The following is a 288358-nucleotide window of genomic DNA, read 5'->3' on the forward strand; positions in this document are numbered from 1 at the left end:
CCACGGGGGTAAAATTGAAAAAAGTTGAAAAAGTTTTTTTTTGGGACTTAGTCATTTTTCTGGCGTTTATCAGACTTTCAGATAGGGGAAATGTTAGTGAGCGTTCCGATTTCAGTGCCAGAGCGATTCGCCCAATGAGTCCTTGATATTTAGTCGTTTTCAGCCAATTTTCTGGATTTTTGAAAATTTCACTTTTTTGTGAAAATATCCACTAGATGAGGGAATAATATGTGTGAGGGTACCCCAGGAGAGTTCCAAATGTGTGTGGGTAGAATATATATCCTACGGGGGTAAAATTTAAAAAAGTTGAAAAAATTTCTTTTTTGGGACTTAGTCATTTTTCTGTCGTTTATCAGACTTTCAGATAGGGGAAATGTCAGTGAATGTTCCGATTTCAGTTCCAGAGCGATTCGCCCAATGAGTCCTTGATATTTAGTAGTTTTCAGCCAATATTTTGGATTTTTGAAAATTTCACTTTTTTGTGAAAATATACACTAAATGATGGAATAATATGTGTGAGGGTACCCCAGGAGAGTTCCAAATGTGTGTGGGTAGAATATATATCCCACGGGGGTAAAATTGAAAAAAGTTGAAAAAATTTTTTTTGGACTTATCCATTTTTCCGGCGTTTATCAGACTTTCAGATAGGGGAAATGTTAGTGAGCGTTCCGATTTCAGTTCCAGAGCGATTCGCCCAATGAGTCCTTGTTATTTAGTCGTTTTCAGCCAATTTTCTGGATTTTTGAAAATTTCACTTTTTTGTGAAAATATCCACTAAATGAGTGAATAACATGTGTGAGAGTACCCCAGGAGAGTTCCAAATGTGTGTGGGTAGAATATATATCCCACGGGGGTAAAATTGAAAAAATTTGAAAACATTTTTTTTTTGGACTTAGTAATATTTCCGGCGTTTATCAGACTTTCAGATAGGGCAAATGTCAGTGAGCGTTCCGATTTCAGTTCCAGAGCGACTCATCCAATGAGACCTTGATATTTAGTAGTTTTCAGCCAAATTTCTGGATTTTTTGAAAATGTCACTTTTTTGTGAAAATATCCACTAAATGAGGGAATAATATGTGAGAGGGTACCCCAGGAGAGTTCCAAATGTGTGTGGGTAGAATATATATCCCACGGGGGTAAAATTGAAAAAAGTTGAAAAAATTTTTTTTTGGACATAGTCATTTTTCTGCCGTTTATCAGACTTTCAGATAGGGGAAATATCAGTGAACGTTCCTATTTCAGTTCCAGAGCGATTCATCCAATGAGTCATTGATATTTAGTCGTTTTCAGCCAATTTTCTGGATTTTTGAAAATTTCACTTTTTTGTGAAAATATCCACTAAATGAGGGAATAATATGTGTGAGGGTACCCCAGGAGAGTTCCAAATGTGTGTGGGTAGAATATATATCCTACGGGGGGTAAAGTTGTAAAAAGTTGAAAAAATTTCTTTTTTGGGACTTAGTCATTTTTCTGGCGTTTATCAGACTTTCATATAGGGGAAATGTCAGTGAGCGTTCTGATATCAGTGCCAGAGCAATTCGCCCAATGAGTCCTTGATATTTAGTCGTTCTCAGCCAATATTTTGGATTTTTGAAAATTTCACTTTTTTTTGAAAATATCCACTAAATGAGGGAATAATATGTGTGAGGGTACCCCAGGAGAGTTCCAAATGTGTGTGGGTAGAATATATATCCCACGGGGGTAAAATTGAAAAAAGTTTAAAAAATTTTTTTTTGGACAGTCATTTTTCTGTCGTTTATCAGACTTTCAGATAGCGGAAATGTCAGTGAACGTTCCGATTTCAGTTCCAGAGCGATTCGCCCAATGAGTCCTTGATATTTAGTAGTTTTCAGCCAATATTTTGGATTTTTGAAAATTTCACTTTTTTGTGAAAATATACACTAAATGATGGAATAATATGTGTGAGGGTACCCCAGGAGAGTTCCAAATGTGTGTGGGTAGAATATATATCCCACGGGGGTAAAAGTGAAAAAAGTTGAAAAAAAATTTTTTTTGGACTTATCCATTTTTCCGGCGTTTATCAGACTTTCAGATAGGGGAAATGTTAGTGAGCGTTCCGATTTCAGTTCCAGAGCGATTCGCCCAATGAGTCCTTGTTATTTAGTCGTTTTCAGCCAATTTTCTGGATTTTTGATAATTTCACTTTTTTGTGAAAATATCCGCTAAATGAGGGAATAATATGTGTGAGGGTACCCCAGGAGAGTTCCAAATGTGTGTGGGTAGAGTATATATCCCACGGGGGTAAAATTGAAAAAAGTTAAAAAAAAAATTTTTTGGACATAGTCATTTTTCTGCCGTTTATCAGACTTTCAGATAGGGGAAATATCAGTGAACGTTCCTATTTCAGTTCCAGAGCGATTCATCCAATGAGTCCTTGATATTTAGTCGTTTTCAGCCAATTTTTTGGATTTTTGAAAATTTCACTTTTTTGTGAAAATATCCACTAAATGAGGGAATAATATGTGTGAGGGTACCCCAGGAGAGTTCCAAATGTGTGTGGGTAGAATATATATCCTACGGGGGTAAAATTGAAAAAAAGTTGAAAAAATTTCTTTTTTGGGACTTAGTCATGTTTCTGGCGTTTATCAGACTTTCAGATAGAGGAAATGTCAGTGAGCGTTCCGATTTCAGTGCCAGAGCGATTCGCCCAATGAGTCCTTGTTATATAATCGTTTTCAGCCAATTTTCTGGATTTTTGAAAATTTCACTTTTTTGTGAAAATATCCACTAGATAAGGGAATAATATGTGTGAGGGTACCCCAGGAGAGTTCCAAATGTGTGTGAGTAGAATATATATGCTACTAGGGTAAAATTGAAAAAAGTTGAAAAAAATTTTTTTGGGGACTTAGTCATTTTTCTGGCCTTTATCAGACTTTCATATAGGGGAAATGTCAGTGAGCGTTCTGATATCAGTGCCAGAGCAATTCGCCCAATGAGTCCTTGATATTTAGTCGTTCTCAGCCAATATTTTGGATTTTTGAAAATTTCACTTTTTTGTGAAAATATCCACTAAATGAGGGAATAACATGTGTGAGGGTACCCCAGGAGAGTTCCAAATGTGTGTGGGTAAAATATATATCCCACGGGGGTAAAATTGAAAAAAGTTGAAAACATTTTTTTTTTGGACTTAGTCATTTTTCCGGCGTTTATCAGACTTTCAGATAGGGGAAATGTCAGTGAACGTTCCGATTTCAGTTCCAGAGCGATTCACCCAATGAGTCCTTGTTATTTAGTCTTTTTCAGCAAATTTTCTGGATTTTTGAAAATTTCACTTTTTTGTGAAAATATACACTAAATGATGGAATAATATGAGTGAGGGTACCCCAGGAGAGTTCCAAATGTGTGTGGGTAGAATATTTATCCCACGGGGGTAAAAGTGAAAAAAGTTGAAAAAAAATTTTTTTTGGACTTCTCCATTTTTCCGGCGTTTATCAGACTTTCAGATAGGGGAAATGTTAGTGAGCGTTCCGATTTCAGTTCCAGAGCGATTCGCCCAATGAGTCCTTGTTATTTATTCGTTTTCAGACAATTTTCTGGATTTTTGAAAATTTCACTTTTTTGTGAAAATATCCACTAAATGAGGGAATAACATGTGTGAGGGTACCCCAGGAGAGTTCCAAATGTGTGTGGGTAGAATATATATCCTACGGGGGTAAAATTGAAAAAAGTTGAAAAAAATTTCTTTTTTGGGACTTAGTCATTTTTCTGGCGTTTATCAGACTTTCAGATAGGGGAAATGTCAGTGAGCGTTCCGATTTCAGTGCCGGAGCGATTTGCCCAATGAGTCCTTGTTATTTAGTCGTTTTCAGCCAATTTTCTGGATTTTTGAAAATTTCACTTTTTTGTGAAAATATCCACTAGATAAGGGAATAATATGTGTGAGGGTACCCCAGGAGAGTTCCAAATGTGTGTGAGTAGAATATATATGCTACGGGGTAAAATTTAAAAAAGTTGAAAAATTTTTTTTTGGGACTTAGTCATTTTTCTGGCATTTATCAGACTTTCATATAGGGGAAATGTCAGTGAGCGTTCTGATATCAGTGCCAGAGCAATTCGCCCAATGAGTCCTTGATATTTAGTCGTTCTCAGCCAATATTTTGGATTTTTGAAAATTTCACTTTTTTGTGAAAATATCCACTAAATGAGGGAATAATATGTGTGAGGGTACCCCAGGAGAGTTCCAAATGTGTGTGGGTAGAATATATATCCCACGGGGGTAAAATTGAAAAAAGTTGCAAAAAAATTTTTTTGGACATAGTCATTTTTCTGGCATTTATCAGACTTTCAGATAGGGGAAATGTCAGTGAACGTTCCGATTTCAGTTCCAGAGCGATTCACCCAATGAGTCCTTGTTATTTAGTCTTTTTCAGCAAATTTTCTGGATTTTTGAAAATTTCACTTTTTTGTGAAAATATACACTAAATGATGGAATAATATGAGTGAGGGTACCCCAGGAGAGTTCCAAATGTGTGTGGGTAGAATATCTATCCCACGGGGGTAAAAGTGAAAAAAGTTGAAAAAAAATTTTTTTTGGACTTCTCCATTTTTCCGGCGTTTATCAGACTTTCAGATAGGGGAAATGTTAGTGAGCGTTCCGATTTCATTTCCAGAGCGATTCGCCCAATGAGTCCTTGTTATTTAGTCGTTTTCAGACAATTTTCTGGATTTTTGAAAATTTCACTTTTTTGTGAAAATATCCACTAAATGAGGGAATAATATGTGTGAGGGTACCCCAGGAGAGTTCCAAATGTGTGTGGGTATAATATATATCCCACAAGGGTAAAATTGAAAGAAGTTGAAAGAAAATTTTTTTTGGACTTAGTCATTTTTCTGGCGTTTATCCGACTTTCAGATAGGGGAAATGTCAGTGAGCGTTCCGATTTCAGTGCCAGAGCGATTCGCACAATGAGTCCTTGATATTTAGTCGTTTTTAGCCAATATTTTGGATTTTTGAAAATTTCACTTTTTTGTGAAAATATCTACTAAATGAGGGAATAATTTGTGTGAGGGTACCCCAGGAGAGATCCAAATGTGTGTGGGTAGAATATATATCCCATGGGGGTAAAATTGAAAAAAGTTGAAAACATTTTTTTTTTGGACTTAGTCATTTTTCCGACGTTTATCAGACTTTCAGATAGGGGAAATGTCAGTGAGCGTTCCGATTTCAGTTCCAGAGCGATTCGCCCAATGAGTCCTTGATATTTAGTAGTTTTCAGCCAATTTTCTGGATTTTTGAAAATTTCACTTTTTTGTGAAAATATCCACTAAATGAGGGAATAATATGTGTGAGGGTACCCCAGGAGAGTTCCAAATGTGTGTGGGTAGAATATATATCCCACGGGGGTAAAATTCAAAAAAGTTAAGAACATTTTTTTTTTGGACTTAGTCATTTTTCCGGCGTTTATCAGACTTTCAGATAGGGGAAATGTCAGTGAGCGTTCCGATTTCAGTTCCAGAGCAATTCGCCCAATGAGTCCTTGTTATTTAGTCATTTTCAGCCAATTTTCTGGATTTTTGAAAATTTCACTTTTTTGTGAAAATATCCACTAAATGTGGGAATAATATGTGTGAGGGTACCCCAGGAGAGTTCCAAATGTGTGTGGGAAGAATATATATCCCACGGGGGTAAAATTGAAAAAAGCTGAAAAAAATTTTTTTGGACTTAGTCATTTTTCTGGCGTTTATCAGACTTTCAGATAGGGGAAATATCAGTGAGCGTTCCGATTTCAGTTCCAGAGCGATTCGCCCAATGTGTCCTTGTTATTTCTTCTTTTTCAGCTAATTTTCTGGATTTTTGAAAATTTCACTTTTTTTGTGAAAGTATCCACTAAATGAGGGAATAATATGTGTGAGGGTACCCCAGGAGAGTTCCAAATGTGTGTGGGTAGAATATATATCCCACGGGGGTAAAATTGGAAAAAAGTTGAAAAAATTTTTTTTGGGACTTAGTCATTTTTCCGACGTTTATCAGACTTTCAGATAGGGGAAATGTCAGTGAGCGTTCCGATTTCAGTTCCAGAGCGATTCGCCCAATGAGTCCTTGATATTTAGTCGTTTTCAGCCAATTTTCTGGATTTTTGAAAATTTCACTTTTTTGTGAAAATATCCACTAAATGAGGGAATAATATGTGTGAGGGTACCCCAGGAGAGTTCCAAATGTGTGTGGGTATAATATATATCCCACAAGGGTAAAATTGAAAGAAGTTGAAAGAAAATTTTTTTTGGACTTAGTCATTTTTCTGGCGTTTATCCGACTTTCAGATAGGGGAAATGTCAGTGAACGTTCCGATTTCAGTTCCAGAGCGATTCACCCAATGAGTCCTTGTTATTTAGTCTTTTTCAGCAAATTTTCTGGATTTTTGAAAATTTCACTTTTTTTGAAAATATACACTAAATGATGGAATAATATGAGTGAGGGTACCCCAGGAGAGTTCCAAATGTGTGTGGGTAGAATATCTATCCCACGGGGGTAAAAGTGAAAAAAGTTGAAAAAAAATTTTTTTTGGACTTCTCCATTTTTCCGGCGTTTATCAGACTTTCAGATAGGGGAAATGTTAGTGAGCGTTCCGATTTCATTTCCAGAGCGATTCGCCCAATGAGTCCTTGTTATTTAGTCGTTTTCAGACAATTTTCTGGATTTTTGAAAATTTCACTTTTTGGTGAAAATATCCACTAAATGAGGGAATAATATGTGTGAGGGTACCCCAGGAGAGTTACAAATGTGTGTGGGTAGAATATATATCCTACTGGGGTAAAATTGAAAAAAGTTGAAAAAATTTTTTTTTGGGACTTAGTCATTTTTCTGGCGTTTATCAGAGTTTCAGATAGGGGAAATGTCAGTGAGCGTTCCGATTTCAGTGCCAGAGCGATTCGCACAATGAGTCCTTGATATTTAGTCGTTTTTAGCCAATATTTTGGATTTTTGAAAATTTCACTTTTTTGTGAAAATATCCACTAAATGAGGGAATAATTTGTGTGAGGGTACCCCAGGAGAGATCCAAATGTGTGTGGGTAGAATATATATCCCATGGGGGTAAAATTGAAAAAAGTTGAAAACATTTTTTTTTTGGACTTAGTCATTTTTCCGACGTTTATCAGACTTTCAGATAGGGGAAATGTCAGTGAGCGTTCCGATTTCAGTTCCAGAGCGATTTGCCCAATGAGTCCTTGATATTTAGTAGTTTTCAGCCAATTTTCTGGATTTTTGAAAATTTCACTTTTTTGTGAAAATATCCACTAAATGAGGGAATAATATGTGTGAGGGTACCCCAGGAGAGTTCCAAATGTGTGTGGGTAGAATATATATCCCACGGGGGTAAAATTCAAAAAAGTTGAAAAAATTTTTTTTGGGACTTAGTCATTTTTCCGGCGTTTATCAGACTTTCAGATAGGGGAAATGTCAGTGAGCGTTCCGATTTCAGTTCCAGAGCAATTCGCCCAATGAGTCCTTGTTATTTAGTCATTTTCAGCCAATTTTCTGGATTTTTGAAAATTTCACTTTTTTGTGAAAATATCCACTAAATGAGGCAATAATATGTGTGAGGGTACCCCAGGAGAGTTCCAAATGTGTGTGGGTATAATATATATCCCACAAGGGTAAAATTGAAAGAAGTTGAAAGAAAATTTTTTTTGGACTTAGTCATTTTTCTGGCGTTTATCCGACTTTCAGATAGGGGAAATGTCAGTGAGCGTTCCGATTTCAGTTCCAGAGCGATTCACCCAATGAGTCCTTGTTATTTAGTCTTTTTCAGCTAATTTTCTGGATTTTTGAAAATTTCACTTTTTTGTGAAAATATCCACTAAATGAGGGAATAATATGTGTGAGGGTACCCCAGGAGAGTTCCAAATGTGTGTGGGTAGAATATATATCCAGTGGGGGTAAAATTCAAAAAAGATGAAAAAATTTTTATTTTGGACTTAGTCATTTTTCTGGCGATTATCAGACTTTCAGATAGGGGAAATGTCAGTGAGCGTTCCGATTTCAGTTCCAGAGCGATTCGCCCAATTAGTCCTTGTTATTTAGTCTTTTTCAGCTAATTTTCTGCATTTTTGAAAATTTCACTTTTTTGTGAAAATATCCACTAAATGAGGGAATAATATGTGTGAAGGTACCACAGGAGAGTTCCAAATGTGTGTGGGAAGAATATATATCCCACGGGGGTAAAATTGAAAAAAGTTGTAAAAAATTTTTTTTTGGACTTAGTCATTTTTCCGGCGTTTATCAGACTTTCAGATAGGGGAAATATCAGTGAGCGTTCCGATTTCAGTTCCAGAGCGATTCGCCCAATGAGTCCTTGTTATTTCTTCTTTTTTCAGCTAATTTTCTGGATTTTTGAAAATTTCACTTTTTTTGTGAAAATATCCACTAAATGAGGGAATAATATGTGTGAGGGTACCCCAGGAGAGTTCCAAATGTGTGTGGGAAGAATATATATCCCACGGGGGTAAAATTGAAAAAAGTTGTAAAAAATTTTTTTTGGACTTCGTCATTTTTCCGGCGTTTATCAGACTTTCAGATAGGGGATTTGTCAGTGAGCGTTCTGATTTCAGTTCCAGAGCGATTCTCCCAATGAGTCCTTGTTATTTAGTCGTTTTAAGCCAATTTTCTGGATTTTTGAAAATTTCACTTTTTTGTGAAAATATCCACTAAATGTGGGAATAATATGTGTGAGGGTACCCCAGGAGAGTTCTAAATGTGTGTGGGAAGAATATATTTCCCACGGGGGTAAAATTGAAAAAAGTTATAAAAAATTTTTTTTTGGACTTAGTCATTTTTCCGGCGTTTATCAGACTTTCAGATAGGGGAAATGTCAGTGAGCGTTCCGATTTCAGTTCCAGAGCGATTTGCCCAATGAGTCCTTGTTATTTCTTCTTTTTCAGCTAATTTTCTGGATTTTTGAAAATTTCACTTTTTTTGTGAAAATATCCACTAAATGAGGGAATAATATGTGTGAGGGTACCCCAGGAGAGTTCCAAATGTATGTGGGTAGAATATATATCCAGTGGGGGTAAAATTGAAAAAAGTTGTAAAAAATTTTTTTTTGGACTTAGTCATTTTTCCGGCGTTTATCAGACTTTCAGATAGGGGAAATGTCAGTGAGCGTTCCGATTTCAGTTCCAGAGCGATTCACCCAATGAGTCCTTGTTATTTAGTCTTTTTCAGCTAATTTTCTGAATTTTTGAAAATTTCACTTTTTTGTGAAAATATCCACTAAATGAGGGAATAATATGTGTGAGGGTACCCCAGGAGAGTTCCAACTGTGTGTGGGTAGAATATATATCCAGTGGGGGTAAAATTCAAAAAAGATGAAAAAAATTTTTTTTTGGACTTAGTCATTTTTCTGGCGTTTATCAGACTTTCAGATAGGGGAAATGTCAGTGAGCATTCCGATTTCCGTTCCAGAGCGATTCGCCCAATGAGTCCTTGTTATTTAGTCTTTTTCAGCTAATTTTCTGAATTTTTGAAAATTTCACTTTTTTGTGAAAATATCCACTAAATGAGGGAATAATATGTGTGAGGGTACCCCAGTAGAGTTCCAAATGTGTGTGGGAAGAATATATATCCCACGGGGGTAAAATTGAAAAAAGTTGTAAAAAATTTTTTTTTGGACTTAGTCATTTTTCCGGCGTTTATCAGACTTTTAGATAGGGGAAATGTCAGTGAGCCTTCCGATTTCAGTTCCAGAGCGATTCAACCAGTGAGTCCTTGATATTTAGTCGTTTTCAGCCAATTTTCTGGATTTTTGAAAATTTCACTTTATTGGGAAAATATCCACTAAATGAGGGAATAATATGTGTGAGGGTACCCCAGGAGAGTTCCAAATGTGTGTGGGTAGAATATATATCCCACGGGGGTAAAATTGAAAAAAGTTTAAAAAATTTTTTTTTGGGACTTAGTCATTTTTCCGACGTTTATCAGACTTTCAGATAGGGGAAATGTCAGTGAGCATTCCGATTTCAGTTCCAGAGCGATTCGCCCAATGAGTCCTTGATATTTAGTCGTTTTCAGCCAATTTTCTGGATTTTTGAAAATTTCACTTTTTTGTGAAAATATCCACTAAATGAGGGAATAATATGTGTGAGGGTACCCCAGGAGAGTTCCAAATGTGTGTGGGTATAATATATATCCCACGGGGGTAAAATTGAAAGAAGTTGAAAGAAAATTTTTTTTGAACTTACTCATTTTTCTGGCGTTTATCAGACTTTCAGATAGGGGAAATGTCAGTGAGCGTTTCGATTTCAGTTCCAGAGCGAATCGCCCAATGAGTCCTTGTTATTTATTCTTTTTCAGCTAATTTTCTGGATTTTTGAAAATTTCACTTTTTTGTGAAAATATCCACTAAATGAGGGAATAATATGTGTGAGGGTACCCCAGGAGAGTTCCAAATGTGTGTTTCAAGAATATATATCCCACGGGGGTAAAATTGAAAAAAGTTGAAAACATTTTTTTTTGGACTTAGTCATTTTTCTAGCGTTTATCAGACTTTCAGATAGGTGAAATGTCAGTGAGTGTTCCGATTTCAGTTCCAGAGCGATTCGCCCAATGAGTCCTTGTTATTTAGTCTTTTTCAGCTAATTTTCTGGATTTTTGAAAATTTCACTTTTTTGTGAAAATATCCACTAAATGAGGGAATAATATGTGTGAGGGTACCCCAGGAGAGTTCCAAATGTGTGTGGGAAGAATATATATCCCACGGGGGTAAAATTGAAAAAAGTTCAAAACATTTTTTTTTGGACTTAGTCATTTTTCTAGCGTTTATCAGACTTTCAGATAGGTGAAATGTCAGTGAGTGTTCCGATTTCAGTTCCAGAGCGATTCGCCCAATGAGTCCTTGTTATTTAGTCTTTTTCAGCTAATTTTCTGGATTTTTGAAAATTTCACTTTTTTGTGAAAATATCCACTAAATGAGGGAATAATATGTGTGAGGGTACCACAGGAGAGTTCCAAATGTGTGTGGGTATAATATATATCCCACGGGGGTAAAATTGAAAGAAGTTTAAAAAAATTTTTTTTTGGACTTAGTCATTTTTCTGGCATTTATCAGACTTTCAGATAGGGGAAATGTCAGTGAGTGTTTCGATTTCAGTTCCAGAGCGATTCGTCCAATGAGTCCTTGTCATTTCTTCTTTTTCAGCTAATTTTCTGGATTTTTGAAAATTTCACTTTTTTGTGAAAATATCCACTAAATGAGGGAATAATATGTGTGAGGGTACCCCAGGAGAGTTCCAAATGTGTGTGGGTAGAATATATATCCAGTGGGGGTAAAATTCAAAAAAGTTGAAAAAAATTTTTTTTTGTCTTAGTCATTTTTCTGGCGTTTATCAGACTTTCAGATAGGGGAAATGTCAGTGAGCGTTCCGATTTCAGTTCCAGAGCGATTTGCCCAATTAGTCCTTGTTATTTAGTCTTTTTCAGCTAATTTTCTGGATTTTTGAAAATTTCACTTTTTTGTGAAAATATCCACTAAATGAGGGAATAATATGTGTGAGGGTACCCCAGGAGAGTTCCAAATGTGTGTGGGAAGAATATATATCCCACGGGGGTAACATTGAAAGAAGTTGAAAAAAAATTTTTTGGGACTTAGTCATTTTTCTGGCATTTATCAGACTTTCAGATAGGGGAAATGACAGTGAGCGTTCCGATTTCAGTTCCAGAGCGATTCACCCAATGAGTCCTTGTTATTTAGTCTTTTTCAGCTAATTTTCTAGATTTTTGAAAATTTCACTTTTTTGTGAAAATATCCACTAAATGAGGGAATAATATGTGTGAGGGTACCCCAGGAGAGTTCCAAATGTGTGTGGGTAGAATATATATCCTACGGGGGTAAAATTGAAAAAAGTTGAAAAAATTTCTTTTTTGGGACTTAGTCATTTTTCTGGCGTTTATCAGACTTTCAGATAGGGGAAATGTCAGTGAGCGTTCCGATTTCAGTGCCAGAGCGATTCGCCCAATGAGTCCTTGTTATATAGTCGTTTTCAGCCAATTTTCTGGATTTTTGAAAATTTCACTTTTTTGTGAAAATATCCACTAAATGAGGGAATAACATGTGTGAGGGTACCCCAGGAGAGTTCCAAATGTGTGTGGGTAGAATATATATCCCACGGGGGTAAAATTGAAAAAAGTTGAAAAAATTTTTTTTTGGACATAGTCATTTTTCTGCCGTTTATCAGACTTTCAGATAGGGAAAATATCAGTGAACGTTCCTATTTCAGCTCAAGAGCGATTCATCCAATGAGTCATTGATATTTAGTCGTTTTCAGCCAATTTTCTGGATTTTTTAAAATTTCACTTTTTTGTGAAAATATCCACTAAATGAGGGAATAATATGTGTGAGGGTACCCCAGGAGAGTTCCAAATGTGTGTGAGTAGAATATATATGCTACTGCGGTAAAATTGAAAAAAGTTGAAAAAAATTTTTTTGGGGACTTAGTCATTTTTCTGGCGTTTATCAGACTTTCATATAGGGGAAATGTCAGTGAGCGTTCTGATATCAGTGCCAGAGCAATTCGCCCAATGAGTCCTTGATATTTAGTCGTTCTCAGCCAATATTTTGGATTTTTGAAAATTTCACTTTTTTGTGAAAATATCCACTAAATGAGGGAATAATATGTGTGAGGGTACCCCAGGAGAGTTCCAAATGTGTGTGGGTAGAATATATATCCAGCAGTGGTAAAATTCAAAAAAGTTGATAAAAAATTTTTTTGGGACTTAGTCATTTTTCTGGCGTTTATCAGACTTTCAGATAGGGGAAATGTCAGTGAGCGTTCCGATTTCAGTTCCAGAGCGATTCGCCCAATGAGTCCTTGTTATTTATTCTTTTTCAGCTAATTTTCTGGATTTTTGAAAATTTCACTTTTTTGTCAAAATATCCACTAAATGAGGGAATAATATGTGTGAGGGTACCACAGGAGGGTTCCAAATGTGTGTGGGTAGAATATATATCCCAAGGGGGTAAAAGTGAAAAAAGTTGAAAAAAAAATTTTTTTTGGACTTATCCATTTTTCCGGCGTTTATCAGACTTTCAGATAGGGGAAATGTTAGTGAGCGTTCCGATTTCAGTTCCAGAGCGATTCGCCCAATGAGTCCTTGTTATTTAGTCATTTTCAGCCAATTTTCTGGATTTTTGAAAATTTCACTTTTTTGTGAAAATATCCACTAAATGAGGGAATAATATGTGTGAGGGTACCCCAGGAGAGTTCCAAATGTGTGTGGGTAGAATATATAAGCTACTGGGGTAAAATTGAAAAAAGTTGAAAACATTTTTTTTGGGACTTAGTCATTTTTCTGGCGTTTATCAGACTTTCAGATAGGGGAAATGTCAGTGAGCATTCTGATTACAGTGCCAGAGCAATTCGCCCAATGAGTCCTTGATATTTAGTCGTTCTCAGCCAATATTTTGGATTTTTGATAATTTCACTTTTTTGTGAAAATATCCACTAAATGAGGGAATAATATGTGTGAGGGTACCCCAGCAGAGTTCCAAATGTGTATGGGTAGAGTATATATCCCACGGGGGTAAAATTGAAAAAAGTAAAAAAAAAATTTTTTTGGACATAGTCATTTTTCTGCCGTTTATCAGACTTTCAGATAGGGGAAATATCAGTGAACGTTCCTATTTCAGTTCCAGAGCGATTCATCCAGTGAGTCCTTGATATTTAGTCGTTTTCAGCCAATTTTTTGGATTTTTGAAAATTTCACTTTTTTGTGAAAATATCCACTAAATGAGGGAATAATATGTGTGAGGGTACCCCAGGAGAGTTCCAAATGTGTGTGGGTAGAATATATATCCTACGGGGGTAAAATTGAAAAAAGTTGAAAAAATTTCTTTTTTGGGACTTAGTCATTTTTCTGGCGTTTATCAGACTTTCAGATAGGGGAAATGTCAGTGAGCGTTCTGATATGAGTGCCAGAGCAATTCGCCCAATGAGTCCTTGATATTTAGTCGTTCTCAGCCAATATTTTGGATTTTTGAAAATTTCACTTTTTTGTGAAAATATCCACTAAATGAGGGAATAACATGTGTGAGGGTACCCCAGGAGAGTTCCAAATGTGTGTGGGTAAAATATATATCCCACGGGGGTAAAATTGAAAAAAGTTGAAAACATTTTTTTTTTGGACTTAGTCATTTTTCCGCCGTTTATCAGACTTTCAGATAGGGCAAATGTCAGTGAGCATTCCGATGTCAGTTCCAGAGCGATTCATCCAATGAGTCCTTGATATTTAGTAGTTTTCAGCCAATTTTCGGGATTTTTTGAAAATTTCACTTTTTTGTGAAAATATCCACTAAATGATGGAATAATATGTGTGAGGGTACCCCAGGAGAGTTCCGAATGTGTGTGGGTAGAATATTTATCCCACAGGGGTAAAAGTGAAAAAAGTTGAAAAAAAATTTTTTTTGGACTTCTCCATTTTTCCGGCGTTTATCAGACTTTCAGATAGGGGAAATGTTAGTGAGCGTTCCGATTTCAGTTCCAGAGCGATTCGCCCAATGAGTCCTTGTTATTTAGTCGTTTTCAGACAATTTTCTGGATTTTTGAAAATTTCACTTTTTTGTGAAAATATCCACTAAATGAGGGAATAACATGTGTGAGGGTACCCCAGGAGAGTTCCAAATGTGTGTGGGTAGAATATATATCCTACGGGGGTAAAATTGAAAAAAGTTGAAAAAATTTCTTTTTTGGGACTTAGTCATTTTTCTGGCGTTTATCAGACTTTCAGATAGGGGAAATGTCAGTGAGCGTTCCGATTTCAGTGCCAGAGCGATTTGCCCAATGAGTCCTTGTTATTTAGTCGATTTCAGCCAATTTTCTGGATTTTTGAAAATTTCACTTTTTTGTGAAAATATCCACTAGATAAGGGAATAATATGTGTGAGGGTACCCCAGGAGAGTTCCAAATGTGTGTGAGTAGAATATATATGCTACTGGGGTAAAATTGAAAAAAGTTGAAAAAAATTTTTTTGGACATAGTCATTTTTCTGGCGTTTATCAGACTTTCAGATAGGGGAAATGTCAGTGAGCGTTCCGATTTCAGTTCCAGAGCGTTTCGCCAAATGAGTCCTTGATATTTAGTAGTTTTCAGCCAATTATCTGGATTTTTGAAAATTTCACTTTTTTGTGAAAATATCCACTAAATGAGGGAATAATATGAGTGAGGGTACCCCAGGAGAGTTCGAAATGTGTTTGGGTAGAATATATATCCCACGGGGGTAAAATTGAAAAAAGTTGAAAAGATTTTTTTTTTGGACTTAGTCATTTTTCCGGCGTTTATCAGACTTTCAGATAGGGCATATGTCAGTGAGCGTTCCGATTTCAGTTCCAGAACGATTCGCCCAATGAGTCCTTTAATATTTTGTCGTTTTCAGTCAATTTTCTGGATTTTTGAAAATTTCACTTTTTTGTGAAAATATCCACTAAATGACGGAATAATATGTGTGAGGGTACCCCAGGAGAGTTCCAAATGTGTGTGGGTAGAATATATATCCTACTGGGGTAAAATTGAAAAAAGTTGAAAAAAATTTTTTTTGGGACATAGTCATTTTTCTGGCGTTTATCAGACTTTCAGATAGGGGAAATGTCAGTGAGCGTTCCGATTTCAGTTCCAGAGCGTTTCGCCCAATGAGTCCTTGATATTTAGTAGTTTTCAGCCAATTTTCTGGATTTTTGAAAATTTCACTTTTTTGTGAAAATATCCACTAAATGAGGGAATAATATGTGTGAGGGTACCCCAGGAGAGTTCGAAATGTGTTTGGGTAGAATATATATCCCACGGGGGTAAAATTGAAAAAAGTTGAAAAGATTTTTTTTTTGGACTTAGTCATTTTTCCGGCGTTTATCAGACTTTCAGATAGGGCATATGTCAGTGAGCGTTCCGATTTCAGTTCCAGAACGATTCGCCCAATGAGTCCTTTAATATTTTGTCGTTTTCAGTCAATTTTCTGGATTTTTGAAAATTTCACTTTTTTGTGAAAATATCCACTAAATGAGGGAATAATATGTGTGAGGGTACCCCAGGAGAGTTCCAAATGTGTGTGGGTAGAATATATATCCCATGGGGGTAAAATTGAAAAAAGTTGAAAACATTTTTTTTTTGGACAGTCATTTTTCCGGCGTTTATCAGACTTTCAGATAGGGGAAATGTCAGTGAGCGTTCCGATTTCAGTTCCAGAGCGATTCGCCCAATGAGTCTTTGTTATTTAGTCGTTTTCAGCCGACTTTCTGGATTTTTGAAAATTTCACTTTTTTGTGAAAATATCCACTAAATGAGGGAATAGTATGTGTGAGGGTACCCCAGGAGAGTTCCAAATGTGTGTGGGTAGAATATATATCCTACTGGGGTAAAATTGAAAAAAGTTGAAAAAATTTTTTTATGGGACTTAGTCATTTTTCTGGCGTTTATCAGACTTTCAGATAGGGGAAATGTCAGTGAGCGTTCCGATTTCAGTGCCAGAGCGATTCGCCCAATGAGTCCTTGATATTTAGTCATTTTCAGCCAATATTTTGGATTTTTGAAAATTTCACTTTTTTGTGAAAATATCCACAAAATGAGGGAATAATATGTGTGAGGGTACCCCAGGAGAGTTCCAAATGTGTGTGGGTAGAATATATATCCCACGGGGGTAAAATTGAAAAAAGCTTAAAAAAAATTTTTTGGACATAGGCAATTTTTTGGCGTTTATCAGACTTTCAGATAGGGGAAATGTCAGTGAGCGTTCCGATTTCAGTTCCAGAGCGATTAGCCCAATGAGTCCTTGATATTTAGTAGTTTTGAGCCAATTTTCTGGATTTTTGAAAATTTCACTTTTTTGTGAAAATATCCACTTAATGAGGGAATAATATGTGTGCGGGTACCCCAGGAGAGTTCCAAATGTCTGTGGGTAGAATATATATCCCACGGGGGTAAAGTTGAAAAAAGTTGAAAAGATTTTTTTTTTGGACTTAGTCATTTTTCCGGCGTTTATCAGACTTTCAGATAGGGCATATGTCAGTGAGCATTCCGATTTCAGTTCCAGAACGATTCGCCCAATGAGTTCTTTAATATTTTGGCCTTTTTCAGTCAATTTTCTGGATTTTTGAAAATTTCACTTTTTTGTGAAAATATCCACTAAATGAGGGAATAATATGTGTGAGGGTACCCCAGGAGAGTTCCAAATGTGTGTGGGTAGAATATAGATCCCATGGGGGTAAAATTGAAAAAAGTTGAAAACATTTTTTTTTTGGACAGTCATTTTTCTGGCGTTTATCAGACTTTCAGATAGGGGAAATGTCAGTGAGCGTTCCGATTTCAGTTCCAGAGCGATTAGCCCAATGAGTCCTTGATATTTAGTAGTTTTGAGCCAATTTTCTGGATTTTTGAAAATTTCACTTTTTTGTGAAAATATCCACTTAATGAGGGAATAATATGTGTGAGGGTACCCCAGGAGAGTTCCAAATGTGTGTGGGTAGAATATATATCCCACGGGGGTAAAGTTGAAAAAAGTTGAAAAGATTTTTTTTTTGGACTTAGTCATTTTTCCGGCGTTTATCAGACTTTCAGATAGGGCATATGTCAGTGAGCGTTCCGATATCAGTTCCAGAACGATTCGCCCAATGAGTTCTTTAATATTTAGTCATTTTCAGTCAACTTTCTGGATTTTTAAAAATTTCACTTTTTTGCGAAAATATCCACTAAATGAGGGAATAATATGTGTGAGGGTACCCCAGGATTGTTCCAAATGTGTGTGGGTAGAATATATATCCTACTGGGGTAAAATTGAAAAAAGCTGAAAAAAATTTTTTTTGGGACTTAGTCATTTTTCTTACGTTTATCAGACTTTCAGATAGGGGAAATGTCAGTGAGCGTTCCGATTTCAGTGCCAGAGCCATTCGCCCAATGAGTCCTTGATATTTAGTCGTTCTCAGCCAATATTTTGGATTTTTTAAAATTTCACTTTTTTGTGAAAATATCCACTAAATGAGGGAATAATATGTGTGAGGGTACCCCAGGAGAGTTCCAAATGTGTGTGGGTAGAATATATATCCTACTGGGGTAAAATTGAAAAAAGTTTAAAAATTTTTTTTTTTGGACTTAGTCATTTTTCCGGCGTTTATCAGAATTTCAGATAGGGCATATCTCAGTGAGCGTTCCGATTTCAGTTCCAGAACGATTCGCCCAATGAGTCCTTTAATATTTTGTCGTTTTCAGTCAATTTTCTGGATTTTTGAAAATTTCACTTTTTTGTGAAAATATCCACTAAATGAGGGAATAATATGTGTGAGGGTACCCCAGGAGAGTTCCAAATGTGTGTGGGTAGAATATATATCCTACTGGGGTAAAATTGAAAAAAAGTTGAAAAAATTTTTTTTGGGGACTTAGTCATTTTTCTGGCATTTATCAGACTTTCAGATAGGGGAAATGTCAGTGAGCGTTCCGATTTCAGTGCCAGAGCGATTCGCCCAATGAGTCCTTGATATTTAGTCGTTCTCAGCCAATATTTTGGATTTTTGAAAATGTCACTTTTTTGTGAAAATATCCACTAAATGAGGGAATAATTTGTGTGAGGGTACCCCAGGAGAGTTCCAAATGTGTGTGGGTAGAATATATATCCCAGGGGGGTAAAATTGAAAAAAGTTGAAAAAATTTTTTTTTGGGACTTAGTCATTTTTCTGGCGTTTATCAGACTTTCAGATAGGGGAAATGTCAGTGAGCGTTCCGATTTCAGTTCCAGAACGATTCTCCCAATCAGTCCTTTAATATTTAGTCGTTTTCAGTCAATTTTCTGGATTTTTGAAAATTTCACTTTTTTGTGAATATATCCACTAAATGAGGGAATAATATGGGTGAGGGTACGCCAGGAGAGTTCCAAATGTGTGTTGGTAGAATATATATCCTACTAGGGTAAAATTGAAAAAAGTTGAAAAAAATTTTTTTTGGGGAATTAGTCATTTTTCCGGCGTTTATCAGACTTTCAGATAGGGCATATGTCAGTGAGCGTTCCGATTTCAGTTCCAGAGCGATTCGCCCAATGAGTCCTTGATATTTAGTAGTTTTCAGCCAGTTTTCTGGATTTTTGAAAATTTTACTTTTTTGTGAAAATATCCACTAAATGAGGGAATAATATGTGTGAGGGTACCCAGGAGAGTTCCAAATGTGTGTGGGTAGAATATATATCCCATGGGGGTAAAATTGAAAAAAGTTGAAAACATTTTTTTTTTGGACTTAGTCATTTTTCCGGCTTTTATCAGACTTTCAGATAGGTCAAACGTCAGTGAGCGTTCCGATTTCAGTGCCAGAGCGATTCGCCCAATGAGTCCTTGATATTTAGTCGTTCTCAGCCAATATTTGGGATTTTTGAAAATTTCACTTTTTTGTGAAAATATCCACTAAATGAGGGAATAATATGTGTGAGGGTACCCCAGGAGAGTTCCAAATGTGTGTGGGTAGAATAAATATCCAGCGGGGATAAAATTCAAAAAAGTTGAAAACATTTTTTTTTTGGACTTAGTCATTTTTCCGGCGTTTTTCAGACTTTCAGATAGGGGAAATGTCAGTGAGCATTCCGATTTCAGTTCCAGAGTGATTCGCCCAATGAGTCCTTGTTATTTAGTCGTTTTCAGCCAACTTTCTGTATTTTTAAAAATTTCACTTTTTTGTGAAAATATCCACTAAATGAGGGAATAATATGTGTGAGGGTACCCCAGGAGAGTTCCAAATGTGTGTGGGTAGAATATATATCCCACGGGGGTAAAATTAAAAAAAGTTTAAAAAATTTTTTTGGGGGACTTAGTCATTTTTTCGGGGTTTATCAGACTTTCAGATAGGGGAAATGTCAGTGAGCATTCTGATTTCAGTTCCAGAGCGATTCGCCCAATGAGTCCTTGTCATTTAGTCGTTTTCAGCCAACTTTCTGGATTTTTGAAAATTTCACTTTTTTGTGAAAATATCCACTAAATGAGGGAATAATATGTGTGAGGGTACCCCAGGAGAGTTCCAAATGTGTGTGGGTAGAATATATATCCCACGGGGGTAAAATTGAAAAAAGTTGAAAAAAATTTTTTTGGACCTAGTCATTTTTCTGGCGTTTATCAGACTTTCAGATAGGGGAAATGTCAGTGAGCGCTCCGATTTCAGTTCCAGAACGATTCGCCCAATGAGTCCTTGATATTTAGTCGTTCTCAGCCAATATTTGGGATTTTTGAAAATTTCACTTTTTTGTGAAAATATCCACTAAATGAGGGAATAATATGTGTGAGGGTACCCCAGGAGAGTTCCAAATGTGTGTGGGTAGAATATATATCCCACGGGGGTAAAATTGAAAAAAGTTGAAAAAAATTTTTTTTGGACATAGTCATTTTTTCTGGCTTTCAGATAGGGGAAATGTCAGTGAGCATTCCAATTTCAGTTCCAGAGCGATTCGCCCAATGAGTCCTCTAATATTTAGTCGTTTTCAGTCAACTTTCTGGATTTTTGAAAATTTCACTTTTTTGTGAAAATATCCACTAAATGAGGGAATAATATGTGTGAGGGTACCCCAGGAGAGTTCCAAATGTGTGTGGGTAGAATATATATCCTACTGGGGTAAAATTGAAAAAAGTTGAAAAAATTTTTTTTTGGGACTTAGTCATTTTTCCGGCGTGTATCAGACTTTCAGATAGGGGAAATGTCAGTGAGCGTTCCGATTTCAGTGCCAGAACGATTCGCCCAATGAGTCCTTGATATTTAGTCGTTCTCAGCCAATATTTTGGATTTTTGAAAATTTCACTTTTTTGTGAAAATATCCACTAAATGAGGGAATAATATGTGTGAGGGTACCCCAGGAGAGTTCCAAATGTGTGTGGGTAGAATATATATCCCACGGGGGTAAAATTGAAAAAAGTTGAAAACATTTTTTTTTTGGACTTAGTCATTTTTACGGCGTTTATCAGACTTTCAGATAGGGCATATGTCAGTGAGCATTCCGATTTCAGTTCCAGAACGATTCGCCCGATGAGTCCTTTAATATTTTGTCGTTTACAGTCAATTTTCTGGATTTTTGAAAATTTCACTTTTTTGTGAAAATATCCATTTAATGAGGGAATAATATGTGTGAGGGTACCCCAGGAGAGTTCCAAATGTGTGTGGGTAGAATATATATCCTACTGGGGTAAAATTGAAAAAAGTTGAAAAAATTTTTTTGGGGGACTTAGTCATTTTTCCGGCGTTTATCAATCTTTCAGATAGGGGAAATGTCAGTGAGCATTCCAATTTCAGTTCCAGAACGATTCGCCCAATCAGTCCTTTAATATTTAGTCGTTTTCAGTCAATTTTCTGGATTTTTGAAAATTTCACTTTTTTGTGAATATATCCACTAAATGAGGGAATAATATGTGTGAGGGTACGCCAGGAGAGTTCCAAATGTGTGTGGGTAGAATATATATCCTACTGGGGTAAAATTGAAGAAAGTTGAAAAAATTTTTTTTGGGGACTTAGTCATTTTTCTGGCGTTTATCAGACTTTCAGATAGGGGAAATGTCAGTGAGCGTTCCGATTTCAGTGCCAGAGCGATTCGCCCAATGAGTCCTTGATATTTAGTCGTTCTCAGCCAATATTTTGGATTTTTGAAAATTTCACTTTTTTGTGAAAATATCCACTAAATGAGGGAATAATATGTGTGAGGGTACCCCAGGAGAGTTCCAAATGTGTGTGGGTAGAATATACATCCTACTGGGGTAAAATTGAAAAAAGTTGAAAAAAATTTTTTTGGGGACTTAGTCATTTTTCCGGCGTTTATCAAACTTTCAGATAGGGGAAATGTCAGTGAGCGTTCCGATTTCAGTTCCAGAACGATTCTCCCAATCAGTCCTTTAATATTTAGTCGTTTTCAGTCAATTTTCTGGATTTTTGAAAATTTCACTTTTTTGTGAATATATCCACTAAATGAGGGAATAATATGGGTGAGGGTACGCCAGGAGAGTTCCAAATGTGTGTTGGTAGAATATATATCCTACTAGGGTAAAATTGAAAAAAGTTGAAAAAAATTTTTTTGGGGACTTAGTCATTTTTCTGGCGTTTATCAAACTTTCAGATAGGGGAAATGTCAGTGAGCATTCCGATTTCAGTGCCAGAGCGATTCGCCCAATGAGTCCTTGATATTTAGTCGTTCTCAGCCAATATTTTGGATTTTTGAAAATGTCACTTTTTTGTGAAAATATCCACTAAATGAGGGAATAATTTGTGTGAGGGTACCCCAGGAGAGTTCCAAATGTGTGTGGGTAGAATATATATCCCACGGGGGTAAAATTAAAAAAAGTTTAAAAAATTTTTTTTGGGGAATTAGTCATTTTTCCGGCGTTTATCAGACTTTCAGATAGGGCATATGTCAGTGAGCGTTCCGATTTCAGTTCCAGAGCGATTTGCCCAATGAGTCCTTGATATTTAGTAGTTTTCAGCCAGTTTTCTGGATTTTTGAAAATTTCACTTTTTTGTGAAAATATCCACTAAATGAGGGAATAATATGTGTGAGGGTACCCCAGGAGAGTTTCAAATGTGTGTGGGTAGAATATATATCCCACAGGGGTAAAATTGAAAAAAGTTGAAAAAAAATTTTTTTTGGACTTAGTCATTTTTCCGGCGTTTATCAGACTTTCAGATAGGGCAAATGTCAGTGAGCGTTCCGATTTCAGTTCCAGAACGATTCACCCAATCAGTCCTTTAATATTTAGTCGTTTTCAGCCAATTTTCTGGATTTTTGAAAATTTTACTTTTTTGTGAAAATATCCACTAAATGAGGGAATAATATGTGTGAGGGTACCCAGGAGAGTTCCAAATGTGTGTGGGTAGAATATATATCCCATGGGGGTAAAATTGAAAAAAGTTGAAAACATTTTTTTTTTGGACTTAGTCATTTTTCCGGCTTTTATCAGACTTTCAGATAGGTCAAACGTCAGTGAGCGTTCCGATTTCAGTGCCAGAGCGATTCGCCCAATGAGTCCTTGATATTTAGTCGTTCTCAGCCAATATTTGGGATTTTTGAAAATTTCACTTTTTTGTGAAAATATCCACTAAATGAGGGAATAATATGTGTGAGGGTACCCCAGGAGAGTTCCAAATGTGTGTGGGTAGAATAAATATCCAGCGGGGATAAAATTCAAAAAAGTTGAAAACATTTTTTTTTTGGACTTAGTCATTTTTCCGGCGTTTTTCAGGCTTTCAGATAGGGGAAATGTCAGTGAGCATTCCGATTTCAGTTCCAGAGTGATTCGCCCAATGAGTCCTTGTTATTTAGTCGTTTTCAGCCAACTTTCTGTATTTTTAAAAATTTCACTTTTTTGTGAAAATATCCACTAAATGAGGGAATAATATGTGTGAGGGTACCCCAGGAGAGTTCCAAATGTGTGTGGGTAGAATATATATCCCATGGGGGTAAAATTAAAAAAAGTTTAAAAAATTTCTTTTGGGGACTTAGTCATTTTTTCGGGGTTTATCAGACTTTCAGATAGGGGAAATGTCAGTGAGCATTCTGATTTCAGTTCCAGAGCGATTCGCCCAATGAGTCCTTGTCATTTAGTCGTTTTCAGCCAACTTTCTGGATTTTTGAAAATTTCACTTTTTTGTGAAAATATCCACTAAATGAGGGAATAATATGTGTGAGGGTACCCCAGGAGAGTTCCAAATGTGTGTGGGTAGAATATATATCCCACGGGGGTAAAATTGAAAAAAGTTGAAAAAAATTTTTTTGGACCTAGTCATTTTTCTGGCGTTTATCAGACTTTCAGATAGGGGAAATGTCAGTGAGCGTTCTGATTTCAGTTCCAGAGCGATTCGCCCAATGAGTCCTTGTCATTTAGTCATTTTCAGCCAACTTTCTGGATTTTTGAAAATTTCACTTTTTTGTGAAAATATCCACTAAATGAGGGAATAATATGTGTGAGGGTACCCCAGGAGAGTTCCAAATGTGTGTGGGTAGAATATATATCCCACGGGGGTAAAATTGAAAAAAGTTGAAAAAAATTTTTTTTTGGACGTAGTCATTTTTCCGGCGTTTATCAGACTTTCAGATAGGGCAAATGTCAGTGAGCGTTCCGATTTCAGTTCCAGAACGATTCACCCAATCAGTCCTTTAATATTTAGTCGTTTTCAGTAAATTTTCTGGATTTTTGAAAATTTCACTTTTTTGTGAAAATGTCCACTAAATGAGGGAATAATTTGTGTGAGGGTACCCCAGGAGAGTTCCAAATGTGTGTGGGTAGAATATATATCCAGCGGGGATAAAATTCAAAAAAGTTGAAAACATTTTTTTTTTGGACTTAGTCATTTTTCCGACGTTTATCAGACTTTCAGATAGGGGAAATGTCAGTGAGCATTCCGATTTCAGTTCCAGAGCGCTTCGCCCAATGAGTCTTTGATATTTAGTCGTTTTCAGCCAAATTTCTGGATTTTTGAAAATTTCACTTTTTTGTGAAAATATCCACTAAATGAGGGAATAATATGTGTGAGGGTACCCCAGGAGAGTTCCAAATGTGTGTTGGTAGAATATATATCCCACGGGGGTAAAATTAAAAAAAGTTTAAAAAAATTTTTTTGGGGACTTAGTCATTTTTCCGGCGTTTATCAGACTTTCAGATAGGGGAAATGTCAGTGAGCGTTCCGATTTCAGTTCCACAGCCATTCACCCAATGAGTCCTTGTTATTTAGTCGTTTTCAGCCAATTTTCTGGATTTTTGAAAATTTTACTTTTTTGTGAAAATATCCACTAAATGAGGGAATAATATGTGTGAGGGTACCCAGGAGAGTTCCAAATGTGTGTGGGTAGAATATATATCCCATGGGGGTAAAATTGAAAAAAGTTGAAAACATTTTTTTTTTGGACTTAGTCATTTTTCCGGCTTTTATCAGACTTTCAGATAGGTCAAACGTCAGTGAGCGTTCCGATTTCAGTGCCAGAGCGATTTGCCCAATGAGTCCTTGATATTTAGTCGTTCTCAGCCAATATTTGTGATTTTTGAAAATTTCACTTTTTTGTGAAAATATCCACTAAATGAGGGAATAATATGTGTGAGGGTACCCCAGGAGAGTTCCAAATGTGTGTGGGTAGAATATATATCCAGCGGGGATAAAATTCAAAAAAGTTGAAAACATTTTTTTTTTGGACTTAGTCATTTTTCCGGCGTTTATCAGACTTTCAGATAGGGCATATGTCAGTGAGCGTTCCGATTTCAGTTCCAGAACGATTCGCCCAATGAGTCCTTTAATATTTTGTTGTTTTCAGTCAATTTTCTGGATTTTTGAAAATTTCACTTTTTTGTGAAAATGTCCACTAAATGAGGGAATAATATGTGTGAGGGTACCCCAGGAGAGTGACAAATGTGTCTGGGTAGAATATATATCCCACGGGGGTAAAATTGAAAAAAGTTGAAAAGATTTTTTTTTTGGACTTAGTCATTTTTCCGGCGTTTATCAGACTTTCAGATAGGGCATATGTCAGTGAGCGTTCCGATTTCAGTTCCAGAACGATTCGCCCAATGAGTCCTTTAATATTTTGTTGTTTTCAGTCAATTTTCTGGATTTTTGAAAATTTCACTTTTTTGTGAAAATGTCCACTAAATGAGGGAATAATTTGTGTGAGGGTACCCCAGGAGAGTTCCAAATGTGTGTGGGTAGAATATATATCCCACGGGGGTAAAATTGAAAAAAGTTGAAAAAAATTTTTTTGGACCTAGTCATTTTTCTGGCGTTTATCAGACTTTCAGATAGGGGAAATGTCAGTGAGCGCTCCGATTTCAGTTCCAGAACGATTCGCCCAATGAGTCCTTGATATTTAGTCGTTCTCAGCCAATATTTGGGATTTTTGAAAATTTCACTTTTTTGTGAAAATATCCACTAAATGAGGGAATAATATGTGTGAGGGTACCCCAGGAGAGTTCCAAATGTGTGTGGGTAGAATATATATCCCACGGGGGTAAAATTGAAAAAAGTTGAAAAAAAATTTTTTTTGGACGTAGTCATTTTTCCGGCGTTTATCAGACTTTCAGATAGGGCAAATGTCAGTGAGCGTTCCGATTTCAGTTCCAGAACGATTCACCCAATCAGTCCTTTAATATTTAGTCGTTTTCAGTCAATTTTCTGGATTTTTGAAAATTTCACTTTTTTGTGAAAATATCCACTAAATGAGGGAATAATATGTGTGAGGGTACCCCAGGAGAGTTCCAAATGTGTGTGGGTAGAATATATATCCCACGGGGGTAAAATTAAAAAAAGTTTAAAAAAATTTTTTTTGGGACTTAGTCATTTTTCCGGCGTTTATCAGACTTTCAGATAGGGGAAATGTCAGTGAGCGTTCCGATTTCAGTTCCACAGCCATTCACCCAATGAGTCCTTGTTATTAAGTCGTTTTCAGCCAATTTTCTGGATTTTTGAAAATTTTACTTTTTTGTGAAAATATCCACTAAATGAGGGAATAATATGTGTGAGGGTACCCAGGAGAGTTCCAAATGTGTGTGGGTAGAATATATATCCCATGGGGGTAAAATTGAAAAAAGTTGAAAACATTTTTTTCTTGGACTTAGTCATTTTTCCGGCTTTTATCAGACTTTCAGATAGGTCAAACGTCAGTGAGCGTTCCGATTTCAGTGCCAGAGCGATTCGCCCAATGAGTCCTTGATATTTAGTCGTTCTCAGCCAATATTTGTGATTTTTGAAAATTTCACTTTTTTGTGAAAATATCCACTAAATGAGGGAATAATATGTGTGAGGGTACCCCAGGAGAGTTCCAAATGTGTGTGGGTAGAATATATATCCAGCGGGGATAAAATTCAAAAAAGTTGAAAACATTTTTTTTTTGGACTTAGTCATTTTTCCGGCGTTTTTCAGACTTTCAGATAGGGGAAATGTCAGTGAGCATTCCGATTTCAGTTCCAGAGTGATTCGCCCAATGAGTCCTTGTTATTTAGTCGTTTTCAGCCAACTTTCTGTATTTTTGAAAATTTCACTTTTTTGTGAAAATATCCACTAAATGAGGGAATAATATGTGTGAGGGTACCCCAGGAGAGTTCCAAATGTGTGTGGGTAGAATATATATCCCACGGGGGTAAAATTGAAAAAATTTGAAAAAAATTTTTTTGGACCTAGTCATTTTTCTGGCGTTTATCAGACTTTCAGATAGTGGAAATGTCAGTGAGCGCTCCGATTTCAGTTCCAGAATGATTCGCCCAATGAGTCCTTTAATATTTTGTTGTTTTCAGTCAATTTTCTGGATTTTTGAAAATTTCACTTTTTTGTGAAAATGTCCACGAAATGAGGGAATAATATGTGTGAGGGTACCCCAGGAGAGTCAGAAATGTGTCTGGGTAGAATATATATCCCACGGTGGTAAAATTGAAAAAAGTTGAAAAGATTTTTTTTTTGGACTTAGTCATTTTTCCGGCGTTTATCAGACTTTCAGATAGGGCATATGTCAGTGAGCGTTCCGATTTCAGTTCCAGAACGATTCGCCCAATGAGTCCTTTAATATTTTGTTGTTTTCAGTCAATTTTCTGGATTTTTGAAAATTTCACTTTTTTGTGAAAATGTCCACTAAATGAGGGAATAATTTGTGTGAGGGTACCCCAGGAGAGTTCCAAATGTGTGTGGGTAGAATATATATCCAGCGGGGATAAAATTCAAAAAAGTTGAAAACATTTTTTTTTTGGACTTAGTCATTTTTCCGACGTTTATCAGACTTTCAGATAGGGGAAATGTCAGTGAGCATTCTGATTTCAGTTCCAGAGCGCTTCGCCCAATGAGTCTTTGATATTTCGTCATTTTCAGCCAACTTTCTGGATTTTTGAAAATTTCACTTTTTTGTGAAAATATCCACTAAATGAGGGAATAATATGTGTGAGGGTACCCCAGGAGAGTTCCAAATGTGTGTGGGAAGAGTATATATCCCACGGGGGTAAAATTGAAAAAAGTTGAAAAGATTTTTTTTTTGGACTTAGTCATTTTTCCGGCGTTTATCAGACTTTCAGATAGGGCATATGTCAGTGAGCGTTCCGATTTCAGTTCCAGAACGATTCGCCCAATGAGTCCTTTAATATTTTGTTGTTTTCAGTCAATTTTCTGGATTTTTGAAAATTTCACTTTTTTGTGAAAATGTTCACTAAATGAGGGAATAATTTGTGTGAGGGTACCCCAGGAGAGTTCCAAATGTGTGTGGGTAGAATATATATCCCACGGGGGTAAAATTGAAAAAAGTTGAAAAAAATTTTTTTGGACCTAGTCATTTTTCTGGCGTTTATCAGACTTTCAGATAGGGGAAATGTCACTGAGCGCTCCGATTTCAGTTCCAGAACGATTCGCCCAATGAGTCCTTGATATTTAGTCGTTCTCAGCCAATATTTGGGATTTTTGAAAATTTCACTTTTTTGTGAAAATATCCACTAAATGAGGGAATAATATGTGTGAGGGTACCCCAGGAGAGTTCCAAATGTGTGTGGGTAGAATATATATCTAGCGGGGATAAAATTCAAAAAAGTTGAAAACATTTTTTTTTTGGACTTAGTCATTTTTTCGGCGTTTATCAGACTTTCAGATAGGGGAAATGTCAGTGAGCGTTCTGATTTCAGTTCGAGAGCGATTCGCCCAATGAGTCCTTGTCATTTAGTCGTTTTCAGCCAACTTTCTGGATTTTTGTAAATTTCACTTTTTTGTGAAAATATCCACTAAATGAGGGAATAATATGTGTGAGGGTACCCCAGGAGAGTTCCAAATGTGTGTGGGAAGAATATATATCCCACGGGGGTAAAATTGAAAAAAGTTTAAAAAAATTTTTTTGGACCTAGTCATTTTTCTGGCGTTTATCAGACTTTCAGATAGGGGAAATGTCCGTGAGCGCTCCGATTTCAGTTCCAGAACGATTCGCCCAATGAGTCCTTTAATATTTAGTCGTTTTCAGTCAATTTTCTGGATTTTTGAAAATTTCACTTTTTTGTGAAAATATCCACTAAATGAGGGAATAATATGTGTGAGGGTGCCCCAGGAGAGTTCCAAATGTGTGTGGGTAGAATATATATCCCACGGGGGTAAAATTAAAAAAAGTTTAAAAAATTTTTTTTTGGGACTTAGTCATTTTTCCGGCGTTTATCAGACTTTCAGATAGGGGAAATGTCAGTGAGCGTTCCGATTTCAGTTCCACAGCGATTCACCCAATGAGTCCTTGTTATTAAGTCGTTTTCAGCCAATTTTCTGGATTTTTGAAAATTTTACTTTTTTGTGAAAATATCCACTAAATGAGGGAATAATATGTGTGAGGGTACCCAGGAGAGTTCCAAATGTGTGTGGGTAGAATATATATCCCATGGGGGTAAAATTGAAAAAAGGTGAAAACATTTTTTTTTGGACTTAGTCATTTTTCCGGCTTTTATCAGACTTTCAGATAGGGCAAACGTCAGTGAGCGTACCGATTTCAGTGCCAGAGCGATTCGGCCAATGAGTCCTTGATATTTAGTCGTTCTCAGCCAATATTTGGGATTTTTGAAAATTTCACTTTTTTGTGAAAATATCCACTAAATGAGGGAATAATATGTGTGAGGGTACCCCAGAAGAGTTCCAAATGTGTGTGGGTAGAATATATATCCAGCGGGGATAAAATTCAAAAAAGTTTAAAACATTTTTTTTTTGGACTTAGTCATTTTTCCGGCGTTTTTCAGACTTTCAGATAGGGGAAATGTCAGTGAGCATTCCGATTTCAGTTCCAGAGTGAGTCGCCCAATGAGTCCTTGTTATTTAGTCGTTTTCAGCCAACTTTCTGTATTTTTTAAAATTTCACTTTTTTGTGAAAATATCCACTAAATGAGGGAAAAATATGTGTGAGGGTACCCCAGGAGAGTTTCAAATGTGTGTGGGTAGAATATATATCCCACGGGGGTAAAATTGAAAAAAGTTTAAAAAAAATTTTTTGGACATAGTCATTTTTCTGGCGTTTATCAGACTTTCAGATAGGGGAAATGTCAGTGAGCGTTCCGATTTCAGTTCCAGAGCGATTCGCCCAAAGAGTCCTTGATATTTAGTAGTTTTCAGCCAGTTTTCTGGATTTTTGAAAATTTCACTTTTTTGTGAAAATATCCACTAATTGAGGGAATAATATGTGTGAGGGTACCCCAGGAGAGTTCCAAATGTGTGTGGGTAGAATATATATCCCACGGGGGTAAAATTGAAAGAAGTTGAAAAAAATTTTTTTTTGGACTTAGTAATTTTTCTGGCATTTATCAGACTTTCAGATTGGTGAAATGTCAGTGAGCGTTCCGATTTCAGTTCCACAGCGATTCACCCAATGAGTCCTTGTTATTAAGTCATTTTCAGCCAATTTTCTGGATTTTTGAAAATTTTACTTTTTTGTGAAAATATCCACTAAATGAGGGAATAATATGTGTGAGGGTACCCAGGAGAGTTCCAAATGTGTGTGGGTAGAATATATATCCCATGGGGGTAAAATTGAAAAAAGTTGAAACCATTTTTTTTTTGGATTTAGTCAATTTTCCGACATTTATCAGACTTTCAGATAGGGGAAATGTCAGTGAGCATTCCGATTTCAGTTCCAGAGCGATTCGCCCAAAGAGTCCTTGATATTTAGTAGTTTTCAGCCAGTTTTCTGGATTTTTGAAAATTTCACTTTTTTGTGAAAATATCCACTAATTGAGGGAATAATATGTGTGAGGGTACCCCAGGAGAGTTCCAAATGTGTGTGGGTAGAATATATATCCCACGGGGGTAAAATTGAAAGAAGTTGAAAAAAATTTTTTTTTGGACTTAGTAATTTTTCTGGCATTTATCAGACTTTCAGATTGGTGAAATGTCAGTGAGCGTTCCGATTTCAGTTCCACAGCGATTCACCCAATGAGTCCTTGTTATTAAGTCATTTTCAGCCAATTTTCTGGATTTTTGAAAATTTTACTTTTTTGTGAAAATATCCACTAAATGAGGGAATAATATGTGTGAGGGTACCCAGGAGAGTTCCAAATGTGTGTGGGTAGAATATATATCCCATGGGGGTAAAATTGAAAAAAGTTGAAACCATTTTTTTTTTGGATTTAGTCAATTTTCCGACATTTATCAGACTTTCAGATAGGGGAAATGTCAGTGAGCATTCCGATTTCAGTTCCAGAGCGATTCGGACAATAAATCCTTGATATTTAGTCGTTTTCAGCCAATTTTCTGGATTTTTGAAAATTTCACTTTTTTGTGAAAATATCCACTAAATGAGGGAATAATATGTGTGAGGGTACCCCAGGAGAGTGACAAATGTGTGTGGGTATAATAAATATCCCACGGGGGTAAAATTGAAAGAAGTTGAAAAAATTTTTTTTTTGGACTTAGTCATTTTTCTGGCATTTATCAGACTTTCAGATAGGTGAAATGTCAGTGAGCGTTCCGATTTCAGTTCCACAGCGATTCACCCAATGAGTCCTTGTTATTAAGTCGTTTTCAGCCAATTTTCTGGATTTTTGAAAATTTCACTTTTTTGTGAAAATACCCACTAAATGAGGGAATAATATGTGTGAGAGTACCACAGGAGAGTTCCAAATGTGTGTGGGTAGAATATATATCCCACGGGGGTAAAATTGAAAAAAGTTAAAAACATTTTTTTTTTGGACTTAGTCATTTTTCCTGCGTTTATCAGACTTTCAGATAGGGGAAATATCAGTGAGCGTTCCGATTTCAGTGCCAGAGCGATTCGCCCAATGAGTCCTTGATATTTAGTCATTCTCAGCCAATATTTTGGATTTTTGAAAATTTCACTTTTTTTGTGAAAATATCCACTAAATGAGGGAATAATATGTGTGAGGGTACCCCAGGAGAGTTCCAAATGTGTGTGGGTAGAATATATATCCCACGGGGGTAAAATTCAAAAAAGTTGAAAACACTTTTTTTTGGACTTAGTCATTTTTCCTGCGTTTATCAGACTTTCAGATAGGGGAAATGTCAGTGAGCGTTCCGATTTCAGTTCCAGAGTGATTCACCCAATGAGTCTTTGTTATTTAGTCTTTTTCAGCAAATTTTTGGGATTTTTGAAAATTTCACTTTTTTGTGAATATATCCACTAAATGAGGGAATAATATGTGTGAGGGTATCCCAGGGGAGTGACAAATGTGTGTGGGTATAATATATATCCCACGGGGGTAAAATTGAAAGAAGTTGAAAAAAATTTTTTTTGGACTTAGCCACTTTTCTGGCATTTATCAGACTTTCAGATAGGTGAAATGTTAGTGAGCGTTTCGATTTCAGTTCCACAGCGATTCACCCAATGAGTCCTTGTTATTTAGTCTTTTTCAGCTAATTTTCTGGATTTTTGAAAATTTCACTTTTTTGTGAAAATATCCACTAAATGAGGGAATAATATGTGTGAGGGTACCCCAGGAGAGTGACAAATGTGTGTGGGTATAATATATATCCCACGAGGGTAAAATTGAAAGAAGTTGAAAAAAATTTTTTTTTGGACTTAGTCATCTTTCTGGCATTTATCAGACTTTCAGATAGGTGAAATTTCAGTGAGCGTTCCGATTTCAGTTCCACAGCGATTCACCCAATGAGTCCTTGTTTTTAAGTCGTTTTCAGCCAATTTTCTGGATTTTTGAAAATTTCACTTTTTTGTGAAAATATCCAGTAAATGAGGGAATAATATGTGTGAGGGTACCCAGGAGAGTTCCAAATGTGTGAGGGTAGAATATATATCCCATGGGGGTAAAATTGAAAAAAGTTGAAAACATTTTTTTTTTGGACTTAGTCATTTTTCCGGCTTTTATCAGACTTTCAGATAGGTGAAATGTCAGTGAGCGTTCCGATTTCAGTGCCAGAGCGATTCGCCCAATGAGCCTTGATATTTAGTCGTTCTCAGCCAATATTCTGGATTTTTGAAAATTTCACTTTTTTGGGAAAATATCCACTAAATGAGGGAATAATATGTGTGAGGGTACCCCAGGAGAGTTCCAAATGTGTGTGGGTAGAATATATATCCCACGGGGGTAAAATTAAAAAAAGTTGAAAAAAAATTTTTTGGGGACTTAGTCATTTTTCCTCCATTTATCAGACTTTCAGATAGGGGAAATGTCAGTGAGCGTTCCAATTTCAGTTCCAGAGCGATTCGCCCAATGAGTCCTTGTTATTTAGTCATTTTCAGCCAACTTTCTGGATTTTTGAAAATTTCACTTTTTTGTGAAAATATCCACTAAATGAGGGAAAAATATGTGTGAGTATACCCCAGGAGAGTTCCAAATGTGTGTGGGTAGAATATATATCCCACGTGGGTAAAATTGAAAAAAGTTGAAAAAAATTTTTTTTTGGACTTAGTCATTTTTCCGGCGTTTATCATTAGAGATGAGCGTTGTTCTACTCGAAATGTTCGCCAATCTCAAATTCGAGCTGTTTTGGGAGGTGTTCGAGCCGGTCGGCGAACACGAACAATTTGAGAAAAATTCGGCTGTTCGAGGTTATGTTCGATAACTGTTCGTGCACCAAAATCATAACTGGATTTTTTCTCAGTAATGATGAAAATTAATGTTAATACGCAGTTTGAGTGTACAGCGGGGCGGGGGGAGGGCAGGGGATGGATCTCTGCAGGAACAATGAAGATCTCCATTTTTTTTTCTCTTTCCCGCATTTGCAGTGGGGAGGTGCAATCTGTCAGCCTATCAGCAGCGCACACACGGAGCGAAGTGCTTTTTTTCACACAAGCAAGGGCATGTGTGATTGGCAGTGTATGTCACATGTCCTTGCCCTATAAGACCAAGCCATTTTCCCCGTCGCCACCATTTTCTCACTGCTGCAGCTGCGTGTTAGACGGCACCGCTGTTGCTGTGTGCGCTATACCTTGTTAATTTCAAGCCAATTTTCGCACAAATATACAGATAGCTTGGGAGTAGGGAATAGTTGTGATTGCAGTCCTTTTAAGGACTAGGTTACAGCATTTCCTACGACTTTTATCAAGCAGGTCTGTGCTCTTAAATAGATAGATTGTGGGAGTAAAGACTAATTGTAATTGGAGTCCTTTTCAGGACTAAGTTACATCAGTTCCTATCAGTTTTTGCCAGGCAGGTCTGTGCCAGTGCTGTGCAAGTTTTTTTCACAGCATTTGGCTGAATCTAGCAAAGCTAATCCTTTTTGGCCTATTGCAGAGTGTGTTAGTCAGTGGAGTGTTGCAAGATTTACCACCTGTGTATAGAATACCAATTTTTTTACTGCACCTAGTGAAGTAAAATCTTTTGGGCATAGCATCATTCTATTAGTCCATCTATACTGACCTCCATCAGGTTGCAAACTGAATATAATTTTTTTCTGCATCTAGCTCTGAAAAAATATTTGGGCTTTTAGCAGTGTGTGGGACTTGGTCTATTAGTCCATCTATACTGACCTCCATCAGGTTGCAAATTAAAAATAATTTTTTTCTTCATTTAGCTCTGAAAAAATATTTGGGCTTCTAGCAGTGTGTGGGACTTGTTCTATTAGTCCTTCTATACTGACCTCCAGCAGGTTGCAAATTGAATATAATTTTTTTCTGCATCTAGCTCTGAAAAAATATTTGGGCTTCTAGCGGTGTGTGGGACTTGGTCTATTAGTCCATCTATACTGACCTCCATCAGGTTGCAAATTAAAAATAATTTTTTTCTTCATTTAGCTCTGAAAAAATATTTGGGCTTCTAGCAGTGTGTGGGACTTGTTCTATTAGTCCTTCTATACTGACCTCCAGCAGGTTGCAAATTGAATATAATTTTTTTCTGCATCTAGCTCTGAAAAAATATTTGGGCTTCTAGCGGTGTGTGGGACTTGGTCTATTAGTCCATCTATACTGACCTCCATCAGGTTGCAAATTAAAAATAATTTTTTTCTGCATCTAGCTCTGAAAAAATATTTGGGCTTCTAGCAGTGTGTGGGACTTGGTCTATTAGTCCATCTATACTGACCTCCATCAGGTTGCAAATTGAATAAAAAAAATTTCTGCATCTAGCTCTGAAAAAATATTTGGGCTTCTAGCGGTGTGTGGGACTTGTTCTATTAGTCCATCTATACTGACCTCCATCAGGTTGCAAATTAAAAATAATTTTTTTCTGCATCTAGCTCTGAAAAAATATTTGGGCTTCTAGCAGTGTGTGGGACTTGGTCTATTAGTCCATCTATACTGACCTCCATCAGGTTGCAAATTAAAAATAATTTTTTTCTTCATTTAGCTCTGAAAAAATATTTGGGCTTCTAGCAGTGTGTGGGACTTGTTCTATTAGTCCTTCTACACTGACCTCCAGCAGGTTGCAAATTGAATATAATTTTTTTCTGCATCTAGCTCTGAAAAAATATTTGGGCTTCTAGCGGTGTGTGGGACTTGGTCTATTAGTCCATCTATACTGACCTCCATCAGGTTGCAAATTAAAAATAATTTTTTTCTGCATCTAGCTCTGAAAAAATATTTGGGCTTCTAGCAGTGTGTGGGACTTGGTCTATTAGTCCATCTATACTGACCTCCATCAGGTTGCAAATTAAAAATAATTTTTTTCTTCATTTAGCTCTGAAAAAATATTTGGGCTTCTAGCAGTGTGTGGGACTTGTTCTATTAGTCCTTCTATACTGACCTCCAGCAGGTTGCAAATTGAATATAATTTTTTTCTGCATCTAGCTCTGAAAAAATATTTGGGCTTCTAGCGGTGTGTGGGACTTGGTCTATTAGTCCATCTATACTGACCTCCATCAGGTTGCAAATTAAAAATAATTTTTTTCTGCATCTAGCTCTGAAAAAATATTTGGGCTTCTAGCAGTGTGTGGGACTTGGTCTATTAGTCCATCTATACTGACCTCCATCAGGTTGCAAATTAAAAATAATTTTTTTCTTCATTTAGCTCTGAAAAAATATTTGGGCTTCTAGCAGTGTGTGGGACTTGTTCTATTAGTCCTTCTATACTGACCTCCAGCAGGTTGCAAATTGAATATAATTTTTTTCTGAATCTAGCTCTGAAAAAATATTTGGGCTTCTAGCGGTGTGTGGGACTTGGTCTATTAGTCCATCTATACTTACCTCCATCAGGTTGCAAATTAAAAATAATTTTTTTCTGCATCTAGCTCTGAAAAAATATTTGGGCTTCTAGCAGTGTGTGGGACTTGGTCTCTTAGTCCATCTATACTGACCTCTATCAGGTTGCAAATTGAATAAAAAAATTTTCTGCATCTAGCTCTGAAAAAATATTTGGGCTTCTAGCGGTGTGTGGGACTTGGTCTATTAGTCCATCTATACTGACCTCCATCAGGTTGCAAATTAAAAATAATTTTTTTCTGCATCTAGCTCTGAAAAAATATTTGGGCTTCTAGCAGTGTGTGGGACTTGGTCTATTAGTCCATCTATACTGACCTCCATCAGGTTGCAAATTAAAAATAATTTTTTTCTTCATTTAGCTCTGAAAAAATATTTGGGCTTCTAGCAGTGTGTGGGACTTGTTCTATTAGTCCTTCTACACTGACCTCCAGCAGGTTGCAAATTGAATATAATTTTTTTCTGCATCTAGCTCTGAAAAAATATTTGGGCTTCTAGCGGTGTGTGGGACTTGGTCTATTAGTCCATCTATACTGACCTCCATCAGGTTGCAAATTAAAAATAATTTTTTTCTGCATCTAGCTCTGAAAAAATATTTGGGCTTCTAGCAGTGTGTGGGACTTGGTCTATTAGTCCATCTATACTGACCTCCATCAGGTTGCAAATTAAAAATAATTTTTTTCTTCATTTAGCTCTGAAAAAATATTTGGGCTTCTAGCAGTGTGTGGGACTTGTTCTATTAGTCCTTCTATACTGACCTCCAGCAGGTTGCAAATTGAATATAATTTTTTTCTGCATCTAGCTCTGAAAAAATATTTGGGCTTCTAGCGGTGTGTGGGACTTGGTCTATTAGTCCATCTATACTGACCTCCATCAGGTTGCAAATTAAAAATAATTTTTTTCTGCATCTAGCTCTGAAAAAATATTTGGGCTTCTAGCAGTGTGTGGGACTTGGTCTATTAGTCCATCTATACTGACCTCCATCAGGTTGCAAATTAAAAATAATTTTTTTCTTCATTTAGCTCTGAAAAAATATTTGGGCTTCTAGCAGTGTGTGGGACTTGTTCTATTAGTCCTTCTATACTGACCTCCAGCAGGTTGCAAATTGAATATAATTTTTTTCTGAATCTAGCTCTGAAAAAATATTTGGGCTTCTAGCGGTGTGTGGGACTTGGTCTATTAGTCCATCTATACTTACCTCCATCAGGTTGCAAATTAAAAATAATTTTTTTCTGCATCTAGCTCTGAAAAAATATTTGGGCTTCTAGCAGTGTGTGGGACTTGGTCTCTTAGTCCATCTATACTGACCTCTATCAGGTTGCAAATTGAATAAAAAATTTTTCTGCATCTAGCTCTGAAAAAATATTTGGGCTTCTAGCGGTGTGTGGGACTTGGTCTATTAGTCCATCTATACTGACCTCCATCAGGTTGCAAATTAAAAATAATTTTTTTCTGCATCTAACCCAGCCAATAGTTTTGGCCTAATACCACAGTTTGGCCACTCAGCTCTGCTCGGTTACCATCCATTGTTTTTTTGTGCAAACAACTCCAGAGTTGTGAATTAGTTAACCACCAAAATGAGTGGAAAGAGGCCTGCTGCTGGTGGAAAGGGGAATAGGAGTGTTGGGAAGGGGAAAAAAGGTTGTGTCCGTGGGGTAGGTGCAGAAGAAAGACCATCTTCCAGCCAAACTAAAATGTCTACTTCTTTTAGCGGACAATGTGATAAGATCCCTTTCTTACGGCCACGCCAATCGCTACAAATTCCAGATGAGGCACAAAAACAGCAGGTGCTTCAACGGATATCAAGTGCTCCTTTAAGTGGGCTCTCCTCCACATCAACTTCAACATCACAAATACTCCAGTCCTCAAAGGTGTCACCCAAATCGCACTTGCTTCCTCACAGCTCCCAAATCTCCAGCTGCCCGTCTGAGTATGAGGTAGAACAGATGGTTGAGTCTGCAGAGCTGTTTACTCATACTATAGCCTGGGAATCAGAGGTCGACTCCAGCGCTTCTGTGAATCCAGATGAGGAAATGATCTGCACTGATGCCCAGAATCTTTATGAGTCGGATCCAGGACCAGACGCAGAAGGTTCTGACCATAATGTAGACCCTCATTCCCAAAATGTAACTCCTGTTGGTGGAGACAATGAGGAAGACGATGATAAGACTCAAATACCTGATTGGAGCGACAACTTTAGTTTTTTGTCAGGGCAGGAACAGGTTGGCTCTGAGGACGACGGGTGTGATAACGCACAGGGTGATGATGATGAGGTCGGAGATCCCACTTACTGTCAACCCACAGTCAGCCAAGAGATGAGGTCAGCAGAGGAGGTGGAGGAAGATGCTAGGGACGACGAGGTCAGGTTGCGCCTTCCTGGACAGAGACGTAGTACTGGAAGCACGTCAACAACTGCATCCTCAAACACAACTCTGCCTCTCACCACAAGTCGTGGTGGCTCTTCAGGTCGCATGGGTGCTAAGCCTTGCATAGCCTGGGCATTTTTTCAGATCGATAAAGATGACCCAACTCGTGTTATCTGTAACATTTGTCAGCAAAAGCTAAGTAGAGGCCAAAAAATACATAGTTTGAGTACTTCATGCATGAACCGGCACATGGACATGAAGCATAAGTTGCAGTGGGAAGCTCAGTGTGCTACAATGCGGCCTAGCCGGCCGGGCCAACCACCGTCTGCCATATCTTGTGCATCCGCGGCCTCTTCATCCTCTGTGACTGGGGGGACAGCAGTCACACCTGTTTTGGGGCGCAGACCTGCCACCTCTTTACCCGCAACAGCCAGCGTGATTGGCAGGTCATCATTTTCTTTGGAGGTGGTAACACCAGCTGGTCTTGAGCGCTGTCCGACATCGATAGCACCACCTTTGGATCAAGGCAACCTAACATGTCCGCCTGCATCTTCCTCACAGACCGGCAGTTTGCCGGGGACATCCTTATCAACCCCGTCTAAGCACAATAGCCAGCCCTCGGTCCCTCAGATGTGGACAAGTAAAAGACCATTTCCTCCTAGCCATGAGAAAGCTAAGAGGTTGAATTTCACCATCTGCAAGCTCTTGGCTACAGAAATGCTGCCTTTCCGCCTGGTGGACACAGAGGATTTTCGAGACCTTATGTCCGTCGCAGTGCCCCAGTACCAGATGCCCAGTCGGCACTACTTCTCAAAGAAAGGTGTGCCTGCGCTCCACCAGCATGTCGCACACAACATCACCGCTTCTTTGAGAAACTCTGTGTGTGACAGGGTGCATTTCACCACAGACACTTGGACGAGTAGGCATGGACAGGGGCGTTACATGTCGCTGACTGGGCACTGGGTAACTATGGTGACAGCAGGACAAGGGGCTGCTGTCCAAGTCTTGCCGTCCCCACGAGTTGTGCGTCAATCCTCTTTATGTCAAAGTTCCTCCACTGCTTCTGCCTCCTCAACCTCCTCTCGGTCTTCCACCTGCACCCAAAGAATGTCTGATCATGCCACAAGCTTTCTAACTGCGCAGAAGGGATCCTGCACACCTCCTTACTATGCTGGCAGTAGGGCTCAACATCATCAGGCGGTTTTTACATTGAAATGTCTGGGAAATGTGAGTCACACAGCTGAGGAGTTGTGGTCAGCTCTGGAGAACCAATTTCATGAATGGTTGTCTCCACTGGACCTGAAACCAGGGAAGGCCGTGTGCGACAATGCTGCAAACCTGGGTGCGGCCCTTCGCCGGGGCAATGTCACACACGTGCCTTGTATGGCTCACGTGTTGAACCTGGTTGTCCAGCAATTTTTAGCCCACTATCCCAGACTAGATGGCCTTCTGCAGAGGGCACGGTCGCTGTGTGCTCACTTCCGCCGTTCGCATCCCGCAGCTCAGCGACTTACATCTCTACAGAAGTCGTTGGGCCTGCCACTTCAACGGCTAAAATGCGATGTGCCTACCCGGTGGAATTCAACTCTGCACATGTTGCAGCGACTGTGGCAGCACCGACAAGCCCTGGTGCAATACGTTCTGACGTATAGCCTGGGCCAACGAGATTCAGAGGTGGGGCAAATCACGCTGGAGGAGTGGTCTCAGATCAGGGACCTATGCACCCTTCTGCACAGTTTTGAAATGGCGACGAAGATGTTTAGTGCTGACGATGCCATTATCAGCATGACTATTCCGGTGATTTACATGCTGGAGCACATGTTAAACAGAATTCGGAGTCAGGTGGTGGCACAAGAGGAGGTGGAGGAAGTAGAGGAGGAGGAGTTGTATGCGGAAGGGCTAACATCTGCAAGGTCCAGACGGTCGGCAGCACCAAGGCGGCAGGCATGTGAGGGTGGGGGAGATGATTTTACCAGGGCGCATGGTAGCAGCCAAACTAGTGAGGAAGGTGCAGGAGCCCAGGAAGAAGTGGAGGACGAACTGATGGAAGACTCATCAGATGAGGGAGACCTTGATCACATTTCTGTTGTGCGAGGTTGGGGGGAGAGGACAGAGGAAGGAAGCATGATTGTTACCTCGCCACCAACACAACAGGGACTTGGTGCTCCTGGATGCGCAACACACATGAGTGCCTTCTTGCTGCACTACCTGCAACATGACCCTCGAATTGTGAGAATTAGAAATAATCCTGACTACTGGGTTGCCACACTGTTAGATCCCCGGTACAAAAGTAAATTTGCAGAAATTATTCCTGCCATAGAAAGGGATGCACGCATGCAGGAGTATCAGCAGAGACTGTTGCAGAATCTTACATGTGCTTTTCCACAAAATACCAGTGGTGCACGTAGTGAATCTCACAGTTCCAACTTGCCAACCGTGGGACCGTCAAGTGTTCAGCACTCAAACCGTAACAGAACCACAGTATCTGCTGGTAACATCAATTTTGCGGAATCATTTCACCACTTTTTTAGCCCATCCTTTGCAAGGCCACAGGAGACAAGAAGTCTGACACATAGTCAACGCCTAGAGACGATGGTACAGGAGTATCTCCAAGTAAACATTGAAGCCACGACTGTGTCACTGGACCCTTGCTCTTTTTGGGCTTCCAATCTGGATAAATGGCCGGAGCTAGCCACTTACGCCTTGGAGATCTTGTCATGCCCCGCAGCCAGCGTTCTGTCTGAACGTGTGTTCAGCGCTGCTGGTGGTGTCCTGACAGATAAGCGCACGCGGCTCTCCACTGATAATGTAGACAGACTCACGTTCATAAAGATGAACAAATCATGGATCCGAAACGACTTTTCTAGCCCTGTGTCATCCTGGGGAGAGTAAAAGCTTGATGATTGGTTAAAATCACCCTACCAACCGTTTTAAGCTTTCAAATTACTAATCATGTTTATCTGTATCTTGACTGGAAAATAATTTGGGCTTTGTAGCAGTGTGCAGCACTGATCCTATTAGGCCATCTATAATAAGCTTCACCAGATTTAAAATTAAAATTAATTTTTAGCTGCATCTAGGCCGGAAAATAATTTTGGGGCTCCGAGATGCGCAAGACACATAAGTGCCTTCTTGCTGCACTACCTGCAGCATGACCCTCATATTGTCAGAATTCGAAGTAATCATGACTACTGGGTTGCCACACTCTTAGATCCCCCAAACTTTTCGATCAACCTTTTCATTTTAATAAAGACCAAAAAAATGGTCATTTTTGAAATTATAAGCATTAGCAGGTTGTTAGAAACTGAAATCAAACAGTTTTCAACTCAAAACTTTATTCTAGGTGATGTTACATTTTCACATAGGACCCCTTGTTCGAAAGGAGCTTCTGAACTCTCTCGTCCATTGAATTTGTCAGGTTTTGGATGGTTTCTGCTTCAATTGTTTTGCATGAGGACAGAATACCCTCCCAGAGCTGGTGCTTAGATGTGAACTGCCTCCCGCCATCATAGACACTCCTTTTAATGATGCTCCAAAGGTTCTGAATGGGGTAGAGGTCAGGGGAGCATGGTGGTCACACCATAAGTTTGTCCCCTTTTATGCCCATATCAGCCAGAGATGCAGATGTTTTATGTGCAGCATGAGATGGTGCATTATCATGCAGAAAAATGATATTGCTGTGAAATACACGGTTCTTCTTCTTGAACCATGGCAGGAAGTGCTGTTTGAGAAAATCCACATACATTATGGAGTTCATCTTTAGCGCCTTCAGGGATCCTAAAGGGGCCGACAATCTCTCTCCCCATGATTCCAGCCCAAAACATTACTCCACCTCCTCCTTGTTGGCGCTGTAGCCGTGTTTGCGTGGGGTGTCCATCAACCAGCCATCCTCCACTCCATTCATCTGGACCATCGAGCGCTGCACGGCACTCATCCGTGAACAAAACAGTTTTGAAATCAGTCTTCATGTAATGTTTGGCCCACTGGAGCCGTTTCTGCTTGTGTGAAGTGGATAGAGGAGGTCGACAGGATGGCGTATGCACAGCTGCAAACCTCTGAAGGACCCTGCATCTTGTTGTTCGGGGGACGTTGGAGGCACAAGCAGCTTCAAAAACTTGTCTGCTGCTATGACTAGGCTTTTTTGCCGCTGCTCTTTCAACCTGACGTAATTGCCTGTAGGAAAGAGTCCTCAATTTGCCCTTATCAGCACGCACACGTGTGTACTGTGAATCAGCTACATACTTCTTGATTGCCAAGACACTTCATCCTGATCATCGCACAATGTTGATTGTAGTCATGCCTTGACCTAAACACTCCACAATTTGTTGCTTCTCAGCAGCCGACACATCCTTTTTCTTTCCCATTTTGGCAGAAAATGTAGGCTGCTTAATAATGTGAGAGAGCCTTCTTAAGTAGTCTTGCCTTTCATTGGACACACCTGCGAAACTAATTAGCACAGGTGTCTGCAATTGCTTACAGTGATATACAGAGCCCTGACACACATCACCATCAATGAGTTTAACTGACAAACAAACAAATTCTTCCCTTATCACTCCTAAACACTTTTTGCATAATAATTTGGAATGCGGTGTACATGTGCTTTTCCACAAAACACCAGTGGTTCACGTAGTGAATCTTACAGTTCTAACTTGCCAACCGTGGTCTGTATGGAATTGTTCAATAAAGGGCCCAAAATTAAGATAACATAGATGGGAGAGGTCTCTATGAATAGGAATTCCTAAGTATTTGATACCCTGTGAGGGCCAGGCAAAGGGAAAGTTGGACTGGATGGAATCCTATATGGATTTAGGGAGGGAGACATCGAGGGCCTCAGACTTCGCTGCATTGATTTTAAAATTTTACCATGTAACAAAGTGATCTATTTCATCCATAACAGCAGGGATGGATATATGTGATTGAGTGATATATACTAGGACATCATCAGCAAATAGAGAGCACTTGTACTCGGTGCCTCCCACCTCAATCCACCTAATATTGGGGTTATGGCGAATTGATGAGAGCAGGTGCTCCGTCACTAGGATGTATAAGAGAGGGGACAGAGGACATCCCTGCCTTGTCCCATTGGTGATTGTGAAAGGTGATGAAAATGTTCTGACGCACCCCCTGGGCCTTGGGACACCCGGAGCCGGACCCTTTTTGGTGGATGCTGGTGGTTGTAGTCTTCGTGGCGGCGATCCGGTTCAGTGGCTCAGGGCGGTCAAACCAGTGGCGGAACTATTTATGTGGTTTTGATGTTTAAATGTCCGACTACGTCACCCGTGGATTGCGGTCAGAGTGAACCGCCGCTACAGGGCAGACCGCTAAGGCTGGTGTTGTGGGTGCAGCAGAGCGTAGCATAACTCCCCACGGGAGGAGTATAGCCTCAGGGCAGTGTATGCGGAGGATGGGGGTGATGGTGCAGGGCAGCAGCAGTAACGACACGGAGTCAGTGATGCAGTTCAGGGCCTTTATTCCCAGTTCTTATTATCCAGACCACGTCTGCAGGTAACGGCTGCCCACGTCGTACTGTGCTCACCAGGTGAGGGGCTCAGACAACTCCCAGATAACTTTGGAGCGCTTCACAGGACGCCCTTTGTGTGTCCTTTGTCTGGCCTTTCTTACCAACACTTCTGTCCGGCTGCCTCGGGCCTCCTCTTGGTAAACTTGGCGCCAGTTTCCCTGACCCTATGTGGTGCCTTCCTAGCGGGTGGAGCAAGGGGCTGCGCCACATAAAATGTCAGAGCCTCCGGTTTCTAGCTGAGGGTCGTTTCCTGCCTCCACTAGTTCGGGGACCGGTCTCCCCCTTTGGCCTGACCCCTCCACGCAGGTGGATTCGGGCGTGCGGTGGCGACTCGCCCGTCCGCACCCCTGGGATCCCTTCATTCCTCGTTCCTGGAGCCTTCTCCGCTCCTCTTCCTTCCTTCTCCCTCTTGCAGGCCTGGGCCTCTGTTACTAGGCCCGCCTCCGGAGCAGAGCTCATGCAGAGCCCCTGCTCCCTGCCACTTCTGCTCAGACTTCTCTGCACTGAACTAAGATGGTGCCCACCTTTTATACTCCCTTCTCAATGCACCCAGGAACTGCTTCCTCCCTGCTCCTGCACTGCAGGGTTCCCCTTCCTCAGTGTTCCCTCCCCCCACTCCAGCCAGGGACAGGGACTGTCGTGCCCATCTCAGGGGCATATTGGTCGCCCTGCCCCACGGCAATGTGGTGTAATGCATGCAGGTGTCGGGTCCTGATCCACACTCCATCCTTATCTAAGAGTGAGATATCACACCTCTGGGTGAGGTGCAATACGTCTGTAGCAACCGAGCCCTCGGTGCTACAGTTCCATTTATCTTCAGCCTAGGTGACGTATTGTGATACAGGGCCGTGATTTTGGCTATAAAAGGGTCCCCTAGACCCCTACCCCAAGCTTTTTAAGAGAATCATATATGGCGTGCCAGGAGACTCTATGGAATGCTTTCTCAGCATCCAACGAGAGTATCTACTTACAAATTTTTAACTGCATCTAGCCCAGGAAATACTTTGTGCCTAGTAGCAGTGTCTGCTAGTCAGCGGATTATCCCGGCTGTTAAGCAAGCTACACCACCTGTAGTTTGGACACTTAATTTTTTCAAAGGAAATGCTTCGGGACCACGGGATACTCAGTGAAGAGCATCAGGAGGCACCCCAAGGCATAGGGGCTGGGACTGGCACTAGGATGCCTTGCGGTGGACAGCCGAGCTCGATCCTTATAAAAGCTTTTTAACTGCAGCAGCTTTAGTGGACGCTACTGGAGCTGGAATTACGCGGCTGCTGGCATGAGACTTGCCCTCCAATAGATCCTTGTAAATGGATTTAAAGTGTATTCATTCAAATTAGAGGGACAATTTAAATTAAAAAGCTTAGAGCTGCCTCCACCACAGGGGGGCTCTCTTGACCCACCAGCGGACAGGCACCAGTATTGGGAGAGGGGGGCTGGCCGTCAGGGTTCACCGCGGCTCTGGCACAAACCCGGCGACACGGAGGTGGCACGGGCAGGAGCGGACTGGCCGTGTCGGCTTCTCACTTTTTGGATTTTAGAAGGGCATGACATGCCTATATCTGTGTATCCCCCTCCTTTTACTCCTCCACCTCTTTTCTTTTCGCATGACTATATGTACTTGTCACTTTTCCATGTGTTAGTTGTGTCTTCTGAGCAGTTTGTCAGCTTTTGGACACCTTTGAAGGTGTTTTCTATGTGTTTCTATGTGTTTTTGTTTGCCTGCCATTGGTTTTAACGGTGTTCGAAGGTGTTCGACGAACAGTTCGACGAACAGTTCGGCGAACACACGGGTGTTCGACGAACCGAACCGAACTCGAACACTACGGGGGTGGCTCAACACTATTTATCATACTTTCAGATAGGGCAAATGTCAGTGAGCGTTCCGATTTCTGTTCCAGAACGATTCGCCCAATGAGTCCTTTAATATTTAGTCGTTTTCAGTCAATTTTCTGTATTTTTGAAAATTTCACTTTTTGGTGAAAATATCCACTAAATGAGGGAATAATATGTGTGAGGGTACCCCAGGAGAGTTCCAAATGTGTGTGGGTAGAATATATATCCCACGGGGGTAAAATTGAAAAAAGTTCAAAACATTTTTTTTTTGGACTTAGTCATTTTTCCTGCGTTTATCAGACTTTCAGATAGGGGAAATGTCAGTGAGCGTTCCGATTTCAGTGCCAGAGCGATTCGCCCAATGAGTCCTTGATATTTAGTCGTTCTCAGCCAATATTTTGGATTTTTGAAAATTTCACTTTTTTTGTGAAAATATCCACTAAATGAGGGAATACTATGTGTGAGGGTACCCCAGGAGAGTTCCAAATGTGTGTGGGTAGAATATATATCCCACGGGGGTAAAATTGAAAAAAGTTGAAAACATTTTTTTTTTGGACTTAGTCATTTTTCCTGCGTTTATCAGACTTTCAGATAGGGGAAATGTCAGTGAGCGCTCCGATTTCAGTTCCAGAGCGATTCACCCAATGAGTCCTTGTTATTTAGTGTTATTCAGCTAATTTTTTGGATTTTTGAAAATTTCACTTTTTTGTGAAAATATCCACTAAATGAGGGAATAATATGTGTGAGGGTATCACAGGAGAGTGACAAATGTGTGTGGGTATAATATATATCCCACGGGGGTAAAATTGAAAGAATTTGAAAAAAATTTTTTTTGGACTTAGTCATTTTTCGGGCATTTATCAGACTTTCAGATAGGTGAAATGTCAGTGAGCGTTCCGATTTCAGTTCCACAGCGATTCACCCAATGAGTCTTTGTTATTAAGTCGTTTTCAACCAATTTTCTGGATTTTTGAAAATTTCACTTTTTTGTGAAAATATCCAATAAATGAGGGAATAATATGTGTGAGGGTACCCCAGGAGAGTTCCAAATGTGTGTGGGTAGAATATATGTCCCATGGGGGTAAAATTGAAAAAAGTTGAAAACATTTTTTTTTTGGACTTAGTCATTTTTCCGGCTTTTATCAGACTTTCAGATAGGGCAAATGTCAGTGAGCATTCCGATTTCAGTTCCAGAGCGATTCGCCCAATAAGTCCTTGATATTTAGTCGTTTTCAGCCAATTTTCTGGATTTTTGAAAATTTCACTTTTTTGTGAAAATATCCACTAAATGAGGGAATAATATGTGTGAGGGTACCCCAGGAGAGTTCCAAATGTGTGTGGGTAGAATATATATCCCACGGAGGTTAAATTAAAAAAAGTTGAAAAAAAATTTTTTGGGACTTAGTCATTTTTCTGGCGTTTATCAGACTTTCAGATAGGGGAAATGTCAGTGAGCGTTCCAATTTCAGTGCCACAGCGATGCGCCCAATGAGTCCTTGATATTTAGTCGTTCTCAGACAATATTTTGGATTTTTGAAAATTTCACTTTTTTGTGAAAATATCCACTAAATGAGGGAATAATATGTATGAGGGTACCCCAGGAGAGTTCCAAATGTGTGTGGGTAGAATATATATCCCACGGGGGTAAAATTGAAAACGTTTAAAACATTTTTTTTTTGGACTTAGTCATTTTTCCTGCGTTTATCAGACTTTCAGATTGGTGAAATGTCAGTGAGCGTTCCGATTTCAGTTCCATAGCGATTCGCCCAATGAGTCCTTGATATTTAGTCGTTCTCAGCCAATATTTTGGATTTTTGAAAATTTCACTTTTTTGTGAAAATATCCACTAAATGAGGGAATAATATGTGTGAGGGTACCCCAGGAGAGTGCCAAATGTGTGTGGGTAGAATATATATCCCACGGAGGTAAAATTAAAAAAAGTTGAAAAAAAATTTTTTGGGGACTTAGTCATTTTTCTGGCGTTTATCAGACTTTCAGATAAGGGAAATGTCAGTGAGCGTTCCGATTTCAGTGCCAGAGCGATTCGCCCAATGAGTCCTTTAATATTTAGTCGTTTTCAGCCAACTTTCTGGATTTTTGAAAATTTCAATTTTGTGAAAATATCCACTAAATGAGGGAATAATATGTGTGAGGGTACCCCAGGAGAGTTCCAAATGTGTGTGGGAAGAATATATATCCCACGGGGGTAAAATGGAAAAAAGTTGAAAACATTTTTTTTTTGGACTTAGTCATTTTTCCTGCGTTTATCAGACTTTCAGATAGGGGAAGTGTCAGTGAGCGTTCCGATTTCAGTTCCATAGCGATTCACCCAATGAGTCTTTGTTATTTAGTCTTTTTCAGCTAATTTTCTGGATTTTTGAAAATTTCACTTTTTTGTGAAAATATCCACTAAATGAGGGAATAATATGTGTGAGGGTACCCCAGGAGAGTGACAAATATGTGTGGGTATAATATAAATCCCACAGGGGTAAAATTGAAAGAAGTTGAAAAAAAATTTTTTTTGGACTTAGTCATTTTTCTGGCATTCATCAGACTTTCAGATAGGGGAAATGTCAGTGAGTGTTCCGATTTCAGTTCCACAGCGATTCACCCAATGAGTCCTTGTTATTAAGTCGTTTTCAGCCAATTTTCTGGATTTTTGAAAATTTCACTTTTTTGTGAAAATATCCACTAAATGAGGGAATAATATGTGTGAGGGTACCCCAGGAGAGTTCCAAATGTGTGTGGGTAGAATATATATCCCATGGGGGTAAAATTGAAAAAAGTTGAAAACATTTTTTTTTTGGACTTAGTCATTTTTCCGGCGTTTATCAGACTTTCAGACATGGCAAAGGTCAGTGAGCATTCCGATTTCAGTTCCAGAGCGATTCGCCCAATGAGTCCTTTAATATTTAGTCGTTTTCAGTCAACTTTCTGGATTTTTGAAAATTTCACTTTTTTGTTAAAATATCCACTAAATGAGGGAATAATATGTGTGAGGGTACCCCAGGAGAGTTCCAAATGTGTGTGGGTAGAATATATATCCTACTGGGGTAAAATTGAAAAAAGTTTAAAAAATTTTTTTGGGGACTTAGTCATTTTTCTTACGTTTATCAGACTTTCATATAGGTGAAATGTCAGTGAGCGTTCGGATTTCAGTGCCAGAGCGATTCGGCCAATGAGTCCTTGATATTTAGTCGTTCTCAGCCAATATTTTGTATTTTTGAAAATTTCACTTTTTCGTGAAAATATCCACTAAATGAGGGAATAATATGTGTGAGGGTACCCCAGGAGAGTTCCAAATGTGTGTGGGTAGAATATATATCCAGCGGGGGTAAAATTCAAAAAAGTTGAAAACATTTTTTTTTTGGACTTAGTCATTTTTCCGACGTTTATCAGACTTTCAGATAGGGGAAATGTCAGTGAGCGTTCCGATTTCAATTCCAGAGCGATTCACCCAATAAGTCTTTGATATTTATTCGTTTTCAGCCAATTTTCTGGATTTTTGAAAATTTCACTTTTTTGTGAAAATATCCACTAAATGAGGGAATAATATGTGTGAGGGTACCCCATGAGAGTTCCAAATGTGTGTGGGTAGAATATATATCCCACGGGGGTAAAATTGAAAAAAGTTGAAATTTTTTTTTGGGGGATATAGTCATTTTTCCGGCGTTTATCAGACTTTCAGATAGGGCAAATGTCAGTGAGCGTTCCGATTTCAGTTCCCGAGCGATTCATCCAATGAGTCCTTGATATTTAGTCGTTTTCAGCCAATTTTCTGGATTTTTGAAAATTTCACTATTTTGTGAAAATATCCGCTAAATGAGGGAATAATATGTGTGAGGGTACCCCAGGAGAGTTCCAAATGTGTGTGGGTAGAATATATATCCCACGTGGGTAAAATTGAAAAAAGTTGAAAACATTTTTTTTTGGACTTAGTCATTTTTCCGACGTTTATCAGACTTTCAGATAGGGGAAATGTCAGTTAGCATTCCGATTTCAGTTCCAGAGCGATTCGCCCAATAAGTCTTTGATATTTAGTCGTATTCAGCCAATTTTCTGGATTTTTGAAAATTTCACTTTTTTGTGAAAACATCCACTAAATGAGGGAATAATATGTGTGAGGGTACCCCAGGAGAGTTCCAAATGTGTGTTGGTAGAATATATATCCCACGGGGGTAAAATTTAAAAAAGTTGAAAACATTTTTTTTTGGGACTTGGTCATTTTACCAGCGTTTATCAGACTTTCAGATAGGGGAAATGTCAGTGAGCGTTCCGATTTCAGTGCCAGAGCGATTCGCCCAATGAGTCCTTGATATTTAGTCGTTCTCAGCCAATATTTTGGATTTTTGAAAATTTCACTTTTTTGTGAAAATATCCACTAAATGAGGGAATAATATGTGTGAGGGTACCCCAGGAGAGTTCCAAATGTGTGTGGGTAGAATATATATCCCACGGGGGTAAAATTGAAAAAAGCTGAAAAAAATATTTTTTGGGACTAAGTTATTTTTCCGGCGTTTATCAGACTTTCAGATAGGGGAAATGTCAGTGAGCGTTCCGATTTCAGCTCCAGAGCGAATCACCCAATGAGTCCTTGTTATTTAGTCTTTTTCAGCTAATTTTCTGGATTTTTGAAAATTTCACTTTTTTGTGAAAATATCCACTAAATGAGGGAATAATATGTGTGAGGGTACCCCAGGAGAGTGACAAATGTGTTTGGGTAGAATATATATCCAGCGGGGGTAAAATTCAAAAAAGTTGAAAACTTTTTTTTTGGACTTAGTCATTTTTCCGGCGTTTATCAGACTTTCAGATAGGAGAAATGTCAGTGAGCGTTCCGATTTCAGTTCCAGAGCGATTCACCCAATGAGTCCTTGTTATTAAGTCGTTTTCTACCAATTCTCTGGATTTTTGAAAATTTCACTATTTTGTGAAAATATCCGCTAAATGAGGGAATAATATGTGTGAGGGTACCCCAGGAGAGTTCCAAATGTGTGTGGGTAGAATATATATCCCACGTGGGTAAAATTGAAAAAAGTTGAAAACATTTTTTTTTGGACTTAGTCATTTTTCCGACGTTTATCAGACTTTCAGATAGGGGAAATGTCAGTTAGCATTCCGATTTCAGTTCCAGAGCGATTCGCCCAATAAGTCTTTGATCTTTAGTCGTATTCAGCCAATTTTCTGGATTTTTGAAAATTTCACTTTTTTGTGAAAACATCCACTAAATGAGGGAATAATATGTGTGAGGGTACCCCAGGAGAGTTCCAAATGTGTGTGGGTAGAATATATATCCCACGGGGGTAAAATTTAAAAAAGCTGAAAAAAATATTTTTTGGGACTAAGTCATTTTTCCGGCGTTTATCAGACTTTCAGATAGGGGAAATGTCAGTTAGCATTCCGATTTCAGTTCCAGAGCGATGCGCCCAATAAGTTTTTGATATTTAGTCGTTTTCAGCCAGTTTGCTGGATTTTTGAAAATTTCACTTTTTTGTGAAAACATCCACTAAATGAGGGACTAATATGTGTGAGGGTACCCCAGGAGAGTTCCAAATGTGTGTTGGTAGAATATATATCCCACGGGGGTAAAATTTAAAAAAGTTGAAAAAAATTTTTTTTTGGACTTGGTCATTTTACCAGCGTTTATCAGACTTTCAGATAGGGGAAATGTCAGTGAGCGTTCCGATTTCAGTTCCAGAGCGATTCACCCAATGAGTCCTTGTTATTTAGTCTTTTTCAGCTAATTTTCTGGATTTTTGAAAATTTCACTTTTTTGTGAAAATATCCACTAAATGAGGGACTAATATGTGTGAGGGTACCCCAGGAGAGTTCCAAATGTGTGTGGGAAGAATATATATCCCACGGGGGTAAAATTGAAAAAAGTTATAAAAAATTTTTTTTTGGACTTAGTCATTTTTCCGGCGTTTATCAGACTTTTAGATAGGGCAAATGTCAGTGAGCGTTCCGATTTCAGTTCCAGAGCGATTCATCCAATGAGTCCTTGATATTTAGTCGTTTTCAGCCAATTTTCTGGATTTTTGAAAATTTCACTTTTTTGTGAAAATATCCACTAAATGAGGGAATAATATGTGTGAGGGTACCCCAGGAGAGTTCCAAATGTGTGTGGGTAGAATATATATCCTACTGGGGTAAAATTGAAAAAAGTTGAAAAAAATTTTTTTTGGGACTTAGTCATTTTTCTTACGTTTATCAGACTTTCAGATAGGGGAAATGTCAGTGAGCGTTCCGATTTCAGTTCCAGAGCGATTCGCCCAATGAGTCCTTGATATTTAGTCGTTTTCAGCCAATTTTCTGGATTTTTGAAAATTTCACTTTTTTGTGAAAATATCCACTAAATGAGGGAATAATATGTGTGAGGGTAACCCAGGAGAGTTCCAAATGTGTTTGGGTAGAATATATATCCAGCGGGGGAAAATTCAAAAAAGTTGAAAACTTTTTTTTTGGACTTAGTCGTTTTTCCGGCGTTTCTCAGACTTTCAGATAGGAGAAATGTCAGTGAGCGTTCCGATTTCAGTTCCAGAGCGATTCAACCAATGAGTCCTTGTTATTAAGTCGTTTTCTGCCAATTTTCTGGATTTTTGAAAATTTCACTATTTTGTGAAAATATCCGCTAAATGAGGGAATAATATGTGTGAGGGTACCCCAGGAGAGTTCCAAATGTGTGTGGGTAGAATATATATCCCACGTGGGTAAAATTGAAAAAAGTTGAAAACATTTTTTTTTGGAATTAGTCATTTTTCCGACGTTTATCAGAATTTCAGATAGGGGAAATGTCAGTTAGCATTCCGATTTCAGTTCCAGAGCGATGCGCCCAATAAGTCTTTGATATTTAGTCGTTTTCAGCCAGTTTGCTGGATTTTTGAAAATTTCACTTTTTTGTGAAAACATCCACTAAATGAGGGAATAATATTTGTGAGGGTACCCCAGGAGAGTGCCAAATGTGTGTTGGTAGAATATATATCCCACGGGGGTAAAATTGAAAAAAATTGAAAAAAATTTTTTTTTGGACTTGGTCATTTTACCAGCGTTTATCAGACTTTCAGATAGGGGAAATGTCAGTGAGCGTTCCGATTTCAGTGCCAGAGCGATTCGCCCAATGAGTCCTTGATATTTAGTCGTTCTCAGCCAATATTTTGGATTTTTGAAAATTTCACTTTTTTGTGAAAATATCCACTAAATGAGGGAATAATATGTGTGAGGGTACCCCAGGAGAGTTCCAAATGTGTGTGGGTACAATATATAGCCCACGGGGGTAAAATTGAAAAAAGCTGAAAAAAATACTTTTTGGGACTAAGTCATTTTTCCGGCGTTTATCAGACTTTCAGATAGGGGAAATGTCAGTGAGCGTTCCGATTTCAGTTCCAGAGCGATTCGCCCAATGAGTCTTTGTTATTTAGTCGTTTTCAGCCAACTTTCTGGATTTTTGAAAATTTCACTTTTTTGTGAAAATATCCACTAAATGAGGGAATAATATGTGTGAGGGTACCCCAAGAGAGTTCCAAATGTGTGTGGGTAGAATATATATCCCACGGGGGTAAAATTGAAAAAGTTGAAAACATTTTTTTTTTTGCACTTAGTCATTTTTCCTGCGTTTATCAGACTTTCAGATAGGGGAAATGTCAGTGAGCGTTCCGATTTCAGTTCCAGAGCAATTCACCCAATGAGTCCTTGTTATTTAGTCTTTTTCAGCTAATTTTCTGGATTTTTGAAAATTTCACTTTTTTGTGAAAATATCCACTAAATGAGGGAATAATATGTGTGAGGGTACCCCAGGAGATTTCCAAATGTGTGTGGGTAGAATATATATCCTACTGGGGTAAAAATGAAAAAAGTTGAAAACATTTTTTTTTTCGACTTAGTCATTTTTCTTACATTTATCAGACTTTCAGATAGGGGAAATGTCAGTGAGCGTTCCGATTTCAGTTCCAGAGGGATTCGCCCAATGAGTCCTTTAATATTTAGTCGTTTTCAGTCAACTTTCTGGATTTTTGAAAATTTCACTTTTTTGTGAAAATATCCACTAAATGAGGGAATAATATGTGTGAGGGTACCCCAGGAGAGTTCCAAATGTGTGTGGGTAGAATATATATCCCACGGGGGTAAAATTGAAAAAAGTTGAAAAAAATTTTTTTGGGGACTTAGTCATTTTTCCGGCGTTTATCAGACTTTTAGATAGGGGAAATGTCAGTGAGCGTTCCGATTTCAATTCCAGAACGATTTGCCCAATGAGTCCTTTAATATTTAGTCGTTTTCAATAAACTTTATGGATTTTTGAAAATTTCACTTTTTTGTGAAAATATCCACTAAATGAGGGAATAATATGTGTGAGGGTACCCCAGGAGAGTTCAAAATGTGTGTGGGTAGAATATATATCCCACGGGGGTAAAATTGAAAAAAGTTGAAAACATTTTTTTTTTGGACTTAGTCATTTTTCAGGCGTTTATCAGACTTTCAGATAGGGCAAATGTCAGTGAGCGTTCCGATTTCAGTTCCAGAGCGATTCGCCCAATGAGTCCTTTAATATTAAGACGTTTTCAGTCAACTTTCTGGATTTTTGAAAATTTCACTTTTTTGTGAAAATATCCACTAAATGAGGGAATAATATGTGTGAGGGTACCCCAGGAGAGTTCCAAATGTGTGTGGGTAGACTATATATCCTACTGGGGTAAAATTGAAAAAAGTTGAAAAAAATTTTTTTTTGGACATAGTCATTTTTCCTGCATTTATCAGACTTTCAGATAGGGGAAATGTCAGTGAGCATTCCGATTTCAGTGCCAGAGCGATTCGCCCAATGAGTCCTTGATATGTAGTCGTTCTCAGCCAATATTTTGGATTTTTGAAAATTTCACTTTTTTGTGAAAATATCCACTAAATGAGGGAATAATATGTGTGAGGGTACCCCAGGAGAGTTCCAAATGTGTGTGGGTAGAATATATATCCCTCGGGGGTAAAATTGAAAAAAGTTATAAAAAATTTTTTTTTGGACTTAGTCATTTTTCCTGCATTTATCAGACTTTCAGATAGGGGAAATGTCAGTGAGCATTCCGATTTCAGTGCCAGAGCGATTCGCCCAATGAGTCCTTGATATGTAGTCGTTCTCAGCCAATATTTTGGATTTTTGAAAATTTCACTTTTTTGTGAAAATATCCACTAAATGAGGGAATAATATGTGTGAGGGTACCCCAGGAGAGTTCCAAATGTGTGTGGGTAGAATATATATCCCACGGGGGTAAAATTGAAAAAAGTTATAAAAAATTTTTTTTTGGACTTAGTCATTTTTCCGGCGTTTATCAGACTTTCAGATAGGGGAAATGTCAGTGAGCGTTCCAATTTCAGTTCCAGAGCGATTCGCCCAATGAGTCTTTGTTATTTAGTCGTTTTCAGCTAATTTTCTGGATTTTTGAAAATTTCACTTTTTTGTGAAAATATCCACTAAATGAGGGAATAATATGTGTGAGGGTACCCCAGGAGAGTTCCAAATGTGTGTGGGTAGAATATATATCCCACGGGGGTAAAATTGAAAAAAGTTGAAAAAAATTTTTTTGGGGACTTAGTCATTTTTCCGGCGTTTATCAGACTTTCAGATAGGGGAAATGTCAGTGAGCGTTCCGATTTCAATTCCAGAACGATTTGCCCAATGAGTCCTTTAATATTTATTCGTTTTCAATAAACTTTATGGATTTTTGAAAATTTCACTTTTTTGTGAAAATATCCACTAAATGAGGGAATAATATGTGTGAGGGTACCCCAGGAGAGTTCCAAATGTGTGTGGGTAGAATATATATCCCACGGGGGTAAAATTGAAAAAAGTTGAAAACATTTTTTTTTTGGACTTAGTCATTTTTCAGGCGTTTATCAGACTTTCAGATAGGGCAAATGTCAGTGAGCGTTCCGATTTCAGTTCCAGAGCGATTCGCCCAATGAGTCCTTTAATATTAAGACGTTTTCAGTCAACTTTCTGGATTTTTGAAAATTTCACTTTTTTGTGAAAATATCCACTAAATGAGGGAATAATATGTGTGAGGGTACCCCAGGAGAGTTCCAAATGTGTGTGGGTAGACTATATATCCTACTGGGGTAAAATTGAAAAAAGTTGAAAAAATTTTTTTTTGGATATAGTCATTTTTCCAGCGTTTATCAGACTTTCAGATAGGGGAAATGTCAGTGAGCATTCCGATTTCAGTGCCAGAGCGATTCGCCCAATGAGTCCTTGATATTTAGTCGTTCTCAGCCAATATTTTGGATTTTTGAAAATTTCACTTTTTTGTGAAAATATCCACTAAATGAGGGAATAATATGTGTGAGCGTACCCCAGGAGAGTTCCAAATGTGTGTGGGTAGAATATATATCCCACGGGGGTAAAATTGAAAAAAGTTGAAAACATTTTTTTTTGGACTTAGTCATTTTTCCGGCGTTTATCAGACTTTCAGATAGGGGAAATGTCAGTGAGCGTTCCAATTTCAGTGCCAGAGCGATTCGCCCAATGAGTCCTTGATATTTAGTCGTTCTCAGCCAATATTTTGGATTTTTGAAAATTTCACTTTTTTGTGAAAATATCCACTAAATGAGGGAATAATATGTGTGAGGGTACTCCAGGAGAGTTCCAAATGTGTGTGGGAAGAATATATATCCCACGGGGATAAAATTGAAAAAAGTTATAAAAATTTTTTTTTTGGACTTATTCATTTTTCCGGCGTTTATCAGACTTTCAGATAGGGGAAATGTCAGTGAGCGTTCCGATTTCAGTTCCAGAGCGATTCGCCCAATGAGTCTTTGTTATTTAGTCGTTTTCAGCTAATTTTCTGGATTTTTGAAAATTTCACTTTTTTGTGAAAATATCCACTAAATGAGGGAATAATATGTGTGAGGGTACCCCAGGAGAGTTCCAAATGTGTGTGGGTAGAAAATATATCCTACTGGGGTAAAACTGAAAAAAGTTGAAAAAAATTTTTTTTGGGCATAGTCATTTTTCTTACGTTTATCAGACTTTCAGATAGGGGAAATGTCAGTGAGCGTTCCGATTTCAGTGCCAGAGCGATTCGCCCAATGAGTCCTTGATATTTAGTCGTTCTCAGCCAATATTTTGGATTTTTGAAAATTTCACTTTTTTGTGAAAATATCCACTAAATGAGGGACTAATATGTGTGAGGGTACCCCAGGAGAGTTCCAAATGTGTGTTGGTAGAATATATATCCCACGTGGGTAAAATTGAAAAAAGTTGAAAAAATTTTTTTTTGGGACTTAGTCATTTTTCCGGCGTTTATCAGACTTTCAGATAGGGGAAATGTCAGTGAGCATTCCAATTTCAGTTCCAGAGCGATTCGCCCAATGAGTCCTTGATATTTAGTCGTTTTCAGCCAATTTTCTGGATTTTTGAAAATTTCACTTTTTTGTGAAACTATCCACTAAATGAGGGAATAATATGTGTGAGGGTACCCCAGGAGAGTTACAAATGTGTGTGGGTATAATATATATCCCACGGGGGTAAAATTGAAAGAAGTTGAAAAAAATTTTTTTTTTGGACTTGGTCATTTTTCTGGCATTTATCAGACTTTCAGATAGGGGAAATGTCAGTGAGCGTTCCGATTTCAGTTCCAGAGTGATTCGCCAAATGAATCCTTTTTATTTAGTCTTTTTCAGCTAATTTTCTGGATTTTTGAAAATTTCACTTTTTTGGGAAAATATCCCCCAAATGAGGGAATAATATGTGTGAGGGTACCCCAGGAGAGTTACAAATGTGTTTGGGTATAATATATATCCCATCCAGGTAAAATTGAAAGAAGTTGAAAAAAATTTTTTTTTGAACTTAGTCATTTTTCTGGCGTTTATCAGACTTTCAGATAGGGGAAATGTCAGTGAGCATTCCGATTTCAGTTCCAGAGCGATTCGCCCAATGAGTCCTTGATATTTAGTCGTTTGCAGCCAATTTTCTGGATTTTTGAAAATTTCACTTTTTTGTAAAAATATCCACTAAATGAGGGAATAATATGAGTGAGGGTACCCCAGGAGAGTTACAAATGTGTGTGGGTATAATATATATCCCATGGGGGTAAAATTGAAAGAAGTTGAAAAAAATTTTTTTTTGGACTTAATCATTTTTCTGGCATTTATCAGACTTTCAGATAGGGGAAATGTCAGTGAGCATTCCGATTTCAGTTCCAGAGTGATTCGCCCAATGAGTCCTTGATGTTTAGTCATTTTCAGCCAATTTTCTGGATTTTTGAAAATTTCACTTTTTTGTGAAAATATCCACTAAATGAGGGAATAATATGTGTGAGGGTACCCCAGGAGAGTTCCAAATGTGAGTGGGTAGAATAGATATCCCACGGGGGTAAAATTGAAAAAAGTTGAAAAAATTTTTTTTTTGGACTTAGTCATTTTTCCGACGTTTATCAGACTTTCAGATAGGGGAAATGTCAGTGAGCATTCCGATTTCAGTTCCAGAGCGATTCACCCAATGAGACCTTGATATTTAGTCGTTTGCAGCCAATTTTCTGGATTTTTGAAAATTTCACTTTTTTGTGAAAATATCCACTAAATGAGGGAATAATATGTGTGAGGGTACCCCAGGAGAGTTCCAAATGTGTGTGGGAAGAATATATATCCCATGGGGGTAAAATTGAAAAAAGTTGTAAAAAATTTTTTTTTGGACTTAGTCATTTTTCCATTGTTTATCAGACTTTCAGATAGGGGAAATGTCAGTGAACATTCCGATTTCAGTTCCAGAGCGATTCACCCAATGAGTCCTTGATATTTAGTCGTTTGCAGCCAATTTTCTGGATTTTTGAAAATTTCACTTTTTTGTGAAAATATCCACTAAATGAGGGAATAATATGTGTGAGGGTACCCCAGGAGAGTTCCAAATGTGTGTGGGTAGAATATATATCCCACGGGGGTAAAATTGAAAAAAGTTGAAAAAAATTTTTTTTGGGACTTGGTCATTTTTCCGGCGTTTATCAGACTTTCAGATAGTGGAAATGTCAGTGAGCATTCCGATTTCAGTTCCAGAGCGATTCACCCAATGAGACCTTGATATTTAGTCGATTTCAGCCAATTTTCTGGATTTTTGAAAATTTCACTTTTTTCATGAAAATATCCACTAAATGAGGGAATAATTTGTGTGAGGGTACCCCAGGAGAGTTACAAATGTGTGTGGGTATAATATATATCCCACGGGGGTAAAATTGAAAGTAGTTGAAAAAAATTTTTTTTTTTGGAATTAGTCATTTTTCTGGCATTTATCAGACTTTCAGATAGGGGAAATGTCAGTGAGCGTTCCGATTTCAGTTCCAGAGCGATTCGCCCAATGAATCCTTTTTATTTAGTCTTTTTCAGCTAATTTTCTGGATTTTTGAAAATTTCACTTTTTTGGGAAAATATCCCCTGAATGAGGGAATAATATGTGTGAGGGTACCCCAGGAGAGTTACAAGTGTGTGTGTATAATATATATCCCACGGGGGTAAAATTGAAAAAAGTTGAAAAATTTTTTTTTTTGGACTTAGACATTTTTCCGATGTTTATCAGACTTTCAGATAGGGGAAATGTCAGTGAGCGTTCCGATTTCAGTTCCAGAGCGATTCGCCCAATGAGTCCTTGATATTTAGTCGTTTGCAGCCAATTTTCTGGATTTTTGAAAATTTCACTTTTTTGTGAAAATATCCACTAAATGAGGGAATAATATGTGTGAGGGTACCCCAGGAGAGTTCCAAATGTGTGTGGGTAGAATATATATCCCACGGGGGTAAAATTATAAAAAGTTGAAAAATTTTTTTTTTTTTACTTAGTTATTTTTCCGACGTTTATCAGACTTTCAGATAGTGGAAATGTCAGTGAGCGTTCCGATTTCAGTTCCAGAGCGATTCACCCAATGAGTCCTTGTTATTTAGTCGTTTTCAGCCAATTTTCTGGATTTTTGAAAATTTCACTTTTTTGTGAAACTATCCACTAAATGAGGGATTAATATGTGTGAGGGTACCCCAGGAGAGTTACAAATGTGTGTGGGTATAATATATATCCCACGGGGGTAAAATTGAAAGAAGTTGAAAAAAATTTTTTTTTTGGACTTGGTCATTTTTCTGGCATTTATCAGACTTTCAGATAGGGGAAATGTCAGTGAGCGTTCCGATTTCAGTTCCAGAGCGATTCGCCCAATGAATCCTTTTTATTTAGTCTTTTTCAGCTAATTTTCTGGATTTTTGAAAATTTCACTTTTTTGGGAAAATATCCCCCAAATGAGGGAATAATATGTGTGAGGGTACCCCAGGAGAGTTACAAATGTGTTTGGGTATAATATATATCCCATCCAGGTAAAATTGAAAGAAGTTGAAAAAATTTTTTTTTTGAACTTAGTCATTTTTCCGGCGTTTATCAGACTTTCAGATAGGGGAAATGTCAGTGAGCATTCCGATTTCAGTTCCAGAGCGATTCGCCCAATGAGTCCTTGATATTTAGTCGTTTGCAGCCAATTTTCTGGATTTTTGAAAATTTCACTTTTTTGTGAAAATATCCACTAAATGAGGGAATAATATGAGTGAGGGTACCCCAGGAGAGTTCCTAATGTGTGTGGGAAGAATATATATCCCACGGGGGTAAAATTGAAAGAAGTTGAAAAAAATTTTTTTTTGGACTTAATCATTTTTCTGGCATTTATCAGACTTTCAGATAGGGGAAATGTCAGTGAGCGTTCCGATTTCAGTTCCAGAGCGATTCGCCCAATGAGTCCTTGTTATTGAGTCGTTTTCAGCCAATTTTCTGGATTTTTGAAAATGTCACTTTTTTGTGAAAATATCCACTAAATGAGGGAATAATATGTGTGAGGGTACCCCAGGAGGGTTCCAAATGTGTGTGGGAAGAATATATATCCCACGGGGGTAAAATTGAAAAAAGTTGAAAAAAATTTTTTTTGGACTTAGTCATTTTTCCGACGTTTATCAGACTTTCAGATAGGGGAAATGTCAGTGAGCATTCCGATTTCAGTTCCAGAGCGATTCACCCATTGAGACCTTGATATTTAGTCGTTTGCAGCCAATTTTCTGGATTTTTGAAAATTTCACTTTTTTGAGAAAATATCCTCTAAATGAGGGAATAATATGTGTGAGGGTACCCCAGGAGAGTTCCAAATGTGTGTGGGTAGAATATATATCCCACGGGGTAAAATTGAAAGAAGTTGAAAAAAATTTTTTTTTGGACTTAGTCATTTTTCCGGCGTTTATCAGACTTTCAGATAGGGGAAATGTCAGTGAGCATTCCGATTTCAGTTCCAGAGCGATTCACCCAATGAGTCCTTGATATTTAGTCGTTTTCAGCCAATTTTCTGGATTTTTGAAAATTTCACTTTTTTGTGAAAATATCCACTAAATGAGGGAATAATATGTGTGAGGGTACCCCAGGAGAGTTCCAAATGTGTGTGGGAATAATATATATCCCATGGGGGTAAAATTGAAAAAAGTTGTAAAAAATTTTTTTTTGGACTTAGTCATTTTTCCAACGTTTATCAGACTTTCAGATAGGGGAAATGTCAGTGAGCATTCCGATTTCAGTTCCAGAGCGATTCACCCAATGAGTCCTTGATATTTAGTCGTTGTTAGCCAATTTTCTGGATATTTGAAAATTTCACTTTTTTGTGAAAATATCCACTAAATGAGGGAATAATATGTGTGAGGGTACCCCAGGAGAGTTACAAATGTGTGTGGGTATAATATATATCCCACGGGGGTAAAATTGAAAGAAGTTGAAAAAAATTTTTTTTTGGACTTAGTCATTTTTCTGGCATTTATCAGACTTTCAGATAGGGGAAATGTCAGTGAGCATTCCGATTTCAGTTCCAGAGCGATTCGCCCAATGAGTCCTTGATATTTAGTCGTTTTCAGCCAATTTTCTGGATTTTTGAAAATTTCACTTTTTTGGGAAAATATCCTCTAAATGAGGGAATAATATGTGTGAGGGTACCCCAGGAGAGTTACAAGTGTGTGGGTATAATATATATCCCACGGGGGTAAAATTGAAAGAAGTTTAAAAAAATTTTTTTTTGGACTTAGTCATTTTTCCGGCGTTTATCAGACTTTCAGATAGGGGAAATGTCAGTGAGCGTTCCAATTTCAGTTCCAGAGCGATTCGCCCAATGAGTCTTTGTTATTTAGTCGTTTTCAGCTAATTTTCTGGATTTTTGAAAATTTCACTTTTTTGTGAAAATATCCACTAAATGAGGGAATAATATGTGTGAGGGTACCCCAGGAGAGTTCCAAATGTGTGTGGGTAGAATATATATCCCACGGGGGTAAAATTGAAAAAAGTTGAAAAAAATTTTTTTGGGGACTTAGTCATTTTTCCGGCGTTTATCAGACTTTCAGATAGGGGAAATGTCAGTGAGCGTTCCGATTTCAATTCCAGAACGATTTGCCCAATGAGTCCTTTAATATTTATTCGTTTTCAATAAACTTTATGGATTTTTGAAAATTTCACTTTTTTGTGAAAATATCCACTAAATGAGGGAATAATATGTGTGAGGGTACCCCAGGAGAGTTCCAAATGTGTGTGGGTAGAATATATATCCCACGGGGGTAAAATTGAAAAAAGTTGAAAACATTTTTTTTTTGGACTTAGTCATTTTTCAGGCGTTTATCAGACTTTCAGATAGGGCAAATGTCAGTGAGCGTTCCGATTTCAGTTCCAGAGCGATTCGCCCAATGAGTCCTTTAATATTAAGACGTTTTCAGTCAACTTTCTGGATTTTTGAAAATTTCACTTTTTTGTGAAAATATCCACTAAATGAGGGAATAATATGTGTGAGGGTACCCCAGGAGAGTTCCAAATGTGTGTGGGTAGACTATATATCCTACTGGGGTAAAATTGAAAAAAGTTGAAAAAATTTTTTTTTGGATATAGTCATTTTTCCAGCGTTTATCAGACTTTCAGATAGGGGAAATGTCAGTGAGCATTCCGATTTCAGTGCCAGAGCGATTCGCCCAATGAGTCCTTGATATTTAGTCGTTCTCAGCCAATATTTTGGGTTTTTGAAAATTTCACTTTTTTGTGAAAATATCCACTAAATGAGGGAATAATATGTGTGAGCGTACCCCAGGAGAGTTCCAAATGTGTGTGGGTAGAATATATATCCCACGGGGGTAAAATTGAAAAAAGTTGAAAACATTTTTTTTTGGACTTAGTCATTTTTCCGGCGTTTATCAGACTTTCAGATAGGGGAAATGTCAGTGAGCGTTCCAATTTCAGTGCCAGAGCGATTCGCCCAATGAGTCCTTGATATTTAGTCGTTCTCAGCCAATATTTTGGATTTTTGAAAATTTCACTTTTTTGTGAAAATATCCACTAAATGAGGGAATAATATGTGTGAGGGTACTCCAGGAGAGTTCCAAATGTGTGTGGGAAGAATATATATCCCACGGGGATAAAATTGAAAAAAGTTATAAAATTTTTTTTTTTGGACTTATTCATTTTTCCGGCGTTTATCAGACTTTCAGATAGGGGAAATGTCAGTGAGCGTTCCGATTTCAGTTCCAGAGCGATTCGCCCAATGAGTCTTTGTTATTTAGTCGTTTTCAGCTAATTTTCTGGATTTTTGAAAATTTCACTTTTTTGTGAAAATATCCACTAAATGAGGGAATAATATGTGTGAGGGTACCCCAGGAGAGTTCCAAATGTGTGTGGGTAGAAAATATATCCTACTGGGGTAAAACTGAAAAAAGTTGAAAAAAATTTTTTTTGGGCATAGTCATTTTTCTTACGTTTATCAGACTTTCAGATAGGGGAAATGTCAGTGAGCGTTCCGATTTCAGTGCCAGAGCGATTCGCCCAATGAGTCCTTGATATTTAGTCGTTCTCAGCCAATATTTTGGATTTTTGAAAATTTCACTTTTTTGTGAAAATATCCACTAAATGAGGGACTAATATGTGTGAGGGTACCCCAGGAGAGTTCCAAATGTGTGTTGGTAGAATATATATCCCACGTGGGTAAAATTGAAAAAAGTTGAAAAAATTTTTTTTTTGGACTTGGTCATTTTTCTGGCATTTATCAGACTTTCAGATAGGGGAAATGTCAGTGAGCGTTCCGATTTCAGTTCCAGAGTGATTCGCCAAATGAATCCTTTTTATTTAGTCTTTTTCAGCTAATTTTCTGGATTTTTGAAAATTTCACTTTTTTGGGAAAATATCCCCCAAATGAGGGAATAATATGTGTGAGGGTACCCCAGGAGAGTTACAAATGTGTTTGGGTATAATATATATCCCATCCAGGTAAAATTGAAAGAAGTTGAAAAAAATTTTTTTTTGAACTTAGTCATTTTTCCGGCGTTTATCAGACTTTCAGATAGGGGAAATGTCAGTGAGCATTCCGATTTCAGTTCCAGAGCGATTCGCCCAATGAGTCCTTGATATTTAGTCGTTTGCAGCCAATTTTCTGGATTTTTGAAAATTTCACTTTTTTGTAAAAATATCCACTAAATGAGGGAATAATATGAGTGAGGGTACCCCAGGAGAGTTACAAATGTGTGTGGGTATAATATATATCCCATGGGGGTAAAATTGAAAGAAGTTGAAAAAAATTTTTTTTTGGACTTAATCATTTTTCTGGCATTTATCAGACTTTCAGATAGGGGAAATGTCAGTGAGCATTCCGATTTCAGTTCCAGAGTGATTCGCCCAATGAGTCCTTGATGTTTAGTCATTTTCAGCCAATTTTCTGGATTTTTGAAAATTTCACTTTTTTGTGAAAATATCCACTAAATGAGGGAATAATATGTGTGAGGGTACCCCAGGAGAGTTCCAAATGTGAGTGGGTAGAATAGATATCCCACGGGGGTAAAATTGAAAAAAGTTGAAAAAATTTTTTTTTTGGACTTAGTCATTTTTCCGACGTTTATCAGACTTTCAGATAGGGGAAATGTCAGTGAGCATTCCGATTTCAGTTCCAGAGCGATTCACCCAATGAGACCTTGATATTTAGTCGTTTGCAGCCAATTTTCTGGATTTTTGAAAATTTCACTTTTTTGTGAAAATATCCACTAAATGAGGGAATAATATGTGTGAGGGTACCCCAGGAGAGTTCCAAATGTGTGTGGGAAGAATATATATCCCATGGGGGTAAAATTGAAAAAAGTTGTAAAAAATTTTTTTTTGGACTTAGTCATTTTTCCATTGTTTATCAGACTTTCAGATAGGGGAAATGTCAGTGAACATTCCGATTTCAGTTCCAGAGCGATTCACCCAATGAGTCCTTGATATTTAGTCGTTTGCAGCCAATTTTCTGGATTTTTGAAAATTTCACTTTTTTGTGAAAATATCCACTAAATGAGGGAATAATATGTGTGAGGGTACCCCAGGAGAGTTCCAAATGTGTGTGGGTAGAATATATATCCCACGGGGGTAAAATTGAAAAAAGTTGAAAAAAATTTTTTTTGGGACTTGGTCATTTTTCCGGCGTTTATCAGACTTTCAGATAGTGGAAATGTCAGTGAGCATTCCGATTTCAGTTCCAGAGCGATTCACCCAATGAGACCTTGATATTTAGTCGATTTCAGCCAATTTTCTGGATTTTTGAAAATTTCACTTTTTTCATGAAAATATCCACTAAATGAGGGAATAATTTGTGTGAGGGTACCCCAGGAGAGTTACAAATGTGTGTGGGTATAATATATATCCCACGGGGGTAAAATTGAAAGTAGTTGAAAAAAATTTTTTTTTTTGGAATTAGTCATTTTTCTGGCATTTATCAGACTTTCAGATAGGGGAAATGTCAGTGAGCGTTCCGATTTCAGTTCCAGAGCGATTCGCCCAATGAATCCTTTTTATTTAGTCTTTTTCAGCTAATTTTCTGGATTTTTGAAAATTTCACTTTTTTGGGAAAATATCCCCTGAATGAGGGAATAATATGTGTGAGGGTACCCCAGGAGAGTTACAAGTGTGTGTGTATAATATATATCCCACGGGGGTAAAATTGAAAAAAGTTGAAAAATTTTTTTTTTTTGGACTTAGACATTTTTCCGATGTTTATCAGACTTTCAGATAGGGGAAATGTCAGTGAGCGTTCCGATTTCAGTTCCAGAGCGATTCGCCCAATGAGTCCTTGATATTTAGTCGTTTGCAGCCAATTTTCTGGATTTTTGAAAATTTCACTTTTTTGTGAAAATATCCACTAAATGAGGGAATAATATGTGTGAGGGTACCCCAGGAGAGTTCCAAATGTGTGTGGGTAGAATATATATCCCACGGGGGTAAAATTATAAAAAGTTGAAAAATTTTTTTTTTTTTACTTAGTTATTTTTCCGACGTTTATCAGACTTTCAGATAGTGGAAATGTCAGTGAGCGTTCCGATTTCAGTTCCAGAGCGATTCACCCAATGAGTCCTTGTTATTTAGTCGTTTTCAGCCAATTTTCTGGATTTTTGAAAATTTCACTTTTTTGTGAAACTATCCACTAAATGAGGGATTAATATGTGTGAGGGTACCCCAGGAGAGTTACAAATGTGTGTGGGTATAATATATATCCCACGGGGGTAAAATTGAAAGAAGTTGAAAAAAAATTTTTTTTTGGACTTGGTCATTTTTCTGGCATTTATCAGACTTTCAGATAGGGGAAATGTCAGTGAGCGTTCCGATTTCAGTTCCAGAGCGATTCGCCCAATGAATCCTTTTTATTTAGTCTTTTTCAGCTAATTTTCTGGATTTTTGAAAATTTCACTTTTTTGGGAAAATATCCCCCAAATGAGGGAATAATATGTGTGAGGGTACCCCAGGAGAGTTACAAATGTGTTTGGGTATAATATATATCCCATCCAGGTAAAATTGAAAGAAGTTGAAAAAAATTTTTTTTTGAACTTAGTCATTTTTCCGGCGTTTATCAGACTTTCAGATAGGGGAAATGTCAGTGAGCATTCCGATTTCAGTTCCAGAGCGATTCGCCCAATGAGTCCTTGATATTTAGTCGTTTGCAGCCAATTTTCTGGATTTTTGAAAATTTCACTTTTTTGTGAAAATATCCACTAAATGAGGGAATAATATGAGTGAGGGTACCCCAGGAGAGTTCCTAATGTGTGTGGGAAGAATATATATCCCACGGGGGTAAAATTGAAAGAAGTTGAAAAAAATTTTTTTTTGGACTTAATCATTTTTCTGGCATTTATCAGACTTTCAGATAGGGGAAATGTCAGTGAGCGTTCCGATTTCAGTTCCAGAGCGATTCGCCCAATGAGTCCTTGTTATTGAGTCGTTTTCAGCCAATTTTCTGGATTTTTGAAAATGTCACTTTTTTGTGAAAATATCCACTAAATGAGGGAATAATATGTGTGAGGGTACCCCAGGAGGGTTCCAAATGTGTGTGGGAAGAATATATATCCCACGGGGGTAAAATTGAAAAAAGTTGAAAAAAATTTTTTTTGGACTTAGTCATTTTTCTGGCATTTATCAGACTTTCAGATAGGGGAAATGTCAGTGAGCATTCCGATTTCAGTTCCAGAGCGATTCGCCCAATGAGTCCTTGTTATTTAGTCGTTTTCAGCCAATTTTCTGGATTTTTGAAAATTTCACTTTTTTGGGAAAATATCCTCTAAATGAGGGAATAATATGTGTGAGGGTACCCCAGGAGAGTTACAAGTGTGTGGGTATAATATATATCCCACGGGGGTAAAATTGAAAGAAGTTTAAAAAAATTTTTTTTTGGACTTAGTCATTTTTCCGGCGTTTATCAGACTTTCAGATAGGGGAAATGTCAGTGAGCATTCCGATTTCAGTTCCAGAGCGATTCACCCAATGAGTCCTTGATATTTAGTCGTTTTCAGCCAATTTTCTGGATTTTTGAAAATTTCACTTTTTTTGTGAAAATATCCACTAAATGAGGGAATAATATGTGTGAGGGTACCCCAGGAGAGTTCCAAATGTGTGTGGGAAGAATATATATCCCATGGGGGTAAAATTGAAAAAAGTTGTAAAAAATTTTTTTTTGGACTTAGTCATTTTTCCAACGTTTATCAGACTTTCAGATAGGGGAAATGTCAGTGAGCATTCCGATTTCAGTTCCAGAGCGATTCACCCAATGAGTCCTTGATATTTAGTCGTTTTTAGCCAATTTTCTGGATATTTGAAAATTTCACTTTTTTGTGAAAATATCCACTAAATGAGGGAATAATATGTGTGAGGGTACCCCAGGAGAGTTCCAAATGTGAGTGGGTAGAATATATATCCCACGGGGGTAAAATTGAAAAAAGTTGAAAAATTTTTTTTTTTGGACTTAGTCATTTTTCCGATGTTTATCAGACTTTCAGATAGGGGAAATGTCAGTGAGCGTTCCGATTTCAGTTCCAGAGCGATTCGCCCAATGAGTCCTTGTTATTGAGTCGTTTTCAGCCAATTTTCTGGATTTTTGAAAATGTCACTTTTTTGTGAAAATATCCACTAAATGAGGGAATAATATGTGTGAGGGTACCCCAGGAGAGTTCCAAATGTGTGTGGGTATAATATATATCCCACGGGGGTAAAATTGAAAGAAGTTGAAAAAAATTTTTTTTTGGACTTAGTCATTTTTCTGGCATTTATCAGACTTTCAGATAGGGGAAATGTCAGTGAGCATTCCGATTTCAGTTCCAGAGCGATTCGCCCAATGAGTCCTTGATATTTAGTCGTTTTCATCCAATTTTCTGGATTTTTGAAAATTTCACTTTTTTGTGAAACTATCCACTAAATGAGGGAATAATATGTGTGAGGGTACCCCAGGAGAGTTACAAATGTGTGTGGGAAGAATATATATCCCATGGGGGTAAAATTGAAAAAAGTTGTAAAAAATTTTTTTTTGGACTTAGTCATTTTTCTGGCATTTATCAGACTTTCAGATAGGGGAAATGTCAGTGAGCATTCCGATTTCAGTTCCAGAGCGATTCGCCCAATGAATCCTTTTTATTTAGTCTTTTTCAGCTAATTTTCTGGATTTTTGAAAATTTCACTTTTTTGGGAAAATATCCCCTAAATGAGGGAATAATATGTGTGAGGGTACCCCAGGAGAGTTACAAGTGTGTGGGTATAATATATATCCCACGGGGGTAAAATTGAAAGAAGTTGAAAAAAATTTTTTTTTGGACTTAGTCATTTTTCCGGCGTTTATCAGACTTTCAGATAGGGGAAATGTCAGTGAGGATTCCGATTTCAGTTCCAGAGCGATTCACCCAATGAGTCCTTGATATTTAGTCGTTTTCAGCCAATTTTCTGGATTTTTGAAAATTTCACTTTTTTTGTGAAAATATCCACTAAATGAGGGAATAATATGTGTGAGGGTACCCCAGGAGAGTTCCAAATGTGTGTGGGAAGAATATATATCCCATGGGGGTAAAATTGAAAAAAGTTGTAAAAAATTTTTTTTTGGACTTAGTCATTTTTCCAACGTTCATCAGACTTTCAGATTGGGGAAATGTCAGTGAGCATTCCGATTTTAGTTCCAGAGCGATTCGCCCAATGAGTCCTTGATATTTAGTCATTTGCAGCCAATTTTCTGGATTTTTGAAAATTTCACTTTTTTGTGAAAATATCCACTAAATGAGGGAATAATATGTGTGAGGGTACCCCAGGATAGTTCCAAATGTGTGTGGGTAGAATATATATCCCACGGGGGTAAAATTATAAAAAGTTGAAAAGTTTTTTTTTTTTTAATTGGTCATTTTTCCGACGTTTATCAGACTTTCAGATAGGGGAAATGTCAGTGAGCGTTCCGATTTCAGTTCCAGAGCGATTCGCCCAATGAGTCCTTGTTATTGAGTCGATTTCAGCCAATTTTCTGGATTTTTGAAAATTTTACTTTTTTCGTGAAAATATCCACTAAATGAGGGAATATTATGTGCGAGGGTACCCCAGGAGAGTTCCAAATGTGTGTGGGAAGAATATATATCCCACGGGGGTAAAATTGAAAAAAGTTGAAAAAATTTTTTTTTGGACTTAGTCATTTTTCCGACGTTTATCAGACTTTCAGATAGGGGAAATGTCAGTGAGCGTTCCGATTTCAGTTCCAGAGCGATTCGCCCAATGAGTCCTTGTTATTGAGTCGATTTCAGCCAATTTTCTGGATTTTTGAAAATTTAACTTTTTTCGTGAAAATATCCACTAAATGAGGGAATAGTATGTGTGAGGGTACCCCTGGAGAGTTACAAATGTGTGTGGGTATAATATATATCCCACGAGGGTAAAATTGAAAGAAGTTGAAAAAAATTTTTTTTTGGACTTAGTCATTTTTCTGGCATTTATCAGACTTTCAGATAGGGGAAATATCAGTGAGCATTCCAATTTCAGTTCCAGAGCGATTCGCCCAATGAGTCCTTGTTATTTAGTCATTTTCAGCCAATTTTCTGGATTTTTGAAAATTTCACTTTTTTGTGAAACTATCCACTAAATGAGGGAATAATATGTGTGAGGGTACCCCAGGAGAGTTACAAATGTGTTTGGGTATAATATATATCCCATCCAGGTAAAATTGAAAGAAGTTGAAAAAAATTTTTTTTTGAACTTAGTCATTTTTCCGGCGTTTATCAGACTTTCAGATAGGGGAAATGTCAGTGAGCATTCCGATTTCAGTTCCAGAGCGGTTCGCCCAGTGAGTCCTTGATATTTAGTCGTTTGCAGCCAATTTTCTGGATTTTTGAAAATTTCACTTTTTTGTGAAAATATCCACTAAATGAGGGAATAATATGAGTGAGGGTACCCCAGGAGAGTTCCTAATGTGTGTGGGAAGAATCTATATCCCACGTGGGTAAAATTGAAAGAAGTTGAAAAAAATTTTTTTTTGGACTTAATCATTTTTCTGGCATTTATCAGACTTTCAGATAGGGGAAATGTCAGTGAGCATTCCGATTTCAGTTCCAGAGTGATTCGCCCAATGAGTCCTTGATATTTAGTCGTTTTCAGCCAATTTTCTGGATTTTTGAAAATTTCACTTTTTTGTGAAAATATCCACTAAATGAGGGAATAATATGTGTGAGGGTACCCCAGGAGAGTTACAAATGTGTGTGGGTATAATATATATCCCACGGGGGTAAAATTGAAAGAAGTTGAAAAAAAAATTTTTTTTGGACTTAGTCATTTTTCTGGCGTTTATTAGACTTTCAGATAGGGGAAATGTCAGTGAGCATTCCGATTTCAGTTCCAGAGCGATTCACCCAATGAGTCCTTGATATTTAGTCGTTTTCAGCCAATTTTCTGGATTTTTGAAAATTTCACTTTTTTTGAGAAAATATCCACTAAATGAGGGAATAGTATGTGTGAGGGTACCCCAGGAGAGTTCCAAATGTGTGTGGGAAGAATATATATCCCATGGGGGTAAAATTGAAAAAAGTTGTAAAAAATTTTTTTTTTGACTTAGTCATTTTTCCAACGTTTATCAGACTTTCAGATAGGGGAAATGTCAGTGAGCGTTCCAATTTCAGTTCCAGAGCGATTCGCCCAATGAGTCCTTGATATTTAGTCGTTTTTAGCCAATTTTCTGAATTTTTGAAAATTTCACTTTTTTGTGAAAATATCCACTAAATGAGGGAATAATATGTGTGAGGGTACCCCAGGAGAGTTCCAAATGTGTGTGGGAAGAATATATATCCCACGGGGGTAAAATTGAAAAAAGTTGAAAATTTTTTTTTTTGGACTTAACCATTTTTCCGACGTTTATCAGACTTTCAGATTGGGCAAATGTCAGTGAGCGTTCCAATTTCAGTTCCAGAGCGATTCGCCCAATGAGTCCTTTATATTTAGTCGTTTTCAGCCAATTTTCTGGATTTTTGAAAATTTCACTTTTTTGTGAAATTATCCACTAAATGAGGGAATAATATGTGTGAGGGTACCCCAGGAGAGTTCCAAATGCGTGTGGGTAGAATATATATCCCACGGGGGTAAAATTGAAAAAAGGTGAAAAAAATTTTTTTGGGGACTTAGTCATTTTTCCGGCGTTTATCAGACTTTCAGATAGGGGAAATGTCAGTGAGCGTTCCGATTTCAGTTCCAGAGTGATTCGCCGAATGAATCCTTTTTATTTAGTCTTTTTCAGCTAATTTTCTGGATTTTTGAAAATTTCAATTTTTTGGGAAAATATCCCCTAAATGAGGGAATAATATGTGTGAGGGTACCCCAGGAGTGTTACAAATGTGTTTGGGTATAATATATATCCCATCCGGGTAAAATTGAAAGAAGTTGAAAAAAAATTTTTTTTGGACTTAGTCATTTTTCCGGCGTTTATCAGACTTTCAGATAGGGGAAATGTCAGTGAGCATTTAGATTTCAGTTCCAGAGCGATTCGCCCAATGAGTCTTTGATATTTAGTCGTTTGCAGCCAATTTTCTGGATTTTTGAAAATTTCACTTTTTTGTGAAAATATCCACTAAATGAGGGAATAATGTGAGTGAGGGTACCCCAGGAGAGTTCCTAATGTGTGTGGGAAGAATATATATCCCACGGGGGTAAAATTGAAAGAAGTTGAAAAAAATTTTTTTTTGGACTTAATCATTTTTCTGGCATTTATCAGACTTTCAGATAGGGGAAATGTCAGTGAGCATTCCGATTTCAGTTCCAGAGCAATTCGCCCAATGAGTCCTTGATATTTAGTCGTTTTCAGCCAATTTTCTGGATTTTTGAAAATTTCACTTTTTTGTGAAAATATCCACTAAATGAGGGAATAATATGTGTGAGGGTACCCCAGGAGAGTTACAAATGTGTGTGGGTATAATATATATCCCACGGGGGTAAAATTGAAAGAAGTTGAAAAAAATTTTTTTTTGGACTGTCATTTTTCTGGCATTTATCAGACTTTCAGATAGGGGAAATATCAGTGAGCATTCCAATTTCAGTTCCAGAGCGAATCGCCCAATGAGTCCTTGATATTTAGTCGTTTTCAGCCAATTTTCTGGATTTTTGAAAATTTCACTTTTTTGTGAAACTATCCACTAAATGAGGGAATAATATGTGTGAGGGTACCCCAGGAGAGTTACAAATGTGTGTGGGTATAATAAATATCCCACGGGGGTAAAATTGAAAGAAGTTGAAGAAAATTTTTTTTTTGGACTTGGTGATTTTTCTGGCATTTATCAGACTTTCAGATAGGGGAAATGTCAGTGAGCGTTCCGATTTCAGTTCCAGAGCGATTCGAACAATGAATCCTTTTTATTTAGTCTTTTTCAGCTAATTTTCTGGATTTTTGAAAATTTCACTTTTTTGGGAAAATATCCACTAAATGAGGGAATAATATGAGTGAGGGTACCCCAGGAGAGTTCCTAATGTGTGTGGGTATAATATATATCCCACGGGGGTAAAATTGAAAGAAGTTGAAAAAAATTTTTTTTTGGACTGTCATTTTTCTGGCATTTATCAGACTTTCAGATAGGGGAAATATCAGTGAGCATTCCAATTTCAGTTCCAGAGCGAATCGCCCAATGAGTCCTTGATATTTAGTCGTTTTCAGCCAATTTTCTGGACTTTTGAAAATTTCACTTTTTTGTGAAACTATCCACTAAATGAGGGAATAATATGTGTGAGTGTACCCCAGGAGAGTTACAAATGTGTGTGGGTATAATAAATATCCCACGGGGGTAAAATTGAAGAAAATTTTTTTTTTGGACTTGGTCATTTTTCTGGCATTTATCAGACTTTCAGATAGGGGAAATGTCAGTGAGCGTTCCGATTTCAGTTCCAGAGCGATTCGAACAATGAATCCTTTTTATTTAGTCTTTTTCAGCTAATTTTCTGGATTTTTGAAAATTTCTCTTTTTTGGGAAAATATCCCCTAAATGAGGGAATAATATGTGTGAGGGTACCCCAGGAGAGTTCCTAATGTGTGTGGGAAGAATATATATCCCACGGGGGTAAAATTGAAAGAAGTTGAAAAAAATTTTTTTTTGGACTTAATCATTTTTCTGGCATTTATCAGACCTTCAGATAGGGGAAATGTCAGTGAGCATTCCGATTTCAGTTCCAGAGCGATTCGCCCAATGAGTCCTTGATATTTAGTCGTTTTCAGCCAATTTTCTGGATTTTTGAAAATTTCACTTTTTTTGTGAAAATATCCACTAAATGAGGGAATAATATGTGTGAGGGTACCCCAGGAGAGTTACAAATGTGTGTGGGTATAATATATATCCCACGGGGGTAAAATTGAAAGAAGTGGAAAAAAATTTTTTTTTTGGACTTGGTCATTTTTCTGGCATTTATCAGACTTTCAGATAGGGGAAATGTCAGTGAGCGTTCCGATTTCAGTTCCAGAGCGATTCTCCCAATGAATCCTTTTTATTTAGTCTTTTTCAGCTAATTTTCTGGATTTTTGAAAATTTCAATTTTTGGGAAAATATCCCCTAAATGAGGGAATAATATGTGTGAGGGTACCCCAGGAGAGTTACAAATGTGTTTGGGTATAATATATATCCCATCCGGGTAAAATTGAAAGAAGTTGAAAAAAAATTTTTTTTGGACTTGGTCATTTTTCTGGCATTTATCAGACTTTCAGATAGGGGAAATGTCAGTGAGCATTCCAATTTCAGTTCCAGAGCGATTCGCCCAATGAGTCCTTGATATTTAGTCGTTTGCAGCCAATTTTCTGGATTTTTGAAAATTTCACTTTTTTGTGAAAATATCCACTAAATGAGGGAATAATATGAGTGAGGGTACCCCAGGAGAGTTCCTAATGTGTGTGGGAAGAATATATATCCCACGGGGGTAAAATTGAAAGAAGTTGAAAAAAATTTTTTTTTGGACTTAATCATTTTTCTGGCGTTTATTAGACTTTCAGAGAGGGGAAATGTCAGTGAGCGTTCCAATTTCAGTTCCAGAGCGATTCGCCCAATGAGTCCTTGATATTTAGTCGTTTTCAGACAATTTTCTGGATTTTTGAAAATTTCACTTTTTTGTGAAAATATCCACTAAATGAGGGAATAATATGTGTGAGGGTACCCCAGGAGAGTTCCAAATGTGTGTGGGTAGAATATATATCCCACGGGGGTAAAATTGAAAAAAGGTGAAAAAATTTTTTTTTGGACTTAGTCATTTTTCTGGCATTTATCAGACTTTCAGATAGGGGAAATGTCAGTGAGCATTCCGATTTCAGTTCCAGAGCGTTTAGCCCAATGAGTCCTTGATATTTAGTCGTTTGCAGCCAATTTTCTGGATTTTTGAAAATTTCACTGTTTTGTGAAAATATCCACTAAATGAGGGAATAATATGTGTGAGGGTACCCCAGGGGAGTTCCAAATGTGTGTGGGTAGAATATATATCCCATGGGGGTAAAATTAAAAAAAGGTGAAAAAATTTTTTTTTTTACTTAGTCATTTTTCCGGCGTTTATCAGACTTTCAGATTGGGCAAATGTCAGTGAGCATTCCGATTTCAGTTCCAGAGCGATTCGCCCAATGAGTCCTTGATATTTAGTCTTTTTCAGCTAATTTTCTGGATTCTTGAAAATTTCACTTTTTTGGGAAAATATCCCCTAAATGAGGGAATAATATGTGTGAGGGTACCCCAGGAGAGTTCCTAATGTGTGTGGGAAGAATATATATCCCACGGGGGTAAAATTGAAAGAAGTTGAAAAAAATTTTTTTTTGGACTTAATCATTTTTCTGGCATTTATCAGACCTTCAGATAGGGGAAATGTCAGTGAGCATTCCGATTTCAGTTCCAGAGCGATTCGCCCAATGAGTCCTTGATATTTAGTCGTTTTCAGCCAATTTTCTGGATTTTTGAAAATTTCACTTTTTTTGTGAAAATATCCACTAAATGAGGGAATAATATGTGTGAGGGTACCCCAGGAGAGTTACAAATGTGTGTGGGTATAATATATATCCCACGGGGGTAAAATTGAAAGAAATTGAAAAAAAATTTTTTTTTGGACTTAGTCATTTTTCTGGCATTTATCAGACTTTCAGATAGGGGAAATGTCAGTGAGCATTCCAATTTCAGTTCCAGAGCGATTCGCCCAATGAGTCCTTGATATTTAGTCGTTTTCAGCCAATTTTCTGGATTTTTGAAAATTTCACTTTTTTGTGAAACTATCCACTAAATGAGGGAATAATATGTGTGAGGGTACCCCAGGAGAGTTACAAATGTGTGTGGGTATAATATATATCCCACGGGGGTAAAATTGAAAGAAGTGGAAAAAAATTTTTTTTTTGGACTTGGTCATTTTTCTGGCATTTATCAGACTTTCAGATAGGGGAAATGTCAGTGAGCGTTCCGATTTCAGTTCCAGAGCGATTCGCCCAATGAATCCTTTTTATTTAGTCTTTTTCAGCTAATTTTCTGGATTTTTGAAAATTTCAATTTTTGGGAAAATATCCCCTAAATGAGGGAATAATATGTGTGAGGGTACCCCAGGAGAGTTACAAATGTGTTTGGGTATAATATATATCCCATCCGGGTAAAATTGAAAGAAGTTGAAAAAAAATTTTTTTTGGACTTAGTCATTTTTCTGGCATTTATCAGACTTTCACATAGGGGAAATGTCAGTGAGCATTCCAATTTCAGTTCCAGAGCGATTCGCCCAATGAGTCCTTGATATTTAGTCGTTTGCAGCCAATTTTCTGGATTTTTGAAAATTTCACTTTTTTGTGAAAATATCCACTAAATGAGGGAATAATATGAGTGAGGGTACCCCAGGAGAGTTCCTAATGTGTGTGGGAAGAATATATATCCCACGGGGGTAAAATTGAAAGAAGTTGAAAAAAATTTTTTTTTGGACTTAATCATTTTTCTGGCGTTTATTAGACTTTCAGAGAGGGGAAATGTCAGTGAGCATTCCAATTTCAGTTCCAGAGCGATTCGCCCAATGAGTCCTTGATATTTAGTCGTTTTCAGACAATTTTCTGGATTTTTGAAAATTTCACTTTTTTGTGAAAATATCCACTAAATGAGGGAATAATATGTGTGAGGGTACCCCAGGAGAGTTCCAAATGTGTGTGGGTAGAATATATATCCCACGGGGGTAAAATTGAAAAAAGGTGAAAAAATTTTTTTTTGGACTTAGTCATTTTTCTGGCATTTATCAGACTTTCAGATAGGGGAAATGTCAGTGAGCATTCCGATTTCAGTTCCAGAGCGTTTCGCCCAATGAGTCCTTGATATTTAGTCGTTTGCAGCCAATTTTCTGGATTTTTGAAAATTTCACTGTTTTGTGAAAATATCCACTAAATGAGGGAATAATATGTGTGAGGGTACCCCAGGGGAGTTCCAAATGTGTGTGGGTAGAATATATATCCCATGGGGGTAAAATTAAAAAAAGGTGAAAAAATTTTTTTTTTTTACTTAGTCATTTTTCCGGCGTTTATCAGACTTTCAGATTGGGCAAATGTCAGTGAGCGTTCCGATTTCAGTTCCAGAGCGATTCGCCCAATGAGACCTAGATATTTAGTCGATTTCAGCCAATTTTCTGGATTTTTGAAAATTTCACTTTTTTCTGAAAATATCCCCTAAATGAGGGAATAATATGTGTGAGGGTACCCCAGGAGAGTTCCTAATGTGTGTGGGAAGAATATATATCCACGGGGGTAAAATTGAAAGAAGTTGAAAAAAATTTTTTTTTGGACTTAATCATTTTTCTGGCATTTATCAGACTTTCAGATAGGGGAGATGTCAGTGAGCATTCCGATTTCAGTTCCAGAGCGATTCACCCAATGAGTCCTTGATATTTAGTCGTTTTCAGCCAATTTTCTGGATTTCTGAAAATTTCACTTTTTTGTGAAAATATCCACTAAATGAGGGAATAATATGTGTGAGGGTACCCCAGGAGAGTTACAAATGTGTGTGGGTATAATATATATCCCACGGGGGTAAAATTGAAAGAAATTGAAAAAAAATTTTTTTTGGACTTAGTCATTTTTCTGCCATTTATCAGACTTTCAGATAGGGGAAATGTCAGTGAGCATTCCAATTTCAGTTCCAGAGCGATTCGCCCAATGAGTCCTTGATTTTTAGTCGTTTTCAGCCAATTCTCTGGATTTTTGAAAATTTCACTTTTTTGTGAAACTATCCACTAAATGAGGGAATAATATGTGTGAGGGTACCCCAGGAGAGTTACAAATGTGTGTGGGTATAATATATATCCCACGGGGGTAAAATTGAAAGAAGTTGAAAAAAAATTTTTTTTTGGACTTGGTCATTTTTCTGGCATTTATCAGACTTTCAGATAGGGGAAATGTCAGTGAGCGTTCCGATTTCAGTTCCAGAGCGATTCGCCGAATGAATCCTTTTTATTTAGTCTTTTTCAGCTAATTTTCTGGATTTTTGAAAATTTCAATTTTTTGGGAAAATATCCCCTAAATGAGGGAATAATATGTGTGAGGGTACCCCAGGAGAGTTACAAATGTGTTTGGGTATAATATATATCCCATCCGGGTAAAATTGAAAGAAGTTGAAAAAAAATTTTTTTTGGACTTAGTCATTTTTCCTGCGTTTATCAGACTTTCAGATAGGGGAAATGTCAGTGAGCATTCCGATTTCAGTTCCAGAGCGATTCGCCCAATGAGTCCTTGATATTTAGTCGTTTGCAGCCAATTTTCTGGATTTTTGAAAATTTCACTTTTTTGTGAAAATATCCACTAAATGAGGGAATAATATGAGTGAGGGTACCATAGGAGAGTTCCTAATGTGTGTGGGAAGAATATATATCCCACGGGGGTAAAATTGAAAGAAGTTGAAAAAAATTTTTTTTTGGACTTAATCATTTTTCTGGCATTTATCAGACTTTCAGATAGGGGAAATGTCAGTGAGCATTCCGATTTCAGTTCCAGAGCGATTCGCCCAATGAGTCCTTGATATTTAGTCGTTTTCAGCCAATTTTCTGGATTTTTGAAAATTTCACTTTTTTTGTGAAAATATCCACTAAATGAGGGAATAATATGTGTGAGGGTACCCCAGGAGAGTTACAAATGTGTGTGGGTATAATATATATCCCACGGGGGTAAAATTGAAAGAAGTTGAAAAAAATTTTTTTTTTGGACTTGGTCATTTTTCTGGCATTTATCAGACTTTCAGATAGGGGAAATGTCAGTGAGCGTTCCGATTTCAGTTCCAGAGCGATTCGCCGAATGAATCCTTTTTATTTAGTCTTTTTCAGCTAATTTTCTGGATTTTTGAAAATTTCAATTTTTTGGGAAAATATCCCCTAAATGAGGGAATAATTTGTGTGAGGGTACCCCAGGAGAGTTACAAATGTGTTTGGGTATAATATATATCCCATCCGGGTAAAATTGAAAGAAGTTGAAAAAAAATTTTTTTTGGACTTAGTCATTTTTCCTGCGTTTATCAGACTTTCAGATAGGGGAAATGTCAGTGAGCATTCCGATTTCAGTTCCAGAGCGATTCGCCCAATGAGTCCTTGATATTTAGTCGTTTGCAGCCAATTTTCTGGATTTTTGAAAATTTCACTTTTTTGTGAAAATATCCACTAAATGAGGGAATAATATGAGTGAGGGTACCCCAGGAGAGTTCCTAATGTGTGTGGGAAGAATATATATCCCACGGGGGTAAAATTGAAAGAAGTGGAAAAAAATTTTTTTTTGGACTTAATCATTTTTCTGGCATTTATCAGACTTTCAGATAGGGGAAATGTCAGTTAGCATTCCGATTTCAGTTCCAGAGCGATTCGCCCAATGAGTCCTTGATATTTAGTCGTTTTCAGCCAATTTTCTGGATTTTTGAAAATTTCACTTTTTTGTGAAAATATCCACTAAATGAGGGAATAATATGTGTGAGGGTACCCCAGGAGAGTTACAAATGTGTGTGGGTATAATATATATCCCACGGGGGTAAAATTGAAAGAAGATGAAAAAAAATTTTTTTTTTGGACTTAGTCATTTTTCTGGCGTTTATTAGACTTTCAGAGAGGGGAAATGTCAGTGAGCGTTCCAATTTCAGTTCCAGAGCGATTCGCCCAATGAGTCCTTGATATTTAGTCGATTTCAGCCAATTTTCTGGATTTTTGAAAATTTCACTTTTTTCATGAAAATATCCACTAAATGAGGGAATAATATGTGTGAGGGTACCCCAGGAGAGTTACAAATGTGCGTGGGTATAATATATATCCCACAGGGGTAAAATTGAAAGAAGTTTAAAAAAATTTTTTTTTGAACTTAGTCATTTTTCCGGCGTTTATCAGACTTTCAGATAGGGGAAATGTCAGTGAGCATTCCGATTTCAGTTCCAGAGCGATTCGCCCAATGAGTCCTTGATATTTAGTCGTTTTCAGCCAATTTTCTGGATTTTTGAAAATTTCACTTTTTTGTGAAAATATCCACTAAATGAGGGAATAATATGTGTGAGGGTACCCCAGGAGAGTTCCAAATGTGTGTGGGAAGAATATATATCCCACGGGGGTAAAATTTAAAAAGTTGAAAATTTTTTTTTTTGGACTTAGTCATTTTTCCGGCGTTTATCAGACTTTCAGATTGGGCAAATGTCAGTGAGCGTTCCGATTTCAGTTCCAGAGCGATTCGCCCAATGAGACCTTGATATTTAGTCGATTTCAGCCAATTTTCTGGACTTTTGAAAATTTCACTTTTTTCATGAATATATCCACTAAATGAGGGAATAATATGTGTGAGGGTACCCCAGGAGAGTTACAAATGTGTGTGGGTATAATATATATCCCACGGGGGAAAAATTGAAAGAAGTTTAAAAAAAATTTTTTTTGAACTTAGTCATTTTTCTGGCATTTATCAGACTTTCAGATAGGGGAAATGTCAGTGAGCATTCCGATTTCAGTTCCAGAGCGTTTCGCCCAATGAGTCCTTGATATTTAGTCGTTTGCAGCCAATTTTCTGGATTTTTGAAAATTTCACTTTTTTGTGAAAATATCCACTAAATGAGGGAATAATATGTGTGAGGGTACCCCAGGAGAGTTCCAAATGTGTGTGGGTAGAATATATATCCCACGGGGGTAAAATTAAAAAAAGTTGAAAAAATTTTTTTTTTTTACTTAGTCATTTTTCCGACGTTTATCAGACTTTCAGATAGGGGAAATGTCAGTGAGCGTTCCGATTTCAGTTCCAGAGCGATTCGCCCAATGAGTCCTTGTTATTGAGTCGATTTCAGCCAATTTTCTGGATTTTTGAAAATGTTACTTTTTTCGTGAAAATATCCACTAAATGAGGGAATAATATGTGTGAGGGTACCCCAGGAGAGCTACAAATGTGTGTGGGTATAATATATATCCCACGGGGGTAAAATTGAAAGAAATTGAAAAAAATTTTTTTTTGGACTTAGTCATTTTTCTGGCATTTATCAGACATTCAGATAGGGGAAATGTCAGTGAGCATTCCAATTTCAGTTCCAGGGCGATTCGCCCAATGAGTCCTTAATATTTAGTCATTTTCAGCCAATTTTCTGGATTTTTGAAAATTTCACTTTTTTGTGAAACTATCCACTAAATGAGGGAATAATATGTGTGAGGGTACCCCAGGGGAGTTCCAAATGTGTGTGGGTAGAACATACATCCCACGGGGGTAAAATTGAAAAAAGTTGAAAAAATTTTTTTTTGGGACTTTGTCATTTTTCCGGCGTTTATCAGACTTTCAGATAGTGGAAATGTCAGTGAGCATTCCGATTTCAGTTCCAGAGCGATTCGCCCAATGAGACCTTGATATTTAGTCGATTTCAGCCAATTTTCTGGATTTTTGAAAATTTCACTTTTTTCATGAAAATATCCACTAAATGAGGGAATAATATGTGTGAGGGTACCCCAGGAGAGTTACAAATGTGTGTGGGTATAATATATATCCCACGGGGGTAAAATTGAAAAAAGTAAAAAAAAAATTTTTTTTGAACCTAGTCATTTTTCTGGCATTTATCAGACTTTCAGATAGGGGAAATGTCAGTGAGCATTCCGATTTCAGTTCCAGAGGGTTTCGCCCAATGAGTCCTTGATATTTAGTCGTTTTCTGCAAATTTTCTGGCTTTTTGAAAATTTCACTTTTTTGTGAAAATATCCACTAAATGAGGGAATAATATGTGTGAGGGTACCCCAGGAGAGTTACAAATGTGTGTGGGTATAATATATATCCCATGGGGGTAAAATTGAAAGAAGTTGAAAAAAATTTTTTTTTGGACTTAGTCATTTTTCTGCCATCTATCAGACTTTCAGATAGGGGAAATGTCAGTGAGCATTCCAATTTCAGTTCCAGAGCGATTCGCCCAATGAGTCCTTGATATTTAGTCGTTTTCAGCCAATTTTCTGGATTTTTGAAAATTTCACTTTTTTGTGAAAATATCCACTAAATGAGGGAATAATATGTGTGAGGGTACCCCAGGAGAGTTCCAAATGTGTGTGGGTAGAATATATATCCCACGGGGGTAAAATTAAAAAAAGTTGAAAAAATTTTTTTTTTTTACTTAGTCATTTTTCCGACGTTTATCAGACTTTCAGATAGGGGAAATGTCAGTGAGCGTTCCGATTTCAGTTCCAGAGCGATTCGCCCAATGAGTCCTTGTTATTGAGTCGATTTCAGCCAATTTTCTGGATTTTTGAAAATGTTACTTTTTTCGTGAAAATATCCACTAAATGAGGGAATAATATGTGTGAGGGTACCCCAGGAGAGTTACAAATGTGTGTGGGTATAATATATATCCCACGGGGGTAAAATTGAAAGAAATTGAAAAAAATTTTTTTTTGGACTTAGTCATTTTTCTGGCATTTATCAGACATTCAGATAGGGGAAATGTCAGTGAGCATTCCAATTTCAGTTCCAGGGCGATTCGCCCAATGAGTCCTTGATATTTAGTCGTTTTCAGCCAATTTTCTGGATTTTTGAAAATTTCACTTTTTTGTGAAACTATCCACTAAATGAGGGAATAATATGTGTGAGGGTACCCCAGGGGAGTTCCAAATGTGTGTTGGTAGAACATACATCCCACGGGGGTAAAATTGAAAAAAGTTGAAAAAAATTTTTTTTGGGACTTTGTCATTTTTCCGGCGTTTATCAGACTTTCAGATAGTGGAAATGTCAGTGAGCATTCCGATTTCAGTTCCAGAGCGATTCGCCCAATGAGACCTTGATATTTAGTCGATTTCAGCCAATTTTCTGGATTTTTGAAAATTTCACTTTTTTCATGAAAATATCCACTAAATGAGGGAATAATATGTGTGAGGGTACCCCAGGAGAGTTACAAATGTGTGTGGGTATAATATATATCCCACGGGGGTAAAATTGAAAAAAGTAAAAAAAAAATTTTTTTTGAACCTAGTCATTTTTCTGGCATTTATCAGACTTTCAGATAGGGGAAATGTCAGTGAGCATTCCGATTTCAGTTCCAGAGGGTTTCGCCCAATGAGTCCTTGATATTTAGTCGTTTTCTGCCAATTTTCTGGCTTTTTGAAAATTTCACTTTTTTGTGAAAATATCCACTAAATGAGGGAATAATATGTGTGAGGGTACCCCAGGAGAGTTACAAATGTGTGTGGGTATAATATATATCCCATGGGGGTAAAATTGAAAGAAGTTGAAAAAAATTTTTTTTTGGACTTAGTCATTTTTCTGCCATCTATCAGACTTTCAGATAGGGGAAATGTCAGTGAGCATTCCAATTTCAGTTCCAGAGCGATTCGCCCAATGAGTCCTTGATATTTAGTCGTTTTCAGCCAATTTTCTGGATTTTTGAAAATTTCACTTTTTTGTGAAAATATCCACTAAATGAGGGAATAATATGTGTGAGGGTACCCCAGGAGAGTTCCAAATGTGAGTGGGTAGAATATATATCCCACGGGGGTAAAATTGAAAAAAGTTGAAAATTTTTTTTTTTTGGACTTAATCATTTTTCTGGCATTTATCAGACTTTCAGATAGGGGAAATGTCAGTGAGCATTCCGATTTCAGTTCCAGAGCGATTCGCCCAATGAGTCCTTGATATTTAGTCGTTTTCAGCCAATTTTCTGGATTTTTGAAAATTTCACTTTTTTGTGAAAATATCCACTAAATGAGGGAATAATATGTGTGAGGGTACCCCAGGAGAGTTACAAATGTGTGTGGGTATAATATATATCCCATGGGGGTAAAATTGAAAGAAGTTGAAAAAAATTTTTTTTTTGGACTTGGTCATTTTTCTGGCATTTATCAGACTTTCAGATAGGGGAAATGTCAGTGAGCGTTCCAATTTCAGTTCCAGAGCGATTCGCCCAATGTGTCCTTGATATTTAGTCGTTTTCAGCCAATTTTCTGGATTTTTGAAAATTTCACTTTTTTGTGAAAATATCCACTAAATGAGGGAATAATATGTGTGAGGGTACCCCAGGAGAGTTACAAATGTGTGTGGGTAGAATATATATCCCACGGGGTAAAATTGAAAGAAGTTGAAAAAAATTTTTTTTTTGGACTTGGTCATTTTTCTGGCATTTATCAGACTTTCAGATAGGGGAAATGTCAGTGAGCGTTCCGATTTCAGTTCCAGAACGATTCGCCCAATGAATCCTTTTTATTTAGTCTTTTTCAGCTAATTTCTGGATTTTTGAAAATTTCACTTTTTTGGGAAAATATCCCCTAAATGAGGGAATAATATGTGTGAGGGTACCCCAGGAGAGTTACAAATGTGTTTGGGTATATTATATATCCCATCCGGGTAAAATTGAAAGAAGTTAAAAAAAAATTTTTTTTGGACTTGGTCATTTTTCTGGCATTTATCAGACTTTCAGATAGGGGAAATGTCAGTGACCGTTACGCTTTCAGTTCCAGAACGATTCGCCCAATGAGTCCTTGATATTTAGTCGTTTTCAGCCAATTTTCTGGATTTTTGAAAATTTCACTTTTTTGTGAAACTATCCACTGCATGAGGGAATAATATGTGTGAGGGTACCCCAGGGGAGTTCCAAATGTGTGTGGGTAGAACATACATCCCACGGGGGTAAAATTGAAAAAAGTTGAAAAAAATTTTTTTTGGGACTTTGTCATTTTTCCGGCGTTTATCAGACTTTCAGATAGTGGAAATGTCAGTGAGCATTCCGATTTCAGTTCCAGAGCGATTCGCCCAATGAGACCTTGATATTTAGTCGATTTCAGCCAATTTTCTGGATTTTTGAAAATTTCACTTTTTTCATGAAAATATCCACTAAATGAGGGAATAATATGTGTGAGGGTACCCCAGGAGAGTTACAAATGTGTGTGGGTATAATATATATCCCACGGGGGTAAAATTGAAAAAAGTTAAAAAAAAATTTTTTTTGAACCTAGTCATTTTTCTGGCATTTATCAGACTTTCAGATAGGGGAAATGTCAGTGAGTACTCCGATTTCAGTTACAGAGGGTTTCGCCCAATGAGTCCTTGATATTTAGTCGTTTTCTGCCAATTTTCTGGATTTTTGAAAATTTCACTTTTTTGTGAAAATATCCACTAAATGAGGGAATAATATGTGTGAGGGTACCCCAGAAGAGTTACAAATGTGTGTGGGTATAATATATATCCCATGGGGGTAAAATTGAAAGAAGTTGAAAAAAATTTTTTTTTGGACTTAGTCATTTTTCTGCCATCTATCAGACTTTCAGATAGGGGAAATGTCAGTGAGCATTCCAATTTCAGTTCCAGAGCGATTCGCCCAATGAGTCCTTGATATTTAGTCGTTTTCAGCCAATTTTCTGGATTTTTGAAAATTTCACTTTTTTGTGAAAATATCCACTAAATGAGGGAATAATATGTGTGAGGGTACCCCAGGAGAGTTCCAAATGTGAGTGGGTAGAATATATATCCCACGGGGGAAAAATTGAAAAAAGTTGAAAAATTTTTTTTTTTGGACTTAATCATTTTTCTGGCATTTATCAGACTTTCAGATAGGGGAAATGTCAGTGAGCATTCCGATTTCAGTTCCAGAGCGATTCGCCCAATGAGTCCTTGATATTTAGTCGTTTTCAGCCAATTTTCTGGATTTTTGAAAATTTCACTTTTTTGTGAAAATATCCACTAAATGAGGGAATAATATGTGTGAGGGTACCCCAGGAGAGTTACAAATGTGTGTGGGTATAATATATATCCCACGGGGGTAAAATTGAAAGAAATTGAAAAAAAATTTTTTTTGGACTTAGTCATTTTTCTGGCATTTATCAGACTTTCAGATAGGGGAAATGTCAGTGAGCATTCCAATTTCAGTTCCAGAGCGATTCGCCCAATGAGTCCTTGATATTTAGTCGTTTTCAGCCAATTTTCTGGATTTTTGAAAATTTCACTTTTTTGTGAAACTATTCACTAAATGAGGGAATAATATGTGTGAGGGTACCCCAGGAGAGTTACAAATGTGTGTGGGTATAATATATATCCCACGGGGGTAAAATTGAAAGAAGTTGAAAAAAATTTTTTTTTTGGACTTGTCATTTTTCTGGCATTTATCAGACTTTCAGATAGGGGAAATGTCAGTGAGCGTTCCGATTTCAGTTCCAGAGCGATTCGCCGAATGAATCCTTTTTATTTAGTCTTTTTCAGCTAATTTTCTGGATTTTTGAAAATTTCAATTTTTTGGGAAAACATCCCCTAAATGAGGGAATAATATGAGTGAGGGTACCCCAGGAGAGTTCCTAATGTGTGTGGGAAGAATATATATCCCACGGTGGTAAAATTGAAAGAAGTTGAAAAAAATTTTTTTTTTGGACTTAATCATTTTTCTGGCATTTATCAGACTTTCAGATAGGGGAAATGTCAGTGAGCATTCCGATTTCAGTTCCAGAGCGATTCGCCCAATGAGTCCTTGATATTTAGTCGTTTTCAGCCAATTTTCTGGATTTTTGAAAATTTCACTTTTTTGTGAAAATATCCACTAAATGAGGGAATAATATGTGTGAGGGTACCCCAGGAGAGTTACAAATGTGTGTGGGTATAATATATATCCCACGGGGGTAAAATTGAAAGAAGATGAAAAAAAATTTTTTTTTGGACTTAGTCATTTTTCTGGCATTTATCAGACTTTCAGATAGGGGAAATATCAGTGAGCATTCCGATTTCAGTTCCAGAGGGTTTCGCCCAATGAGTCCTTGATATTTAGTCGTTTTCTGCCAATTTTCTGGATTTTTGAAAATTTCACTTTTTTGTGAAAATATCCACTAAATGAGGGAATAATATGTGTGAGGGTACCCCAGGAGAGTTACAAATGTGTGTGGGTATAATATATATCCCATGGGGTTAAAATTGAAAGAAGTTGAAAAAAATTTTTTTTTGGACTTAGTCATTTTTCTGCCATCTATCAGACTTTCAGATAGGGGAAATGTCAGTGAGAATTCCAATTTCAGTTCCAGAGCGATTCGCCCAATGAGTCCTTGATATTTAGTCGTTTTCAGCCAATTTTCTGGATTTTTGAAAATTTCACTTTTGTGTGAAAATATCCACTAAATGAGGGAATAATATGTGTGAGGGTACCCCAGGAGAGTTCCAAATGTGAGTGGGTAGAATATATAAACCACGGGGGTAAAATTGAAAAAAGTTGAAAAATTTTTTTTTTTGGACTTAATCATTTTTCTGGCATTTATCAGACTTTCAGATAGGGGAAATGTCAGTGAGCATTCCGATTTCAGTTCCAGAGCGATTCGCCCAATGAGTCCTAGATATTTAGTCGTTTTCAGCCAATTTTCTGGATTTTTGAAAATTTCACTTTTTTGGGAAAATATCCACTAAATGAGGGAATAATATGTGTGAGGGTACCCCAGGAGAGTTACAAATGTGTGTGGGTATAATATATATCCCATGGGGGTAAAATTGAAAGAAGTTGAAAAAAATTTTTTTTTTGGACTTGGTCATTTTTCTGGCATTTATCAGACTTTCAGATAGGGGAAATGTCAGTGAGCGTTCCGATTTCAGTTCCAGAGCGATTCGCCCAATGAATCCTTTTTATTTAGTCTTTTTCAGCTAATTTTCTGGATTTTTGAAAATTTCACTTTTTTGGGAAAATATCCCCTAAATGAGGGAATAATATGTGTGAGGGTACCCCAGGAGAGTTACAAATGTGTTTGGGTATAATATATATCCCATGCGGGTAAAATTGAAAGAAGTTAAAAAAAAATTTTTTTTGGACTTGGTCATTTTTCTGGCATTTATCAGACTTTCAGATAGGGGAAATGTCAGTGAGCATTCCAATTTCAGTTCCAGAGCGATTCGCCCAATGAGTCCTTGATATTTAGTCGTTTTCAGCCAATTTTCTGGATTTTTGAAAATTTCACTTTTTTGTGAAACTATTCACTAAATGAGGGAATAATATGTGTGAGGGTACCCCAGGAGAGTTACAAATGTGTGTGGGTATAATATATATCCCACGGGGGTAAAATTGAAAGAAGTTGAAAAAAATTTTTTTTTTGGACTTGTCATTTTTCTGGCATTTATCAGACTTTCAGATAGGGGAAATGTCAGTGAGCGTTCCGATTTCAGTTCCAGAGCGATTCGCCGAATGAATCCTTTTTATTTAGTCTTTTTCAGCTAATTTTCTGGATTTTTGAAAATTTCAATTTTTTGGGAAAACATCCCCTAAATGAGGGAATAATATGAGTGAGGGTACCCCAGGAGAGTTCCTAATGTGTGTGGGAAGAATATATATCCCACAGTGGTAAAATTGAAAGAAGTTGAAAAAAATTTTTTTTTTGGACTTAATCATTTTTCTGGCATTTATCAGACTTTCAGATAGGGGAAATGTCAGTGAGCATTCCGATTTCAGTTCCAGAGCGATTCGCCCAATGAGTCCTTGATATTTAGTCGTTTTCAGCCAATTTTCTGGATTTTTGAAAATTTCACTTTTTTGTGAAAATATCCACTAAATGAGGGAATAATATGTGTGAGGGTACCCCAGGAGAGTTACAAATGTGTGTGGGTATAATATATATCCCACGGGGGTAAAATTGAAAGAAGATGAAAAAAAATTTTTTTTTGGACTTAGTCATTTTTCTGGCATTTATCAGACTTTCAGATAGGGGAAATATCAGTGAGCATTCCGATTTCAGTTCCAGAGGGTTTCGCCCAATGAGTCCTTGATATTTAGTCGTTTTCTGCCAATTTTCTGGATTTTTGAAAATTTCACTTTTTTGTGAAAATATCCACTAAATGAGGGAATAATATGTGTGAGGGTACCCCAGGAGAGTTACAAATGTGTGTGGGTATAATATATATCCCATGGGGTTAAAATTGAAAGAAGTTGAAAAAAATTTTTTTTTGGACTTAGTCATTTTTCTGCCATCTATCAGACTTTCAGATAGGGGAAATGTCAGTGAGAATTCCAATTTCAGTTCCAGAGCGATTCGCCCAATGAGTCCTTGATATTTAGTCGTTTTCAGCCAATTTTCTGGATTTTTGAAAATTTCACTTTTGTGTGAAAATATCCACTAAATGAGGGAATAATATGTGTGAGGGTACCCCAGGAGAGTTCCAAATGTGAGTGGGTAGAATATATAAACCACGGGGGTAAAATTGAAAAAAGTTGAAAAATTTTTTTTTTTGGACTTAATCATTTTTCTGGCATTTATCAGACTTTCAGATAGGGGAAATGTCAGTGAGCATTCCGATTTCAGTTCCAGAGCGATTCGCCCAATGAGTCCTAGATATTTAGTCGTTTTCAGCCAATTTTCTGGATTTTTGAAAATTTCACTTTTTTGGGAAAATATCCACTAAATGAGGGAATAATATGTGTGAGGGTACCCCAGGAGAGTTACAAATGTGTGTGGGTATAATATATATCCCATGGGGGTAAAATTGAAAGAAGTTGAAAAAAATTTTTTTTTTGGACTTGGTCATTTTTCTGGCATTTATCAGACTTTCAGATAGGGGAAATGTCAGTGAGCGTTCCGATTTCAGTTCCAGAGCGATTCGCCCAATGAATCCTTTTTATTTAGTCTTTTTCAGCTAATTTTCTGGATTTTTGAAAATTTCACTTTTTTGGGAAAATATCCCCTAAATGAGGGAATAATATGTGTGAGGGTACCCCAGGAGAGTTACAAATGTGTTTGGGTATAATATATATCCCATGCGGGTAAAATTGAAAGAAGTTAAAAAAAAATTTTTTTTGGACTTGGTCATTTTTCTGGCATTTATCAGACTTTCAGATAGGGGAAATGTCAGTGAGCATTCCAATTTCAGTTCCAGAGCGATTCGCCCAATGAGTCCTTGATATTTAGTCGTTTTCAGCCAATTTTCTGGATTTTTGAAAATTTCACTTTTTTGTGAAACTATCCACTAAATGAGGGAATAATATGTGTGAGGGTACCCCAGGAGAGTTCCAAATGTGTGTTGGAAGAATATATATCCCACGGGGGTAAAATTGAAAGAAGTTTAAAAAAAATTTTTTTTGAACTTAGTCATTTTTCTGGCATTTATCAGAATTTCAGATAGGGGAAATATCAGTGAGCATTCCAATTTCAGTTCCAGAGCGATTCGCCCAATGAATCCTTTTTATTTAGTCTTTTTCAGCTAATTTTCTGGATTTTTGAAAATTTCACTCTTTTGGGAAAATATCCCCTAAATGAGGGAATAATATGTGTGAGGGTACCCCAGGAGAGTTACAAATGTGTTTGGGTATAATATATATTCCATCCGGGTAAAATTGAAAGAAGTTGAAAAAAAATTTTTTTTGGACTTAGTCATTTTTCCGGCGTTTATCAGACTTTCAGGTAGGGGAAATGTCAGTGAGCATTCCGATTTCAGTTCCAGAGCGATTCGCCCAATGAGTCCTTGATATTTAGTCATTTTCAGCCAATTTTCTGGATTTTTGAAAATTTCACTTTTTTGTGAAAATATCCACTAAATGAGGGAATAATATGTGTGAGGATACCCCAGGAGAGTTCCAAATGTGTGTGGGAAGAATATATATACCACGGGGGTAAAATTTAAAAAGTTGAAAATTTTTTTTTTTGGACTTAGTCATTTTTCCGGCGTTTATCAGACTTTCACATTGGGCAAATGTCAGTGAGCGTTCCGATTTCAGTTCCAGAGCGATTCGCCCAATGAGACCTTGATATTTAGTCGATTTCAGCCAATTTTCTGGACTTTTGAAAATTTCACTTTTTTCATGAATATATCCACTAAATGAGGGAATAATATGTGTGAGGGTACCCCAGGAGAGTTACAAATGTGTGTGGGTATAATATATATCCGACGGGGGTAAAATTGAAAGAAGTTTAAAAAAAATTTTTTTTGAACTTAGTCATTTTTCTGGCATTTATCAAACTTTCAGATAGGGGAAATGTCAGTGAGCATTCCGATTTCAGTTCCAGAGGGTTTCGCCCAATGAGTCCTTGATATTTAGTCGTTTTCTGCCAATTTTCTGGATTTTTGAAAATTTCACTTTTTTGTGAAAATATCCACTAAATGAGGGAATAATATGTGTGAGGGTACCCCAGGAGAGTTACAAATGTGTGTGGGTATAATATATATCCCATGGGGTTAAAATTGAAAGAAGTTGAAAAAAATTTTTTTTTGGACTTAGTCATTTTTCTGCCATCTATCAGACTTTCAGATAGGGGAAATGTCAGTGAGAATTCCAATTTCAGTTCCAGAGCGATTCGCCCAATGAGTCCTTGATATTTAGTCGTTTTCAGCCAATTTTCTGGATTTTTGAAAATTTCACTTTTGTGGGAAAATATCCACTAAATGAGGGAATAATATGTGTGAGGGTACCCCAGGAGAGTTCCAAATGTGAGTGGGTAGAATATATAAACCACGGGGGTAAAATTGAAAAAAGTTGAAAAATTTTTTTTTTTGGACTTAATCATTTTTCTGGCATTTATCAGACTTTCAGATAGGGGAAATGTCAGTGAGCATTCCGATTTCAGTTCCAGAGCGATTCGCCCAATGAGTCCTAGATATTTAGACGTTTTCAGCCAATTTTCTGGATTTTTGAAAATTTCACTTTTTTGTGAAAATATCCACTAAATGAGGGAATAATATGTGTGAGGGTACCCCAGGAGAGTTACAAATGTGTGTGGGTATAATATATATCCCATGGGGGTAAAATTGAAAGAAGTTGAAAAAAATTTTTTTTTTGGACTTGGTCATTTTTCTGGCATTTATCAGACTTTCAGATAGGGGAAATGTCAGTGAGCGTTCCGATTTCAGTTCCAGAGCGATTCGCCCAATGAATCCTTTTTATTTAGTCTTTTTCAGCTAATTTTCTGGATTTTTGAAAATTTCACTTTTTTGGGAAAATATCCCCTAAATGAGGGAATAATATGTGTGAGGGTACCCCAGGAGAATTACAAATGTGTTTGGGTATAATATATATCCCATCCGGGTAAAATTGAAAGAAGTTAAAAAAAAATTTTTTTTGGACTTGGTCATTTTTCTGGCATTTATCAGACTTTCAGATAGGGGAAATGTCAGTGAGCATTCCAATTTCAGTTCCAGAGCGATTCGCCCAATGAGTCCTTGATATTTAGTCGTTTTCAGCCAATTTTCTGGATTTTTGAAAATTTCACTTTTTTGTGAAACTATCCACTAAATGAGGGAATAATATGTGTGAGGGTACCCCAGGAGAGTTCCAAATGTGTGTTGGAAGAATATATATCCCACGGGGGTAAAATTGAAAGAAGTTTAAAAAAAATTTTTTTTGAACTTAGTCATTTTTCTGGCATTTATCAGAATTTCAGATAGGGGAAATATCAGTGAGCATTCCAATTTCAGTTCCAGAGCGATTCGCCCAATGAATCCTTTTTATTTAGTCTTTTTCAGCTAATTTTCTGGATTTTTGAAAATTTCACTCTTTTGGGAAAATATCCCCTAAATGAGGGAATAATATGTGTGAGGGTACCCCAGGAGAGTTACAAATGTGTTTGGGTATAATATATATTCCATCCGGGTAAAATTGAAAGAAGTTGAAAAAAAATTTTTTTTGGACTTAGTCATTTTTCCGGCGTTTATCAGATTTTCAGGTAGGGGAAATGTCAGTGAGCATTCCGATTTCAGTTCCAGAGCGATTCGCCCAATGAGTCCTTGATATTTAGTCATTTTCAGCCAATTTTCTGGATTTTTGAAAATTTCACTTTTTTGTGAAAATATCCACTAAATGAGGGAATAATATGTGTGAGGATACCCCAGGAGAGTTCCAAATGTGTGTGGGAAGAATATATATACCACGGGGGTAAAATTTAAAAAGTTGAAAATTTTTTTTTTTGGACTTAGTCATTTTTCCGGCGTTTATCAGACTTTCACATTGGGCAAATGTCAGTGAGCGTTCCGATTTCAGTTCCAGAGCGATTCGCCCAATGAGACCTTGATATTTAGTCGATTTCAGCCAATTTTCTGGACTTTTGAAAATTTCACTTTTTTCATGAATATATCCACTAAATGAGGGAATAATATGTGTGAGGGTACCCCAGGAGAGTTACAAATGTGTGTGGGTATAATATATATCCGACGGGGGTAAAATTGAAAGAAGTTTAAAAAAAATTTTTTTTGAACTTAGTCATTTTTCTGGCATTTATCAAACTTTCAGATAGGGGAAATGTCAGTGAGCATTCCGATTTCAGTTCCAGAGCGATTCGCCCAATGAGTCCTTGATATTTAGTCGTTTTCAGGAAATTTTCTGGATTTTTGAAAATTTCACTTTTTTGTGAAAATATCCACTAAATGAGGGAATAATATGTGTGAGGGTACCCCAGGAGAGTTCCAAATGTGTGTGGGAAGAATATATATCCCACGGGGGTAAAATTTAAAAAAGTTGAAAATTTTTTTTTTTGGACTTAGTCATTTTTCCGGCGTTTATCAGACTTTCAGATTGGGCAAATGTCAGTGAGCGTTCCGATTTCAGTTCCAGAGCGATTCGCCCAATGAGACCTAGATATTTAGTCGATTTCAGCCAATTTTCTGGATTTTTGAAAATTTCACTTTTTGGGGAAAATATCCCCTAAATGAGGGAATAATATGTGTGAGGGTACCCCAGGAGAGTTACAAATGTGTGTGGGTATAATATATATCCCACGGGGGTAAAATTGAAAGAAATTGAAAAAAAATTTTTTTTGGACTTAGTCATTTTTCTGGCATTTATCAGACTTTCAGATAGGGGAAATGTCAGTGAGCATTCCAATTTCAGTTCCAGAGCGATTCGCCCAATGAGTCCTTGATATTTAGTCGTTTTCAGCCAATTTTCTGGATTTTTGAAAATTTCACTTTTTTGTGAAACTATCCACTAAATGAGGGAATAATATGTGTGAGGGTACCCCAGGAGAGTTACAAATGTGTGTGGGTATAATATATATCCCACGGGGGTAAAATTGAAAGAAGTTGAAAAAAATTTTTTTTTTGGACTTGGTCATTTTTCTGGCATTTATCAGACTTTCAGATAGGGGAAATGTCAGTGAGCGTTCCGATTTCAGTTCCAGAGCGATTCGCCGAATGAATCCTTTTTATTTAGTCTTTTTCAGCTAATTTTCTGGATTTTTGAAAATTTCAATTTTTTGGGAAAATATCCCCTAAATGAGGGAATAATATGAGTGAGGGTACCCCAGGAGAGTTCCTAATGTGTGTGGGAAGAATATATATCCCACGGGGGTAAAATTGAAAGAAGTTGAAAAAAATTTTTTTTTGGACTTAATCATTTTTCTGGCATTTATCAGATTTTCAGATAGGGGAAATGTCAGTGAGCATTCCGATTTCAGTTCCAGAGCGATTCACCCAATGAGTCCTTGATATTTAGTCTTTTTCAGCTAATTTTCTGGATTTTTGAAAATTTCACTTTTTTGGGAAAATATCCCCTAAATGAGGGAATAATATGTGTGAGGGTACCCCAGGAGAGTTACAAATGTGTTTGGGTATAATATATATCCCATCCGGGTAAAATTGAAAGAAGTTAAAAAAAAATTTTTTTTGGACTTGGTCATTTTTCTGCCATTTATCAGACTTTCAGATAGGGGAAATGTCAGTGAGCATTCCAATTTCAGTTCCAGAGCGATTCGCGCAATGAGTCCTTGATATTTAGTCGTTTTCAGCCAATTTTCTGGATTTTTGAAAATTTCACTTTTTTGTGAAAATATCCACTAAATGAGGGAATAATATGTGTGAGGGTACCCCAGGAGAGTTCCAAATGTGTGTGGGAAGAATATATATCCCACGGGGGTAAAATTTAAAAAAGTTGAAAATTTTTTTTTTTGGACTTAGTCATTTTTCTGGCATTTATCAGACTTTCAGATAGGGGAAATATCAGTGAGCATTCCAATTTCAGTTCCAGAGCGATTAGCCCAATGAGTCCTTGATATTTAGTCGTTTTCAGCCAATTTTCTGGATTTTTGAAAATTTCACTTTTTTGTGAAACTATCCACTAAATGAGGGAATAATATGTGTGAGGGTACCCCAGGAGAGTTACAAATTTGTGTGGGTATAATAAATATCCCACGGGGTAAAATTGAAAGAAGTTGAAAAAAATTTTTTTTTTGGACTTGGTCATTTTTCTGGCATTTATCAGACTTTCAGATAGTGGAAATGTCAGTGAGCATTCCGATTTCAGTTCCAGAGCGATTCGCCCAATGAGACCTTGATATTTAGTCGATTTCAGCCAATTTTCTGGATTTTTGAAAATTTCACTTTTTTCATGAAAATATCCACTAAATGAGGGAATAATATGTGTGAGGGTACCCCAGGAGAGTTACAAATGTGTGTGGGTATAATATATATCCCACGGGGGTAAAATTGAAAAAAGTTTAAAAAAAATTTTTTTTGAACCTAGTCATTTTTCTAGCATTTATCAGACTTTCAGATAAGGGAAATGTCAGTGAGCATTCCGATTTCAGTTCCAGAGGTTTTCGCCCAATGAGTCCTTGATATTTAGTCGTTTTCTGCCAATTTTCTGGATTTTTGAAAATTTCACTTTTTTGTGAAAATATCCACTAAATGAGGGAATAATATGTGTGAGGGTACCCCAGGAGAGTTCCAAATGTGAGTGGGTAGAATATATATCCCACGGGGGTAAAATTGAAAAAAGTTGAAAAATTTTTTTTTTTGGACTTAATCATTTTTCTGGCATTTATCAGACTTTCAGATAGGGGAAATGTCAGTGAGCATTCCGATTTCAGTTCCAGAGCGATTCGCCCAATGAGTCCTTGATATTTAGTCGTTTTCATCCAATTTTCTGGATTTTTGAAAATTTCACTTTTTTGTGAAAATATCCACTAAATGAGGGAATAATATGTGTGAGGGTACCCCAGGAGAGTTACAAATGTGTGTGGGTATAATATATATCCCATCCGGGTAAAATTGAAAGAAGTTAAAAAAAAATTTTTTTTGGACTTGGTCATTTTTCTGGCATCTATCAGACTTTCAGATAGGGGAAATGTCAGTGAGCATTCCAATTTCAGTTCCAGAGCGATTCGCGCAATGAGTCCTTGATATTTAGTCGTTTTCAGCCAATTTTCTGGATTTTTGAAAATTTCACTTTTTTGTGAAACTATCCACTAAATGAGGGAATAATATGTGTGAGGGTACCCCAGGAGAGTTCCAAATGTGAGTGGGTAGAATATATAAACCACGGGGGTAAAATTGAAAAAAGTTGAAAAATTTTTTTTTTTGGACTTAATCATTTTTCTGGCATTTATCAGACTTTCAGATAGGGGAAATGTCAGTGAGCATTCCGATTTCAGTTCCAGAGCGATTCGCCCAATGAGTCCTAGATATTTAGACGTTTTCAGCCAATTTTCTGGATTTTTGAAAATTTCACTTTTTTGTGAAAATATCCACTAAATGAGGGAATAATATGTGTGAGGGTACCCCAGGAGAGTTACAAATGTGTGTGGGTATAATATATATCCCATGGGGGTAAAATTGAAAGAAGTTGAAAAAAATTTTTTTTTTGGACTTGGTCATTTTTCTGGCATTTATCAGACTTTCAGATAGGGGAAATGTCAGTGAGCGTTCCGATTTCAGTTCCAGAGCGATTCGCCCAATGAATCCTTTTTATTTAGTCTTTTTCAGCTAATTTTCTGGATTTTTGAAAATTTCACTTTTTTGGGAAAATATCCCCTAAATGAGGGAATAATATGTGTGAGGGTACCCCAGGAGAATTACAAATGTGTTTGGGTATAATATATATCCCATCCGGGTAAAATTGAAAGAAGTTAAAAAAAAATTTTTTTTGGACTTGGTCATTTTTCTGGCATTTATCAGACTTTCAGATAGGGGAAATGTCAGTGAGCATTCCAATTTCAGTTCCAGAGCGATTCGCCCAATGAGTCCTTGATATTTAGTCGTTTTCAGCCAATTTTCTGGATTTTTGAAAATTTCACTTTTTTGTGAAACTATCCACTAAATGAGGGAATAATATGTGTGAGGGTACCCCAGGAGAGTTCCAAATGTGTGTTGGAAGAATATATATCCCACGGGGGTAAAATTGAAAGAAGTTTAAAAAAAATTTTTTTTGAACTTAGTCATTTTTCTGGCATTTATCAGAATTTCAGATAGGGGAAATATCAGTGAGCATTCCAATTTCAGTTCCAGAGCGATTCGCCCAATGAATCCTTTTTATTTAGTCTTTTTCAGCTAATTTTCTGGATTTTTGAAAATTTCACTCTTTTGGGAAAATATCCCCTAAATGAGGGAATAATATGTGTGAGGGTACCCCAGGAGAGTTACAAATGTGTTTGGGTATAATATATATTCCATCCGGGTAAAATTGAAAGAAGTTGAAAAAAAATTTTTTTTGGACTTAGTCATTTTTCCGGCGTTTATCAGATTTTCAGGTAGGGGAAATGTCAGTGAGCATTCCGATTTCAGTTCCAGAGCGATTCGCCCAATGAGTCCTTGATATTTAGTCATTTTCAGCCAATTTTCTGGATTTTTGAAAATTTCACTTTTTTGTGAAAATATCCACTAAATGAGGGAATAATATGTGTGAGGATACCCCAGGAGAGTTCCAAATGTGTGTGGGAAGAATATATATACCACGGGGGTAAAATTTAAAAAGTTGAAAATTTTTTTTTTTGGACTTAGTCATTTTTCCGGCGTTTATCAGACTTTCACATTGGGCAAATGTCAGTGAGCGTTCCGATTTCAGTTCCAGAGCGATTCGCCCAATGAGACCTTGATATTTAGTCGATTTCAGCCAATTTTCTGGACTTTTGAAAATTTCACTTTTTTCATGAATATATCCACTAAATGAGGGAATAATATGTGTGAGGGTACCCCAGGAGAGTTACAAATGTGTGTGGGTATAATATATATCCGACGGGGGTAAAATTGAAAGAAGTTTAAAAAAAATTTTTTTTGAACTTAGTCATTTTTCTGGCATTTATCAAACTTTCAGATAGGGGAAATGTCAGTGAGCATTCCGATTTCAGTTCCAGAGCGATTCGCCCAATGAGTCCTTGATATTTAGTCGTTTTCAGCCAATTTTCTGGATTTTTGAAAATTTCACTTTTTTGTGAAAATATCCACTAAATGAGGGAATAATATGTGTGAGGGTACCCCAGGAGAGTTCCAAATGTGTGTGGGAAGAATATATATCCCACGGGGGTAAAATTTAAAAAAGTTGAAAATTTTTTTTTTTGGACTTAGTCATTTTTCCGGCGTTTATCAGACTTTCAGATTGGGCAAATGTCAGTGAGCGTTCCGATTTCAGTTCCAGAGCGATTCGCCCAATGAGACCTAGATATTTAGTCGATTTCAGCCAATTTTCTGGATTTTTGAAAATTTCACTTTTTGGGGAAAATATCCCCTAAATGAGGGAATAATATGTGTGAGGGTACCCCAGGAGAGTTACAAATGTGTGTGGGTATAATATATATCCCACGGGGGTAAAATTGAAAGAAATTGAAAAAAAATTTTTTTTGGACTTAGTCATTTTTCTGGCATTTATCAGACTTTCAGATAGGGGAAATGTCAGTGAGCATTCCAATTTCAGTTCCAGAGCGATTCGCCCAATGAGTCCTTGATATTTAGTCGTTTTCAGCCAATTTTCTGGATTTTTGAAAATTTCACTTTTTTGTGAAACTATCCACTAAATGAGGGAATAATATGTGTGAGGGTACCCCAGGAGAGTTACAAATGTGTGTGGGTATAATATATATCCCACGGGGGTAAAATTGAAAGAAGTTGAAAAAAATTTTTTTTTTGGACTTGGTCATTTTTCTGGCATTTATCAGACTTTCAGATAGGGGAAATGTCAGTGAGCGTTCCGATTTCAGTTCCAGAGCGATTCGCCGAATGAATCCTTTTTATTTAGTCTTTTTCAGCTAATTTTCTGGATTTTTGAAAATTTCAATTTTTTGGGAAAATATCCCCTAAATGAGGGAATAATATGAGTGAGGGTACCCCAGGAGAGTTCCTAATGTGTGTGGGAAGAATATATATCCCACGGGGGTAAAATTGAAAGAAGTTGAAAAAAATTTTTTTTTGGACTTAATCATTTTTCTGGCATTTATCAGATTTTCAGATAGGGGAAATGTCAGTGAGCATTCCGATTTCAGTTCCAGAGCGATTCACCCAATGAGTCCTTGATATTTAGTCGTTTTCAGCCAATTTTCTGGATTTTTGAAAATTTCACTTTTTTGTGAAACTATCCACTAAATGAGGGAATAATATGTGTGAGGGTACCCCAGGAGAGTTCCAAATGTGTGTTGGAAGAATATATATCCCACGGGGGTAAAATTGAAAGAAGTTTAAAAAAAATTTTTTTTGAACTTAGTCATTTTTCTGGCATTTATCAGAATTTCAGATAGGGGAAATATCAGTGAGCATTCCAATTTCAGTTCCAGAGCGATTCGCCCAATGAATCCTTTTTATTTAGTCTTTTTCAGCTAATTTTCTGGATTTTTGAAAATTTCACTCTTTTGGGAAAATATCCCCTAAATGAGGGAATAATATGTGTGAGGGTACCCCAGGAGAGTTACAAATGTGTTTGGGTATAATATATATTCCATCCGGGTAAAATTGAAAGAAGTTGAAAAAAAATTTTTTTTGGACTTAGTCATTTTTCCGGCGTTTATCAGATTTTCAGGTAGGGGAAATGTCAGTGAGCATTCCGATTTCAGTTCCAGAGCGATTCGCCCAATGAGTCCTTGATATTTAGTCATTTTCAGCCAATTTTCTGGATTTTTGAAAATTTCACTTTTTTGTGAAAATATCCACTAAATGAGGGAATAATATGTGTGAGGATACCCCAGGAGAGTTCCAAATGTGTGTGGGAAGAATATATATACCACGGGGGTAAAATTTAAAAAGTTGAAAATTTTTTTTTTTGGACTTAGTCATTTTTCCGGCGTTTATCAGACTTTCACATTGGGCAAATGTCAGTGAGCGTTCCGATTTCAGTTCCAGAGCGATTCGCCCAATGAGACCTTGATATTTAGTCGATTTCAGCCAATTTTCTGGACTTTTGAAAATTTCACTTTTTTCATGAATATATCCACTAAATGAGGGAATAATATGTGTGAGGGTACCCCAGGAGAGTTACAAATGTGTGTGGGTATAATATATATCCGACGGGGGTAAAATTGAAAGAAGTTTAAAAAAAATTTTTTTTGAACTTAGTCATTTTTCTGGCATTTATCAAACTTTCAGATAGGGGAAATGTCAGTGAGCATTCCGATTTCAGTTCCAGAGCGATTCGCCCAATGAGTCCTTGATATTTAGTCGTTTTCAGCCAATTTTCTGGATTTTTGAAAATTTCACTTTTTTGTGAAAATATCCACTAAATGAGGGAATAATATGTGTGAGGGTACCCCAGGAGAGTTCCAAATGTGTGTGGGAAGAATATATATCCCACGGGGGTAAAATTTAAAAAAGTTGAAAATTTTTTTTTTTGGACTTAGTCATTTTTCCGGCGTTTATCAGACTTTCAGATTGGGCAAATGTCAGTGAGCGTTCCGATTTCAGTTCCAGAGCGATTCGCCCAATGAGACCTAGATATTTAGTCGATTTCAGCCAATTTTCTGGATTTTTGAAAATTTCACTTTTTGGGGAAAATATCCCCTAAATGAGGGAATAATATGTGTGAGGGTACCCCAGGAGAGTTACAAATGTGTGTGGGTATAATATATATCCCACGGGGGTAAAATTGAAAGAAATTGAAAAAAAATTTTTTTTGGACTTAGTCATTTTTCTGGCATTTATCAGACTTTCAGATAGGGGAAATGTCAGTGAGCATTCCAATTTCAGTTCCAGAGCGATTCGCCCAATGAGTCCTTGATATTTAGTCGTTTTCAGCCAATTTTCTGGATTTTTGAAAATTTCACTTTTTTGTGAAACTATCCACTAAATGAGGGAATAATATGTGTGAGGGTACCCCAGGAGAGTTACAAATGTGTGTGGGTATAATATATATCCCACGGGGGTAAAATTGAAAGAAGTTGAAAAAAATTTTTTTTTTGGACTTGGTCATTTTTCTGGCATTTATCAGACTTTCAGATAGGGGAAATGTCAGTGAGCGTTCCGATTTCAGTTCCAGAGCGATTCGCCGAATGAATCCTTTTTATTTAGTCTTTTTCAGCTAATTTTCTGGATTTTTGAAAATTTCAATTTTTTGGGAAAATATCCCCTAAATGAGGGAATAATATGAGTGAGGGTACCCCAGGAGAGTTCCTAATGTGTGTGGGAAGAATATATATCCCACGGGGGTAAAATTGAAAGAAGTTGAAAAAAATTTTTTTTTGGACTTAATCATTTTTCTGGCATTTATCAGATTTTCAGATAGGGGAAATGTCAGTGAGCATTCCGATTTCAGTTCCAGAGCGATTCACCCAATGAGTCCTTGATATTTAGTCGTTTTCAGCCAATTTTCTGGATTTTTGAAAATTTCACTTTTTTGTGAAAATATCCACTAAATGAGGGAATAATATGTGTGAGGGTACCCCAGGAGAGTTACAAATGTGTGTGGGTATAATATATATCCCACGGGGGTAAAATTGAAAGAAGATGAAAAAAATTTTTTTTTTGGACTTAGTCATTTTTCTGGCGTTTATTAGACTTTCAGAGAGGGGAAATGTCAGTGAGCGTTCCAATTTCAGTTCCAGAGCGATTCGCCCAATGAGTCCTTGATGTTTAGTCGTTTTCAGCCAATTTTCTGGATTTTTGAAAATTTCACTTTTTTGTGAAAATATCCACTAAATGAGGGAATAATATGTGTGAGGGTACCCCAGGAGAGTTCCAAATGTGTGTGGGAAGAATATATATCCCACGGGGGTAAAATTTAAAAAAGTTGAAAATTTTTTTTTTTGGACTTACTCATTTTGCCGGCGTTTATCAGACTTTCAGATTGGGCAAATGTCAGTGAGCGTTCCGATTTCAGTTCCAGAGCGATTCGCCCAATGAGACCTTGATATTTAGTCGATTTCAGCCAATTTTCTGGATTTTTGAAAATTTCACTTTTTTCATGAAAATATCCACTAAATGAGGGAATAATATGTGTGAGGGTACCCCAGGAGAGTTACAAATGTGTGTGGGTATAATATATATCCCACGGGGGTAAAATTGAAAGAAGTTTAAAAAAATTTTTTTTTTTTACTTAGTCATTTTTCTGGCATTTATCAGACTTTCAGATAGGGGAAATATCAGTGAGCATTCCAATTTCAGTTCCAGAGCGATTCGCCCAATGAGTCCTTGATATTTAGTCGTTTTCAGCCAATTTTCTGGATTTTTGAAAATTTCACTTTTTTGTGAAACTATCCACTAAATGAGGGAATAATATGTGTGAGGGTACCCCAGGAGAGTTACAAATTTGTGTGGGTATAATAAATATCCCACGGGGTAAAATTGAAAGAAGTTGAAAAAAATTTTTTTTTTGGACTTGGTCATTTTTCTGGCATTTATCAGACTTTCAGATAGTGGAAATGTCAGTGAGCATTCCGATTTCAGTTCCAGAGCGATTCGCCCAATGAGACCTTGATATTTAGTCGATTTCAGCCAATTTTCTGGATTTTTGAAAATTTCACTTTTTTCATGAAAATATCCACTAAATGAGGGAATAATATGTGTGAGGGTACCCCAGGAGAGTTACAAATGTGTGTGGGCATAATATTTATCCCACGGGGGTAAAATTGAAAAAAGTTTAAAAAAATTTTTTTTTGAACCTAGTCATTTTTCTGGCATTTATCAGACTTTCAGATAAGGGAAATGTCAGTGAGCATTCCGATTTCAGTTCCAGAGGGTTTCGCCCAATGAGTCCTTGATATTTAGTCGTTTTCTGCCAATTTTCTGGATTTTTGAAAATTTCACTTTTTTGTGAAAATATCCACTAAATGAGGGAATAATATGTGTGAGGGTACCCCAGGAGAGTTCCAAATGTGAGTGGGTAGAATATATATCCCACGGGGGTAAAATTGAAAAAAGTTGAAAAATTTTTTTTTTTGGACTTAATCATTTTTCTGGCATTTATCAGACTTTCAGATAGGGGAAATGTCAGTGAGCATTCCGATTTCAGTTCCAGAGCGATTCGCCCAATGAGTCCTTGATATTTAGTCGTTTTCAGTCAATTTTCTGGATTTTTGAAAATTTCACTTTTTTGTGAAAATATCCACTAAATGAGGGAATAATATGTGTGAGGGTACCCCAGGAGAGTTACAAATGTGTGTGGGTATAATATATATCCCATGGGGGTAAAATTGAAAGAAGTTGAAAAAAATTTTTTTTTTGGACTTGGTCATTTTTCTGGCATTTATCAGACTTTCAGATAGGGGAAATGTCAGTGAGCGTTCCGATTTCAGTTCCAGAGCGATTCGCCCAATGAATCCTTTTTATTTAGTCTTTTTCAGCTAATTTTCTGGATTTTTGAAAATTTCACTTTTTTGGGAAAATATCCCCTAAATGAGGGAATAATATGTGTGAGGGTACCCCAGGAGAGTTACAAATGTGTTTGGGTATAATATATATCCCATCCGGGTAAAATTGAAAGAAGTTAAAAAAAAATTTTTTTTGGACTTGGTCATTTTTCTGCCATTTATCAGACTTTCAGATAGGGGAAATGTCAGTGAGCATTCCAATTTCAGTTCCAGAGCGATTCGCGCAATGAGTCCTTGATATTTAGTCGTTTTCAGCCAATTTTCTGGATTTTTGAAAATTTCACTTTTTTGTGAAAATATCCACTAAATGAGGGAATAATATGTGTGAGGGTACCCCAGGAGAGTTCCAAATGTGTGTGGGAAGAATATATATCCCACGGGGGTAAAATTTAAAAAAGTTGAAAATTTTTTTTTTTGGACTTAGTCATTTTTCTGGCATTTATCAGACTTTCAGATAGGGGAAATATCAGTGAGCATTCCAATTTCAGTTCCAGAGCGATTAGCCCAATGAGTCCTTGATATTTAGTCGTTTTCAGCCAATTTTCTGGATTTTTGAAAATTTCACTTTTTTGTGAAACTATCCACTAAATGAGGGAATAATATGTGTGAGGGTACCCCAGGAGAGTTACAAATTTGTGTGGGTATAATAAATATCCCACGGGGTAAAATTGAAAGAAGTTGAAAAAAATTTTTTTTTTGGACTTGGTCATTTTTCTGGCATTTATCAGACTTTCAGATAGTGGAAATGTCAGTGAGCATTCCGATTTCAGTTCCAGAGCGATTCGCCCAATGAGACCTTGATATTTAGTCGATTTCAGCCAATTTTCTGGATTTTTGAAAATTTCACTTTTTTCATGAAAATATCCACTAAATGAGGGAATAATATGTGTGAGGGTACCCCAGGAGAGTTACAAATGTGTGTGGGTATAATATATATCCCACGGGGGTAAAATTGAAAAAAGTTTAAAAAAAATTTTTTTTGAACCTAGTCATTTTTCTAGCATTTATCAGACTTTCAGATAAGGGAAATGTCAGTGAGCATTCCGATTTCAGTTCCAGAGGTTTTCGCCCAATGAGTCCTTGATATTTAGTCGTTTTCTGCCAATTTTCTGGATTTTTGAAAATTTCACTTTTTTGTGAAAATATCCACTAAATGAGGGAATAATATGTGTGAGGGTACCCCAGGAGAGTTCCAAATGTGAGTGGGTAGAATATATATCCCACGGGGGTAAAATTGAAAAAAGTTGAAAAATTTTTTTTTTTGGACTTAATCATTTTTCTGGCATTTATCAGACTTTCAGATAGGGGAAATGTCAGTGAGCATTCCGATTTCAGTTCCAGAGCGATTCGCCCAATGAGTCCTTGATATTTAGTCGTTTTCATCCAATTTTCTGGATTTTTGAAAATTTCACTTTTTTGTGAAAATATCCACTAAATGAGGGAATAATATGTGTGAGGGTACCCCAGGAGAGTTACAAATGTGTGTGGGTATAATATATATCCCATGGGGGTAAAATTGAAAGAAGTTGAAAAAAATTTTTTTTTTGGACTTGGTCATTTTTCTGGCATTTATCAGACTTTCAGATAGGGGAAATGTCAGTGAGCGTTCCGATTTCAGTTCCAGAGCGATTCGCCCAATGAATCCTTTTTATTTAGTCTTTTTCAGCTAATTTTCTGGATTTTTGAAAATTTCACTTTTTTGGGAAAATATCCCCTAAATGAGGGAATAATATGTGTGAGGGTACCCCAGGAGAGTTACAAATGTGTTTGGGTATAATATATATCCCATCCGGGTAAAATTGAAAGAAGTTAAAAAAAAATTTTTTTTGGACTTGGTCATTTTTCTGGCATTTATCAGACTTTCAGATAGGGGAAATGTCAGTGAGCATTCCAATTTCAGTTCCAGAGCGATTCGCGCAATGAGTCCTTGATATTTAGTCGTTTTCAGCCAATTTTCTGGATTTTTGAAAATTTCACTTTTTTGTGAAACTATCCACTAAATGAGGGAATAATATGTGTGAGGGTACCCCAGGAGAGTTCCAAATGTGTGTTGGAAGAATATATATCCCACGGGGGTAAAATTGAAAGAAGTTTAAAAAAAATTTTTTTTTGAACTTAGTCATTTTTCTGGCATTTATCAGACTTTCAGATAGGGGAAATATCAGTGAGCATTCCAATTTCAGTTCCAGAGCGATTCGCCCAATGAGTCCTTGATATTTAGTCGTTTTCAGCCAATTTTCTGGATTTTTGAAAATTTCACTTTTTTGTGAAACTATCCACTAAATGAGGGAATAATATGTGTGAGGGTACCCCAGGAGAGTTCCAAATGTGTGTGGGAAGAATATATATACCACGGGGGTAAAATTTAAAAAGTTGAAAAATTTTTTTTTTGGACTTAGTCATTTTTCCGGCGTTTATCAGACTTTCAGATTGGGCAAATGTCAGTGAGCGTTCCGATTTCAGTTCCAGAGCGATTCGCCCAATGAGACCTTGATATTTAGTCGATTTCAGCCAATTTTCTGGACTTTTGAAAATTTCACTTTTTTCATGAATATATCCACTAAATGAGGGAATAATATGTGTGAGGGTACCCCAGGAGAGTTACAAATGTGTGTGGGTATAATATATATCCCACGGGGGTAAAATTGAAAGAAGTTTAAAAAAAAATTTTTTTGAACTTAGTCATTTTTCTGGCATTGATCAGACTTTCAGATAGGGGAAATGTCAGTGAGCATTCCGATTTCAGTTCCAGAGCGTTTCGCCCAATGAGTCCTTGATATTTAGTCGTTTGCAGCCAATTTTCTGGATTTTTGAAAATTTCACTTTTTTGTGAAAATATCCACTAAATGAGGGAATAATATGTGTGAGGGTACCCCAGGAGAGTTCCAAATGTGTGTGGGTAGAATATATATCCCACGGGGGTAAAATTAAAAAAAGTTGAAAAAAATTTTTTTTTTTACTTAGTCATTTTTCCGAAGTTTATCAGACTTTCAGATAGGGGAAATGTCAGTGAGCATTCCGATTTCAGTTCCAGAGCGATTCGCCCAATGAGTCCTTGTTATTGAGTCGATTTCAGCCAATTTTCTGGATTTTTGAAAATTTTACTTTTTTCGTGAAAATATCCACTAAATGAGGGAATAATATGTGTGAGGGTACCCCAGGAGAGTTACAAATGTGTGTGGGTATAATATATATCCCACGGGGGTAAAATTGAAAGAAATTGAAAAAAATTTTTTTTTGGACTTAGTCATTTTTCTGGCATTTATCAGACTTTCAGATAGGGGAAATGTCAGTGAGCATTCCAATTTCAGTTCCAGAGCGATTCGCCCAATGAGTCCTTGATATTTAGTCGTTTTCAGCCAATTTTCTGGATTTTTGAAAATTTCACTTTTTTGTGAAACTATCCAGTAAATGAGGGAATAATATGTGTGAGGGTACCCCAGGAGAGTTACGAATGTGATATATCCCACGGGGTAAAATTGAAAGAAGTTGAAAAAAAATTTTTTTTTTGGACTTGGTCATTTTTCTGGCATTTATCAGACTTTCAGATAGGGGAAATGTCAGTGAGCGTTCCGATTTCAGTTCCAGAACGATTCGCCCAATGAATCCTTTTTATTTAGTCTTTTTCAGCTAATTTTCTGGATTTTTGAAAATTTCACTTTTTTGGGAAAATATCCCCTAAATGAGGGAATAATATGTGTGAGGGTACCCCAGGAGAGTTACAAATGTGTGTGGGTATAATATATATCCCATGGGGGTAAAATTGAAAGAAGTTGAAAAAAATTTATTTTGGACTTAGTCATTTTTCTGCCATCTATCAGACTTTCAGATAGGGGAAATGTCAGTGAGCATTCCAATATCAGTTCCAGAGCGATTCGCCCAATGAGTCCTTGATATTTAGTCGTTTTCAGCCAATTTTCTGGATTTTTGAAAATTTCACTTTTTTGTGAAAATATCCACTAAATGAGGGAATAATATGTGTGAGGGGACCCCAGGAGAGTTCCAAATGTGAGTGGGTAGAATATATATCCCACGGGGGTAAAATTGAAAAAAGTTGAAAATTTTTTTTTTTTGGACTTAATCATTTTTCTGGCATTTATCAGACTTTCAGATAGGGGAAATGTCAGTGAGCATTCCGATTTCAGTTCCAGAGCGATTCGCCCAATGAGTCCTTGATATTTAGTCGTTTTCAGCCAATTTTCTGGATTTTTGAAAATTTCACTTTTTTGTGAAAATATCCACTAAATGAGGGAATAATATGTGTGAGGGTACCCCAGGAGAGTTACAAATGTGTGTGGGTATAATATATATCCCACGGGGGTAAAATTGAAAGAAGTTGAAAAAAATTTTTTTTTTGGACTTGGTCATTTTTCTGGCATTTATCAGACTTTCAGATAGGGGAAATGTCAGTGAGCGTTCCGATTTCAGTTCCAGAGCGATTCGTCCAATGAATCCTTTTTATTTAGTCTTTTTCAGCTAATTTTCTGGATTTTTGAAAATTTCACTTTTTTGGGAAAATATCCCCTAAATGAGGGAATAATATGTGTGAGGGTACCCCAGGAGAGTTACAAATGTGTTTGGGTATAATATATATCCCATCAGGGTAAAATTGAAAGAAGTTAAAAAAAAATTTTTTTTGGACTTGGTCATTTTTCTGGCATTTATCAGAATTTCAGATAGGGGAAATGTCAGTGAGCATTCCAATTTCAGTTCCAGAGCGATTCGCCCAATGAGTCCTTGATATTTAGTCGTTTTCAGCCAATTTTCTGGATTTTTGAAAATTTCACTTTTTTGTGAAACTATCCACTAAATGAGGGAATAATATGTGTGAGGGTACCCCAGGAGAGTTCCAAATGTGTGTTGGAAGAATATATATCCCACGGGGGTAAAATTGAAAAAAGTTGAAAAAATTTTTTTTTGGGACTTAGTCATTTTTCCGGCGTTTATCAGACTTTCAGATAGTGGAAATGTCAGTGAGCATTCCAATTTCAGTTCCAGAGCGATTCGCCCAATGAGACCTTGATATTTAGTCGATTTCAGCCAATTTTCTGGATTTTTGAAAATTTCACTTTTTTCATGAAAATATCCACTAAATGAGGGAATAATATGTGTGAGGGTACCCCAGGAGAGTTACAACTGTGTGTGGGTATAAAATATATCCCACGGGGGTAAAATTGAAAGAAGTTTAAAAAAAATTTCTTTTGAACCTAGTCTTTTTTCTGGCATTTATCAGACTTTCAGATAGGGGAAATGTCAGTGAGCATTCCGATTTCAGTTCCAGAGCGTTTCGCCCAATGAGTCCTTGATATTTAGTCGTTTTCAGCCAATTTTCTGGATTTTTGAAAATTTCACTTTTTTGTGAAAATATCCACTAAATGAGGGAATAATATGTGTGAGGGTACCCCAGGAGAGTTACAAATTTGTGTGGGTATAATAAATATCCCACGGGGTAAAATTGAAAGAAGTTGAAAAAAATTTTTTTTTTGGACTTGGTCATTTTTCTGGCATTTATCAGACTTTCAGATAGTGGAAATGTCAGTGAGCATTCCGATTTCAGTTCCAGAGCGATTCGCCCAATGAGACCTTGATATTTAGTCGATTTCAGCCAATTTTCTGGATTTTTGAAAATTTCACTTTTTTCATGAAAATATCCACTAAATGAGGGAATAATATGTGTGAGGGTACCCCAGGAGAGTTACAAATGTGTGTGGGCATAATATTTATCCCACGGGGGTAAAATTGAAAAAAGTTTAAAAAAATTTTTTTTTGAACCTAGTCATTTTTCTGGCATTTATCAGACTTTCAGATAAGGGAAATGTCAGTGAGCATTCCGATTTCAGTTCCAGAGGGTTTCGCCCAATGAGTCCTTGATATTTAGTCGTTTTCTGCCAATTTTCTGGATTTTTGAAAATTTCACTTTTTTGTGAAAATATCCACTAAATGAGGGAATAATATGTGTGAGGGTACCCCAGGAGAGTTCCAAATGTGAGTGGGTAGAATATATATCCCACGGGGGTAAAATTGAAAAAAGTTGAAAAATTTTTTTTTTTGGACTTAATCATTTTTCTGGCATTTATCAGACTTTCAGATAGGGGAAATGTCAGTGAGCATTCCGATTTCAGTTCCAGAGCGATTCGCCCAATGAGTCCTTGATATTTAGTCGTTTTCAGTCAATTTTCTGGATTTTTGAAAATTTCACTTTTTTGTGAAAATATCCACTAAATGAGGGAATAATATGTGTGAGGGTACCCCAGGAGAGTTACAAATGTGTGTGGGTATAATATATATCCCACGGGGGTAAAATTGAAAGAAGTTTAAAAAAAAATTTTTTTGAACTTAGTCATTTTTCTGGCATTGATCAGACTTTCAGATAGGGGAAATGTCAGTGAGCATTCCGATTTCAGTTCCAGAGCGTTTCGCCCAATGAGTCCTTGATATTTAGTCGTTTGCAGCCAATTTTCTGGATTTTTGAAAATTTCACTTTTTTGTGAAAATATCCACTAAATGAGGGAATAATATGTGTGAGGGTACCCCAGGAGAGTTCCAAATGTGTGTGGGTAGAATATATATCCCACGGGGGTAAAATTAAAAAAAGTTGAAAAAAATTTTTTTTTTTACTTAGTCATTTTTCCGAAGTTTATCAGACTTTCAGATAGGGGAAATGTCAGTGAGCATTCCGATTTCAGTTCCAGAGCGATTCGCCCAATGAGTCCTTGTTATTGAGTCGATTTCAGCCAATTTTCTGGATTTTTGAAAATTTTACTTTTTTCGTGAAAATATCCACTAAATGAGGGAATAATATGTGTGAGGGTACCCCAGGAGAGTTACAAATGTGTGTGGGTATAATATATATCCCACGGGGGTAAAATTGAAAGAAATTGAAAAAAATTTTTTTTTGGACTTAGTCATTTTTCTGGCATTTATCAGACTTTCAGATAGGGGAAATGTCAGTGAGCATTCCAATTTCAGTTCCAGAGCGATTCGCCCAATGAGTCCTTGATATTTAGTCGTTTTCAGCCAATTTTCTGGATTTTTGAAAATTTCACTTTTTTGTGAAACTATCCAGTAAATGAGGGAATAATATGTGTGAGGGTACCCCAGGAGAGTTACGAATGTGATATATCCCACGGGGTAAAATTGAAAGAAGTTGAAAAAAAATTTTTTTTTTGGACTTGGTCATTTTTCTGGCATTTATCAGACTTTCAGATAGGGGAAATGTCAGTGAGCGTTCCGATTTCAGTTCCAGAACGATTCGCCCAATGAATCCTTTTTATTTAGTCTTTTTCAGCTAATTTTCTGGATTTTTGAAAATTTCACTTTTTTGGGAAAATATCCCCTAAATGAGGGAATAATATGTGTGAGGGTACCCCAGGAGAGTTACAAATGTGTGTGGGTATAATATATATCCCATGGGGGTAAAATTGAAAGAAGTTGAAAAAAATTTATTTTGGACTTAGTCATTTTTCTGCCATCTATCAGACTTTCAGATAGGGGAAATGTCAGTGAGCATTCCAATATCAGTTCCAGAGCGATTCGCCCAATGAGTCCTTGATATTTAGTCGTTTTCAGCCAATTTTCTGGATTTTTGAAAATTTCACTTTTTTGTGAAAATATCCACTAAATGAGGGAATAATATGTGTGAGGGGACCCCAGGAGAGTTCCAAATGTGAGTGGGTAGAATATATATCCCACGGGGGTAAAATTGAAAAAAGTTGAAAATTTTTTTTTTTTGGACTTAATCATTTTTCTGGCATTTATCAGACTTTCAGATAGGGGAAATGTCAGTGAGCATTCCGATTTCAGTTCCAGAGCGATTCGCCCAATGAGTCCTTGATATTTAGTCGTTTTCAGCCAATTTTCTGGATTTTTGAAAATTTCACTTTTTTGTGAAAATATCCACTAAATGAGGGAATAATATGTGTGAGGGTACCCCAGGAGAGTTACAAATGTGTGTGGGTATAATATATATCCCACGGGGGTAAAATTGAAAGAAGTTGAAAAAAATTTTTTTTTTGGACTTGGTCATTTTTCTGGCATTTATCAGACTTTCAGATAGGGGAAATGTCAGTGAGCGTTCCGATTTCAGTTCCAGAGCGATTCGTCCAATGAATCCTTTTTATTTAGTCTTTTTCAGCTAATTTTCTGGATTTTTGAAAATTTCACTTTTTTGGGAAAATATCCCCTAAATGAGGGAATAATATGTGTGAGGGTACCCCAGGAGAGTTACAAATGTGTTTGGGTATAATATATATCCCATCAGGGTAAAATTGAAAGAAGTTAAAAAAAAATTTTTTTTGGACTTGGTCATTTTTCTGGCATTTATCAGAATTTCAGATAGGGGAAATGTCAGTGAGCATTCCAATTTCAGTTCCAGAGCGATTCGCCCAATGAGTCCTTGATATTTAGTCGTTTTCAGCCAATTTTCTGGATTTTTGAAAATTTCACTTTTTTGTGAAACTATCCACTAAATGAGGGAATAATATGTGTGAGGGTACCCCAGGAGAGTTCCAAATGTGTGTTGGAAGAATATATATCCCACGGGGGTAAAATTGAAAAAAGTTGAAAAAATTTTTTTTTGGGACTTAGTCATTTTTCCGGCGTTTATCAGACTTTCAGATAGTGGAAATGTCAGTGAGCATTCCAATTTCAGTTCCAGAGCGATTCGCCCAATGAGACCTTGATATTTAGTCGATTTCAGCCAATTTTCTGGATTTTTGAAAATTTCACTTTTTTCATGAAAATATCCACTAAATGAGGGAATAATATGTGTGAGGGTACCCCAGGAGAGTTACAACTGTGTGTGGGTATAAAATATATCCCACGGGGGTAAAATTGAAAGAAGTTTAAAAAAAATTTCTTTTGAACCTAGTCTTTTTTCTGGCATTTATCAGACTTTCAGATAGGGGAAATGTCAGTGAGCATTCCGATTTCAGTTCCAGAGCGTTTCGCCCAATGAGTCCTTGATATTTAGTCGTTTTCAGCCAATTTTCTGGATTTTTGAAAATTTCACTTTTTTGTGAAAATATCCACTAAATGAGGGAATAATATGTGTGAGGGTACCCCAGGAGAGTTACAAATTTGTGTGGGTATAATAAATATCCCACGGGGTAAAATTGAAAGAAGTTGAAAAAAATTTTTTTTTTGGACTTGGTCATTTTTCTGGCATTTATCAGACTTTCAGATAGTGGAAATGTCAGTGAGCATTCCGATTTCAGTTCCAGAGCGATTCGCCCAATGAGACCTTGATATTTAGTCGATTTCAGCCAATTTTCTGGATTTTTGAAAATTTCACTTTTTTCATGAAAATATCCACTAAATGAGGGAATAATATGTGTGAGGGTACCCCAGGAGAGTTACAAATGTGTGTGGGCATAATATTTATCCCACGGGGGTAAAATTGAAAAAAGTTTAAAAAAATTTTTTTTTGAACCTAGTCATTTTTCTGGCATTTATCAGACTTTCAGATAAGGGAAATGTCAGTGAGCATTCCGATTTCAGTTCCAGAGGGTTTCGCCCAATGAGTCCTTGATATTTAGTCGTTTTCTGCCAATTTTCTGGATTTTTGAAAATTTCACTTTTTTGTGAAAATATCCACTAAATGAGGGAATAATATGTGTGAGGGTACCCCAGGAGAGTTCCAAATGTGAGTGGGTAGAATATATATCCCACGGGGGTAAAATTGAAAAAAGTTGAAAAATTTTTTTTTTTGGACTTAATCATTTTTCTGGCATTTATCAGACTTTCAGATAGGGGAAATGTCAGTGAGCATTCCGATTTCAGTTCCAGAGCGATTCGCCCAATGAGTCCTTGATATTTAGTCGTTTTCAGTCAATTTTCTGGATTTTTGAAAATTTCACTTTTTTGTGAAAATATCCACTAAATGAGGGAATAATATGTGTGAGGGTACCCCAGGAGAGTTACAAATGTGTGTGGGTATAATATATATCCCATGGGGGTAAAATTGAAAGAAGTTGAAAAAAATTTTTTTTTTGGACTTGGTCATTTTTCTGGCATTTATCAGACTTTCAGATAGGGGAAATGTCAGTGAGCGTTCCGATTTCAGTTCCAGAGCGATTCGCCCAATGAATCCTTTTTATTTAGTCTTTTTCAGCTAATTTTCTGGATTTTTGAAAATTTCACTTTTTTGGGAAAATATCCCCTAAATGAGGGAATAATATGTGTGAGGGTACCCCAGGAGAGTTACAAATGTGTTTGGGTATAATATATATCCCATCCGGGTAAAATTGAAAGAAGTTAAAAAAAAATTTTTTTTGGACTTGGTCATTTTTCTGCCATTTATCAGACTTTCAGATAGGGGAAATGTCAGTGAGCATTCCAATTTCAGTTCCAGAGCGATTCGCGCAATGAGTCCTTGATATTTAGTCGTTTTCAGCCAATTTTCTGGATTTTTGAAAATTTCACTTTTTTGTGAAAATATCCACTAAATGAGGGAATAATATGTGTGAGGGTACCCCAGGAGAGTTCCAAATGTGTGTGGGAAGAATATATATCCCACGGGGGTAAAATTTAAAAAAGTTGAAAATTTTTTTTTTTGGACTTAGTCATTTTTCTGGCATTTATCAGACTTTCAGATAGGGGAAATATCAGTGAGCATTCCAATTTCAGTTCCAGAGCGATTAGCCCAATGAGTCCTTGATATTTAGTCGTTTTCAGCCAATTTTCTGGATTTTTGAAAATTTCACTTTTTTGTGAAACTATCCACTAAATGAGGGAATAATATGTGTGAGGGTACCCCAGGAGAGTTACAAATTTGTGTGGGTATAATAAATATCCCACGGGGTAAAATTGAAAGAAGTTGAAAAAAATTTTTTTTTTGGACTTGGTCATTTTTCTGGCATTTATCAGACTTTCAGATAGTGGAAATGTCAGTGAGCATTCCGATTTCAGTTCCAGAGCGATTCGCCCAATGAGACCTTGATATTTAGTCGATTTCAGCCAATTTTCTGGATTTTTGAAAATTTCACTTTTTTCATGAAAATATCCACTAAATGAGGGAATAATATGTGTGAGGGTACCCCAGGAGAGTTACAAATGTGTGTGGGTATAATATATATCCCACGGGGGTAAAATTGAAAAAAGTTTAAAAAAAATTTTTTTTGAACCTAGTCATTTTTCTAGCATTTATCAGACTTTCAGATAAGGGAAATGTCAGTGAGCATTCCGATTTCAGTTCCAGAGGTTTTCGCCCAATGAGTCCTTGATATTTAGTCGTTTTCTGCCAATTTTCTGGATTTTTGAAAATTTCACTTTTTTGTGAAAATATCCACTAAATGAGGGAATAATATGTGTGAGGGTACCCCAGGAGAGTTCCAAATGTGAGTGGGTAGAATATATATCCCACGGGGGTAAAATTGAAAAAAGTTGAAAAATTTTTTTTTTTGGACTTAATCATTTTTCTGGCATTTATCAGACTTTCAGATAGGGGAAATGTCAGTGAGCATTCCGATTTCAGTTCCAGAGCGATTCGCCCAATGAGTCCTTGATATTTAGTCGTTTTCATCCAATTTTCTGGATTTTTGAAAATTTCACTTTTTTGTGAAAATATCCACTAAATGAGGGAATAATATGTGTGAGGGTACCCCAGGAGAGTTACAAATGTGTGTGGGTATAATATATATCCCATGGGGGTAAAATTGAAAGAAGTTGAAAAAAATTTTTTTTTTGGACTTGGTCATTTTTCTGGCATTTATCAGACTTTCAGATAGGGGAAATGTCAGTGAGCGTTCCGATTTCAGTTCCAGAGCGATTCGCCCAATGAATCCTTTTTATTTAGTCTTTTTCAGCTAATTTTCTGGATTTTTGAAAATTTCACTTTTTTGGGAAAATATCCCCTAAATGAGGGAATAATATGTGTGAGGGTACCCCAGGAGAGTTACAAATGTGTTTGGGTATAATATATATCCCATCCGGGTAAAATTGAAAGAAGTTAAAAAAAAATTTTTTTTGGACTTGGTCATTTTTCTGGCATTTATCAGACTTTCAGATAGGGGAAATGTCAGTGAGCATTCCAATTTCAGTTCCAGAGCGATTCGCGCAATGAGTCCTTGATATTTAGTCGTTTTCAGCCAATTTTCTGGATTTTTGAAAATTTCACTTTTTTGTGAAACTATCCACTAAATGAGGGAATAATATGTGTGAGGGTACCCCAGGAGAGTTCCAAATGTGTGTTGGAAGAATATATATCCCACGGGGGTAAAATTGAAAGAAGTTTAAAAAAAATTTTTTTTTGAACTTAGTCATTTTTCTGGCATTTATCAGACTTTCAGATAGGGGAAATATCAGTGAGCATTCCAATTTCAGTTCCAGAGCGATTCGCCCAATGAGTCCTTGATATTTAGTCGTTTTCAGCCAATTTTCTGGATTTTTGAAAATTTCACTTTTTTGTGAAACTATCCACTAAATGAGGGAATAATATGTGTGAGGGTACCCCAGGAGAGTTCCAAATGTGTGTGGGAAGAATATATATACCACGGGGGTAAAATTTAAAAAGTTGAAAAATTTTTTTTTTGGACTTAGTCATTTTTCCGGCGTTTATCAGACTTTCAGATTGGGCAAATGTCAGTGAGCGTTCCGATTTCAGTTCCAGAGCGATTCGCCCAATGAGACCTTGATATTTAGTCGATTTCAGCCAATTTTCATGACTTTTGAAAATTTCACTTTTTTCATGAATATATCCACTAAATGAGGGAATAATATGTGTGAGGGTACCCCAGGAGAGTTACAAATGTGTGTGGGTATAATATATATCCCACGGGGGTAAAATTGAAAGAAGTTTAAAAAAAAATTTTTTTGAACTTAGTCATTTTTCTGGCATTGATCAGACTTTCAGATAGGGGAAATGTCAGTGAGCATTCCGATTTCAGTTCCAGAGCGTTTCGCCCAATGAGTCCTTGATATTTAGTCGTTTGCAGCCAATTTTCTGGATTTTTGAAAATTTCACTTTTTTGTGAAAATATCCACTAAATGAGGGAATAATATGTGTGAGGGTACCCCAGGAGAGTTCCAAATGTGTGTGGGTAGAATATATATCCCACGGGGGTAAAATTAAAAAAAGTTGAAAAAAATTTTTTTTTTTACTTAGTCATTTTTCCGAAGTTTATCAGACTTTCAGATAGGGGAAATGTCAGTGAGCATTCCGATTTCAGTTCCAGAGCGATTCGCCCAATGAGTCCTTGTTATTGAGTCGATTTCAGCCAATTTTCTGGATTTTTGAAAATTTTACTTTTTTCGTGAAAATATCCACTAAATGAGGGAATAATATGTGTGAGGGTACCCCAGGAGAGTTACAAATGTGTGTGGGTATAATATATATCCCACGGGGGTAAAATTGAAAGAAATTGAAAAAAATTTTTTTTTGGACTTAGTCATTTTTCTGGCATTTATCAGACTTTCAGATAGGGGAAATGTCAGTGAGCATTCCAATTTCAGTTCCAGAGCGATTCGCCCAATGAGTCCTTGATATTTAGTCGTTTTCAGCCAATTTTCTGGATTTTTGAAAATTTCACTTTTTTGTGAAACTATCCAGTAAATGAGGGAATAATATGTGTGAGGGTACCCCAGGAGAGTTACGAATGTGATATATCTCACGGGGTAAAATTGAAAGAAGTTGAAAAAAAATTTTTTTTTTGGACTTGGTCATTTTTCTGGCATTTATCAGACTTTCAGATAGGGGAAATGTCAGTGAGCGTTCCGATTTCAGTTCCAGAACGATTCGCCCAATGAATCCTTTTTATTTAGTCTTTTTCAGCTAATTTTCTGGATTTTTGAAAATTTCACTTTTTTGGGAAAATATCCCCTAAATGAGGGAATAATATGTGTGAGGGTACCCCAGGAGAGTTACAAATGTGTGTGGGTATAATATATATCCCATGGGGGTAAAATTGAAAGAAGTTGAAAAAAATTTATTTTGGACTTAGTCATTTTTCTGCCATCTATCAGACTTTCAGATAGGGGAAATGTCAGTGAGCATTCCAATATCAGTTCCAGAGCGATTCGCCCAATGAGTCCTTGATATTTAGTCGTTTTCAGCCAATTTTCTGGATTTTTGAAAATTTCACTTTTTTGTGAAAATATCCACTAAATGAGGGAATAATATGTGTGAGGGGACCCCAGGAGAGTTCCAAATGTGAGTGGGTAGAATATATATCCCACGGGGGTAAAATTGAAAAAAGTTGAAAATTTTTTTTTTTTGGACTTAATCATTTTTCTGGCATTTATCAGACTTTCAGATAGGGGAAATGTCAGTGAGCATTCCGATTTCAGTTCCAGAGCGATTCGCCCAATGAGTCCTTGATATTTAGTCGTTTTCAGCCAATTTTCTGGATTTTTGAAAATTTCACTTTTTTGTGAAAATATCCACTAAATGAGGGAATAATATGTGTGAGGGTACCCCAGGAGAGTTACAAATGTGTGTGGGTATAATATATATCCCACGGGGGTAAAATTGAAAGAAGTTGAAAAAAATTTTTTTTTTGGACTTGGTCATTTTTCTGGCATTTATCAGACTTTCAGATAGGGGAAATGTCAGTGAGCGTTCCGATTTCAGTTCCAGAGCGATTCGTCCAATGAATCCTTTTTATTTAGTCTTTTTCAGCTAATTTTCTGGATTTTTGAAAATTTCACTTTTTTGGGAAAATATCCCCTAAATGAGGGAATAATATGTGTGAGGGTACCCCAGGAGAGTTACAAATGTGTTTGGGTATAATATATATCCCATCAGGGTAAAATTGAAAGAAGTTAAAAAAAAATTTTTTTTGGACTTGGTCATTTTTCTGGCATTTATCAGAATTTCAGATAGGGGAAATGTCAGTGAGCATTCCAATTTCAGTTCCAGAGCGATTCGCCCAATGAGTCCTTGATATTTAGTCGTTTTCAGCCAATTTTCTGGATTTTTGAAAATTTCACTTTTTTGTGAAACTATCCACTAAATGAGGGAATAATATGTGTGAGGGTACCCCAGGAGAGTTCCAAATGTGTGTTGGAAGAATATATATCCCACGGGGGTAAAATTGAAAAAAGTTGAAAAAATTTTTTTTTGGGACTTAGTCATTTTTCCGGCGTTTATCAGACTTTCAGATAGTGGAAATGTCAGTGAGCATTCCAATTTCAGTTCCAGAGCGATTCGCCCAATGAGACCTTGATATTTAGTCGATTTCAGCCAATTTTCTGGATTTTTGAAAATTTCACTTTTTTCATGAAAATATCCACTAAATGAGGGAATAATATGTGTGAGGGTACCCCAGGAGAGTTACAACTGTGTGTGGGTATAAAATATATCCCACGGGGGTAAAATTGAAAGAAGTTTAAAAAAAATTTCTTTTGAACCTAGTCTTTTTTCTGGCATTTATCAGACTTTCAGATAGGGGAAATGTCAGTGAGCATTCCGATTTCAGTTCCAGAGCGTTTCGCCCAATGAGTCCTTGATATTTAGTCGTTTTCAGCCAATTTTCTGGATTTTTGAAAATTTCACTTTTTTGTGAAAATATCCACTAAATGAGGGAATAATATGTGTGAGGGTACCTCAGGAGAGTTACAAATGTGTGTGGGTATAATATATATCCCATGGGGGTAAAATTGAAAGAAGTTGAAAAAAATTTTTTTTTGGACTTAGTCATTTTTCTGCCATTTATCAGACTTTGAGATAGGGGAAATATCAGTGAGCGTTCCTATTTCAGTTCCAGAGCTATTCGCCCAATGAGTCCTTGATATTTAGTCGTTTTCAGCCAATTTTCTGGATTTTTGAAAATTTCACTTTTTTGTGAAAATATTCACTAAATGAGGGAATAATATGTGTGAGGGTACCCCAGGAGAGTTCCAAATGTGTGTGGGAAGAATATATATCCCACGGGGGTAAAATTTAAAAAAGTTGAAAATTTTTTTTTTTGGACTTAGTCATTTTTCCGGCGTTTATCAGACTTTCAGATTGGGCAAATGTCAGTGAGCGTTCCGATTTCAGTTCCAGAGCGATTCGCCCAATGAGTCCTTGATATTTAGTCGTTTTCAGCCAATTTTCTGGATTTTTGAAAATTTAACTTTTTTGTGAAAATATCCACTAAATGAGGGAATAATATGTGTGAGGGTACCCCAGGAGAGTTACAAATGTGTGTGGGTATAATATATATCCCACGGGGGTAAAATTGAAAGAAGTTGAAAAAAAATTTTTTTTTGGACTTAGTCATTTTTCTGGCGTTTATCAGACTTTCAGATAGGGGAAATGTCAGTGAGCGTTCCGATTTCAGTTCCAGAGCGATTCGCCGAATGAGTCCTTGATATTTAGTCGTTTTCAGCCAATTTTCTGGATTTTTGAAAATTTCACTTTTTTGTGAAAATATGTACTAAATGAGGGAATAATATGTGTGAGGGTACCCCAGGAGAGTTCCAAATGTGTGTGGGAAGAATATATATCCCACGGGGGTAAAATTTAAAAAAGTTGAAAATTTTTTTTTTTGGACTCAGTCATTTTTCCGGCGTTTATCAGACTTTCAGATTGGGCAAATGTCAGTGAGCGTTCCGATTTCAGTTCCAGAGCGATTCGCCCAATGAGTCCTTGATATTTAGTCGTTTTCAGCCAATTTTCTGGATTTTTGAAAATTTCACTTTTTTGTGAAAATATCCACTAAATGAGGGAATAATATGTGTGAGGGTACCCCAGGAGAGTTACAAATGTGTTTGGGTATAATATATATCCCACGGGGGTAAAATTGAAAGAAGTTGAAAAAAAATTTTTTTTGGACTTAGTCATTTTTCTGGCATTTATCAGACTTTCAGATAGGGGAAATGTCAGTGAGCATTCCGATTTCAGTTCCAGAGCGATTCGCCCAGTGAGTCCTTGATATTTAGTCGTTTTCAGCCAATTTTCTGGATTTTTGAAAATTTCACTTTTTTGTGAAAATATGTACTAAATGAGGGAATAATATGTGTGAGGGTACCCCAGGAGAGTTCCAAATGTGTGTGGGAAGAATATATATCCCACGGGGGTAAAATTGAAAAAAGTTAAAAAATATTTTTTTTGGACTTAGTCATTTTTCCGGCGTTTATCAGACTTTCAGATAGGGTAAATGTCAGTGAGCGTTCCGATTTCAGTTCCAGAGCGATTCGCCCAATGCGTCCTTGAAATGTAGTCGTTTTCAGCCAATTTTCGGGATTTTTGAAAATTTCACTTTTTTGTGAAAATATCCACTAAATGAGGGAATAATATGTGTGAGGGTACCCCAGGAGAGTTCCAAATGTGTGTGGTTAGAATATATATCCCACGGGGGTAAAATTGAAAAAAGTTGAAAATTTTTTTTTTTGGACTTGTCATTTTTCCGGCGTTTATCAGACTTTCAGATAGGGGAAATGTCAGTGAGCATTCCGATTTCAGTTCCAGAGCGACTCTCCCAATGAGACCTTGATATTTAGTCGTTTTCAGCCAATTTTCTGGATTTTTGAAAATTTCACTTTTTTGTGAAAATATCCACTAAATGAGGGAATAATATGTGTGAGGGTACCCCAGGAGAGTTACAAATGTGTGTGGGTAGAATATATATCCCACGGGGGTAAAATTGAAAAAAGTTGAAAATTTTTTTTTTTGGACTTTTCATTTTTCCGGCGTTTATCAGACTTTCAGATAGGGGAAATGTCAGTGAGCATTCCGATTTCAGTTCCAGAGTGATTCGCCCAATGTGTCCTTGATATTTAGTCGTTTTCAGCCAATTTTCTGGATTTTTGAAAATTTCACTTTTTTGTGAAAATATCCACTAAATGAGGGAATAATATGTGTGAGGGTACCCCAGGAGAGTTCCAAATGTGTGTGGGAAGAATATATATCCCACGGGGTAAAATTTAAAAAAGTTGAAAATTTTTTTTTTTGGACTTAGTCATTATTCCGGCGTTTATCAGACTTTCAGATTGGGCAAATGTCAGTGAGCGTTCCGATTTCAGTTCCAGAGCGATTCGCCCAATGAGTCCTTGATATTTAGTCGTTTTCAGCCAATTTTCTGGATTTTTGAAAATTTCACTTTTTTGTGAAAATATCCACTAAATGAGGGAATAATATGTGTGAGGGTACCCCAGGGGAGTTCTAAATTTGTGTGGGTAGAATATATATCCCACGGGGGTAAAATTGAAAAAAGTTGAAAAAATTTTTTTTTGGGACTTAGTCATTTTTCCGGCGTTTATCAGACTTTCAGATAGTGGAAATGTCAGTGAGCATTCCGATTTCAGTTCCAGAGCGATTCGCCCAATGAGACCTTGATATTTAGTCGATTTCAGCCAATTTTCTGGATTTTTGAAAATTTCACTTTTTTCATGAAATTATCCACTAAATGAGGGAATAATATGTGTGAGGGTACCCCAGGAGAGTTACAAATGTGTGTGGGTATAAAATATATCCCACGGGGGTAAAATTGAAAGAAGTTTAAAAAAAAATTTTTTTGAACCTAGTCTTTTTTCTGGCATTTATCAGACTTTCAGATAGTGGAAATGTCAGTGAGCATTCCGATTTCAGTTCCAGAGCGTTTCGCCCAATGAGTCCTTGATATTTAGTCGTTTTCAGCCAATTTTCTGGATTTTTGAAAATTTAACTTTTTTGTGAAAATATCCACTAAATGAGGGAATAATATGTGTGAGGGTACCCCAGGAGAGTTACAAATGTGTGTGGGTATAATATATATCCCACGGGGGTAAAATTGAAAGAAGTTGAAAAAAAATTTTTTTTGGACTTAGTCATTTTTCTGGCATTTATCAGACTTTCAGATAGGGGAAATGTCAGTGAGCATTCCGATTTCAGTTCCAGAGCGATTCGCCCAGTGAGTCCTTGATATTTAGTCGTTTTCAGCCAATTTTCGGGATTTTTGAAAATTTCACTTTTTTGTGAAAATATCCACTAAATGAGGGAATAATATGTGTGAGGGTACCCCAGGAGAGTTACAAATGTGTGTGGGTATAATATATATCCCATGGGGGTAAAATTGAAAGAAGTTGAAAAAAATTTTTTTTTGGACTTAGTCATTTTTCTGCCATTTATCAGACTTTCAGATAGGGGAAATGTCAGTGAGCGTTCCTATTTCAGTTCCAGAGCGATTCGCCCAATGAGTCCTTGATATTTAGTCGTTTTCAGCCAATTTTCTGGATTTTTGAAAATTTCACTTTTTTGTGAAAATATTCACTAAATGAGGGAATAATATGTGTGAGGGTACCCCAGGAGAGTTCCAAATGTGTGTGGGAAGAATATATATCCCACGGAGGTAAAATTTAAAAAAGTTGAAAATTTTTTTTTTTGGACTTAGTCATTTTTCCGGCGTTTATCAGACTTTCAGATTGGGAAAATGTCAGTGAGCGTTCCGATTTCAGTTCCAGAGCGATTCGCCCAATGAGTCCTTGATATTTAGTCGTTTTCAGCCAATTTTCTGGATTTTTGAAAATTTCACTTTTTTGTGAAAATATCCACTAAATGAGGGAATAATATGTGTTAGGGTACCCCAGGAGAGTTACAAATGTGTGTGGGTATAATATATATCCCACGGCGGTAAAATTGAAAGAAGTTGAAAAAATATTTTTTTTTGGACTTAGTCATTTTTCTGGCGTTTATTAGACTTTCAGATAGGGGAAATGTCAGTGAGCGTTCCGATTTCAGTTCCAGAGCGATTCGCCGAATGAGTCCTTGATATTTAGTCGTTTTCAGCCAATTTTCTGGATTTTTGAAAATTTCACTTTTTTGTGAAAATATGTACTAAATGAGGGAATAATATGTGTGAGGGTACCCCAGGAGAGTTCCAAATGTGTGTGGGAAGAATATATATCCCACGGGGGTAAAATTGAAAAAAGTTAAAAAATATTTTTTTTGGACTTAGTCATTTTTCCGGCGTTTATCAGACTTTCAGATAGGGTAAATGTCAGTGAGCGTTCCGATTTCAGTTCCAGAGCGAATCGCCCAATGCGTCCTTGAAATGTAGTCGTTTTCAGCCAATTTTCGGGATTTTTGAAAATTTCACTTTTTTGTGAAAATATACACTAAATGAGGGAATAATATGTGTGAGGGTACCCCAGGAGAGTTCCAAATGTGTGTGGTTAGAATATATATCCCACGGGGGTAAAATTGAAAAAAGTTGAAAATTTTTTTTTTTGGACTTAGTAATTTTTCCGGCGTTTATCAGACTTTCAGATAGGGGAAATGTCAGTGAGCATTCCGATTTCAGTTCCAGAGCGACTCTCCCAATGAGACCTTGATATTTAGTCGTTTTCAGCTAATTTTCTGGGTTTTTGAAAATGTCACTTTTTTGTGAAAATATCACTAAATGAGGGAATAATATGTGTGAGGGTACCCCAGGAGAGTTCCAAATGTGTGTGGGAAGAATATATATCCCACGGGGTAAAATTTAAAAAAGTTGAAAATTTTTTTTTTTGGACTTAGTCATTTTTCCGGCGTTTATCAGACTTTCAGATTGGGCAAATGTCAGTGAGCGTTCCGATTTCAGTTCCAGAGCGATTCGCCCAATGAGTCCTTGATATTTAGTCGTTTTCAGCCAATTTTCTGGATTTTTGAAAATTTCACTTTTTTGTGAAAATATCCACTAAATGAGGGAATAATATGTGTGAGGGTACCCCAGGGGAGTTCCAAATGTGTGTGGGTAGAATATATATCCCACGGGGGTAAAATTGAAAAAAGTTGAAAAAAATTTTTTTTGGGACTTAGTCATTTTTCCGGCGTTTATCAGACTTTCAGTTAGTGGAAATGTCAGTGAGCATTCCGATTTCAGTTCCAGAGCGATTCGCCCAATGAGACCTTGATATTTAGTCGATTTCAGCCAATTTTCTGGATTTTTGAAAATTTCACTTTTTTCATGAAAATATCCACTAAATGAGGGAATAATATGTGTGAGGGTACCCCAGGAGAGTTACAAATGTGTGTGGGTATAAAATATATCCCACGGGGGTAAAATTGAAAGAAGTTTAAAAAAAATTTTTTTTCAACCTAGTCTTTTTTCTGGCATTTATCAGACTTTCAGATAGGGGAAATGTCAGTGAGCATTCCGATTTCAGTTCCAGAGCGTTTCGCCCAATGAGTCCTTGATATTTAGTCGTTTTCAGCCAATTTTCTGGATTTTTGAAAATTTAACTTTTTTGTGAAAATATCCACTAAATGAGGGAATAATATGTGTGAGGGTACCCCAGGAGAGTTACAAATGTGTGTGGGTATAATATATATCCCACGGGGGTAAAATTGAAAGAAGTTGAAAAAAAATTTTTTTTGGACTTAGTCATTTTTCTGGCATTTATCAGACTTTCAGATAGGGGAAATGTCAGTGAGCATTCCGATTTCAGTTCCAGAGCGATTCGCCCAATGCGTCCTTGAAATGTAGTCGTTTTCAGCCAATTTTCTGGATTTTTGAAAATTTCACTTTTTTGTGAAAATATCCACTAAATGAGGGAATAATATGTGTGAGGGTACCCCAGGAGAGTTCCAAATGTGTGTGGGTGGAATATATATCCCACGGGAGTAAAATTGAAAAAAGTTGAAAAAAAAATTTTTTTGGACTTAGTCATTTTTCCGGCGTTTATCAGACTTTCAGATAGGGGAAATGTCAGTGAGCGTTCCGATTTCAGTTGCAGAGCGATTCGCCCAATGAATCCTTTTTATTTAGTCTTTTTCAGCTAATTTTCTGGATTTTTGAAAATTTCACTTTTTTGGGAAAATATCCCCTAAATGAGGGAATAATATGTGTGAGGGTACCCCAGGAGAGTTACAAATGTGTGTGGGTATAATATATATCCCATCCGGGTAAAATTGAAAGAAGTTGAAAAAAATTTTTTTTTTAACTTAGTCATTTTTCCGACGTTTATCAGACTTTCAGATAGGGGAAATGTCAGTGAGCATTCCGATTTCAGTTCCAGAGCGATTTGCCCAATGAGACCTTGATATTTAGTCGATTTCAGCCAATTTTCTGAATTTTTGAAAATTTCACTTTTTTGTGAAAATATCCACTAAATGAGGGAATAATATGTGTGAGGGTACCCCAGGAGAGTTCCAAATGTGTGTGGGTAGAATATATATCCCACGGGGGTAAAATTGAAAAAAGTTGAAAAAAATTTTTTTTGGACTTAGTCATTTTTCCGACGTTTATCAGACTTTCAGATAGGGGAAATGTCAGTGAGCATTCCGATTTCAGTTCCAGAGCGATTCGCCCAATGATTCCTTGATTTTTAGACGTTTTCAGCCAATTTTCTGGATTTTTGAACATTTCACTTTTTTGTGAAAATATCCACTAAATGGGGGGATAATATGTGTGAGGGTACCCCAGGAGAGATCCAAATATGTGTGGGAAGAATATATATCACATGGGTGTAAAATTGAAAAAAGTTGTAAAATATTTTTTTTTGGACTTAGTCATTTTTCCGGCGTTTATCAGACTTTCAGATAGGGGAAATGTCAGTGAGCATTCCGATTTCAGTTCCAGAGCGATTCACCAAATGAGTCCTTGATATTGAGTCGTTTTCAGCCAATTTTCTGGATTTTTGAAAATGTCACTTTTTTGTGAAAATATCCACTAAATGAGGGAATAATATGTGTGAGGGTACCCCAGGAGAGTTACAAATGTGTGTGGGTATAATATATATCCCATGGGGGTAAAATTGAAAGAAGGTGAAAAAAAATTTTTTTTGGACTTAGTCATTTTTCTGCCAGTTATCAGACTTTCAGATAGGGGAAATGTCAGTGAGCGTTCCTATTTCAGTTCCAGAGCGATTCGCCCAATGAGTCCTTGATATTTAGTCGTTTTCAGCCAATTTTCTGGATTTTTGAAAATTTCACTTTTTTGTGAAAATATTCACTAAATGAGGGAATAATATGTGTGAGGGTACCCCAGGAGAGTTCCAAATGTGTGTGGGAAGAATATATATCCCACGGGGGTAAAATTTAAAAAAGTTGAAAATTTGTTTTTTTGGACTTAGTCATTTTTCCGGCGTTTATCAGACTTTCAGATTGGGCAAATGTCAGTGAGCGTTCCTATTTCAGTTCCAGAGCGATTCGCCCAATGAGTCCTTGATATTTAGTCGTTTTCAGCCAATTTTCTGGATTTTTGAAAATTTCACTTTTTTGTGAAAATATCCACTAAATGAGGGAATAATATGTGTTAGGGTACCCCAGGAGAGTTACAAATGTGTGTGGGTATAATATATATCCCACGGGAGTAAAATTGAAAGAAGTTGAAAAAAAATTTTTTTTTGGACTTAGTCATTTTTCTGGCGTTTATCAGACTTTCAGATAGGGGAAATGTCAGTGAGCGTTCCGATTTCAGTTCCAGAGCGATTCGCCGAATGAGTCCTTGATATTTAGTCGTTTTCAGCCAATTTTCTGGATTTTTGAAAATTTCACTTTTTTGTGAAAATATGTACTAAATGAGGGAATAATATGTGTGAGGGTACCCCAGGAGAGTTCCAAATGTGTGTGGGAAGAATATATATCCCACGGGGGTAAAATTGAAAAAAGTTAAAAAATATTTTTTTTGGACTTAGTCATTTTTCCGGCGTTTATCAGACTTTCAGATAGGGTAAATGTCAGTGAGCGTTCCGATTTCAGTTCCAGAGCGATTCGCCCAATGCGTCCTTGAAATGTAGTCGTTTTCAGCCAATTTTCGGGATTTTTGAAAATTTCACTTTTTTGTGAAAATATCCACTAAATGAGGGAATAATATGTGTGAGGGTACCCCAGGAGAGTTCCAAATGTGTGTGGTTAGAATATATATCCCACGGGGGTAAAATTGAAAAAAGTTGAAAATTTTTTTTTTTGGACTTAGTCATTTTTCCGGCGTTTATCAGACTTTCAGATAGGGGAAATGTCAGTGAGCATTCCGATTTCAGTTCCAGAGCGACTCTCCCAATGAGACCTTGATATTTAGTCGATTTCAGCCAATTTTCGGGATTTTTTAAAATTTCACTTTTTTGTGAAAATATCCTCTAAATGAGGGAATAATATGTGTGAGGGTACCCCAGGAGACTTACAAATGTGTGTGGGTATAATATATATCCCACGGGGGTAAGATTGAAAAAAGTTGAACATTTTTTTTTTTGGACTTAGTCATTTTTCCGGCGTTTATCAGACTTTCAGATTGGGCAAATGTCAGTGAGCGTTCCGATTTCAGTTCCAGAGCGATTCGCCCAATGAGTCCTTGATATTTAGTCGTTTTCAGCTAATTTTCTGGGTTTTTGAAAATGTCACTTTTTTGTGAAAATATCACTAAATGAGGGAATAATATGTGTGAGGGTACCCCAGGAGAGTTCCAAATGTGTGTGGGTAGAATATATATCCCACGGGGGTAAAATTGAAAGAAGTTTAAAAAAAAATTTTTTTCAACCTAGTCTTTTTTCTGGCATTTATCAGACTTTCAGATAGGGGAAATGTCAGTGAGCATTCCGATTTCAGTTCCAGAGCGTTTCGCCCAATGAGTCCTTGATATTTAGTCGTTTTCAGCCAATTTTCTGGATTTTTGAAAATTTCACTTTTTTGTGAAAATATCCACTAAATGAGGGAATAATATGTGTGAGGGTACCCCAGGAGAGTTACAAATGTGTGTGGGTATAATATATATCCCATGGGGGTAAAATTGAAAGAAGTTGAAAAAAATTTTTTTTTGGACTTAGTCATTTTTCTGCCTTTTATCAGACTTTCAGATAGGGGAAATGTCAGTGAGCGTTCCTATTTCAGTTACAGAGCGATTCGCCCAATGAGTCCTTGATATTTAGTCGTTTTCAGCCAATTTTCTGGATTTTTGAAAATTTCACTTTTTTTGTGAAAATATTCACTAAATGAGGGAATAATATGTGTGAGGGTACCCCAGGAGAGTTCCAAATGTGTGCGGGAAGAAAATATATCCCACGGGGGTAAAATTGAAAGAAGTTGAAAAAAAATTTTTTTTGGACTTAGTCATTTTTCCGGCGTTTATCAGACTTTCAGATAGGGGAAATGTCAGTGAGCGTTCCGATTTCAGTTGCAGAGCGATTCGCCCAATGAATCCTTTTTATTTAGTCTTTTTCAGCTAATTTTCTGGATTTTTGAAAATTTCACTTTTTTGGGAAAATATCCCCTAAATGAGGGAATAATATGTGTGAGGGTACCCCAGGAGAGTTCCAAATGTGTGTGGGTAGAATATATATCCCACGGGGGTAAAATTGAAAAAAGTTGAAAAATTATTTTTTTTGGACTTAGTCATTTTCCCGACGTTTATCTGACTTTCAGATAGGGGAAATGTCAGTGAGCGTTCCGATTTCAATTCCAGAGCGATTCGCCCAATGAGTCCTTGATATTTAGTCGATTTCAGCCAATTTTCTGAATTTTTGAAAATTTCACTTTTTTGTGAAAATATCCACTAAATGAGGGAATAATATGTGTGAGGGTACCCCAGGAGAGTTCCAAATGTGTGTGGGTAGAATATATATCCCACGGGGGTAAAATTGAAAAAAGTTGAAAAATTATTTTTTTTGGACTTAGTCATTTTCCCGACGTTTATCTGACTTTCAGATAGGGGAAATGTCAGTGAGCGTTCCGATTTCAATTCCAGAGCGATTCGCCCAATGAGTCCTTGATATTTAGTCGTTTTCAGCCAATTTTCTGGATTTTTGAAAATTTCACTTTTTTGTGAAAATATCCACTAAATGAGGGAATAATATGTGTGAGGGTACCCCAGGAGAGTTCCAAATGTGTGTGGGAAGAATATATATCCCACGGGGGTAAAATTGAAAAAAGTTGAAAAAAATTTTTTTTGGACTTAGTCATTTTTCCGACGTTTATCAGACTTTCAGATAGGGGAAATGTCAGTGAGCATTCCGATTTCAGTTCCAGAGCGATTCGCCCAATGATTCCTTGATTTTTAGACGTTTTCAGCCAATTTTCTGGATTTTTGAACATTTCACTTTTTTGTGAAAATATCCACTAAATGGGGGGATAATATGTGTGAGGGTACCCCAGGAGAGATCCAAATATGTGTGGGAAGAATATATATCACATGGGGGTAAAATTGAAAAAAATTGTAAAATATTTTTTTTTGGACTTAGTCATTTTTCCAACGTTTATCAGACTTTCAGATAGGGGAAATGTCAGTGAGCATTCCGATTTCAGTTCCAGAGCGATTCACCAAATGAGTCCTTGATATTGAGTCGTTTTCAGCCAATTTTCTGGATTTTTGAAAATGTCACTTTTTTGTGAAAATATCCACTAAATGAGGGAATAATATGTGTGAGGGTACCCCAGGAGAGTTCCAAATGTGTGTGGGAAGAATATATATCCCACGGGGGTAAAATTGAAAAAAGTTGAAAAAAATTTTTTTTGGACTTAGTCATTTTTCCGACGTTTATCAGACTTTCAGATAGGGTAAATGTCAGTGAGCATTCCGATTTCAGTTGCAGAGCGATTCGCCCAATGAGTCCTTGAAATGAAGTCGTTTTCAGCCAATTTTCTGGATTTTTGAAAATTTCACTTTTTTCATGAAAATATCCACTAAATGAGGGAATAATACGTGTGAGGGTACCCCAGGAGAGTTCCAAATGTGTGTGGGAAGAATACATATCCCACGGGGGTAAAATTGAAAAAAGTTGAAAATTTTTTTTTTTGGACTTAGTCATTTTTCCGGCGTTTATCAGACTTTCAGATTGGGCAAATGTCAGTGAGCGTTCCGATTTCAGTTCCAGAGCGATTCGCCCAATGAGTCCTTGAAATGAAGTCGTTTTCAGCCAATTTTCTGGATTTTTGAAAATTTCACTTTTTTCATGAAAATATCCACTAAATGAGGGAATAATACGTGTGAGGGTACCCCAGGAGAGTTCCAAATGTGTGTGGAAAGAATATATATCCCACGGGGGTAAAATTGAAAAAAGTTGAAAAATTATTTTTTTTGGACTTAGTCATTTTCCCGACGTTTATCTGACTTTCAGATAGGGGAAATGTCAGTGAGCGTTCCGATTTCAATTCCAGAGCGATTCGCCTAATGATTCCTTGATTTTTAGACGTTTTCAGCCAATTTTCTGGATTTTTGAACATTTCACTTTTTTGTGAAAATATCCACTAAATGGGGGGATAATATGTGTGAGGGTACCCCAGGAGAGATCCAAATATGTGTGGGAAGAATATATATCACATGGGGGTAAAATTGAAAAAAGTTGTAAAATATTTTTTTTTGGACTTAGTCATTTTTCCAACGTTTATCAGACTTTCAGATAGGGGAAATGTCAGTGAGCATTCCGATTTCAGTTCCAGAGCGATTCACCAAATGAGTCCTTGATATTGAGTCGTTTTCAGCCAATTTTCTGGATTTTTGAAAATGTCACTTTTTTGTGAAAATATCCACTAAATGAGGGAATAATATGTGTGAGGGTACCCCAGGAGAGTTCCAAATGTGTGTGGGAAGAATATATATCCCACGGGGGTAAAATTGAAAAAAGTTGAAAAAAATTTTTTTTGGACTTAGTCATTTTTCCGACGTTTATCAGACTTTCAGATAGGGTAAATGTCAGTGAGCATTCCGATTTCAGTTGCAGAGCGATTCGCCCAATGAGTCCTTGAAATGAAGTCGTTTTCAGCCAATTTTCTGGATTTTTGAAAATTTCACTTTTTTCATGAAAATATCCACTAAATGAGGGAATAATACGTGTGAGGGTACCCAGAAGAGTTCCAAATGTGTGTGGGAAGAATATATATCCCACGGGGGTAAAATTGAAAAAAGTTGAAAATTTTTTTTTTTGGACTTAGTCATTTTTCCGGCGTTTATCAGACTTTCAGATTGGGCAAATGTCAGTGAGCGTTCCGATTTCAGTTCCAGAGCGATTCGCCCAATGAGTCCTTGATATTTAGTCGTTTTCAGCCAATTTTCTGGATTTTTGAAAATTTCACTTTTTTGTGAAAATATCCACTAAATGAGGGAATAATATGTGTGAGGATACCCCAGGAGAGTTACAAATGTGTGTGGGTAGAATATATATCCCACGGGGGTAAAATTGAAAGAAGTTGAAAAAAAATTTTTTTTGGACTTAGTCATTTTTCTGGCATTTATCAGACTTTCAGATAGGGGAAATGTCAGTGAGCATTCCGATTTCAGTTCCAGAGCGATTCGCCCAATGAGTCCTTGATATTTAGTCGTTTTCAGCCAATTTTCTGGATTTTTGAAAATTTCACTTTTTTGTGAAACTATCCACTAAATGAGGGAATAATATGTGTGAGGGTACCCCAGGAGAGTTCCAAATGTGTGTGGGAAGAATATATATCCCACGGGGGTAAAATTGAAAAAAGTTCAAAAATATTTTTTTTGGACTTAGTCGTTTTTCCGGCGTTTATCAGACTTTCAGATAGGGTAAATGTCAGTGAGCGTTCCGATTTCAGTTCCAGAGCGATTCGCCCAATGAGTCCTTGATATTTAGTCGTTTTCAGCCAATTTTCTGGATTTTTGATAATTTCACTTTTTTGTGAAAATATCCACTAAATGAGGGAATAATATGTGTGAGGGTACCCCAGGAGAGTTCCAAATGTGTGTGGGTAGAATATATATCCCACGGGGGTAAAATTGAAAAAAGTTGAAAAAATTTTTTTGGGGGACTTAGTCATTTTTCTGGCGTTTATCAGACTTTCAAATAGGGGAAATGTCAGTGAGCATTCCGATTTCAGTTCCAGAGCGACTCGCCCAATGAGACCTTGATATTTAGTCGATTTCAGCCAATTTTCTGGATTTTTGAAAATTTCACTTTTTTCGTGAAAATATCCACTAAATGAGGGAATAATATGTGTGAGGGTACCCCAGGAGAGTTCCAAATGTGTGTGGGTAGAAAATATATCCCACGGGGGTAAAATTAAAAAAAGTTTTAAAAAAAATTTTTTTTGGACTTAGTCATTTTTCCGGCGTTTATCAGACTTTCAGATAGGGGAAATGTCAGTGAGCATTCCGATTTCAGTTCCAGAGCGATTCGCCCAATGAGTCCTTGATTTTTAGTCGTTTTCAGCCAATTTTCTGGATTTTTGAAAATTTCACTTTTTTTGTGAAAATATCCACTAAATGAGGGAATAATATGTGTGAGGGTACCACAGGAGAGTTCCAAATGTGTGTGGGAAGAATACATATCCCACGGGGGTAAGATTGAAAAAAGTTGTAGAAAATTTTTTTTTGGACTTAGTCATTTTTCCGGCGTTTATCAGACTTTCAGATAGGGGAAATGTCAGTGAGCATTCCGATTTCAGTTCCAGAGTGATTCGCCTAATGAGACCTTAATATTTAGTCGATTTCAGCCAATTTTCTGAATTTTTGAAAATTTCACTTTTTTGTGAAAATATCCACTAAATGAGGGAATAATATGTGTGAGTGTACCCCAGGAGAGTTCCAAATGTGTGTGGGTATAATATATATCCCACGGGTGTAAAATTGAAAAAAGTTGAACATTTTTTTTTTTGGACTTAGTCATTTTTCCGGCGTTTATCAGACTTTCAGATTGGGCAAATGTCAGTGAGCATTCCGATTTCAGTTCCAGAGCGATTCGCCCAATGAGACCTTGATATTTAGTCGATTTCAGCCAATTTTCTGCATTTTTGAAAATTTCATTTTTTCCTGAAAATATCCACTAAATGAGGGAATAATATGTATGAGGGTACCCCAGGAGAGTTAAAAATGTGTGGGGGTATAACATATATCCCACGGGGGTAAAATTGAAAAAAGTTGAAAAATTATTTTTTTTGGACTTAGTCATTTTTCCGACGTTTATCTGACTTTCAGATAGGGGAAATGTCAGTGAGCATTCCGATTTCAGTTCCAGAGCGATTCGCACAATGAGTCCTTGATATTTAGTTGTTTTCAGCCAATTTTCTGGATTTTTGAAAATTTCACTTTTTTGTGAAAATATCCACTAAATGAGGGAATAATATGTGTGAGGGTACCCCAGGAGAGTTCCAAATGTGTGTGGGTAGAATATATATCCCACGGGGGTAAAATTGAAAAAAGTTGAAAAAAATTTTTTTGGGGACTTAGTCATTTTTCCGGCGTTTATCAGACTTTCAAATAGGGGAAATGTCAGTGAGCATTCCGATTTCAGTTCCAGAGCGACTCGCCCAATGAGACCTTGATATTTAGTCGATTTCAGCCAATTTTCTGGATTTTTGAAAATTTCACTTTTTTCGTGAAAATATCCACTAAATGAGGGAATAATATGTGTGAGGGTACCCCAGGAGAGTTACAAATGTGTGTGGGTATAATATATATCCCACAGGGGTAAAATTGAAAGAAGTTGAAAAAAATTTTTTTTTGGACTTAGTCATTTTCCTGGCATTTATCAGACTTTCAGATAGGGGAAATGTCAGTGAGCTTTGCGATTTCAGTTCCAGAGCGATTCGCCCAATGAGTCCTTGATTTTTAGTCATTTTCAGCCAATTTTCTGGATTTTTGAAAATTTCACTTTTTTGTGAAAATATCTACTAAATGAGGGAATATTATGTGTGAGGGTACCCCAGGAGAGTTCCAAATGTGTGTGGGTAGAATATATATCCCACGGGGGTAAAATTGAAAGACGTTGAAAAATATTTTTTTTTGGACTTAGTCATTTTTCTGCCATTTATCAGACTTTCAGATAGGGGAAATGTCAGTGAGCTTTCCGATTTCAGTTCCAGAGCGATTCGCCCAATGAGTCCTTGATTTTTAGTCGTTTTCAGCCAATTTTCTGGATTTTTGAAAATTTCACTTTTTTTGTGAAAATATCCACTAAATGAGGGAATAATATGTGTGAGGGTACCACAGGAGAGTTCCAAATGTGTGTGGGAAGAATACATATCCCACGGGGGTAAGATTGAAAAAAGTTGTAGAAAATTTTTTTTTGGACTTAGTCATTTTTCCGGCGTTCATCAGACTTTCAGATAGGGGAAATGTCAGTGAGCATTCCGATTTCAGTTCCAGAGTGATTCGCCTAATGAGACCTTAATATTTAGTCGATTTCAGCCAATTTTCTGAATTTTTGAAAATTTCACTTTTTTGTGAAAATATCCACTAAATGAGGGAATAATATGTGTGAGTGTACCCCAGGAGAGTTCCAAATGTGTGTGGGTATAATATATATCCCACGGGTGTAAAATTGAAAAAAGTTGAACATTTTTTTTTTTGGACTTAGTCATTTTTCCGGCGTTTATCAGACTTTCAGATTGGGCAAATGTCAGTGAGCATTCCGATTTCAGTTCCAGAGCGATTCGCCCAATGAGACCTTGATATTTAGTAGATTTCAGCCAATTTTCTGCATTTTTGAAAATTTCATTTTTTCCTGAAAATATCCACTAAATGAGGGAATAATATGTATGAGGGTACCCCAGGAGAGTTAAAAATGTGTGGGGGTATAACATATATCCCACGGGGGTAAAATTGAAAAAAGTTGAAAAATTATTTTTTTTGGACTTAGTCATTTTTCCGACGTTTATCTGACTTTCAGATAGGGGAAATGTCAGTGAGCATTCCGATTTCAGTTCCAGAGCGATTCGCACAATGAGTCCTTGATATTTAGTTGTTTTCAGCCAATTTTCTGGATTTTTGAAAATTTCACTTTTTTGTGAAAATATCCACTAAATGAGGGAATAATATGTGTGAGGGTACCCCAGGAGAGTTACAAATGTGTGTGGGTAGAATATATATCCCACGGGGGTAAAATTGAAAAAAGTTGAAAAATTATTTTTTTTGGACTTAGTCATTTTTCCGGAGTTTATCAGACTTTCAGATAGGGGAAATGTCAGTGAGCATTCCGATTTCAGTTCCAGAGTGATTCGCCCAAAGAGACCTTGATATTTAGTCGATTTCAGCCAATTTTATGGATTTTTGAAAATTTCACTTTTTTCGTGAAAATATCCACTAAATGAGGGAATAATATGTGTGAGTGTACCCCAGGAGAGTTCCAAATGTGTGTGGGTAGAATATATATCCCACGGGGGTAAAATTGAAAAAAGTTGAAAAATTATTTTTTTTGGACTTAGTCATTTTTCCGGCGTTTATCAGACTTTCAGATAGGGGAAATGTCAGTGAGCATTCCGATTTCAGTTCCAGAGCGATTCGCCCAATGAAACCTTGATATTTAGTCGATTTCAGCCAATTTTCTGGATTTTTGAAAATTTCACTTTTTTCGTGAAAATATCCACTAAATGAGGGAATAATATGTATGAGGGTACCCCAGGAGAGTTACAAATGTGTGTGGGTATAATATATATCCCACGGGGGTAAAATTGAAAAAAGTTGAAAAAAATTTTTTTTGGGACTTAGTCATTTTTCCGGCGTTTATCAGACTTTCAGATAGGGGAAATGTCAGTGAGCATTCCGATTTCAGTTCCAGAGTGATTCGCCCAAAGAGACCTTGATATTTAGTCGATTTCAGCCAATTTTATGGATTTTTGAAAATTTCACTTTTTTCGTGAAAATATCCACTAAATGAGGGAATAATATGTGTGAGGGTACCCCAGGAGAGTTACAAATGTGTGTGGGTAGAATATATATCCCACGGGGGTAAAATTGAAACAAGTTGAAAAAAATTTTTTTTGGGACTTAGTCATTTTTCTGGCATTTATCTGACTTTCAGATAGGGGAAATGTCAGTGAGCATTGCGATTTCAGTTCCAGAGCGATTCGCCCAACGAGTCCTTGATTTTTAGTCGTTTTCAGGCAATTTTCTGGATTTTTGAAAATTTCACTTTTTTTGTGAAAATATCCACTAAATGACGGAATAATATGTGTGAGGGTACCCCAGGAGAGTTACAAATGTGTGTGGGTAGAATATATATCCCACGGGGGTAAAATTGAAAGACGTTGAAAAAAATTTTTTTTTGGACTTAGTCATTTTTCCGGCGTTTATCAGACTTTCAGATAGGGGAAATGTCAGTGAGCGTTCCGATTTCAGCTCCAGAGCGATTCGCCCAATGAGTGCTTGATTTTTAGTCGTTTTCAGCCAATTTTCTGGATTTTTGAAAATTTCACTTTTTTCGTGAAAATATCCACTAAATGAGGGAATAATATGTGTGAGGGTACCCCAGGAGAGTTACAAATGTGTGTGGGTAGAATATATATCCCATCCGGGTAAAATTGAAAGAAGTTGAAAAAAAATTTTTTTTGAACTTAGTCATTTTTCCGACGTTTATCAGACTTTCAGATAGGGGAAATGTCAGTGAGCATTCCGATTTCAGCTCCAGAGCGATTCGCCCAATGAGTGCTTTCAGCCAATTTTCTGGATTTTTGAAAATTTCACTTTTTTCGTGAAAATATCCACTAAATGAGGGAATAATATGTGTGAGGGTACCCCAGGAGAGTTACAAATGTGTGTGGGTAGAATATATATCCCACGGGGGTAAAATTGAAACAAGTTGAAAAAAAATTTTTTTTGGACTTAGTCATTTTTCTGGCATTTATCTGACTTTCAGATAGGGGAAATGTCAGTGAGCATTGCGATTTCAGTTCCAGAGCGATTCGCCCAACGAGTCCTTGATTTTTAGTCGTTTTCAGGCAATTTTCTGGATTTTTGAAAATTTCACTTTTTTTGTGAAAATATCCACTAAATGAGAGAATAATATGTGTGAGGATACCCCAGGAGAGTTACAAATGTGTGTGGGTAGAATATATATCCCACGGGGGTAAAATTGAAAAAAGTTGAAAAATTATTTTTTTGGGACTTAGTCATTTTTCCGACGTTTATCTGACTTTCAGATAGGGGAAATGTCAGTGAGCGTTCCGATTTCAGTTCCAGAGCGATTCGCCCAATGAGTCCTTGATTTTTAATCGTTTTCAGCCAATTTTCTGGATTTTTGAAAATTTCACTTTTTTTGTGAAAATATCCACTAAATGAGGGAATAATATGTGTGAGGGTACCACAGGAGAGTTCCAAATGTGTGTGGGAAGAATATATATCCCACGGGGGTAAGATTGAAAAAAGTTGTAGAAAATGTTTTTTTGGACTTAGTCATTTTTCTGGCATTTATCAGACTTTCAGATAGGGGAAATGTCAGTGAGCATTCCGATTTCAGTTCCAGAGCGATTCACCCAATGAATCCTTGATATTTAGTCGTTTTCAGCCAATTTTCTGGATTTTTGAAAATTTCATTTTTTTTTTAAATATCCACTAAAAGACGGAATAATATGTGTGAGGGTACCCCAGGAGAGTTACAAATGTGTGTGGGTAGAATATATATCCCACGGGGGTAAAATTGAAAGACGTTGAAAAAATTTTTTTTTTGGACTTAGTCATTTTTCCGGCGTTTATCAGACTTTCAGATAGGGGAAATGTCAGTGAGCGTTCCGATTTCAGCTCCAGAGCGATTCGCCCAATGAGTGCTTGATTTTTAGTCGTTTTCAGCCAATTTTCTGGATTTTTGAAAATTTCACTTTTTTCGTGAAAATATCCACTAAATGAGGGAATAATATGTGTGAGGGTACCCCAGGAGAGTTACAAATGTGTGTGGGTAGAATATATATCCCATCCGGGTAAAATTGAAAGAAGTTGAAAAAAAATTTTTTTTGAACTTAGTCATTTTTCCGACGTTTATCAGACTTTCAGATAGGGGAAATGTCAGTGAGCATTCCGATTTCAGCTCCAGAGCGATTCGCCCAATGAGTGCTTTCAGCCAATTTTCTGGATTTTTGAAAATTTCACTTTTTTCGTGAAAATATCCACTAAATGAGGGAATAATATGTGTGAGGGTACCCCAGGAGAGTTACAAATGTGTGTGGGTAGAATATATATCCCACGGGGGTAAAATTGAAACAAGTTGAAAAAAAATTTTTTTTGGACTTAGTCATTTTTCTGGCATTTATCTGACTTTCAGATAGGGGAAATGTCAGTGAGCATTGCGATTTCAGTTCCAGAGCGATTCGCCCAACGAGTCCTTGATTTTTAGTCGTTTTCAGGCAATTTTCTGGATTTTTGAAAATTTCACTTTTTTTGTGAAAATATCCACTAAATGAGAGAATAATATGTGTGAGGATACCCCAGGAGAGTTACAAATGTGTGTGGGTAGAATATATATCCCACGGGGGTAAAATTGAAAAAAGTTGAAAAATTATTTTTTTGGGACTTAGTCATTTTTCCGACGTTTATCTGACTTTCAGATAGGGGAAATGTCAGTGAGCGTTCCGATTTCAGTTCCAGAGCGATTCGCCCAATGAGTCCTTGATTTTTAATCGTTTTCAGCCAATTTTCTGAATTTTTGAAAATTTCACTTTTTGTGAAAATATCCACTAAATGAGGGAATAATATGTGTGAGTGTACCCCAGGAGAGTTCCAAATGTGTGTGGGTAGAATATATATTCCACGGGGGTAAAATTGAAAAAAGTTGAAAAAAATTTTTTTTTGGACTTAGTCATTTTTCCGGCGTTTATCAGACTTTCAGATAGGGGAAATGTCAGTGAGCATTCCAATTTCAGTTCCAGAGTGATTCGCCCAAAGAGACCTTGATATTTAGTCGATTTCAGCCAATTTTATGGATTTTTGAAAATTTCACTTTTTTCGTGAAAATATCCACTAAATGAGGGAATAATATGTGTGAGGGTACCCCAGGAGAGTTACAAATGTGTGTGGGTAGAATATATATCCCACAGGGGTAAAATTGAAACAAGTTGAAAAAAATTTTTTTTTGGACTTAGTCATTTTTCTGGCATTTATCTGACTTTCAGATAGGGGAAATGTCAGTGAGCATTGCGATTTCAGTTCCAGAGCGATTCGCCCAACGAGTCCTTGATTTTTAGTCGTTTTCAGGCAATTTTCTGGATTTTTGAAAATTTCACTTTTTTTGTGAAAATATCCACTAAATGAGGGAATAATATGTGTGAGGGTACCACAGGAGAGTTCCAAATGTGTGTGGGAAGAATATATATCCCACGGGGGTAAGATTGAAAAAAGTTGTAGAAAATGTTTTTTTGGACTTAGTCATTTTTCTGGCATTTATCAGACTTTCAGATAGGGGAAATGTCAGTGAGCATTCCGATTTCAGTTCCAGAGCGATTCACCCAATGAATCCTTGATATTTAGTCGTTTTCAGCCAATTTTCTGGATTTTTGAAAATTTCATTTTTTTTTTAAATATCCACTAAAAGACGGAATAATATGTGTGAGGGTACCCCAGGAGAGTTACAAATGTGTGTGGGTAGAATATATATCCCACGGGGGTAAAATTGAAAGACGTTGAAAAAATTTTTTTTTTGGACTTAGTCATTTTTCCGGCGTTTATCAGACTTTCAGATAGGGGAAATGTCAGTGAGCGTTCCGATTTCAGCTCCAGAGCGATTCGCCCAATGAGTGCTTGATTTTTAGTCGTTTTCAGCCAATTTTCTGGATTTTTGAAAATTTCACTTTTTTCGTGAAAATATCCACTAAATGAGGGAATAATATGTGTGAGGGTACCCCAGGAGAGTTACAAATGTGTGTGGGTAGAATATATATCCCATCCGGGTAAAATTGAAAGAAGTTGAAAAAAAATTTTTTTTGAACTTAGTCATTTTTCCGACGTTTATCAGACTTTCAGATAGGGGAAATGTCAGTGAGCATTCCGATTTCAGCTCCAGAGCGATTCGCCCAATGAGTGCTTTCCGCCAATTTTCTGGATTTTTGAAAATTTCACTTTTTTCGTGAAAATATCCACTAAATGAGGGAATAATATGTGTGAGGGTACCCCAGGAGAGTTACAAATGTGTGTGGGTAGAATATATATCCCACGGGGGTAAAATTGAAACAAGTTGAAAAAAAATTTTTTTTGGACTTAGTCATTTTTCTGGCATTTATCTGACTTTCAGATAGGGGAAATGTCAGTGAGCATTGCGATTTCAGTTCCAGAGCGATTCGCCCAACGAGTCCTTGATTTTTAGTCGTTTTCAGGCAATTTTCTGGATTTTTGAAAATTTCACTTTTTTTGTGAAAATATCCACTAAATGAGAGAATAATATGTGTGAGGATACCCCAGGAGAGTTACAAATGTGTGTGGGTAGAATATATATCCCACGGGGGTAAAATTGAAAAAAGTTGAAAAATTATTTTTTTGGGACTTAGTCATTTTTCCGACGTTTATCTGACTTTCAGATAGGGGAAATGTCAGTGAGCGTTCCGATTTCAGTTCCAGAGCGATTCGCCCAATGAGTCCTTGATTTTTAATCGTTTTCAGCCAATTTTCTGAATTTTTGAAAATTTCACTTTTTGTGAAAATATCCACTAAATGAGGGAATAATATGTGTGAGTGTACCCCAGGAGAGTTCCAAATGTGTGTGGGTAGAATATATATTCCACGGGGGTAAAATTGAAAAAAGTTGAAAAAAATTTTTTTTTGGACTTAGTCATTTTTCCGGCGTTTATCAGACTTTCAGATAGGGGAAATGTCAGTGAGCATTCCAATTTCAGTTCCAGAGTGATTCGCCCAAAGAGACCTTGATATTTAGTCGATTTCAGCCAATTTTATGGATTTTTGAAAATTTCACTTTTTTCGTGAAAATATCCACTAAATGAGGGAATAATATGTGTGAGGGTACCCCAGGAGAGTTACAAATGTGTGTGGGTAGAATATATATCCCACAGGGGTAAAATTGAAACAAGTTGAAAAAAATTTTTTTTTGGACTTAGTCATTTTTCTGGCATTTATCTGACTTTCAGATAGGGGAAATGTCAGTGAGCATTGCGATTTCAGTTCCAGAGCGATTCGCCCAACGAGTCCTTGATTTTTAGTCGTTTTCAGGCAATTTTCTGGATTTTTGAAAATTTCACTTTTTTTGTGAAAATATCCACTAAATGAGGGAATAATATGTGTGAGGGTACCACAGGAGAGTTCCAAATGTGTGTGGGAAGAATATATGTCCCACGGGGGTAACATTGAAAAAAGTTGTAGAAAATGTTTTTTTGGACTTAGTCATTTTTCTGGCATTTATCAGACTTTCAGATAGGGGAAATGTCAGTGAGCATTCCGATTTCAGTTCCAGAGCGATTCACCCAATGAATCCTTGATATTTAGTCATTTTCAGCCAATTTTCTGGATTTTTGAAAATTTCATTTTTTTTGAAAATATCCACTAAAAGAGGGAATAATATGTGTGAGGTTACCCCAGGAGAGTTACAAATGTGTGTGGGTAGAATATATATCCCACGGGGGTAAAATTGAAAGACGTTGAAAAAAATTTTTTTTTGGACTTAGTCATTTTTCCGACGTTTATCAGACTTTCAGATAGGGGAAATGTCAGTGAGCGTTCCGATTTCAGCTCCAGAGCGATTCGCCCAATGAGTGCTTGATTTTTAGTCGTTTTCAGCCAATTTTCTGGATTTTTGAAAATTTCACTTTTTTCGTGAAAATATCCACTAAATGAGGGAATAATATGTGTGAGGGTACCCCAGGAGAGTTACAAATGTGTGTGGGTAGAATATATATCAGATCCGGGTAAAATTGAAAGAAGTTGAAAAAAAATTTTTTTTGAACTTAGTCATTTTTCCGACGTTTATCAGACTTTCAGATAGGGGAAATGTCAGTGAGCATTCCGATTTCAGTTCCAGAGTGATTCGCCCAAAGAGACCTTGATATTTTGTCGATTTCAGCCAATTTTCTGGATTTTTGAAAATTTCACTTTTTTCGTGAAAATATCCACTAAATGAGGGAATAATATGTGTGAGTGTACCCCAGGAGAGTTCCAAATGTGTGTGGGTAGAATATATATCCCACGGGGGTAAAATTGAAAAAAGTTGAAAAAAAATTTTTTTTGGACTTAGTCATTTTTCCGGCGTTTATCAGACTTTCAGATAGGGGAAATGTCAGTGAGCATTCCGATTTCAGTTCCAGAGTGATTCGCCCAAAGAGACCTTGATATTTAGTCGATTTCAGCCAATTTTATGGATTTTTGAAAATGTCACTTTTTTCGTGAAAATATCCACTAAATGAGGGAATAATATGTGTGAGGGTACCCCAGGAGAGTGACAAATGTGTGTGGGTAGAATATATATCCCACGGGGGTAAAATTGAAACAAGTTGAAAAAAAATTTTTTTGGGACTTAGTCATTTTTCTGGCATTTATCTGACTTTCAGATAGGGGAAATGTCAGTGAGCATTGCGATTTCAGTTCCAGAGCGATTCGCCCAATGAGTCCTTGATTTTTAGTCGTTTTTAGGCAATTTTCTGGATTTTTGAAAATTTCACTTTTTTTGTGAAAATATCCACTAAATGAGGGAATAATATGTGTGAGGGTACCCCAGGAGAGTTACAAATGTGTGTGGGTAGAATATATATCCCACGGGGGTAAAATTGAAAAAAGTTGAAAAATTATTTTTTTTGGACTTAGTCATTTTTCCGACGTTTATCTGACTTTCAGATAGGGGAAATGTCAGTGAGCGTTCCGAATTCAGTTCCAGAGCGATTCGCCCAATGAGTCCTTGATTTTTAATCGTTTTCAGCCAATTTTCTGGATTTTTGAAAATTTCACTTTTTTTGTGAAAATATCCACTAAATGAGGGAATAATATGTGTGAGGGTACCACAGGAGAGTTCCAAATGTGTGTGGGAAGAATATATATCCCACGGGGGTAAGATTGAAAAAAGTTGTAGAAAATGTTTTTTTGGACTTAGTCATTTTTCTGGCATTTATCAGACTTTCAGATAGGGGAAATGTCAGTGAGCATTCCGATTTCAGTTCCAGAGCGATTCACCCAATGAATCCTTGATATTTAGTCGTTTTCAGCCAATTTTCTGGATTTTTGAAAATTTCATTTTTTTTTAAAATATCCACTAAAAGAGGGAATAATATGTGTGAGGGTACCCCAGGAGAGTTACAAATGTGTGTGGGTAGAATATATATCCCACGGGGGTAAAATTGAAAGACGTTGAAAAAAATTTTTTTTTGGACTTAGTCATTTTTCCGGCGTTTATCAGACTTTCAGATAGGGGAAATGTCAGTGAGCGTTCCGATTTCAGCTCCAGAGCGATTCGCCCAATGAGTGCTTGATTTTTAGTCGTTTTCAGCCAATTTTCTGGATTTTTGAAAATTTCACTTTTTTCGTGAAAATATCCACTAAATGAGGGAATAATATGTGTGAGGGTACCCCAGGAGAGTTACAAATGTGTGTGGGTAGAATATATATCCCATCCGGGTAAAATTGAAAGAAGTTGAAAAAAAATTTTTTTTGAACTTAGTCATTTTTCCGACGTTTATCAGACTTTCAGATAGGGGAAATGTCAGTGAGCATTCCGATTTCAGCTCCAGAGCGATTCGCCCAATGAGTGCTTTCAGCCAATTTTCTGGATTTTTGAAAATTTCACTTTTTTCGTGAAAATATCCACTAAATGAGGGAATAATATGTGTGAGGGTACCCCAGGAGAGTTACAAATGTGTGTGGGTAGAATATATATCCCACGGGGTTAAAATTGAAACAAGTTGAAAAAAAATTTTTTTTGGACTTAGTCATTTTTCTGGCATTTATCTGACTTTCAGATAGGGGAAATGTCAGTGAGCATTGCGATTTCAGTTCCAGAGCGATTCGCCCAACGAGTTCTTGATTTTTAGTCATTTTCAGGCAATTTTCTGGATTTTTGAAAATTTCACTTTTTTTGTGAAAATATCCACTAAATGAGGGAATAATATGTGTGAGGGTACCACAGGAGAGTTCCAAATGTGTGTGGGAAGAATATATATCCCACGGGGGTAAGATTGAAAAAAGTTGTAGAAAATGCTTTTTGGACTTAGTCATTTTTCTGGCATTTATCAGACTTTCAGATAGGGGAAATGTCAGTGAGCATTCCGATTTCAGTTCCAGAGCGATTCACCCAATGAATCCTTGATATTTAGTCGTTTTCAGCCAATTTTCTGTATTTTTGAAAATTTCATTTTTTTTGAAAATATCCACTAAAAGAGGGAATAATATGTGTGAGGTTACCCCAGGAGAGTTACAAATGTGTGTGGGTAGAATATATATCCCACGGGGGTAAAATTGAAACAAGTTGAAAAAAATTTTTTTTTGAACTTAGTCATTTTTCTGGCATTTATCTGACTTTCAGATAGGGGAAATGTCAGTGAGCATTGCGATTTCAGTTCCAGAACGATTCGCCCAACGAGTCCTTGATTTTTAGTCGTTTTCAGGCAATTTTCTGGATTTTTGAAAATTTCACTTTTTTTGTGAAAATATCCACTAAATGAGGGAATAATATGTGTGAGGGTACCCCAGGAGAGTTACAAATGTGTGTGGGTAGAATATATATCCCACGGGGGTAAAATTGAAAAAAGTTGAAAAATTATTTTTTTTGGACTTAGTCATTTTTCCGGCGTTTATCAGACTTTCAGATAGGGGAAATGTCAGTGAGCGTTCCGATTTCAGCTCCAGAGCGATTCGCCCAATGAGTGCTTGATTTTTAGTCGTTTTCAGCCAATTTTCTGGATTTTTGAAAATTTCACTTTTTTCATGAAAACATCCACTAAATGAGGGAATAATATGTGTGAGGGTACCCCAGGAGAGTTACAAATGTGTGTGGGTAGAATATATATCCCATCCGGGTAAAATTGAAAGAAGTTGAAAAAAAATTTTTTTTGAACTTAGTCATTTTTCCGACGTTTATCAGACTTTCAGATAGGGGAAATGTCAGTGAGCATTCCGACTTCAGCTCCAGAGCGATTCGCCCAATGAGTGCTTTCAGCCAATTTTCTGGATTTTTGAAAATTTCACTTTTTTGTGAAAATATCCACTAAATGAGGGAATAATATGTGTGAGGGTACCCCAGGAGAGTTACAAATGTGTGTGGGTATAATATATATCCCACGGGGGTAAAATTGAAAGAAGTTGAAAAAAAATTTTTTTTGGACTTAGTCATTTTTCCGGCGTTTATCAGACTTTCAGATAGGGGAAATGTCAGTGAGCATTCCGATTTCAGTTCCAGAGTGATTCGCCCAAAGAGATCTTGATATTTAGTCGATTTCAGCCAATTTTATGGATTTTTGAAAATTTCACTTTTTTCGTGAAAATATACACTAAATGAGGGAATAATATGTGTGAGGGTACCCCAGGAGAGTTACAAATGTGTGTGGGTAGAAAATATATCCCACGGGGGTAAAATTGAAACAAGTTGAAAAAAATTTTTTTTTGGACTTAGTCATTTTTCTGGCATTTATCTGACTTTCAGATAGGGGAAATGTCAGTGAGCATTGCGATTTCAGTTCCAGAGCTATTCGCCCAACGAGTCCTTGATTTTTAGTCGTTTTCAGCCAATTTTCTGGATTTTTGAAAATTTCACTTTTTTTGTGAAAATATCCACTAAATGAGGGAATAATATGTGTGAGGGTACCACAGGAGAGTTCCAAATGTGTGTGGGAAGAATATATATCCCACGGGGGTAAGATTGAAAAAAGTTGTAGAAAATGTTTTTTTGGACTTAGTCATTTTTCTGGCATTTATCAGACTTTCAGATAGGGGAAATGTCAGTGAGCATTCCGATTTCAGTTCCAGAGCGATTCACCCAATGAATCCTTGATATTTAGTCGTTTTCAGCCAATTTTCTGGATTTTTGAAAATTTCATTTTTTTTGAAAATATCCACTAAAAGAGGGAATAATATGTGTGAGGTTACCCCAGGAGAGTTACAAATGTGTGTGGGTAGAATATATATCCCACGGGGGTAAAATTGAAAGACGTTGAAAAAAATTTTTTTTTGGACTTAGTCATTTTTCCGGCGTTTATCGGAATTTCAGATAGGGGAAATGTCAGTGAGCATTCCGATTTCAGTTCCAGAGTGATTCGCCCAAAGAGACCTTGATATTTAGTCGATTTCAGCCAATTTTCTGGATTTTTGAAAATTTAACTTTTTTCGTGAAAATATCCACTAAATGAGGGAATAATATGTGTGAGGGTACCCCAGGAGAGTTACAAATGTGTGTGGGTAGAATATATATCCCACGGGGGTAAAATTGAAACAAGTTGAAAAAAATTTTTTTTTGAACTTAGTCATTTTTCTGGCATTTATCTGACTTTCAGATAGGGGAAATGTCAGTGAGCATTGCGATTTCAGTTCCAGAACGATTCGCCCAACGAGTCCTTGATTTTTAGTTGTTTTCAGGCAATTTTCTGGATTTTTGAAAATTTCACTTTTTTTGTGAAAATATCCACTAAATGAGGGAATAATATGTGTGAGGGTACCCCAGGAGAGTTACAAATGTGTGTGGGTAGAATATATATCCCACGGGGGTAAAATTGAAAAAAGTTGAAAAATTATTTTTTTTGGACTTAGTCATTTTTCCGGCGTTTATCAGACTTTCAGATAGGGGAAATGTCAGTGAGCGTTCCGATTTCAGCTCCAGAGCGATTCGCCCAATGAGTGCTTGATTTTTAGTCGTTTTCAGCCAATTTTCTGGATTTTTGAAAATTTCACTTTTTTCGTGAAAACATCCACTAAATGAGGGAATAATATGTGTGAGGGTACCCCAGGAGAGTTCCAAATGTGTGTGGGTAGAATATATATCCCATCCGGGTAAAATTGAAAGAAGTTGAAAAAAAATTTTTTTTGAACTTAGTCATTTTTCCGACGTTTATCAGACTTTCAGATAGGGGAAATGTCAGTGAGCATTCCGACTTCAGCTCCAGAGCGATTCGCCCAATGAGTGCTTTCAGCCAATTTTCTGGATTTTTGAAAATTTCACTTTTTTGTGAAAATATCCACTAAATGAGGGAATAATATGTGTGAGGGTACCCCAGGAGAGTTACAAATGTGTGTGGGTATAATATATATCCCACGGGGGTAAAATTGAAAGAAGTTGAAAAAAAATTTTTTTTGGACTTAGTCATTTTTCCGGCGTTTATCAGACTTTCAGATAGGGGAAATGTCAGTGAGCATTCCGATTTCAGTTTCAGAGTGATTCGCCCAATGAGACCTTAATATTTAGTAGATTTCAGCCAATTTTCTGAATTTTTGAAAATTTCACTTTTTTGTGAAAATATCCACTAAATGAGGGAATAATATGTGTGAGTGTACCCCAGGAGAGTTCCAAATGTGTGTGGGTAGAATATATATCCCACGGGGGTAAAATTGAAAAAAGTTGAAAAATTTTTTTTTTTGGACTTAGTCATTTTTCCGGCGTTTATCGGAATTTCAGATAGGGGAAATGTCAGTGAGCATTCCGATTTCAGTTCCAGAGTGATTCGCCCAAAGAGACCTTGATATTTAGTCGATTTCAGCCAATTTTCTGGATTTTTGAAAATTTAACTTTTTTCGTGAAAATATCCACTAAATGAGGGAATAATATGTGTGAGGGTACCCCAGGAGAGTTACAAATGTGTGTGGGTAGAATATATATCCCACGGGGGTAAAATTGAAACAAGTTGAAAAAAATTTTTTTTTGAACTTAGTCATTTTTCTGGCATTTATCTGACTTTCAGATAGGGGAAATGTCAGTGAGCATTGCGATTTCAGTTCCAGAACGATTCGCCCAACGAGTCCTTGATTTTTAGTTGTTTTCAGGCAATTTTCTGGATTTTTGAAAATTTCACTTTTTTTGTGAAAATATCCACTAAATGAGGGAATAATATGTGTGAGGGTACCCCAGGAGAGTTACAAATGTGTGTGGGTAGAATATATATCCCACGGGGGTAAAATTGAAAAAAGTTGAAAAATTATTTTTTTTGGACTTAGTCATTTTTCCGGCGTTTATCAGACTTTCAGATAGGGGAAATGTCAGTGAGCGTTCCGATTTCAGCTCCAGAGCGATTCGCCCAATGAGTGCTTGATTTTTAGTCGTTTTCAGCCAATTTTCTGGATTTTTGAAAATTTCACTTTTTTCGTGAAAACATCCACTAAATGAGGGAATAATATGTGTGAGGGTACCCCAGGAGAGTTACAAATGTGTGTGGGTAGAATATATATCCCATCCGGGTAAAATTGAAAGAAGTTGAAAAAAAATTTTTTTTGAACTTAGTCATTTTTCCGACGTTTATCAGACTTTCAGATAGGGGAAATGTCAGTGAGCATTCCGACTTCAGCTCCAGAGCGATTCGCCCAATGAGTGCTTTCAGCCAATTTTCTGGATTTTTGAAAATTTCACTTTTTTGTGAAATTATCCACTAAATGAGGGAATAATATGTGTGAGGGTACCCCAGGAGAGTTACAAATGTGTGTGGGTATAATATATATCCCACGGGGGTAAAATTGAAAGAAGTTGAAAAAAAATTTTTTTTGGACTTAGTCATTTTTCCGGCGTTTATCAGACTTTCAGATAGGGGAAATGTCAGTGAGCATTCCGATTTCAGTTCCAGAGTGATTCGCCCAAAGAGATCTTGATATTTAGTCGATTTCAGCCAATTTTATGGATTTTTGAATATTTCACTTTTTTCGTGAAAATATACACTAAATGAGGGAATAATATGTGTGAGGGTACCCCAGGAGAGTTACAAATGTGTGTGGGTAGAAAATATATCCCACGGGGGTAAAATTGAAACAAGTTGAAAAAAATTTTTTTTTGGACTTAGTCATTTTTCTGGCATTTATCTGACTTTCAGATAGGGGAAATGTCAGTGAGCATTGCGATTTCAGTTCCAGAGCTATTCGCCCAACGAGTCCTTGATTTTTAGTCGTTTTCAGCCAATTTTCTGGATTTTTGAAAATTTCACTTTTTTTGTGAAAATATCCACTAAATGAGGGAATAATATGTGTGAGTGTACCCCAGGAGAGTTCCAAATGTGTGTGGGTAGAATATATATCCCACGGGGGTAAAATTGAAAAAAGTTGAAAAATTTTTTTTTTTGGACTTAGTCATTTTTCCGGCGTTTATCGGAATTTCAGATAGGGGAAATGTCAGTGAGCATTCCGATTTCAGTTCCAGAGTGATTCGCCCAAAGAGACCTTGATATTTAGTCGATTTCAGCCAATTTTCTGGATTTTTGAAAATTTAACTTTTTTCGTGAAAATATCCACTAAATGAGGGAATAATATGTGTGAGGGTACCCCAGGAGAGTTACAAATGTGTGTGGGTAGAATATATATCCCACGGGGGTAAAATTGAAACAAGTTGAAAAAAATTTTTTTTTGAACTTAGTCATTTTTCTGGCATTTATCTGACTTTCAGATAGGGGAAATGTCAGTGAGCATTGCGATTTCAGTTCCAGAACGATTCGCCCAACGAGTCCTTGATTTTTAGTTGTTTTCAGGCAATTTTCTGGATTTTTGAAAATTTCACTTTTTTTGTGAAAATATCCACTAAATGAGGGAATAATATGTGTGAGGGTACCCCAGGAGAGTTACAAATGTGTGTGGGTAGAATATATATCCCACGGGGGTAAAATTGAAAAAAGTTGAAAAATTATTTTTTTTGGACTTAGTCATTTTTCCGGCGTTTATCAGACTTTCAGATAGGGGAAATGTCAGTGAGCGTTCCGATTTCAGCTCCAGAGCGATTCGCCCAATGAGTGCTTGATTTTTAGTCGTTTTCAGCCAATTTTCTGGATTTTTGAAAATTTCACTTTTTTCGTGAAAACATCCACTAAATGAGGGAATAATATGTGTGAGGGTACCCCAGGAGAGTTACAAATGTGTGTGGGTAGAATATATATCCCATCCGGGTAAAATTGAAAGAAGTTGAAAAAAAATTTTTTTTGAACTTAGTCATTTTTCCGACGTTTATCAGACTTTCAGATAGGGGAAATGTCAGTGAGCATTCCGACTTCAGCTCCAGAGCGATTCGCCCAATGAGTGCTTTCAGCCAATTTTCTGGATTTTTGAAAATTTCACTTTTTTGTGAAATTATCCACTAAATGAGGGAATAATATGTGTGAGGGTACCCCAGGAGAGTTACAAATGTGTGTGGGTATAATATATATCCCACGGGGGTAAAATTGAAAGAAGTTGAAAAAAAATTTTTTTTGGACTTAGTCATTTTTCCGGCGTTTATCAGACTTTCAGATAGGGGAAATGTCAGTGAGCATTCCGATTTCAGTTCCAGAGTGATTCGCCCAAAGAGATCTTGATATTTAGTCGATTTCAGCCAATTTTATGGATTTTTGAACATTTCACTTTTTTCGTGAAAATATACACTAAATGAGGGAATAATATGTGTGAGGGTACCCCAGGAGAGTTACAAATGTGTGTGGGTAGAAAATATATCCCACGGGGGTAAAATTGAAACAAGTTGAAAAAAATTTTTTTTTGGACTTAGTCATTTTTCTGGCATTTATCTGACTTTCAGATAGGGGAAATGTCAGTGAGCATTGCGATTTCAGTTCCAGAGCTATTCGCCCAACGAGTCCTTGATTTTTAGTCGTTTTCAGCCAATTTTCTGGATTTTTGAAAATTTCACTTTTTTTGTGAAAATATCCACTAAATGAGGGAATAATATGTGTGAGGGTACCACAGGAGAGTTCCAAATGTGTGTGGGAAGAATATATATCCCACGGGGGTAAGATTGAAAAAAGTTGTAGAAAATGTTTTTTTGGACTTAGTCATTTTTCTGGCATTTATCAGACTTTCAGATAGGGGAAATGTCAGTGAGCATTCCGATTTCAGTTCCAGAGCGATTCACCCAATGAATCCTTGATATTTAGTCGTTTTCAGCCAATTTTCTGGATTTTTGAAAATTTCATTTTTTTTGAAAATATCCACTAAAAGAGGGAATAATATGTGTGAGGTTACCCCAGGAGAGTTACAAATGTGTGTGGGTAGAATATATATCCCACGGGGGTAAAATTGAAAGACGTTGAAAAAAATTTTTTTTTGGACTTAGTCATTTTTCCGGCGTTTATCAGACTTTCAGATAGGGGAAATGTCAGTGAGCGTTCCGATTTCAGCTCCAGAGCGATTCGCCCAATGAGTGCTTGATTTTTAGTCGTTTTCAGCCAATTTTCTGGATTTTTGAAAATTTCACTTTTTTCGTGAAAATATCCACTAAATGAGGGAATAATATGTGTGAGGGTACCCCAGGAGAGTTACAAATGTGTGTGGGTAGAATATATATCCCATCCGGGTAAAATTGAAAGAAGTTGAAAAAAAATTTTTTTTGAACTTAGTCATTTTTCCGACGTTTATCAGACTTTCAGATAGGGGAAATGTCAGTGAGCATTCCGACTTCAGCTCCAGAGCGATTCGCCCATTGAGTGCTTTCAGCCAATTTTCTGGATTTTTGAAAATTTCACTTTTTTGTGAAAATATCCACTAAATGAGGGAATAATATGTGTGAGGGTACCCCAGGAGAGTTCCAAATGTGTGTGGGTAGAATATATATCCCACGGGGGTAAAATTGAAAAAAGTTGAAAAATTTTTTTTTTTGGACTTAGTCATTTTTCCGGCGTTTATCGGAATTTCAGATAGGGGAAATGTCAGTGAGCATTCCGATTTCAGTTCCAGAGTGATTCGCCCAAAGAGACCTTGATATTTAGTCGATTTCAGCCAATTTTCTGGATTTTTGAAAATTTAAATTTTCGTGAAAATATCCACTAAATGAGGGAATAATATGTGTGAGGGTACCCCAGGAGAGTTACAAATGTGTGTGGGTAGAATATATATCCCACGGGGGTAAAATTGAAACAAGTTGAAAAAAATTTTTTTTTGAACTTAGTCATTTTTCTGGCATTTATCTGACTTTCAGATAGGGGAAATGTCAGTGAGCATTGCGATTTCAGTTCCAGAACGATTCGCCCAACGAGTCCTTGATTTTTAGTCGTTTTCAGGCAATTTTCTGGATTTTTGAAAATTTCACTTTTTTTGTGAAAATATCCACTAAGTGAGGGAATAATATGTGTGAGGGTACCCCAGGAGAGTTACAAATGTGTGTGGGTAGAATATATATCCCACGGGGGTAAAATTGAAAAAAGTTGAAAAATTATTTTTTTTGGACTTAGTCATTTTTCCGGCGTTTATCAGACTTTCAGATAGGGGAAATGTCAGTGAGCGTTCCGATTTCAGCTCCAGAGCGATTCGCCCAATGAGTGCTTGATTTTTAGTCGTTTTCAGCCAATTTTCTGGATTTTTGAAAATTTCACTTTTTTCGTGAAAACATCCACTAAATGATTGAATAATATGTGTGAGGGTACCCCAGGAGAGTTACAAATGTGTGTGGGTAGAATATATATCCCATCCGGGTAAAATTGAAAGAAGTTGAAAAAAATTTTTTTTTGAACTTAGTCATTTTTCCGACGTTTATCAGACTTTCAGATAGGGGAAATGTCAGTGAGCATTCCGACTTCAGCTCCAGAGCGATTCGCCCAATGAGTGCTTTCAGCCAATTTTCTGGATTTTTGAAAATTTCACTTTTTTTGTGAAAATATCCACTAAATGAGGGAATAATATGTGTGAGGGTACCACAGGAGAGTTCCAAATGTGTGTGGGAAGAATATATATCCCACGGGGGTAAGATTGAAAAAAGTTGTAGAAAATGTTTTTTTGGACTTAGTCATTTTTCTGGCATTTATCAGACTTTCAGATAGGGGAAATGTCAGTGAGCATTCCGATTTCAGTTCCAGAGCGATTCACCCAATGAATCCTTGATATTTAGTCGTTTTCAGCCAATTTTCTGGATTTTTGAAAATTTCATTTTTTTTGAAAATATCCACTAAAAGAGGGAATAATATGTGTGAGGTTACCCCAGGAGAGTTACAAATGTGTGTGGGTAGAATATATATCCCACGGGGGTAAAATTGAAAGACGTTGAAAAAAATTTTTTTTTGGACTTAGTCATTTTTCCGGCGTTTATCAGACTTTCAGATAGGGGAAATGTCAGTGAGCGTTCCGATTTCAGCTCCAGAGCGATTCGCCCAATGAGTGCTTGATTTTTAGTCGTTTTCAGCCAATTTTCTGGATTTTTGAAAATTTCACTTTTTTGTGAAAATATCCACTAAATGAGGGAATAATATGTGTGAGGGTACCCCAGGAGAGTTACAAATGTGTGTGGGTATAATATATATCCCACGGGGGTAAAATTGAAAGAAGTTGAAAAAAAATTTTTTTTGGACTTAGTCATTTTTCCGGCGTTTATCAGACTTTCAGATAGGGGAAATGTCAGTGAGCATTCCGATTTCAGTTCCAGAGTGATTCGCCCAATGAGACCTTAATATTTAGTAGATTTCAGCCAATTTTCTGAATTTTTGAAAATTTCACTTTTTTGTGAAAATATCCACTAAATGAGGGAATAATATGTGTGAGTGTACCCCAGGAGAGTTCCAAATGTGTGTGGGTAGAATATATATCCCACGGGGGTAAAATTGAAAAAAGTTGAAAAATTTTTTTTTTTGGACTTAGTCATTTTTCCGGCGTTTATCGGAATTTCAGATAGGGGAAATGTCAGTGAGCATTCCGATTTCAGTTCCAGAGTGATTCGCCCAAAGAGACCTTGATATTTAGTCGATTCCAGCCAATTTTCTGGATTTTTGAAAATTTAACTTTTTTCGTGAAAATATCCACTAAATGAGGGAATAATATGTGTGAGGGTACCCCAGGAGAGTTACAAATGTGTGTGGGTAGAATATATATCCCACGGGGGTAAAATTGAAACAAGTTGAAAAAAATTTTTTTTTGAACTTAGTCATTTTTCTGGCATTTATCTGACTTTCAGATAGGGGAAATGTCAGTGAGCATTGCGATTTCAGTTCCAGAACGATTCGCCCAACGAGTCCTTGATTTTTAGTCGTTTTCAGGCAATTTTCTGGATTTTTGAAAATTTCACTTTTTTTGTGAAAATATCCACTAAATGAGGGAATAATATGTGTGAGGGTACCCCAGGAGAGTTACAAATGTGTGTGGGTAGAATATATATCCCACGGGGGTAAAATTGAAAAAAGTTGAAAAATTATTTTTTTTGGACTTAGTCATTTTTCCGGCGTTTATCAGACTTTCAGATAGGGGAAATGTCAGTGAGCGTTCCGATTTCAGCTCCAGAGCGATTCGCCCAATGAGTGCTTGATTTTTAGTCGTTTTCAGCCAATTTTCTGGATTTTTGAAAATTTCACTTTTTTCGTGAAAACATCCACTAAATGAGGGAATAATATGTGTGAGGGTACCCCAGGAGAGTTACAAATGTGTGTGGGTAGAATATATATCCCATCCGGGTAAAATTGAAAGAAGTTGAAAAAAAATTTTTTTTGAACTTAGTCATTTTTCCGACGTTTATCAGACTTTCAGATAGGGGAAATGTCAGTGAGCATTCCGACTTCAGCTCCAGAGCGATTCGCCCAATGAGTGCTTTCAGCCAATTTTCTGGATTTTTGAAAATTTCACTTTTTTGTGAAAATATCCACTAAATGAGGGAATAATATGTGTGAGGGTACCCCAGGAGAGTTACAAATGTGTGTGGGTATAATATATATCCCACGGGGGTAAAATTGAAAGAAGTTGAAAAAAAATTTTTTTTGGACTTAGTCATTTTTCCGGCGTTTATCAGACTTTCAGATAGGGGAAATGTCAGTGAGCATTCCGATTTCAGTTCCAGAGTGATTCGCCCAATGAGACCTTAATATTTAGTAGATTTCAGCCAATTTTCTGAATTTTTGAAAATTTCACTTTTTTGTGAAAATATCCACTAAATGAGGGAATAATATGTGTGAGTGTACCCCAGGAGAGTTCCAAATGTGTGTGGGTAGAATATATATCCCACGGGGGTAAAATTGAAGAAAGTTGAAAAAATTTTTTTTTTGGACTTAGTCATTTTTCCGGCGTTTATCAGACTTTCAGATAGGGGAAATGTCAGTGAGCATTCCGATTTCAGTTCCAGAGTGATTCGCCCAAAGAGATCTTGATATTTAGTCGATTTCAGCCAATTTTATGGATTTTTGAAAATTTCACTTTTTTCGTGAAAATATACACTAAATGAGGGAATAATATGTGTGAGGGTACCCCAGGAGAGTTACAAATGTGTGTGGGTAGAAAATATATCCCACGGGGGTAAAATTGAAACAAGTTGAAAAAAATTTTTTTTTGGACTTAGTCATTTTTCTGGCATTTATCTGACTTTCAGATAGGGGAAATGTCAGTGAGCATTGCGATTTCAGTTCCAGAGCGATTCGCCCAACGAGTCCTTGATTTTTAGTCATTTTCAGCCAATTTTCTGGATTTTTGAAAATTTCACTTTTTTTGTGAAAATATCCACTAAATGAGGGAATAATATGTGTGAGGGTACCACAGGAGAGTTCCAAATGTGTGTGGGAAGAATATATATCCCACGGGGGTAAGATTGAAAAAAGTTGTAGAAAATGTTTTTTTGGACTTAGTCATTTTTCTGGCATTTATCAGACTTTCAGATAGGGGAAATGTCAGTGAGCATTCCGATTTCAGTTCCAGAGCGATTCACCCAATGAATCCTTGATATTTAGTCGTTTTCAGCCAATTTTCTGGATTTTTGAAAATTTCATTTTTTTTGAAAATATCCACTAAAAGAGGGAATAATATGTGTGAGGTTACCCCAGGAGAGTTACAAATGTGTGTGGGTAGAATATATATCCCATCCGGGGGTAAAATTGAAAGAAGTTGAAAAAAAATTTTTTTTGAACTTAGTCATTTTTCCGACGTTTATCAGACTTTCAGATAGGGGAAATGTCAGTGAGCATTCCGACTTCAGCTCCAGAGCGATTCGCCCAATGAGTGCTTTCAGCCAATTTTCTGGATTTTTGAAAATTTCACTTTTTTGTGAAAATATCCACTAAATGAGGGAATAATATGTGTGAGTGTACCCCAGGAGAGTTCCAAATGTGTGTGGGTAGAATATATATCCCACGGGGGTAAAATTGAAAAAAGTTGAAAAATTTTTTTTTTTGGACTTAGTCATTTTTCCGGCGTTTATCGGAATTTCAGATAGGGGAAATGTCAGTGAGCATTCCGATTTCAGTTCCAGAGTGATTCGCCCAAAGAGACCTTGATATTTAGTCGATTTCAGCCAATTTTCTGGATTTTTGAAAATTTAACTTTTTTCGTGAAAATATCCACTAAATGAGGGAATAATATGTGTGAGGGTACCCCAGGAGAGTTACAAATGTGTGTGGGTAGAATATATATCCCACGGGGGTAAAATTGAAACAAGTTGAAAAAAATTTTTTTTTGAACTTAGTCATTTTTCTGGCATTTATCTGACTTTCAGATAGGGGAAATGTCAGTGAGCATTGCGATTTCAGTTCCAGAATGATTCGCCCAACGAGTCCTTGATTTTTAGTCGTTTTCAGGCAATTTTCTGGATTTTTGAAAATTTCACTTTTTTTGTGAAAATATCCACTAAATGAGGGAATAATATGTGTGAGGGTACCCCAGGAGAGTTACAAATGTGTGTGGGTAGAATATATATCCCACGGGGGTAAAATTGAAAAAAGTTGAAAAATTATTTTTTTTGGACTTAGTCATTTTTCCGGCGTTTATCAGACTTTCAGATAGGGGAAATGTCAGTGAGCGTTCCGATTTCAGCTCCAGAGCGATTCGCCCAATGAGTGCTTGATTTTTAGTCGTTTTCAGCCAATTTTCTGGATTTTTGAAAATTTCACTTTTTTCGTGAAAACATCCACTAAATGAGGGAATAATATGTGTGAGGGTACCCCAGGAGAGTTACAAATGTGTGTGGGTAGAATATATATCCCATCCGGGTAAAATTGAAAGAAGTTGAAAAAAAATTTTTTTTGAACTTAGTCATTTTTCCGACGTTTATCAGACTTTCAGATAGGGGAAATGTCAGTGAGCATTCCGACTTCAGCTCCAGAGCGATTCGCCCAATGAGTGCTTTCAGCCAATTTTCTGGATTTTTGAAAATTTCACTTTTTTGTGAAAATATCCACTAAATGAGGGAATAATATGTGTGAGTGTACCCCAGGAGAGTTCCAAATGTGTGTGGGTAGAATATATATCCCACGGGGGTAAAATTGAAGAAAGTTGAAAAAAATTTTTTTTTGGACTTAGTCATTTTTCCGGCGTTTATCAGACTTTCAGATAGGGGAAATGTCAGTGAGCATTCCGATTTCAGTTCCAGAGTGATTCGCCCAAAGAGATCTTGATATTTAGTCGATTTCAGCCAATTTTATGGATTTTTGAAAATTTCACTTTTTTCGTGAAAATATACACTAAATGAGGGAATAATATGTGTGAGGGTACCCCAGGAGAGTTACAAATGTGTGTGGGTAGAAAATATATCCCACGGGGGTAAAATTGAAAAAAGTTGTAGAAAATGTTTTTTTGGACTTAGTCATTTTTCTGGCATTTATCAGACTTTCAGATAGGGGAAATGTCAGTGAGCATTCCGATTTCAGTTCCAGAGCGATTCACCCAATGAATCCTTGATATTTAGTCGTTTTCAGCCAATTTTCTGGATTTTTGAAAATTTCATTTTTTTTGAAAATATCCACTAAAAGAGGGAATAATATGTGTGAGGTTACCCCAGGAGAGTTACAAATGTGTGTGGGTAGAATATATATCCCACGGGGGAAAAATTGAAAGACGTTGAAAAAAATTTTTTTTTGGACTTAGTCATTTTTCCGGCGTTTATCAGACTTTCAGATAGGGGAAATGTCAGTGAGCGTTCCGATTTCAGCTCCAGAGCGATTCGCCCAATGAGTGCTTGATTTTTAGTCGTTTCCAGCCAATTTTCTGGATTTTTGAAAATTTCACTTTTTTCGTGAAAATATCCACTAAATGAGGGAATAATATGTGTGAGGGTACCCCAGGAGAGTTACAAATGTGTGTGGGTATAATATTTATCCCACGGGGGTAAAATTGAAAGAAGTTGAAAAAAAATTTTTTTTGGACTTAGTCATTTTTCCGGCGTTTATCAGACTTTCAGATAGGGGAAATGTCAGTGAGCATTCCGATTTCAGTTCCAGAGTGATTCGCCCAATGAGACCTTAATATTTAGTAGATTTCAGCCAATTTTCTGAATTTTTGAAAATTTCACTTTTTTGTGAAAATATCCACTAAATGAGGGAATAATATGTGTGAGTGTACCCCAGGAGAGTTCCAAATGTGTGTGGGTAGAATATATATCCCACGGGGGTAAAATTGAAAAAAGTTGAAAAATTTTTTTTTTTGGACTTAGTCATTTTTCCGGCGTTTATCGGAATTTCAGATAGGGGAAATGTCAGTGAGCATTCCGATTTCAGTTCCAGAGTGATTCGCCCAAAGAGACCTTGATATTTAGTCGATTTCAGCCAATTTTCTGGATTTTTGAAAATTTAACTTTTTTCGTGAAAATATCCACTAAATGAGGGAATAATATGTGTGAGGGTACCCCAGGAGAGTTACAAATGTGTGTGGGTAGAATATATATCCCACGGGGGTAAAATTGAAACAAGTTGAAAAAAATTTTTTTTTGAACTTAGTCATTTTTCTGGCATTTATCTGACTTTCAGATAGGGGAAATGTCAGTGAGCATTGCGATTTCAGTTCCAGAACGATTCGCCCAACGAGTCCTTGATTTTTAGTCGTTTTCAGGCAATTTTCTGGATTTTTGAATATTTCACTTTTTTTGTGAAAATATCCACTAAATGAGGGAATAATATGTGTGAGGGTACCCCAGGAGAGTTACAAATGTGTGTGGGTAGAATATATATCCCACGGGGGTAAAATTGAAAAAAGTTGAAAAATTATTTTTTTTGGACTTAGTCATTTTTCCGGCGTTTATCAGACTTTCAGATAGGGGAAATGTCAGTGAGCGTTCCGATTTCAGCTCCAGAGCGATTCGCCCAATGAGTGCTTGATTTTTAGTCGTTTTCAGCCAATTTTCTGGATTTTTGAAAATTTCACTTTTTTCGTGAAAACATCCACTAAATGAGGGAATAATATGTGTGAGGGTACCCCAGGAGAGTTACAAATGTGTGTGGGTAGAATATATATCCCATCCGGGTAAAATTGAAAGAAGTTGAAAAAAAATTTTTTTTGAACTTAGTCATTTTTCCGACGTTTATCAGACTTTCAGATAGGGGAAATGTCAGTGAGCATTCCGACTTCAGCTCCAGAGCGATTCGCCCATTGAGTGCTTTCAGCCAATTTTCTGGATTTTTGAAAATTTCACTTTTTTGTGAAAATATCCACTAAATGAGGGAATAATATGTGTGAGGGTACCCCAGGAGAGTTACAAATGTGTGTGGGTATAATATATATCCCACGGGGGTAAAATTGAAAGAAGTTGAAAAAAAATTTTTTTTGGACTTAGTCATTTTTCCGGCGTTTATCGGAATTTCAGATAGGGGAAATGTCAGTGAGCATTCCGATTTCAGTTCCAGAGTGATTCGCCCAAAGAGACCTTGATATTTAGTCGATTTCAGCCAATTTTCTGGATTTTTGAAAATTTCACTTTTTTCATGAAAATATCCACTAAATGAGGGAATAATATGTGTGAGGGTACCCCAGGAGAGTTACAAATGTGTGTGGGTAGAATATATATCCCACGGGGGTAAAATTGAAACAAGTTGAAAAAAAATTTTTTTTGAACTTAGTCATTTTTCTGGCATTTATCTGACTTTCAGATAGGGGAAATGTCAGTGAGCATTGCGATTTCAGTTCCAGAACGATTCGCCCAACGAGTCCTTGATTTTTAGTCGTTTTCAGGCAATTTTCTGGATTTTTGAAAATTTCACTTTTTTCGTGAAAACATCCACTAAATGAGGGAATAATATGTGTGAGGGTACCCCAGGAGAGTTACAAATGTGTGTGGGTAGAATATATATCCCACGGGGGTAAAATTGAAAAAAGTTGAAAAATTATTTTTTTTGGACTTAGTCATTTTTCCGACGTTTATCTGACTTTCAGATAGGGGAAATGTCAGTGAGCGTTCCGATTTCAGTTCCAGAGCGATTCGCCCAATGAATTCTTGATATTTAGTCGTTTTCAGCCAATTTTCTGGATTTTTGAAAATTTCACTTTTTTGTGAAAATATCCACTAAATGAGGGAATAATATGTGTGAGGGTACCCCAGGAGAGTTCCAAATGTGTGTGGGAAGAATATATATATTACACGGGGGGTAAAATTGAAAAAAGTTGAAAAATATTTTTTTTGGACTTAGTCATTTTTCCGGCATTTATCAGACTTTCAGATAGGGGAAATGTCAGTGAGCGTTCAGATTTCAGTTCCAGAGCGATTCGCCCAATGAGTCCTTGATTTTTAGTCGTTTTCAGCCAATTTTCTGGATTTTTGAAAATTTCATTTTTTTTTTAAATATCCACTAAAAGAGGGAATAATATGTGTGAGGGTACCCCAGGAGAGTTACAAATGTGTGTGGGAAGAATATATATCCCACGGGGGTAAAATTGAAAAAAGTTGAAAAATTATTTTTTTTGGACTTAGTCATTTTTCTGGCATTTATCAGACTTTCAGATAGGGGAAATGTCAGTGAGCTTTCCGATTTCAGTTCCAGAGCGATTCGCCCAATGAGTCCTTGATTTTTAGCCGTTTTCAGCCAATTTTCTGGATTTTTGAAAATTTCACTTTTTTCGTGAAAATATCCACTAAATGAGGGAATAATATGTGTGAGGGTACCCCAGGAGAGTTACAAATGTGTGTGGGTAGAATATATATCCCATCCGGCAAAAATTGAAAGAAGTTTAAAAAAATTTTTTTTTGAACTTAGTCATTTTTCCGACGTTTATCAGACTTTCAGATAGGGGAAATGTCAGTGAGCATTCCGATTTCAGCTCCAGAGCGATTCGCCCAATGAGTGCTGATTTTTAGTCGTTTTCAGCCATTTTTCTGGATTTTTGAAAATTTCACTTTTTTGTGAAAATATCCACTAAAAGAGGGAATAATATGTTTGAGGGTACCCCAGGAGAGTTACAAATATGTGTGGGTAGAATATATATCCCACGGGGGTAAAATTGAAAAAAGTTGAAAAATTATTTTTTTTGGACTTAGTCATTTTTCCGGCGTTTATCAGACTTTCAGATAGGGGAAATGTCAGTGAGCATTCCGATTTCAGTTCCAGAGCGATTCGCCCAATGAGACCTTGATATTTAGTCGATTTCAGCCAATTTTCTGGATTTTTGAAAATTTCACTTTTTTCATGAAAATATCCACTAAATGAGGGAATAATATGTGTGAGGGTACCCCAGGAGAGTTACAAATGTGTGTGGGTAGAATATATATCCCACGGGGGTAAAATTGAAAAAAGTTGAACATTTTTTTTTTTTGGACTTAGTCATTTTTCTGGCATTTATCAGACTTTCAGATAGGGGAAATGTCAGTGAGCATTCCGATTTCAGTTCCAGAGCGATTCACCCAATGAATCCTTGATATTTAGTCGTTTTCAGCCAATTTTCTGGATTTTTGAAAATTTCATTTTTTTTTAAAATATCCACTAAAAGAGGGAATAATATGTGTGAGGGTACCCCAGGAGAGTTACAAATGTGTGTGGGTAGAATATATATCCCACGGGGGTAAAATTGAAAGAAGTTGAAAAAAAATTTTTTTTGAACTTAGTCATTTTTCCGACGTTTATCAGAATTTCAGATAGGGGAAAGGTCAGTGAGCATTCCGATTTCAGCTCCAGAGCGATTCGCCCAATGAGTGCTTTCAGCCAATTTTCTGGATTTTTGAAAATTTCACTTTTTTGTGAAAATATCCACTAAATGAGGGAATAATATGTGTGAGGGTACCCCAGGAGAGTTACAAATGTGTGTGGGTATAATATATATCCCACGGGGGTAAAATTGAAAGAAGTTGAAAAAAAATTTTTTTTGAACTTAGTCATTTTTCCGACGTTTATCAGAATTTCAGATAGGGGAAAGGTCAGTGAGCATTCCGATTTCAGCTCCAGAGCGATTCGCCCAATGAGTGCTTTCAGCCAATTTTCTGGATTTTTGAAAATTTCACTTTTTTGTGAAAATATCCACTAAATGAGGGAATAATATGTGTGAGGGTACCCCAGGAGAGTTACAAATGTGTGTGGGTATAATATATATCCCACGGGGGTAAAATTGAAAAAAGTTGAAAAAAAAATTTTTTTGGACTTAGTCATTTTTCCGGCGTTTATCGGACTTTCAGATAGGGTAAATGTCAGTGAGCATTCCGATTTCAGTTCCAGAGCGATTCGCCCAATGAGACCTTAATATTTAGTCGATTTCAGCCAATTTTCTGAATTTTTGAAAATTTCACTTTTTTGTGAAAATATCCACTAAATGAGGGAATAATATGTGTGAGTGTACCCCAGGAGAGTTCCAAATGTGTGTGGGTAGAATATATATCCCACGGGTTAAAATTGAAAAAAGTTGAAAAATTATTTTTTTTGGACTTAGTCATTTTTCCGACGTTTATCTGACTTTCAGATAGGGGAAATGTCAGTGAGCGTTCCTATTTCAGTTCCAGAGCGATTCGCCCAATGAATTCTTGATATTTAGTCGTTTTCAGCCAATTTTCTGGATTTTTGAAAATTTCACTTTTTTGTGAAAATATCCACTAAATGAGGGAATAATATGTGTGAGGGTACCCCAGGAGAGTTCCAAATGTGTGTGGGAAGAATATATATATTACACGGGGGTAAAATTGAAAAAAGTTGAAAAATATTTTTTTTGGACTTAGTCATTTTTCCGGCATTTATCAGACTTTCAGATAGGGGAAATGTCAGTGAGCGTTCAGATTTCAGTTCCAGAGCGATTCGCCCAATGAGTCCTTGATTTTTAGTCGTTTTCAGCCAATTTTCTGGATTTTTGAAAATTTCATTTTTTTTTTAAATATCCACTAAAAGAGGAAATAATATGTGTGAGGGTACCCCAGGAGAGTTACAAATGTGTGTGGGAAGAATATATATCCCACGGGGGTAAAATTGAAAAAAGTTGAAAAATTATTTTTTTTGGACTTAGTCATTTTTCTGGCATTTATCAGACTTTCAGATAGGGGAAATGTCAGTGAGCTTTCCGATTTCAGTTCCAGAGCGATTCGCCCAATGAGTCCTTGATTTTTAGCCGTTTTCAGCCAATTTTCTGGATTTTTGAAAATTTCACTTTTTTCGTGAAAATATCCACTAAATGAGGGAATAATATGTGTGAGGGTACCCCAGGAGAGTTACAAATGTGTGTGGGTAGAATATATATCCCATCCGGCTAAAATTGAAAGAAGTTTAAAAAAAATTTTTTTTGAACTTAGTCATTTTTCCGACGTTTATCAGACTTTCAGATAGGGGAAATGTCAGTGAGCATTCCGATTTCAGCTCCAGAGCGATTCGCCCAATGAGTGCTTGATTTTTAGTCGTTTTCAGCCAATTTTCTGGATTTTTGAAAATTTCACTTTTTTGTGAAAATATCCACTAAATGAGGGAATAATATGTGTGAGGGTACCCCAGGAGAGTTACAAATGTGTGTGGGTATAATATATATCCCACGGGGGTAAAATTGAAAGAAGTTGAAAAAAAATTTTTTTTGGACTTAGTCATTTTTCCGGCGTTTATCAGACTTTCAGATAGGGGAAATGTCAGTGAGCATTCCGATTTCAGTTCCAGAGTGATTCGCCCAATGAGACCTTAATATTTAGTAGATTTCAGCCAATTTTCTGAATTTTTGAAAATTTCACTTTTTTGTGAAAATATCCACTAAATGAGGGAATAATATGTGTGAGGGTACCCCAGGAGAGTTACAAATGTGTGTGGGTAGAATATATATCCCACGGGGGTAAAATTGAAACAAGTTGAAAAAATTTTTTTTTTGAACTTAGTCATTTTTCTGGCATTTATCTGACTTTCAGATAGGGGAAATGTCAGTGAGCATTGCGATTTCAGTTCCAGAACGATTCGCCCAACGAGTCCTTGATTTTTAGTCGTTTTCAGGCAATTTTCTGGATTTTTTAAAATTTCACTTTTTTTGTGAAAATATCCACTAAATGAGGGAATAATATGTGTGAGGGTACCCCAGCAGAGTTACAAATGTGTGTGGGTAGAATATATATCCCACGGGGGTAAAATTGAAAAAAGTTGAAAAATTATTTTTTTTAGACTTAGTCATTTTTCCGACGTTTATCTGACTTTCAGATAGGGGAAATGTCAGTGAGCGTTCCGATTTCAGTTCCAGAGCGATTCGCCCAATGAATTCTTGATATTTAGTCGTTTTCAGCCAATTTTCTGGATTTTTGAAAATGTCACTTTTTTGTGAAAATATCCACTAAATGAGGGAATAATATGTGTGAGGGTACCCCAGGAGAGTTCCAAATGTGTGTGGGAAGAATATATATATTACACGGGGGTAAAATTGAAAAAAGTTGAAAAATATTTTTTTTGGACTTAGTCATTTTTCCGGCGTTTATCAGACTTTCAGATAGGGGAAATGTCAGTGAGCATTCCGATTTCAGTTCCAGAGCGATTCGCCCAATGAGACCTTGATATTTAGTCGATTTCAGCCAATTTTCTGGATTTTTGAAAATTTCACTTTTTTCATGAAAATATCCACTAAATGAGGGAATAATATGTGTGAGGGTACCCCAGGAGAGTTACAAATGTGTGTGGGTAGAATATATATCCCACGGGGGTAAAATTGAAAAAAGTTGAACATTTTTTTTTTTTTGGACTTAGTCATTTTTCTGGCATTTATCAGACTTTCAGATAGGGGAAATGTCAGTGAGCATTCCGATTTCAGTTCCAGAGCGATTCACCCAATGAATCCTTGATATTTAGTCGTTTTCAGCCAATTTTCTGGATTTTTGAAAATTTCATTTTTTTTTTAAATATCCACTAAAAGAGGGAATAATATGTGTGAGGGTACCCCAGGAGAGTTACAAATGTGTGTGGGTAGAATATATATCCCACGGGGGTAAAATTGAAAGAAGTTGAAAAAAATTTTTTTTTGAACTTAGTCATTTTTCCGACGTTTATCAGACTTTCAGATAGGGGAAAGGTCAGTGAGCATTCCGATTTCAGCTCCAGAGCGATTCGCCCAATGAGTGCTTTCAGCCAATTTTCTGGATTTTTGAAAATTTCACTTTTTTGTGAAAATATCCACTAAATGAGGGAATAATATGTGTGAGGGTACCCCAGGAGAGTTACAAATGTGTGTGGGTATAATATATATCCCACGGGGGTAAAATTGAAAAAAGTTGAAAAAAAAATTTTTTTGGACTTAGTCATTTTTCCGGCGTTTATCGGACTTTCAGATAGGGTAAATGTCAGTGAGCATTCCGATTTCAGTTCCAGAGCGATTCGCCCAATGAGACCTTAATATTTAGTCGATTTCAGCCAATTTTCTGAATTTTTGAAAATTTCACTTTTTTGTGAAAATATCCACTAAATGAGGGAATAATATGTGTGAGTGTACCCCAGGAGAGTTCCAAATGTGTGTGGGTAGAATATATATCCCACGGGGGTAAAATTGAAAAAAGTTGAAAAATTTTTTTTTTTGGACTTAGTCATTTTTCCGGCGTTTATCAGACTTTCAGATAGGGGAAATGTCAGTGAGCATTCCGATTTCAGTTCCAGAGTGATTCGCCCAAAGAGACCTTGATATTTAGTCGATTTCAGCCAATTTTCTGGATTTTTGAAAATTTCACTTTTTTGTGAAAATATCCACTATATGAGGGAATAATATGTGTGAGGGTACCCCAGGAGAGTTCCCAATGTGTGTGGGAAGAATATATATATTACACGGGGGTAAAATTGAAAAAAGTTGAAAAATATTTTTTTTGGACTTAGTCATTTTTCTGGCATTTATCAGACTTTCAGATAAGGGAAATGTCAGTGAGCATTCCGATTTCAGTTCCAGAGCGATTCGCCCAATGAGTCCTTGATTTTTAGTCGTTTTCAGCCAATTTTCTGGATTTTTTAAAATTTCACTTTTTTTGTGAAAATATCCACTAAATGAGGGAATAATATGTGTGAGGGTACCCCAGGAGAGTTCCAAATGTGTGTGGGAAGAATATATATCCCACGGGGGTAAAATTGAAAAAAGTTGTAAAAATTTTTTTTTTGGACTTAGTCATTTTTCTGGCATTTATCAGACTTTCAGATAGGGGAAATGTCAGTGAGCATTCCGATTTCAGTTCCAGAGCGATTCGCCCAATGAGTCCTTGATATTTAGTCGTTTTCAGCCAATTTTCTGGATTTTTGAAAATTTCACTTTTTTGTGAAAATATCCACTAAATGAGGGAATAATATGTGTGAGGGCACCCCAGGAGAGTTGCAAATGTGTGTGGGTAGAATATATATCCCACGGGGGAAATATTGAAAAAAGTTGAAAAAAATTTTTTTTTGGACTTAGTCGTTTTTCCGGCGTTGATCAGACTTTCAGATAGGGGAAATGTCAGTGAGCATTCCGATTTCACTTCCAGAGCGATTCGCCCAATGAGTCCTTGATTTTTAGTCGTTTTCAGCCAATTTTCTGGATTTTTTAAAATTTCACTTTTTTTGTGAAAATATCCACTAAATGAGGGAATAATATGTGTGAGGGTACCCCAGGAGAGTTCCAAATGTGTGTGGGAAGAATATATATCCCACGGGGGTAAAATTGAAAAAAGTTGTAAAAATTTTTTTTTTGGACTTAGTCATTTTTCCGGCGTTTATCAGACTTTCAGATAGGGGAAATGTCAGTGAGCATTCCGATTTCAGTTCCAGAGCGATTCGCAAAATGAGTCCTTGATGTTTAGTCCTTTTCAGCCAATTTTCTGGATTTTTGAAAATTTCACTTTTTTTTGAAAATATCCACTAAATGAGTGAATAATTTGTGTGAGGGTACCCCAGGAGAGTTAAAAATGTGTGTGGGTATGATATATATCCCACGGGGGTAAAATTGAAAGAAGTTGAAAAAAAAATTTTTTTGGACTTAGTCATTTTTCTGGCATTTATCAGACTTTCAGATAGGGGAAATGTCAGTGAGCTTTCCGATTTCAGTTCCAGAGCGATTCGCCCAATGAGTCCTTGATATTTAGTCGTTTTCAGCCAATTTTCTGGATTTTTTAAAATTTCACTTTTTTGTGAAAATATCCACTAAATAAGGGAATAATATGTGTGAGGGTACCCCAGGAGAGTTACAAATGTGTGTGGGTAGAATATATATCCCACGGGGGTAAAATTGAAAGAAGTTGAAAAAAATTTTTTTGCTGGACTTAGTCATTTTTCTGGCATTTATCAGACTTTCAGATAGGGGAAATGTCAGTGAGCATTCCGATTTCAGTTCCAGAGCGATTCGCCCAATGAGTCCTTGATATTTAGTCGTTTTCAGCCAATTTTCTGGATTTTTGAAAATTTCACTTTTTTGTGAAAATATCCACTAAATGAGGGAATAATATGTGTGAGGGCACCCCAGGAGAGTTGCAAATGTGTGTGGGTAGAATATATATCCCACGGGGGTAAAATTGAAAGAAGTTGAAATTTTTTTTTTTCTGGACTTAGTCATTTTTCTGGCATTTATCAGACTTTCAGATAGGGGAAATGTCAGTGAGCATTCCGATTTCAGTTCCAGAGCGATTCGCGTATTGAGTCCTTGATTTTTACTCGTTTTCAGCCAATTTTCTGGATTTTTGAAAATTTCACTTTTTTGTGAAAATATCCACTAAATGAGGGGATAATATGTGTGAGGGTACCCCAGGAGAGTTCCAAATGTGTGTGGGTAGAATATATATCCCACGGGGGAAATATTGAAAAAAGTTGAAAAAAATTTTTTTTTGGACTTAGTCGTTTTTCCGGCGTTTATCAGACTTTCAGATAGGGGAAATGTCAGTGAGCATTCCGATTTCACTTCCAGAGCGATTCGCCCAATGAGTCCTTGATTTTTAGTCGTTTTCAGCCAATTTTCTGGATTTTTGAAAATTTCACTTTTTTTGTGAAAATATCCACTAAATAAGGGAATAATATGTGTGAGGGTACCCCAGGAGAGTTCCAAATGTGTGTGGGTATAATATATATCCCACGGGAGTAAAATTGAAAGAAGTTGAAAAAAATTTTTTTTGGGACTTAGTCATTTTTCTGGCATTTATCAGACTTTCAGATAGGGGAAATGTCAGTGAGCATTCCGATTTCAGTTCCAGAGCTATTCGCCCAATGAGTCCTTGATATTTAGTCGTTTTCAGCCAATTTTCTGGATTTTTGAAAATTTCACTTTTTTGTGAAAATTTCCACTAAATGAGGGAATAATATGTGTGAGGGTACCCCAGGAGAGTTACAAATGTGTGTGGGTAGAATATATATCCCACGGGGGAAATATTGAAAAAAGTTGAAAAAAAATTTTTTTTAGACTTATTCATTTTTCCGGCATTTATCAGACTTTCAGATAGGGGAAATGTCAGTGAGCATTCCGATTTCACTTCCAGAGCGATTCGCCCAATGAGTCCTTGATATTTAGTCGTTTTCAGCCAATTTTCTGGATTTTTGAAAATTTCACTTTTTTGTGAAAATATCCACTAAATGAGGGAATAATATGTGTGAGGGCACCCCAGGAGAGTTGCAAATGTGTGTGGGTAGAATATATATCCCACGGGGGTAAAATTGAAAGAAGTTGAAATTTTTTTTTTTCTGGACTTAGTCATTTTTCTGGCATTTATCAGACTTTCAGATAGGGGAAATGTCAGTGAGCATTCCGATTTCAGTTCCAGAGCGATTCGCGTATTGAGTCCTTGATTTTTACTCGTTTTCAGCCAATTTTCTGGATTTTTGAAAATTTCACTTTTTTGTGAAAATATCCACTAAATGAGGGGATAATATGTGTGAGGGTACCCCAGGAGAGTTCCAAATGTGTGTGGGTAGAATATATATCCCACGGGGGAAATATTGAAAAAAGTTGAAAAAAATTTTTTTTTGGACTTAGTCGTTTTTCTGGCGTTTATCAGACTTTCAGATAGGGGAAATGTCAGTGAGCATTCCGATTTCACTTCCAGAGCGATTCGCCCAATGAGTCCTTGATATTTAGTCATTTTTAGCCAATTTTCTGGATTTTTGAAAATTTCACTTTTTTGTGAAAATATCCACTAAATGAGGGAATAATATGTGTGAGGGTACCCCTGGAGAGTTTCAAATGTGTGTGGGAAGAATATATATCCCACGGGGGTAAAATTGAAAAAAGTTGAAAAAAAATTTTTTTTAGACTTATTCATTTTTCCGGCGTTTATCAGACTTTCAGATAGGGGAAATGTCAGTGAGCATTCCGATTTCAGTTCCAGAGCGATTCGCCCAATGAGTCCTTGATTTTTAGTCGTTTTCAGCCAATTTTCTGGATTTTTGAAAATTTCACTTTTTTGTGAAAATATCCACTAAATGAGGGAATAATATGTGTGAGGGTACCCCAGGAGAGTTCCACATGTGTGTGGGAAGAATATATATCCCACGGGGGTAAAATTGAAAAAAGTTGAAAAATATTTTTTTTGGACTTAGTCATTTTTCCGGCGTTTATCAGACTTTCAGATAGGGCAAATGTCAGTGAGCATTCCGATTTCAGTTCCAGAGCGATTCGCCCAATGAGACCTTGATATTTAGTCGATTTCAGCCAATTTTCTGGATTTTTGAAAATTTCACTTTTTTTGTCAAAATATCCACTAAATGAGGGAATAATATGTGTGAGGGTACCCCAGGAGAGTTACAAATGTGTGTGGGTATAATATATATCCCACGGGGGTAAAATTGAAAGAAGTTGAATTTTTTTTTTTTTCTGGACTTAGTCATTTTTCCGGCGTTTATCAGACTTTCAGATAGGGTAAATGTCAGTGAGCGTTCCGATTTCAGTTCCAGAGCGATTCGCGCAATGAGTCCTTGATTTTTACTCGTTTTCAGCCAATTTTCTGGATTTTTGAAAATTTCACTTTTTTTGTGAAAATATCCACTAAATGAGGGGATAATATGTGTGAGGGTACCCCAGGAGAGTTACAAATGTGTGTGGGAAGAATATATATCCCACGGGGGTAAAATTGAAAAAAGTTGAAAAATATTTTTTTTGGACTTAGTCATTTTTCCGACGTTTATCAGACTTTCAGATAGGGGAAATGTCAGTGAGCGTTCCGATTTCAGTTCCAGAGCGATTCGCCCAATGAGTCCTTGAAATTTAGTCGTTTTCAGCCAATTTTCTGGATTTTTGAAAATTTCACTTTTTTGTGAAAATATCCACTAAATGAGGGAATAATATGTGTGAGAGCACCCCAGGAGAGTTCCAAATGTGTGTGGGTATAATATATATCCCACGGGGGTAAAATTGAAAAAAGTTGTAGAAAATTTTTTTTTGGACTTAGTCATTTTTCCGGCGTTTATCAGACTTTCAGATAGGGGAAGTGTCAGTGAGCGTTCCGATTTCAGTTCCAGAGCGATTCGCCCAATGAGTCCTTGAAATTTAGTCGTTTTCAGCCAATTTTCTGGATTTTTGAAAATTTCACTTTTTTTGTGAAAATATCCACTAAATGAGGGAATAATATGCCTGAGGGTACCCCAGGAGAGTTCCAAATGTGTGTGTGAAGAATATATATCCCACGGGGGTAAAATTGAAAAAAGTTGAAAAAAATTTTTTTTTGAACTTAGTCATTTTTCCGGCGTTTATCAGACTTTCAGATCGGAGAAATGTCAGTGAGCATTCCGATTTCAGTTCCAGAGCGATTCGCCCAATGAGACCTTGATACTTAGTCGATTTCAGCCAATTTTCTGGATTTTTGAAAATTTCACTTTTTTGTGAAAATATCCACTAAATGAGGGGATAATATGTGTGAGGGTACCCCAGGAAAGTTCCAAATGTGTGTGGGTATAATATATATCCCACAGGGGTAAAATTGAAAGAAGTTGAAGAAAAAATTTTTTTGGACTTAGTCATTTTTCTGCAATTTATCAGATTTTCAGATAGGGGAAATGTCAGTGAGCATTCCAATTTCAGTTCCAGAGCGATTCGCCCAATGAGTCCTTGATTTTTAGCGGTTTTCAGCCAATTTTCTGGATTTTTGAAAATTTCACTTTTTTGTGAAAATATCCACTAAATGAGGGGATAATATGTGTGAGGGTACCCCAGGAGAGTTCCAAATGTGTGTGGGTAGAATATATATCCCACGGGGGAAATATTGAAAAAAGTTGAAAAAAAATTTTTTTTGGACTTAGTCGTTCTTCCGGCGTTTATCTGACTTTCAGATAGGGGAAATGTCAGTGAGCATTCCGATTTCACTTCCAGAGCGATTCCCCCAATGAGTCCTTGATTTTTAGTCGTTTTCAGCCAATTTTCTGGATTTTTGAAAATTTCACTTTTTTTGTGAAAATATCCACTAAATGAGGGAATAATATGTGTGAGGGTACCCCAGGAGAGTTCCAAATGTGTGTGGGAAGAATATATATCCCACGGGGGTAAAATTGAAAAAAGTTGAAAAAATTTTTTTTGGGGACTTAGTCATTTTTCCGGCGTTTATCAGACTTTCAGATAGGGGAAATGTCAGTGAGCATTCCGATTTCAATTCCAGAGCGATTCGCCCAATGAGACCTTGATATTTAGTCGATTTCAGCCAATTTTCTGGATTTTTGAAAATTTCACTTTTTTCATGAAAATATCCACTAAATGAGGGAATAATATGTGTGAGGGTACTCCAGGAGAGGTACAAATGTGTGTGGGTATAATATATATCCCACGGGGGTAAAATTGAAAGAAGTTGAAGAAAATATTTTTTTGGACTTAGTCATTTTTCTGGCATTTATCAGACTTTCAGATAGGGGAAATGTCAGTGACCATTCCAAATTCAGTTCCAGAGCGATTCGCCCAATGAGTCCTTGATTTTTAGCGGTTTTCAGCCAATTTTCTGGATTTTTGAAAATTTCACTTTTTTGTGAAAATATCCACTAAATGAGGGGATAATATGTGTGAGGGTACCCCAGGAGAGTTCCAAATGTGTGTGGGTATAATATATATCCCACGAGGGTAAAATTGAAAAAAGTTGTAGAAAAATTTTTTTTGGACTTAGTCATTTTTCCGGCGTTTATCAGACTTTCAGATAGGGGAAGTGTCAGTGAACATTCCGATTTCAGTTCCAGAGCGATTCACCCAATGAGTCCTTGAAATTTAGTCGTTTTCAGCCAATTTTCTGGATTTTTGAAAATTTCACTTTTTTTGTGAAAATATCCACTAAATGAGGGAATAATATGCCTGAGGGTACCCTAGGAGAGTTCCAAATGTGTGTGTGAAGAATATATATCCCACGGGGGTAAAATTGAAAAAAGTTGAAAAAAATTTTTTTTTGAACTTAGTCATTTTTCCGGCGTTTATCAGACTTTCAGATAGGGGAAATGTCAGTGAGCATTCCGATTTCAGTTCCAGAGCGATTCGCCCAATGAGACCTTGATACTTAGTCGATTTCAGCCAATTTTCTGGATTTTTTAAAATTTCACTTTTTTGTGAAAATATCCACTAAATGAGGGGATAATATGTGTGAGGGTACCCCAGGAGAGTTCCAAATGTGTGTGGGAAGAATATATATCCCACGGGGGTAAAATTGAAAAAAGTTGTAAAAATTTTTTTTTTGGACTTAGTCATTTTTCTGGCATTTATCAGACTTTCAGATAGGGGAAATGTCAGTGAGCATTCCGATTTCAGTTCCAGAGCGATTCGCGTATTGAGTCCTTGATTTTTACTCGTTTTCAGCCAATTTTCTGGATTTTTGAATATTTCACTTTTTTGTGAAAATATCCACTAAATGAGGGGATGTTATGTGTGAAGGTACCCCAGGAGAGTTCCAAATGTGTGTGGGTAGAATATATATCCCACGGGGGAAATATTGAAAAAAGTTGAAAAAAAATTTTTTTTGGACTTAGTCGTTTTTCCGGCGTTTATCAGACTTTCAGATAGGGGAAATGTCAGTGAGCATTCCGATTTCACTTCCAGAGCGATTCGCCCAATGAGTCCTTGAAATTTAGTCGTTTTCAGCCAATTTTCTGGATTTTTAAAAATTTCACTTTTTTGTGAAAATATCCACTAAATGAGGGAATAATATGTGTGAGGGTACCCCAGGAGAGTTACAAATGTGTGTGGGAAGAATATATATCCCACGGGGGTAAAATTGAAAAAAGTTGAAAAAATTTTTTTTGGGGACTTAGTCATTTTTCCGGCGTTTATCAGACTTTCAGATAGGGGAAATGTCAGTGAGCATCCCGATTTCAATTCCAGAGCGATTCGCCCAATGAGACCTTGATATTTAGTCGATTTCAGCCAATTTTCTGGATTTTTGAAAATTTCACTTTTTTCATGAAAATATCCACTAAATGAGGGAATAATATGTGTGAGGGTACTCCAGGAGAGGTACAAATGTGTGTGGGTATAATATATATCCCACGGGGGTAAAATTGAAAGAAGTTGAAGAAAATATTTTTTTGGACTTAGTCATTTTTCTGGCATTTATCAGACTTTCAGATAGGGGAAATGTCAGTGACCATTCCAAATTCAGTTCCAGAGCGATTCGCCCAATGAGTCCTTGATTTTTAGCGGTTTTCAGCCAATTTTCTGGATTTTTGAAAATTTCACTTTTTTGTGAAAATATCCACTAAATGAGGGGATAATATGTGTGAGGGTACCCCAGGAGAGTTCCAAATGTGTGTGGGTATAATATATATCCCATGAGGGTAAAATTGAAAAAAGTTGTAGAAAAATTTTTTTTGGACTTAGTCATTTTTCCGGCGTTTATCAGACTTTCAGATAGGGGAAGTGTCAGTGAGCATTCCGATTTCAGTTCCAGAGCGATTCGCCCAATGAGTCCTTGAAATTTAGTCGTTTTCAGCCAATTTTCTGGATTTTTGAAAATTTCACTTTTTTTGTGAAAATATCCACTAAATGAGGGAATAATATGCCTGAGGGTACCCTAGGAGAGTTCCAAATGTGTGTGTGAAGAATATATATCCCACGGGGGTAAAATTGAAAAAAGTTGAAAAAAAATTTTTTTTGAACTTATTCATTTTTCCGGCGTTTATCAGACTTTCAGATAGGGGAAATGTCAGTGAGCATTCCGATTTCAGTTCCAGAGCGATTCGCCCAATGAGACCTTGATACTTAGTCGATTTCAGCCAATTTTCTGGATTTTTTAAAATTTCACTTTTTTGTGAAAATATCCACTAAATGAGGGGATAGTATGTGTGAGGGTACCCCAGGAGAGTTCCAAATGTGTGTGGGTATAATATATATCCCACGAGGGTAAAATTGAAAAAAGTTGTAGAAAAATTTTTTTTGGACTTAGTCATTTTTCCGGCGTTTATCAGACTTTCAGATAGGGGAAGTGTCAGTGAGCATTCCGATTTCAGTTCCAGAGCGATTCGCCCAATGAGTCCTTGAAATTTAGTCGTTTTCAGCCAATTTTCTGGATTTTTGAAAATTTCACTTTTTTTGTGAAAATATCCACTAAATGAGGGAATAATATGCCTGAGGGTACCCTAGGAGAGTTCCAAATGTGTGTGTGAAGAATATATATCCCACGGGGGTAAAATTGAAAAAAGTTGAAAAAAAATTTTTTTTGAACTTATTCATTTTTCCGACGTTTATCAGACTTTCAGATAGGGGAAATGTCAGCGAGCATTCCGATTTCAGTTCCAGAGCGATTCGCGTATTGAGTCCTTGATTTTTACTCGTTTTCAGCCAATTTTCTGGATTTTTGAATATTTCACTTTTTTGTGAAAATATCCACTAAATGAGGGGATAATATGTGTGAAGGTACCCCAGGAGAGTTCCAAATGTGTGTGGGTAGAATATATATCCCACGGGGGAAATATTGAAAAAAGTTGAAAAAAAATTTTTTTTGGACTTAGTCGTTTTTCCGGCGTTTATCAGACTTTCAGATAGGGGAAATGTCAGTGAGCATTCCGATTTCACTTCCAGAGCGATTCGCCCAATGAGTCCTTGAAATTTAGTCGTTTTCAGCCAATTTTCTGGATTTTTAAAAATTTCACTTTTTTGTGAAAATATCCACTAAATGAGGGAATAATATGTGTGAGGGTACCCCAGGAGAGTTACAAATGTGTGTGGGAAGAATATATATCCCACGGGGGTAAAATTGAAAAAAGTTGAAAAATATTTTTTTTGGACTTAGTCATTTTTCCGGCGTTTATCAGACTTTCAGATAGGGGAAATGTCAGTGAGCATTCTGATTTCAGTTCCAGAGCGATTCGTCCAATGAGTCCTTGAAATTTAGTCGTTTTCAGCCAATTTTCTGGATTTTTGAAAATTTCACTTTTTTGTGGAAATATCCACTAAATGAGGGAATAATATGTGTTAGAGTACCCCAGGAGAGTTACAAATGTGTGTGGGTATAATATATATCCCACGGGAGTAAAATTGAAAGAAGTTGAAATAAATTTTTTTTTGGACTTAGTCATTTTTCTGCCATTTATCAGACTTTCAGATAGGGGAAATGTCAGTGAGCATTCCGATTTCAGTTCCAGAGCGATTCGTCCAATAAGTCCTTGATATGTAGTCGATTTCAGCCAATTTTCTGGATTTTTGAAAATTTCACTTTTTTGTGGAAATATCCACTAAATGAGGGAATAATATGTGTTAGAGTACCCCAGGAGAGTTACAAATGTGTGTGGGTATAATATATATTCCACGGGAGTAAAATTGAAAGAAGTTGAAAAAAATTTTTTTTTGGACTTAGTCATTTTTCTGGCATTTATCCGACTTTCAGATATGGGAAATGTCAGTGAGCATTCCGATTTCAGTTCCAGAGTGATTCATCCAATGAGTCCTTGATTTTTAGTCGTTTTCAGCCAATTTTCTGGATTTTTGAAAATTTCACTTTTTTTGTGAAAATATCCACTAAATGAGGGAATAATATTTGTGAGGGTACCCCAGGAGAGTTCCAAATGTGTGTGGGAAGAATATATATCCCACGGGGGTAAAATTGAAAAAAGTTGTAAAAATTTTTTTTTTGGACTTAGTCATTTTTCTGACGTTTATCAGACTTTCAGATAGGGGAAATGTCAGTGAGCGTTCCAATTTCAGTTCCAGAGCGATTTGTAAAATGAGTCCTTGATATTTAGTCCTTTTCAGCCAATTTTCTGGATTTTTGAAAATTTCACTTTTTTGTGAAAATATCCACTAAATGAGTGAGTAATTTGTGTGTGGGTACCCCAGGAGAGTTACAAATGTGTGTGGGTATGATATATATCCCACAGGGGTAAAATTGAAAGAAGTTGAAAAAAGAATTTTTTTGGACTTAGTCATTTTTCTGGCATTTATCAGACTTTCAGATAGGGGAAATGTCAGTGAGCATTCCGATTTCAGTTCCAGAGCGATTCGCCCAATGAGTCCTTGATATTTAGTCGTTTTCAGCCAATTTTCTGGATTTTTGAAAATTTCACTTTTTTGTGAAAATATCCACTAAATGAGGGAATAATATGTGTGAGGGTACCCCAGGAAAGTTACAAATGTGTGTGGGTATAATATATATCCCACGGGGGTAAAATTGAAAAAAGTTGTAGAAAATTTTTTTTTGGACTTAGTCATTTTTCCGGTGTTTATCAGACTTTCAGATAGGGGAAATGTCAGTGAGCATTCCGATTTCAGTTCCAGAGCGATTCGCGTATTGAGTCCTTGATTTTTACTCGTTTTCAGCCAATTTTCTGGATTTTTGAAAATTTCACTTTTTTTGTGAAAATATCCACTAAATGAGGGAATAATATGTGTGAGGGTACCCCAGGAGAGTTACAAATGTGTGTGGGTATAATATATATCCCACGGGGGTAAAATTGAAAGAAGTTGAAAAAAAATTTTTTTTTGGACTTAGTCATTTTTCCGGCGTTTATCAGACTTTCAGATAGGGGAAATGTCAGTGAGCATTCCGATTTCAGTTCCAGAGCGATTCGCCCAATGAGTCCTTGATTTTTAGTCGTTTTCAGCCAATTTTCTGGATTTTTGAAAATTTCACTTTTTTTGTGAAAATATCCACTAAATGAGGGAATAATATGTGTGAGGGTACCCCAGGAGAGTTCCAAATGTGTGTGGGTATAACATATATCCCACGGGGGTAAAATTGAAAAAAGTTGAAAAAAAATTTTTTTTGGACTTAGTCATTTTTCCGGCGTTTATCAGACTTTCAGATAGGGGAAGTGTCAGTGAGCATTCCGATTTCAGTTCCAGAGCGATTCGCCCAATGAGTCCTTGATTTTTAGTCGTTTTCAACCAATTTTCTGGATTTTTGAAAATTTCACTTTTTTTGTGAAAATATCCACTAAATGAGGGAATAATATGTGTGAGGGTACCCCAGGAGAGTTCCAAATGTGTGTGGGTATAATATATATCCCACGGGGGTAAAATTGAAAAAAGTTGAAAAAAAATTTTTTTTGGACTTAGTCATTTTTCCGGCGTTTATCAGACTTTCAGATAGGGGAAGTGTCAGTGAGCATTCCGATTTCAGTTCCAGAGCGATTCGCCCAATGAGTCCTTGATTTTTAGTCGTTTTCAACCAATTTTCTGGATTTTTGAAAATTTCACTTTTTTTGTGAAAATATCCACTAAATGAGGGAATAATATGTGTGAGGGTACCCCAGGAGAGTTCCAAATGTGTGTGGGTATAATATATATCCCACGGGGGTAAAATTGAAAAAAGTTGAAAAAAATTTTTTTTTGGACTTAGTCATTTTTCTGGCATTTATCCGACTTTCAGATAGGGGAAATGTCAGTGAGCATTCCGATTTCAGTTCCAGAGCGATTCATCCAATGAGTCCTTGATTTTTAGTCGTTTTCAGCCAATTTTCTGGATTTTTGAAAATTTCACTTTTTTTGTGAAAATATCCACTAAATGAGGGAATAATATGTGTGAGGGTACCCCAGGAGAGTTCCAAATGTGTGTGGGAAGAATATATATCCCACGAGGGTAAAATTGAAAAAAGTTGTAAAAATTTTTTTTTTGGACTTAGTCATTTTTCTGACGTTTATCAGACTTTCAGATAGGGGAAATGTCAGTGAGCGTTCCAATTTCAGTTCCAGAGCGATTCGTAAAATGAGTCCTTGATATTTAGTCCTTTTCAGCCAATTTTCTGGATTTTTGAAAATTTCACTTTTTTGTGAAAATATCCACTAAATGAGTGAATAATTTGTGTGTGGGTACCCCAGGAGAGTTACAAATCTGTGTGGGTATGATATATATCCCACAGGGGTAAAATTGAAAGAAGTTGAAAAAAGAATTTTTTTGGACTTAGTCATTTTTCTGGCATTTATCAGACTTTCAGATAGGGGAAATGTCAGTGAGCATTCCGATTTCAGTTCCAGAGCGATTCGCCCAATGAGTCCTTGATATTTAGTCGTTTTCAGCCAATTTTCTGGATTTTTGAAAATTTCACTTTTTTGTGAAAATATCCACTAAATGAGGGAATAATATGTGTGAGGGTACCCCAGGAGAGTTACAAATGTGTGTGGGTATAATATATATCCCACTGGGGTAAAATTGAAAGAAGTTGAAAAAATTTTTTTTTTGGACTTAGTCATTTTTCTGGCATTTATCAGACTTTCAGATAGGGGAAATGTCAGTGAGCGTTCCGATTTCAGTTCCAGAGCGATTCGCCCAATGGGTCCTTGATATTTAGTCGTTTTCAGCCAATTTTCTGGATTTTTGAAAATTTCACTTTTTTGTGAAAATATCCACTAAATGAGGGAATAATATGTGTGAGGGTACCCCAGGAGAGTTACAAATGTGTGTGGGTATAATATATATCCCACGGGGGTAAAATTGAAAGAAGTTGAAAAAAAATTTTTTTTTGGACTTAGTCATTTTTCTGGCATTTATCAGACTTTCAGATAGGGGAAATGTCAGTGAGCGTTCCGATTTCAGTTCCAGAGCGATTCGTCCAATGAGTCCTTGATATGTAGTCGATTTCAGCCAATTTTCTGGATTTTTGAAAATTTCACTTTTTTGTGGAAATATCCACTAAATGAGGGAATAATATGTGTTAGAGTACCCCAGGAGAGTTACAAATGTGTGTGGGTATAATATATATCCCACGGGAGTCAAATTGAAAGAAGTTGAAAAAAATTTTTTTTTGGACTTAGTCATTTTTCTGGCATTTATCCGACTTTCAGATAGGGGAAATGTCAGAGAGCATTCCGATTTCAGTTCCAGAGCGATTCATCCAATGAGTCCTTGATTTTTAGTCGTTTTCAGCCAATTTTCTGGATTTTTGAAAATTTCACTTTTTTTGTGAAAATATCCACTAAATGAGGGAATAATATTTGTGAGGGTACCCCAGGAGAGTTCCAAATGTGTGTGGGAAGAATATATATCCCACGCGGGTAAAATTGAAAAAAGTTGTAAAAATTTTTTTTTTGGACTTAGTCATTTTTCTGACGTTTATCAGACTTTCAGATAGGGGAAATGTCAGTGAGCGTTCCAATTTCAGTTCCAGAGCGATTCGTAAAATGAGTCCTTGATATTTAGTCCTTTTCAGCCAATTTTCTGGATTTTTGAAAATTTCACTTTTTTGTGAAAATATCCACTGAATGAGTGAATAATTTGTGTGAGGGTACCCCAGGAGAGTTACAAATGTGTGTGGGTATGATATATATCCCACAGGGGTAAAATTGAAAGAAGTTGAAAAAGAATTTTTTTGGACTTAGTCATTTTTCTGGCATTTATCAGACTTTCAGATAGGGGAAATGTCAGTGAGCGTTCCGATTTCAGTTCCAGAGCGATTCGCCCAATGGGTCCTTGATATTTAGTCGTTTTCAGCCAATTTTCTGGATTTTTGAAAATTTCACTTTTTTGTGAAAATATCCACTAAATGAGGGAATAATATGTGTGAGGGTACCCCAGGAGAGTTACAAATGTGTGTGGGTATAATATATATCCCACGGGGGTAAAATTGAAAGAAGTTGAAAAAAAATTTTTTTTTGGACTTAGTCATTTTTCTGGCATTTATCAGACTTTCAGATAGGGGAAATGTCAGTGAGCGTTCCGATTTCAGTTCCAGAGCGATTCGTCCAATGAGTCCTTGATATGTAGTCGATTTCAGCCAATTTTCTGGATTTTTGAAAATTTCACTTTTTTGTGGAAATATCCACTAAATGAGGGAATAATATGTGTTAGAGTACCCCAGGAGAGTTACAAATGTGTGTGGGTATAATATATATCCCACGGGAGTAAAATTGAAAGAAGTTGAAAAAAATTTTTTTTTGGACTTAGTCATTTTTCTGGCATTTATCCGACTTTCAGATAGGGGAAATGTCAGAGAGCATTCCGATTTCAGTTCCAGAGCGATTCATCCAATGAGTCCTTGATTTTTAGTCGTTTTCAGCCAATTTTCTGGATTTTTGAAAATTTCACTTTTTTGTGAAAATATCCACTAAATGAGGGAATAATATGTGTGAGGGTACCCCAGGAGAGTTACAAATGTGTGTGGGTATAATATATATCCCACGGGGGTAAAATTGAAAGAAGTTGAAAAAAAATTTTTTTTTGGAGTTAGTCATTTTTCTGGCATTTATCAGACTTTCATATAGGGGAAATGTCAGTGAGCGTTCCGATTTCAGTTCCAGAGCGATTCGCCCAATGAGTCCTTGATATTTAGTCATTTTTAGCCAATTTTCTGGATTTTTGAAAATTTCACTTTTTTTTGTGAAAATATCCACTAAATGAGGGAATAATATGTGTGAGGGTACCCCAGGAGAGTTCCAAATGTGTGTGGGTATAATATATATCCCACGGGGGTAAAATTGAAAAAAGTTGAAAAAAAATTTTTTTTGGACTTAGTCATTTTTCCGGAGTTTATCAGACTTTCAGATAGGGGAAGTGTCAGTGAGCATTCCGATTTCAGTTCCAGAGCGATTCGCCCAATGAGTCCTTGTTATTGAGTCGATTTCATCCAATTTTCTGGATTTTTGAAAATTTCACCTTTTTCGTGAAAATATCCACTAAATGAGGGAATAATATGTGTGAGGGTACCCCAGGAGAGTTACAAATGTGTGTGGGTAAAATATATATCCCACGGGGGTAAAATTGAAAGAAGTTGAAAAATATTTTTTTTGGACTTAGTCATTTTTTTGGCATTTATCAGACTTTCAGATAGGGGAAATGTCAGTGAGCATTCCGATTTCAGTTCCAGAGCGATTCGCCCAATGAGACCTTGATAATTAGTCGATTTCAGCCAATTTTCTGGATTTTTGAAAATTTCACTTTTTTCATGAAAATATCCACTAAATGAGGGAATAATATGTGTGAGGGTACCCCAGGAGAGTTACAAATGTGTGTGGGTATGATATATATCCCACGGGGGTAAAATTGAAAGAAATTGAAAAAAATTTTTTTTTGGACTTAGTCATTTTTCTGGCATTTATCAGACTTTCAGATAGGGGAAATGTCAGTGAGCATTCCGATTTCAGTTCCAGAGCGATTCGCCCAATGAGTCCTTGATATTTAGTCGTTTTCAGCCAATTTTCTGGATTTTTGAAAATTTCACTTTTTTGTGAAAATATCCACTAAATGAGGGAATAATATGTGTGAGGGTACGCCAGGAGAGTTACAAATGTGTGTGGGTAAAATATATATCCCACGGGGGTAAAATTGAAAGAAGTTGAAAAAAAATTTTTTTTTTGGACTTAGTCATTTTTTTGGCATTTATCAGACTTTCAGATAGGGGAAATGTCAGTGAGCATTCCGATTTCAGTTCCAGAGCGATTCGCCCAATGAGTCCTTGATATTTAGTCGTTTTCAGCCAATTTTCTGGATTTTTAAAAATTTCACTTTTTTGTGAAAATATCCACTAAATGAGGGAATAATATGTGTGAGGGTACCCCAGGAGAGTTCCAAATGTGTGTGGGTATAATATATATCCCACGGGGGTAAAATTGAAAAAAGTTGAAAAAAAATTTTTTGGGGACTTAGTCATTTTTCCGGCGTTTATCAGACTTTCAGATAGGGGAAATGTTAGAGAGCATTCCGATTTCAGTTCCAGAGCGATTCGCCCAATGAGACCTTGATATTTAGTCGATTTCAGCCAATTTTCTGGATTTTTGAAAATTTCACTTTTTTCATGAAAATATCCACTAAATGAGGGAATAATATGTGTGAGGGTACTCCAGGAGAGGTACAAATGTGTGTGGGTATAATATATATCCCACGGGGGTAAAATTGAAAGAAGTTGAAAAAAAATTTTTTTTTTGGACTTAGTCATTTTTTTGGCATTTATCAGACTTTCAGATAGGGGAAATGTCAGTGAGCATTCCGATTTCAGTTCCAGAGCGATTCGCCCAATGAGTCCTTGATATTTAGTCGTTTTCAGCCAATTTTCTGGATTTTTAAAAATTTCACTTTTTTGTGAAAATATCCACTAAATGAGGGAATAATATGTGTGAGGGTACCCCAGGAGAGTTCCAAATGTGTGTGGGTATAATATATATCCCACGGGGGTAAAATTGAAAAAAGTTGAAAAAAATTTTTTTTTGGACTTAGTCATTTTTCCGGCGTTTATCAGACTTTCAGATAGGGGAAGTGTCAGTGAGCATTCCGATTTCAGTTCCAGAGCGATTCGCCCAATGAGTCCTTGATTTTTAGTCGTCTTCAACCAATTTTCTGGATTTTTGAAAATTTCACTTTTTTTGTGAAAATATCCACTAAATGAGGGAATAATATGTGTGAGGGTACCCCAGGAGAGTTCCAAATGTGTGTGGGTATAATATATATCCCACGGGGGTAAAATTGAAAGAAGTTGAAAAATATTTTTTTTGGACTTAGTCATTTTTTTGGCATTTATCAGACTTTCAGATAGGGGAAATGTCAGTGAGCATTCCGATTTCAGTTCCAGAGCGATTCGCCCAATGAGACCTTGATAATTAGTCGATTTCAGCCAATTTTCTGGATTTTTGAAAATTTCACTTTTTTCATGAAAATATCCACTAAATGAGGGAATAATATGTGTGAGGGTACCCCAGGAGAGTTACAAATGTGTGTGGGTATGATATATATCCCACGGGGGTAAAATTGAAAGAAATTGAAAAAAATTTTTTTTTGGACTTAGTCATTTTTCTGGCATTTATCAGACTTTCAGATAGGGGAAATGTCAGTGAGCATTCCGATTTCAGTTCCAGAGCGATTCGCCCAATGAGTCCTTGATATTTAGTCGTTTTCAGCCAATTTTCTGGATTTTTGAAAATTTCACTTTTTTGTGAAAATATCCACTAAATGAGGGAATAATATGTGTGAGGGTACGCCAGGAGAGTTACAAATGTGTGTGGGTAAAATATATATCCCACGGGGGTAAAATTGAAAGAAGTTGAAAAAAAATTTTTTTTTTGGACTTAGTCATTTTTTTGGCATTTATCAGACTTTCAGATAGGGGAAATGTCAGTGAGCATTCCGATTTCAGTTCCAGAGCGATTCGCCCAATGAGTCCTTGATATTTAGTCGTTTTCAGCCAATTTTCTGGATTTTTAAAAATTTCACTTTTTTGTGAAAATATCCACTAAATGAGGGAATAATATGTGTGAGGGTACCCCAGTAGAGTTCCAAATGTGTGTGGGTATAATATATATCCCACGGGGGTAAAATTGAAAAAAGTTGAAAAAAAATTTTTTGGGGACTTAGTCATTTTTCCGGCGTTTATCAGACTTTCAGATAGGGGAAATGTTAGAGAGCATTCCGATTTCAGTTCCAGAGCGATTCGCCCAATGAGACCTTGATATTTAGTCGATTTCAGCCAATTTTCTGGATTTTTGAAAATTTCACTTTTTTCATGAAAATATCCACTAAATGAGGGAATAATATGTGTGAGGGTACTCCAGGAGAGGTACAAATGTGTGTGGGTATAATATATATCCCACGGGGGTAAAATTGAAAGAAGTTGAAAAAAAATTTTTTTTTTGGACTTAGTCATTTTTTTGGCATTTATCAGACTTTCAGATAGGGGAAATGTCAGTGAGCATTCCGATTTCAGTTCCAGAGCGATTCGCCCAATGAGTCCTTGATATTTAGTCGTTTTCAGCCAATTTTCTGGATTTTTAAAAATTTCACTTTTTTGTGAAAATATCCACTAAATGAGGGAATAATATGTGTGAGGGTACCCCAGGAGAGTTCCAAATGTGTGTGGGTATAATATATATCCCACGGGGGTAAAATTGAAAAAAGTTGAAAAAAATTTTTTTTTGGACTTAGTCATTTTTCCGGCGTTTATCAGACTTTCAGATAGGGGAAGTGTCAGTGAGCATTCCGATTTCAGTTCCAGAGCGATTCGCCCAATGAGTCCTTGATTTTTAGTCGTCTTCAACCAATTTTCTGGATTTTTGAAAATTTCACTTTTTTTGTGAAAATATCCACTAAATGAGGGAATAATATGTGTGAGGGTACCCCAGGAGAGTTCCAAATGTGTGTGGGTATAATATATATCCCACGGGGGTAAAATTGAAAAAAGTTGAAAAAAATTTTTTTTTGGACTTAGTCATTTTTCTGGCGTTTATCAGACTTTCAGATAGGGGAAATGTCAGTGAGCGTTCCGATTTCAGTTCCAGAGCGTTTCGTCCAATGAGTCCTTGATATGTAGTCGATTTCAGCCAATTTTCTGGATTTTTGAAAATTTCACTTTTTTGTGAAAATATCCACTAAATGAGTGAATAATTTGTGTGAGGGTACCCCAGGAGAGTTACAAATGTGTGTGGGTATAATATATATCCCACGGGGGTAAAATTGAAAGAAGTTGAAAAAAAATTTTTTTTTGGACATAGTCATTTTTCTGGCATTTATCAGACTTTCAGATAGGGGAAATGTCAGTGAGCGTTCCGATTTCAGTTCCAGAGCGATTCGTAAAATGAGTCCTTGATATTTAGTCCTTTTCAGCCAATTTTCTGGATTTTTGAAAATTTCACTTTTTTGTGAAAATATCCACTAAATGAGGGAATAATATGTGTGAGGGTACCCCTGGAGAGTTTCAAATGTGTGTGGGAAGAATATACATCCCACGGGGGTAAAATTGAAAAAAGTTGAAAAAAAATTTTTTTTTGGACTTAGTCATTTTTCCGGCGTTTATCAGACTTTCAGATAGGGGAAATGTCAGTGAGCATTCCGATTTCAGTTCCAGAGCGATTCGTCCAATGAGTCCTTGATTTTTAGTAGTTTTCAGCCAATTTTCTGGATTTTTGAAAATTTCACTTTTTTGTGAAAATATCCACTAAATGAGGGAATAATATGCGTGAGGGTACCCCAGGAGAGTTACAAATGTGTGTGGGAAGAATATATATCCCACGGGGGTAAAATTGAAAAAAGTTGAAAAATATTTTTTTTGGACTTAGTCATTTTTTTGGCATTTATCAGACTTTCAGATAGGGGAAATGTCAGTGAGCATTCCGATTTCAGTTCCAGAGCGATTCGCCCAATGAGACCTTGATAATTAGTCGATTTCAGCCAATTTTCTGGATTTTTGAAAATTTCACTTTTTTCATGAAAATATCCACTAAATGAGGGAATAATATGTGTGAGGGTACCCCAGGAGAGTTACAAATGTGTGTGGGTATGATATATATCCCACAGGGGTAAAATTGAAAAAAGTTGTAAAAATTTTTTTTTTTGGACTTAGTCATTTTTTTGGCATTTATCAGACTTTCAGATAGGGGAAATGTCAGTGAGCATTCCGATTTCAGTTCCAGAGCGATTCGCCCAATGAGTCCTTGATATTTAGTCGTTTTCAGCCAATTTTCTGGATTTTTAAAAATTTCACTTTTTTGTGAAAATATCCACTAAATGAGGGAATAATATGTGTGAGGGTACCCCAGGAGAGTTCCAAATGTGTGTGGGTATAATATATATCCCACGGGGGTAAAATTGAAAAAAGTTGAAAAAAAATTTTTTGGTGACTTAGTCATTTTTCCGGCGTTTATCAGAATTTCAGATAGGGGAAATGTTAGAGAGCTTTCCGATTTCAGTTCCAGAGCGATTCGCCCAATGAGACCTTGATATTTAGTCGATTTCAGCCAATTTTCTGGATTTTTGAAAATTTCACTTTTTTCATGAAAATATCCACTAAATGAGGGAATAATATGTGTGAGGGTACTCCAGGAGAGGTACAAATGTGTGTGGGTATAATATATATCCCACGGGGGTAAAATTGAAAGAAGTTGAAAAAAAATTTTTTTTTTGGACTTAGTCATTTTTTTGGCATTTATCAGACTTTCAGATAGGGGAAATGTCAGTGAGCATTCCGATTTCAGTTCCAGAGCGATTCGCCCAATGAGTCCTTGATATTTAGTCGTTTTCAGCCAATTTTCTGGATTTTTAAAAATTTCACTTTTTGGTGAAAATATCCACTAAATGAGGGAATAATATGTGTGAGGGTACCCCAGGAGAGTTCCAAATGTGTGTGGGTATAATATATATCCCACGGGGGTAAAATTGAAAAAAGTTGAAAAAAATTTTTTTTTGGACTTAGTCATTTTTCTGGCGTTTATCAGACTTTCAGATAGGGGAAGTGTCAGTGAGCATTCCGATTTCAGTTCCAGAGCGATTCGCCCAATGAGTCCTTGATTTTTAGTCGTCTTCAACCAATTTTCTGGATTTTTGAAAATTTCACTTTTTTTGTGAAAATATCCACTAAATGAGGGAATAATATGTGTGATGGTACCCCAGGAGAGTTACAAATGTGTGTGGGTATAATATATATCCCACGGGGGTAAAATTGAAAAAAGTTGAAAAAAAAATTTTTTTGGACTTAGTCATTTTTCTGGCGTTTATCAGACTTTCAGATAGGGGAAATGTCAGTGAGCGTTCCGATTTCAGTTCCAGAGCGATTCGTAAAATGAGTCCTTGATATTTAGTCCTTTTCAGCCAATTTTCTGGATTTTTGAAAATTTCACTTTTTTGTGAAAATATCCACTAAATGAGTGAATAATTTGTGTGAGGGTACCCCAGGAGAGTTACAAATGTGTGTGGGTATAATATATATCCCACGGGAGTAAAATTGAAAGAAGTTGAAAAAAAATTTTTTTTGGACTTAGTCATTTTTCTGGCATTTATCCGACTTTCAGATAGGGGAAATGTCAGTGAGCATTCCGATTTCAGTTCCAGAGCGATTCATCCAATGAGTCCTTGATTTTTAGTCGTTTTCAGCCAATTTTCTGGATTTTTGAAAATTTCACTTTTTTTGTGAAAATATCCACTAAATGAGGGAATAATATGTGTGAGGGTACCCCAGGAGAGTTCCAAATGTGTGTGGGAAGAATATATATCCCACGGGGGTAAAATTGAAAAAAGTTGTAAAAATTTTTTTTTTTGGACTTAGTCATTTTTCCGGCGTTTATCAGAATTTCAGATAGGGGAAATGTTAGAGAGCTTTCCGATTTCAGTTCCAGAGCGATTCGCCCAATGAGACCTTGATATTTAGTCGATTTCAGCCAATTTTCTGGATTTTTGAAAATTTCACTTTTTTCATGAAAATATCCACTAAATGAGGGAATAATATGTGTGAGGGTACTCCAGGAGAGGTACAAATGTGTGTGGGTATAATATATATCCCACGGGGGTAAAATTGAAAGAAGTTGAAAAAAAATTTTTTTTTTGGACTTAGTCATTTTTTTGGCATTTATCAGACTTTCAGATAGGGGAAATGTCAGTGAGCATTCCGATTTCAGTTCCAGAGCGATTCGCCCAATGAGTCCTTGATATTTAGTCGTTTTCAGCCAATTTTCTGGATTTTTAAAAATTTCACTTTTTTGTGAAAATATCCACTAAATGAGGGAATAATATGTGTGAGGGTACCCCAGGAGAGTTCCAAATGTGTGTGGGTATAATATATATCCCACGGGGGTAAAATTGAAAAAAGTTGAAAAAAAATTTTTTGGGGACTTAGTCATTTTTCCGGCGTTTATCAGACTTTCAGATAGGGGAAATGTTAGAGAGCATTCCGATTTCAGTTCCAGAGCGATTCGCCCAATGAGACCTTGATATTTAGTCGATTTCAGCCAATTTTCTGGATTTTTGAAAATTTCACTTTTTTCATGAAAATATCCACTAAATGAGGGAATAATATGTGTGAGGGTACTCCAGGAGAGGTACAAATGTGTGTGGGTATAATATATATCCCACGGGGGTAAAATTGAAAGAAGTTGAAAAAAAATTTTTTTTTTGGACTTAGTCATTTTTTTGGCATTTATCAGACTTTCAGATAGGGGAAATGTCAGTGAGCATTCCGATTTCAGTTCCAGAGCGATTCGCCCAATGAGTCCTTGATATTTAGTCGTTTTCAGCCAATTTTCTGGATTTTTAAAAATTTCACTTTTTTGTGAAAATATCCACTAAATGAGGGAATAATATGTGTGAGGGTACCCCAGGAGAGTTCCAAATGTGTGTGGGTATAATATATATCCCACGGGGGTAAAATTGAAAAAAGTTGAAAAAAATTTTTTTTTGGACTTAGTCATTTTTCCGGCGTTTATCAGACTTTCAGATAGGGGAAGTGTCAGTGAGCATTCCGATTTCAGTTCCAGAGCGATTCGCCCAATGAGTCCTTGATTTTTAGTCGTCTTCAACCAATTTTCTGGATTTTTGAAAATTTCACTTTTTTTGTGAAAATATCCACTAAATGAGGGAATAATATGTGTGAGGGTACCCCAGGAGAGTTCCAAATGTGTGTGGGTATAATATATATCCCACGGGGGTAAAATTGAAAAAAGTTGAAAAAAAATTTTTTTTGGACTTAGTCATTTTTCTGGCGTTTATCAGACTTTCAGATAGGGGAAATGTCAGTGAGCGTTCCGATTTCAGTTCCAGAGCGTTTCGTCCAATGAGTCCTTGATATGTAGTCGATTTCAGCCAATTTTCTGGATTTTTGAAAATTTCACTTTTTTGTGGAATTATCCACTAAATGAGGGAATAATATGTGTTAGAGTACCCCAGGAGAGTTACAAATGTGTGTGGGTATAATATATATCCCACGGGAGTAAAATTGAAAGAAGATGAAAAAAAATTTTTTTTGGACTTAGTCATTTTTCTGGCATTTATCCGACTTTCAGATAGGGGAAATGTCAGTGAGCATTCCGATTTCAGTTCCAGAGCGATTCATCCAATGAGTCCTTGATTTTTAGTCGTTTTCAGCCAATTTTCTGGATTTTTGAAAATTTCACTTTTTTTGTGAAAATATCCACTAAATGAGGGAATAATATGTGTGAGGGTACCCCAGGAGAGTTCCAAATGTGTGTGGGAAGAATATATATCCCACGGGGGTAAAATTGAAAAAAGTTGTAAAAATTTTTTTTTTGGACTTAGTCATTTTTCCGGCGTTTATCAGACTTTCAGATAGGGGAAATGTCAGTGAGCGTTCCGATTTCAGTTCCAGAGCGATTCGTAAAATGAGTCCTTGATATTTAGTCCTTTTCAGCCAATTTTCTGGATTTTTGAAAATTTCACTTTTTTGTGAAAATATCCACTAAATGAGTGAATAATTTGTGTGAGGGTACCCCAGGAGAGTTACAAATGTGTGTGGGTATAATATATATCCCACGGGGGTAAAATTGAAAGAAGTTGAAAAAAAATTTTTTTTTGGACATAGTCATTTTTCTGGCATTTATCAGACTTTCAGATAGGGGAAATGTCAGTGAGCGTTCCGATTTCAGTTCCAGAGCGATTCGTAAAATGAGTCCTTGATATTTAGTCCTTTTCAGCCAATTTTCTGGATTTTTGAAAATTTCACTTTTTTGTGAAAATATCCACTAAATGAGTGAATAATTTGTGTGAGGGTACCCCAGGAGAGTTACAAATGTGTGTGGGTATAATATATATCCCACGGGAGTAAAATTGAAAGAAGTTGAAAAAAAATTTTTTTTGGACTTAGTCATTTTTCTGGCATTTATCCGACTTTCAGATAGGGGAAATGTCAGTGAGCATTCCGATTTCAGTTCCAGAGCGATTCATCCAATGAGTCCTTGATTTTTAGTCGTTTTCAGCCAATTTTCTGGATTTTTGAAAATTTCACTTTTTTTGTGAAAATATCCACTAAATGAGGGAATAATATGTGTGAGGGTACCCCAGGAGAGTTCCAAATGTGTGTGGGAAGAATATATATCCCACGGGGGTAAAATTGAAAAAAGTTGTAAAAATTTTTTTTTTTGGACTTAGTCATTTTTCCGGCGTTTATCAGACTTTCAGATAGGGGAAATGTCAGTGAGCATTCCGATTTCAGTTCCAGAGCGATTCGCCCAATGAGTCCTTGAAATTTAGTCATTTTTAGCCAATTTTCTGGATTTTTGAAAATTTCACTTTTTTGTGAAAATATCCACTAAATGAGGGAATAATATGTGTGAGGGTACCCCAGGAGAGTTCCAAATGTGTGTGGGTATAATATATATCCCACAGGGGTAAAATTGAAAAAAGTTGAAAAAAAATTTTTTGGTGACTTAGTCATTTTTCCGGCGTTTATCAGAATTTCAGATAGGGGAAATGTTAGAGAGCTTTCCGATTTCAGTTCCAGAGCGATTCGCCCAATGAGACCTTGATATTTAGTCGATTTCAGCCAATTTTCTGGATTTTTGAAAATTTCACTTTTCTCATGAAAATATCCACTAAATGAGGGAATAATATGTGTGAGGGTACTCCAGGAGAGGTACAAATGTGTGTGGGTATAATATATATCCCACGGGGGTAAAATTGAAAGAAGTTGAAAAAAAATTTTTTTTTTGGACTTAGTCATTTTTTTGGCATTTATCAGACTTTCAGATAGGGGAAATGTCAGTGAGCATTCCGATTTCAGTTCCAGAGCGATTCGCCCAATGAGTCCTTGATATTTAGTCGTTTTCAGCCAATTTTCTGGATTTTTAAAAATTTCACTTTTTTGTGAAAATATCCACTAAATGAGGGAATAATATGTGTGAGGGTACCCCAGGAGAGTTCCAAATGTGTGTGGGTATAATATATATCCCACGGGGGTAAAATTGAAAAAAGTTGAAAAAAAATTTTTTGGGGACTTAGTCATTTTTCCGGCGTTTATCAGACTTTCAGATAGGGGAAATGTTAGAGAGCATTCCGATTTCAGTTCCAGAGCGATTCGCCCAATGAGACCTTGATATTTAGTCGATTTCAGCCAATTTTCTGGATTTTTGAAAATTTCACTTTTTTCATGAAAATATCCACTAAATGAGGGAATAATATGTGTGAGGGTACCCCAGGAGAGGTACAAATGTGTGTGGGTATAATATATATCCCACGGGGGTAAAATTGAAAGAAGTTGAAAAAAAATTTTTTTTTTGGACTTAGTCATTTTTTTGGCATTTATCAGACTTTCAGATAGGGGAAATGTCAGTGAGCATTCCGATTTCAGTTCCAGAGCGATTCGCCCAATGAGTCCTTGATTTTTAGTCGTCTTCAACCAATTTTCTGGATTTTTGAAAATTTCACTTTTTTTGTGAAAATATCCACTAAATGAGGGAATAATATGTGTGAGGGTACCCCAGGAGAGTTCCAAATGTGTGTGGGTATAATATATATCCCACGGGGGTAAAATTGAAAAAAGTTGAAAAAAAATTTTTTTTGGACTTAGTCATTTTTCTGGCGTTTATCAGACTTTCAGATAGGGGAAATGTCAGTGAGCGTTCCGATTTCAGTTCCAGAGCGTTTCGTCCAATGAGTCCTTGATATGTAGTCGATTTCAGCCAATTTTCTGGATTTTTGAAAATTTCACTTTTTTGTGGAATTATCCACTAAATGAGGGAATAATATGTGTTAGAGTACCCCAGGAGAGTTACAAATGTGTGTGGGTATAATATATATCCCACGGGAGTAAAATTGAAAGAAGATGAAAAAAAATTTTTTTTGGACTTAGTCATTTTTCTGGCATTTATCCGACTTTCAGATAGGGGAAATGTCAGTGAGCATTCCGATTTCAGTTCCAGAGCGATTCATCCAATGAGTCCTTGATTTTTAGTCGTTTTCAGCCAATTTTCTGGATTTTTGAAAATTTCACTTTTTTTGTGAAAATATCCACTAAATGAGGGAATAATATGTGTGAGGGTACCCCAGGAGAGTTCCAAATGTGTGTGGGAAGAATATATATCCCACGGGGGTAAAATTGAAAAAAGTTGTAAAAATTTTTTTTTTGGACTTAGTCATTTTTCCGGCGTTTATCAGACTTTCAGATAGGGGAAATGTCAGTGAGCGTTCCGATTTCAGTTCCAGAGCGATTCGTAAAATGAGTCCTTGATATTTAGTCCTTTTCAGCCAATTTTCTGGATTTTTGAAAATTTCACTTTTTTGTGAAAATATCCACTAAATGAGTGAATAATTTGTGTGAGGGTACCCCAGGAGAGTTACAAATGTGTGTGGGTATAATATATATCCCACGGGGGTAAAATTGAAAGAAGTTGAAAAAAAATTTTTTTTTGGACATAGTCATTTTTCTGGCATTTATCAGACTTTCAGATAGGGGAAATGTCAGTGAGCGTTCCGATTTCAGTTCCAGAGCGATTCGTAAAATGAGTCCTTGATATTTAGTCCTTTTCAGCCAATTTTCTGGATTTTTGAAAATTTCACTTTTTTGTGAAAATATCCACTAAATGAGGGAATAATATGTGTGAGGGTACCCCTGGAGAGTTTCAAATGTGTGTGGGAAGAATATACATCCCACGGGGGTAAAATTGAAAAAAGTTGAAAAAAAATTTTTTTTTGGACTTAGTCATTTTTCCGGCGTTTATCAGACTTTCAGATAGGGGAAATGTCAGTGAGCATTCCGATTTCAGTTCCAGAGCGATTCGTCCAATGAGTCCTTGATTTTTAGTAGTTTTCAGCCAATTTTCTGGATTTTTGAAAATTTCACTTTTTTGTGAAAATATCCACTAAATGAGGGAATAATATGCGTGAGGGTACCCCAGGAGAGTTACAAATGTGTGTGGGAAGAATATATATCCCACGGGGGTAAAATTAAAAAAAGTTGAAAAAAATTTTTTTTTGGACTTAGTCATTTTTCCGGCGTTTATCGGACTTTCAGATAGGGGAAGTGTCAGTGAGCATTCCGATTTCAGTTCCAGAGCGATTTGCCCAATGAGTCCTTGATTTTTAGTCGTCTTCAACCAATTTTCTGGATTTTTGAAAATTTCACTTTTTTTGTGAAAATATCCACTAAATGAGGGAATAATATGTGTGAGGGTACCCCAGGAGAGTTCCAAATGTGTGTGGGTATAATATATATCCCACGGGGGTAAAATTGAAAAAAGTTGAAAAAAAATTTTTTTTGGACTTAGTCATTTTTCTGGCGTTTATCAGACTTTCAGATAGGGGAAATGTCAGTGAGCGTTCCGATTTCAGTTCCAGAGCGTTTCGTCCAATGAGTCCTTGATATGTAGTCGATTTCAGCCAATTTTCTGGATTTTTGAAAATTTCACTTTTTTGTGGAATTATCCACTAAATGAGGGAATAATATGTGTTAGAGTACCCCAGGAGAGTTACAAATGTGTGTGGGTATAATATATATCCCACGGGAGTAAAATTGAAAGAAGATGAAAAAAAATTTTTTTTGGACTTAGTCATTTTTCTGGCATTTATCCGACTTTCAGATAGGGGAAATGTCAGTGAGCATTCCGATTTCAGTTCCAGAGCGATTCATCCAATGAGTCTTTGATTTTTAGTCGTTTTCAGCCAATTTTCTGGATTTTTGAAAATTTCACTTTTTTTGTGAAAATATCCACTAAATGAGGGAATAATATGTGTGAGGGTACCCCAGGAGAGTTCCAAATGTGTGTGGGAAGAATATATATCCCACGGGGGTAAAATTGAAAAAAGTTGTAAAAATTTTTTTTTTTGGACTTAGTCATTTTTCCGGCGTTTATCAGACTTTCAGATAGGGGAAATGTCAGTGAGCGTTCCGATTTCAGTTCCAGAGCGATTCGTAAAATGAGTCCTTGATATTTAGTCCTTTTCAGCCAATTTTCTGGATTTTTGAAAATTTCACTTTTTTGTGAAAATATCCACTAAATGAGTGAATAATTTGTGTGAGGGTACCCCAGGAGAGTTACAAATGTGTGTGGGTATAATATATATCCCACGGGGGTAAAATTGAAAGAAGTTGAAAAAAAATTTTTTTTTGGACATAGTCATTTTTCTGGCATTTATCAGACTTTCAGATAGGGGAAATGTCAGTGAGCGTTCCGATTTCAGTTCCAGAGCGATTCGTAAAATGAGTCCTTGATATTTAGTCCTTTTCAGCCAATTTTCTGGATTTTTGAAAATTTCACTTTTTTGTGAAAATATCCACTAAATGAGGGAATAATATGTGTGAGGGTACCCCTGGAGAGTTTCAAATGTGTGTGGGAAGAATATACATCCCACGGGGGTAAAATTGAAAAAAGTTGAAAAAAAATTTTTTTTTGGACTTAGTCATTTTTCCGGCGTTTATCAGACTTTCAGATAGGGGAAATGTCAGTGAGCATTCCGATTTCAGTTCCAGAGCGATTCGTCCAATGAGTCCTTGATTTTTAGTAGTTTTCAGCCAATTTTCTGGATTTTTGAAAATTTCACTTTTTTGTGAAAATATCCACTAAATGAGGGAATAATATGCGTGAGGGTACCCCAGGAGAGTTACAAATGTGTGTGGGAAGAATATATATCCCACGGGGGTAAAATTAAAAAAAGTTGAAAAAAATTTTTTTTTGGACTTAGTCATTTTTCCGGCGTTTATCGGACTTTCAGATAGGGGAAGTGTCAGTGAGCATTCCGATTTCAGTTCCAGAGCGATTTGCCCAATGAGTCCTTGATTTTTAGTCGTCTTCAACCAATTTTCTGGATTTTTGAAAATTTCACTTTTTTTGTGAAAATATCCACTAAATGAGGGAATAATATGTGTGAGGGTACCCCAGGAGAGTTCCAAATGTGTGTGGGTATAATATATATCCCACGGGGGTAAAATTGAAAAAAGTTGAAAAAAAATTTTTTTTGGACTTAGTCATTTTTCTGGCGTTTATCAGACTTTCAGATAGGGGAAATGTCAGTGAGCGTTCCGATTTCAGTTCCAGAGCGTTTCGTCCAATGAGTCCTTGATATGTAGTCGATTTCAGCCAATTTTCTGGATTTTTGAAAATTTCACTTTTTTGTGGAATTATCCACTAAATGAGGGAATAATATGTGTTAGAGTACCCCAGGAGAGTTACAAATGTGTGTGGGTATAATATATATCCCACGGGAGTAAAATTGAAAGAAGATGAAAAAAAATTTTTTTTGGACTTAGTCATTTTTCTGGCATTTATCCGACTTTCAGATAGGGGAAATGTCAGTGAGCATTCCGATTTCAGTTCCAGAGCGATTCATCCAATGAGTCCTTGATTTTTAGTCGTTTTCAGCCAATTTTCTGGATTTTTGAAAATTTCACTTTTTTTGTGAAAATATCCACTAAATGAGGGAATAATATGTGTGAGGGTACCCCAGGAGAGTTCCAAATGTGTGTGGGAAGAATATATATCCCACGGGGGTAAAATTGAAAAAAGTTGTAAAAATTTTTTTTTTTGGACTTAGTCATTTTTCCGGCGTTTATCAGACTTTCAGATAGGGGAAATGTCAGTGAGCGTTCCGATTTCAGTTCCAGAGCGATTCGTAAAATGAGTCCTTGATATTTAGTCCTTTTCAGCCAATTTTCTGGATTTTTGAAAATTTCACTTTTTTGTGAAAATATCCACTAAATGAGTGAATAATTTGTGTGAGGGTACCCCAGGAGAGTTACAAATGTGTGTGGGTATAATATATATCCCACGGGGGTAAAATTGAAAGAAGTTGAAAAAAAATTTTTTTTTGGACATAGTCATTTTTCTGGCATTTATCAGACTTTCAGATAGGGGAAATGTCAGTGAGCGTTCCGATTTCAGTTCCAGAGCGATTCGTAAAATGAGTCCTTGATATTTAGTCCTTTTCAGCCAATTTTCTGGATTTTTGAAAATTTCACTTTTTTGTGAAAATATCCACTAAATGAGGGAATAATATGTGTGAGGGTACCCCAGGAGAGTTCCAAATGTGTGTGGGTATAATATATATCCCACGGGGGTAAAATTGAAAAAAGTTGAAAAAAATTTTTTTTTGGACTTAGTCATTTTTCTGGCGTTTATCAGACTTTCAGATAGGGGAAGTGTCAGTGAGCATTCCGATTTCAGTTCCAGAGCGATTCGCCCAATGAGTCCTTGATTTTTAGTCGTCTTCAACCAATTTTCTGGATTTTTGAAAATTTCACTTTTTTTGTGAAAATATCCACTAAATGAGGGAATAATATGTGTGAGGGTACCCCAGGAGAGTTACAAATGTGTGTGGGTATAATATATATCCCACGGGGGTAAAATTGAAAAAAGTTGAAAAAAAATTTTTTTTGGACTTAGTCATTTTTCTGGCGTTTATCAGACTTTCAGATAGGGGAAATGTCAGTGAGCGTTCCGATTTCAGTTCCAGAGCGATTCGTAAAATGAGTCCTTGATATTTAGTCCTTTTCAGCCAATTTTCTGGATTTTTGAAAATTTCACTTTTTTGTGAAAATATCCACTAAATGAGTGAATAATTTGTGTGAGGGTACCCCAGGAGAGTTACAAATGTGTGTGGGTATAATATATATCCCACGGGAGTAAAATTGAAAGAAGTTGAAAAAAAATTTTTTTTGGACTTAGTCATTTTTCTGGCATTTATCCGACTTTCAGATAGGGGAAATGTCAGTGAGCATTCCGATTTCAGTTCCAGAGCGATTCATCCAATGAGTCCTTGATTTTTAGTCGTTTTCAGCCAATTTTCTGGATTTTTGAAAATTTCACTTTTTTTGTGAAAATATCCACTAAATGAGGGAATAATATGTGTGAGGGTACCCCAGGAGAGTTCCAAATGTGTGTAGGAAGAATATATATCCCACGGGGGTAAAATTGAAAAAAGTTGTAAAAATTTTTTTTTTTGGACTTAGTCATTTTTCCGGCGTTTATCAGACTTTCAGATAGGGGAAATGTCAGTGAGCATTCCGATTTCAGTTCCAGAGCGATTCGCCCAATGAGTCCTTGAAATTTAGTCATTTTTAGCCAATTTTCTGGATTTTTGAAAATTTCACTTTTTTGTGAAAATATCCACTAAATGAGGGAATAATATGTGTGAGGGTACCCCAGGAGAGTTCCAAATGTGTGTGGGTATAATATATATCCCACAGGGGTAAAATTGAAAAAAGTTGAAAAAAAATTTTTTGGGGACTTAGTCATTTTTCCGGCGTTTATCAGACTTTCAGATAGGGGAAGTGTCAGTGAGCATTCCGATTTCAGTTCCAGAGAGATTCGCACAATGAGTCCTTGATTTTTAGTCGTCTTCAACCAATTTTCTGGATTTTTGAAAATTTCACTTTTTTTGTGAAAATATCCACTAAATGAGGAATAATATGTGTGAGGGTACCCCAGGAGAGTTCCAAATGTGTGTGGGTATAATATATATCCCACGGGGGTAAAATTGAAAAAAGTTGAAAAAAAATTTTTTTTGGACTTAGTCATTTTTCTGGCGTTTATCAGACTTTCAGATAGGGGAAATGTCAGTGAGCGTTCCGATTTCAGTTCCAGAGCGATTCGTCCAATGAGTCCTTGATATGTAGTCGTTTTCAGCCAATTTTCTGGATTTTTGAAAATTTCACTTTTTTTGTGAAAATATCCACTAAATGAGGGAATAATATGTGTGAGGGTACCCCAGGAGAGTTCCAAATGTGTGTGGGAAGAATATATATCCCACGGGGGTAAAATTGAAAAAAGTTTTAAAATTTTTTTTTTTTGGACTTAGTCATTTTTCTGGCATTTATCAGACTTTCAGATAGGGGAAATGTCAGTGAGCGTTCCGATTTCAGTTCCAGAGCGATTCGCCCAATGAGTCCTTGAAATTTAGTCATTTTTAGCCAATTTTCTGGATTTTTGAAAATTTCACTTTTTTGTGAAAATATCCACTAAATGAGGGAATAATATGTGTGAGGGTACCCCTGGAGAGTTTCAAATGTGTGTGGGAAGAATATACATCCCACGGGGGTAAAATTGAAAAAAGTTGAAAAAAAATTTTTTTTTGGACTTAGTCATTTTTCCGGCGTTTATCAGACTTTCAGATAGGGGAAATGTCAGTGAGCGTTCCGATTTCAGTTCCAGAGCGATTCGCCCAATGAGTCCTTGAAATTTAGTCATTTTTAGCCAATTTTCTGGATTTTTGAAAATTTCACTTTTTTGTGAAAATATCCACTAAATGAGGGAATAATATGCGTGAGGGTACCCCAGGAGAGTTACAAATGTGTGTGGGAAGAATATATATCCCACGGGGGTAAAATTGAAAAAAGTTGAAAAATATTTTTTTTGGACTTAGTCATTTTTTTGGCATTTATCAGACTTTCAGATAGGGGAAATGTCAGTGAGCATTCCGATTTCAGTTCCAGAGCGATTCGCCCAATGAGACCTTGATAATTAGTCGATTTCAGCCAATTTTCTGGATTTTTGAAAATTTCACTTTTTTCATGAAAATATCCACTAAATGAGGGAATAATATGTGTGAGGGTACCCCAGGAGAGTTACAAATGTGTGTGGGTATGATATATATCCCACAGAGGTAAAATTGAAAAAAGTTGAAAAATAATTTTTTTTTGGACTTAGTCATTTTTCCGACGTTTATCAGACTTTCAGATAGGGGAAATGTCAGTGAGCATTCCGATTTCAGTTCCAGAGCGATTCGCCCAATGAGTCCTTGTTATTGAGTCGATTTCATCCAATTTTCTGGATTTTTGAAAATTTCACCTTTTTCGTGAAAATATCCACTAAATGAGGGAATAATATGTGTGAGGGTACCCCAGGAGAGTTACAAATGTGTGTGGGTAAAATATATATCCCACGGGGGTAAAATTGAAAGAAGTTGAAAAATATTTTTTTTGGACTTAGTCATTTTTTTGGCATTTATCAGACTTTCAGATAGGGGAAATGTCAGTGAGCATTCCGATTTCAGTTCCAGAGCGATTCGCCCAATGAGACCTTGATAATTAGTCGATTTCAGCCAATTTTCTGGATTTTTGAAAATTTCACTTTTTTCATGAAAATATCCACTAAATGAGGGAATAATATGTGTGAGGGTACCCCAGGAGAGTTACAAATGTGTGTGGGTATGATATATATCCCACGGGGGTAAAATTGAAAGAAATTGAAAAAAATTTTTTTTTGGACTTAGTCATTCTTCTGGCATTTATCAGACTTTCAGATAGGGGAAATGTCAGTGAGCATTCCGATTTCAGTTCCAGAGCGATTCGCCCAATGAGTCCTTGATATTTAGTCGTTTTCAGCCAATTTTCTGGATTTTTAAAAATTTCACTTTTTTGTGAAAATATCCACTAAATGAGGGAATAATATGTGTGAGGGTACCCGTGGAGAGTTTCAAATGTGTGTGAGAAGAATATACATCCCACGGGGGTAAAATTGAAAAAAGTTGAAACAAAATTTTTTTTTGGACTTAGTCATTTTTCCGGCGTTTATCAGACTTTCAGATAGGGGAAATGTCAGTGAGCATTCCAAATTCAGTTCCAGAGCGATTCGTCCAATGAGTCCTTGAATTTTAGTAGTTTTCAGCCAATTTTCTGGATTTTTGAAAATTTCACTTTTTTGTGAAAATATCCACTAAATGAGGGAATAATATGCGTGAGGGTACCCCAGGAGAGTTACAAATGTGTGTGGGAAGAATATATATCCCACGGGGGTAAAATTGAAAAAAGTTGAAAAATATTTTTTTTGGACTTAGTCATTTTTTTGGCATTTATCAGACTTTCAGATAGGGGAAATGTCAGTGAGCATTCCGATTTCAGTTCCAGAGCGATTCGCCCAATGAGACCTTGATAATTAGTCGATTTCAGCCAATTTTCTGGATTTTTGAAAATTTCACTTTTTTCATGAAAATATCCACTAAATGAGGGAATAATATGTGTGAGGGTACCCCAGGAGAGTTACAAATGTGTGTGGGTATGATATATATCCCACGGGGGTAAAATTGAAAGAAGTTGAAAAATAATTTTTTTTTGGACTTAGTCAATTTTCTGGCATTTATCAGACTTTCAGATAGGGGAAATGACAGTGAGCGTTCCGATTTCAGTTCCAGAGCGATTCGCCCAATGAGTCCTTGATTTTTAGTCGTTTTCAACCAATTTTCTGGATTTTTGAAAATTTCACTTTTTTTGTGAAAATATCCACTAAATGAGGGAATAATATGTGTGAGGGTACCCCAGGAGAGTTCCAAATGTGTGTGGGTATAATATATATCCCACGGGGGTAAAATTGAAAAAAGTTGAAAAAAAATTTTTTTTGGACTTAGTCATTTTTCCGGCGTTTATCAGACTTTCAGATAGGGGAAATGTCAGTGAGCGTTCCGATTTCAGTTCCAGAGCGATTCGTCCAATGAGTCCTTGATATGTAGTCGATTTCAGCCAATTTTCTGGATTTTTGAAAATTTCACTTTTTTGTGGAATTATCCACTAAATGAGGGAATAATATGTGTTAGAGTACCCCAGGAGAGTTCCAAATGTGTGTGGGAAGAATATATATCCCACGGGGGTAAAATTGAAAAAAGTTGTAAAAATTTTTTTTTTTGGACTTAGTCATTTTTCCGGCGTTTATCAGACTTTCAGATAGGGGAAATGTCAGTGAGCGTTCCGATTTCAGTTCCAGAGCGATTCGTAAAATGAGTCCTTGATATTTAGTCGTTTTCAGCCAATTTTCTGGATTTTTGAAAATTTCACTTTTTTCATGAAAATATCCACTAAATGAGGGAATAATATGTGTGAGGGTACCCCAGGAGAGTTACAAATGTGTGTGGGTATGATATATATCCCACGGGGGTAAAATTGAAAGAAGTTGAAAAATAATTTTTTTTTGGACTTAGTCATTTTTCTGGCATTTATCAGACTTTCAGATAGGGGAAATGTCAGTGAGCGTTCCGATTTCAGTTCTAGAGCGATTCGTCCAATGAGTCCTTGATATGTAGTCGATTTCAGCCAATTTTCTGGATTTTTGAAAATTTCACTTTTTTGTGGAAATATCCACTAAATGAGGGAATAATATGTGTTAGAGTACCCCAGGAGAGTTACAAATGTGTGTGGGTATAATATATATCCCACGGGAGTAAAATTGAAAGAAGTTGAAAAAAATTTTTTTTTGAACTTAGTCATTTTTCTGATGTTTATCAGACTTTCAGATAGGGGAAATGTCAGTGAGCGCTCCAATTTCAGTTCCAGAGCGATTCGTAAAATGAGTCCTTGATATTTAGTCCTTTTCAGCCAATTTTCTGGATTTTTGAAAATTTCACTTTTTTGTGAAAATATCCACTAAATGAGTGAATAATTTGTGTGAGGGTACCCCAGGAGAGTTACAAATGTGTGTGGGTATGATATATATCCCACAGGGGTAAAATTGAAAGAAGTTGAAAAAAGAATTTTTTTGGACTTAGTCATTTTTCTGGCATTTATCAGACTTTCAGATAGGGGAAATGTCAGTGAGCATTCCGATTTCAGTTCCAGAGCGATTCGCCCAATGAGTCCTTGATATTTAGTCGTTTTCAGCCAATTTTCTGGATTTTTGAAAATTTCACTTTTTTGTGAAAATATCCACTAAATGAGGGAATAATATGTGTGAGGGTACCCCAGGAGAGTTACAAATGTGTGTGGGTATAATATATATCCCACGGGGGTAAAATTGAAAGAAGTTGAAAAAAAATTTTTTTTTGGACTTAGTCATTTTTCTGGCATTTATCAGACTTTCATATAGGGGAAATGTCAGTGAGCGTTCCGATTTCAGTTCCAGAGCGATTCGCCCAATGAGTCCTTGATATTTAGTCATTTTTAGCCAATTTTCTGGATTTTTGAAAATTTCACTATTTTTGTGAAAATATCCACTAAATGAGGGAATAATATGTGTGAGGGTACCCCAGGAGAGTTACAAATGTGTGTGGGTATGATATATATCCCACGGGGGTAAAATTGAAAGAAGTTGAAAAATAATTTTTTTTTGGACTTAGTCAATTTTCTGGCATTTATCAGACTTTCAGATAGGGGAAATGACAGTGAGCGTTCCGATTTCAGTTCCAGAGCGATTCGCCCAATGAGTCCTTGATATTTAGTCGTTTTCAGCCAATTTTCTGGATTTTTAAAAATTTCACTTTTTTGTGAAAATATCCACTAAATGAGGGAATAATATGTGTGAGGGTACCCCAGGAGAGTTCCAAATGTGTGTGGGTATAATATATATCCCACAAGGGTAAAATTGAAAAAAGTTGAAAAAAAATTTTTTTTGGACTTAGTCATTTTTCCGGCGTTTATCAGACTTTCAGATAGGGGAAGTGTCAGTGAGCATTCCGATTTCAGTTCCAGAGCGATTCGCCCAATGAGTCCTTGATTTTTAGTCGTTTTCAACCAATTTTCTGGATTTTTGAAAATTTCACTTTTTTTGTGAAAATATCCACTAAATGAGGGAATAATATGTGTGAGGGTACCCCAGGAGAGTTCCAAATGTGTGTGGGTATAATATATATCCCACGGGGGTAAAATTGAAAAAAGTTGAAAAAAAATTTTTTTTGGACTTAGTCATTTTTCCGGCGTTTATCAGACTTTCAGATAGGGGAAATGTCAGTGAGCGTTCCGATTTCAGTTCCAGAGCGATTCGTCCAATGAGTCCTTGATATGTAGTCGATTTCAGCCAATTTTCTGGATTTTTGAAAATTTCACTTTTTTGTGGAATTATCCACTAAATGAGGGAATAATATGTGTTAGAGTACCCCAGGAGAGTTCCAAATGTGTGTGGGAAGAATATATATCCCACGGGGGTAAAATTGAAAAAAGTTGTAAAAATTTTTTTTTTTGGACTTAGTCATTTTTCCGGCGTTTATCAGACTTTCAGATAGGGGAAATGTCAGTGAGCGTTCCGATTTCAGTTCCAGAGCGATTCGTAAAATGAGTCCTTGATATTTAGTCGTTTTCAGCCAATTTTCTGGATTTTTGAAAATTTCACTTTTTTCATGAAAATATCCACTAAATGAGGGAATAATATGTGTGAGGGTACCCCAGGAGAGTTACAAATGTGTGTGGGTATGATATATATCCCACGGGGGTAAAATTGAAAGAAGTTGAAAAATAATTTTTTTTTGGACTTAGTCATTTTTCTGGCATTTATCAGACTTTCAGATAGGGGAAATGACAGTGAGCGTTCCGATTTCAGTTCCAGAGCGATTCGCCCAATGAGTCCTTGATATTTAGTCGTTTTTAGCCAATTTTCTGGATTTTTGAAAATTTCACTTTTTTGTGAAATTATCCACTAAATGAGGGAATAATATGTGTGAGGGTACCCCAGGAGAGTTCCAAATGTGTGTGGGTAGAATATATATCCCACGGGGGTAAAATTGAAGAAAGTTGAAAAAAAAATTTTTGGGGACTTAGTCATTTTTCCGGCGTTTATCAGACTTTCAGATAGGGGAAATGACAGTGAGCGTTCCGATTTCAGTTCCAGAGCGATTCGCCCAATAAGTCCTTGATATTTAGTCGATTTCAGCCAATTTTCTGGATTTTTGAAAATTTCACTATTTTTGTGAAAATATCCACTAAATGAGGGAATAATATGTGTGAGGGTACCCCAGGAGAGTTACAAATGTGTGTGGGTATGATATATATCCCACGGGGGTAAAATTGAAAGAAGTTGAAAAATAATTTTTTTTTGGACTTAGTCAATTTTCTGGCATTTATCAGACTTTCAGATAGGGGAAATGACAGTGAGCGTTCCGATTTCAGTTCCAGAGCGATTCGCCCAATGAGTCCTTGATATTTAGTCGTTTTCAGCCAATTTTCTGGATTTTTAAAAATTTCACTTTTTTGTGAAAATATCCACTAAATGAGGGAATAATATGTGTGAGGGTACCCCAGGAGAGTTCCAAATGTGTGTGGGTATAATATATATCCCACAAGGGTAAAATTGAAAAAAGTTGAAAAAAAATTTTTTTTGGACTTAGTCATTTTTCCGGCGTTTATCAGACTTTCAGATAGGGGAAGTGTCAGTGAGCATTCCGATTTCAGTTCCAGAGCGATTCGCCCAATGAGTCCTTGATTTTTAGTCGTTTTCAACCAATTTTCTGGATTTTTGAAAATTTCACTTTTTTTGTGAAAATATCCACTAAATGAGGGAATAATATGTGTGAGGGTACCCCAGGAGAGTTCCAAATGTGTGTGGGTATAATATATATCCCACGGGGGTAAAATTGAAAAAAGTTGAAAAAAAATTTTTTTTGGACTTAGTCATTTTTCCGGCGTTTATCAGACTTTCAGATAGGGGAAATGTCAGTGAGCGTTCCGATTTCAGTTCCAGAGCGATTCGTCCAATGAGTCCTTGATATGTAGTCGATTTCAGCCAATTTTCTGGATTTTTGAAAATTTCACTTTTTTGTGGAATTATCCACTAAATGAGGGAATAATATGTGTTAGAGTACCCCAGGAGAGTTCCAAATGTGTGTGGGAAGAATATATATCCCACGGGGGTAAAATTGAAAAAAGTTGTAAAAATTTTTTTTTTTGGACTTAGTCATTTTTCCGGCGTTTATCAGACTTTCAGATAGGGGAAATGTCAGTGAGCGTTCCGATTTCAGTTCCAGAGCGATTCGTAAAATGAGTCCTTGATATTTAGTCGTTTTCAGCCAATTTTCTGGATTTTTGAAAATTTCACTTTTTTCATGAAAATATCCACTAAATGAGGGAATAATATGTGTGAGGGTACCCCAGGAGAGTTACAAATGTGTGTGGGTATGATATATATCCCACGGGGGTAAAATTGAAAGAAGTTGAAAAATAATTTTTTTTTGGACTTAGTCATTTTTCTGGCATTTATCAGACTTTCAGATAGGGGAAATGACAGTGAGCGTTCCGATTTCAGTTCCAGAGCGATTCGCCCAATGAGTCCTTGATATTTAGTCGTTTTTAGCCAATTTTCTGGATTTTTGAAAATTTCACTTTTTTGTGAAATTATCCACTAAATGAGGGAATAATATGTGTGAGGGTACCCCAGGAGAGTTCCAAATGTGTGTGGGTAGAATATATATCCCACGGGGGTAAAATTGAAGAAAGTTGAAAAAAAAATTTTTGGGGACTTAGTCATTTTTCCGGCGTTTATCAGACTTTCAGATAGGGGAAATGACAGTGAGCGTTCCGATTTCAGTTCCAGAGCGATTCGCCCAATAAGTCCTTGATATTTAGTCGATTTCAGCCAATTTTCTGGATTTTTGAAAATTTCACTATTTTTGTGAAAATATCCACTAAATGAGGGAATAATATGTGTGAGGGTACCCCAGGAGAGTTACAAATGTGTGTGGGTATGATATATATCCCACGGGGGTAAAATTGAAAGAAGTTGAAAAATAATTTTTTTTTGGACTTAGTCAATTTTCTGGCATTTATCAGACTTTCAGATAGGGGAAATGACAGTGAGCGTTCCGATTTCAGTTCCAGAGCGATTCGCCCAATGAGTCCTTGATATTTAGTCGTTTTCAGCCAATTTTCTGGATTTTTAAAAATTTCACTTTTTTGTGAAAATATCCACTAAATGAGGGAATAATATGTGTGAGGGTACCCCAGGAGAGTTCCAAATGTGTGTGGGTATAATATATATCCCACAAGGGTAAAATTGAAAAAAGTTGAAAAAAAATTTTTTTTGGACTTAGTCATTTTTCCGGCGTTTATCAGACTTTCAGATAGGGGAAGTGTCAGTGAGCATTCCGATTTCAGTTCCAGAGCGATTCGCCCAATGAGTCCTTGATTTTTAGTCGTTTTCAACCAATTTTCTGGATTTTTGAAAATTTCACTTTTTTTGTGAAAATATCCACTAAATGAGGGAATAATATGTGTGAGGGTACCCCAGGAGAGTTCCAAATGTGTGTGGGTATAATATATATCCCACGGGGGTAAAATTGAAAAAAGTTGAAAAAAAATTTTTTTTGGACTTAGTCATTTTTCCGGCGTTTATCAGACTTTCAGATAGGGGAAATGTCAGTGAGCGTTCCGATTTCAGTTCCAGAGCGATTCGTCCAATGAGTCCTTGATATGTAGTCGATTTCAGCCAATTTTCTGGATTTTTGAAAATTTCACTTTTTTGTGGAATTATCCACTAAATGAGGGAATAATATGTGTTAGAGTACCCCAGGAGAGTTCCAAATGTGTGTGGGAAGAATATATATCCCACGGGGGTAAAATTGAAAAAAGTTGTAAAAATTTTTTTTTTTGGACTTAGTCATTTTTCCGGCGTTTATCAGACTTTCAGATAGGGGAAATGTCAGTGAGCGTTCCGATTTCAGTTCCAGAGCGATTCGTAAAATGAGTCCTTGATATTTAGTCGTTTTCAGCCAATTTTCTGGATTTTTGAAAATTTCACTTTTTTCATGAAAATATCCACTAAATGAGGGAATAATATGTGTGAGGGTACCCCAGGAGAGTTACAAATGTGTGTGGGTATGATATATATCCCACGGGGGTAAAATTGAAAGAAGTTGAAAAATAATTTTTTTTTGGACTTAGTCATTTTTCTGGCATTTATCAGACTTTCAGATAGGGGAAATGACAGTGAGCGTTCCGATTTCAGTTCCAGAGCGATTCGCCCAATGAGTCCTTGATATTTAGTCGTTTTTAGCCAATTTTCTGGATTTTTGAAAATTTCACTTTTTTGTGAAATTATCCACTAAATGAGGGAATAATATGTGTGAGGGTACCCCAGGAGAGTTCCAAATGTGTGTGGGTAGAATATATATCCCACGGGGGTAAAATTGAAGAAAGTTGAAAAAAAAATTTTTGGGGACTTAGTCATTTTTCCGGCGTTTATCAGACTTTCAGATAGGGGAAATGACAGTGAGCGTTCCGATTTCAGTTCCAGAGCGATTCGCCCAATAAGTCCTTGATATTTAGTCGATTTCAGCCAATTTTCTGGATTTTTGAAAATTTCACTTTTTTCATGAAAATATCCACTAAATGAGGGAATAATATGTGTGAGGGTACCCCAGGAGAGTTACAAATGTGTGTGGGTATGATATATATCCCACGGGGGTAAAATTGAAAGAAATTGAAAAAAATTTTTTTTTGGACTTAGTCATTTTTCTGGCATTTATCAGACTTTCAGATAGGGGAAATGTCAGTGAGCATTCCGATTTCAGTTCCAGAGCGATTCGCCCAATGAGTCCTTGATATTTAGTCGTTTTCAGCCAATTTTCTGGATTTTTGAAAATTTCACTTTTTTTGTGAAAATATCCACTAAATGAGGGAATAATATGTGTGAGGGTACCCCAGGAGAGTTCCAAATGTGTGTGGGTATAATATATATCCCACGGGGGTAAAATTGAAAAAAGTTGAAAAAAAATTTTTTTTGGACTTAGTCATTTTTCCGGCGTTTATCAGACTTTCAGATAGGGGAAATGTCAGTGAGCGTTCCGATTTCAGTTCCAGAGCTATTCGTCCAATGAGTCCTTGATATGTAGTCGATTTCAGCCAATTTTCTGGATTTTTGAAAATTTCACTTTTTTGTGGAATTATCCACTAAATGAGGGAATAATATGTGTTAGAGTACCCCAGGAGAGTTCCAAATGTGTGTGGGAAGAATATATATCCCACGGGGGTAAAATTGAAAAAAGTTGTAAAAATTTTTTTTTTTGGACTTAGTCATTTTTCCGGCGTTTATCAGACTTTCAGATAGGGGAAATGTCAGTGAGCGTTCCGATTTCAGTTCCAGAGCGATTCGCCCAATCAGTCCTTGATATTTAGTCGATTTCAGCCAATTTTCTGGATTTTTGAAAATTTCACTTTTTTCATGAAAATATCCACTAAATGAGGGAATAATATGTGTGAGGGTACCCCAGGAGAGTTACAAATGTGTGTGGGTATGATATATATCCCAATGGGGTAAAATTGAAAGAAATTGAAAAAAATTTTTTTTTGGACTTAGTCATTTTTCTGGCATTTATCAGACTTTCAGATAGGGGAAATGTCAGTGAGCATTCCGATTTCAGTTCCAGAGCGATTCGCCCAATGAGTCCTTGATATTTAGTCGTTTTCAGCCAATTTTCTGGATTTTTGAAAATTTCACTTTTTTTGTGAAAATATCCACTAAATGAGGGAATAATATGTGTGAGGGTACCCCAGGAGAGTTACAAATGTGTGTGGGTATAATATATATCCCACGGGGGTAAAATTGAAAGAAGTTGAAAAAAAATATTTTTTTGGACTTAGTCATTTTTCTGGCATTTATCAGACTTTCAGATAGGGGAAATGTCAGTGAGCGTTCCGATTTCAGTTCCAGAGCGATTCGTCCAATGAGTCCTTGATATGTAGTCGATTTCAGCCAATTTTCTGGATTTTTGAAAATTTCACTTTTTTGTGGAAATATCCACTAAATGAGGGAATAATATGTGTTAGAGTACCCCAGGAGAGTTACAAATGTGTGTGGGTATAATATATATCCCACGGGAGTAAAATTGAAAGAAGTTGAAAAAAATTTTTTTTTGAACTTAGTCATTTTTCTGATGTTTATCAGACTTTCAGATAGGGGAAATGTCAGTGAGCGCTCCAATTTCAGTTCCAGAGCGATTCGTAAAATGAGTCTTTGATATTTAGTCCTTTTCAGCCAATTTTCTGGATTTTTGAAAATTTCACTTTTTTGTGAAAATATCCACTAAATGAGTGAATAATTTGTGTGAGGGTACCCCAGGAGAGTTACAAATGTGTGTGGGTATGATATATATCCCACAGGGGTAAAATTGAAAGAAGTTGAAAAAAGAATTTTTTTGGACTTAGTCATTTTTCTGGCATTTATCAGACTTTCAGATAGGGGAAATGTCAGTGAGCATTCCGATTTCAGTTCCAGAGCGATTCGCCCAATGAGTCCTTGATATTTAGTCGTTTTCAGCCAATTTTCTGGATTTTTGAAAATTTCACTTTTTTGTGAAAATATCCACTAAATGAGGGAATAATATGTGTGAGGGTACCCCAGGAGAGTTACAAATGTGTGTGGGTATAATATATATCCCACGGGGGTAAAATTGAAAGAAGTTGAAAAAAAATTTTTTTTTGGACTTAGTCATTTTTCTGGCATTTATCAGACTTTCAGATAGGGGAAATGTCAGTGAGCGTTCCGATTTCAGTTCTAGAGCGATTCGTCCAATGAGTCCTTGATATGTAGTCGATTTCAGCCAATTTTCTGGATTTTTGAAAATTTCACTTTTTTGTGGAAATATCCACTAAATGAGGGAATAATATGTGTTAGAGTACCCCAGGAGAGTTCCAAATGTGTGTGGGAAGAATATATATCCCACGGGGGTAAAATTGAAAAAAGTTGTAAAAATTTTTTTTTTTGGACTTAGTCATTTTTCCGGCGTTTATCAGACTTTCAGATAGGGGAAATGTCAGTGAGCGTTCCGATTTCAGTTCCAGAGCGATTCGTAAAATGAGTCCTTGATATTTAGTCGTTTTCAGCCAATTTTCTGGATTTTTGAAAATTTCACTTTTTTCATGAAAATATCCACTAAATGAGGGAATAATATGTGTGAGGGTACCCCAGGAGAGTTACAAATGTGTGTGGGTATGATATATATCCCACGGGGGTAAAATTGAAAGAAGTTGAAAAATAATTTTTTTTTGGACTTAGTCATTTTTCTGGCATTTATCAGACTTTCAGATAGGGGAAATGACAGTGAGCGTTCCGATTTCAGTTCCAGAGCGATTCGCCCAATGAGTCCTTGATATTTAGTCGTTTTTAGCCAATTTTCTGGATTTTTGAAAATTTCACTTTTTTGTGAAATTATCCACTAAATGAGGGAATAATATGTGTGAGGGTACCCCAGGAGAGTTCCAAATGTGTGTGGGTAGAATATATATCCCACGGGGGTAAAATTGAAGAAAGTTGAAAAAAAAATTTTTGGGGACTTAGTCATTTTTCCGGCGTTTATCAGACTTTCAGATAGGGGAAATGACAGTGAGCGTTCCGATTTCAGTTCCAGAGCGATTCGCCCAATAAGTCCTTGATATTTAGTCGATTTCAGCCAATTTTCTGGATTTTTGAAAATTTCACTATTTTTGTGAAAATATCCACTAAATGAGGGAATAATATGTGTGAGGGTACCCCAGGAGAGTTACAAATGTGTGTGGGTATGATATATATCCCACGGGGGTAAAATTGAAAGAAGTTGAAAAATAATTTTTTTTTGGACTTAGTCAATTTTCTGGCATTTATCAGACTTTCAGATAGGGGAAATGACAGTGAGCGTTCCGATTTCAGTTCCAGAGCGATTCGCCCAATGAGTCCTTGATATTTAGTCGTTTTCAGCCAATTTTCTGGATTTTTAAAAATTTCACTTTTTTGTGAAAATATCCACTAAATGAGGGAATAATATGTGTGAGGGTACCCCAGGAGAGTTCCAAATGTGTGTGGGTATAATATATATCCCACAAGGGTAAAATTGAAAAAAGTTGAAAAAAAATTTTTTTTGGACTTAGTCATTTTTCCGGCGTTTATCAGACTTTCAGATAGGGGAAGTGTCAGTGAGCATTCCGATTTCAGTTCCAGAGCGATTCGCCCAATGAGTCCTTGATTTTTAGTCGTTTTCAACCAATTTTCTGGATTTTTGAAAATTTCACTTTTTTTGTGAAAATATCCACTAAATGAGGGAATAATATGTGTGAGGGTACCCCAGGAGAGTTCCAAATGTGTGTGGGTATAATATATATCCCACGGGGGTAAAATTGAAAAAAGTTGAAAAAAAATTTTTTTTGGACTTAGTCATTTTTCCGGCGTTTATCAGACTTTCAGATAGGGGAAATGTCAGTGAGCGTTCCGATTTCAGTTCCAGAGCGATTCGTCCAATGAGTCCTTGATATGTAGTCGATTTCAGCCAATTTTCTGGATTTTTGAAAATTTCACTTTTTTGTGGAATTATCCACTAAATGAGGGAATAATATGTGTTAGAGTACCCCAGGAGAGTTCCAAATGTGTGTGGGAAGAATATATATCCCACGGGGGTAAAATTGAAAAAAGTTGTAAAAATTTTTTTTTTTGGACTTAGTCATTTTTCCGGCGTTTATCAGACTTTCAGATAGGGGAAATGTCAGTGAGCGTTCCGATTTCAGTTCCAGAGCGATTCGTAAAATGAGTCCTTGATATTTAGTCGTTTTCAGCCAATTTTCTGGATTTTTGAAAATTTCACTTTTTTCATGAAAATATCCACTAAATGAGGGAATAATATGTGTGAGGGTACCCCAGGAGAGTTACAAATGTGTGTGGGTATGATATATATCCCACGGGGGTAAAATTGAAAGAAGTTGAAAAATAATTTTTTTTTGGACTTAGTCATTTTTCTGGCATTTATCAGACTTTCAGATAGGGGAAATGACAGTGAGCGTTCCGATTTCAGTTCCAGAGCGATTCGCCCAATGAGTCCTTGATATTTAGTCGTTTTTAGCCAATTTTCTGGATTTTTGAAAATTTCACTTTTTTGTGAAATTATCCACTAAATGAGGGAATAATATGTGTGAGGGTACCCCAGGAGAGTTCCAAATGTGTGTGGGTAGAATATATATCCCACGGGGGTAAAATTGAAGAAAGTTGAAAAAAAAATTTTTGGGGACTTAGTCATTTTTCCGGCGTTTATCAGACTTTCAGATAGGGGAAATGACAGTGAGCGTTCCGATTTCAGTTCCAGAGCGATTCGCCCAATAAGTCCTTGATATTTAGTCGATTTCAGCCAATTTTCTGGATTTTTGAAAATTTCACTTTTTTCATGAAAATATCCACTAAATGAGGGAATAATATGTGTGAGGGTACCCCAGGAGAGTTACAAATGTGTGTGGGTATGATATATATCCCACGGGGGTAAAATTGAAAGAAATTGAAAAAAATTTTTTTTTGGACTTAGTCATTTTTCTGGCATTTATCAGACTTTCAGATAGGGGAAATGTCAGTGAGCATTCCGATTTCAGTTCCAGAGCGATTCGCCCAATGAGTCCTTGATATTTAGTCGTTTTCAGCCAATTTTCTGGATTTTTGAAAATTTCACTTTTTTTGTGAAAATATCCACTAAATGAGGGAATAATATGTGTGAGGGTACCCCAGGAGAGTTCCAAATGTGTGTGGGTATAATATATATCCCACGGGGGTAAAATTGAAAAAAGTTGAAAAAAAATTTTTTTTGGACTTAGTCATTTTTCCGGCGTTTATCAGACTTTCAGATAGGGGAAATGTCAGTGAGCGTTCCGATTTCAGTTCCAGAGCGATTCGTCCAATGAGTCCTTGATATGTAGTCGATTTCAGCCAATTTTCTGGATTTTTGAAAATTTCACTTTTTTGTGGAATTATCCACTAAATGAGGGAATAATATGTGTTAGAGTACCCCAGGAGAGTTCCAAATGTGTGTGGGAAGAATATATATCCCACGGGGGTAAAATTGAAAAAAGTTGTAAAAATTTTTTTTTTTGGACTTAGTCATTTTTCCGGCGTTTATCAGACTTTCAGATAGGGGAAATGTCAGTGAGCGTTCCGATTTCAGTTCCAGAGCGATTCGCCCAATCAGTCCTTGATATTTAGTCGATTTCAGCCAATTTTCTGGATTTTTGAAAATTTCACTTTTTTCATGAAAATATCCACTAAATGAGGGAATAATATGTGTGAGGGTACCCCAGGAGAGTTACAAATGTGTGTGGGTATGATATATATCCCAATGGGGTAAAATTGAAAGAAATTGAAAAAAATTTTTTTTTGGACTTAGTCATTTTTCTGGCATTTATCAGACTTTCAGATAGGGGAAATGTCAGTGAGCATTCCGATTTCAGTTCCAGAGCGATTCGCCCAATGAGTCCTTGATATTTAGTCGTTTTCAGCCAATTTTCTGGATTTTTGAAAATTTCACTTTTTTTGTGAAAATATCCACTAAATGAGGGAATAATATGTGTGAGGGTACCCCAGGAGAGTTACAAATGTGTGTGGGTATAATATATATCCCACGGGGGTAAAATTGAAAGAAGTTGAAAAAAAATATTTTTTTGGACTTAGTCATTTTTCTGGCATTTATCAGACTTTCAGATAGGGGAAATGTCAGTGAGCGTTCCGATTTCAGTTCCAGAGCGATTCGTCCAATGAGTCCTTGATATGTAGTCGATTTCAGCCAATTTTCTGGATTTTTGAAAATTTCACTTTTTTGTGGAAATATCCACTAAATGAGGGAATAATATGTGTTAGAGTACCCCAGGAGAGTTACAAATGTGTGTGGGTATAATATATATCCCACGGGAGTAAAATTGAAAGAAGTTGAAAAAAATTTTTTTTTGAACTTAGTCATTTTTCTGATGTTTATCAGACTTTCAGATAGGGGAAATGTCAGTGAGCGCTCCAATTTCAGTTCCAGAGCGATTCGTAAAATGAGTCTTTGATATTTAGTCCTTTTCAGCCAATTTTCTGGATTTTTGAAAATTTCACTTTTTTGTGAAAATATCCACTAAATGAGTGAATAATTTGTGTGAGGGTACCCCAGGAGAGTTACAAATGTGTGTGGGTATGATATATATCCCACAGGGGTAAAATTGAAAGAAGTTGAAAAAAGAATTTTTTTGGACTTAGTCATTTTTCTGGCATTTATCAGACTTTCAGATAGGGGAAATGTCAGTGAGCATTCCGATTTCAGTTCCAGAGCGATTCGCCCAATGAGTCCTTGATATTTAGTCGTTTTCAGCCAATTTTCTGGATTTTTGAAAATTTCACTTTTTTGTGAAAATATCCACTAAATGAGGGAATAATATGTGTGAGGGTACCCCAGGAGAGTTACAAATGTGTGTGGGTATAATATATATCCCACGGGGGTAAAATTGAAAGAAGTTGAAAAAAAATTTTTTTTTGGACTTAGTCATTTTTCTGGCATTTATCAGACTTTCAGATAGGGGAAATGTCAGTGAGCGTTCCGATTTCAGTTCTAGAGCGATTCGTCCAATGAGTCCTTGATATGTAGTCGATTTCAGCCAATTTTCTGGATTTTTGAAAATTTCACTTTTTTGTGGAAATATCCACTAAATGAGGGAATAATATGTGTTAGAGTACCCCAGGAGAGTTACAAATGTGTGTGGGTATAATATATATCCCACGGGAGTAAAATTGAAAGAAGTTGAAAAAAATTTTTTTTTGAACTTAGTCATTTTTCTGATGTTTATCAGACTTTCAGATAGGGGAAATGTCAGTGAGCGCTCCAATTTCAGTTCCAGAGCGATTCGTAAAATGAGTCCTTGATATTTAGTCCTTTTCAGCCAATTTTCTGGATTTTTGAAAATTTCACTTTTTTGTGAAAATATCCACTAAATGAGTGAATAATTTGTGTGAGGGTACCCCAGGAGAGTTACAAATGTGTGTGGGTATGATATATATCCCACAGGGGTAAAATTGAAAGAAGTTGAAAAAAGAATTTTTTTGGACTTAGTCATTTTTCTGGCATTTATCAGACTTTCAGATAGGGGAAATGTCAGTGAGCATTCCGATTTCAGTTCCAGAGCGATTCGCCCAATGAGTCCTTGATATTTAGTCGTTTTCAGCCAATTTTCTGGATTTTTGAAAATTTCACTTTTTTGTGAAAATATCCACTAAATGAGGGAATAATATGTGTGAGGGTACCCCAGGAGAGTTACAAATGTGTGTGGGTATAATATATATCCCACGGGGGTAAAATTGAAAGAAGTTGAAAAAAAATTTTTTTTTGGACTTAGTCATTTTTCTGGCATTTATCAGACTTTCATATAGGGGAAATGTCAGTGAGCGTTCCGATTTCAGTTCCAGAGCGATTCGCCCAATGAGTCCTTGATATTTAGTCATTTTTAGCCAATTTTCTGGATTTTTGAAAATTTCACTATTTTTGTGAAAATATCCACTAAATGAGGGAATAATATGTGTGAGGGTACCCCAGGAGAGTTCCAAATGTGTGTGGGTATAATATATATCCCACGGGGGTAAAATTGAAAAAAGTTGAAAAAAAATTTTTTTTGGACTTAGTCATTTTTCCGGAGTTTATCAGACTTTCAGATAGGGGAAGTGTCAGTGAGCATTCCGATTTCAGTTCCAGAGCGATTCGCCCAATGAGTCCTTGATATTTAGTAGTTTTCAGCCAATTTTCTGGATTTTTGAAAATTTCACTTTTTTGTGAAAATATCCACTAAATGAGGGAATAATATGTGTGAGGGTACGCCAGGAGAGTTACAAATGTGTGTGGGTAAAATATATATCCCATGAGGGTAAAATTGAAGAAAGTTGAAAAAAAATTTTTTGGGGACTTAGTCATTTTTCCGGCGTTTATCAGACTTTCAGATAGGGGAAATGTTAGAGAGCATTCCGATTTCAGTTCCAGAGCGATTCGCCCAATGAGACCTTGATATTTAGTCGATTTCAGCCAATTTTCTGGATTTTTGAAAATTTCACTTTTTTCATGAAAATATCCACTAAATGAGGGAATAATATGTGTGAGGGTACTCCAGGAGAGGTACAAATGTGTGTGGGTATAATATATATCCCACGGGGGTAAAATTGAAAGAAGTTGAAAAAAAATTTTTTTTTTGGACTTAGTCATTTTTTTTGGCATTTATCAGACTTTCAGATAGGGGAAATGTCAGTGAGCATTCCGATTTCAGTTCCAGAGCGATTTGCCCAATGAGTCCTTGATATTTAGTCGTTTTCAGCCAATTTTCTGGATTTTTAAAAATTTCACTTTTTTGTGAAAATATCCACTAAATGAGGGAATAATATGTGTGAGGGTACCCCAGGAGAGTTCCAAATGTGTGTGGGTATAATATATATCCCACGGGGGTAAAATTGAAAAAAGTTGAAAAAAATTTTTCTTTGGACTTAGTCATTTTTCCGGCGTTTATCAGACTTTCAGATAGGGGAAGTGTCAGTGAGCATTCCGATTTCAGTTCCAGAGCGATTCGTCCAATGAGTCCTTGATATGTAGTCGATTTCAGCCAATTTTCTGGATTTTTGAAAATTTCACTTTTTTGTGGAAATATCCACTAAATGAGGGAATAATATGTGTGAGGGTACCCCAGGAGAGTTACAAATGTGTGTGGGTATAATATATATCCCACGGGGGTAAAATTGAAAGAAGTTGAAAAAAAATTTTTTTTTGGACTTAGTCATTTTTCTGGCATTTATCAGACTTTCAGATAGGGGAAATGTCAGTGAGCGTTCCGATTTCAGTTCCAGAGCGATTCGTCCAATGAGTCCTTGATATGTAGTCGATTTCAGCCAATTTTCTGGATTTTTGAAAATTTCACTTTTTTGTGGAAATATCCACTAAATGAGGGAATAATATGTGTTAGAGTACCCCAGGAGAGTTACAAATGTGTGTGGGTATAATATATATCCCACGGGAGTAAAATTGAAAGAAGTTGAAAAAAATTTTTTTTTGAACTTAGTCATTTTTCTGATGTTTATCAGACTTTCAGATAGGGGAAATGTCAGTGAGCGCTCCAATTTCAGTTCCAGAGCGATTCGTAAAATGAGTCCTTGATATTTAGTCCTTTTCAGCCAATTTTCTGGATTTTTGAAAATTTCACTTTTTTGTGAAAATATCCACTAAATGAGTGAATAATTTGTGTGAGGGTACCCCAGGAGAGTTACAAATGTGTGTGGGTATGATATATATCCCACAGGGGTAAAATTGAAAGAAGTTGAAAAAAGAATTTTTTTGGACTTAGTCATTTTTCTGGCATTTATCAGACTTTCAGATAGGGGAAATGTCAGTGAGCATTCCGATTTCAGTTCCAGAGCGATTCGCCCAATGAGTCCTTGATATTTAGTCGTTTTCAGCCAATTTTCTGGATTTTTGAAAATTTCACTTTTTTGTGAAAATATCCACTAAATGAGGGAATAATATGTGTGAGGGTACCCCAGGAGAGTTACAAATGTGTGTGGGTATAATATATATCCCACGGGGGTAAAATTGAAAGAAGTTGAAAAAAAAATTTTTTTTGGACTTAGTCATTTTTCTGGCATTTATCAGACTTTCATATAGGGGAAATGTCAGTGAGCGTTCCGATTTCAGTTCCAGAGCGATTCGCCCAATGAGTCCTTGATATTTAGTCATTTTTAGCCAATTTTCTGGATTTTTGAAAATTTCACTTTTTTTGTGAAAATATCCACTAAATGAGGGAATAATATGTGTGAGGGTACCCCAGGAGAGTTCCAAATGTGTGTGGGTATAATATATATCCCACGGGGGTAAAATTGAAAAAAGTTGAAAAAAAATTTTTTTTGGACTTAGTCATTTTTCCGGAGTTTATCAGACTTTCAGATAGGGGAAGTGTCAGTGAGCATTCCGATTTCAGTTCCAGAGCGATTCGCCCAATGAGTCCTTGATATTTAGTAGTTTTCAGCCAATTTTCTGGATTTTTGAAAATTTCACTTTTTTGTGAAAATATCCACTAAATGAGGGAATAATATGCGTGAGGGTACCCCAGGAGAGTTCCAAATGTGTGTGGGAAGAATATATATCCCACAGGGGTAAAATTGAAAAAAGTTGTAGAAAATTTTTTTTTGGACTTAGTCATTTTTCCGACGTTTATCAGACTTTCAGATAGGGGAAATGTCAGTGAGCGTTCCGATTTCAGTTCCAGAGCGATTCGCCCAATGAGTCCTTGTTATTGAGTCGATTTCATCCAATTTTCTGGATTTTTGAAAATTTCACCTTTTTCGTGAAAATATCCACTAAATGAGGGAATAATATGTGTGAGGGTACCCCAGGAGAGTTACAAATGTGTGTGGGTAAAATATATATCCCACGGGGGTAAAATTGAAAGAAGTTGAAAAAAATTTTTTTAGGACTTAGTCATTTTTTTGGCATTTATCAGACTTTCAGATAGGGGAAATGTCAGTGAGCATTCCGATTTCAGTTCAAGAGCGATTCGCCCAATGAGTCCTTGATATTTAGTCGTTTTCAGCCAATTTTCTGGATTTTTAAAAATTTCACTTTTTTGTGAAAATATCCACTAAATGAGGGAATAATATGTGTGAGGGTACCCCAGAAGAGTTACAAATGTGTGTGGGAAGAATATATATCCCACGGGGGTAAAATTGAAAAAAGTTGAAAAATATTTTTTTTGGACTTAGTCATTTTTTTGGCATTTATCAGACTTTCAGATAGGGGAAATGTCAGTGAGCATTCCGATTTCAGTTCCAGAGCGATTCGCCCAATGAGACCTTGATAATTAGTCGATTTCAGCCAATTTTCTGGATTTTTGAAAATTTCACTTTTTTCATGAAAATATCCACTAAATGAGGGAATAATATGTGTGAGGGTACCCCAGGAGAGTTACAAATGTGTGTGGGTATGATATATATCCCACGGGGGTAAAATTGAAAGAAATTGAAAAAAATTTTTTTTTGGACTTAGTCATTTTTCTGGCATTTATCAGACTTTCAGATAGGGGAAATGTCAGTGAGCATTCCGATTTCAGTTCCAGAGCGATTCGCCCAATGAGTCCTTGATATTTAGTCGTTTTCAGCCAATTTTCTGGATTTTTGAAAATTTCACTTTTTTGTGAAAATATCCACTAAATGAGGGATTAATATGTGTGAGGGTACGCCAGGAGAGTTACAAATGTGTGTGGGTAAAATATATATCCCACGAGGGTAAAATTGAAGAAAGTTGAAAAAAAATTTCTTGGGGACTTAGTCATTTTTCCGGCGTTTATCAGACTTTCAGATAGGGGAAATGTTAGAGAGCATTCCGATTTCAGTTCCAGAGCGATTCGCCCAATGAGACCTTGATATTTAGTCGATTTCAGCCAATTTTCTGGATTTTTGAAAATTTCACTTTTTTCATGAAAATATCCACTAAATGAGGGAATAATATGTGTGAGGGTACTCCAGGAGAGGTACAAATGTGTGTGGGTATAATATATATCCCACGGGGGTAAAATTGAAAGAAGTTGAAAAAAAATTTTTTTTTTGGACTTAGTCATTTTTTTGGCATTTATCAGACTTTCAGATAGGGGAAATGTCAGTGAGCATTCCGATTTCAGTTCCAGAGCGATTTGCCCAATGAGTCCTTGATATTTAGTCGTTTTCAGCCAATTTTCTGGATTTTTAAAAATTTCACTTTTTTGTGAAAATATCCACTAAATGAGGGAATAATATGTGTGAGGGTACCCCAGGAGAGTTCCAAATGTGTGTGGGTATAATATATATCCCACGGGGATAAAATTGAAAAAAGTTGAAAAAAATTTTTTTTTGGACTTAGTCATTTTTCCGGCGTTTATCAGACTTTCAGATAGGGGAAGTGTCAGTGAGCATTCCGATTTCAGTTCCAGAGCGATTCGTCCAATGAGTCCTTGATATGTAGTCGATTTCATCCAATTTTCTGGATTTTTGAAAATTTCACTTTTTTGTGGAATTATCCACTAAATGAGATAATAATATGTGTTAGAGTACCCCAGGAGAGTTACAAATGTGTGTGGGTATAATATATATCCCACGGGAGTAAAATTGAAAGAAGTTGAAAAAAAATTTTTTTTGGACTTAGTCATTTTTCTGGCATTTATCCGACTTTCAGATAGGGGAAATGCCAGTGAGCATTCCGATTTCAGTTCCAGAGCGATTCATCCAATGAGTCCTTGATTTTTAGTCGTTTTCAGCCAATTTTCTGGATTTTTGAAAATTTCACTTTTTTTGTGAAAATATCCACTAAATGAGGGAATAATATGTGTGAGGGTACCCCAGGAGAGTTCCAAATGTGTGTGGGAAGAATATATATCCCACGGGGGTAAAATTGAAAAAAGTTGTAAAAATTTTTTTTTTTGGACTTAGTCATTTTTCCGGCGTTTATCAGACTTTCAGATAGGGGAAATGTCAGTGAGCGTTCCGATTTCAGTTCCAGAGCGATTCGTAAAATGAGTCCTTGATATTTAGTCCTTTTCAGCCAATTTTCTGGATTTTTGAAAATTTCACTTTTTTGTGAAAATATCCACTAAATGAGTGAATAATTTGTGTGAGGGTACCCCAGGAGAGTTACAAATGTGTGTGGGAAGAATATATATCCCACGGGGGTAAAATTGAAAAAAGTTGAAAAATATTTTTTTTGGACTTAGTCATTTTTTTGGCATTTATCAGACTTTCAGATAGGGGAAATGTCAGTGAGCATTCCGATTTCAGTTCCAGAGCGATTCGCCCAATGAGACCTTGATAATTAGTCGATTTCAGCCAATTTTCTGGATTTTTGAAAATTTCACTTTTTTCATGAAAATATCCACTAAATGAGGGAATAATATGTGTGAGGGTACCCCAGGAGAGTTGCAAATGTGTGTGGGTATGATATATATCCCACGGGGGTAAAATTGAAAGAATTTGAAAAATAATTTTTTTTTGGACTTAGTCATTTTTCTGGCATTTATCAGACTTTCAGATAGGGGAAATGACAGTGAGCGTTCCGATTTCAGTTCCAGAGCCATTCGCCCAATGAGTCCTTGATATTTAGTCGTTTTTAGCCAATTTTCTGGATTTTTGAAAATTTTACTTTTTTTGTGAAAATATCCACTAAATGAGGGAATAATATGTGTGAGGGTACCCCAGGAGAGTTCCAAATGTGTGTGGGTATAATATATATCCCACGGGGGTAAAATTGAAAAAAGTTGAAAAAAAATTTTTTTTGGACTTAGTCATTTTTCCGGCGTTTATCAGACTTTCAGATAGGGGAAATGTCAGTGAGCGTTCCGATTTCAGTTCCAGAGCGATTCGTCCAATGAGTCCTTGATATGTAGTCGATTTCAGCCAATTTTCTGGATTTTTGAAATTTTCACTTTTTTCATGAAAATATCCACTAAATGAGGGAATAATATGTGTGAGGGTACCCCAGTAGAGTTACAAATGTGTGTGGGTATGATATATATCCCACGGGGGTAAAATTGAAAGAAATTGAAAAAAATTTTTTTTTGGACTTAGTCATTTTTCTGGCATTTATCAGACTTTCAGATAGGGGAAATGTCAGTGAGCATTCCGATTTCAGTTCCAGAGCGATTCGCCCAATGAGTCCTTGATATTTAGTCGTTTTCAGCCAATTTTCTGGATTTTTGAAAATTTCACTTTTTTGTGAAAATATCCACTAAATGAGGGAATAATATGTGTGAGGGTACGCCAGGAGAGTTACAAATGTGTGTGGGTAAAATATATATCCCACGAGGGTAAAATTGAAGAAAGTTGAAAAAAAATTTTTTGGGGACTTAGTCATTTTTCCGGCGTTTATCAGACTTTCAGATAGGGGAAATGTTAGAGAGCATTCCGATTTCAGTTCCAGAGCGATTCGCCCAATGAGACCTTGATATTTAGTCGATTTCAGCCAATTTTCTGGATTTTTGAAAATTTCACTTTTTTCATGAAAATATCCACTAAATGAGGGAATAATATGTGTGAGGGTACTCCAGGAGAGGTACAAATGTGTGTGGGTATAATATATATCCCACGGGGGTAAAATTGAAAGAAGTTGAAAAAAAATTTTTTTTTTGGACTTAGTCATTTTTTTGGCATTTATCAGACTTTCAGATAGGGGAAATGTCAGTGAGCATTCCGATTTCAGTTCCAGAGCGATTTGCCCAATGAGTCCTTGATATTTAGTCGTTTTCAGCCAATTTTCTGGATTTTTAAAAATTTCACTTTTTTGTGAAAATATCCACTAAATGAGGGAATAATATGTGTGAGGGTACCCCAGGAGAGTTCCAAATGTGTGTGGGTATAATATATATCCCACGGGGGTAAAATTGAAAAAAGTTGAAAAAAATTTTTTTTTGGACTTAGTCATTTTTCCGGCGTTTATCAGACTTTCAGATAGGGGAAGTGTCAGTGAGCATTCCAATTTCAGTTCCAGAGCGATTCGTCCAATGAGTCCTTGATATGTAGTCGATTTCAGCCAATTTTCTGGATTTTTGAAAATTTTACTTTTTTGTGGAATTATCCACTAAATGAGGGAATAATATGTGTTAGAGTACCCCAGGAGAGTTACAAATGTGTGTGGGTATAATATATATCCCACGGGAGTAAAATTGAAAGAAGTTGAAAAAAAATTTTTTTTGGACTTAGTCATTTTTCTGGCATTTATCCGACTTTCAGATAGGGGAAATGTCAGTGAGCATTCCGATTTCAGTTCCAGAGCGATTCATCCAATGAGTCCTTGATTTTTAGTCGTTTTCAGCCAATTTTCTGGATTTTTGAAAATTTCACTTTTTTTGTGAAAATATCCACTAAATGAGGGAATAATATGTGTGAGGGTACCCCAGGAGAGTTCCAAATGTGTGTGGGAAGAATAAATATCCCACGGGGGTAAAACTGAAAAAAGTTGTAAAAATTTTTTTTTTGGACTTAGTCATTTTTCCGGCGTTTATCAGACTTTCAGATAGGGGAAATGTCAGTGAGCGTTCCGATTTCAGTTCCAGAGCGATTCGTAAAATGAGTCCTTGATATTTAGTCCTTTTCAGCCAATTTTCTGGATTTTTGAAAATTTCACTTTTTTGTGAAAATATCCACTAAATGAGTGAATAATTTGTGTGAGGGTACCCCAGGAGAGTTACAAATGTGTGTGGGAAGAATATATATCCCACGGGGGTAAAATTGAAAAAAGTTGAAAAATATTTTTTTTGGACTTAGTCATTTTTTTCGCATTTATCAGACTTTCAGATAGGGGAAATGTCAGTGAGCATTCCGATTTCAGTTCCAGAGCGATTCGCCCAATGAGACCTTGATAATTAGTCGATTTCAGCCAATTTTCTGGATTTTTGAAAATTTCACTTTTTTCATGAAAATATCCACTAAATGAGGGAATAATATGTGTGAGGGTACCCCAGGAGAGTTACAAATGTGTGTGGGTATGATATATATCCCACGGGGGTAAAATTGAAAGAAGTTGAAAAATAATTTTTTTTTGGACTTAGTCATTTTTCTGGCATTTATCAGACTTTCAGATAGGGGAAATGACAGTGAGCGTTCCGATTTCAGTTCCAGAGCCATTCGCCCAATGAGTCCTTGATATTTAGTCGTTTTTAGCCAATTTTCTGGATTTTTGAAAATTTCACTTTTTTGTGAAATTATCCACTAAATGAGGGAATAATATGTGTGAGGGTACCCCAGGAGAGTTCCAAATGTGTGTGGGTAGAATATATATCCCACGGGGGTAAAATTGAAGAAAGTTGAAAAAAAATTTTTTGGGGACTTAGTCATTTTTCCGGCGTTTATCAGACTTTCAGATAGGGGAAATGTTAGAGAGCATTCCGATTTCAGTTCCAGAGCGATTCGCCCAATGAGACCTTGATATTTAGTCGATTTCAGCCAATTTTCTGGATTTTTGAAAATTTCACTTTTTTGTGGAATTATCCACTAAATGAGGGAATAATATGTGTTAGAGTACCCCAGGAGAGTTCCAAATGTGTGTGGGAAGAATATATATCCCACGGGGGTAAAATTGAAAAAAGTTGTAAAAATTTTTTTTTTTGGACTTAGTCATTTTTCCGGCGTTTATCAGACTTTCAGATAGGGGAAATGTCAGTGAGCGTTCCGATTTCAGTTCCAGAGCGATTCGCCCAATCAGTCCTTGATATTTAGTCGATTTCAGCCAATTTTCTGGATTTTTGAAAATTTCACTTTTTTCATGAAAATATCCACTAAATGAGGGAATAATATGTGTGAGGGTACCCCAGGAGAGTTACAAATGTGTGTGGGTATGATATATATCCCAATGGGGTAAAATTGAAAGAAATTGAAAAAAATTTTTTTTTGGACTTAGTCATTTTTCTGGCATTTATCAGACTTTCAGATAGGGGAAATGTCAGTGAGCATTCCGATTTCAGTTCCAGAGCAATTCGCCCAATGAGTCCTTGATATTTAGTCGTTTTCAGCCAATTTTCTGGATTTTTGAAAATTTCACTTTTTTTGTGAAAATATCCACTAAATGAGGGAATAATATGTGTGAGGGTACCCCAGGAGAGTTACAAATGTGTGTGGGTATAATATATATCCCACGGGGGTAAAATTGAAAGAAGTTGAAAAAAAATTTTTTTTTGGACTTAGTCATTTTTCTGGCATTTATCAGACTTTCAGATAGGGGAAATGTCAGTGAGCGTTCCGATTTCAGTTCCAGAGCGATTCGTCCAATGAGTCCTTGATATGTAGTCGATTTCAGCCAATTTTCTGGATTTTTGAAAATTTCACTTTTTTGTGGAAATATCCACTAAATGAGGGAATAATATGTGCTAGAGTACCCCAGGAGAGTTACAAATGTGTGTGGGTATAATATATATCCCACGGGAGTAAAATTGAAAGAAGTTGAAAAAAATTTTTTTTTGAACTTAGTCATTTTTCTGATGTTTATCAGACTTTCAGATAGGGGAAATGTCAGTGAGCGCTCCAATTTCAGTTCCAGAGCGATTCGTAAAATGAGTCCTTGATATTTAGTCCTTTTCAGCCAATTTTCTGGATTTTTGAAAATTTCACTTTTTTGTGAAAATATCCACTAAATGAGTGAATAATTTGTGTGAGGGTACCCCAGGAGAGTTACAAATGTGTGTGGGTATGATATATATCCCACAGGGGTAAAATTGAAAGAAGTTGAAAAAAGAATTTTTTTGGACTTAGTCATTTTTCTGGCATTTATCAGACTTTCAGATAGGGGAAATGTCAGTGAGCATTCCGATTTCAGTTCCAGAGCGATTCGCCCAATGAGTCCTTGATATTTAGTCGTTTTCAGCCAATTTTCTGGATTTTTGAAAATTTCACTTTTTTGTGAAAATATCCACTAAATGAGGGAATAATATGTGTGAGGGTACCCCAGGAGAGTTACAAATGTGTGTGGGTATAATATATATCCCACGGGGGTAAAATTGAAAGAAGTTGAAAAAAAATTTTTTTTTGGACTTAGTCATTTTTCTGGCATTTATCAGACTTTCAGATAGGGGAAATGTCAGTGAGCGTTCCGATTTCAGTTCCAGAGCGATTCGTCCAATGAGTCCTTGATATGTAGTCGATTTCAGCCAATTTTCTGGATTTTTGAAAATTTCACTTTTTTGTGGAAATATCCACTAAATGAGGGAATAATATGTGTTAGAGTACCCCAGGAGAGTTACAAATGTGTGTGGGTATAATATATATCCCACGGGAGTAAAATTGAAAGAAGTTGAAAAAAAATTTTTTTTGAACTTAGTCATTTTTCTGATGTTTATCAGACTTTCAGATAGGGGAAATGTCAGTGAGCGCTCCAATTTCAGTTCCAGAGCGATTCGTAAAATGAGTCCTTGATATTTAGTCCTTTTCAGCCAATTTTCTGGATTTTTGAAAATTTCACTTTTTTGTGAAAATATCCACTAAATGAGTGAATAATTTGTGTGAGGGTACCCCAGGAGAGTTACAAATGTGTGTGGGTATGATATATATCCCACAGGGGTAAAATTGAAAGAAGTTGAAAAAAGAATTTTTTTGGACTTAGTCATTTTTCTGGCATTTATCAGACTTTCAGATAGGGGAAATGTCAGTGAGCATTCCGATTTCAGTTCCAGAGCGATTCGCCCAATGAGTCCTTGATATTTAGTCGTTTTCAGCCAATTTTCTGGATTTTTGAAAATTTCACTTTTTTGTGAAAATATCCACTAAATGAGGGAATAATATGTGTGAGGGTACCCCAGGAGAGTTACAAATGTGTGTGGGTATGATATATATCCCAATGGGGTAAAATTGAAAGAAATTGAAAAAAATTTTTTTTTGGACTTAGTCATTTTTCTGGCATTTATCAGACTTTCAGATAGGGGAAATGTCAGTGAGCATTCCGATTTCAGTTCCAGAGCGATTCGCCCAATGAGTCCTTGATATTTAGTCGTTTTCAGCCAATTTTCTGGATTTTTGAAAATTTCACTTTTTTTGTGAAAATATCCACTAAATGAGGGAATAATATGTGTGAGGGTACCCCAGGAGAGTTACAAATGTGTGTGGGTATAATATATATCCCACGGGGGTAAAATTGAAAGAAGTTGAAAAAAAATTTTTTTTTGGACTTAGTCATTTTTCTGGCATTTATCAGACTTTCAGATAGGGGAAATGTCAGTGAGCGTTCCGATTTCAGTTCCAGAGCGATTCGTCCAATGAGTCCTTGATATGTAGTCGATTTCAGCCAATTTTCTGGATTTTTGAAAATTTCACTTTTTTGTGGAAATATCCACTAAATGAGGGAATAATATGTGTTAGAGTACCCCAGGAGAGTTACAAATGTGTGTGGGTATAATATATATCCCACGGGAGTAAAATTGAAAGAAGTTGAAAAAAATTTTTTTTTGAACTTAGTCATTTTTCTGATGTTTATCAGACTTTCAGATAGGGGAAATGTCAGTGAGCGCTCCAATTTCAGTTCCAGAGCGATTCGTAAAATGAGTCCTTGATATTTAGTCCTTTTCAGCCAATTTTCTGGATTTTTGAAAATTTCACTTTTTTGTGAAAATATCCACTAAATGAGTGAATAATTTGTGTGAGGGTACCCCAGGAGAGTTACAAATGTGTGTGGGTATGATATATATCCCACAGGGGTAAAATTGAAAGAAGTTGAAAAAAGAATTTTTTTGGACTTAGTCATTTTTCTGGCATTTATCAGACTTTCAGATAGGGGAAATGTCAGTGAGCATTCCGATTTCAGTTCCAGAGCGATTCGCCCAATGAGTCCTTGATATTTAGTCGTTTTCAGCCAATTTTCTGGATTTTTGAAAATTTCACTTTTTTGTGAAAATATCCACTAAATGAGGGAATAATATGTGTGAGGGTACCCCAGGAGAGTTACAAATGTGTGTGGGTATAATATATATCCCACGGGGGTAAAATTGAAAGAAGTTGAAAAAAAATTTTTTTTTGGACTTAGTCATTTTTCTGGCATTTATCAGACTTTCAGATAGGGGAAATGTCAGTGAGCGTTCCGATTTCAGTTCCAGAGCGATTCGTCCAATGAGTCCTTGATATGTAGTCGATTTCAGCCAATTTTCTGGATTTTTGAAAATTTCACTTTTTTGTGGAAATATCCACTAAATGAGGGAATAATATGTGTTAGAGTACCCCAGGAGAGTTACAAATGTGTGTGGGTATAATATATATCCCACGGGAGTAAAATTGAAAGAAGTTGAAAAAAATTTTTTTTTGAACTTAGTCATTTTTCTGATGTTTATCAGACTTTCAGATAGGGGAAATGTCAGTGAGCGCTCCAATTTCAGTTCCAGAGCGATTCGTAAAATGAGTCCTTGATATTTAGTCCTTTTCAGCCAATTTTCTGGATTTTTGAAAATTTCACTTTTTTGTGAAAATATCCACTAAATGAGTGAATAATTTGTGTGAGGGTACCCCAGGAGAGTTACAAATGTGTGTGGGTATGATATATATCCCACAGGGGTAAAATTGAAAGAAGTTGAAAAAAGAATTTTTTTGGACTTAGTCATTTTTCTGGCATTTATCAGACTTTCAGATAGGGGAAATGTCAGTGAGCATTCCGATTTCAGTTCCAGAGCGATTCGCCCAATGAGTCCTTGATATTTAGTCGTTTTCAGCCAATTTTCTGGATTTTTGAAAATTTCACTTTTTTGTGAAAATATCCACTAAATGAGGGAATAATATGTGTGAGGGTACCCCAGGAGAGTTACAAATGTGTGTGGGTATAATATATATCCCACGGGGGTAAAATTGAAAGAAGTTGAAAAAAAATTTTTTTTTGGACTTAGTCATTTTTCTGGCATTTATCAGACTTTCATATAGGGGAAATGTCAGTGAGCGTTCCGATTTCAGTTCCAGAGCGATTCGCCCAATGAGTCCTTGATATTTAGTCATTTTTAGCCAATTTTCTGGATTTTTGAAAATTTCACTATTTTTGTGAAAATATCCACTAAATGAGGGAATGATATGTGTGAGGGTACCCCAGGAGAGTTCCAAATGTGTGTGGGTATAATATATATCCCACGGGGGTAAAATTGAAAAAAGTTGAAAAAAAATTTTTTTTGGACTTAGTCATTTTTCCGGAGTTTATCAGACTTTCAGATAGGGGAAGTGTCAGTGAGCATTCCGATTTCAGTTCCAGAGCGATTCGCCCAATGAGTCCTTGATATTTAGTAGTTTTCAGCCAATTTTCTGGATTTTTGAAAATTTCACTTTTTTGTGAAAATATCCACTAAATGAGGGAATAATATGTGTGAGGGTACGCCAGGAGAGTTACAAATGTGTGTGGGTAAAATATATATCCCATGAGGGTAAAATTGAAGAAAGTTGAAAAAAAATTTTTTGGGGACTTAGTCATTTTTCCGGCGTTTATCAGACTTTCAGATAGGGGAAATGTTAGAGAGCATTCCGATTTCAGTTCCAGAGCGATTCGCCCAATGAGACCTTGATATTTAGTCGATTTCAGCCAATTTTCTGGATTTTTGAAAATTTCACTTTTTTCATGAAAATATCCACTAAATGAGGGAATAATATGTGTGAGGGTACCCCAGGAGAGTTCCAAATGTGTGTGGGTATAATATATATCCCACGGGGGTAAAATTGAAAAAAGTTGAAAAAAATTTTTCTTTGGACTTAGTCATTTTTCCGGCGTTTATCAGACTTTCAGATAGGGGAAGTGTCAGTGAGCATTCCGATTTCAGTTCCAGAGCGATTCGTCCAATGAGTCCTTGATATGTAGTCGATTTCAGCCAATTTTCTGGATTTTTGAAAATTTCACTTTTTTGTGGAAATATCCACTAAATGAGGGAATAATATGTGTTAGAGTACCCCAGGAGAGTTACAAATGTGTGTGGGTATAATATATATCCCACGGGAGTAAAATTGAAAGAAGTTGAAAAAAATTTTTTTTTGGACTTAGTCATTTTTCTGACGTTTATCAGACTTTCAGATAGGGGAAATGTCAGTGAGCGCTCCAATTTCAGTTCCAGAGCGATTCGTAAAATGAGTCCTTGATATTTAGTCCTTTTCAGCCAATTTTCTGGATTTTTGAAAATTTCACTTTTTTGTGAAAATATCCACTAAATGAGTGAATAATTTGTGTGAGGGTACCCCAGGAGAGTTACAAATGTGTGTGGGTATGATATATATCCCACAGGGGTAAAATTGAAAGAAGTTGAAAAAAGAATTTTTTTGGACTTAGTCATTTTTCTGGCATTTATCAGACTTTCATATAGGGGAAATGTCAGTGAACGTTCCGATTTCAGTTCCAGAGCGATTCGCCCAATGAGTCCTTGATATTTAGTCATTTTTAGCCAATTTTCTGGATTTTTGAAAATTTCACTTTTTTTGTGAAAATATCCACTAAATGAGGGAATAATATGTGTGAGGGTACCCCAGGAGAGTTCCAAATGTGTGTGGGTATAATATATATCCCACGGGGGTAAAATTGAAAAAAGTTGAAAAAAAATTTTTTTTGGACTTAGTCATTTTTCCGGAGTTTATCAGACTTTCAGATAGGGGAAGTGTCAGTGAGCATTCCGATTTCAGTTCCAGAGCGATTCGCCCAATGAGTCCTTGATATTTAGTAGTTTTCAGCCAATTTTCTGGATTTTTGAAAATTTCACTTTTTTGTGAAAATATCCACTAAATGAGGGAATAATATGCGTGAGGGTACCCCAGGAGAGTTCCAAATGTGTGTGGGAAGAATATATATCCCACAGGGGTAAAATTGAAAAAAGTTGTAGAAAATTTTTTTTTGGACTTAGTCATTTTTCCGACGTTTATCAGACTTTCAGATAGGGGAAATGTCAGTGAGCGTTCCGATTTCAGTTCCAGAGCGATTCGCCCAATGAGTCCTTGTTATTGAGTCGATTTCATCCAATTTTCTGGATTTTTGAAAATTTCACCTTTTTCGTGAAAATATCCACTAAATGAGGGAATAATATGTGTGAGGGTACCCCAGGAGAGTTACAAATGTGTGTGGGTAAAATATATATCCCACGGGGGTAAAATTGAAAGAAGTTGAAAAAAATTTTTTTAGGACTTAGTCATTTTTTTGGCATTTATCAGACTTTCAGATAGGGGAAATGTCAGTGAGCATTCCGATTTCAGTTCAAGAGCGATTCGCCCAATGAGTCCTTGATATTTAGTCGTTTTCAGCCAATTTTCTGGATTTTTAATAATTTCACTTTTTTGTGAAAATATCCACTAAATGAGGGAATAATATGTGTGAGGGTACCCCAGAAGAGTTACAAATGTGTGTGGGAAGAATATATATCCCACGGGGGTAAAATTGAAAAAAGTTGAAAAATATTTTTTTTGGACTTAGTCATTTTTTTGGCATTTATCAGACTTTCAGATAGGGGAAATGTCAGTGAGCATTCCGATTTCAGTTCCAGAGCGATTCGCCCAATGAGACCTTGATAATTAGTCGATTTCAGCCAATTTTCTGGATTTTTGAAAATTTCACTTTTTTGTGGAATTATCCACTAAATGAGGGAATAATATGTGTTAGAGTACCCCAGGAGAGTTACAAATGTGTGTGGGTATAATATATATCCCACGGGAGTAAAATTGAAAGAAGTTGAAAAAAAATTTTTTTTGGACTTAGTCATTTTTCTGGCATTTATCCGACTTTCAGATAGGGGAAATGTCAGTGAGCATTCCGATTTCAGTTCCAGAGCGATTCATCCAATGAGTCCTTGATTTTTAGTCGTTTTCAGCCAATTTTCTGGATTTTTGAAAATTTCACTTTTTTGTGAAAATATCCACTAAATGAGGGAATAATATGTGTGAGGGTACGCCAGGAGAGTTACAAATGTGTGTGGGTAAAATATATATCCCACGAGGGTAAAATTGAAGAAAGTTGAAAAAAAATTTTTTGGGGACTTAGTCATTTTTCCGGCGTTTATCAGACTTTCAGATAGGGGAAATGTTAGAGAGCATTCCGATTTCAGTTCCAGAGCGATTCGCCCAATGAGACCTTGATATTTAGTCGATTTCAGCCAATTTTCTGGATTTTTGAAAATTTCACTTTTTTCATGAAAATATCCACTAAATGAGGGAATAATATGTGTGAGGGTACTCCAGGAGAGGTACAAATGTGTGTGGGTATAATATATATCCCACGGGGGTAAAATTGAAAGAAGTTGAAAAAAAATTTTTTTTTTGGACTTAGTCATTTTTTTGGCATTTATCAGACTTTCAGATAGGGGAAATGTCAGTGAGCATTCCGATTTCAGTTCCAGAGCGATTTGCCCAATGAGTCCTTGATATTTAGTCGTTTTCAGCCAATTTTCTGGATTTTTAAAAATTTCACTTTTTTGTGAAAATATCCACTAAATGAGGGAATAATATGTGTGAGGGTACCCCAGGAGAGTTCCAAATGTGTGTGGGTATAATATATATCCCACGGGGGTAAAATTGAAAAAAGTTGAAAAAAATTTTTTTTTTGGACTTAGTCATTTTTCCGGCGTTTATCAGACTTTCAGATAGGGGAAGTGTCAGTGAGCATTCCAATTTCAGTTCCAGAGGGATTCGTCCAATGAGTCCTTGATATGCAGTCGATTTCAGCCAATTTTCTGGATTTTTGAAAATTTCACTTTTTTGTGGAATTATCCACTAAATGAGGGAATAATATGTGTTAGAGTACCCCAGGAGAGTTACAAATGTGTGTGGGTATAATATATATCCCACGGGAGTAAAATTGAAAGAAGTTGAAAAAAAATTTTTTTTGGACTTAGTCATTTTTCTGGCATTTATCCGACTTTCAGATAGGGGAAATGTCAGTGAGCATTCCGATTTTAGTTCCAGAGCGATTCATCCAATGAGTCCTTGATTTTTAGTCGTTTTCAGCCAATTTTCTGGATTTTTGAAAATTTCACTTTTTTTGTGAAAATATCCACTAAATGAGGGAATAATATGTGTGAGGGTACCCCAGGAGAGTTCCAAATGTGTGTGGGAAGAATAAATATCCCACGGGGGTAAAATTGAAAAAAGTTGTAAAAATTTTTTTTTTTGGACTTAGTCATTTTTCCGGCGTTTATCAGACTTTCAGATAGGGGAAATGTCAGTGAGCGTTCCGATTTCAGTTCCAGAGCGATTCGTAAAATGAGTCCTTGATATTTAGTCCTTTTCAGCCAATTTTCTGGATTTTTGAAAATTTCACTTTTTTGTGAAAATATCCACTAAATGAGTGAATAATTTGTGTGAGGGTACCCCAGGAGAGTTACAAATGTGTGTGGGAAGAATATATATCCCACGGGGGTAAAATTGAAAAAAGTTGAAAAATATTTTTTTTGGACTTAGTCATTTTTTTGGCATTTACCAGACTTTCAGATAGGGGAAATGTCAGTGAGCATTCCGATTTCAGTTCCAGAGCGATTCGCCCAATGAGACCTTGATAATTAGTCGATTTCAGCCAATTTTCTGGATTTTTGAAAATTTCACTTTTTTCATGAAAATATCCACTAAATGAGGGAATAATATGTGTGAGGGTACTCCAGGAGAGGTACAAATGTGTGTGGGTATAATATATATCCCACGGGGGTAAAATTGAAAGAAGTTGAAAAAAAATTTTTTTTTGGGACTTAGTCATTTTTTTGGCATTTATCAGACTTTCAGATAGGGGAAATGTCAGTGAGCATTCCGATTTCAGTTCCAGAGCGATTTGCCCAATGCGTCCTTGATATTTAGTCGTTTTCAGCCAATTTTCTGGATTTTTAAAAATTTCACTTTTTTGTGAAAATATCCACTAAATGAGTGAATAATTTGTGTGAGGGTACCCCAGGAGAGTTACAAATGTGTGTGGGAAGAATATATATCCCACGGGGGTAAAATTGAAAAAAGTTGAAAAATATTTTTTTTGGACTTAGTCATTTTTTTGGCATTTACCAGACTTTCAGATAGGGGAAATGTCAGTGAGCATTCCGATTTCAGTTCCAGAGCGATTCGCCCAATGAGACCTTGATAATTAGTCGATTTCAGCCAATTTTCTGGATTTTTGAAAATTTCACTTTTTTCATGAAAATATCCACTAAATGAGGGAATAATATGTGTGAGGGTACTCCAGGAGAGGTACAAATGTGTGTGGGTATAATATATATCCCACGGGGGTAAAATTGAAAGAAGTTGAAAAAAAATTTTTTTTTTGGACTTAGTCATTTTTTTGGCATTTATCAGACTTTCAGATAGGGGAAATGTCAGTGAGCATTCCGATTTCAGTTCCAGAGCGATTTGCCCAATGAGTCCTTGATATTTAGTCGTTTTCAGCCAATTTTCTGGATTTTTAAAAATTTCACTTTTTTGTGAAAATATCCACTAAATGAGGGAATAATATGTGTGAGGGTACCCCAGGAGAGTTCCAAATGTGTGTGGGTATAATATATATCCCACGGGGGTAAAATTGAAAAAAATTTTTTTTTGGACTTAGTCATTTTTCCGGCGTTTATCAGACTTTCAGATAGGGGAAGTGTCAGTGAGCATTCCAATTTCAGTTCCAGAGCGATTCGTCCAATGAGTCCTTGATATGCAGTCGATTTCAGCCAATTTTCTGGATTTTTGAAAATTTCACTTTTTTGTGGAATTATCCACTAAATGAGGGAATAATATGTGTTAGAGTACCCCAGGAGAGTTACAAATGTGTGTGGGTATAATATATATCCCACGGGAGTAAAATTGAAAGAAGTTGAAAAAAAATTTTTTTTGGACTTAGTCATTTTTCTGGCATTTATCCGACTTTCAGATAGGGGAAATGTCAGTGAGCATTCCGATTTCAGTTCCAGAGCGATTCATCCAATGAGTCCTTGATTTTTAGTCGTTTTCAGCCAATTTTCTGGATTTTTGAAAATTTCACTTTTTTGTGAAAATATCCACTAAATGAGGGAATAATATGTGTGAGGGTACGCCAGGAGAGTTACAAATGTGTGTGGGTAAAATATATATCCCACGAGGGTAAAATTGAAGAAAGTTGAAAAAAAATTTTTTGGGGACTTAGTCATTTTTCCGGCGTTTATCAGACTTTCAGATAGGGGAAATGTTAGAGAGCATTCCGATTTCAGTTCCAGAGCGATTCGCCCAATGAGACCTTGATATTTAGTCGATTTCAGCCAATTTTCTGGATTTTTGAAAATTTCACTTTTTTCATGAAAATATCCACTAAATGAGGGAATAATATGTGTGAGGGTACTCCAGGAGAGGTACAAATGTGTGTGGGTATAATATATATCCCACGGGGGTAAAATTGAAAGAAGTTGAAAAAAAATTTTTTTTTTGGACTGTCATTTTTTTGGCATTTATCAGACTTTCAGATAGGGGAAATGTCAGTGAGCATTCCGATTTCAGTTCCAGAGCGATTTGCCCAATGAGTCCTTGATATTTAGTCGTTTTCAGCCAATTTTCTGGATTTTTAAAAATTTCACTTTTTTGTGAAAATATCCACTAAATGAGGGAATAATATGTGTGAGGGTACCCCAGGAGAGTTCCAAATGTGTGTGGGTATAATATATACCCCACGGGGGTAAAATTGAAAAAAGTTGAAAAAAATTTTTTTTTTGGACTTAGTCATTTTTCCGGCGTTTATCAGACTTTCAGATAGGGGAAGTGTCAGTGAGCATTCCAATTTCAGTTCCAGAGCGATTCGTCCAATGAGTCCTTGATATGCAGTCGATTTCAGCCAATTTTCTGGATTTTTGAAAATTTCACTTTTTTGTGGAATTATCCACTAAATGAGGGAATAATATGTGTTAGAGTACCCCAGGAGAGTTACAAATGTGTGTGGGTATAATATATATCCCACGGGAGTAAAATTGAAAGAAGTTGAAAAAAAATTTTTTTTGGACTTAGTCATTTTTCTGGCATTTATCCGACTTTCAGATAGGGGAAATGTCAGTGAGCATTCCGATTTCAGTTCCAGAGCGATTCATCCAATGAGTCCTTGATTTTTAGTCGTTTTCAGCCAATTTTCTGGATTTTTGAAAATTTCACTTTTTTTGTGAAAATATCCACTAAATGAGGGAATAATATGTGTGAGGGTACCCCAGGAGAGTTCCAAATGTGTGTGGGAAGAATAAATATCCCACGGGGGTAAAATTGAAAAAAGTTGTAAAAATTTTTTTTTTTGGACTTAGTCATTTTTCCGGCGTTTATCAGACTTTCAGATAGGGGAAATGTCAGTGAGCGTTCCGATTTCAGTTCCAGAGCGATTCGTAAAATGAGTCCTTGATATTTAGTCCTTTTCAGCCAATTTTCTGGATTTTTGAAAATTTCACTTTTTTGTGAAAATATCCACTAAATGAGTGAATAATTTGTGTGAGGGTACCCCAGGAGAGTTACAAATGTGTGTGGGAAGAATATATATCCCACGGGGGTAAAATTGAAAAAAGTTGAAAAATATTTTTTTTGGACTTAGTCATTTTTTTGGCATTTACCAGACTTTCAGATAGGGGAAATGTCAGTGAGCATTCCGATTTCAGTTCCAGAGCGATTCGCCCAATGAGACCTTGATAATTAGTCGATTTCAGCCAATTTTCTGGATTTTTGAAAATTTCACTTTTTTCATGAAAATATCCACTAAATGAGGGAATAATATGTGTGAGGGTACTCCAGGAGAGGTACAAATGTGTGTGGGTATAATATATATCCCACGGGGGTAAAATTGAAAGAAGTTGAAAAAAAATTTTTTTTTTGGACTTAGTCATTTTTTTGGCATTTATCAGACTTTCAGATAGGGGAAATGTCAGTGAGCATTCCGATTTCAGTTCCAGAGCGATTTGCCCAATGAGTCCTTGATATTTAGTCGTTTTCAGCCAATTTTCTGGATTTTTAAAAATTTCACTTTTTTGTGAAAATATCCACTAAATGAGGGAATAATATGTGTGAGGGTACCCCAGGAGAGTTCCAAATGTGTGTGGGTATAATATATATCCCACGGGGGTAAAATTGAAAAAAGTTGAAAAAAATTTTTTTTTGGACTTAGTCATTTTTCCGGCGTTTATCAGACTTTCAGATAGGGGAAGTGTCAGTGAGCATTCCAATTTCAGTTCCAGAGCGATTCGTCCAATGAGTCCTTGATATGCAGTCGATTTCAGCCAATTTTCTGGATTTTTGAAAATTTCACTTTTTTGTGGAATTATCCACTAAATGAGGGAATAATATGTGTTAGAGTACCCCAGGAGAGTTACAAATGTGTGTGGGTATAATATATATCCCACGGGAGTAAAATTGAAAGAAGTTGAAAAAAAATTTTTTTTGGACTTAGTCATTTTTCTGGCATTTATCCGACTTTCAGATAGGGGAAATGTCAGTGAGCATTCCGATTTCAGTTCCAGAGCGATTCATCCAATGAGTCCTTGATTTTTAGTCGTTTTCAGCCAATTTTCTGGATTTTTGAAAATTTCACTTTTTTTGTGAAAATATCCACTAAATGAGGGAATAATATGTGTGAGGGTACCCCAGGAGAGTTCCAAATGTGTGTGGGAAGAATAAATATCCCACGGGGGTAAAATTGAAAAAAGTTGTAAAAATTTTTTTTTTTGGACTTAGTCATTTTTCCGGCGTTTATCAGACTTTCAGATAGGGGAAGTGTCAGTGAGCATTCCAATTTCAGTTCCAGAGCGATTCGTCCAATGAGTCCTTGATATGCAGTCGATTTCAGCCAATTTTCTGGATTTTTGAAAATTTCACTTTTTTGTGGAATTATCCACTAAATGAGGGAATAATATGTGTTAGAGTACCCCAGGAGAGTTACAAATGTGTGTGGGTATAATATATATCCCACGGGAGTAAAATTGAAAGAAGTTGAAAAAAAATTTTTTTTGGACTTAGTCATTTTTCTGGCATTTATCCGACTTTCAGATAGGGGAAATGTCAGTGAGCATTCCGATTTCAGTTCCAGAGCGATTCATCCAATGAGTCCTTGATTTTTAGTCGTTTTCAGCCAATTTTCTGGATTTTTGAAAATTTCACTTTTTTGTGAAAATATCCACTAAATGAGGGAATAATATGTGTGAGGGTACGCCAGGAGAGTTACAAATGTGTGTGGGTAAAATATATATCCCACGAGGGTAAAATTGAAGAAAGTTGAAAAAAAATTTTTTGGGGACTTAGTCATTTTTCCGGCGTTTATCAGACTTTCAGATAGGGGAAATGTTAGAGAGCATTCCGATTTCAGTTCCAGAGCGATTCGCCCAATGAGACCTTGATATTTAGTCGATTTCAGCCAATTTTCTGGATTTTTGAAAATTTCACTTTTTTCATGAAAATATCCACTAAATGAGGGAATAATATGTGTGAGGGTACTCCAGGAGAGGTACAAATGTGTGTGGGTATAATATATATCCCACGGGGGTAAAATTGAAAGAAGTTGAAAAAAAATTTTTTTTTTGGACTTAGTCATTTTTTTGGCATTTATCAGACTTTCAGATAGGGGAAATGTCAGTGAGCATTCCGATTTCAGTTCCAGAGCGATTTGCCCAATGAGTCCTTGATATTTAGTCGTTTTCAGCCAATTTTCTGGATTTTTAAAAATTTCACTTTTTTGTGAAAATATCCACTAAATGAGGGAATAATATGTGTGAGGGTACCCCAGGAGAGTTCCAAATGTGTGTGGGTATAATATATATCCCACGGGGGTAAAATTGAAAAAAGTTGAAAAAAATTTTTTTTTGGACTTAGTCATTTTTCCGGCGTTCATCAGACTTTCAGATAGGGGAAGTGTCAGTGAGCATTCCAATTTCAGTTCCAGAGCGATTCGTCCAATGAGTCCTTGATATGCAGTCGATTTCAGCCAATTTTCTGGATTTTTGAAAATTTCACTTTTTTGTGGAATTATCCACTAAATGAGGGAATAATATGTGTTAGAGTACCCCAGGAGAGTTACAAATGTGTGTGGGTATAATATATATCCCACGGGAGTAAAATTGAAAGAAGTTGAAAAAAAATTTTTTTTGGACTTAGTCATTTTTCTGGCATTTATCCGACTTTCAGATAGGGGAAATGTCAGTGAGCATTCCGATTTCAGTTCCAGAGCGATTCATCCAATGAGTCCTTGATTTTTAGTCGTTTTCAGCCAATTTTCTGGATTTTTGAAAATTTCACTTTTTTTGTGAAAATATCCACTAAATGAGGGAATAATATGTGTGAGGGTACCCCAAGGAGAGTTCCAAATGTGTGTGGGAAGAATAAATATCCCACGGGGGTAAAATTGAAAAAAGTTGTAAAAATTTTTTTTTTTGGACTTAGTCATTTTTCCGGCGTTTATCAGACTTTCAGATAGGGGAAATGTCAGTGAGCGTTCCGATTTCAGTTCCAGAGCGATTCGTAAAATGAGTCCTTGATATTTAGTCCTTTTCAGCCAATTTTCTGGATTTTTGAAAATTTCACTTTTTTGTGAAAATATCCACTAAATGAGTGAATAATTTGTGTGAGGGTACCCCAGGAGAGTTACAAATGTGTGTGGGAAGAATATATATCCCACGGGGGTAAAATTGAAAAAAGTTGAAAAATATTTTTTTTGGACTTAGTCATTTTTTTGGCATTTACCAGACTTTCAGATAGGGGAAATGTCAGTGAGCATTCCGATTTCAGTTCCAGAGCGATTCGCCCAATGAGACCTTGATAATTAGTCGATTTCAGCCAATTTTCTGGATTTTTGAAAATTTCACTTTTTTCATGAAAATATCCACTAAATGAGGGAATAATATGTGTGAGGGTACTCCAGGAGAGGTACAAATGTGTGTGGGTATAATATATATCCCACGGGGGTAAAATTGAAAGAAGTTGAAAAAAAATTTTTTTTTTGGACTTAGTCATTTTTTTGGCATTTATCAGACTTTCAGATAGGGGAAATGTCAGTGAGCATTCCGATTTCAGTTCCAGAGCGATTTGCCCAATGAGTCCTTGATATTTAGTCGTTTTCAGCCAATTTTCTGGATTTTTAAAAATTTCACTTTTTTGTGAAAATATCCACTAAATGAGGGAATAATATGTGTGAGGGTACCCCAGGAGAGTTCCAAATGTGTGTGGGTATAATATATATCCCACGGGGGTAAAATTGAAAAAAGTTGAAAAATAATTTTTTTTTGGACTTAGTCATTTTTCTGGCATTTATCAGACTTTCAGATAGGGGAAATGACAGTGAGCGTTCCGATTTCAGTTCCAGAGCCATTCGCCCAATGAGTCCTTGATATTTAGTCGTTTTTAGCCAATTTTCTGGATTTTTGAAAATTTCACTTTTTTGTGAAATTATCCACTAAATGAGGGAATAATATGTGTGAGGGTACCCCAGGAGAGTTCCAAATGTGTGTGGGTAGAATATATATCCCACGGGGGTAAAATTGAAAAAAGTTGAAAAAAAATTTTTTTTGGACTTAGTCATTTTTCCGGCGTTTATCAGACTTTCAGATAGGGGAAGTGTCAGTGAGCATTCCGATTTCAGTTCCAGAGCGATTCGCCCAATGAGTCCTTGATTTTTAGTCGTTTTCAACCAATTTTCTGGATTTTTGAAAATTTCACTTTTTTTGTGAAAATATCCACTAAATGAGGGAATAATATGTGTGAGGGTACCCCAGGAGAGTTCCAAATGTGTGTGGGTATAATATATATCCCACGGGGGTAAAATTGAAAAAAGTTGAAAAAAAATTTTTTTTGGACTTAGTCATTTTTCCGGCGTTTATCAGACTTTCAGATAGGGGAAATGTCAGTGAGCGTTCCGATTTCAGTTCCAGAGCGATTCGTCCAATGAGTCCTTGATATGTAGTCGATTTCAGCCAATTTTCTGGATTTTTGAAATTTTCACTTTTTTCATGAAAATATCCACTAAATGAGGGAATAATATGTGTGAGGGTACCCCAGGAGAGTTCCAAATGTGTGTGGGTAGAATATATATCCCACGGGGGTAAAATTGAAGAAAGTTGAAAAAAAATTTTTGGGGGACTTAGTCATTTTTCCGGCGTTTATCAGACTTTCACATAGGGGAAATGTTAGAGAGCATTCCGATTTCAGTTCCAGAGCGATTCGCCCAATGAGACCTTGATATTTAGTCGATTTCAGCCAATTTTCTGGATTTTTGAAAATTTCACTCTTTTCATGAAAATATCCACTAAATGAGGGAATAATATGTGTGAGGGTACTCCAGGAGAGGTACAAATGTGTGTGGGTATAATATATATCCCACGGGGGTAAAATTGAAAGAAGTTGAAAAAAAATTTTTTTTTTGGACTTAGTCATTTTTTTGGCATTTATCAGACTTTCAGATAGGGGAAATGTCAGTGAGCATTCCGATTTCAGTTCCAGAGCGATTCGCCCAATGAGTCCTTGATATTTAGTCGTTTTCAGCCAATTTTCTGGATTTTTAAAAATTTCACTTTTTTGTGAAAATATCCACTAAATGAGGGAATAATATGTGTGAGGGTACCCCAGGAGAGTTCCAAATGTGTGTGGGTATAATATATATCCCACGGGGGTAAAATTGAAAAAAGTTGAAAAAAAATTTTTTTTGGACTTAGTCATTTTTCCGGCGTTTATCAGACTTTCAGATAGGGGAAGTGTCAGTGAGCATTCCGATTTCAGTTCCAGAGCGATTCGCCCAATGAGTCCTTGATTTTTAGTCGTTTTCAACCAATTTTCTGGATTTTTGAAAATTTCACTTTTTTTGTGAAAATATCCACTAAATGAGGGAATAATATGTGTGAGGGTACCCCAGGAGAGTTCCAAATGTGTGTGGGTATAATATATATCCCACGGGGGTAAAATTGAAAAAAGTTGAAAAAAAATTTTTTTTGGACTTAGTCATTTTTCCGGCGTTTATCAGACTTTCAGATAGGGGAAATGTCAGTGAGCGTTCCGATTTCAGTTCCAGAGCCATTCGTCCAATGAGTCCTTGATATGTAGTCGATTTCAGCCAATTTTCTGGATTTTTGAAATTTTCACTTTTTTCATGAAAATATCCACTAAATGAGGGAATAATATGTGTGAGGGTACCCCAGGAGAGTTACAAATGTGTGTGGGTATGATATATATCCCACGGGGGTAAAATTGAAAGAAATTGAAAAAAATTTTTTTTTGGACTTAGTCATTTTTTTGGCATTTATCAGACTTTCAGATAGGGGAAATGTCAGTGAGCATTCCGATTTCAGTTCCAGAGCGATTCGCCCAATGAGTCCTTGATATTTAGTCGTTTTCAGCCAATTTTCTGGATTTTTAAAAATTTCACTTTTTTGTGAAAATATCCACTAAATGAGGGAATAATATGTGTGAGGGTACCCCAGGAGAGTTCCAAATGTGTGTGGGTATAATATATATCCCACGGGGGTAAAATTGAAAAAAGTTGAAAAAAAATTTTTTTTGGACTTAGTCATTTTTCCGGCGTTTATCAGACTTTCAGATAGGGGAAGTGTCAGTGAGCATTCCGATTTCAGTTCCAGAGCGATTCGCCCAATGAGTCCTTGATTTTTAGTCGTTTTCAACCAATTTTCTGGATTTTTGAAAATTTCACTTTTTTTGTGAAAATATCCACTAAATGAGGGAATAATATGTGTGAGGGTACCCCAGGAGAGTTCCAAATGTGTGTGGGTATAATATATATCCCACGGGGGTAAAATTGAAGAAAGTTGAAAAAAAATTTTTTTTGGACTTAGTCATTTTTCCGGCGTTTATCAGACTTTCAGATAGGGGAAATGTTAGAGAGCATTCCGATTTCAGTTCCAGAGCGATTCGCCCAATGAGACCTTGATATTTAGTCGATTTCAGCCAATTTTCTGGATTTTTGAAAATTTCACTCTTTTCATGAAAATATCCACTAAATGAGGGAATAATATGTGTGAGGGTACTCCAGGAGAGGTACAAATGTGTGTGGGTATAATATATATCCCACGGGGGTAAAATTGAAAGAAGTTGAAAAAAAATTTTTTTTTTGGACTTAGTCATTTTTTTGGCATTTATCAGACTTTCAGATAGGGGAAATGTCAGTGAGCATTCCGATTTCAGTTCCAGAGCGATTCGCCCAATGAGTCCTTGATATTTAGTCGTTTTCAGCCAATTTTCTGGATTTTTAAAAATTTCACTTTTTTGTGAAAATATCCACTAAATGAGGGAATAATATGTGTGAGGGTACCCCAGGAGAGTTCCAAATGTGTGTGGGTATAATATATATCCCACGGGGGTAAAATTGAAAAAAGTTGAAAAAAAATTTTTTTTGGACTTAGTCATTTTTCCGGCGTTTATCAGACTTTCAGATAGGGGAAGTGTCAGTGAGCATTCCGATTTCAGTTCCAGAGCGATTCGCCCAATGAGTCCTTGATTTTTAGTCGATTTCAGCCAATTTTCTGGATTTTTGAAAATTTCACTTTTTTCATGAAAATATCCACTAAATGAGGGAATAATATGTGTGAGGGTACTCCAGGAGAGGTACAAATGTGTGTGGGTATAATATATATCCCACGGGGGTAAAATTGAAAGAAGTTGAAAAAAAATTTTTTTTTTGGACTTAGTCATTTTTTTGGCATTTATCAGACTTTCAGATAGGGGAAATGTCAGTGAGCATTCCGATTTCAGTTCCAGAGCGATTTGCCCAATGAGTCCTTGATATTTAGTCGTTTTCAGCCAATTTTCTGGATTTTTAAAAATTTCACTTTTTTGTGAAAATATCCACTAAATGAGGGAATAATATGTGTGAGGGTACCCCAGGAGAGTTCCAAATGTGTGTGGGTATAATATATATCCCACGGGGGTAAAATTGAAAAAAGTTGAAAAAAATTTTTTTTTGGACTTAGTCATTTTTCCGGCGTTTATCAGACTTTCAGATAGGAGAAGTGTCAGTGAGCATTCCAATTTCAGTTCCAGAGCGATTCGTCCAATGAGTCCTTGATATGCAGTCGATTTCAGCCAATTTTCTGGATTTTTGAAAATTTCACTTTTTTGTGGAATTATCCACTAAATGAGGGAATAATATGTGTTAGAGTACCCCAGGAGAGTTACAAATGTGTGTGGGTATAATATATATCCCACGGGAGTAAAATTGAAAGAAGTTGAAAAAAAATTTTTTTTGGACTTAGTCATTTTTCTGGCATTTATCCGACTTTCAGATAGGGGAAATGTCAGTGAGCATTCCGATTTCAGTTCCAGAGCGATTCATCCAATGAGTCCTTGATTTTTAGTCGTTTTCAGCCAATTTTCTGGATTTTTGAAAATTTCACTTTTTTTGTGAAAATATCCACTAAATGAGGGAATAATATGTGTGAGGGTACCCCAGGAGAGTTCCAAATGTGTGTGGGAAGAATAAATATCCCACGGGGGTAAAATTGAAAAAAGTTGTAAAAATTTTTTTTTTTGGACTTAGTCATTTTTCCGGCGTTTATCAGACTTTCAGATAGGGGAAATGTCAGTGAGCGTTCCGATTTCAGTTCCAGAGCGATTCGTAAAATGAGTCCTTGATATTTAGTCCTTTTCAGCCAATATTCTGGATTCTTGAAAATTTCACTTTTTTGTGAAAATATCCACTAAATGAGTGAATAATTTGTGTGAGGGTACCCCAGGAGAGTTACAAATGTGTGTGGGAAGAATATATATCCCACGGGGGTAAAATTGAAAAAAGTTGAAAAATATTTTTTTTGGACTTAGTCATTTTTTTGGCATTTATCAGACTTTCAGATAGGGGAAATGTCAGTGAGCATTCCGATTTCAGTTCCAGAGCGATTCGCCCAATGAGACCTTGATAATTAGTCGATTTCAGCCAATTTTCTGGATTTTTGAAAATTTCACTTTTTTCATGAAAATATCCACTAAATGAGGGAATAATATGTGTGAGGGTACCCCAGGAGAGTTACAAATGTGTGTGGGTATGATATATATCCCACGGGGGTAAAATTGAAAGAAGTTGAAAAATAATTTTTTTTTGGACTTAGTCATTTTTCTGGCATTTATCAGACTTTCAGATAGGGGAAATGACAGTGAGCGTTCCGATTTCAGTTCCAGAGCCATTCGCCCAATGAGTCCTTGATATTTAGTCGTTTTTAGCCAATTTTCTGGATTTTTGAAAATTTCACTTTTTTGTGAAATTATCCACTAAATGAGGGAATAATATGTGTGAGGGTACCCCAGGAGAGTTCCAAATGTGTGTGGGTAGAATATATATCCCACGGGGGTAAAATTGAAAAAAGTTGAAAAAAAATTTTTTTTGGACTTAGTCATTTTTCCGGCGTTTATCAGACTTTCAGATAGGGGAAGTGTCAGTGAGCATTCCGATTTCAGTTCCAGAGCGATTCGCCCAATGAGTCCTTGATTTTTAGTCGTTTTCAACCAATTTTCTGGATTTTTGAAAATTTCACTTTTTTTGTGAAAATATCCACTAAATGAGGGAATAATATGTGTGAGGGTACCCCAGGAGAGTTCCAAATGTGTGTGGGTATAATATATATCCCACGGGGGTAAAATTGAAAAAAGTTGAAAAAAAATTTTTTTTGGACTTAGTCATTTTTCCGGCGTTTATCAGACTTTCAGATAGGGGAAATGTCAGTGAGCGTTCCGATTTCAGTTCCAGAGCGATTCGTCCAATGAGTCCTTGATATGTAGTCGATTTCAGCCAATTTTCTGGATTTTTGAAATTTTCACTTTTTTCATGAAAATATCCACTAAATGAGGGAATAATATGTGTGAGGGTACCCCAGGAGAGTTCCAAATGTGTGTGGGTAGAATATATATCCCACGGGGGTAAAATTGAAGAAAGTTGAAAAAAATTTTTTGGGGGACTTAGTCATTTTTCCGGCGTTTATCAGACTTTCAGATAGGGGAAATGTTAGAGAGCATTCCGATTTCAGTTCCAGAGCGATTCGCCCAATGAGACCTTGATATTTAGTCGATTTCAGCCAATTTTCTGGATTTTTGAAAATTTCACTCTTTTCATGAAAATATCCACTAAATGAGGGAATAATATGTGTGAGGGTACTCCAGGAGAGGTACAAATGTGTGTGGGTATAATATATATCCCACGGGGGTAAAATTGAAAGAAGTTGAAAAAAAATTTTTTTTTTGGACTTAGTCATTTTTTTGGCATTTATCAGACTTTCAGATAGGGGAAATGTCAGTGAGCATTCCGATTTCAGTTCCAGAGCGATTCGCCCAATGAGTCCTTGATATTTAGTCGTTTTCAGCCAATTTTCTGGATTTTTAAAAATTTCACTTTTTTGTGAAAATATCCACTAAATGAGGGAATAATATGTGTGAGGGTACCCCAGGAGAGTTCCAAATGTGTGTGGGTATAATATATATCCCACGGGGGTAAAATTGAAAAAAGTTGAAAAAAAATTTTTTTTGGACTTAGTCATTTTTCCGGCGTTTATCAGACTTTCAGATAGGGGAAGTGTCAGTGAGCATTCCGATTTCAGTTCCAGAGCGATTCGCCCAATGAGTCCTTGATTTTTAGTCGTTTTCAACCAATTTTCTGGATTTTTGAAAATTTCACTTTTTTTGTGAAAATATCCACTAAATGAGGGAATAATATGTGTGAGGGTACCCCAGGAGAGTTCCAAATGTGTGTGGGTATAATATATATCCCACGGGGGTAAAATTGAAAAAAGTTGAAAAAAATTTTTTTTTGGACTTAGTCATTTTTCCGGCGTTTATCAGACTTTCAGATAGGGGAAATGTCAGTGAGCGTTCCGATTTCAGTTCCAGAGCCATTCGTCCAATGAGTCCTTGATATGTAGTCGATTTCAGCCAATTTTCTGGATTTTTGAAATTTTCACTTTTTTCATGAAAATATCCACTAAATGAGGGAATAATATGTGTGAGGGTACCCCAGGAGAGTTACAAATGTGTGTGGGTATGATATATATCCCACGGGGGTAAAATTGAAAGAAATTGAAAAAAATTTTTTTTTGGACTTAGTCATTTTTTTGGCATTTATCAGACTTTCAGATAGGGGAAATGTCAGTGAGCATTCCGATTTCAGTTCCAGAGCGATTCGCCCAATGAGTCCTTGATATTTAGTCGTTTTCAGCCAATTTTCTGGATTTTTAAAAATTTCACTTTTTTGTGAAAATATCCACTAAATGAGGGAATAATATGTGTGAGGGTACCCCAGGAGAGTTCCAAATGTGTGTGGGTATAATATATATCCCACGGGGGTAAAATTGAAAAAAGTTGAAAAAAAATTTTTTTTGGACTTAGTCATTTTTCCGGCGTTTATCAGACTTTCAGATAGGGGAAGTGTCAGTGAGCATTCCGATTTCAGTTCCAGAGCGATTCGCCCAATGAGTCCTTGATTTTTAGCCGTTTTCAACCAATTTTCTGGATTTTTGAAAATTTCACTTTTTTTGTGAAAATATCCACTAAATGAGGGAATAATATGTGTGAGGGTACCCCAGGAGAGTTCCAAATGTGTGTGGGTATAATATATATCCCACGGGGGTAAAATTGAAGAAAGTTGAAAAAAAATTTTTTTTGGACTTAGTCATTTTTCCGGCGTTTATCAGACTTTCAGATAGGGGAAATGTTAGAGAGCATTCCGATTTCAGTTCCAGAGCGATTCGCCCAATGAGACCTTGATATTTAGTCGATTTCAGCCAATTTTCTGGATTTTTGAAAATTTCACTCTTTTCATGAAAATATCCACTAAATGAGGGAATAATATGTGTGAGGGTACTCCAGGAGAGGTACAAATGTGTGTGGGTATAATATATATCCCACGGGGGTAAAATTGAAAGAAGTTGAAAAAAAATTTTTTTTTTGGACTTAGTCATTTTTTTGGCATTTATCAGACTTTCAGATAGGGGAAATGTCAGTGAGCATTCCGATTTCAGTTCCAGAGCGATTCGCCCAATGAGTCCTTGATATTTAGTCGTTTTCAGCCAATTTTCTGGATTTTTAAAAATTTCACTTTTTTGTGAAAATATCCACTAAATGAGGGAATAATATGTGTGAGGGTACCCCAGGAGAGTTCCAAATGTGTGTGGGTATAATATATATCCCACGGGGGTAAAATTGAAAAAAGTTGAAAAAAAATTTTTTTTGGACTTAGTCATTTTTCCGGCGTTTATCAGACTTTCAGATAGGGGAAGTGTCAGTGAGCATTCCGATTTCAGTTCCAGAGCGATTCGCCCAATGAGTCCTTGATTTTTAGTCGTTTTCAACCAATTTTCTGGATTTTTGAAAATTTCACTTTTTTTGTGAAAATATCCACTAAATGAGGGAATAATATGTGTGAGGGTACCCCAGGAGAGTTCCAAATGTGTGTGGGTATAATATATATCCCACGGGGGTAAAATTGAAAAAAGTTGAAAAAAAAATTTTTTTGGACTTAGTCATTTTTCCGGCGTTTATCAGACTTTCAGATAGGGGAAATGTCAGTGAGCGTTCCGATTTCAGTTCCAGAGCCATTCGTCCAATGAGTCCTTGATATGTAGTCGATTTCAGCCAATTTTCTGGATTTTTGAAATTTTCACTTTTTTCATGAAAATATCCACTAAATGAGGGAATAATATGTGTGAGGGTACCCCAGGAGAGTTACAAATGTGTGTGGGTATGATATATATCCCACGGGGGTAAAATTGAAAGAAATTGAAAAAAATTTTTTTTTGGACTTAGTCATTTTTCTGGCATTTATCAGACTTTCAGATAGGGGAAATGTCAGTGAGCATTCCGATTTCAGTTCCAGAGCGATTCGCCCAATGAGTCCTTGATATTTAGTCGTTTTCAGCCAATTTTCTGGATTTTTGAAAATTTCACTTTTTTGTGAAAATATCCACTAAATGAGGGAATAATATGTGTGAGGGTACGCCAGGAGAGTTACAAATGTGTGTGGGTAAAATATATATCCCACGAGGGTAAAATTGAAGAAAGTTGAAAAAAAATTTTTTGAGGACTTAGTCATTTTTCCGGCGTTTATCAGACTTTCAGATAGGGGAAATGTTAGAGAGCATTCCGATTTGAGTTCCAGAGCGATTCGCCCAATGAGACCTTGATATTTAGTCGATTTCAGCCAATTTTCTGGATTTTTGAAAATTTCACTTTTTTCATGAAAATATCCACTAAATGAGGGAATAATATGTGTGAGGGTACTCCAGGAGAGGTACAAATGTGTGTGGGTATAATATATATCCCACGGGGGTAAAATTGAAAGAAGTTGAAAAAAAATTTTTTTTTTGGACTTAGTCATTTTTTTGGCATTTATCAGACTTTCAGATAGGGGAAATGTCAGTGAGCATTCCGATTTCAGTTCCAGAGCGATTTGCCCAATGAGTCCTTGATATTTAGTCGTTTTCAGACAAATTTTCTGGATTTTTAAAAATTTCACTTTTTTGTGAAAATATCCACTAAATGAGGGAATAATATGTGTGAGGGTACCCCAGGAGAGTTCCAAATGTGTGTGGGTATAATATATATCCCACGGGGGTAAAATTGAAAAAAGTTGAAAAAAATTTTTTTTTGGACTTAGTCATTTTTCCGGCGTTTATCAGACTTTCAGATAGGGGAAGTGTCAGTGAGCATTCCGATTTCAGTTCCAGAGCGATTCGTCCAATGAGTCCTTGATATGTAGTCGATTTCAGCCAATTTTCTGGATTTTTGAAAATTTCACTTTTTTGTGGAAATATCCACTAAATGAGGGAATAATATGTGTTAGAGTACCCCAGGAGAGTTACAAATGTGTGTGGGTATAATATATATCCCACGGGAGTAAAATTGAAAGAAGTTGAAAAAAATTTTTTTTTGGACTTAGTCATTTTTCTGACGTTTATCAGACTTTCAGATAGGGGAAATGTCAGTGAGCGCTCCAATTTCAGTTCCAGAGCGATTCGTAAAATGAGTCCTTGATATTTAGTCCTTTTCAGCCAATTTTCTGGATTTTTGAAAATTTCACTTTTTTGTGAAAATATCCACTAAATGAGTGAATAATTTGTGTGAGGGTACCCCAGGAGAGTTACAAATGTGTGTGGGTATGATATATATCCCACAGGGGTAAAATTGAAAGAAGTTGAAAAAAGAATTTTTTTGGACTTAGTCATTTTTCTGGCATTTATCAGACTTTCAGATAGGGGAAATGTCAGTGAGCATTCCGATTTCAGTTCCAGAGCGATTCGCCCAATGAGTCCTTGATATTTAGTCGTTTTCAGCCAATTTTCTGGATTTTTGAAAATTTCACTTTTTTTGTGAAAATATCCACTAAATGAGGGAATAATATGTGTGAGGGTACCCCAGGAGAGTTCCAAATGTGTGTGGGTATAATATATATCCCACGGGGGTAAAATTGAAAAAAGTTGAAAAAAAATTTTTTTTGGACTTAGTCATTTTTCCGGAGTTTATCAGACTTTCAGATAGGGGAAGTGTCAGTGAGCATTCCGATTTCAGTTCCAGAGCGATTCGCCCAATGAGTCCTTGATATTTAGTAGTTTTCAGCCAATTTTCTGGATTTTTGAAAATTTCACTTTTTTGTGAAAATATCCACTAAATGAGGGAATAATATGCGTGAGGGTACCCCAGGAGAGTTCCAAATGTGTGTGGGAAGAATATATATCCCACAGGGGTAAAATTGAAAAAAGTTGTAGAAAATTTTTTTTTCGACTTAGTCATTTTTCCGACGTTTATCAGACTTTCAGATAGGGGAAATGTCAGTGAGCGTTCCGATTTCAGTTCCAGAGCGGTTCGCCCAATGAGTCCTTGTTATTGAGTCGATTTCATCCAATTTTCTGGATTTTTGAAAATTTCACCTTTTTCGTGAAAATATCCACTAAATGAGGGAATAATATGTGTGAGGGTACCCCAGGAGAGTTACAAATGTGTGTGGGTAAAATATATATCCCACGGGGGTAAAATTGAAAGAAGTTGAAAAAAATTTTTTTAGGACTTAGTCATTTTTTTGGCATTTATCAGACTTTCAGATAGGGGAAATGTCAGTGAGCATTCCGATTTCAGTTCCAGAGTGATTCGCCCAATGAGTCCTTGATATTTAGACGTTTTCAGCCAATTTTCTGGGTTTTTAAAAATTTCACTTTTTTGTGAAAATATCCACTAAATGAGGGAATAATATGTGTGAGGGTACCCCAGAAGAGTTACAAATGTGTGTGGGAAGAATATATATCCCACGGGGGTAAAATTGAAAAAAGTTGAAAAATATTTTTTTTGGACTTAGTCATTTTTTTGGCATTTATCAGACTTTCAGATAGGGGAAATGTCAGTGAGCATTCCGATTTCAGTTCCAGAGCGATTCGCCCAATGAGACCTTGATAATTAGTCGATTTCAGCCAATTTTCTGGATTTTTGAAAATTTCACTTTTTTCATGAAAATATCCACTAAATGAGGGAGTAATATGTGTGAGGGTACCCCAGGAGAGTTACAAATGTGTGTGGGTATGATATATATCCCACGGGGGTAAAATTGAAAGAAATTGAAAAAAATTTTTTTTTGGACTTAGTCATTTTTCTGGCATTTATCAGACTTTCAGATAGGGGAAATGTCAGTGAGCATTCCGATTTCAGTTCCAGAGCGATTCGCCCAATGAGTCCTTGATATTTAGTCGTTTTCAGCCAATTTTCTGGATTTTTGAAAATTTCACTTTTTTGTGAAAATATCCACTAAATGAGGGAATAATATGTGTGAGGGTACTCCAGGAGAGGTACAAATGTGTGTGGGTATAATATATATCCCACGAGGGTAAAATTGAAGAAAGTTGAAAAAAATTTTTTTGGGGACTTAGTCATTTTTCCGGCGTTTATCAGACTTTCAGATAGGGGAAATGTTAGAGAGCATTCCGATTTCAGTTCCAGAGCGATTCGCCCAATGAGACCTTGATATTTAGTCGATTTCAGCCAATTTTCTGGATTTTTGAAAATTTCACTTTTTTCATGAAAATATCCACTAAATGAGGGAATAATATGTGTGAGGGTACTCCAGGAGAGGTACAAATGTGTGTGGGTATAATATATATTCCACGGGGGTAAAATTGAAAGAAGTTGAAAAAAAATTTTTTTTTTGGACTTAGTCATTTTTTTGGCATTTATCAGACTTTCAGATAGGGGAAATGTCAGTGAGCATTCCGATTTCAGTTCCAGAGCGATTTGCCCAATGAGTCCTTGATATTTAGTCGTTTTCAGCCAATTTTCTGGATTTTTGAAAATTTCACTTTTTTGTGGAATTATCCACTAAATGAGGGAATAATATGTGTTAGAGTACCCCAGGAGAGTTACAAATGTGTGTGGGTATAATATATATCCCACGGGAGTAAAATTGAAAGAAGTTGAAAAAAAATTTTTTTTGGACTTAGTCATTTTTCTGGCATTTATCCGACTTTCAGATAGGGGAAATGTCAGTGAGCATTCCGATTTCAGTTCCAGAGCGATTCATCCAATGAGTCCTTGATTTTTAGTCGTTTTCAGCCAATTTTCTGGATTTTTGAAAATTTCACTTTTTTTGTGAAAATATCCACTAAATGAGGGAATAATATGTGTGAGGGTACCCCAGGAGAGTTCCAAATGTGTGTGGGAAGAATATATATCCCACGGGGGTAAAATTGAAAAAAGTTGTAAAAATTTTTTTTTTTGGACTTAGTCATTTTTCCGGCGTTTATCAGACTTTCAGATAGGGGAAATGTCAGTGAGCGTTCCGATTTCAGTTCCAGAGCGATTCGTAAAATGAGACCTTGATATTTAGTCCTTTTCAGCCAATTTTCTGGATTTTTGAAAATTTCACTTTTTTGTGAAAATATCCACTAAATGAGTGAATAATTTGTGTGAGGGTACCCCAGGAGAGTTACAAATGTGTGTGGGAAGAATATATATCCCACGGGGGTAAAATTGAAAAAAGTTGAAAAAAATTTTTTTTGGACTTAGTCATTTTTTTGGCATTTATCAGACTTTCAGATAGGGGAAATGTCAGTGAGCATTCCGATTTCAGTTCCAGAGCGATTCGCCCAATGAGACCTTGATAATTAGTCGATTTCAGCCAATTTTCTGGATTTTTGAAAATTTCACTCTTTTCATGAAAATATCCACTAAATGAGGGAATAATATGTGTGAGGGTACTCCAGGAGAGGTACAAATGTGTGTGGGTATAATATATATCCCACGGGGGTAAAATTGAAAGAAGTTGAAAAAAAATTTTTTTTTTGGACTTAGTCATTTTTTTGGCATTTATCAGACTTTCAGATAGGGGAAATGTCAGTGAGCATTCCGATTTCAGTTCCAGAGCGATTCGCCCAATGAGTCCTTGATATTTAGTCGTTTTCTGCCAATTTTCTGGATTTTTAAAAATTTCACTTTTTTGTGAAAATATCCACTAAATGAGGGAATAATATGTGTGAGGGTACCCCAGGAGAGTTCCAAATGTGTGTGGGTATAATATATATCCCACGGGGGTAAAATTGAAAAAAGTTGAAAAAAATTTTTTTTTGGACTTAGTCATTTTTCCGGCGTTTATCAGACTTTCAGATAGGGGAAATGTCAGTGAGCATTCCGATTTCAGTTCCAGAGCGATTCGTCCAATGAGTCCTTGATATGTAGTCGATTTCAGCCAATTTTCTGGATTTTTGAAATTTTCACTTTTTTGTGGAATTATCCACTAAATGAGGGAATAATATGTGTTAGAGTACCCCAGGAGAGTTCCAAATGTGTGTGGGAAGAATATATATCCCACGGGGGTAAAATTGAAAAAAGTTGTAAAAATTTTTTTTTTTGGACGTAGTCATTTTTCCGGCGTTTATCAGACTTTCAGATAGGGGAAATGTTAGAGAGCATTCCGATTTCAGTTCCAGAGCGATTCGCCCAATGAGACCTTGATATTTAGTCGATTTCAGCCAATTTTCTGGATTTTTGAAAATTTCACTTTTTTCATGAAAATATCCACTAAATGAGGGAATAATATGTGTGAGGGTACTCCAGGAGAGGTACAAATGTGTGTGGGTATAATATATGTCCCACGGGGGTAAAATTGAAAGAAGTTGAAAAAAAATTTTTTTTTTGGACTTAGTCATTTTTTTGGCATTTATCAGACTTTCAGATAGGGGAAATGTCAGTGAGCATTCCGATTTCAGTTCCAGAGCGATTCGCCCAATGAGTCCTTGATATTTAGTCATTTTCAGCCAATTTTCTGGATTTTTAAAAATTTCACTTTTTTGTGAAAATATCCACTAAATGAGGGAATAATATGTGTGAGGGTACCCCAGGAGAGTTCCAAATGTGTGTGGGTATAATATATATCCCACGGGGGTAAAATTGAAAAAAGTTGAAAAAAAATTTTTTTTGGACTTAGTCATTTTTCCGGCGTTTATCAGACTTTCAGATAGGGGAAGTGTCAGTGAGCATTCCGATTTCAGTTCCAGAGCGATTCGCCCAATGAGTCCTTGATTTTTAGTCGTTTTCAACCAATTTTCTGGATTTTTGAAAATTTCACTTTTTTTGTGAAAATATCCACTAAATGAGGGAATAATATGTGTGAGGGTACCCCAGGAGAGTTCCAAATGTGTGTGGGTATAATATATATCCCACGGGGGTAAAATTGAAAAAAGTTGAAAAAAAATTTTTTTTGGACTTTGTCATTTTTCCGGCGTTTATCAGACTTTCAGATAGGGGAAATGTCAGTGAGCGTTCCGATTTCAGTTCCAGAGCGATTCGTCCAATGAGTCCTTGATATGTAGTCGATTTCAGCCAATTTTCTGGATTTTTGAAAATTTCACTTTTTTGTGGAATTATCCACTAAATGAGGGAATAATATGTGTTAGAGTACCCCAGGAGAGTTCCAAATGTGTGTGGGAAGAATATATATCCCACGGGGGTAAAATTGAAAAAAGTTGTAAAAATTTTTTTTTTTGGACTTAGTCATTTTTCCGGCGTTTATCAGACTTTCAGATAGGGGAAATGTCAGTGAGCGTTCCGATTTCAGTTCCAGAGCGATTCGTAAAATGAGTCCTTGATATTTAGTCCTTTTCAGCCAATTTTCTGGATTTTTGAAAATTTCACTTTTTTGTGAAAATATCCACTAAATGAGTGAATAATTTGTGTGAGGGTACCCCAGGAGAGTTACAAATGTGTGTGGGTATAATATATATCCCATGGGGGTAAAATTGAAAGAAGTTGAAAAAAAATTTTTTTTTGAACTTAGTCATTTTTCCGGCGTTTATCAGACTTTCAGATAGGGGAAATGTCAGTGAGCATTCCGATTTCAGTTCCAGAGCGATTCGTCCAATGAGTCCTTGATTTTTAGTAGTTTTCAGCCAATTTTCTGGATTTTTGAAAATTTCACTTTTTTGTGAAAATATCCACTAAATGAGGGAATAATATGCGTGAGGGTACCCCAGGAGAGTTACAAATGTGTGTGGGAAGAATATATATCCCACGGGGGTAAAATTGAAAAAAGTTGAAAAATATTTTTTTTGGACTTAGTCATTTTTTTGGCATTTATCAGACTTTCAGATAGGGGAAATGTCAGTGAGCATTCCGATTTCAGTTCCAGAGCGATTCGCCCAATGAGACCTTGATATTTAGTCGATTTCAGCCAATTTTCTGGATTTTTGAAAATTTCACTTTTTTCATGAAAATATCCACTAAATGAGGGAATAATATGTGTGAGGGTACCCCAGGAGAGTTACAAATGTGTGTGGGTATGATATATATCCCACGGGGGTAAAATTGAAAGAAGTTGAAAAATAACTTTTTTTTGGACTTAGTCATTTTTCTGGCATTTATCAGACTTTCAGATAGGGGAAATGACAGTGAGCGTTCCGATTTCAGTTCCAGAGCGATTCGCCCAATGAGTCCTTGATATTTAGTCGTTTTTAGCCAATTTTCTGGATTTTTGAAAATTTCACTTTTTTGTGAAATTATCCACTAAATGAGGGAATAATATGTGTGAGGGTACTCCAGGAGAGTTCCAAATGTGTGTGGGTAGAATATATATCCCACGGGGGTAAAATTGAAGAAAGTTGAAAAAAAAATTTTTGGGGACTTAGTCATTTTTCCGGCGTTTATCAGACTTTCAGATAGGGGAAATGACAGTGAGCGTTCCGATTTCAGTTCCAGAGCGATTCGCCCAATGAGTCCTTGATATTTAGTCGATTTCAGCCAATTTTCTGGATTTTTGAAAATGACACTTTTTTCATGAAAATATCCACTAAATGAGGGAATAATATGTGTGATGGTACTCCAGGAGAGGTACATATGTGTGTGGGTATAATATATATCCCACGGGGGTAAAATTGAAAGAAGCTGAAAAAAAATTTTTTTTGGACTTAGTCATTTTTTTGCCATTTATCAGACTTTCAGATAGGGGAAATGTCGGTGAGCATTCCGATTTCAGTTCCAGAGCGATTCTCCCAATGAGTCCTTGATATTTAGTCGTTTTCAGCCAATTTTCTGGATTTTTGAAAATTTCACTTTTTTGTGAAAATATCCACTAAATGAGGGAATAATATGTGTGAGGGTACCCCAGGAGAGTTACAAATGTGTGTGGGAAGAATATATATCCCACGGGGGTAAAATTGAAAAAAGTTGAAAAATATTTTTTTTGGACTTAGTCATTTTTCCGGCGTTTATCAGACTTTCAGATAGGGGAAATGTCAGTGAGCATTCCGATTTCAGTTCCAGAGCGATTCGCCCAATGAGTCCTTGATTTTTAGTCGTTTTCAGCCAATTTTCTGGATTTTGAAAATTTCACTTTTTTTGTGAAAATATCCACTAAATGAGGGAATAATATGTGTAAGGGTACCCCAGGAGAGTTCCAAATGTGTGTGGGTATAATATATATCCCACGGGGGTAAAATTTAAAAAAGTTGAAAAAAAATTTTTTTTGGACTTAGTCATTTTTCCGGCGTTTATCAGACTTTCAGATAGGGGAAATGTCAGTGAGCATTCCGATTTCAGTTCCAGAGCGATTCGTAAAATGAGTCCTTGATATTTAGTCGTTTTCAGCCAATTTTCTGGATTTTTGAAAATTTCACTTTTTTCATGAAAATATCCACTAAATGAGGGAATAATATGTGTGAGGGTACCCCAGGAGAGTTCCAAATGTGTGTGGGTATGATATATATCCCACGGGGGTAAAATTGAAAGAAGTTGAAAAATAATTTTTTTTTGGACTTAGTCATTTTTCTGGCATTTATCAGAGTTTCAGATAGGGGAAATGACAGTGAGCGTTCCGATTTCAGTTCCAGAGCGATTCGCCCAATGAGTCCTTGATATTTAGTCGTTTTTAGCCAATTTTCTGGATTTTTGAAAATTTCACTTTTTTGTGAAATTATCCACTAAATGAGGGAATAATATGTGTGAGGGTACCCCAGGAGAGTTCCAAATGTGTGTGGGTAGAATATATATCCCACGGGGGTAAAATTGAAGAAAGTTGAAAAAAAAATTTTGGGGGACTTAGTCATTTTTCCGGCGTTTATCAGACTTTCAGATAGGGGAAATGTTAGAGAGCATTCCGATTTCAGTTCCAGAGCGATTCGCCCAATGAGACCTTGATATTTAGTCGATTTCAGCCAATTTTCTGGATTTTTGAAAATTTCACTTTTTTCATGAAAATATCCACTAAATGAGGGAATAATATGTGTGAGGGTACTCCAGGAGAGGTACAAATGTGTGTGGGTATAATATATGTCCCACGGGGGTAAAATTGAAAGAAGTTGAAAAAAAATTTTTTTTTTGGACTTAGTCATTTTTTTGGCATTTATCAGACTTTCAGATAGGGGAAGTGTCAGTGAGCATTCCGATTTCAGTTCCAGAGCGATTCGCCCAATGAGTCCTTGATTTTTAGTCGTTTTCAACCAATTTTCTGGATTTTTGAAAATTTCACTTTTTTTGTGAAAATATCCACTAAATGAGGGAATAATATGTGTGAGGGTACCCCAGGAGAGTTCCAAATGTGTGTGGGTATAATATATATCCCACGGGGGTAAAATTGAAAAAAGTTGTAAAAATTTTTTTTGGACTTTGTCATTTTTCCGGCGTTTATCAGACTTTCAGATAGGGGAAATGTCAGTGAGCGTTCCGATTTCAGTTCCAGAGCGATTCGTCCAATGAGTCCTTGATATGTAGTCGATTTCAGCCAATTTTCTGGATTTTTGAAAATTTCACTTTTTTGTGGAATTATCCACTAAATGAGGGAATAATATGTGTTAGAGTACCCCAGGAGAGTTCCAAATGTGTGTGGGAAGAATATATATCCCACGGGGGTAAAATTGAAAAAAGTTGTAAAAATTTTTTTTTTTGGACTTAGTCATTTTTCCGGCGTTTATCAGACTTTCAGATAGGGGAAATGTCAGTGAGCGTTCCGATTTCAGTTCCAGAGCGATTCGTAAAATGAGTCCTTGATATTTAGTCCTTTTCAGCCAATTTTCTGGATTTTTGAAAATTTCACTTTTTTGTGAAAATATCCACTAAATGAGTGAATAATTTGTGTGAGGGTACCCCAGGAGAGTTACAAATGTGTGTGGGTATAATATATATCCCACGGGGGTAAAATTGAAAGAAGTTGAAAAAAAATTTTTTTTTGGACTTAGTCATTTTTCCGGCGTTTATCAGACTTTCAGATAGGGGAAATGTCAGTGAGCATTCCGATTTCAGTTCCAGAGCGATTCGTCCAATGAGTCCTTGATTTTTAGTAGTTTTCAGCCAATTTTCTGGATTTTTGAAAATTTCACTTTTTTGTGAAAATATCCACTAAATGAGGGAATAATATGCGTGAGGGTACCCCAGGAGAGTTACAAAAGTGTGTGGGAAGAATATATATCCCACGGGGGTAAAATTGAAAAAAGTTGAAAAATATTTTTTTTGGACTTAGTCATTTTTTTGGCATTTATCAGACTTTCAGATAGGGGAAATGTCAGTGAGCTTTCCGATTTCAGTTCCAGAGCGATTCGCCCAATGAGACCTTGATAATTAGTCGATTTCAGCCAATTTTCTGGATTTTTGAAAATTTCACTTTTTTCATGAAAATATCCACTAAATGAGGGAATAATATGTGTGAGGGTACCCCAGGAGAGTTACAAATGTGTGTGGGTATGATATATATCCCACGGGGGTAAAATTGAAAGAAGTTGAAAAATAATTTTTTTTTGGACTTAGTCATTTTTCTGGCATTTATCAGACTTTCAGATAGGGGAAATGACAGTGAGCGTTCCGATTTCAGTTCCAGAGCGATTCGCCCAATGAGTCCTTGATATTTAGTCGTTTTTAGCCAATTTTCTGGATTTTTGAAAATTTCACTTTTTTGTGAAATTATCCACTAAATGAGGGAATAATATGTGTGAGGGTACCCCAGGAGAGTTCCAAATGTGTGTGGGTAGAATATATATCCCACGGGGGTAAAATTGAAGAAAGTTGAAAAAAAAATTTTGGGGGACTTAGTCATTTTTCCGGCGTTTATCAGACTTTCAGATAGGGGAAATGTTAGAGAGCATTCCGATTTCAGTTCCAGAGCGATTCGCCCAATGAGACCTTGATATTTAGTCGATTTCAGCCAATTTTCTGGATTTTTGAAAATTTCACTTTTTTCATGAAAATATCCACTAAATGAGGGAATAATATGTGTGAGGGTACTCCAGGAGAGGTACAAATGTGTGTGGGTATAATATATGTCCCACGGGGGTAAAATTGAAAGAAGTTGAAAAAAAATTTTTTTTTTGGACTTAGTCATTTTTTTGGCATTTATCAGACTTTCAGATAGGGGAAGTGTCAGTGAGCATTCCGATTTCAGTTCCAGAGCGATTCGCCCAATGAGTCCTTGATTTTTAGTCGTTTTCAACCAATTTTCTGGATTTTTGAAAATTTCACTTTTTTTGTGAAAATATCCACTAAATGAGGGAATAATATGTGTGAGGGTACCCCAGGAGAGTTCCAAATGTGTGTGGGTATAATATATATCCCACGGGGGTAAAATTGAAAAAAGTTGTAAAAATTTTTTTTGGACTTTGTCATTTTTCCGGCGTTTATCAGACTTTCAGATAGGGGAAATGTCAGTGAGCGTTCCGATTTCAGTTCCAGAGCGATTCGTCCAATGAGTCCTTGATATGTAGTCGATTTCAGCCAATTTTCTGGATTTTTGAAAATTTCACTTTTTTGTGGAATTATCCACTAAATGAGGGAATAATATGTGTTAGAGTACCCCAGGAGAGTTCCAAATGTGTGTGGGAAGAATATATATCCCACGGGGGTAAAATTGAAAAAAGTTGTAAAAATTTTTTTTTTTGGACTTAGTCATTTTTCCGGCGTTTATCAGACTTTCAGATAGGGGAAATGTCAGTGAGCGTTCCGATTTCAGTTCCAGAGCGATTCGTAAAATGAGTCCTTGATATTTAGTCCTTTTCAGCCAATTTTCTGGATTTTTGAAAATTTCACTTTTTTGTGAAAATATCCACTAAATGAGTGAATAATTTGTGTGAGGGTACCCCAGGAGAGTTACAAATGTGTGTGGGTATAATATATATCCCACGGGGGTAAAATTGAAAGAAGTTGAAAAAAAATTTTTTTTTGGACTTAGTCATTTTTCCGGCGTTTATCAGACTTTCAGATAGGGGAAATGTCAGTGAGCATTCCGATTTCAGTTCCAGAGCGATTCGTCCAATGAGTCCTTGATTTTTAGTAGTTTTCAGCCAATTTTCTGGATTTTTGAAAATTTCACTTTTTTGTGAAAATATCCACTAAATGAGGGAATAATATGCGTGAGGGTACCCCAGGAGAGTTACAAAAGTGTGTGGGAAGAATATATATCCCACGGGGGTAAAATTGAAAAAAGTTGAAAAATATTTTTTTTGGACTTAGTCATTTTTTTGGCATTTATCAGACTTTCAGATAGGGGAAATGTCAGTGAGCTTTCCGATTTCAGTTCCAGAGCGATTCGCCCAATGAGACCTTGATAATTAGTCGATTTCAGCCAATTTTCTGGATTTTTGAAAATTTCACTTTTTTCATGAAAATATCCACTAAATGAGGGAATAATATGTGTGAGGGTACCCCAGGAGAGTTACAAATGTGTGTGGGTATGATATATATCCCACGGGGGTAAAATTGAAAGAAGTTGAAAAATAATTTTTTTTTGGACTTAGTCATTTTTCTGGCATTTATCAGACTTTCAGATAGGGGAAATGACAGTGAGCGTTCCGATTTCAGTTCCAGAGCGATTCGCCCAATGAGTCCTTGATATTTAGTCGTTTTTAGCCAATTTTCTGGATTTTTGAAAATTTCACTTTTTTGTGAAATTATCCACTAAATGAGGGAATAATATGTGTGAGGGTACTCCAGGAGAGTTCCAAATGTGTGTGGGTAGAATATATATCCCACGGGGGTAAAATTGAAGAAAGTTGAAAAAAAAATTTTTGGGGACTTAGTCATTTTTCCGGCGTTTATCAGACTTTCAGATAGGGGAAATGACAGTGAGCGTTCCGATTTCAGTTCCAGAGCGATTCGCCCAATGAGTCCTTGATATTTAGTCGATTTCAGCCAATTTTCTGGATTTTTGAAAATGACACTTTTTTCATGAAAATATCCACTAAATGAGGGAATAATATGTGTGATGGTACTCCAGGAGAGGTACATATGTGTGTGGGTATAATATATATCCCACGGGGGTAAAATTGAAAGAAGCTGAAAAAAAATTTTTTTTGGACTTAGTCATTTTTTTGCCATTTATCAGACTTTCAGATAGGGGAAATGTCGGTGAGCATTCCGATTTCAGTTCCAGAGCGATTCTCCCAATGAGTCCTTGATATTTAGTCGTTTTCAGCCAATTTTCTGGATTTTTGAAAATTTCACTTTTTTGTGAAAATATCCACTAAATGAGGGAATAATATGTGTGAGGGTACCCCAGGAGAGTTACAAATGTGTGTGGGAAGAATATATATCCCACGGGGGTAAAATTGAAAAAAGTTGAAAAATATTTTTTTTGGACTTAGTCATTTTTCCGGCGTTTATCAGACTTTCAGATAGGGGAAATGTCAGTGAGCATTCCGATTTCAGTTCCAGAGCGATTCGCCCAATGAGTCCTTGATTTTTAGTCGTTTTCAGCCAATTTTCTGGATTTTGAAAATTTCACTTTTTTTGTGAAAATATCCACTAAATGAGGGAATAATATGTGTAAGGGTACCCCAGGAGAGTTCCAAATGTGTGTGGGTATAATATATATCCCACGGGGGTAAAATTTAAAAAAGTTGAAAAAAAATTTTTTTTGGACTTAGTCATTTTTCCGGCGTTTATCAGACTTTCAGATAGGGGAAATGTCAGTGAGCATTCCGATTTCAGTTCCAGAGCGATTCGTAAAATGAGTCCTTGATATTTAGTCGTTTTCAGCCAATTTTCTGGATTTTTGAAAATTTCACTTTTTTCATGAAAATATCCACTAAATGAGGGAATAATATGTGTGAGGGTACCCCAGGAGAGTTCCAAATGTGTGTGGGTATGATATATATCCCACGGGGGTAAAATTGAAAGAAGTTGAAAAATAATTTTTTTTTGGACTTAGTCATTTTTCTGGCATTTATCAGAGTTTCAGATAGGGGAAATGACAGTGAGCGTTCCGATTTCAGTTCCAGAGCGATTCGCCCAATGAGTCCTTGATATTTAGTCGTTTTTAGCCAATTTTCTGGATTTTTGAAAATTTCACTTTTTTGTGAAATTATCCACTAAATGAGGGAATAATATGTGTGAGGGTACCCCAGGAGAGTTCCAAATGTGTGTGGGTAGAATATATATCCCACGGGGGTAAAATTGAAGAAAGTTGAAAAAAAAATTTTGGGGGACTTAGTCATTTTTCCGGCGTTTATCAGACTTTCAGATAGGGGAAATGTTAGAGAGCATTCCGATTTCAGTTCCAGAGCGATTCGCCCAATGAGACCTTGATATTTAGTCGATTTCAGCCAATTTTCTGGATTTTTGAAAATTTCACTTTTTTCATGAAAATATCCACTAAATGAGGGAATAATATGTGTGAGGGTACTCCAGGAGAGGTACAAATGTGTGTGGGTATAATATATGTCCCACGGGGGTAAAATTGAAAGAAGTTGAAAAAAAATTTTTTTTTTGGACTTAGTCATTTTTTTGGCATTTATCAGACTTTCAGATAGGGGAAGTGTCAGTGAGCATTCCGATTTCAGTTCCAGAGCGATTCGCCCAATGAGTCCTTGATTTTTAGTCGTTTTCAACCAATTTTCTGGATTTTTGAAAATTTCACTTTTTTTGTGAAAATATCCACTAAATGAGGGAATAATATGTGTGAGGGTACCCCAGGAGAGTTCCAAATGTGTGTGGGTATAATATATATCCCACGGGGGTAAAATTGAAAAAAGTTGTAAAAATTTTTTTTGGACTTTGTCATTTTTCCGGCGTTTATCAGACTTTCAGATAGGGGAAATGTCAGTGAGCGTTCCGATTTCAGTTCCAGAGCGATTCGTCCAATGAGTCCTTGATATGTAGTCGATTTCAGCCAATTTTCTGGATTTTTGAAAATTTCACTTTTTTGTGGAATTATCCACTAAATGAGGGAATAATATGTGTTAGAGTACCCCAGGAGAGTTCCAAATGTGTGTGGGAAGAATATATATCCCACGGGGGTAAAATTGAAAAAAGTTGTAAAAATTTTTTTTTTTGGACTTAGTCATTTTTCCGGCGTTTATCAGACTTTCAGATAGGGGAAATGTCAGTGAGCGTTCCGATTTCAGTTCCAGAGCGATTCGTAAAATGAGTCCTTGATATTTAGTCCTTTTCAGCCAATTTTCTGGATTTTTGAAAATTTCACTTTTTTGTGAAAATATCCACTAAATGAGTGAATAATTTGTGTGAGGGTACCCCAGGAGAGTTACAAATGTGTGTGGGTATAATATATATCCCACGGGGGTAAAATTGAAAGAAGTTGAAAAAAAATTTTTTTTTGGACTTAGTCATTTTTCCGGCGTTTATCAGACTTTCAGATAGGGGAAATGTCAGTGAGCATTCCGATTTCAGTTCCAGAGCGATTCGTCCAATGAGTCCTTGATTTTTAGTAGTTTTCAGCCAATTTTCTGGATTTTTGAAAATTTCACTTTTTTGTGAAAATATCCACTAAATGAGGGAATAATATGCGTGAGGGTACCCCAGGAGAGTTACAAAAGTGTGTGGGAAGAATATATATCCCACGGGGGTAAAATTGAAAAAAGTTGAAAAATATTTTTTTTGGACTTAGTCATTTTTTTGGCATTTATCAGACTTTCAGATAGGGGAAATGTCAGTGAGCATTCCGATTTCAGTTCCAGAGCGATTCGCCCAATGAGACCTTGATAATTAGTCGATTTCAGCCAATTTTCTGGATTTTTGAAAATTTCACTTTTTTCATGAAAATATCCACTAAATGAGGGAATAATATGTGTGAGGGTACCCCAGGAGAGTTACAAATGTGTGTGGGTATGATATATATCCCACGGGGGTAAAATTGAAAGAAGTTGAAAAATAATTTTTTTTTGGACTTAGTCATTTTTCTGGCATTTATCAGACTTTCAGATAGGGGAAATGACAGTGAGCGTTCCGATTTCAGTTCCAGAGCGATTCGCCCAATGAGTCCTTGATATTTAGTCGTTTTTAGCCAATTTTCTGGATTTTTGAAAATTTCACTTTTTTGTGAAATTATCCACTAAATGAGGGAATAATATGTGTGAGGGTACTCCAGGAGAGTTCCAAATGTGTGTGGGTAGAATATATATCCCACGGGGGTAAAATTGAAGAAAGTTGAAAAAAAAATTTTTGGGGACTTAGTCATTTTTCCGGCGTTTATCAGACTTTCAGATAGGGGAAATGACAGTGAGCGTTCCGATTTCAGTTCCAGAGCGATTCGCCCAATGAGTCCTTGATATTTAGTCGATTTCAGCCAATTTTCTGGATTTTTGAAAATTTCACTTTTTTCATGAAAATATCCACTAAATGAGGGAATAATATGTGTGATGGTACTCCAGGAGAGGTACATATGTGTGTGGGTATAATATATATGCCACGGGGGTAAAATTGAAAGAAGTTGAAAAAAAATTTTTTTTGGACTTAGTCATTTTTTTGCCATTTATCAGACTTTCAGATAGGGGAAATGTCAGTGAGCATTCCGATTTCAGTTCCAGAGCGATTCGCCCAATGAGTCCTTGATATTTAGTCGTTTTCAGCCAATTTTCTGGATTTTTGAAAATTTCACTTTTTTGTGAAAATATCCACTAAATGAGGGAATAATATGTGTGAGGGTACCCCAGGAGAGTTACAAATGTGTGTGGGAAGAATATATATCCCACGGGGGTAAAATTTAAAAAAGTTGAAAAAAAATTTTTTTGGGACTTAGTCATTTTTCCGGCGTTTATCAGACTTTCAGATAGGGGAAATGTCAGTGAGCGTTCCGATTTCAGTTCCAGAGCGATTCGTAAAATGAGTGCTTGATATTTAGTCGTTTTCAGCCAATTTTCTGGATTTTTGAAAATTTCACTTTTTTCATGAAAATATCCACTAAATGAGGGAATAATATGTGTCAGGGTACCCCAGGAGAGTTACAAATGTGTGTGGGTATGATATATATCCCACGGGGGTAAAATTGAAAGAAGTTGAAAAATAATTTTTTTTTGGACTTAGTCATTTTTCTGGCATTTATCAGACTTTCAGATAGGGGAAATGACAGTGAGAGTTCCGATTTCAGTTCCAGAGCGATTCGCCCAATGAGTCCTTGATATTTAGTCGTTTTTAGCCAATTTTCTGGATTTTTGAAAATTTCACTTTTTTGTGAAATTATCCACTAAATGAGGGAATAATATGTGTGAGGGTACCCCAGGAGAGTTCCAAATGTGTGTGGGTAGAATATATATCCCACGGGGGTAAAATTGAAGAAAGTTGAAAAAAAAATTTTGGGGGACTTAGTCATTTTTCCGGCGTTTATCAGACTTTCAGATAGGGGAAATGTTAGAGAGCATTCCGATTTCAGTTCCAGAGCGATTCGCCCAATGAGACCTTGATATTTAGTCGATTTCAGCCAATTTTCTGGATTTTTGAAAATTTCACTTTTTTCATGAAAATATCCACTAAATGAGGGAATAATATGTGTGAGGGTACTCCAGGAGAGGTACAAATGTGTGTGGGTATAATATATATCCCACGGGGGTAAAATTGAAAAAAGTTGAAAAAAAATTTTTTTTGGACTTAGTCATTTTTCCGGCGTTTATCAGACTTTCAGATAGGGGAAATGTCAGTGAGCGTTCCGATTTCAGTTCCAGAGCGATTCGTCCAATGAGTCCTTGATATGTAGTCGATTTCAGCCAATTTTCTGGATTTTTGAAAATTTCACTTTTTTGTGGAATTATCCACTAAATGAGGGAATAATATGTGTTAGAGTACCCCAGGAGAGTTCCAAATGTGTGTGGGAAGAATATATATCCCACGGGGGTAAAATTGAAAAAAGTTGTAAAAATTTTTTTTTTTGGACTTAGTCATTTTTCTGGCGTTTATCAGACTTTCAGATAGGGGAAATGTCAGTGAGCATTCCGATTTCAGTTCCAGAGCGATTCGTCCAATGAGTCCTTGATTTTTAGTAGTTTTCAGCCAATTTTCTGGATTTTTAAAAATTTCACTTTTTTGTGAAAATATCCACTAAATGAGGGAATAATATGTGTGAGGGTACCCCAGGAGAGTTCCAAATGTGTGTGGGTATAATATATATCCCACGGGGGTAAAATTGAAAAAAGTTGAAAAAAAATTTTTTTTGGACTTAGTCATTTTTCCGGCGTTTATCAGACTTTCAGATAGGGGAAGTGTCAGTGAGCATTCCGATTTCAGTTCCAGAGCGATTCGCCCAATGAGTCCTTGATTTTTAGTCGTTTTCAACCAATTTTCTGGATTTTTGAAAATTTCACTTTTTTTGTGAAAATATCCACTAAATGAGGGAATAATATGTGTGAGGGTACCCCAGGAGAGTTCCAAATGTGTGTGGGTATAATATATATCCCACGGGGGTAAAATTGAAAAAAGTTGAAAAAAAATTTTTTTTGGACTTAGTCATTTTTCCGGCGTTTATCAGACTTTCAGAAAGGGGAAATGTCAGTGAGCGTTCCGATTTCAGTTCCAGAGCGATTCGTAAAATGAGTCCTTGATATTTAGTCCTTTTCAGCCAATTTTCTGGATTTTTGAAAATTTCACTTTTTTGTGAAAATATCCACTAAATGAGTGAATAATTTGTGTGAGGGTACCCCAGGAGAGTTACAAATGTGTGTGGGTATAATATATATCCCACGGGGGTAAAATTGAAAGAAGTTGAAAAAAAATTTTTTTTTGGACTTAGTCATTTTTCCGGCGTTTATCAGACTTTCAGATAGGGGAAATGTCAGTGAGCATTCCGATTTCAGTTCCAGAGCGATTCGTCCAATGAGTCCTTGATTTTTAGTAGTTTTCAGCCAATTTTCTGGATTTTTGAAAATTTCACTTTTTTGTGAAAATATCCACTAAATGAGGGAATAATATGCGTGAGGGTACCCCAGGAGAGTTACAAATGTGTGTGGGAAGAATATATATCCCACGGGGGTAAAATTGAAAAAAGTTGAAAAATATTTTTTTTGGACTTAGTCATTTTTTTGGCATTTATCAGACTTTCAGATAGGGGAAATGTCAGTGAGCATTCCGATTTCAGTTCCAGAGCGATTCGCCCAATGAGACCTTGATAATTAGTCGATTTCAGCCAATTTTCTGGATTTTTGAAAATTTCACTTTTTTCATGAAAATATCCACTAAATGAGGGAATAATATGTGTGAGGGTACCCCAGGAGAGTTACAAATGTGTGTGGGTATGATATATATCCCACGGGGGTAAAATTGAAAGAAGTTGAAAAATAATTTTTTTTTGGACTTAGTCATTTTTCTGGCATTTATCAGACTTTCAGATAGGGGAAATGACAGTGAGCGTTCCGATTTCAGTTCCAGAGCGATTCGCCCAATGAGTCCTTGATATTTAGTCGTTTTTAGCCAATTTTCTGGATTTTTGAAAATTTCACTTTTTTGTGAAATTATCCACTAAATGAGGGAATAATATGTGTGAGGGTACTCCAGGAGAGTTCCAAATGTGTGTGGGTAGAATATATATCCCACGGGGGTAAAATTGAAGAAAGTTGAAAAAAAAATTTTTGGGGACTTAGTCATTTTTCCGGCGTTTATCAGACTTTCAGATAGGGGAAATGACAGTGAGCGTTCCGATTTCAGTTCCAGAGCGATTCGCCCAATGAGTCCTTGATATTTAGTCGATTTCAGCCAATTTTCTGGATTTTTGAAAATTTCACTTTTTTGTGAAAATATCCACTAAATGAGGGAATAATATGTGTGAGGGTACCCCAGGAGAGTTACAAATGTGTGTGGGAAGAATATATATCCCACGGGGGTAAAATTGAAAAAAGTTGAAAAATATTTTTTTTGGACTTAGTCATTTTTCCGGCGTTTATCAGACTTTCAGATAGGGGAAATGTCAGTGAGCATTCCGATTTCAGTTCCAGAGCGATTCGCCCAATGAGTCCTTGATTTTTAGTCGTTTTCAGCCAATTTTCTGGATTTTTGAAAATTTCACTTTTTTTGTGAAAATATCCACTAAATGAGGGAATAATATGTGTGAGGGTACCCCAGGAGAGTTCCAAATGTGTGTGGGTATAATATATATCCCACGGGGGTAAAATTTAAAAAAGTTGAAAAAAAAATTTTTTTGGACTTAGTCATTTTTCCGGCGTTTATCAGACTTTCAGATAGGGGAAGTGTCAGTGAGCATTCCGATTTCAGTTCCAGAGCGATTCGCCCAATGAGTCCTTGATTTTTAGTCGTTTTCAACCAATTTTCTGGATTTTTGAAAATTTCACTTTTTTTGTGAAAATATCCACTAAATGAGGGAATAATTTGTGTGAGGGTACCCCAGGAGAGTTACAAATGTGTGTGGGTATGATATATATCCCACAGGGGTAAAATTGAAAGAAGTTGAAAAAAGAATTTTTTTGGACTTAGTCATTTTTCTGGCATTTATCAGACTTTCAGATAGGGGAAATGTCAGTGAGCATTCCGATTTCAGTTCCAGAGCGATTCGCCCAATGAGTCCTTGATTTTTAGCGGTTTTCAGCCAATTTTCTGGATTTTTTAAAATTTCACTTTTTTTGTGAAAATATCCACTAAATGAGGGAATAATATGCGTGAGGGTACCCCAGGAGAGTTCCAAATGTGTGTGGGAAGAATATATATCCCACGGGGGTAAAATTGAAAAAGTTGAAAAAAATTTTTTTTTGAACTTAGTCATTTTTCCGGCGTGTATCAGACTTTCTGATAGGGGAAATGTCAGTGAGCATTCCGATTTCAGTTCCAGAGCGATTCGCCCAATGAGACCTTGATAATTAGTCGATTTCAGCCAATTTTCTGGATTTTTGAAAATTTCACTTTTTTCATGAAAATATCCACTAAATGAGGGAATAATATGTGTGAGGGTACCCCAGGAGAGTAACAAATGTGTGTGGGTATGATATATATCCCACGGGGGTAAAATTGAAAGAAATTGAAAAAAATTTTTTTTTGGACTTAGTCATTTTTCTGGCATTTATCAGACTTTCAGATAGGGGAAATGTCAGTGAGCATTCCGATTTCAGTTCCAGAGCGATTCGCCCAATGAGTCCTTGATATTTAGTCGTTTTCAGCCAATTTTCTGGATTTTTGAAAATTTCACTTTTTTGTGAAAATATCCACTAAATGAGGGAATAATATGTGTGAGGGTACCCCAGGAGAGTTACAAATGTGTGTGGGTAAAATATATATCCCACGGGGGTAAAATAGAAAGAAGTTGAAAAAAATTTTTTTTTTGGACTTAGTCATTTTTCTGGCATTTATCAGACTTTCAGATAGGGGAAATGACAGTGAGCGTTCCGATTTCAGTTCCAGAGCGATTCGCCCAATGAGTCCTTGATATTTAGTCGTTTTTAGCCAATTTTCTGGATTTTTGAAAATTTCACTTTTTTGTGAAATTATCCACTAAATGAGGGAAGAATATGTGTGAGGGTACCCCAGGAGAGTTCCAAATGTGTGTGGGTAGAATATATATCCCACGGGGGTAAAATTGAAGAAAGTTGAAAAAAAAATTTTTGGGGACTTAGTCATTTTTCCGGCGTTTATCAGACTTTCAGATAGGGGAAATATCAGTGAGCATTCCGATTTCAGTTCCAGAGCGATTCGCCCAATGAGTCCTTGATTTTTAGCGGTTTTCAGCCAATTTTCTGGATTTTTTAAAATTTCACTTTTTTTGTGAAAATATCCACTAAATGAGGGAATAATATGTGTGAGGGTACCCCAGGAGAGTTACAAATGTGTGTGGGAAGAATATATATCCCACGGTAGTAAAATTGAAAAAAGTTGTAAAAAATTATTTTTTGGACTTATTCATTTTTCCGGCGTTTATCAGACTTTCAGATAGGGGAAATGTCAGAGAGAATTCCGATTTCAGTTCCAGAGCGATTCGTCCAATGAGTCCTTGATATTTAGTCGATTTCAGCCAATTTTCTGGATTTTTGAAAATTTCACTTTTTTGTGAAAATATCCACTAAATGAGTGAATAATTTGTGTGAGGGTACCCCAGGAGAGTTACAAATGTGTGTGGGTATGATATATATCCCACGGGGGAAAAATTGAAAAAAGTTGAAAAAATTTTTTTTTTGGACTTAGTCATTTTTCCGGCGTTTATCAGACTTTCAGATAGGGGAAGTGTCAGTGAGCATTCCGATTTCAGTTCAAGAGTGATTCGCCCAATGAGTCCTTGATTTTTAGTCGTTTTCAGCTAATTTTCTGGATTTTTGAAAATTTCACTTTTTTTGTGAAAATATCCACTAAATGAGGGAATAATATGTGTGAGGGTACCCTAGGAGAGTTCCAAATGTGTGTGGGAAGAATATATATATCCCACGGGGGTAAAATTGAAAGAAGTTGAAGAAAAATTTTTTTTGGACTTAGTCATTTTTCTGGCCTTTATCAGACTTTCAGATAGGGGAAATGTCAGTGAGCATTCCGATTTCAGTTCCAGAGCGATTCGCCTAATGAGTCCTTCATTTTTAGTCGTTTTCAGCCAATTTTCTGGATTTTTGAAAATTTCACTTTTTTTGTGAAAATATCCACTAAATGAGGGAATAGAATGTGTGAGGGTACCCCAGGAGAGTTCCAAATGTGTGTGGGAAGAATATATATCCCACGGGGGTAAAATTGAAAAAAGTTAAAAAAAAAATTTTTTTGGACTTAGTCATTTTTCTGCCGTTTATCAGACTTTCAGATAGGGGAAATGTCAGTGAGCATTCCGATTTCAGTTCCAGAGTGATTCGCCCAATGAGTCCTTGATATTTAGTCATTTTCAGCTAAATTTCTGGATTTTTGAAAATTTCACTTTTTTGTGAAAATATCCACTAAATGAGGGAATAATATGTGTGAGGGTACCCCAGGAGAGTTCCAAATGTGTGTGAGAAGAATATATATCCCACGGGGGTAAAATTGAAAGAAGTTGAAAAAAATTTTTTTTTGGACTTAGTCATTTTTCTGGCATTTATCAGACTTTCAGATAGGGGAAATGTCAGTGAGCATTCCGATTTCAGTTCCAGAGCAATTCGCCCAATGAGTCCTTGATTTTTAGTCGTTTTCAGCCAATTTTCTGGATTTTTGATAATTTCACTTTTTTTGTGAAAATATCCACTAAATGAGGGAATAATATGTGTGAGGGCACCCCAGGAGAGTTCCAAATGTGTGTGGGTAGAATATATATCCCACGGGGGTAAAATTGAAAACAGTTGAAAAAAAATTTTTTTTGGACTTAGTCATTTTTCCGGCATTTATCAGACTTTCAGATAGGGGAAATGTCAGTGAGCATTCCGATTTCAGGTCCAGAGCGATTTGCCCAATGAGACCTTGATATTTAGTCGATTTCAGCCAATTTTCTGGATTTTTGAAAATTTCACTTTTTTCGTGAAAATATCCACTAAATGAGGGAATAATATGTGTGAGGGTACCCCAGGAGGGTTACAAATGTGTGTGTGAGAAGAATATATATCCCACGGGGGTAAAATTGAAAGAAGTTGAAAAAATTTTTTTTTTGGACTTAGTCATTTTTCTGGCATTTATCACACTTTCAGATAGGGGAAATGTCAGTGAGCATTCCGATTTCAGGTCCAGAGCGATTTGCCCAATGAGACCTCGATATTTAGTCGATTTCAGCCAATTTTCTGGATTTTTGAAAATTTCACTTTTTTCGTGAAAATATCCACTAAATGAGGGGATAATATGTGTGAGGGTACCCTAGGAGAGTTCCAAATGTGTGTGGGTGTAATATATATCCCACGGGGGTAAAATTGAAAGAAGTTGAAGAAAATTTTTTTTTGACTTAGTCATTTTTCTGGCATTTATCAGACTTTCAGATAGGCGAAATGTCAGTGAGCATTTCGATTTCAGTTCCAGAGCGATTCGCCCAATGAGTCCTTGATTTTTAGTCGTTTTCAGCCAATTTTGTGGATTTTTGAAAATTTCACTTTTTTTGTGAAAATTTCCACTAAATGAGGGAATAGAATGTGTGAGGGTACTCCAGGAGAGTTCCAAGTGTGTGTGGGAAGAATATATATCCCACGGGGGTAAAATTGAAAAAAGTTGAAAAAAAATTTTTTTTTGGACTTAGTCATTTTTCCGGCGTTTATCAGACTTTCAGATAGGGGAAATGTCAGTGAGCATTCCGATTTCAGTTCCAGAGCGTTTCGCCCAATGAGTCCTTGATGTTTAGTCGTTTTCAGCCAATTTTCTGGATTTTTGAAAATTTCACTTTTTTGTGAAAATATCCACTAAATGAGGGAATAATATGTGTGAGGGTACCCTAGGAGAGTTCCAAATGTGTGTGGGAAGAATATATATATCCCACGGGGGTAAAATTGAAAGAAGTTGAAGAAAAATTTTTTTTGGACTTAGTCATTTTTCTGGCCTTTATCAGACTTTCAGATAGGGGAAATGTCAGTGAGCATTCCGATTTCAGTTCCAGAGCGATTCGCCTAATGAGTCCTTGATTTTTAGTCGTTTTCAGCCAATTTTCTGGATTTTTGAAAATTTCACTTTTTTTGTGAAAATATCCACTAAATGAGGGAATAGAATGTGTGAGGGTACCCCAGGAGAGTTCCAAATGTGTGTGGGAAGAATATATATCCCACGGGGGTAAAATTGAAAAAAGTTTAAAAAAAAATTTTTTTGGACTTAGTCATTTTTCTGGCATTTATCAGACTTTCAGATAGGGGAAATGTCAGTGAGCATTCCGATTTCAGTTCCAGAGCGATTCGCCCAATGAGTCCTTGATATTTAGTCGTTTTCAGCTAAATTTCTGGATTTTTGAAAATTTCACTTTTTTGTGAAAATATCCACTAAATGAAGGAATAATATGTGTGAGAGCATCCCAGGAGAGTTCCAAATGTGTGTGGGTAGAAGATATATCCCACGGGGGAAATATTGAAAAAAGTTGAAAAAAAAATTTTTTTGGACTTAGTCATTTTTCCGGCGTTTATCAGACTTTCAGATAGGGTTAATGTCAGTGAGCATTCCGATTTCAGTTCCAGAGCGATTCGCCCAATGAGTCCTTGATTTTTAGTCGTTTTCAGCCAATTTTCTGGATTTTTTAAAATTTCACTTTTTTTGTGAAAATATCCACTAAATGAGGGAATAATATGTGTGAGGGTACCCCAGGAGAGTTCCAAATGTGTGTGAGAAGAATATATATCCCACGGGGGTAAAATTGAAAGAAGTTGAAAAAAATTTTTTTTTGGACTTAGTCATTTTTCTGGCATTTATCAGACTTTCAGATAGGGGAAATGTCAGTGAGCATTCCGATTTCAGTTCCAGAGCAATTCGCCCAATGAGTCCTTGATTTTTAGTCGTTTTCAGCCAATTTTCTGGATTTTTGATAATTTCACTTTTTTTGTGAAAATATCCACTAAATGAGGGAATAATATGTGTGAGCGTACCCCAGGAGAGTTCCAAATGTATGTGAGAAGAATATATATCCCACGTGGGTAAAATTGAAAGAAGTTGAAAAAAATTTTTTTGGGACTTAGTCATTTTTCTGCCGTTTATCAGACTTTCAGATAGGGGAAATGTCAGTGAGCATTCCGATTTCAGTTCCAGAGCGATTCGCCCAATGAGTTCTTGATTTTTAGCGGTTTTCAGCCAATTTTCTGGATTTTTTAAAATTTCACTTTTTTGTGAAAATATCCACTAAATGAGGGGATAATATGTGTGAGGGTACCCTAGGAGAGTTCCAAATGTGTGTGGGTGTAATATATATCCCACGGGGGTAAAATTGAAAGAAGTTGAAGAAAATTTTTTTTGACTTAGTCATTTTTCTGGCATTTATCAGACTTTCAGATAGGCGAAATGTCAGTGAGCATTTCGATTTCAGTTCCAGAGCGATTCGCCCAATGAGTCCTTGATTTTTAGTCGTTTTCAGCCAATTTTGTGGATTTTTGAAAATTTCACTTTTTTTGTGAAAATTTCCACTAAATGAGGGAATAGAATGTGTGAGGGTACCCCAGGAGAGTTCCAAGTGTGTGTGGGAAGAATATATATCCCACGGGGGTAAAATTGAAAAAAGTTGAAAAAAAATTTTTTTTTGGACTTAGTCATTTTTCCGGCGTTTATCAGACTTTCAGATAGGGGAAATGTCAGTGAGCATTCCGATTTCAGTTCCAGAGTGATTCGCCCAATGAGTCCTTGATATTTAGTCGTTTTCAGCTAAATTTCTGGATTTTTGAAAATTTCACTTTTTTGTGAAAATATCCACTAAATGAGGGAATAATATGTGTGAGGGTACCCCAGGAGAGTTCCAAATGTGTGTGAGAAGAATATATATCCCACGGGGGTAAAATTGAAAAAAGTTGTAGAAAATTTTTTTTTTGGACTTAGTCATTTTTCCGATGTTTATCAGACTTTCAGATAGGGGAAATGTCAGTGAGCGTTCTGATTTCAGTTCCAGAGCGATTCATCCAATGAGTCCTTGATATGTAGTCGATTTCAGCCAATTTTCTGGATTTTTGAAAATTTCACTTTTTTGTGAAAATATCCACTAAATGAGGGAATAATATGTGTGAGGGTACACCAGGAGAGTTACAAATGTGTGTGGGTATAATATATATCCCACGGGGGTAAAATTGAAAAAAATTTTTTTTTGGACTTAGTCATTTTTCTGGCATTTATCAGACTTTCAGATAGGGGAAATGTCAGTGAGCATTCCGATTTCAGTTCCAGAGCAATTCGCCCAATGAGTCCTTGATTTTTAGTCGTTTTCAGCCAATTTTCTGGATTTTTGATAATTTCACTTTTTTTGTGAAAATATCCACTAAATGAGGGAATAATATGTGTGAGGGCACCCCAGGAGAGTTCCAAATGTGTGTGGGTAGAATATATATCCCACGGGGGTAAAATTGAAAACAGTTGAAAAAAAATTTTTTTTGGACTTAGTCATTTTTCCGGCATTTATCAGACTTTCAGATAGGGGAAATGTCAGTGAGCATTCCGATTTCAGGTCCAGAGCGATTTGCCCAATGAGACCTTGATATTTAGTCGATTTCAGCCAATTTTCTGGATTTTTGAAAATTTCACTTTTTTCGTGAAAATATCCACTAAATGAGGGAATAATATGTGTGAGGCTACCCCAGCAGAGTTACAAATGTGTGTGGGTATAATATATATCCCACGGGGGTAAAATTGAAAAAAGTTGTAGAAAATTTTTTTTTGGACTTAGTCATTTTTCCGGCGTTTATCAGACTTTCAGATAGGGGAAATGTCAGTGAGCGTTCCGATTTCAGTTCCAGAGCGATTCATCCAATGAGTCCTTGATATGTAGTCGATTTCAGCCAATTTTCTGGAATTTTGAAAATTTCACTTTTTTGTGAAAATATCCACTAAATGAGGGAATAATATGTGTGAGGGTACCCCAGGAGGGTTACAAATGTGTGTGTGAGAAGAATATATATCCCACGGGGGTAAAATTGAAAGAAGTTGAAAAAAAATTTTTTTTGGACTTAGTCATTTTTCTGGCATTTATCACACTTTAAGATAGGGGAAATGTCATTGAGCATTCCGATTTCAGTTCCAGAGCGATTCGCCCAATGAGTCCTTGATATGTAGTCGATTTCAGCCAATTTTCTGGATTTTTGAAAATTTCACTTTTTTGTGAAAATATCCACTAAATGAGGGAATAATATGTGTGAGCGTACCCTAGGAGAGTTCCAAATGTATGGGGGGAAAATATATATTTCCCACGTGGGTAAAATTGAAAGAAGTTGAAAAAATTTTTTTTTTTTGACTTAGTCATTTTTCTGGCATTTATCAGACTTTCAGATAAGGGAAATGTCAGTGAGCATTCTGATTTCAGTTCCAGTGATTTCAGTGATTCGCCCAATGAGTCCTTGATTTTTAGTTGTTTTCAGCCAATTTTCTGGATTTTTGAAAATTTCACTTTTTTGTGAAAATATCCACTAAATGAGGGAATAGAATGTGTGAGGGTACCCCAGGAGAGTTCCAAATGTGTGTGGGAAGAATGTATATCCCACGGGGGTAGAATTGAAAAAAGTTGAAAAAAATTTTTTTTTGGACTTAGTCATTTTTCTGGCATTTATCAGACTTTCAGATAGAGGAAATGTCAGTGAGCGTTCCGATTTCAGTTCCAGAGCGATTCATCCAATGAGTCCTTGATATGTAGTCGATTTCAGCCAATTTTCTGGATTTTTGAAAATTTCACTTTTTTGTGAAAATATCCACTAAATGAGGGAATAATATGTGTGAGGGTACCCCAGGAGAGTTACAAATGTGTGTGGGTATAATATATATCCCACGGGGGTAAAATTGAAAGAAGTTGAAAAAAATTTTTTTTGGGACTTAGTCATTTTTCTATCATTTATCAGACTTTCAGATAGGGGAAATGTCAGTGAGCATTCCGATTTCAGTTCCAGAGCAATTCGCCCAATGAGTCCTTGATTTTTAGTCGTTTTCAGCCAATTTTCTGGATTTTTGAAAATTTCACTTTTTTTGTGAAATTATCCACTAAATGAGGGAATAATATGTGTGAGGGTACCCCAGGAGAGTTCCAAATGTGTGTGGGAAGAATATATATCCCACGGGGGAAAAATTGAAAAAAGTTGAAAAATTTTTTTTTTCGGACTTAGTCATTTTTTCTGCCGTTTATCAGACTTTCAGATAGGGGAAATGTCAGTGAGCATTCCGATTTCAGTTCCAGAGCGATTCGCCCAATGAGTCCTTGATATTTAGTCGTTTTCAGCCAATTTTCTGGATTTTTGAAAATTTCACTTTTTTCGTGAAAATATCCACTAAATGAGGGAATAATATGTGTGAGGCTACCCCAGGAGAGTTACAAATGTGTGTGGGTATAATATATATCCCACGGGGGTAAAATTGAAAGAAGTAGAAAAAAAATTTTTTTTGGACGTAGTCATTTTTCTGCCATTTATCAGACTTTCAGATAGCAGAAATGTCAGTGAGCATTCCGATTTCAGTTCCAGTGATTTCAGTGATTCGCCCAATGAGTCCTTGATTTTTAGTCGTTTTCAGCCAATTTTCTGGATTTTTGAAAATTTCACTTTTTTTGTGAAAATATCAACTAAATGAGGGAATAGAATGTGTGAGGGTACCCCAGGAGACTTCCAAATGTGTGTGGGAAGAATATATATCCCACGGTGGTAAAATTGAAAAAAGTTTAAAAAAAATTTTTTTGGGACTTAGTCATTTTTCTGCCGTTTATCAGACTTTCAGATAGGGGAAATGTCAGTGAGCATTCCGATTTCAGTTCCAGAGCGATTCACCCAATGAGTCCTTGATTTTTAGCGGTTTTCAGCCAATTTTCTGGATTTTTTAAAATTTCACTTTTTTGTGAAAATATCCACTAAATGAGGGGATAATATGTGTGAGGGTACCCTAGGAGAGTTCCAAATGTGTGTGGGTGTAATATATATCCCACAGGGGTAAAATTGAAAGAAGTTGAAGAAAATTTTTTTTTGACTTAGTCATTTTTCTGGCATTTATCAGACTTTCAGATAGGCGAAATGTCAGTGAGCGTTTCGATTTCAGTTCCAGAGCGATTTGCCCAATGAGTCCTTGATTTTTAGTCGTTTTCAGCCAATTTTGTGGATTTTTGAAAATTTCACTTTTTTTGTGAAAATTTCCACTAAATGAGGGAATAGAATGTGTGAGGGTACCCCAGGAGAGTACCAAATGTGTGTGGGAAGAATATATATCCCATGGGGGTAAAATTGAAAAAAGTTAAAAAAAAAATTTTTTTGGACTTAGTCATTTTTCTGCCGTTTATCAGACTTTCAGATAGGGGAAATGTCAGTGAGCATTCCGATTTCAGTTCCAGAGCGATTCTCCCAATGAGTCCTTGATATTTAGTCGTTTTCAGCTAAATTTCTGGATTTTTGAAAATTTCACTATTTTGTGAAAATATCCACTAAATGGGGGAATAATATGTGTGAGAGCACCCCAGGAGAGTTCCAAATGTGTGTGGGTAGAAGATATATCCCACGGGGCAAATATTGAAAAAAGTTGAAAAAAATTTTTTTATGGACTTACTCATTTTTCCGGCGTTTATCAGACTTTCAGATAGGGGAAATGTCAGTGAGCATTCCGATTTCAGTTCCAGAGCGATTCGCCCAATGAGTCCTTGATTTTTATTCGTTTTCAGCCAATTTTCTGGATTTTTGAAAATTTCACTTTTTTTGTGAAAATATCCACTAAATGAGGGAATAATATGTGTGAGGGTACCCCAGGAGAGTTCCAAATGTGTGTGAGAAGAATATATATCCCACGGGGGTAAAATTGAAAAAAGTTGTAGAAAATTTTTTTTTTGGACTTAGTCATTTTTCCGGCGTTTATCAGACTTTCAGATAGGGGAAATGTCAGTGAGCGTTCTGATTTCAGTTCCAGAGCGATTCATCCAATGAGTCCTTGATATGTAGTCGATTTCAGCCAATTTTCTGGATTTTTGAAAATTTCACTTTTTTGTGAAAATATCCACTAAATGAGGGAATAATATGTGTGAGGGTACACCAGGAGAGTTACAAATGTGTGTGGGTATAATATATATCCCACGGGGGTAAAATTGAAAGAAGTTTAAAAAAATTTTTTTTTGGACTTAGTCATTTTTCTGGCATTTATCAGACTTTCAGATAGGGGAAATGTCAGTGAGCATTCCGATTTCAGTTCCAGAGCAATTCGCCCAATGACTCCTTGATTTTTAGTCGTTTTCAGCCAATTTTCTGGATTTTTGATAATTTCACTTTTTTTGTGAAAATATCCACTAAATGAGGGAATAATATGTGTGAGGGCACCCCAGGAGAGTTCCAAATGTGTGTGGGTAGAATATATATCCCACGGGGGTAAAATTGAAAACTGTTGAAAAAAAATTTTTTTTGGACTTAGTCATTTTTCTGGCATTTATCATACTTTCAGATAGGGGAAATGTCATTGAGCATTCCGATTTCAGTTCCAGAGCGATTCGCCCAATGAGTCCTTGATATGTAGTCGATTTCAGCCAATTTTCTGGATTTTTGAAAATTTCACTTTTTTGTGAAAATATCCACTAAATGAGGGATTAATATGTGTGAGGGTACCCCAGGAGGGTTACAAATGTGTGTGTGAGAAGAATATATATCCCACGGGGGTAAAATTGAAAGAAGTTGAAAAAAATTTTTTTTTGGACTTAGTCATTTTTCTGGCATTTATCAGACTTTCAGATAGGGGAAATGTCAGTGAGCATTCCGATTTCAGTTCCAGAGCGATTCGCCCAATGAGTCCTTGATATGTAGTCGATTTCAGCCAATTTTCTGGATTTTTGAAAATTTCACTTTTTTGTGAAAATATCCACTAAATGAGGGAATAATATGTGTGAGCGTACCCCAGGAGAGTTCCAAATGTATGAGAGAAGAATATATATCCCACGTGGGTAAAATTGAAAGAAGTTGAAAAAAAATTTTTTTTTGGACTTAGTCATTTTTCTGGCATTTGTCAGACTTTCAGATAGGGGAAATGTCAGTGAGCATTCCGATTTCAGTTCCAGTGATTTCAGTGATTCGCCCAATGAGTCCTTGATTTTTAGTTGTTTTCAGCCAATTTTCTGGATTTTTGAAAATTTCACTTTTTTGTGAAAATATCCACTAAATTAGGGAATAGAATGTGTGAGGGTACCCCAGGAGAGTTCCAAATGTGTGTGGGAAGAATGTATATCCCACGGGGGTAGAATTGAAAAAAGTTGAAAAAAATTTTTTTTTGGACTTAGTCATTTTTCTGGCATTTATCAGACTTTCAGATAGAGGAAATGTCAGTGAGCGTTCCGATTTCAGTTCCAGAGCGATTCATCCAATGAGTCCTTGATATGTAGTCGATTTCAGCCAATTTTCTGGATTTTTGAAAATTTCACTTTTTTGTGAAAATATCCACTAAATGAGGGAATAATATGTGTGAGGGTACCCCAGGAGAGTTACAAATGTGTGTGGGTATAATATATATCCCACGGGGGTAAAATTGAAAGAAGTTGAAAAAAATTTTTTTTGGGACTTAGTCATTTTTCTATCATTTATCAGACTTTCAGATAGGGGAAATGTCAGTGAGCATTCCGATTTCAGTTCCAGAGCAATTCGCCCAATGAGTCCTTGATTTTTAGTCGTTTTCAGCCAATTTTCTGGATTTTTGAAAATTTCACTTTTTTTGTGAAATTATCCACTAAATGAGGGAATAATATGTGTGAGGGTACCCCAGGAGAGTTCCAAATGTGTGTGGGAAGAATATATATCCCACGGGGGAAAAATTGAAAAAAGTTGAAAATTTTTTTTTTTCGGACTTAGTCATTTTTTCTGCCGTTTATCAGACTTTCAGATAGGGGAAATGTCAGTGAGCATTCCGATTTCAGTTCCAGAGCGATTCGCCCAATGAGTCCTTGATATTTAGTCTTTTTCAGCCAATTTTCTGGATTTTTGAAAATTTCACTTTTTTCGTGAAAATATCCACTAAATGAGGGAATAATATGTGTGAGGCTACCCCAGGAGAGTTACAAATGTGTGTGGGTATAATATATATCCCACGGGGGTAAAATTGAAAGAAGTAGAAAAAAAATTTTTTTTGGACTTAGTCATTTTTCTGCCATTTATCAGACTTTCAGATAGCAGAAATGTCAGTGAGCATTCCGATTTCAGTTCCAGTGATTTCAGTGATTCGCCCAATGAGTCCTTGATTTTTAGTCGTTTTCAGCCAATTTTCTGGATTTTTGAAAATTTCACTTTTTTTGTGAAAATATCAACTAAATGAGGGAATAGAATGTGTGAGGGTACCCCAGGAGAGTTCCAAATGTGTGTGGGAAGAATATATATCCCACGGTGGTAAAATTGAAAAAAGTTTAAAAAAATTTTTTTTTGGGACTTAGTCATTTTTCTGCCGTTTATCAGACTTTCAGATAGGGGAAATGTCAGTGAGCATTCCGATTTCAGTTCCAGAGCGATTCGCCCAATGAGTCCTTGATTTTTAGCGGTTTTCAGGCAATTTTCTGGATTTTTTAAAATTTCACTTTTTTGTGAAAATATCCACTAAATGAGGGGATAATATGTGTGAGGGTACCCTAGGAGAGTTCCAAATGTGTGTGGGTGTAATATATATCCCACGGGGGTAAAATTGAAAGAAGTTGAAGAAAATTTTTTTTTGACTTAGTCATTTTTCTGGCATTTATCAGACTTTCAGATAGGGGAAATGTCAGTGAGCATTCCGATTTCAGTTCCAGAGCGATTCGCCCAATGAGTCCTTCATTTTTAGTCGTTTTCAACCAATTTTCTGGATTTTTGAAAATTTCACTTTTTTTGTGAAAATATCCACTAAATGAGGGAATAGAATGTGTGAGGGTACCCCAGGAGAGTTCCAAATGTGTGTGGGAAGAATATATATCCCACGGGGGTAAAATTGAAAAAAGTTTAAAAAAAAATTTTTTTGGACTTAGTCATTTTTCTGCCGTTTATCAGACTTTTAGATAGGGGAAATGTCAGTGAGCATTCCGATTTCAGTTCCAGAGCGATTCTCCCAATGAGTCCTTGATATTTAGTCGTTTTCAGCTAAATTTCTGGATTTTTGAAAATTTCACTTTTTTGTGAAAATATCCACTAAATGAGGGAATAATATGTGTGAGAGCACCCCAGGAGAGTTCCAAATGTGTGTGGGTAGAAGATATATCCCACGGGGCAAATATTGAAAAAAGTTGAAAAAAAAATTTTTTTGGACTTACTCATTTTTCCGGCGTTTATCAGACTTTCAGATAGGGGAAATGTCAGTGAGCATTCCAATTTCAGTTCCAGAGCGATTCGCCCAATGAGTCCTTGATTTTTAGTCGTTTTCAGCCAATTTTCTGGATTTTTGAAAATTTCACTTTTTTGTGAAAATATCCACTAAATGAGGGGATAATATGTGTGAGGGTACCCCAGGAGAGTTCCAAATGTGTGTGGGTAGAAGATATATCCCACGGGGGAAATATTGAAAAAAGTTGAAAAAAATTTTTTTTTGGACTTAGTCATTTTTCCGGCGTTTATCAGACTTTCAGATAGGGGAAATGTCAGTGAGCATTCCGATTTCAGTTCCAGAGCGATTCGCCCAATGAGTCCTTGATTTTTAGTCGTTTTCAGCCAATTTTCTGGATTTTTGAAAATTTCACTTTTTTTGTGAAAATATCCACTAAATGAGGGAATAATATGTACCCCAGGAGAGTTCCAAATGTGTGTGGGAAGAATATATATCCCACAGGGGTAAAATTGAAAAAAGTTGTAGAAAAATTTTTTTTGGACTTAGTAATTTTTCTGGCGTTTATCAGACTTTCAGATAGGGGAAATGTCAGTGAGCGTTCCGATTTCAGTTCCAGAGCGATTCATAAAATGAGTCCTTGATCTTTAGTCCTTTTCAGCCAATTTTCTGGATTTTTTAAAATTTCACTTTTTTGTGAAAATATCCACTAAATGAGTGAATCATTTCTGTGAGGGTATCCCAGGAGAGTTACAAATGTGTGTGGGTATAATATATATCCCACGGGGCTAAAATTGAAAGAAGTTGAAAAAAAATTTTTTTTGGACTTAGTCATTTTTCTGGCATTTATCAGACTTTCAGATAGGGGAAATGTCAGTGAGCATTCCGATTTCAGTTCCAGAGCGATTCGCCCAATGAGTCCTTGATTTTTAGCTGTTTTCAGCCAATTTTCTGGATTTTTTAAAATTTCACTTTTTTGTGAAAATGTCCACTAAATGAGGGAATAATATGTGTGAGGGTACCCCAGGAGAGTTCCAAATGTGTGTGGGTAAAATATATATCCCACGGGGGTAAAATTGAAAAAAGTTGAAAAAAATTTTTTTTGGACTTAGTCATTTGTCCGGCGTTTATCAGACTTTCAGATAGGGGAAATGTCAGTGTGCGTTCAGATTTCAGTTCCAGAGCTATTCGCCCAATGAGTAGTGTTGAGCGATACCTTCCGATATCAGGAAATATCGTATCGGATTGGATCGGGCCGATACCCAAAAAGTATCGGATATCGCCGATTCCGATACCGGAAACCAATGCAAGTCAATGGGACACAAATATCGGAATGAAAATAAACCCTTTCTTTCCTTGTAGGTTAATTCTACATGAAGTAAAACAACTAAGAATAATGTAGAATGACATGAAAAGCCGGCAATTCATCAGCGGCATTCACCGGTTCCCGACAATTTGCAACAGAAAGAATAGAACTTCACACATAGATTAGGTAGATAGAAACATGTCAGTCACATATATATGAAGTACAGTGACAGTGTTGCTTACTGTACTTGTCATTTAGTGTAAAGGATTTATTTTAAAAAATATTAGTGTTTTCGTGCACCGTCTCTTTAAAAAAGCCGGCCGGCAATTCAGCATCTGTACCCGACAATTTATAACAGAAAGAATAGAGCATCACACATAGATTAGATAGATAGAAACATGTCAGTCACATATATATGAAGTACAGTGACAGTGTTGCTTACTGTACTTGTCATTTAGCGTAAAGGATTTATTAAAAAAAATATTAGTGTTTTCGTGCACCATCTCTTTAAGAAAGCCGGCCGGCAATTCAGCATCTGTACCCGACAATTTATAACAGACAGAATAGAGCTTCACACATAGATTAGATAGATAGAAACATGTCAGTCACATATATATGAAGTACAGTGACAGTGTTGCTTACTGTACTTGTCATTTAGTGTTAAAATAAAGGATTTATTTAAAAAAAAATTGGCGTGGGGTTCCCCTTAATTTTAGTCTCTAGCGGAGGTTAAGCAGACAGCTGGGGCAGATGTTTGAAGCCTGGGAAGGGGGTAATACCCACGGAGCTTCCCAGGCAACTAATATCAGCCCCCAGCTGAATACCTAGCCTTTACTAGCTATTAAAATGGGGGAACCCCCCCAAAAAATAACGTGGGGTCCCCCCTAATTTAATAGCTAGCAAAGGCTAGGCAGACAGCTGGGGGCTGATTTTAATAGCCCAGGAAGGGTGCCATGAATATTGGCCCCCTCGCAGGCTAGAAACACCAGCCGTCAGCCGCCCCAGAAATGGCGCATCCATAGGATGCGCCAATTCTGGCACTTAGCCTCGCTCTTCCCACTGCCCTGTAGCGGTGGCAGTGGGGTAATAGGGCTGGGGTTGATGTCAGCTTATAATGCCAGCTGACATCAAGCCCAGGTTAGTAATGGAGAGGCGTCTATAAGACACCCCCATTACTAACCCCATAGTCAAAGTTAAAGAAAAACACAAACACCCAGAATAAAGTCCTTTAATTGAAATAAACACACAATTCTTTATTGTTCTAAACTAAACCATACTTACCATCACGCCCATTCCAGCTGAAGCCAACGATCTCCTGCAATAAAAGAAAAATAATAAAGCAACATCATCCTTACCTTTCGATGGTTCCCAGGACAGCTCCAGCTCTGCTACATCGAGATGACAGGCTGGACAGCAGCAGAACGCTGCCATCCAGCCTGTCATCCCGCAGACACTGAGAAGCGCAGGCATGCTTGCGCTCCTCAGTGTCTCTCTGTGACGTCATCCAGATGAGCCGAGTTCATGTCCAATGAACTCAGCTCACCTCATGCACGTCACTGACAGCGTGGGAAAATTCTCCTGCACTCAGCGCTTCAGCGTGAGAATTCTCCCACGCTGTCAGTGACATACATGAGGTGAGGTCATGTCCAATGAACTCAGCTCACCTCATGCACGTCACTGACAGCGTGGGAAAATTCTCACGCTGAAGTGCTGAGTGCAGGAGAATTTTCCCACGCTGTCAGTGACGTGCATGAGGTGAGCTGAGTTCATTGGACATGACCTCGGCTCATCTGGATGCCGTCACAGCCAGACACTGAGGAGCGCAAGCAAGCCTGCGCTTCTCAGTGTCTGCGGGAGGACAGGCTGGATGGCAGCATTCTGCTGCGGTCCATCCTGTCATCTCGATGTAGCAGAGCTGAAGCTGTCGTGGGAGCCATGGAAAGGTAAGGATGATGTTGCTTTATTATTTTACTTTTATTGCAGGAGATCGTTGGCTTCAGCTGGAATGGGCGTGATGGTAAGTATGGTTTAATTTAGAACAATAAAGAATTGTGTGTTTATTTCAATTAAAGGACTTTTTTCTGGGTGTTGTGTTTTTTTAAATACTTTACTAGAAATTCATGGTGGTCATGTGTAATACTGGCGTGACCCCATGAATTTCGGGCTTAGGCCCAGCTGATAATGCCAAGCTGGCCTTAACCCCTTTATTACCCAGTGAGCCACCGCACCAGGGCCCTGGATGAGTTGGGTGCAGCGCCAGAAGATGGCGCTTCTATGAACGCGCCATTTTCTGGGGCGGCTGCGGACTGCAATTTGCAGCGGGGGTGGCCCAGAAAGCTTGGGTCTCCCTGCGCTGCGGATTCCAGCCCCCAGCTGCCTAGTTGTACCTGGCTGGGCACAAAAATAGGGCGAAGCCCCACGCATTTTTTTTTTTAATTATTTCATGAAATTCATGGAATAATTAAGAAAAAAAGGGCTTCCCTATATTGTTGTGTCCAACCAGGTACAAATAGGCAGCTGGTGGTTGGGGGCAGCCCATTCCTGCCTGCTGTACCTGGCTGGACACAAATATAGTGCGAAGCCCCACGTCAATTTTTTTTTAATTATTTCATGAAATAATATTTTTAAAAAAAGGCTTCCCTATATTGCTGTGTCCGGCCAGGTACAAATAGGCAGCTGGTGGTTGGGGGCAGCCTGTTCCTGCCTGCTGTACCTGGCTGGACACAAATATAGGGCGAAGCCCCACATCAATTTTTTTTTAAATAAATCCTTTATTTTAACACTAAATGACATTTGAGGAGTTAATAAAGATGCAGTCCCTAAATTATTATTTATTTTTTAATTAATTTTTCCCAAAACTTTTGACGTGGGCTTCGCCATATTTTTGTATGCCAGCCAGGTACAGCATCCAGCTTCTATGAACGTGCCATTTTCCGGGGTGGCTGCGGACTGCAATTTTCAGCGGGGGGGGGGCAGAAAGCTTGGGCCTCCCTGCGCTGCAGATTCCATCCCCCAGCTGCCTAGTTGTACCTGGCTGGACACAAAAATAGGGAGAAGCTTCACGTATTTTTTTTTTTTAATTATTTCATGAAATTCATGGAATAATTAAGAAAAAAAGGGCTTCCCTATATTGTTGTGTCCAACCAGGTACAAATAGGCAGCTGGTGGTTGGGGGCAGCCTGTTCCTGCCTGCTGTACCTGACTGGACACAAATATAGGGCGAAGCCCCACATAATTTTTTTTTAATTATTTCATGAATTTCCTGAAATAATTAAAAAAAAATTGACGTGGGGCTTTGCACTATATTTGTGTCCAGCCAGGTACAGCAGGCAGGAACGGGCTGCCCCCAACCACCAGCTGCCTATTTGTACCTGGTTGGACACAACAATATAGGGAAGCCCTTTTTTTCTTAATTATTCCATGAATTTCATGAAATAATTAAAAAAAAAAAAAAACGTGGAGCTTCTCCCTATTTTTGTGTTCAGCCAGGTACAACTAGGCAGCTGGGGGATGGAATCTGCAGCGCAGGGAGACCCAAGCTTTCCGCCCCCCCCCGCTGAAAATTGCAGTCCGCAGCCACCCCGGAAAATAGCGCGTTCATAGAAGCTGGATGCTGTACCTGGCTGGCATACAAAAATATGGCGAAGCCCACGTCAAAAGTTTTGGGAAAAATTAATTAAAAAATAAATAATAATTTAGGGACTGCATCTTTATTAACTCCTCAAATGTCATTTAGTGTTAAAATAAAGGATTTATTTAAAAAAAAAATGGCGTGGGATCCCCCATAATTTTAGTCTCTAGCGGAGGTTAAGCAGACAGCTGGGGCAGATGTTTGAAGCCTGGGAAGGGGGTAAAACCCACGGAGCTTCCCAGGCTACTAATATCAGCCCCCAGCTGAATACCTAGCCTTTACTAGCTATTAAAATGGGGGAACCCCCCCAAAAAATAACGTGGGGTCCCCCCTAATTTAATAGCTAGCAAAGGCTAGGCAGACAGCTGGGGGCTGATTTTAATAGCCCAGGAAGGGTGCCATGAATATTGGCCCCCTCGCAGGCTAGAAACACCAGCCGTCAGCCGCCCCAGAAATGGCGCATCCATAGGATGCGCCAATTCTGGCACTTAGCCTCGCTCTTCCACGCTGCCCTGGTGCGGTAGCAGGGGGTAATAGTGGTGGGGTTCATGTCAGCGCCAGCTGCCATGAAGCCCAGGTTAGTAATGATGGGCGTCTATAAGACACCCCCATTACTAACCTACAAAGTGTTAAAAAGAAAAAACACACTACACCCAGAAAAAAATAATTTATTTGAAATAAAACACACTATTTTATTTAATTCTTAGTTCACTAAAAATAATAGTTACCTGTCCACGTTCCTGCGCTGATCTCCCATGCACAGCTGTCACATCTGGAGAAGGTGACAGCTGTGCATGGCTGCTGTAAGCTCACGCTGCCAGGAACACGTCCGCTCCCGGCAGCGGGAGCCACTGACTGAGGTCACCGGAGTGCATTCAGGCAGCGCAGCTCCGGAGACCTCCTTTACGGCACTGCTGTACCGTGGGAATTTCTCACGATACAGCGGGGCCGTAAAGCAGCTAACCGGAGCAGCGCTGCCTGAACTCCGGCGAACCCTTACGGCCCCGTCATTCCAGCGGCGGCAGCGGTTCAGAGCGGTCACATTCTATGTGGCTGCTCTAAACTGGAGATCATCGTGGGACACTCGTGGACTACTCCGGAGGGGTAAGGATAAGGTTGTGGTTTATTATTTTATATTTTATTACAGGAGATCGATGTCTTCGGGGAATTAGGTGTCTAGGTCAGTATAGGTGTAGTTTTTTATTTTTTACTTTATTTTAGGTGGCGATCGGCGGGGACAGGTAATGTATGAACTAATTTATTGTAGGTAACCACTGGCCACCAATGACATGTATCTAACATTTATTGGGGACACAGTAGGGCAATTTAAATAGCAGGATCAGGCTGATAGGAACTACTGCTCCCATCGAGCTGATCCTGCTGGCATGAGTGGACGGGGGACAGACATAGGCCGATGGTAGTAGTAGTGTCACATCGGCCTATGTCTGCCTGCACGCACAGACACCGCGCACACCCGCACAAACATCGCACAAACATCGCACACACACCCCGCACACACAAACGCACACACACCCCGCACACACACTAATCATGACGGGTCTGGGAGGTGAGGGTGACCTGTGCGGCCGTGGGAAAGTTCATGTGAGTTCATGCAGTCAAGCATGGACTCACATGAACCCTCTGAGGGCAACGCGGCGACTTCAAATGAACAGCTGATCGGCATCAGCTGATACCTCAGCTGTTCATTTGAAATAACCGGCGGGAAAGCGCAGCACAGAACGGGAAAGCCGGCGGTGAAGTCTTTTCACTGCCGGCTTCCCCGCCCGGGTCCTTCGCTCCTTGGTGCTGCGCTCCCCGCCCGGTCCTAATTTACAATTGGGATTGGAGGTGGCGAGGGGAGCGGAGGATCGAGGTGGGAGGCTGCGGGGAAGCAGTATGGGGCTGTGTGATTGTTTAAAAGCCGGCGGCTTTTTACCGCGCGCCGGCTTTTAAACAATCAGGAGAATTCTCCCCCGCAGGGATGGCGTTCTGATGACAGGCTGGATCGCGCTGCCATCCAACTTGTCATCCTTCACAGACACTGCAGAGCGCAGGCATTATGGGAACTTCCGATTCCGGTATTCGATATTGTAAAAGTATCGGAATTAAGTATCGGAATTCCGATACC

The sequence above is a fragment of the Phyllobates terribilis genome, unplaced genomic scaffold, assembly GCF_046119375.1.
Source record: "Phyllobates terribilis strain yellow unplaced genomic scaffold, ASM4611937v1 Scaffold_31__1_contigs__length_13893835, whole genome shotgun sequence".
Lineage (NCBI taxonomy): Eukaryota > Metazoa > Chordata > Amphibia > Anura > Dendrobatidae > Phyllobates > Phyllobates terribilis.